This window comes from Lepidochelys olivacea (assembly GCF_965140295.1).
Source record: "Lepidochelys olivacea isolate rLepOli2 genome assembly, chromosome: 9".
Taxonomy (NCBI): domain Eukaryota; kingdom Metazoa; phylum Chordata; order Testudines; family Cheloniidae; genus Lepidochelys; species Lepidochelys olivacea.
The window spans coordinates 28,744,396-29,032,753 of record NC_140419.1 but is presented as its reverse complement, the minus strand read 5'-3'; the positions used below and the strand labels follow the sequence as shown (position 1 = coordinate 29,032,753).

Below are 288,358 nucleotides of genomic sequence, written 5' to 3'. Positions count from 1 at the left end.
TTTGATTGTAATACCTAACCAGTATTTTTCTATTTCAAGCTGAAAAGGATGGCTTCATATTCTAAGAATCAGGTTTATAATACCCAGACTCCCCTACAACCATAGCCATAAATCCATGCGGTGCCGACTCTGACTTTCATCCTTCAGAGGCAGACCAATTGAAATGATGCTGTTTCCTCTATGTGAGTTTTCCAGAAACCATCTTATAATGGAGAATATATTGTTTCTGCTCTACATGGACCTAAAAGATGTTCCTGCACAAGAATTACTGTATATGTACTACAGCAATATCGTATATACTTGTCAAGCTACCGCAGTGTCATTTCTGCCACCATTCTTTAATTAATTGTATATCATGGATTCCTTTGCTGGGCAAGTAAAACAAAAAAGTATTCATGACTCATCAAATACCAAAAATAAATTTTAAAAAATGTTTTTAATCACAAATTTACCTTGACGGTATTCACTAATCCTTGACGAAGCAAAATTTTCTTTGCAAGGAGAGTTGGATGAGAAAGTGTTGTGATTTCTCTTGTAAATAGTACTCAGAGGGGTCTATTTCCCCATTAAATGGATTGATTTCCCCCAACAATGGGTAAGCATGTTTTTCACTTTCCTTCCTATTAAAATGGAGAAACTGGTTTGCTCAGACTTTTCAAATAAACTCACCTCTGGGGAAGAAAATCAGCCCCAAAGCTGAAAGTTTAAAAAAGTTAAAAGCAACAAGACGGGTCCTAGAATGAAAACACCTACCTAATGCAATCATAACTGTTTCTACCACTCCCACTTTAATGCAAAACATCAGGTTTTAGAACACTAATCTTAGAGGTATTAGAACACTAATCTTATGTGAATGCTATTCCTGGCTTTGCAAGTTGATACACAGTGTAACATTCCCTTTAAAAATAAAGAAATCTTGTGAGAAATGTGTTTTATGACCTTTTTTGTGCCTTGGTATCTCATGAAACTTCGTTTTCCAGAATGGTCAGGTTATGTGGTGAGGCAAAGTCCTTTATTTTCATGATGAGTACATGTGTGACAGCTTATTTTTATATATCATTATAGTAGGGAACACTGAGTTCTGCAGAGAGACAGGCAGTTTTGGATGGCCTCTTTCTGTGAAAAAAAGAATAGCATTTCACTGGGAGCTAACCTAATAAGAGAACACGAGTAGAGCACTGCACCTTAAGCATGCTATTATTCAAGTATCCATGCTACAATTCACCGAGGGGAAATTCACACCTGTGCAGAGAGCCAGCACAAGATTGATGCACAGCTTAAATCCCTTGGAAAAGCCAGAGCATTTTGGGCTAGGTTCACAAAAGGGACTTAGCGGTTGCTTAGGGCCCAAATCACAAAGATACTTAGGCAGCTTACTACCAGGCGTTGCCTCCTTCAGTCAGGATTCTGAGCTGTGACTCCTCTGCAGGAGTTAGGTGCCTATGCCAGGTCAGTTCTTTCTCTCAAAAAAAAATAGACACACCCAGGTCTCCCATAAAAGTGAACCCAGGTCTCCCATAAAAGTGCTCTGCTAACCACCAGGTTATTCTGCGGGTTCTCTGTCTCTTAATTCAATACTCATTGAGAAAGAGAGATTGACTGTACATCACAGTGCTTAGGGTACTCCCCTGGTTATAGAGCTGTCAGATTCAAGTCCCCGCTCTAAGAAATAAGTATTTGTGCTTAATGTTATTGATGCTTAATGCACACTAGTTTATATAAATGGTGCAGATAATACATATTATTAATATGATATATATTTATATGCTGGCTAGCATATATTATTCAACAGACTCTCGCTTGTCACCTTGATGATTGTTATGGTCAAAGCCAAATTAACATATGAATTAATGGTGAGGGCCTTTATATGTGATTTACAGTGTTTTAACAAACTGCATAAACAGCAATACATAAATTAACACAGCTAAAACTAATACACGTCATAACACAAGAAAAGCCTTAGATGCAACTTTTACCAAGTGTGGGAAATCAGTATTTTAAGATCCCCACCATGTCATTCAAGGTTTGTTTTGCCTTGTGCATGTCGTTGCTAATCCAAATACTAATAGTATGTGTGTGTTTTCTTTGTTTAGTAATGGTTTTTAAATGTCAAGTGATTAATATGCACGTTAAAACTGGCAAGTAAGTTGCAACTTCATTCTGGTATTAGAGCTCACTTTGGATAATAGATTCATTTTGAAAAACTGGGATAAGCGTTATTATAGTGTGGCCCACAGTGCTTCATACATGAGGAGAAAAACTGAAATTTGGAGTAGTGACATTACAAGTGAGGCCTCCATATATACATTTTTTGTAATTAGTTACTGCATACTGCTGTCCTTTTATATTGTAGGTTACCCTTACTGCTGCTTGTTGCCATTTGGTAAGCTGTACAGGCAGGAGACAGAAGCGACTAGATTCTCTATCTTATTGTTCTGAGCTGAGCCATTGTGACCACACTGGAGTGGCAATGTCAAAAATATCACACCAGCACACATATTGATATCCCTTTATGGAACAACAAGCTGTGTGTCGTTCCCTCCAGTTTGTGTTCCAGTGTGGAACACCAATAGTTGCAGGAGATCCAATTGTTCCTTGTAGATGCAACCTTCCAGATAACCTACTGAACAGACAATAACCAATGTATTAAATATCGCCGTGTCAGAATCCAATATTGGTAGTGATACCATCAAAGAAATGTATATGGAACCAGACACTGAGCTAATTTGTTTTGAATAACATGTGCCTCTCTTAGGATGAGTTGCCACTGGCCCCAAATTAGGACTGGTACAAAAAGGGAATTTGTTTACATGGTTGAATACACTACCAGTTAGCCTTAGTTTTTGTTATACGCTGACGGCAATGAATAAATCTTAAGTTTGCATTATGTTAATGGGAAATACAAAAGCTGATGCAAGACACTGTAACTGATTAAATAATAGTGAAAAGTGTCTGCAAATGAAAGGCAGTGATTATATTGTTTTGCTAATAAGTATCTGGAAAACATTTAAGGAAAGGACTTTTTATGGAGGGTAAATGTATAGAGTTGAGCTTGAGAAGTAGCATGTTTGCCAAAAGGACAACCAAGGATATGTCTGCATTACAGAGATTTAATAATTTTATTAAGATAATGTTGAAATAAGAAACGGTACAGAGTTCAAGCATAAAAGTTTCTGGTTGTCAAAGGATAAGGTACAGATTATCAAGAGGTGTAAAATTCGATTTAAGAGCTGGTGGGGTAAGGATCACATAATAATCTGCAATCTCCCCGACTGGGGGAAAAGTTTAATCGGTCAGAGTACAGACATTGAGATATGGGGTAAGTTATCCACACAACGGCTATATTCAGTATGCAGGGTATAGTGAGTGGATACGATGGTGGGGATGGGTCTACCCTCATTTGGTGGGGTTTAATGTTCAGTGGGTTTACGGTTCCAGTTCATATGGTCCGATGGGGAAGGCCTCTCAGTCTCTTTCCCACAGCGTGTGCACAATGTCGTACCGGCTCATTCCTCTTGGTACTGTCGGTGGCCGGTGATGTGCTCGATGTAGATGTCCCTGGACCATCGGATGGTGTCTGAGACCATGAGGCGCCGAATGAGCCGTGCGTAGCATCTACCGATCCCGCAGGTCCGCAGCACACGCTCGTTGTAGGGGTCCCAAGCGCCCAGGGCTCCGACGATCAGGGCGTCCAGTTGCACCTCGTAGCCCTTCTCTCTCAGGGTGTCGGCCAGAGGGGCGTATTTTTCCAGTTTCCGAGCTCAGGCTTCTCGGAAGGCTGGCGTCCTGTTCTCGAAGGGGACCGTGATGTCGACAAGGATGATCTTTTTCTGGGTTTCGTTGGTGACAACCACGTCGGGTCGCAGTGGGCTGTCGGTACCGGAGATGGCGCAGTTCACGGCGACCTCCCCCAGGCACGGTGAGATGGCTTTCACCAGGCGGTTCTGGATGGCGTTGTGGCGCAGCTGCCAGGCTCGGGGGTGGGGCTTGCAGCTGCACAGGACATGGGGCAGGGTCTCGTTGGAGTAGCCGCACTTCCTGCAACGCTTATCTCGGTTCCCGTGGCGGACGGCTCCGTTGAGCGGGACGCAGTTGAGCCGGAAGCGGTGGATGAACCGCCAGTCGGCGAAGCGGGTGAAGCCGCCCCCGGCGAGGAAGTGGTTGCTGGCGTCCCACTTGCTGGTCAGTTCGAAGGCTTTTCCCTGGTCCAGCTTGCGCTTCAGGGCTTCTATGTACAGCGAGTGGGTGGCTGCCTTCAGGGTCCTCTCCAGTAGGCCCCTGGCGCTCGGGGTGACGATGGTGTTGCCCTCGGACCTGATCTGTGGCACCAGGACACCCAGCTCCTGGTGCTCCTCGCACCACTCCCAGTGGCAGCCGATGCGCTTCCCCAGGCGACGCGTGGCATTGCAGGTGGGGGACCACAGTGAAGCGATGTTGCCCCCATCTCGGCCAAATTCGCCATCCAGGGAGCTGCTCAGGAAGCTGGCGGTGTCTTGGCTGGAGGGGGCTCTACCGATCCGCTTTTGTGTTGCGTCGTGGAGGGCTGTCGCTGCGATGCTCCTTACCGTGGCGTCGGAACACGTCAGCAGGCGGAAGGCGTGGGTGATCACCGCGATGTCACACAGGTCACCCATGCGGGGGACATTGGCACCGCCATGTCGGTGGGTGATATAGACCAGCTCGTTGCTGGCTCTCTGGGGAAGGAATAACCATTCTTCACCAGCTGCCGGATGATCTTGTCTGCCTTGTTGAGTGGTACCTTTGCCATGGCAAATCCCCTCAGGACGAACGAGATGCTGGGGATCAGGAAGGTGTTCAGGGCGTTTATCTTTTGCCACGGTGCTAGCAGTGAGGTGTCGATCTTGGCGGCATCCTGTAGGATCTCTTGGATGGTGTCCTCGGGTGTCTGTCGGACACGGAAACCCGTCAGTGTGCCGAGGTGTCGGTAGGCTTGCCCTTCTGCCAGGGGGATGACGGGCTCGTCCTGGATCTGGAATTCTGTCTCCTGCACGGAGTCCCTTTTGCTGCCATCTATGTGGAGAGATGCGCACTTTTTTGCATTGAAGCGGAGCCCCATCCAATTGGCAACTCGACTGGTGGCATCTAGCATACGCTGGAGGTTCTCTGGGTCATCTGCGGTCAGGACCAGGTTAATACCAGCATAACTAAGCCAGCACAGCACCTTAATGTAGATGCAGCCTACACTGAAGGAAGGAGTTTTCCTGTTGGTGTAGGAACATGAAAATGCTCTAACCACCAAGTTATTCTGGGGGATCTCTGTCTCTTAATTCAATATTCATTGGGCCAGAGAGAAAGAGAGTGAAATTGTGGGCCACAGAATTTCTCTAAGCCACAAATTAAGGATAATCCATCCCAGTGTTATTATATGCCAATGACTTGGTTGTTTTTTTGCCAACTCCCAGAGGCCTCTGAAGGTTATTATCTCATTTTTCCTCTTACTGTAATTCATTTATTTGAACATTACACTTGAAATTTACAATTCTGGTTTTTACGAAGATCAATGAAGTCCTTGCCCTTGACTATGGTGTTTAAATATTTGAAAGATCATCATCCAACTGCAATAGCTCTTAACAACTGAGCATCTTTATTGACTTTTATGACTAAGATCTACACTTTTTAAATTAGCAGAAAAGTGTTAGAAATCACTGATTAACATTGAAGACACACGAAGAACTCTGTCACCCAAAATACGTCTATATTCAAAAAAATATTCTCAATAGGGAATTGTATTATGAGAATCCACAAACCATAGAAAAAAGTAACAAAAGCTCATGAGAGAGTATTGGGTACATACCATCATATTTTCATATAAATGTTGTGACCTACGATGTTGGTTTACAATGTATAGTATATTTATTCATTCATGTGTTAGAAAAGTGAACGGTGATGTGAGAGAAACAAGAGGTACTTGTTTGCAAACAAGTTCATAACTACCTACCAGAATAAATCGACACCAATTCATTTGAGCAGAGTACACTTCAAATTTCTGATATAAGTACATAATATCAGACCTGTGAATCTCCTCTGCCTATAGGGTGTTTGATATTTATACTAAATTTAGTGATCTAACGTAGTTCAAATGACTGAGTAACTATTGTAGTTGAAATTAGAAAATGTTGCTTTTTACATACAGGATAATGAGGAAGGATAATAATTTAGTTAAAGTACATGACTGGAAGTCAGGAGATCTGTATTTTATTTCTAGCTCTGCCACAGACATCCAATGTGATCTTGGGCAATCATTTATCCTGTCGGTCCATCTGTTTTCCCCATCTGTGAAATGGGAACAACACATTGCTATCTCACAGGGGTTTTGTGAGGCTACATTCAATAGTGTGTATAAAAGGTCTTTCAGATTTAACAGGATGATGCCCAATAGGTGTATGGATCATTTGCATCACTCTTACCATTTCAGAGAGGCACAATCAACCCCATTCTCCAGTCATCTGGTATCCTAGCTTGATCCCAGCAAACACATAGTCACTATGAAGCCACTTCACTCCAGTGTCTCCAACTGCCTTGACCATATCAACAATTCTCGTCTTTACCAGCTGCTTTACCATTCTTCATCTTATTCAGTGCTTCTCCTCTACAGAGATTGATACCTTTGAGGTTTCCCTCACAACCCTTCTTTCTATGTTTCAGTTCCTCAACTGTAAAATAGGGATAATACTTCCTTTCTCCTGTTCTGTGTCTGTCTTGTCTATTAAGGTCCAAATCCTGCAATGTGATACACGTGTCTGAGGGTCCCCACTGACTTCACTGGGGTTCTGTATAGCTGCAAGTCCACCCATCAGTATCACATCACAGGATGGAGGCCTCAGACTGGAAACTGTTCAGGACAGGAAGCGTTTCCCACTATGCATTTGTACAGTATATTGCACAAGGAGGCTCCAGTTTTGATCAGTGTCCCTAACCACTACTGTAATATAAATACAGGTACAAGAATATAAATAAGAATAATAAAAAGGAACAACAAGCTGAACAAATGAGAAGGCTCTGTACATTAAAGATCTCTGATCAGAAGTTATTCCCAGAATGCTAGCTATAGATAAGGAAACAATTCAAGAATTAGTCTCCAAAAATAGAAAACTGGGAAATCACTTTCAAATATCCAAGGTCACCCGTCTGGCCAACTAACCAACTAAACACTGATTTTAATCTTAGTCAAACTTAGCTTTAAAAATTAAGTTGATTCCATTATATGGCATCAACCAAACATATGAGACTTAACCATATGGGAAGATGATGAATTTGCGTCATCAGCATGAAAATGACACAAACCCATGCAAATGAATTAGTTCTCCATATAAATAAAAAGAAAATAGCAATGTTCCAAGAACAGAAACTCTAAAAGAATGCTGACTGATAAGATATAGGAATGGGGAAAATGTCCATTAAGATGTGACACAAACTACTGTGACTGAAGGCTTTCTGCAAAGCAGAGGATAGCTGATTAAGAAGAACGTTAGTCAGTTTTATCAAAAACTGGAGTTTATATCAAACAAAATTAAAATCAAAGGTAAGCAGCCAGACAAGTAGTCAAGTAATGGAAAAGACCTTGAGCCATGCAGTTTCCTACAGTGCCTGATATTAATACCACACCGACAAGCACCAACATCATGGTCACAAAAGAAATGTATAACGGGAACACACAGTAGGAACTGCCATATTGAATCAGAGCAGTGGTCCATCTACACCAGTATCCTGTCACCAACTGAGACATCAGATGTTTCACAGATGGGTGCAGGAATCGCCACAATTGGAGAACACCTTCACCATAGAAGAAATTCTTTATAAGCCCCTATCACAGTTAGTTGGCTTATGCCCTGGACAATGAGATTTGCATTTCTCATATTTTTTTATTCTACTTGATGTAACTTTAGATGATTCTCATTATCTACATAAGGGTCTGCCATAGGCTAGCCCTTTGAGAGGAACAGGGCTCAGTCTCACCTGTAACAGACCAGCTACCTCCAACTGACCCTGATCAACTGGGGATCAGGTGGCCCAGTTCAATTATCAGACCTACTGAGTAAAAGTTGGATGACTTCCATGAAGGGCTGGGAGATCTCAGTTGGGGAGGAGAGCTACATGAGGAAGGTGGCAGTTTCTGATGGTAAAGGGCATAAGGATAGGAGGCGATTCCTGTGGCAGCCCTCGGAAAAGACTAACCAGGAGGCAGATCGCCTAGAGACAGATAGAGAATAAGGCATCAGCCTGGCGAGAACCAGGTGGGGTGAAGGACTCGAGAGAAGAAGTCCAGAGAGTCAGGAGCTTGAGGAGGATCCAAGCCTCCAGGGAGAAGGTCCGGAGAGTCAGCAGTCTTTGAGTGAGTGGGGTAGCAAGGTAACTCAGGAGAGGCAGAAAACCTTTGGGTTTTAATGGCTTTTGGACTAGAGAGTGGTACTTGACAGAGCCTCCCTTGAGGAACATAGGCCTGTTACAAGACTTTTTGGGGGACTATTTGGGGGACTAAGAGGGAAAGAGCCATTGCTGCATTGCACCAGTGGGCCACAAGGGGGTGCAGGAAGATATGCTGCCAGTGTCATCTTTTTTAAACTTGCTAAATTCTTGGACTCTGACATCTTTTAGCAGTTAATCAACATGTTAATTATGTGTTGTGTTTAAAATAGATCCCTCTGCACTACTGAGAGGGTAAATAGAAGCACTTACTTTATCTTTCCTATGTCAGTCATTATTTTGCATGGTTTCACCAAAAAAGGTTTTTCCAGCCCCGCTTTCCTGCTGGTAATAGCTCACCTTAAGTGATCACTCTTGTTACAGTGTGTATGGTAACACCCATTGTTTCATGTTTTCTATGTATACACATCTCCCCACTGTATTTTCCACTGAATGCATCCAATGAACTGAGCTGTAGCTCATGAAAGCTTATGCTCAAATAAATTTGTTAGTCTCTAAGGTGCCACAAGTACTCCTATTATTTTGTGTATCTCTTATGTAGCCACTAATTCATCTCTATACTAAACAGTACTAAACTTTTCAATCTAATCATTATTGTCACCCATCTCTAGACCCCCTCTAGTTCTAATATTTGAGATGTGTGGTCAGTGTGGAACACATTATTCCAAGTCGGGGCACATCATGGATTTATATAATTATATTATTTTCAGTTTTGTTTTCTATCCCATTATCTGACAATCACAGCACACTGAGATGCTTTCAACATACACATGACCAGACTAATGATAGAACTGTAAACATGGTTACATGCAGGGCAGACGAGATTGTCGATGAACATTGCTGGCTTTGCGCTGTTCACATTTTTCACATGAGGTGTTAATGTGCTTTGCTTCAAAGTGGTTAATGATGACATGACAAATCTGCTGCCACCTTGCTCTGTCATGGGCTGGGGTCAAACTTGAAAGCACGTCAGGCTGACATCAGTGTCTTTATATCACTGGACTGGCAATAAGAACAGGTACCTTGCTTAGCTAACCATAAAATCTGGCCTTGGGCACTCTTGAGTTAGCCATATGAATAAGATGTCCAGATCAACACAGCTGAGCTTTTATGAGCATGCTTTGAAAGCCAGACATCCAACAGCAATGAAAAACTTTGATACTGGGAATCTTGTCCCACCTTTGACCCCGCAAACAAACTGAAGACAACACATATGGAACTAAACAAGTTTCCTAAGGTGGCAGCATGTTTCCATATCTCAGAGTCACATAGAAGCATTGTAAGTAGGACTTCCTGATAGACATTTAGCGACTGATAAAGAACAAATAAGGAGATATTTGGAACATTTAAATATATGCAAGTCTATTGCTTCCTTTAACTCATTTGGATATATATTACCTGAGTTGCCAAACCAACTCTTTGTTTTAATAAACAAATTTATGAAAATCAGAGAACTGGAAAAGTGCAAGAAAAGAGTGGTAAAACTCTTCAGAAAAAAGCAGCAAACTTGGCAATTGCTGCGTGGTGAGTCTAACTTTGATTCCTAGAAAAAACTAATGTGAACAAGTAGTAAAACAAGTCATTAAAATTAGTTTGCACAGCAATTTTAGAGAGAAGGTAAGTGCTATGTAAATATTAAGTAGAACTGTTACAAATAAAACATCTAGAAGATTACATACCCATGAGCAATGAGCCACATGGATTTATAAAGAACAAATCTGTCAGATAAGCTTGATGACTTTAGTAGAGTTACAAAGTTAGTGGAACAAAGGAAAAACAGTTGATGTAATATATCTGGATTTTATTAAAGCAGTTGATGGTCTCATGATATCTTAGGCCTTAAGTATATTAGGAATATTTTACTAAAAAGTTTCCCACCACTGCTACCACTTCATCTCCATCAGTGGCAGCAATGGAAGGAATGCAGTCGTAGACAAGGTGCCAGCCTTGAAAACAGTGATGTGTAGACAGATCTTTCTGAGCACTAAGTTGCATAGATGCACTCTGTAGTATTAGATTACAGTGTTTCAAAGCCCAATCCCCCACCCCCACCCCCAACTCCTGCCCCAGTGCCCCTAACTTTGCTCCCTCTGTAAAAATGGTGGGGATTTTGGAGCCAAAAACCCTAATACAGACATGCCCCTATTTCTGAAAATTAATTCAGAATGAGATGGTTAAAACAGTCATGTGGATTGAAAAGTGGATGAAAGTCCATAAACAAGGAGTAATGACAAACAGTATTGTATCAGCTTTCAGCGTGCTGCACAAGAATATCCAAGCAATCTTCTCTGAGATCCTTCCTGTCCCATGAGCAAAGGGAGACACATGGCAGAAGATTCTAGAAGTGAATTGTTGGCTAGGTAAGTGGTATAGGGTACAGGGCTTTGGTTTTGTGGAACATTGGTCCACCTTCTGTAGGGAAAGGGGGCTGTATAATTTGGATGCACTTTAGGCGAAGGGAGACCAGTCTCCTTGGTAACAGGCTGGCTAGAATAGTCAGGAGGGTGTTAAACTAATAGCAAAAGGGGAGGGTAAAAAGAAGGAAGATATGAACACTGAGCACAAAAATTGAGGTGTTGAGAACAGAATTATTCAAGGAACCAAAGGACATGAAGACAAGAAATTCTTGAATTGCCTATACACCAATGCTAGGTGCCTGGGTAACAAACAAGAGAAATTGGAATTGCTCATTTACAGGTATACATTCAATCTAGTTGGAATTACTGAAACCTCGTTGGGTGATTCACACCACTGGGTTTTTTGTTTTTTGTTTTTTTAAAAGGCAATGGATATAACCTATTTAGGAAGGATCAAGTGCGCAAAACAAAGCACTCTGTCAAAAACACCATTATCTGTTTCTGAGTCACAGATAACTTAGAAGAAAATTAACTTGAATGCTTATGGATTAGTGTCCTAACAGATAAAGCACAAGATGGCATACTAGATGGTGTCTGCTACAGACCACCATGTCACACTAAGGAACAGGATAACTGCTTTCTTACACACTATTGACAATGTGCGTGGAAAGGGGAACACTTATCATGGGGGACTTCAATTTGAGTAACATATGCTCGAGTTCTCATGTTGCCATTACTAAAACAAACATCCTTGGAATTTCTAAACATTATAGATGACCTTTTCCTAACTCAAAAGTGTTGCAAACAACATGGGGTAGTTCTACATGAGACCTTGTACTAATAGATAACAAGGAACTGATCACAGAATTAAAAATTAATGGTAGCTTAGGTATCATAGAATCATAGAATATCAGAGTTGGAAGGGACCTCAGGAGGTCATCTAGTCCAACCCCCTGCTTAAAGCAGGACCAATCCCCAACCAAATCATCCCAGCCAGGACTTTGTCAAGCCTGACCTTAAAAACTCCTAAGGAAGGAGATTCCACCACCTCCATAGGTAACACATTCCAGTGTTTCACCACCCTCCTAGTGAAAAAGTTTTTCCTAATATCCAACCTAAACCTCCCCCACTGCAACTTGAGACCATTACTCCTTGTTCTGTCACCTGCTACCACTGAGAACAGTCTAGAGCCATCCTCTTTGGAACCCCCTTTCAGGTAGTTGAAAGTAGCTATCAAATCCCCCCTCATTCTTCTCTTCCGCAGACTAAACAATCCCAGTTCCCTCAGCCTCTCCTCATAAGTCATGTGTTCCAGTCCCCTAATTATTTTTGTTGCCCTCCGCTGAATGCTTTCCAATTTTTCCATATGCTTCTTGTAGTGTGGGGCCCAAAACTGGACACAGTACTCCAGATGAGGCCCCACCAATGTCGAATAGAGGGGAACGATCACGTCCCGTGATCTGCTGGCAATGCCCCTACTTATACATCCCAAAATGCCATTGGCCTTCTTGGCAACAAGGACACACTGTTGACTCATATCCAGCATCTTGTCCACTGTAACTCCTAGGTCCTTTTCTGCAGAACTGCTGCCAGGCCATTCGGTCCCTAGTCTGTAGCGGTGCATGGGATTCTTCCGTCCTAAGTGCAGGACTCTGCACTTGTCCTTGTTGAACCTCATCAGATTTCTTTTGGCCCAATCTTCTAATTTGTCTAGGTCCCTCTGTATCCTATCCCTACCCTCCAGCATATCTACCTCTCCTCTCAGTTTAGTGTCATCTGCAAACTTGCTGAGGGTGCAATCCACGCCATCCTCCAGATCATTAATGAAGATATTGAACAAAACTGGCCCCAGGACCGACCCTTGGCGCACTCCACTTGATACCGGCTCCCAACTAGACATGGAGCCACTGATCACAACCCATTGAGCCCCACAATCTAGCCAACTTTCTATCCACTTTATAGTCCATTCATCCAGCCCATACTTCTTTAACTTGCTGGCAAGAATACTGTGGGAGACCGTATCAAAAGCTTTGCTAAAGTCAAGGAATAACACATCCACTGCTTTCCCCTCATCCATAGAGCCAGTTATCTCGTCATAGAAGGCAAATAGATTAGTCAGGCATGACTTGCCCTTGGTGAATCCATGCTGACTGTTCCTGACCACTTTCCTCTCCTCTAAGTGCTTCAGAATTGATTCCTTGAGGACCTTCTCCATGATTTTTCCAGGGACTGAGGAGAGGATGACTGGTCTGTAGTTCCCTGGATCCTCCTTCAGATGTATACATTTACATTTAGCTGTATTAAAACACCTATTGTTTGCATGCACCCAGTTTACCAAGCAATCCAGATTGCTCTGTGTCAGTGACCTGTCCTCTTCATTATTTACCACTCCCCCAACTTTTGTGTCATCTGCAAATGTACAAGTGATCATGACTTTCTCACATTTATAATGTGCAAGTAGAATAAAGTCCAGCCCAGTAATATATACATGGTGCTTTAATAGCATCAATTTCACACAGCTGAAAACAATTATGAACCAAATTAGCTGGGAGGAAGAATTTAATCAGAAAAGTATAATTGATAATTGGGAATCATTTAAGAACATCTTACTACCTGCCCCAAAAGCCACAATCCCACCACTAAGGAAGAAGGCTGTGCTGGTTAAAAAATAAACCTGGTTTAGATATGAAATGATGGCAGCTGTAAAAATAATATATAACAAATGGAAGAAATGGGAAGTTGATAGAAATGAATATAAATCAGAAGTTAGGAATTGTAAAAAATTGATTAGGGAAGCCCAAAGCACACAAGGAAACATTTACAGCCAGCAGAGTTAAAGACAATAAGGACAAAAAGGAAAATGCCTTAAAGTGATAGCATCCAGGTGCTCAATCTATTTAGCTTAACAAACAGAAAATTAAGGAGTGATCTGATTGCAGTTTAAGTACTTACATTGGAACAAATATTTAATAATGGGCTCTTCGATCTAGCAAAGAAAAGCATAACACAATCCAATGGCTAGACAAATTCAGACTGGAAACAAGACATAAGTTTAGATGAGAGTAACTAACCATTAGAACAATTTATAGTTGTGGTGAATTCTCCATCACTGACAATTTTAAAAATCAATAATGGCTATTTTTCTAAACAATATGCTCTAAGTTACTTTGGGGAAGTTCTATGGCTTGTGCTATACAGGAGGTCAGACTAGATGACCACAGTGGTCTCTTCTGGTTTTAGAAACTATGAATCTATCAATCTAATCTGGGGGATGTCTCTTGTTAGTTTTTACAGAGATCAGTATTAGCTTTAATAGTCTTTAGCAGCTTCTTTAGTGGTCTGAAAGAGGCAGCAAACAGAATATGAATGAAATTCACAAATGACAGACTGAGACTGGTTGTATATACCAGTAAGAGGCAAAAATGAATACAAAGTGCAAGCACTTTGCATACCTGGAGAGCTACCCAACTGTCTTCAGGCTCCTGCAAGATATAGGTGAATTGCATGGAGTTCAGAGAGTAGTAACCAGAAAAGTGGGGGAGTGAATAAAAGATGTGATCTACACATAATTCCTCCACCACTTTCAACTCTTTCACAAGTTATTGATCAAGAAACATATTTTGCTTTACCTTTCATGTGTGAAGATGTTTAATCAGTGTTTGATCTAACATGTGCATTTCATCTATGGCCTTTACAACTCACAGCAAATTAGACTCTTGTATACTGGGTGACTGCCAAACAAATGGTCAGATTTCCTGTAGTCACCATGGACACAAAAGTAAAACATCAATACAATCTCAAATGTCTGCTGTACTTAGTTGTAGGTACACTGATGTTGAGTCAATTTTTGATCTTAAACTATAATTTTATACCAATTTTGATAATAAATCTGATCGGCCGCTATCTGGTTCTAGTTTAAATGTCTAATTGGTGCCTGGTATATTATATTACCTGAGTATAATCAGCTGAATGGTGTTCCAGCCAGCCTCAAGAAGCATAACATAAATGAAAAGTGTTAGTTAATCTACCATTAAGAATCTAGCAGCAAAGTGATTTTTGTGGCAGATGAAGAATTTAAATAGGTAACCCTTATGTCCCATCTAAATGGCATTGTTGACAGTATTTCCTATTATACTCTCAGGACCATAGGACAGACACTCTCATTTGCAGGCCCTCGCTTGTGGAATTCACCCCTACTTGTAGTTTGACATGGTCTGCATTTAGGGCTGAAGCCAAAGCATATTGAAGTCAATGGGAGTTGATCCTTGGTGATTGCAACATTTGGCAATAACTGTTTTGTTTATAGTTGCTTTGTTTATATTTCTGCTTGCAATTATAGGACTTCCTTTGCAACTTATGCTATCCAAAATAGATACTGGACCGAACTCAGCCCTGAAGTATGTGTCTGTAATTTATGCTGAAGTCAATAAGAGTTGTGTCTATCATAATTCATACAGCATGAATTTGACCCTCTGTATTTTCAACTTTGTACTGGAGCACTCCCTTATTATGATTAGAAGCACATAAATTAGTTACTAAATAGTTAAATTTTGCTAAGTGTACTACACCTGGAATTTCTTATGTATCATGTGTTGTATAAAGGTACTTGATGAATTTTGTATTTTGAAAACAGATGAATAGATGCTTTCCCCCCTACACAACTACATAACAAATCTGTAACAACTATCTGTAAATCTCTACTCATTCTGCCTGTCTGGACAGGGTTCCCTTGAAATGGTCAACATGTTTTTCAATCAATGCATTTTTTTCAATGTTCCCATGCCAGAGCAACTGCCACAGAGAAAAACAGCAGTGATACTCAGTACAAGAAATTCCATTCATAAAAAAAACTTCGTAAAACAGAGTCAGATTCTGATCTCAGTTGGATTAGTGTAAATCTGAGCTAATCCTTAACATTTCAAGACATTTCCCTGGATTTATACTTGGCAACTGAGAACAGAATTTGGCCTAGTAGGAGAGAGATTGTTTTTCGATTTTATAAACTATGCTTCAGTTACAAAAAGAAGCGCTACTGACTATTATTGCAGATGTGTACAATAGTTCAGCAGGTTATGAGTCAGTCTGGTCTAGTGTACAGTGAATGAGAGAGGGAATTCACATATCCCCAGTGTTCTAATCTTCATTTTGTCCAGATTATCTGTTGCCTTGTGCAAAATGCTTCACTTCTGTTTCTCCGTTTCCCTGTCTGTACAAAGGAGATAATATTGAAGGGGTGTGATGAGGGTTACTTAGTTAAAGTTTATTCAGTATATGACTATGATCACGTTTATAAAATGAACAGGTCACAGAGGAGAGGTGTCCCCACATCACAAATCATAATATTTCAATTAGCAAAGTCAGTGATTAAATGAGGATGGCAGGCCATTTTCTGCTAGTTCAGGAGTTCTCAAACTTCATAGCACCTGACACCCTTCTGACAACAAAAACCCCAGGAGGGAGGACCAAAGTCTAAGCCTGCCTGAGCCCCGCCGCCCCAGGGCTGAAGCTATTGGGCTCAGGCTTCAGACTCAGGCTTTGGCCCCGGGCCCCCAGCAAGTCTAATGCCAGCCCTGGCAACCCCATTGAAACGGGGTCATGACCCACTTTGGGGTCCTGACCCACAGTTTGAGAACTGCTGTGCTAGTGTAATCCAGAGAAGGAAGCACCTGGAATGGAATTCCAATGATGCAAGATACTTGCCACCTCTGCTCCACCAGATGCCCCACAGCTTAACTGCACCACAAAATGGTGGCATTGAATAGGAAGGGGAGGCTGGGGATACACTGATTTAGACTTGTGCAACCTTGATAGTGGGGCTCTGACTTCAGTTGAAAGCTGCTCTCCCTCGGCAGAAGGAAGTGATGAATAAGCAGACTGTCCTCCCCAGGGGAGGAATTGCCAGCGGTAATCACAGTAGTAGGTGCATCGAATACCTCCCTGAGCCAAAAGAGAATAGTCAAGCCTGGGGACTGACGTACCTCCTCTGATCAAGGAATGGTCCTTCAAAAGACAGGGTTTGAACACTGACGTTTCCACTGACATTGTCCATGATGTTCCTGTTGTACAACACTGATGCTGTCAATGTCACACTATTCACAAGCACTAAAGTTCAATTTAAAGACAAGTATATATGAAAGAAAGAAATTCTACATATTGTCTACTGCAGTCTGACAATTAAGTACTGTGATATATCTATAGGAATGTACAAAAGGGAATGAATTATTCAAAACAGTAAATCAAATGAATATGACAAAGCACAGCATTCAGTACACTGCAGCAGACAGTCAAGTATATATATTTTGAGCTACATTGATATTCATCAGGGATGGCAATGCTACAAAGGACATAAAATTAGAAGTAGCCAAAAGTGCTCTATTTAAATACTCCAGCATTTGATATATCCGATGCAAACATGAAACTGTTAATGCAATGTAAAAATTGCACAACTAAAAGTGTCAAGAACTCAAGAAATGGAACAGCTTTTTCAACCTCAACCACAATGCACCTATTAGCTGTCAATAGTGACAGGGCTCTTATCTGTGGGCCAGCATGATCTTAATAGTTAGCACTTACATAGCTCTTCACTTGCAGATTTTCAAAGGGGGTTACAAAAGGAGGGTAAGTACCGTTTTACAGATGTGGAAACGAAGGCACAAAGAGGCAAAGTGACTTGTCAACATTGCAGAGCAAGTCAGTGACAGAGCTGAGGAAGTTTCCACGATATGCATCTGAGGAAGTGAGCTGTAGCTCACGAAAGCTTATGCTCTAATAAATTGGTTAGTCTCTAAGGTGCCACAAGTACTCCTTTTCTTTTTGCGAATACAGACTAACATGGCTGTTACTCTGAGAGCTGAGGATATGGGCTATGTTTCCAGACAGAAATCCCAAAATTAAACATATTCACAAAGTCAGAGCATTACAGCAGTGTAGTCAAAGAAAGGGAGACCTAAGTCTTCTCACTCCACACCCACACCACTATTGTAGTTGGTATCAGTGGAAGTGAGAACAAGAAAGGGCAGAAAGTACTGTCATAGGGAGGAGCTTGGGGGGGAGGGCAAAGATATGGGTGGAAAAGAAGCTAAAAACATGGTAAAACAAGCAAACTCAGGGAAGTATAACTATAAGAAGGAAAAAAGAAAAGGAGTACTTGTGGCACCTTAGAGACTAACCAATTTATTTGAGCATAAGCTTTTGTGAGCTACAGCTCACTTCATTGGATGCATACTGTGGAAACTGCAGAAGACATTATATACACAGAGACCATGAAACAATACCTCCTCCCACCCCACTCTCCTGCTGGTAATAGTTTATCTAAACTGATCACTCTCCTTACAATGTGTATGATAATCAAGTTGGGCCATTTCCAGCACAAATCCAGGTTTTCTCACCCTCCGCCCCCCTCCACACACAAACTCACTCTCCTGCTGGTAATAGCCCATCCAAAGTGACCACTCTCTTTACAATGTGTATGATAATCAAGGTGGGCCATTTCCAGCACAAATCCAGGTTTTCTCACCCCCCCCTTTTTTTTTTCTTTTTTCAAAAACCACACACACAAACTCACTCTCCTGCTGGTAATAGCTTATCCAAAGTGACCACTCTCCTTACAATGTGTATGAAAATCAAGGTGGGCCATTTCCAGCACAAATCCAGGTTTTCTCACCCCCCCCTTTTTTTTTTCTTTTTTCAAAAACCACACACACAAACTCACTCTCCTGCTGGTAATAGCTTATCCAAAGTGACCACTCTCCTTACAATGTGTATGAAAATCAAGGTGGGCCATTTCCAGCACAAATCCAGGTTTTCTCACCCCCCCCCCTTTTTTTTTTCTTTTTTCAAAAACCACACACACAAACTCACTCTCCTGCTGGTAATAGCTTATCCAAAGTGACCACTCTCCTTACAATGTGTATGAAAATCAAGGTGGGCCATTTCCAGCACAAATCCAGGTTTTCTCACCCCCCCCTTTTTTTTTTCTTTTTTCAAAAACCACACACACAAACTCACTCTCCTGCTGGTAATAGCTTATCCAAAGTGACCACTCTCCTTACAATGTGTATGAAAATCAAGGTGGGCCATTTCCAAATGGAGAGTGGTCACTTTGGATAAGCTATTACCAGCAGGAGAGTGAGTTTGTGTGGGGGGGGGGGGAGAGGGTGAGAAAACCTGGATTTGTGCTGGAAATGGCCCAACTTGATTATCATACACATTGTAAGGAGAGTGATCAGTTTAGATAAACTATTACCAGCAGGAGAGTGGGGTGGGAGGAGGTATTGTTTCATGGTCTCTGTGTATATAATGTCTTCTGCAGTTTCCACAGTATGCATCCGATGAAGTGAGCTGTAGCTCACGAAATCTTATGCTCAAATAAATTGGTTAGTCTCTAAGGTGCCACAAGTACTCCTTTTCTTTTTGTGAATACAGACTAACACGGCTGTTACTCTGAAACCTATAAGAAGGAAGTATGTCTTTCAAAGGAAGAGGCAAAATAAAGAGCGGCAGAATGATCACAAGAGGATTGGCTTAAAATGTATTTTTCTATCTGCCAGACAGCACAATTTAAAAAACTACATGCATATTATACAGTAAATTTATACTCCTAAAATAACCAACAAGTCACCAGGATGACCTTACCCTAACCAACTCTGACATGAAAATAACCACATCCTTATTGGGATTTCCTTAAACCTTTTTTCTATTAAGTTCAGCTTTTAAACACTAATGCCTTCTGATTGCACTCATTCTGGACTAGTAAGTGATAAACTCTTTAGCCTGTTCCAGTTCTCAATGTAGCCAATGTAAGTCTTTACACAGAGTTAACAGGAGTTGAACTGGATCCTTAGTGCCGAAGTAGAGTACCAGAATTTTACATCAGCACAATGATACATCTCAGCATGTTTTGCAGAAACCATTGTAAGCTATGCATTATATGAGAAAAGCAGTTTAAAATTTACAGACCATGAGGACACGAGAGTTTCTGAAACTACACTACTCAGTATGCAAAGACGTCATTGACTTTTTACTTACTAACATACAAGGGTCAATGCAAGAGATGGAGAATCTGAATAACTGACTCATGAATAATGTGGCTATCCCAAATTCATGCCAATTGAACTTATAAAACTGTAGCACACCACACCAACATTTAAGTATCTGTCAGTCAATTTCTGGCCCACTTTCTGTGGGAACACAGAATATTTCTCAAGGAAATTTATGATAATATGCCAAGCATTTTCACATGATTCCCAGCAAGTATTTGATACATATTTGTACATCATAAGTACATACCCACCCAGCCACTGCTAAATATTGACAGATTGAAACCACAGTCATGCAACTACAACCCCATGTTGAATGTGTTGCATGTTCCACCTCTGTCATAAATATAAAGGGAAGGGTAAACCCCTTTAAAATCCCTCCTGGCCAGAGAAAAAAATCCTCTCACCTGTAAACGGTTAAGAAGCTAAAGGTAACCTCGCTGGCACCTGACCAAAATGACCAATGAGGAGACCAGATACTTTCAAAAGCTGGGAGGAGGGAGAGAAACAAAAGGTCTGGGTGTCTGTCTATATTCTGTCTTGGCCGGGGATAGACCAGGAATGGAGTCTTAGAACTTTTAGTAAGTAATCTAGCTACGTACGTGTTAGATTATGATTTCTTTAAATGGCTGAGAAAAGAACTGTGCTGACTAGAATAACTATTTCTGTCTGTGTATCTTTTTTGTAACTTAAGGTTTTGCCTAGAGGGGTTCTCTATGTTTTTGAATCTAATTACCCTGTAAGGTATCTACCATCCTGATTTTACAGGGGGGATTTCTTTATTTCTATTTACTTCTATTTTTATTAAAAGTCTTCTTGTAAGAAAACTGAATGCTTTTTCATTGTTCTCAGATCCAAGGGTTTGGGTCTGTGGTCACCTATGCAAATTGGTGAGGCTTTTTATCCAACATTTCCCAGGAAAGGTGGGGGTGCAAGTGTTGGGAGGATTGTTCATTGTTCTTAAGATCCAAGGGTCTGGGTCTGTAGTCACCTAGGCAAACTGGTGAGGCTTTTTACCAAACCTTGTCCAGGAAGTGGGGTGCAAGGTTTTGGGAAGTATTTTGGGGGGAAAGACGTGTCCAAACAGCTCTTCCCTAATAACCAGTATTAGTTTGGTGGTGGTAGCAGCCAATCCAAGGACAAAGGGTGGAATATTTTGTACCTTGGGGAAGTTTTGACCTAAGCTGGTAAAGATAAGCTTAGGAGGTTTTTCATGCAGGTCCCCACATCTGTACCCTAGAGTTCAGACTGGGGGAGGAACCTTGACAACCTCTGAGGCTGATCCAGGGACGGTACCCCTACAGCTGCCAACTACAGGACTTGGGCCCTGATTCATCCCTGTTTACTAAAGCTCTTAGCACACACTGAATTCCTTTAAGGGCTTTGCAGAACAGTGCAGTAGAGGCTCATGATTAAGCTCTGAAGGTCCTGTGTTCACTCTCTGGTGATGGTCAAGACAATGGTCATTACAAAACTATCATATGCCCCCAGTTGTCTGGTAATCCAAAGTGAAATGGCCTCCAGTCAAGCAATAGCTCAGACCAGAAGGGTTGGGTGAGAGAATAATTCTTTTCTTGTCATAGTTAAGGCTCACAAAATTAAATGAATATTTAAAGATACTTCTGCTTATATGATGAAGGGCAAGAAACATATAAAAGAGATACTGCAACATAATGTAATGCTTAGCTGTGGAAAGTAAAGAGTTTGGGCAGGTAAAAAAGCCTTTCTCCCCCTTATATTCATTATATATTACAAAGTTAATAATGAGAAAACTGAAAGGATGAAAACTAGAGAATCAGAAACCAAGTGAAAGAAATTTGTGCCATTATTTAGATTATTACTGGAATGTGTTGTGCGCATCATAAATTGTAATCTCACTTGTAAAGATATCTGTGTCTCCCTGTCTTGTTCAGAGGGTCTGAAGATGACAAGAATGGAAGCAGCAGCATTCTATGCAGGTCAGAATGGTAAAGTACAGAGCCCTCTTGTCCAAAAGGAGGAACAAAATGTTTTCAGGATTATTCACTGCTGCTGAGGATGTTGAGTCTGACTCTGATTCATATTTAACCCTTTAAAAAATGTCATACCAATGGAGGGACTGAACTTTTTACCTGAAAAAATCATATAACAAAAAATCCAATATCAAAATCCTGTTCCTATAACAATCAATATTACATACTTGAATTAAATGTACTATATACATAGTCAAAAACTGGTGATAGAATTAACCTTTTGAAGTTGCATGCGCTGGCTGCCTTTGAAGAGTGATCTTATGGCTAGTGTTTCCAGCATGCCAATTCCCGCAGAGATGAGCATTGGTTCACAGTGACTTGATCAAAGTGACTTTTGGTGATCAGTCCCTGCTAGTGCCCCATGAGTGTGGTCTCAAAGGGCTTGGGTTAGATGTAGATTCGTAGCCATGCTCTACATCCACACTGGCTATACACAACCTCTGAACTTGCACATCCTAGGAGTCTCCAAAAAGAATTCTAGCTGACTCAGCCAGAATCTTTATGGGGGGGCTTCAGGTACACAACAGCCCCTCTGCACACTCCTGCGTGTTTGAAGCATGCAGAGCAGGACTGCACGCACAGTTCGTTCTGCATTTTAGAATGTTTGTAAAGTGCTTTGGGATCTTTCTGAATGGAAGACACTCTATAAAATCATAATTACCTATGTTGAGTAATTTCCTCTGTCAGCTGGTGACCTTTTCTATCCTAAGATTCTCCATGGATACCTCATGGAGTGTTCTTTAGACCGGTGGCTAGGAGCAGAATATCTACCAATACATGCCAAGTGTTTCAAGACAGCAGTACTACAGAACTAGATGTAATAATTACCTAGCTTTTAATCACTGCTGTTGACTTTATGGGTTTTGGAGTTTTATCAACTTTATTTTATTGTACAACAGGCAGCAGGATACAAAACATATTATAGCACAAATCCCTTTGCAGAAGGATGAGCACGTTTCGGTATCATTTCCACTTTGTTTTACATCTAAAAAAGAGATAAAGAGCAGTTCCTGCAATATAGAGACCAATTCTGCAGCCTCTACTCCTGATGAATAATTCCATTGATTCAAGCAATACTCAGTGGGTGAAATTCACCTGTGTGAAAGCCCTCCATACTTCTTAAGCTCTGCATAGAGTCATCATGGAGATTCTGCTGGGTGAGCAGCTGTACTGTGGTGCGTGCATTTCCCCCATCAGACAGAAGAGATCTCCATGCCAGCACAGGTCGGATGGTTACATAACACTAAATGGAGAGAAAGGTGGCCTAGGAAAGGGACTACAAATACACTCTGATGTACTCCACAGAGCAACCCTGCACTCTCTGGCCCTTGAGCATGGATTTCACCTTCACAAATCAACCCCAAACGCCAAACAGAACCCTAATATTGAGGCCTTTTGTCCGGGGGACAGATTTAGCCCAATGTGAGTAAGGGTTGCAAAATCAGGCCCAAGGGAGTCTTACATGGGAAAAACTGTTACTGATTGCATTCCCAGCGAGAGTGGGGACTTTAAATCATTCTCTACACCAGAGTTTAAATCAAGGCATAAAAAAGAAAAAAAAAGACCTAAGATCTATTTTGTAGAGTTCTCAAGATCAGCTTTACAGGACAGGGTCAAAGATCAGAAATCATAAGTGGACTGGGGGGCATTCTTCCTAAAAAATGTTTGTGGCTATTTTTCATGTCAGTTTTTGAAACATGATTCACAATTAATGAGTCTTTTTCTGAAATTAAACACAACTGGAAGGAAGACAGTTCACAAATCTCAAATAATGGAGGCAAAACATGGAAAATCAAAGTTTTAAAGAGAAAGAAAAGTTATAGCACACACATGCATTGTTTGTCATGGGAAATCATGAGAAGAGCCAAAATAAATTTCCTTTCCTCTACAGTAAACATAATTTAACACATTTAATATTTGAACTAATTGCTTAAAACTATACCCAAGACCAAACTCCACTACACTGAATTTATTTGTATAAATTACTTGCGGACTGTTGCGCAGCTGAATAGTCAGAGTGAAAACCATGGTTGAAATTCTGGGTCCAGTGAAATTAATGGCAAAACCCCCCATTGCCTTTAAAGTGCCCTGGATTTCAGCTGGAAGTTTTTATGAAAACTCTCAAAATCCTTTTTTTTTTTTTTGTCGTCACAGAAGTCATGCCCATGATAAATATACAGCTTTAGGGCCTGTCCTGCAAAGACTTACACACTTAAATTTAAGCATGTAAGTGGTCCCATTGGCTTCAGCAAGATTACTCATCAATAAAGATAATGCCCTACATGTTTGCAGGGATTGAGACCTAGTCATAACCAACACCTTGAGCTGCACTCAGATCGAAACAGCAGTAGAGATCTTGGTGCACCATTGTAACAAACTCCTCTAGTGCTTTGGAAATAGTTCTTTGAATATGAACATTGTGCTAAACAGAAAAATAATAGGTTGGACCCCAAAGCATAACGTTGTAACCACTATCCCAAAACAATTTTAGGTTGCCTTTTAAACATTTAATCCAAACGAGTTACCTTTATCACCACAGGAGGGAGAACAAAGTCAAACCAACCATGGATTTACACCACAAACAGTTCAGAAACTGTCTCCAACTGTCAAGATTGAAAGCCAAGTCTCTCCTATATATATATATATATATATATATATATATATTCATTCGCTGGCAGTGATAAAATGGTCTAGGAACTGTGCTAAAGCCATTAATTCATACCTGGCACCCGTCAGATGGTAGCAATTTTCATTTACTGGAAACTTGCATTTAACTTAAAAAAATAACCTAGAGATAAGAAGCCAGGTTACTTATAGAGAAGGCGTTTCAAGACTCAAGTGATTCTACTTTTTCTAGTTGTTTTAAGAGAGGCCCCAATCCTGCATGGTGCCGAGCCCTCATAATCCTTGATTCCATATTACTTACAACAAAAACATTAAAAGAGCATGAAGATTACAAGGTCCCTCACTTAAGTTAGGCATTGTGTTGCCTGTTCCATCTTAGTTCAGACCCCTTGTAGAAACACATTATGATGCAGTCTTTAATTATGTTTCACATGCTATTTTTTCCAAAGTACCCAACCTCACTCAGTTCGCAGCATAGTGCTCAATTAATAAGCAGCTGTTCGATATTTTGCTTTATCTAATGTCTTTATCTTATTTACTGCACACTATTCAAACCTTGCTGTGATAACAGAATTATTAATTTCTTCCTGGGCTTTTCTATGGCCCTCATCAACACAGCATCTGAGTGCTTCACAAACAATTTATCTTTACAACAATCTTGTGACGTGAGGGGTGGTATTATTGCCATTTTACAGATGGGGACTGAGGCACAGAGAGATTAAGGCTAAGAAGCATGCACCAATTTTGGGTGACCAGTTTAAGACACCTAGGATCTAATTTCAGAGTAACTAACATTATATGTTCCCATCACAGCTACCACTGAATTCAGTTGCCAGCACAAGCGCTCAGCACTTCCTCATTTTCTGAGCCTGATTTGGAGAACACACAAGTCTGCCACTCAGTATGATAGGGCCAGAATTTCACCCTGGTGTTTAGCTAAAGGTTGTGTAAGTAAAGTGAATGAGTGTTTCAGAGTTACTATAGCCGTTGATCACAAGGGCATGCTTGACACAGGCTATGTCTACACTGTAGCCGGGATCGATGCTCTGAGATCGATCCAGAGGCAGTCGATTTAGCGAAGACCCGTCAAATCAACAGCAGATTGCTCTCCAGTCGACCCCTGTATTCTACCCCCGACAAGAAGAGTAAGGTAAGTTGACGGGAGAGTTTCTCTCGTCAACCCCCCCGCAGTGTAGACTCCACAGTAACTCGACCTAAAGTACATTGACTCCAGTTACGTTATTCACGTAGCTGGAGTTGCGTAATGTAGGTCGACTTACCGCGGTAGTGTAGACATAGCCACAGTACATTTCCCCTATATAAGGGTTCGCAACTGTAATTCCAAAATTTCAAAAAGGTCAGAAATGTAATGTGTCACCTAGCCAGAAACAGAAAGATTTGTATTAGAAACAGCTACCCTGTTCTTACACAGAGGTGGGCAGAATAACACAATCTTAAAGTGTTAATATTTTTATTGAATTTAGTCGCTTTATAGGAGAGATCTTCTCTCACTTACTGAAAATTAAGTAAATCAATCAGGATTTTTTCCCCCATAGTTAGCTGGGTTTTTTTTATTGTCCCAGAAGGAAAGAACGTGTGACTGTTGAGTCATCCACTTATTGAAATCTTCATTCATCAAACAGTTAAACTCAGGTTTTATAGCAGTTTGGCTCTAACCATGGGGAAATGACTATGCTACCTTGATTGATTTGAGAAAAGAAAAACAGTTATCTAGAGTTTCAGGTTTTTCTAAGAGCTGGGCCTCCTCTACTTAAAGACCTCAGGATCTGTACAGATTCATTTTGAGGATTCATTTAGCACCAGAAAGGGAATTCTGATGAGATATTTTAAACTTGAGATGGTAATTTATTGGCCAATATAAATAGGGCCCCTATCAAGATATCAAATCATTCCTAATAGTTCATAGTGGTACACTATGACATAATTTAATCCTGAATTACATCCTTCCAGCTTTCATGATATGAATTAACATCTCTTTTTAGCTACAGTTTGGAAAAGTTATTAATATTTGAGGACATGAATAGCATTTAAAATAAGAAAGACTGGAGAACAAATTCCTGGGGGTCAAGGATTGTCTTCTTTTATGCTTGTTCAGTACCTAGAAGAATAAGCTTCTAATTCTGACTGGAGCTTCTGAATAACACTGCAGAATAAATAATAGCGCTATAAACCCTCACTCCAGATTTTTGTCAAGATCAACCGTATGCGATGCTGTGTATGCATGTATGACAATAAAATAGCATTTATAAATCAACCATTTCTATATGGGTATCTGTATACCATGTACGTTAAGGAGAATAAAGAAGTAAGACTGGTTTCTTGTGTTAGTCCTGATATCACTTTCCTAGAGCTGGAACATATCAGAACTAAATACATTTTCTTGTACAGGGTTCCCAAAGCTAACCAAGCTTTGTAAAAAACACTCCAAAATATGATTCAGTTTCAAAATTGACTTTGTTATTGAGCTTCTCTTTTCGTCTCATTTTTGTGTCTTACAAAGAGGCTGAGAAGATAGGATTTTAGAAATTTTCATGAAAAGTATGTATATGCTCCATTCAGGTACCCTCCTAGTGGGGGTGTATTCCCTCCTCACTTCACACAAGTAATTTCCACTAGAGCTAATGGGAGTTATACAATTACACTGAATGGAGAATATAATTTTTTAAAGAAAAAAACCTAGAACACTTTAAAGCAATTACATATAAAAATTCAAGTAATTGGCCTTTTGTGTGAATTACCCACAGGGCCTCACCATGCTCCCACTGGCAAAACTCCAATGGGAGAAGGATCAAATCCAAAATAACTTTTAATCAACACTAGTTGCATAGCATACAGTGTGGAATTCATCCAGTAGTTAGCTGGAAATGATTGAAGTTATGGTGGCCTATACTCATTATTTCTGCTTACCGACCAGGCTGTATGATGAGCTATGGTCTGAGCCAAAGCTCCAAAGCTCACTTAAATCAAAAGAAAGATTTGTTTAGCAGCTTTCCCCCACGTGTTAGGTTTCATATGCATCAATTCTCCACCATTCAGCAGGAGAATACTGAAAACTCCCAAAACTGGCTCCTCTGTATTATGCCACTGAATGGAAGTTGCAGTTAGCTTTTAAAGTACTGTAGATACTCTTTACCCAAATTCCATGAGTCTTTTATGTTATCCCTACTATTTACAGTAAATATGCTTTGTACCGCTTTCAAAGACGGATTGCTACTGCATTTGTATTGCAACTGGCCCCAGGGCTCAAGATCTCTATCTGCACCACCACTCTCAACGTATCACTGACCTTTATACGCATGGGAAATGGAAAAGCCATGGCCTTTTACATCAGGAAGTTGTCCATCAACTGTTTGTTATCCAGTTGCTACTTTAATGATGATACCAGAAAGCAGTCAACTATTTTTCATAAATAAAAAAGCATCCCCCGTTATGAATGTTTCCTGACTACTGTGGGAAATATAGTTGTGGGTGAAGGTTTGTTTGCATTTACTCTTATCTTTACATATAGCAAAATGCTTCAAACTTTTCTTACCTGACAGCTTACGGCCTGATCCTGTGCCCACTGAAGACAATGGAAAGACTCCTATTGACTTCAGTTGGTGTTGGATCAGGCCCTTATGTGGCAAGACACATTCTTGCAGCTTCCTAATGACAAGCTGTATTGTGATAATTAGCAAAATATTTTTAAAAACCTTGCCATTATTGCTCTAGCTAGTTACCATACACAGATTCACACAGGAAGCCACCACTGCCTATACAAAAAGTGTTACTGAAAATATTCTGTCCAAACGGTAAATTTAATGCATAGCCAATTAGAGTACATGAGGAGGATGAACTAAATTATGACCTGATAATGGATCCAAAGTGTTTTATAAACTTTGCTGATTGGTAATGAAGTATGAGCATGAAATTGGAGGTTTCAGAGTAGCAGCCGAGAGGGAAGTCAGCTCCCTCTGACTTCAGTTTCTATTGACTTCAGCGAGACTTGCATGTGATCAGACCCACATAGAAAGCACTCATCTTCTAGTGTTGGACTCTGTGGTACATTTATAACACTGTTCTTATGTGCCCACCACTGTAATATATATAAAAAGCAACCAACAGCAAATTTTGTCTGACCTGATTTGGGTCTGCTGGAAGGTTGTGAGGAGGAGACACCCTTCTTCCTTCCCCATCCACCCTACAATGTAATGGTCCCAGATAGGCAACAGTGATCCCTCTGTTGTGGTTCACTAGGCATAAATAGGGCACCAGTAGCATGGACATTAACATTCAACAGCCCAGGAGGTATGTCTGGGTGGAGTCCTGCTGGAAAGAGGTTGCAATACTGCGCTGGGAGGAGTGCATGATCCAACTGTTCTGTATGGATCGAGAGTGCTACTACTGAACATTTCCTGGAGGCATTATGTCTGTTCCTGGCCTCCACAGGCATAATTGCTATACATATTGATTCTTGGGTGGTAGGGGTTTTTCTCCCCATGTCCTGCCATCAATCATAAATTTTCCAATGTTGTGAACATGATATGGCCCAGTCTGTAACCCTGACGACACCTTCCATGTTGCACAGTTCCTCCAGGAGCCAGCAAGCCAACAGATGTTCCATGGTTTGTGTTTCACCACAGACACATGTGTCTAAATCGTTGGAATAACCCCAGTTCCACATATCGATTTTGACCTGCCAACTCTGGTTCAGAGGGGATTTAAACAACACTACACTCTAACAGAACCAAAAAATATGTCTTGGGTGGTTCACCTCCTCCTCACAGTCACTAACATACTTCAAGCTTTTACAGCTATAATTAAGGCCTAGATTAAACAGACTACAATAGACTTATATCAGTGTCTTCAATGCATGACAAAAAACCTCCTCAGTACTAACTGGGAGCAAAAGAACGCATCTCACACTAGCTAAGTACTGTATAGAACTGTAATACTCTTGAGTAGGGAGCAGAGTTAAGTTGAAACAAGCATTTTTGTTCAGTTCAGAGAGTCCCAGTTGTGCTATATTTTGCCTTATGGACAACTTGGGGCCAAGAACTGCTTATGATCTGCACTATTCTTTGACATGTTTTGTTAAAAGACTGCCATTACCTCCAGTATCTAAGGTCTTGAATGGGAGTCTTTTTATTGACTTCAGTGGGGGTTGGATTGGGCCTTACGATAGCTATGCACTACATTCCACTTTGGTATGGCATAAGAAAACAGAAGGAAAATACAGCTGCAAATAATTTGTGTTGTGCTGTCAGTTTAGATGTTCAGACTTAAGCTAATACAGAATTTTTCCACAATATTTTTTTTTCTTAGAAAAAGCAGGGTTGTCCAAAAGGTCTCTCAAGTCCAAAATAGAGGCAGTTAGTAAGACATGAAGAATCATGCCTCCAGTGTATTTTTTAAGCATTTTACAGCTTCCATTGCTACAGTATCTATGTGACTGAAGAGTCATGCTGCCATGCCAGGGACAGAAGAGGTCTCTTGCCTACCAGTCTGTTCAATCTGTGGTTAAGGGGATGAGGCCTCCCACAATCCCTCCCATTTTCAGCATCCAATATAGTGGGCAGGCAATATGCTACTCCCTGCACAATAAAGTGTGAACACCACCAGCCAGGATTGCATGCATGTATGTAACTGGGAGAGCTGAAATGGGCACAACAGGCCAAATTCATAGCTGCTGCAATTCCAAACTTAATCATAGAGGTTTAGGACTGGAAGGGACCTCAACAGGTCATCTAGTCCAGTCCCCTGCACTCAAGGGCAGGACCACGTCACAACTAGAACATTCCAGACAGGTCTTTGTCTAACCTGCGCTTAAAAACCAATGTCCAATGATGGAGATACTGCAGCCTTCCTAAGCAATTTGTTCCAGTGCTTAATTACCCTGACAGGAAATTTTTCCTAATGTCCAACCTAAACTGCCCTTGCTGCAATTTAAGCCCATTGCTTCTTGTCTATTCCCAGAGGTTAAGAACAATTTTTCATCCTCCTTCTTGTAATAACTTCTTATGCAATCACTTCAGTGGAATCACACCAGGCAAGAATTTAGCTCCATACCTTTCAATAGTAGTTGCGTACATCTAGGTAAGGGTCTTCCTGGTTTTTTGTTAATTGTATTTAAGATCTCAATGCTCAGCTAGAGTGGATAAGATTAAGGATATCAACCACAGGGTAGGGCTATTTCATACTAATTTTATAATAGAAGTAAATTGATCAGATTCAGAGATCTCTTGGTCTTCCTTGCAGCACTTCTCTTTAACTATGCGGGCCAAAATGACTTAATGGAAAGTTGCTCATTGACTCAGATTTTGTATTGTAAAAACTGGACTTATTTTCCCTATTGGAAATTAATTCACTTTGATTAGCTTCAAAGATTCTTAGCGTCTACATTTTTTTAGTTCTGTTAAACAAATAAATCAAAACCTGACATGTTAGGGAACTATTCATGCAAGAAGGGCCAGTTAACTGCATGACAAGCTGTACACCTGACAGATGACAGATTAAAAAGTGTTTTTTGCCCTTGGGGCCCAATTTTGCAAGATATTGCTGTTCACCTCTTGAAAGGTAACAAGAGTCTGTAGCTCCCTGTGTAGTCAATGGGATCTGAAAGTGATCAATATGTTGCAAGATGGGCTCTTGGTGCAGAAGTAGGCCAAGTGAGCCTGACACCCAGAAATTCCCCTCTTCTCCATAGTTCAAACTTGTGAACCATTTTAACACCTACATAGATCTGTTATAGTATATTTATTGCCTTTCACTTTCTGGAAATTTACTGACAATTTCTCTGACCCATAGCATCTACTGTACATTTTAGAAGTATTTCAATAACTGAATACTTTAGTAGTGAATTAATATTGTTGCATACATCCTTGTTTGCCTGGGATACAGTCATTTAAGTCTAGTTTAATTCATGGTAGGAGGGGCCCTGGTCATAGGTGTTTATGGAGCTTTACAGATTAAAGCAATTATGTCCTAGCTAGATTACATCCCATGTTTATTTGGGATTATTTACTTACATTGTTTTTTAAAAGATGCGTCATTTGTGTGTTTATATACAAACATACAATAGTATATATTTTAAAATAACACAAGTTTGGCAGCCTCCAGTCTAAACTATAATTGCTTTCATGTGGCAGAAGAATTTTCACACTGGGTTTATCAGGCATAAATCTTCATTTAGGATTTGGCCTATTCCAGAGAAGCCATATGCATTGTGTTAATATAGTATAGACTGAGTTTATCGGTAAATACCTTGACAAATATTTAACACACTGAATTATTTTATACCTAATGCAAGTCATTCACCCTGTCAGGTGCACAGCCTACGTCCTTTCCTTGGAAATGGAAATGTCATTAGACAAAGTCACCACACAGTACCTTGGAGGTGAGAGTAAAAGCATGAAGTGTGAAATAAGTATAGCAGAACCTGGGCTTCACATTCCTAATGGTTGTTGAATGTATGCAACCATAATGACACTGTATTATCCTCAGAGGCAGCAGGAGATTCATATCAGCACAAACACAAAAGATGCATCAAAATGCCCAAAGATGCATCAGGAATTCCCAATACAGAGGCCTTGATTAACAAGATACATTACCCTAGGGTACCAGGGAGTAAGCTTTCCTACAAGCAGTAATGCCCCCCCTAGTCAAGTGTCAGAGTGTGCTGATGTGCTCTGTCACTATTGGTGTGGACCGTAAAGTGAATGAATTGAATCAGTTTTGAGAATATATTCTCTCTCAATATTAAGTATAAAAATGCTAATTTAAGATTTTATGCTGCTCCCAGTGAAGTCAATTGGGCAAATCCACATAACCATTCCCAAAACTCGAATTTGTATCCTCAGACATGGGGACTACCCATGCAAAGGCAGAATATGGTCCATTACCTCTCTCTGGTACTTTAAAATACCATATTTATTGCCAATATATGTCAGCAAGTGGTACAGAGACAATCCTTGTAAAAACTTGCCATTTGTCTTAGTGAACTGTGTATTTGAAGTTTCACCGTCTATTTCCTATTGTAAGCACAGGGAATTACCAGAGACTACTGGAGGTTTAGAGATAAAAATATCCCTTTATCTCAAATATTTTCTGCAGTATTTGAAGGGTTACTCATAATATTGTTCATATTACTGAAAGACAGGAAAATTGACGGTGTAATTAAACATACCACAAACTTCACAGAATAGTATTAGGGAACTTTAGCTTGAGTTAACTGCCCCTTAGCTGGAAGCTGTAGTAGACTGTTATCCTCTCAATGGAAGTGGCAAGAGGGGAAAGTGACCCTTTACTAACATGTTACACACAGAGAGAGCCAAATTATTGCAAGGACTGGATATCGATCTCCACCAGAAAACCCACACACAGAAAAAGGGCAGATGGTTGAAGTTCTCTGTCCCAGTCCTTGCTATCCAAAAACTCATACATAGGTCTATCAAAAGGCCCTCTGGATATTTCCAGGGTGAAGTCAGGAGGTATGCACCACATATTTCTGCATGGAAGCTCTCTGACTGGGCAATCACTACTCCTTCATGTGCATTATTCCTGCTCTGAACACAGATGACCTGTGTGTGATGTTATGAGGAAGCTAGACTGGTGGTGTGATAATCGAGCCTACGAGTTCACCCAGTTGTAAGCTCATCTGTAAAAAGTGAGTGTAAGGTCATAAAATGTCACAATAACCTGTAACAACAAGTGTTGATGGGAAAGGTGCGAAAGACTGAATTAGTCCAAACAAAAAGGCATCCAGATGTGATCAAGGACTATGTTATAGTCATGAACAAGAGAAATGTAGAACCAGAAATCAGTGAGAGCCAAAACTGATATTTTGAAATCTAGGCCTAACTGATGGACAAAATAATGAGAGGATGGGCTATTTTGGTATTAATCACTTACTCTGGGTTAATTAATAAACAAAAGTGATTTTATTAAGTATAAAATGTAGGATTTAAGTGGTTTTAAGTAATAACAGACAGAATAAAGTAAGTTACCAAGCAAAATAAAACAAAGCACACGGGTCTAAGCCTAATACATTAAGAAACTGAATACGACAGGTAAATCTCATCCTCACAGATGTTCCAATAAGCTTCTTTCACAGACTAGACTCCTTCCTAGTCTGGGCCCAATCCTTTCTCCTGGTACAGTTCTTGTTAGTTCCAGCTCAGGTGATAACTAGGGGATTTCTCATGACTGCAGCCCCCTTTGTTTTGTTCCACCCCCTTTTATAGCTTTTATGGCACAAGGCACAATTGTCCTGGTCAATGAGAGACATCAAGATTCTAAACCACCATTAATGGCCCACACTTTGCATAATTACAATAGGACTTCAGAGTAATACTTCATATTTCTAGCTTCAGATACAAGAATGATACATTCATACAAATAGCATTAACACACTCAGTACATTATAAGCTTTGTAATGATACCTTACAAGAGACCTTTTGCATAAAGCATATTCCAGCTACATTATATTCACATTCCAAGCATATTTTTATAAAGCATATGGAGTGCAGCATCACACTATTTTTTTCCTTCTTTTCTATATCTGTAATAAAGAGTTAAAGGTGTGTTTGCCATGGTACTAAGCAGTCTGCAGTCTCTGTATATCAACCCCAAAACCTTGCTCAAAACCATTTAATGTTGGACAGTGATAGAGTAATGTTAATATCTTTAACTCTTTGGGATCATTTATTTCATCTAAATTAACACAACACTGCCATGCCCTCTCTTTAGCCAGAACCAGCCTCCTCAGGTGAAGTACTCTTATTTCTGAAAAGAGTGAATAATCAAGCAGACTCTGTATTAAATTACATACAGACCAGTCCTCTATCTTATTCAGGTATCAGTATTTAATTAAAAACTAATCAAATGCTTAATTTGTGTTAATAAATACAAATAGATCCTTCAAAAAAAATAAATTTCATGACAGCAACTAAATGTCTAACTAGAGGCTGAAAGTAATCCTTGTTTTACCAGCTCCATTTTTCCACCTTCCAAGAATAGTTGATAAGGATCATGCTTTGAATATTAGGGCATCCGATATTTTAGCTGGTAATCCTCTACTTCAGTCTGCATTACTCATTTCTCATGCTGTGAGGGAAGATCTACCATCTGTCATTACAATTCAGGATGACTAAATGGATTCTTAAGGAAGCTGTAGACATTAGCAGTAATAGCACAAATTATTTCCCTCAAATATTCACCCTGGAGGGCTCACATGGATGGAAACGTGGATACAGTGAATGCTCCGGGGCTGATTTGTTTGTTTGGTTTTTGCTTTTTCTATAATGAAAACATAATGCAATAAAGCGATTCTACCCACACCAAAGCCTAAATCATTTAAAAACCAAGTGCCATATTCAAGTTTCAACATCTTATCAGTACTACAATCTAATGTTTACAAACACTCCTTATTACACATGCATTAAGGGTCAGATTCTGAGTGTTTAAAAAATTAAACTTTGGACTCTGTCCTTGTATATCTCCTGCACAGCAAGATGTATGGGAGCTGAACAAAGAACACCCAAGATGCTACTTAACACACAACCTCCGGGTGGGATTTGGCTGGATGTGTATTCGTTATTGCATAAGGGTGTTTCATTTTCACCACACATATCACTTTGTGGCTCTTGGAAAACCATTTCCAAAACAGCTAAGTATGCCTTAACATATAAGATAGTGTTAATAGTTCTATAAAGATGAAATGTCAGTCCAAGGCAATCAGCCCATGCCTACACATGTGAGATGTGACCATATAAATTTTTAACTACACAGATGGAAAAAATTAGGAAGCAAAAATAAAAATAAGTATTACAGTTGGACAGTGCCCCAAGGAGGGGCAATTTAGCTTGGCTGGAGAGTCAAACACTGCATGAGAAAAGATTATGTAAACCTCTCTGGGCCAAGGGTGTGAAGAATAGAAACTCAGGAGAGTACTCTGGGAAGAGCTGAAGGCATTTACCTTGGGCAAGCAGAGGAGGGGACCTGAAGCTGGGAGCTGAGGCCTGCTCCCCTTGCCAGAGCCCAAGAGCAGAGCTTGAAGCAGAGGGCACAAGTGCGACCTTCAGCCTCATCCTAACAAGATGGGACCATGTACAGCATATTTTCATGTTTGACTCCATCCAGCACCATTATCTTTCTCGTTATAGAGACTTGAGACTTCTGGAGTATTTATTCAAAATAATCAAATATTTTGATGATTTTGAAAAATATGTTAGATATTAGGTAATCAATACATTCACCACCTCTCTGTGCAGGAAGATGAACGGCTGCATTCACCCCACATGGCATGCTGTTACTAAAGGCCCATTCCCGCTCCCGCTTAGGACTGTGGGAGTTTTGCCATTGAGTTCAACAAGAGCAGAATTGGGCCCTTTGGCCTATTTTTTACAATATAATAAACATTGGATAGCCAGAATTCAGTTGGCTATATGTCAGAGTGATATCGACATGCACAGAAACCAGTGTAACCCATGCCTGCTCAAGTGTGGTACTCTGTCCCTGCCAGTGATGGCTAGGCCAGGTAGAGACTGATGAGTCTGATACAGCCCTGCCTAAGACACACCTGTCTTTTAGCTCAGGCAGTAGAGTCTCCTGCTTTTAGTTCAAGAAGTCCCAGGTTTGATCCCCAATAACAACGACTGGGGTGGTTGGTGGTACACCCTCCATAAGTGATCATCCAAGGGGCCTGCAAAAAGTCATTTTCTATGCATTTTTCTCCTCTTTCTTTCCTATTTTGCTTATTTTACATGTTTTTTGCTGACTCTTCTCCTCACCCAGCAGCTCTCAACCCCTTCCAATTCCCCTTCTCACCAGAATGCTGCTGGAGTAAAGAAGAGCCAGCATCACACCCAGACGAGAGAAGCTTAGAATAGCAGGCTGCTTCCTGAACCTGCAGCTTTGCACATGTGAGCTTTGTCCACAGCCTGCTACGTTATGGGCCATGACAAGAGCAGGGTGGGACTGTGGGGGGTTCTTAGAGCCACAGAGGACCATTCATGAGGGAGATGGGGTATTGAATCAAGAAGCTTTTATTGACTGCCTGATAATGCCTTTCTATAATGAGCACATTTTCATAGGGAGCTCAGCCTCCACAAGAGGGACCAGATTTTGAAGACCCCATCATGTTGATTGTGGAACTCTTGAAAATCCAGCTCCATGAGCTTGATCCTACCAGCTGTTGAGCATTCTGAACCCCCACTGATTTCATCATCGCTCAGGAGGTGCTCAGAACCTGGGTAGGATCAGGCTAAGCACTTTGGGAGCTCTGGATACAATCCATGCTATGCACAGTCCTTCCTGGAAGTAGTGCAGCTATACCCCATCAGGAGCATACTTATTTTTCAGTCACTGAACTTAAGTATTAGTGTCAAGGTTGAAGAGCACAGCAGAGAAAAATATTCTTGTTTACATATTTCCAACCTTTGCCAAGTTCTAATTTTTCAGTATTGCTCTGTTTAATTTTGCCATTTGTTAGTATCTCCCACCCTGGAACTTGTCCCACTGAATTATTGATTTGTTAGCCTCTCTCACATCTCCTCTGTGGTATACCAGGATCCTCCTGGGCAAATGCAATTTCTGCATTCTGGTTATGATCATTACACTTCTCAAATATATTACTATGTATTTAATATAATGCATCTCCAGCTGCACACCTAGAGAAGCAATTTATGAGTCAGAGGAACCTGGCATTTAGTGGGATACCAGTAAAATTAAAATCTACCTACTTTAATCAGTGAGCTTTGAGAAATATATATTCAGTCAGATGCAATAGTGAATAAAGTCTGAGGAATAGCTCAGTTATCAGTCATTGTTAAGTAAACAGATTTGCACTGGCATGTTTGAGAGTTCTCAAAGAGGACAGATTTATGTTGTAAAGATGGTTCCCATGCTCCAACCTGCTCTCCTTGGGTATAAAGTGCACTTCTTCTAAGCACTTAGAAACAAAGATAATCTGATTTATTAATATTGAAATAGGTTTTGATGTGCCTCACAACTGTAATGTACTGAGACCAACAATTGTTTGCAAGTCATCTTGTAAACAAAACCACAATTTACAGTAATACTGCTTATTCAAACTTCTGTTTCCTATTTCCCACTAGTTATGTTGCGGAGATTACCGTAAATGTATTTCTCGGGAAATCCAAAATATTCATAGAAAATTCTAATGTTTTTGACTTAATTCAAGTATAAGATGATAGAGGAACACTTGGAGGGAGATATAAATCACTTCTGTCAAGTCTCTTCCATCCTTAATTTTTACCTTCCTTTCTAACTCTATTATCCCAAATTCAATTTGAACCTCTATCAGAAAAATCGCAGTCTAATAAGAGCATCTAGAAGTAAATTAATGAGCTGTGTTTTCTTTGTACCATCTGGGATAAAGATAGGAAAATTTACAATGGAATAGATATTTTCCTATAGAATTTCCCTGTATCTCTAAATTTTTCAACTGTAAAAACAAAGCAACTTTTAAGCACAAACACACACACACACACACACACAGTTTTTCCTAGATTTTGTTGTTACTAAAGTGTCCCCACATCAAAATAAGACACGCAGAAACAAAAAGCTCACTCTACTGCACACTTTGAATCAGGGAAATAGCACCATTTTGTACCACTTCCTGCACCTATCTCAATGAATCATTTCTCGAGGCATCTGCTACAATGAATCACAGGAACTATGTAGCTACCAGAAAATTAGGTGCTCCAAAAGATAAATCAGTCAGTCAAGCAATTACTTTGGAGATTTACATCTAAAAAGACATTGGCTTTCCATATACAAACATCACTGGTCAGACCAAAATCTTTAGAAAGGGTTTGCTTCTGGAGATCCTCATTGCATAGGATTTTCATTGAACCTTTCACATATAAGACTTGAAAAGTTTTACTAGCAATCAAGCAAGAAGGACAAAATTCACATGAGTGTTTGTTTTTTGTTATGACCTATGCTGTTGTCACCCTGTTCAATACGAACAGTGGGGAAAATAGGTTTGGTTCTCCTCCTGCCCCACACATTTTATTTTACCCTGATCACTCCACCCCCTGATTCTAAAGAGAGAGCAAAGAGTTATGCAAGACCTTGACAACCCTGATTTTGTATTTTAGTTCTGTACTCATGACCCTTTTGAGAGTCACTTCGGAGATATCCAGAGTTCTGTTTTCTTAAGTCCACAGTGATTAGCAACATGAGGGAGGAAGCTGCGTACCTTGAGGACCATCATGCTCTGGAGTTGGAGATAGAACCTGTTGGGAAAATGTCATTTCTCTAATAGAGAAGTGTTATTAAAATGTCATTGAAAGCTTATTTCCCATTGTTCAGTCTCAAGTCAAGGTCTTTGTCAATGGCTTCAGAGTGAACAACGAAAGCCAGGGTCTTCAGACTGGGAACAATGGGAAATAAGCTTTCAATGACATGTTAATAACACTTCTCTGTTAGAGAAGTGACATTTTCTCAACACTGTCAGGTTCTATCTCCGACTCCACAGCATGATGGTCCTCAAGGTGTGCAGCTTCCTCTCTCTAGTGTGGCTAATTGCTGCAAGCTATTTTTGGACTGAAATTCAGACAGAAGAGCTCAAAATTCAACTCAGAAAAAGACAAGTTCACAATGACAGCATTTTACATCCATTTTGCACAGGTGTAGATAACTACTGAGGGTGAAAAGCAGTGGAGAATAATTTCCACTAACTTTAAGCCAGATGCAGCTACTCTTACTCTCGATAAATAGCAGCTCATTTTGTGAGTTAGTTAAGGGTGACAGAATCTGGTCGTTTCAGCTTAAGAAGCCAACAGCTCAGAAGATATCTAGGGGGACCAACAACACTGACCTGATCCTAGGCCTCACATGGCAATAAATAGTGTTGTTTTTAGAATCCTGCTCTAAGTTTATTTTTGTAGTTTTATCCCAGGGAGACTTTAAATAATACATCTAGATTTTTCTATATCATGTGTTTTACTGTGTTGTGGCTTGAGCAGATCCATTTTAGATGGACACTTGGTTTTCTTACTGATGTCACTGTTCCTCAATGAATGTGTATTTGGTGTCTTATAAAATTTGACTATGGGTATGGTTCATATCTGAAAATCAATAAAAATAAGTTAAGTACAGATGCATTAATGTAACTTCAATACCTTCTCTCCATTTCACTGGGAATTTTATTCCGGATACTGAACGTTCACTCCCAGTTTTATGGTGTATAAAGTATTAGGGCAAGTAAAAAAGCTTGGAAATAAGACTCCATAGGACTGTTTACTACCTTCTCTCTCATGCCATATGCTAGTATAGACCAGCTGATTATCTCTACAAATAAATCAATTAGATGTTTTTATATCTTGATACAGGTTTCCTTATGTGGCGTGGCATACAAATTATGTACTTTTCCCCAGCATACAAATGACAGGGCTAGGACCACTACCCTCTTCTCCTTCAAATCCCTTCTCAAGACCTGCAACCTTGCTTTTCCATTTCATTGCCCTTGTCTTCTCTCTCCGCCCCTTCCAGTGTTCTGCACCCAGCTATCATAACTTACTCCTGTTTACAACTAGCCCTGTCTCAAAGAGCTTACAATCGAGTGGACAGTCTAGCCCATAAACTCTTAGCTCTTTGGAGCCGGGATGATGCCTTTGTAGGTGTTCCTGAAGTGCCCAATGCAATGGAGGCCTCCACCCAGACTGGGATTTCTGGTCAATGTAAATATTGAATATTAATAACCTTCAGTCAGAAGAGATGCAACAAACACAGCACATCAGTTTTAACAAAAATTAGTATGTTCCATTTACATAGGATGAGTAATTTTGCCAACATTTTGTTAATGTAACTCCAGTACATAAAACATTCCTTTCTGGCCCCTTTATTATTTCAGAACAATCTTTCAATCAATCATATGCCATCCCTTTCAACTAGATTTATTGTGAATGTCTTGAAGCCCTTTTCAAACAAAAACACATTTCTAATAATGGCTTAGAGAAATATTTCAGAGCAAATGAACTACATCAGCCAAATGTAACAACTTATCCCTAATGGGAAAAAGGTAGATAATACAAAATATCATACTTCTGCTACGAGGGCAAAATTAGCATCACTCCCATATTTGCTCTAGAATTAGGGAACTCTCCTAAATTTTTTGATGTGATTTGGAAAACATCCACATAAACTTTGACGTATATGGTTTGTCTCAAATCACCTGAGTAGGATCCCTTAGGATATTTAAAGACTGATTAGAAGCCAAGATGAAAATTCATTTAAGCACCAGTTCCCACCCTCGTGGGCTCTACGGTAAGATAATTGACTGGAGCGAGTTACACATCTTGGTCTGGATGCATCAAAATCAATTAGTTCATGGCAGAGCATGTCTGAGAAGGGACTATTGTAATTAGGATAATAAACATTAATGCACATTGTGAATTTTTGGGGACTTTTAAGTTTATAAATCCCTTTTGGACATAAGATTATTGTTTTGATATTTCTACTTTGTTTTTATTTCAATCTTATTAAAATGTCACTATTAAACACTGGTTAAAGTGTATGTAATCTTCCCACAATGTCACACTTAATGGAAAACATCTGTTCTAAATCTTTAAGTATATTAATTGTAATATATTCATAAATATTCATCCTACACTGTTACAGGGCTACTCCAGAGCACTTCTAACATGGATTAGGGGCTTCTGGAAACAAAAGTTAATCAGCAAAATTAAAATATTATGATTTTTCCCTTAACATATACATTACATTACAAAATAAGTGGCAGAATCCCAATCTGTCCAGGTCTACTGAGGAGAGGCACGCAGGGATGGAAGGGTAAGAGGAGGACTCAGGGAACCTAGCAACCAGCATAGCCGCTGGGCAAGATTCCAGCCTAATACTCCTTTTGTTCACTAGCAACCTAATCCAAAACCCACTGAAGTCATCAGGAATCTTTCCACTGACTTCAGTGGGTTGCGATTAGGCCCTAAGTGAGATTGGGGCCCATGTGGCATACAGTTACTACAGCTCCATGAGTGTATGGGCATGGTGAGATACCAACCCCTCCTCCCAGCTCCAATATTGAGGTAGGTAGCCGATGCTGAGGTGGAAGGACAGGGTACATCAAATGCTCTTTTTTGGAGCACATTTCAACCAGGTCCTCATCAATATCCCCTATGCTGCCCCCATAGCAATGCCTCCTGGACACTTTCCTTAGCTGCTGTTCTGCTCTCCCTATGCTCTTGACCAGAATATGACACAGAGATGGAAAAGGAGGATTTTTCCTTACACAGAAATAATACTTACAATAATCTGACTTTGTAATAGGGCAGTTTCATTTTGTCTGTCTTTGAATTTAGTGGCTGTTTCCTTTAGTAAGTGCTCCAAGGCAGCATTAGGTATCTGGCACCAGAGAACCATACTTATAATTACATCTCAGTCAATTTATGAAACAATTTGTTAACATACAAAAAGCAAAAGCACAGGACTGCTTCCCTCCTCTGAGTGCTATCTTCAGGATGACATGTCTATAGATTACAATACAGGGTCACTTCATTTAACAGAGAGAACTGCAATCCACAGTCCAGTTTTGTTTCTGCACTTATTCCCTGACAATCGGTTTGGCGTTTCACCCCAATATCCTTTATCAAATCCAGGCTAATATGCTGCTGCAGCTTTGCCAGTTAAGCCAGATTTCTATTCACCTCAAAAGAGAACACGGCAGCAGTTCTACAGCAGCATCTCACATAGAATCATAGAATGATAGAATATCAGGGTTGGAAGGGACCCCAGAAGGTCATCTAGTCCAACCCCCTGCTCAAAGCAGGACCAATTCCCAGTTAAATCATCCCAGCCAGGGCTTTGTCAAGCCTGACCTTAAAAACCTCTAAGGAAGGAGATTCTACCACCTCCCTAGGTAACGCATTCCAGTGTTTCACCACCCTCTTAGTGAAAAAGTTTTTCCTAATATCCAATTTAAACCTCCCCCACTGCAACTTGAGACCATTACTCCTCGTTCTGTCATCTGCTACCATTGAGAACAGTCTAGAGCCATCCTCTTTGGAACCCCCTTTCAGGTAGTTGAAAGCAGCTATCAAATCCCCCCTCATTCTTCTCTTCTGCAGGCTAAACAATCCCAGCTCCCTCAGCCTCTCCTCATAACTCATGTGTTCCAGTCCCCTAATCATTTTTGTTGCCCTTCGCTGGACTCTCTCCAATTTATCCACATCCTTCTTGAAGTGTGGGGCCCAAAACTGGACACAGTACTCCAGATGAGGCCTCACCAATGTCGAATAGAGGGGAACGATCACGTCCCTCGATCTGCTCGCTATGCCCCTACTTATACATCCCAAAATGCCATTGGCCTTCTTGGCAACAAGGGCACACTGCTGACTCATATCCAGCTTCTCGTCCACTGTCACCCCTAGGTCCTTTTCTGCAGAACTGCTGCCTAGCCATTCGGTCCCTAGTCTGTAGCTGTGCATTGGGTTCTTCCGTCCTAAGTGCAGGACCCTGCACTTATCCTTATTGAACCTCATCAGATTCCTTTTGGCCCAATCTTCCAATTGGTCTAGGTCCTTCTGTATCCTATCCCTCCCCTCCAGCGTATCTACCACTCCTCCCAGTTTAGTATCATCCGCAAATTTGCTGAGAGTGCAATCCACACCATCCTCCAGATCATTTATGAAGATATTGAATAAAACCGGCCCCAGGACCGACCCTTGGGGCACTCCACTTGATACCGGCTGCCAACTAGACATGGAGCCATTGATCACTACCCGTTGAGCCCGACAATTTAGCCAGCTTTCTACCCACCTTATAGTGCATTCATCCAGCCCATACTTCCTTAACTTGCTGACAAGAATACTATGGGAGACCGTGTCAAAAGCTTTGCTAAAGTCAAGAAACAATACATCCACTGCTTTCCCTTCATCCACAGAACCAGTAATCTCATCATAAAAGGCGATTAGATTAGTCAGGCATGACCTTCCCTTGGTGAATCCATGCTGGCTGTTCCTGATCACTTTCCTCTCATGCAAGTGCTTCAGGATTGATTCTTTGAGGACCTGCTCCATGATTTTTCCAGGGACTGAGGTGAGGCTGACTGGCCTGTAGTTCCCAGGATCTTCCTTCTTCCCTTTTTTAAAGATTGGCACTACATTAGCCTTTTTCCAGTCATCCGGGACTTCCCCGGTTCGCCACGAGTTTTCAAAGATAATGGCCAGTGGCTCTGCAATCACAGCCGCCAATTCCTTCAGCACTCTCGGATGCAACTCGTCCGGCCCCATGGACTTGTGCACGTCCAGCTTTTCTAAATAGTCCCTAACCACCTCTATCTCCACAGAGGGCTGGCCATCTCTTCCCCATTTTGTGATGCCCAGCGCAGCAGTCTGGGAGCTGACCTTGTTAGTGAAAACAGAGGCAAAAAAAGCATTGAGTACATTAGCTTTTTCCACATCCTCTGTCACTAGGTTGCCTCCCTCATTCAGTAAGGGGCCCACACATTCCTTGGCTTTCTTCTTGTTGCCAACATACCTGAAGAAACCCTTCTTGTTACTCTTGACATCTCTGGCTAGCTGCAGCTCCAGGTGCGATTTGGCCCTCCTGATAACATTCCTACATGCCCGAGCAATATTTTTATACTCTTCCCTGGTCATATGTCCAACCTTCCACTTCTTGTAAGCTTCTTTTTTATGTTTAAGATCCGCTAGGATTTCACCATTAAGCCAAGTTGGTCGCCTGCCATATTTACTATTCTTTCGACTCATCGGGATGGTTTGTCCCTGTAACCTCAACAGGGATTCCTTGAAATACAGCCAGCTCTCCTGGACTCCTTTCCCCTTCAAGTTAGCCCCCCAGGGGATCCTGGCCATCCGTTCCCTGAGGGAGTCGAAGTCTGCTTTCCTGAAGTCCAGGGTCCGTATCCTGCTGCTTACCTTTGTTCCCTGCGTCAGGATCCTGAACTCAACCAACTCATGGTCACTGCCTCCCAGATTCCCATCCACTTTTGCTTCCCCCACTAATTCTACCCGGTTTGTGAGCAGCAGGTCAAGAAAAGCACCCCCCCTAGTTGGCTCCTCTAGCACTTGCGCCAGGAAATTGTCCCCTACGCTTTCCAAAAACTTCCTGGATTGTCTATGCACCGCTGTATTGCTCTCCCAGCAGATATCAGGAAAATTAAAGTCACCCATGAGAATCAGGGCATGCGATCTAGTAGCTTCCGTGAGCTGCCGGAAGAAAGCCTCATCCACCTCATCCCCCTGGTCCGGTGGTCTATAGCAGACTCCCACCACTACATCACTCTTGTTGCACACACTTCTAAACTTAATCCAGAGACACTCAGGTTTTTCTGCAGTTTCGTACCGGAGCTCTGAGCAGTCATACTGCTCCCTTACATACAGTGCTACTCCCCCACCTTTTCTGCCCTGCCTGTCCTTCCTGAACAGTTTATAACCATCCATGACAGTACTCCAGTCATATGAGTTATCCCACCAAGTCTCTGTTATTCCGATCACGTCATAGTTCCTTGACATCACCAGGACCTCCAGTTCTCCCTGCTTGTTTCCAAGGCTTTGTGCATTTGTATATAAGCACTTGAGATAACCTGTTGATCGCCCCTCATTGCCAGTATGAGGCAGGAGCCCTCCCCTCACAGACATTCCTGCCTGTGCTTCCTCCCGGTATCCCGCTTTCCCACTTACCTCAGGGCTTTGGTCTCCTTCCCCCGGTGAACCTAGTTTAAAGCCCTCCTCACTAGGTTAGCCAGCCTGCTGGCAAAGATGCTCTTCCCTCTCTTCGTAAGATGGAGCCCGTCTCTACCCAGCACTCCTCCTTCATGGAACACCATCCCATGGTCAAAGAAACCAAAGCCTTCTCTCCGACACCATCTGCGTAGCCATTCGTTGACTTCCACGATTCGACGCTCCCTACCTAGGCCTTTTCCTTCCACGGGGAGGATGGACGAGAACACCACTTGCGCCTCCAACTCCTTTATTCTTCTTCCTAGAGCCACATAGTCCGCAGTGATCCGCTCAAGGTCATTCTTGGCAGTATAGGAGGAGCTACTTTTAATTAGAGGTGGGCCTACGCTGTAAAGCAAAAACTTGCAACTCTCAGGCCCGAGCTTCTCCAAAGGTCATTGTATCCAGAGCCAGGGATTTTATTTTGGCCTCATCTTCAGTTTTGCCCTGATACTGGAGTGGTGGATGAGATAAAAATCCATTCACCAGAAGACTGAAAGTGTCCCAAAATAATTAATTCCCACAGGAGCCATCCCATCCCAACTCTGTTCAGAGGTGAAAGGCAAGTTTTCCAATCATAAACTCAACATCACCACCCCAGACAAAAAACAAAAAAAAGTCATCAATTCAGCTGTTCTGTATCCTACTTGTTACATCCCCAATCCACTAAATCTTGAATTGTGCTACTGTTATTCATGTTTTCATAATTACATTTTTCTTTTTTTGAAAGACTAGTAAAGATACATTAGACATTTTGACCTCTATGCAGATCAACAGGGAATGATTTCCCTCTGAGGACTAAAACTTCAGATTTGGGGGGTTTCTAGGGGGTTTCTGCCAAGCCTAGGAATTGTCCTGGGTACTCGCTAAACTACAGAGTGCATCCCTTACTGGACAAACCACCTTGTTTTTTAGGCAGTAAATTCCAAGGGAATAACACTTAGGTTCAAAGTCTATGAATGACTTATATTTAGGCCTATGGCTAGGGTGACCATACATCTATTTTTGGCTGAGACAGTCTCTTTTTTAAGCCCTGTCCTGGCCATCCCAACTTGTTTGGCAAAAGTGGTCATTTGTCCTGTTTGCTCCTGCCGACCTGATCCAGTTGGAAAAGCAAACGGGACAAATGCCCACTTTTGTCAAAAAAGTGGGGTGCAGTGCAAAGCAATGTGCTGGTGGGGGGGGGGGAGCGAGCAGCGATGCCGGCCCCTTGTGTTGGGGGGGAGGCAGGGCTCATACATGGGGGCAGGCAAGGTTCCAGTGACCAGTGACCCCGGCCGCACGTGGGGGCGGGGGGCCGGGTTGAAGGGCTTGGGCAAGCAGCTCATGCCAGCCCTGTGCGGGAGAGGGAGGGAGGGCGGGAGGAGGGCCAGCATCGTGCAGAGGGGGAGGTGGCCTCGGGTAAGCCGTGCACAGTGTCCCATTTTCCCTTTGGGAAATATGGCCACCCTACCTATGGCACAGCTACTTGGACAGAAAGGGGCATTTGTTATGTAGCTTTCTGAGTATTGCAAGACTTTTTGGACAGAGCCTGACTTACTGCAAACTGGTACTCCTTGTTTGCTCTGCTTTCCTCTTGCCATTGTGGCTGATGTACCCTGAATGGAGCAGGAAGCATTCTAGCACCACAATGTCATAGAGGTACAATCACCACACAAGTGGAAGACAGCTCTATAAATAAACTGCCTAGATGTGAGGAAAATTTCCATGGGATCAAAATTAGCTCACATACCAAGGATTGAGAAGTAGCTAGAAAGCTGTAATACACATATTGACAGCTTATACTGTGGCAAAACTTTCCTTACTTGCTGAAAGAGAACCATAACAAAACAATGGGCCCAGTTCTCCTGAGACCTGCAAAGCTTTACTTTCATGGAGTTATTCCTGATATATACCAGAGTAGGGTGACCAGATGTCCCAATTTTATAGGGACAGTCCCGATATTTGGGGCTTTTTCTTATATAGGCTCCTATTACCTCCTACCCTCTATCCCAATTTTTCATACTTGCTATCTGGTCACCCTATATCAGAGTAAGAGAGCAGAATCAGGCCCAATATACTGTGTGTATGGACTTAACTGTATAAAAGTTTGGTTGAACTGATTTTTCTATACACTATTTTTAACTGTAGAGTAATTGCTATTAGTGAAAATGGTCAGAGTCATTCTGGCAAAAATCTGTCCTCACACCCCACCCCACCCCCAGCCTGCACATTATTTTCCTTACTGCCCCCATAAGGTTATTTTATGAAGGCAGAATTTGCCCTCCAAAAAGTTTATTTTCCTCATAGCATACTACAATAACAATCGTAGCCATCAAATGTAGGGAATTTAATGTATTTTAAATATTCTCTACAATAAAGTGCAGTTGCATTTGGAACTAGTGATTTTTTAAAAAACAAGACAAACGGTTGAAGAAAGCACATTTCTGTATCCTCCTGAGAGTTCTCTCAATACTTCAAATAAAAAGTTCATGTAGGGTGGGGATTTTCAAAAGCATTTCAGGGACTTAGGAGCACAAGTCACATTGAAATTTGTTTAGGAGCTTCAGAAAATCCAACTCCCAATCATTATGATTTCCCTGTACCTCCTTACAAGATGAGTTTTCATGTTGGGAACCAGTTTTTCCTCATTGTCATCAGTACATTCTATTTTTATTCACATTTGCATTCAAACTTCCTGTATATAAATGAAAATTGTTGAAATAATCTTGGCCACTTCACTCAGAGGCACACTGGTTTAGATAAAACAAAAAACAAGTTTATTAACTGCAGAAAGATAGATTTTAAGTGACTATAAATGATAGCAAACAGATCAAAGCAGATTACCTAGTAAATAAACAAAACCACAAACTAAGCCTAAAATATGAGAAAGATTGGATATGAATTAGCAACTTCTCACCCTGGCTGATGATAGAAGCAGTCAGCTAGAAATCCTTTTAGCCTTGCATGAGTACTTCCCCCAGTTCAGTCTTTGTTTCTCAGATGTTTCCAGAAGTGGCCTTCTGTGTGAGGAGTGAGGCCACTAGATGATATCACACCCCACCTTATATAGCTTTTACATATGGCAAGAACTCTTTGTTTCAAAAACAGTTCCTAGCCCAGTTTGTGCAAAAATACAGGTACCCAAAATGGGGTTCAGTATCATGTGGTCTGGTCACATGCCCTTGCTGAGTCATAGCAGCCATTACTTACAGGCTGGCCAAAACATTTACAGGAAGACTAAGCTTTTCCACAGCGCATTGTCTTTGTTGATGAGCCATTAGCACTGTCTAGCTTCATCATTGTTGTAACTGAAAGGCTAGCTGTGGGTGTTTTCCAGAGTAAGCACATTTGACATACAAATCCATAGTCAATATTCATAATTTCAGATACAAAAATGATACATGCACACAACTAAGATAATCATATTCAGCAAATCATTACTCTTCCAATGCCACCTTACATGACCCATCTTGTACAAAATCAGCATCATAATTATGCCATAATCATATCATAATAATATAATAACAATATAATAATATCACCATGACAAAGATGGGGTGTAGTGTCACACTCACCACTTGGCACCTCCTTAGAGCCAGCAGTGGTGAAAGGGTTCTACCATCAATCAAATGTTAATCCCACCCATTTACCCCTTAAACCCTGCCCACCTGTCACCGGAAGTTCCGCCCCATGGATCTTTTTACCATAAAGAATTACAAAAAGGAAACTCCGAACGAGACAGGATTTACAGGATGAAAAAGTTCTAGTGGAGAAAGGAAAAGGGAGAAAAAAGCAGCTACTGGTGAAATGGTTGGGGTGGCCCGATAAGTTTAACTGCTGGGTGGAAGCTTTTCAACTCTGTGACATTTAGACACAAACAAAAAAGATTCCTCCTGCAAAGACAGAGAGAGAGAAACAGAGAGAAATGAGCGATGGCGGGTTTTACATTACTTTGCCCAGCACTGCCAGCTCTGCAATTTTTCCCCGGCCTGTTTTACAAAGACCCTGCTGGACAACACGAAGAAACGAAGTTGGATGGAGGGAATTTAGGGTTTGTAGGCATGAAAAGCTGACGGCCCACCGCAGGACAGTAGAGCTGCTGGGTCATCTACACAGCGACCTGTTTTTTCAAGAACAACTTTTGTTGTCTGGTTTATTTTTTGTAATTCTTCACCCCACCCCAACCACTTCAGCAGTAGCTACTTTTTTCTCCCTTTTCCTGCCTCTGCTAGAACTTTTTCAACCCTGTAAATCCTGTCTCGTTTGGGGTTTACTTTTTGTAATTCTTCAGGGTAAAAAGATCCAGTAATTGTCTCACTCTCGTAATCTTTTAATTGCTATACAGGTCTCTGGCGCCTGGTTAAGGCTTCATCCACTATGAATATCTCATCGGTGAACATCTCTTCATAACCTTTTTCAAAAGCTCCTTTGGTTTTAGATAGTCTCACATGGTTGCCTTTTCTAAAAGGGGCAACAATCCGTTTTATTTTAAAACCATCTCCGTAAACCGTTTTCCATACCTTCAGAGAACATGAAGGGTTAACATCAGCGGGTTTGGTACGTATAGTTCTGTGAAAGCTCAGGTTGTACCTCTTTATAAAGCCAGGTAACACGTCGATGTAGCGAAAGGTGTTATGGGCTGTAAAATATCTCCACATCCTTTTTAAAGTTCTGTTAAATCGCTCCACAACCCCTGCTTTGACTTCCTTATTAGTAACAAAATGGTGAACTCATTGCTGCTTTAACAATCTGCTTAAAGGTTTGTTTAAAAATTCTTTCCCCTGATTGGTTTGTAATTTTTGAGGCACACGACCTTTGCTGAAAATGGCTTTAAAGGCCTTGGATACCTCACCACTCGTCTTGTCTTTTAGGCCTAAGGCCCAGGCATATTTGGAAAGAATGTCTATTACTGTTGTGTTTGGAGAACCGGTGCATATCCACCAAATCTGCCTGCCATTGCACATCCACATCTGAAACAATGGTCTTGTTTCTTTTAAAACGTATTTGAGCCGGTTTGTGTAAAGTGTAAGCATTCTGGTCTGAAAGCCAAGCTATTACCTGTCTTCTATTTAAAGTTTTACTATGCTTTTTGGCCACTTGAAAAAGAGGGTTCACCCCGCTGAAGCTCCCAGCTTCCCCGGGGGTGTAATATATTTTCTTTAACAGAGCCATCTGTGTAGACATGACTGTTACTGGTACCATCCTTTACTAACATGAGTATAGAGGGGGATGCATTCATATTGATACATTTAAATAAGTTTTATTAATCGCCTGGTTTAACACGACCTTTTACAGCCGCCTGTAAAAATGGACGCCATGACCCCTACCATAAGGGAGTCTGAGCTGGTTCATTCTTCCATTTTGTCATTTTCCTCTTGAGATCTGTGTCTCAGACATGAGCAAAAACTGCTCATGTACGATATATTTACTCCCACAGGGCTACTGATGTGTAAGTTCTCAAAGACCTCTAGAAAGGCATCGTCGAGCTGTTGAGAGATTTTCAGAAAAGAAACAGTGTAAGCACCCCACTGCTTGTTTTTAGATTTACGCAATCCCAGGTTGGTTCCTAACCCCATTGTACTACATCCTCGACCGTCACTTCTTAATCATTCATTTACCTGAGCGACATCATCTTCATTCACCTTGTCCATCAGAGACTCCCACAAGCCATGATTGCCTTCCAGCCCTAGGGGGGTGTACAATGAGAGGCCATCACACTCATCAGAGTGCCTCACGAGGGTTTGGGTTTGGGGTCGGGTTCTGACGCATCCCTCAACGGTTGAGTCAAAGGGCCCTCGTCAGAACTGTAGCTGATGTAGCGCTTTCTCCACACAAGTCCAAAGGTGCTTGGGGCTAAAACAAAGTCCAAAGTTCTCACAGGGGTGGTGAAGGAATCCATGTTTCCATGATTTCTAAAACACACGTTCTTGGTAAGAGATGACCTCTTGTGCCCGGCGCTGGGATTTATGGGGTGATGGTGCTATGCTCTGATTGTCAGAGGACAGTGGCAGGAGTTCTTAGAGGGGTCACACAGCTCTCTCTCCCCTGGGGTCTGCAGTCACTTTCTGCTCCATCTCTGCAGTGGCCTGCCTGTTCCTGTGACTTGGCACTCTAGCCAGGTCACTTCTAACTCTCTCCCTTTCCAGGGTAGTCCATAAGCAAATATCAAGCTGAATTAAACTTGATATCAAACTGGGTTAGTAGGTGAGAAGGAAATGCCTTCCCCTCAGGAGGTATCAGAATCAGGCCCTCTTTTCCCTCAGGGTGGGACATCCAGGCAGTTGTTATCAGTAAAGATCCTGTCTTTCCTTGAAAGCTGGGGGTTGAAAGTGTGTTCTCTTCCCTGGCCTACCCACAAGTGAGCTATTTCTGCTCCCCCTTTTTAACTCTCCTTCAGTCTGTGGATTGGCTGAGCCCATAGCAGTGCCATAAGCCCTTGTCCAGTGTGGGGTTTGTACACCACAAGAGGGCATAAGGCGGTACTGGGACTTCAGGGAAAGGCAGCAGGTCCAACCCCCTAGCCAATGATGAGTGGCCATTGCAGACTGCAGTTTGCCCCTCAGTAAAGGGACTATATGAGGACTGTCACTGAGACGAGATGGGCTCAGGGGAGTGAGGGGCACCGTGTTCTGGGAGGGATGTGGGGCCTATACGTGGTGGAGGTAAAGGGACTGCAGAGGGGTAGGTAACAGAGGGTGAGACACCACCCCATAGAGGGCGCTCCAAGGCTGAGAGAGCTAATTCCTGGACGACCAGCAGGATGCGCCATGCTGGTGAGTTGGCAGATCTGCTACAGGCGCCCTAAATGAGTTGCCTGATTTCAAGAGTGCTAAGTATAGGCACCCACTTTTAGAAATCTTGGTCTCTGGTAAGTTTTATCTGTTTAAAGGTGGATCCAAATCAAACCCTGGATTCAACACAAAGACACTGAAATAATGGAGTGTTTGAAAGCTGTAATATGATCCAGATTCACAATTTACAGCTTGAGACCAGCTCCGAAAGAAGTCTTAGATACCCACTCAGCATGCTCTGCTATGTTTTTTACCTATTGCTCATAGAGGTGAACATTTAACATATTAGAAGGAGCTGCTCCAAGGAGGATACTTAGTCATTCACACAAGGGAGGGAGGGAGGTGACAGGACTCTTGTAAAGGCACCAAAACGTTAAAGGTCTGCACTACTTAGTTCATACGATGTGCAATGTTCATATTTCCAATTTACAGGACTCACCCCTTAGATTCAAAGATTGCTTTTGAACTGGGCAAAAGATCTTTGAAATAAACTTACATAAATACATGAGCAATGTAAAAGGTTAAGTAACCAAAGAAAAAGTGTACTGTAAATGAATTCATCAGATCCAATGCATCTTAGAATACCAATTTAACATTTGTGTCTGAACTAGCAGATGAGACATTATGCAACATGTTAAAATGAGGATTTTTAGCCCCTGGACTCAAAAAGCCAGTGAGCAGTATAAAGCTAAGGGCAGAATAAGGATGCTTAAGATACACTGGACCTTACTCTTCACTGCCTTGCCTCCTGTATAGTCATATATAGAGATGGAAAAAAACAGTTTTCAGTCAGAAAATGCAATTCCATTAAAATTGAAGTGCTTCATGGTAATGATCGCTTTTAACAGGGACAAAAATGATGGAAAAAGTCCAAATGAATTTTTTTACCTACCAAAATGAGAAATTTCAAATGATTCATATGACTATCATTTCATCTTTTATGTACCAACATGTCATATTATAATATTATAGTGTTTCAACATCATTAAAATAATTTCATGGTTCCAGACAATTTTTCAATGTTCAGTTCATGGGAAATTTCATCTTTTCATTCCAGTTCAAAACAGAGACAATTTCAAAATGCTGGAACTTCCTGCAGAATGAAAACTCTGGTTTCCAACCATTTCTAGTTATTTGGGACTAGGCACAGTGGATATAAAATGCTATTCTGTTCTGGCAGGGTTCCTCAAACACCACTTTAGACAGGGGTAAGTGATTACACAAAGTGTAAGCCAATGGAGAGTCAGGCCTATTGGCTCTGTAGGTGATACACAGCCTTTCAGTAATATACTCAACTGATAACCTTGAGAATCAGAGAAGGAATAGTTTCTGCCATATAACATATTTGGAAACTTAAATCTATCACCTTTGTGATATCTTTAGTAATATCTGGCTAAGCGGTTTGTGCACTTAACTATTTTATCATATTTTTCTTTATATAATAAATTTTGCTTATATTTAAAACAACCTGTTTTGCTTATACTTAAAACAACCATGTTAATCATAGAGGAAGGATGATCTTGTGATAAAGGCACTGGCCTGAGACTAAGGAATTTTGAGTTCAATTTCCTGCTCTGTCACAGACTTCTTGACCTTGGTCACACCACTTATCCCCTCTGTGCCTCAGTTCCCCAACTGTAAAGTGGGGATAACACTCCTTTTCTCCCAACCTTTGTCTTCTCTATTTAGATTGTAAGCTCCTCAGGGAAAGGACTACTTATTGTCATGACAGTGCCTAGCACAATGGGGCCTCAAACTCAGTTGGGACTTCTAGGTATTATTGTGATTAATCATCATCATCACTACCAGGTACTCTCAAGAGAAAAGGGACATTTGACTTTATGGAAGTGAAAGCTGGAGCTTCACTGCCATCCGTTAGAAGGTAGTTTAACTCATTTAACTCTTCTTTTGGTTACACTTCCTCAAGGAGAGAGCAGGCATCCTTGGCATTCATTTAAATACGGTCTGAGGTTTTCTCCAGCCAGTCTCCCCAACAATCAGTCAAGAGCCTCCACCAGCTAATGCCTATACAATATCACAAAGAGGATCCTACAGCCATAATTCTAGCTGAGTTTCGGAGAGGCCCACAGATGGAAATAGGCCTCTGACTCTTCCCCCAACTAAGTTGGAAAGGAGAGTCCCTCTCCTTTCTTTCCCAAGGAAAACCCACAGGTAATTTGCAGTTCAGCAGAAATCCTCCACTAGGAAATAAAGGGCAATACACACTCCAAAACATGTACTACAGCACTGGCCAGCTCTCTCCAGGTTGCATGTAAGCCTGTGTCTGTATTGTCTCAAACAGTTTACTAATTATGGTTAATCTAAAACTCTTGTGACCTGTTAAAGGTCTGGTGGCTAGAATGAAGAGGTGAGCCTTAAGATTCTTGAGCCAGCGAATAAGTATGCTGAAGAACTGCTTTGTAGTTCAGCACAAATAATTGGAGACGACTCCAAGTTTTAGATATTTTAGCATAACTTACCCTTATTCTATGTAGTCACAAAAATATGTCTCAGGGAATCTTATCCATAATACATGGGTCAGCACTGAAATACTGTGCATGATCCAAGTCTGCCAAACTGAGCAAAGACTTTGTGGTGAACTACAAGACTCTTTTACTTGTTACCTAAGAAAAAAATATATATTTTTTGTGCCTTCTCCTGATTGCCACCACATTTGTTGTTACAGTCCAATGGCGTAGACTCCCTGTTTCCACTTTGGGCAACTGGTAGCAAAATATACTGGTGTGGCAGGTGGACATTAATCTGTAAATATAAAGTATAAATATTGGGGAAAAGGAATTATATTGGAAATCTATCCTGTCTTTTTTAAGAGACAAAAGTTGGTTTTAAGGTTAAGTCTTGGAATACAAGGGAAGTGCCAGAAGGTTGGAAGAAAGCTAAAGTTGTTCCAATATTTTAAAAGGATAAATAGGATGACTTTGATAATCACAGACCTGTCAGTCCTGACATTGATCCTGGGCAAAATAATGGAACAACTGATACAGGACTCCATTAATAAAGAATTAAAGGAGGACAATATAATTAAAGCCAATCAACGAGAGTTTATGGAAAACAGATCCTGTCAAACTAACTTGATATTTTTTTCAATAAGAGTACAAGTTTGGTTGATAAAAGGTAATAGTGTTGATGTAATAAACTTAGATTTCTGTAAGGCATTTGACTTTGTACTGCACAACATTTTGATTAAAAAACTAGAATGATAAAATTATCATGGCACAGAATGTGGATAAAAAACTGGTTTAAAAACTGGCTAACTGCTACATTGCAAAATGTAATTGTAAACGGGGAATCATCATCATCAAGGGGATTCATTTCTATTTGGGTCCTACAGGGATAGGTCCTGGGTCTTATGCTATTTAACATTTCTATCAGTGACCTGGAAGAGAATATAAAATCCATTACCCAAAGTTTTCAGCTGACACAGAGATTGGGGAAGTGGTAAATAATGAAGAGGACAGGTCACAGATACAGAGCAATCTGGATCGCTTGATAAACTGGGTGCAAGCAAACAATCTATGTTTTAATATTGCTAAATGTAAACATATGCATCTAGGAACAAAGAATGTAGGACATACAAGATGGGGGACTCTATCTTGGAAAGCAGTGACTGAAGAAGATTTGGGGGTCATGGTGGATATCAACTGAACAGGAGCTCCCAGTGCGATCCTGTAGCCAAAAGGGCTAATATGATCCTTGGAGACATCAACAGGGGAATCTCAAGTAGGAATACAGAGGTTATTTTACCTCTGTATTTGGCATTTGTGTGACTGCTGCTGGAATACTGTGTTCAGTCCTGGTGCCCACAATTCAAGCAGGATGTTGACAAACTGGAGAGGGTTCAGAGAAAAGCCACAAGAAGCTACAAGTTCCCAGTTATAAGGGTCTATCTTCAAAAAAATTGGGAGTGAAAAGGAGCAACAGAAATAGTATTGTTAGGTGGCCCTCATGCATCCCCAGAATCATGGACATTTTGGTACTTCTGAGAATGGCATAGCTCCCCACCCCCGTATCTGCATGACCCCGCCCCACTGGTGTGACCTCACACTGGCTGGGGCAGTGTGGCACGCTCTTCACAATGGAATCCCCTATCCAATACCAAACAAAACCACGTCTGGTTTTGTCTTATACGGAACAGGGAATCAACCTTAGAAAAGCAGGACAGTCTGGCTTAAAACCGACAAATGGCTTGCCAATATATTGTATGCCATTCATACAGAATGGGAATCTTAACTGGATGAGGAGTTATCTCCTAGGAAAACAACCCAGAGCATCTATGTGAATAACTTGGAGAAATGATTGCTATAAAAATGGCCCTGTGACATCAAAGGAACCTAACGATAAGGAGATAGCAAAGATGAGAAAGTCAGGGAGAACAACATCCTGGCAGAGAGCAAGACCAGAAGATGAGTCCTTAAATGTTTCCTGAAAACAGGATGGTCAAACTATCAATCTAACAAAGGGCTGAAAGAGAAGCAGAAAGAGAAGACTGTTTTCTAGAAATAAAGTATTTCCTTTTATCCACTGTCACTGAAATGAAGGTGAGCTTGAGTCCCCAATGGACTACTCACAATGCATAAAGTTAAGTATGCGCAGGACAGAGGCCTAAAATGGTTAAAACATAGCATGTTCCACCTGGAACCATTTCACTACTATCCACTGGGATAAAAAGAAAGATTTCTACATTGCAGGCGACTGGGAAGCCTTAATAGCAGCTGTGTAATCTCAGGAGATTTATGTCCAAGTGAAGAATTCGACTCCTATTTTTCTATTTGCTGTGACATTCTACTGTTTACAAATAGAAGAAAATAAATACCCTTTTTGCTTCTCCTCCCTCTTGATTCAATGGAATATTTTGCTTTTGAAATAAAGGCTTACGCAAGATACATTATTAATTCCAATGCAGTTTGTCTTATTTGATTTGTTTTTCATATGGTTCAGAATTTCTCATTTGATCACAGGCACATTCCAATCATATCTATCTATCTATCTAGGGATTTATAATCATCACTATGAAATCTGAGCATGAACTGATCTCATGGTTCTACTTTATTCCCTTTCATTATGTTCCAAAGTACAAACCAAAGTCTCACAATCCCAGTGTGCACAGTTGCTTACTCCAAACCATGGATTCAGTCCAGACTTGTCAATTTCTCCTCAGTAGTTATGAGACACTGGTGTATAGTTTAGAATATAATAGAGAGTGATCATAAAAAATAAAATAAGGTCAAACACATCATTCTGGGCAGAAGTGTTCTTTAAAAACTCTAAATACTGATGCTTGTATTAGAAGAGTCAGGTCAGGATAAGATGGTTTTCTAGCAACTCACTCCCTGGATTTTGTTTAGTTTTGTCAGTGGCTAATATATTTTAAGAGAGAGAATGACTTGAAAGAGAAGATCTGCAAATAGTAATTTGTCTACAATAAATATTGTATGTGTTTTTAAAATTTCTTTATTATCATCCCTCATTATGAAAAACATCATGATTTGAAATGGTGCATCTAAGCAATGTAAGAGTGATTTATAACCTGAACACTACACTGGACTTACAACTAAAATGATGTTGTTTAGTAATAATGACAATGCCCCTTCTCTGAGTTCATTATTCATCATAAATATGAATTAACATGTTACAATATCATATTTTCATCTGTTACAAGATTAGGAATTGTTCAGCAACACACTCCCCCATACATGTAGAAATGTTGCATTTTATTATAGTATTTCCTTAACATGATATTACCTTTGAATATTGTTTTATAGCATCACTTCAGCATTTCCCCCCCATCCCACTGTTCCCCCCCAAACACACATTCTCTGTATAGCGGTATTAAGTACAACAAACCACTATGTAACTAAATAGTCTACTACAGAGGCCTTAGCTATCACTGTTAACTTCAGGAGCTAATCGTTTAATAATTCTACAGTCAAACCCAGCAAAATATTTTCCATCAGTATGAGCTAGTTAGGAATCTAAATGAGAAACATCCAAGGAATATACAGAAATTAATACACTACCATCCACACTCAGTTAACTAGGACAAACGTGCAAGGAAGTGTCATATACTTCTGGTTCAGTCCATTACAGCTTCTAACTTTTCATAATCAGAATCTAATAATGCTGATTAAAACCTATGATTTTGAAAGGCAGCTCTGAATATTTTTTTTGAAATATCAGCTTTTTTAAAGACCTTCTTGCATTAGATTTTTCATCATGCCCTGTTATTTTGCATGTACTATGCCATGATGATTATAAATGGCATAATTAAAGCACACAAGCTGAGGAAGCCTTTATGTTAAATCATATTGTGTCCTGGAAAGAGATTAACTATTTTAATTATTCAAGGACCTCTTCAGCAAATAAAAACAAATTTCCATGGCTCTGGCCAAGCAGGCTTTGTGGACATCAGCAACTTTGCTACTTGAGAGGCTCATTCTAATTCAAGAACCTAAATTATCTCCTTTACTTGTTTACAAAGTTCACATACATGCATATACCTATGCTATTGGCTATACCTTCTGTACATAACAAAACATGATTGGCACCAGTGGTGAATTACAGCAGTGATATCCATTCCTAAATACAGGCTAGGCTGTCTGCATTGTGGCTACAACTGGTAAGAAAAAGGGGGGGGGGGGATTTGAGGAGGGAGAAAGAAAATCACAACATTTTCTCTCTCGCCTAAACTTTTGTTTTCATTTAAGTTTTCCAGTCACCTTTAATTGTGGTGGACATTTAGGCTTGAAGGGAAACACACATTTGTTGTAAACGGTCAACAGAAATCTACAGACAAATGCCCTAACTGGATCTTCATACTGCAATGATACAACACTGACTCCTTGCCCCACTTCTCAGAACATGTGCACAATTTACGAGCAGGGTTCTAAATGACTAATGTTTACTAGTGTGGAAGAATTCAAAGGATGCTGGAGCCTTATGGAGTTTTCCTCCCCCTGAGCCAGATTTTCAGATAATGTAAATCAGTATAGCTCAAGGATCTGTCCCATTACTCCATACCATGGGTTTTCCTGCAACTGGGGGAGACCTGATTCTGAGTTACTAATCTTGTATTAAAGGGAAAAAAGAATTATTGACAGTACAAGCAATTTTCTGAAATAAGCAACTGTGGAATAAGACATCAGAAATACAACGTAAGAGAATACAGCAGAGTTGAGTTCTTACACATAGTGTTGCCAGTATTTGTGATTTCCTCAGAAGTCTCACCAATATTTGATGTTTCTTAAGCACAGATCTCAAAGTCACATGATTCTGTGACAGGTTTCAGAGTGGTAGCCATGTTAGATTGTATCAGCAAAAACAATGAAAAGTCCTTGTGGCACCTTAAAGACTAAAAAATTTATTAGGGCATAAACTTTCATGGGCTAGAACCCACTTCATCAGATGCATGGAGTGGAAAATACAGGAGCAGGTATAAATACATGAACAGATGAGAGTTGCCTTACCAAGTGTGAGGTCAGCCTAACTAGACAATTCAATTAACAGCAGGATACTAAGGGAGGAAAAATAACTTTTGAAGTGGTCTCATGAAAATCCTAAAAATGTGAAACAAGAGTAACCTAAAGGCTCAGAAACCAGAAGACAAATTAGAACCTACAATCTATTATTTGTTAAAAAATCTGAGATTTTTAAAACAATCTCATGATCATTTGAAGCCAGACTAAAGATTTTTAAATGCTTGGAGTTGGTGATATTGTATATAGTATTGGTGACAGTAAAAATAATGTTAACCGAAAAGTTAATATATATTCATTGTTTTTTTATAAGTTCATCCCACCAGATCATCGTTTCTCAAATAGCTCCCTAGTTAACCTAATTCAAGCAGTGGGACCAATTCTGCTCTCTTATACCACTTGGATACTGTAATTGCATTAACTTTGATGGCAGTGCTCTGGATTTAGAGCAGTTAAAATGAGAGCAGAATTATACCCAGTAAATCTTTCTATTACTCACTGGATATTTTTTTTAATAAACCACGTTTCTATACAGGGTATTGTTTGCACAGCCATAGTATAAAGTTTCTTTGTTTTACTTCAGTCAATGAAGATATTTCCCCAAAGTTACAGGAAGCATCATCGTCTCCCATGTGAATTGCCACCAGAGAGAACTTTTTAGGAAAAGAAATCCCTGAGAGAATTTTCTAACCATGTTCCCACCAATTTCCCATGGCGGATGGAGTTTGCTCATCCCTTTATGCAAAAAACCATCTCCACAAACTGGCAGATCTCCAGAGTGTGTGGGTGGAGGGGGGGCCTGCACCCGTCAGCAGCTCTGGTCTCCAGCAGCAACTCCTTTGCAGCATGGCTCCAATGGTGGTGTACTTTCAGGAACCCTTTATGGCCACAGCTGCCCTCAAAGGGGCAGGAGGGCAGAGCTTAGCTGCTTTCCTCAGGAGGGGGAAAGGGGGTCAATGTACTTCTTGACCCCTAAACTGCCTCTCTTCCTACCCTGCCCTGCCCTGCCTCACTGTCTTAGGATCCAGGGGCAGGGTGGACATTGTTGAGAAGGCACCTGACTGCCCGTTCTGCACAGGGGAGGGGAGAGGACACAATGAAGGGCCCTCTGTGTGCAAATCTAAGGTCGGTCATCATGCATCGTAATAACAGGAATTTGGCCTGAGATAAAGTTTGCATCTAACTCCAATTATTCAGGCACTTTATTTACAGAGGTGCTGAGAACCAAAAACCCTTATGAAAGTCAACAGAAGTTTTAGGTGCTCAGCACCTCTGAAGATTAAAGTGCCTAACTTTAGTAACCCAGGTCCGTTGGCCTTGTATATTGTACATGCCCCTGCAATAACTCTCTAATTTTCTGACATCCAGTCAGAAGCCTTTTAGCTTGTTCAATTCACTACTGGAAGGTGCTTGGATACTATGGTGATGAGCATGTTATAAGAACCCCTGTAAAAAAGAATAGACAAGCAATCCCCAGTTTTTTTCCTAGCTTAATATTCCAATTAAGGGACACCTGTTTAATTCTGCAATATGAGCAAAAAGTAGTTTCAGACGTTACTATTGTCTCTTTGCCAATTTGTGGTTTTACAATCACATTTTTCCTATTTTTTTTAAAAGTCTCTCTTCCTTGTCTCTGTCTGAAACATCCCCTCCCCACCACAAACACACACACACACACACACACACAACATTTACTCATGTGTTTAACTTTACACACATGAGCAATCCCATTGAAGACTACTCATATGTATCAAGTTAACTACCTGTGTGTACATGTGTAAGTGCAGATGAGATCCACACTCCAAAAAACAATTACTACCCAGGGCCAGGAAAAACATGAAATTGACTATATATCAAGTGCTATCGAACACACAAAGCAAATAAATTTGGGGAGGGGGACAGAGCAAATATTTCTCTAGTGTCTATCAGTGATAATCATTTTACTTGTAACAATAATAGGTTAGAAAACTTTGAGGCAGAAGAGTAACTTAAATAGTTAGTATCCCTTTAATTAATTTATAAATATAATTAAAAGAATATTTTTCAAGATAAAAATTATTTGGTTTTTCACCTAACTTTTTAGTTTTCAGTACCAGTGGTCTGTGTTAACGGTGATGGAGAGGACTTTTTAGAATAAAATTATTTAACTGATTTTAGTTATATTTGGAACCGCTATTATGCTCTCCGTTCCATCTCATTTATTTGGCCTCAGTGATGTCATATTTGGAGAAGAAATATTTTAGGCCTCCTACTTGGACACCTTAGAGTTTCCCTCAGTGAAGTGTTAAAAAGTAATTTAGGGCCAAAATCTGTTCTAACACACACAAGTTTAAGGATCTGATCCTGCAATTTCATAGACCGATAAATAACTTTACTCTTGTGAGTAGTTCCACTGATTTCAAATAACTACTTATGTGACTAAAGCTACTTACCTGCAGACATGCTTACAATATCATGCTCTTAATACCCAACATAGGAAAGCATCCCTATCCTGGAAGAGCTCTAAAGTTAAGCACATGCTTAAGTACTTTCCTGAACCAGGGCTTTAATCAGAAGTAACTCCCCTGGAATTAAACAAGTGAAAGTTTGGCATTACTAAGAGGGAAACAAAAAAAAAACAAAACAATAAAACAAGCCCTTCGTTGCTGTTGGTTTTTTGTTTTGTTTTATTTTTTATGATTCCACACACTCACCGCACTGCTCCAGCAGCCCACACAAAGCCTCAGCCCCAGTATAATATTGCACTGATGGTGATGTAATTGTAATACATAAAATATTTTTATAAAGCAATGTATAATAAACGTTAGGCCAAATTCCTCTCAATCACATGTATGCAAATCTGCTTGATTTATTACAGTCCACAGAATTTTGCCCATGTCATTTTAGAAATGATTCAATATTTGAGTCCAGGAAACACAGTTCCTGGAGGAATCCTCTCTTTTAGAGTGACAGAGGATATGCTCATTTCAAAAAGGGGAAACACACAATAGGAAATATTGTACATACCATACACATTTTACTGCACTTCTCTGCACTTAATTATCTTCTCATTAAGACTGAAATCTGGCTCTAGCCAGTGCTGTTGGGGTACAAAAATATTGCCTGGTGCATCCTCTGCCAGAGAGAGCCTGCCAGCAAAGGCGAGGATCCATGGAAAGGGGTAGGGCACTGTGGGGTGCACTTTGCTGTTTCTCTGAGTGATATCCATTTCCACCTTCTGCCAGATAAAGCTTGCTGCTGATGGCAGCACCTGTGCTTCAGGATTTGAGGAGCTGAAAACCCAGCCTAAAGAGCATACCCCCACTTAGGGTTGTGGTGCACAGGCTGGCTTATTAACCTGGCTCACGTCCTGGTACACTGTTCAGTAATGCAGCCAAAGGCGCTGGAACGAGAGGTGCTGCGGGTGCTGCCATACCCCTGGCTTGAAGTGGTTTCCATTATATATAGGGTTTACATTATGGTTAAATGGCTCTCAGCACTCCCATTCTACAAATTGTTCCAGCACCCCTGAATTCAGCCCTGCTGTTTGCCCTGGAAGCAGATGTGACCTACACTCTTTCTTCCCCCACCAACCTGGACAAGCGTAGGGTAGGAATGAAACCTAAATGATCTCACATGCATTTCTTCTTAGAGAGCTAATTTAGAGCTCCGTCCTGCAAGCTGCTGAGCACTATGACCCCAATCCAGCAAAGCACCTTGCAGGGTCCAGCATTTGGCCTCCTGTCATTAGCAGTATATGGCACTCCTTCGTGATGCTCGATTCTGGCTGATGCAACAAAAATGGAAATAAAAGATAATCAAACTATTTTTAAAGGTCACAATAAGGTAAATGCAGTGTAACCTTAAAGTTACACCAAATAATTAGGGTGTTCACTGAAGCAAAAAGTGTGTGTGTGTGTTCATTATACTACCTTCCTGCACAATACATCACTGTTAATTACCAACGGCGATTGCCAGACTACACCTGACACAGAAAAGGTAGTGGAGCTGTGGCTCTTTATACCCTCCCTAGCTCTTCGATGGCGCTCACTCTATTCTTTGCAGTGCCCACCACATTCTACAGATAGATTTTTCCCCCAATTAATATTTATTGATACAAAATAGTTCAAGTTAATACAAATAAACTTTTTTTAAACTGGGGAGAAGTGAAGAGCAACTACCATCTCTAAAACCCCTTTAACCATAACATGTACTGGGGATAATGGAGGCCGGAGAGGAGCCATGAACACGATAGCCAGTCTGGAGGTTAGGCTAGGAGAACTGGGCAAGGCAGTCAGACTGGAGGGTGATGGACAGTAGGGGCCAGGGAATCAGGCAAGAGCACAGCCATGATCCCCTTTATGGTCTGTAGCTCCCCTTCCCTTTCTGCCTCAATTGCTCTGAAACTGCAATTCAGTCAGGCCTGTTCTCTCATCCATGTCACTCCAGAACAACAACGCCATTCCCATGCCTCTAAAATCACGAGCTGCCCCCCACTCAAAAACATCAAGAAAGTGGATTAAAAATGATGAGGGTTTTTTAAGACGGGAGTTCATTTCATCTGCCTTCTGGGGTTCTTGTTTCAAGCTTTTCTTCACAGTCATGAGAGGTAGGTGTTCTTTTAAAATGAAAGCTGAGTTTCTCGCATAATGACATGACTCCGGGAACTGAGGCTTTAAGAACACCACTAAATATGAGGAGGATTACAAGAAAAGCCACAAGAGTTGGTAACGCTGCAAATCCTCCAATGAACCTGCTAACGTTTGACATAGAAATCCTCAGTCTACTGTAGTAGTGATTCTCTGATCAAGGTTCCAGTCCACAGGAAGTTCAGACATAGAAGATGCCTCTTACCTAAGTTACAAGCCCAAATGATCAGGCAAATTTGACTATAGTTTACAAACCTTTCCCTGCCCTGGTTAAGGGAAAAGAGGAGATTTACCACAAGGTTGCCTGAGAAGCATAGCCCTCATATCTTATCAATTTCCTCCTTTGGGAAGAAATATATTCTAATTTTATACAATGCTAGTTTCTAGTTTTATTACAGACTATTTAGGGTCATTTTAAAATAAGTGAAAGGGTGCGATGAGCACTCCGTTTTTATGATTAGCGTCATTTCAACATGCTGCTTGATTGGTAATGACAAACTGGACAAATTCATCCTGGATGTATCTCCATGGACTTCAGTTGAGTTACATCTGAGATTAATTTAGACGACAATGTTTACAAACCATGGAGATCTGATTTAATTCAGAAACAGTACAGGAAAAGCACAGTGAAACGGACTGACTACAGCGAGATACGAAGAAGTAATTATGATAATCATTCTGTTCTTCAAGATGTGCCAAAATAGAGATTGAGGAAATTATCAACAAGTTAGTTTAATATCAATACTGGGAAAATATTCTAACAAATAATAATTGATTTGGATGCACTTAGAAAAGCCTAATGAGTCATAAACACTGTGGCTTCTTTAGCAGAGATCATGCCACACAAACTTAATGCCTTATTTGATAAAAGTACAAGGACTGGTATAAAGCCTGATCTTGGAGTTACATGGGAGTTTTGCCTGAGTAAGGACTGCATGATCAGACCCCTACTACACACACACAATGAACTGACTGCAAGAAGAGTGTTACATCAAATTTGTTCCAAAATTTACATTGTGTAAAAATAAACTTTTACATAACTTAATCCCAGTATCAATAAAAAATGTTTAAGAGTTGTCATGTTATACCAGCAGAAAGCCATCATCATTCCACTAGCCACCGCCCCTCTCCAAATAAATACCTCCTGGCAGTAGGGTAACCGGAAGCAAGGGTGAAAAATCAGGACAGGGGATGAGGGGTATCAGGCACTTATCTAAGACAAAACCCCAAATATTGGGACTGTCCCTATAAAACTGAGACATCTGATCATCCTACAGGGCAGTGTTTGCAATCCAAACATTGCAGCATGGTGCTTGTGCATGAGGACAGAAAACTAAAACTGACTAGAAGCAGAACTAAAGCAGACTAGTCTAGTGTCAATCTTCCAGCTGAGAGCAATAAGGAAACCAACAGCACAAATAGTGACTCTCACATTCAAACTTTAAAATACCAGGTGTTTTGTGCTCCAGAGCCCCTTCATATTCCCTATCCCAATCCATACCTGGTGGAAACTGTCTGCTTATGGACTGCACCTGTCCCTTCCCTTAGGCACATCAGTCTCTTCCACCTCCCTGCCGTGCAAACAGTGGAACTCAGAGTAGAAATAATAGCCCTCTGTGGTGAGGATCTTCCTTAAAGAGGGTTCCCTAGGGCTAGGGCTGGCTGCAGGAGTATCAGCACAGCTCCACTGAAGCCAAGGGAACAATAGGGGACAAATCTCTGCAAGCATAATCTTGCGAAGACTTCCTCCCTTTTAGTCCCATCCTGTGGGTTTTACCATAGGAAAGAATGATCAGAACCATGCTTTTATACTGACAATGTCCATTTTAGTAAAGTTTGATACAGTCAGTTGTACAAAAGATAGAGTGACATTTGAATAGCAATAAATGTGTCCCGTCAGACATTTATAATATTGCTTACATTAAATGTTAGTAGGTGATCCAGATTTCCTTGATTCTTTAGAGGTGAGCCAAAGTCTCACACGGCTTATGTCTATAATTCTTTGTATTTAAACTAGGGCTGTTAAGTGATTAAAAAACTTAATTGCAATTAATCACAATGTTAAATAATAATAGAACACCAAATATTTAAATATTTTGGATGTTTTCTACATTTTCAGATATATTGATTTCAATTGTACAACAGAATACAAAGTGTACAGTGCTCACTTTATATTCATTTTTATTACAAATATTTACACTGTAAAAACAAAAGAAATAGTATTTTTCAATGCACCTAATACAAGTACTGTAGTGCAATCTCTTTATCTTGAAAGTTGAACTTACAAATGTAGAGTTATGTGCAAAAAATAACTGCATTGAAAAACAAAACAATGTAAAATTTTAGATCCTATAAGTCCACTCAGTCCTACTTCTTGTTCAGCCAATCGCTAAGACAAACAAGTTTGTTTACATTTGCAGGAGATAATGCTGCCCATTTCTTGTTTACAATGTCACCTGAAAGCAAGAACAGGCATTCCCATGGCACTATTGTAGCACTATTTATGTGCCAGATGAACTAAAGATTCATATGTCCCTTCATGTTTTAACCACTATTCTAGAGGACATGCGTCCATGCTGATGATGAGTTCTGCTCGATAACACTCCAAAGCAGTGCAGACCAACTGCTTTGGATCATCATCTCAGTCTGATGCCACCAGCAGAAGGTTGATTTTCTTTTTTGGTGGTTTGGGTTCTGTAGTTTCCGCATCGGAGTGCTGCTCTTTTAAAACTTCTGAAAGCATGTTCCACACCTTGTCCCTCTCAGATTTTGGAAGGCACTTCAGATTCTTAAAGCTTGGGTTGAGTGTTGTAGCTATCTTTAGAAATCTTACATTGGTACCTCCTTTGCGTTTTGTCAAATCTGCAGTAAAAGTGTTCTTAAAATAAACGTGTGCTGGGTCATCATCTGAGACTGCTATAACATGAAATATATAGTAGAATGCAGGTAAAACAGAGAAGGAGACATACAATTCTCCCCCGAGGAGTTCATTCACATATTATTGAATGCATTATTTTTTTAATGAGTGTCATCAGCATGAAAGCATGTCCTCTGGAATGGTGGCTGAAGCATGAAAGGGCATACGAAGGTTTAGCGTATCTGGCATGTAAATACCTTGCAATGCTGGCTACAAAAGTGCCATGTGAACGCCTGTTCTCACTTTCAGGTAGCATTGTAAATAAGAAGTGGGCAGCATATCTCCCGTAAATGTAAACAAACTTGTTTTTCTTAGCAATTCTAAGCAACTCTAAACTTCTAAACAAGAAGTAGGACTGAGTGTACTTGTTGGCTCTAAAGGTGAACATAGTTTTGTTTTTTGAGTGCAGTTATGCAACAACAAAAAATCTACATTTGTAATTTGCACTTTCACAATAAAGAGATTGTACTACAGTACTCATATGAGATGAACTGAAAAACTATTTCTTTTATCATTTTTACAGTGCAAATATTTGTAATAAAAATAATAATATAAAGTGAGCACCGTACACTTTGTATTCTGTGTTGTAATTGAAATCAATACATCTGAAAATGTAGAAAGCATCCAAAAATATTTAATAAACTTTAATTGGTATTCTATTGTTTAACAGTGAGATTAAAACTGCAATTAATTGTGTTTAATTTTTTGAGTTAATCGTATGAGTTAACTGCGATTAATTGACAGCCCTAATTTAAACTGAACCTTAGCTGAACCTAGTGTTTTATCAATAAACTGAACCTTGTTATCAGTGATACATTGGATGTCATCTTTCTGATGCTTAAGACGTGTGCCCACATGGTCAGAAAGGGCCTACATGTGACTGAGGAGGGGAAGATGTTTTCTGTGATTGATAAAGACCTATTGGGAGATACTTTGAGCTTAGCAGGAACTTCTTACAGATGTTTTTGTCATAATGACTTTATTACAGGTGTCTTTCAGTTATCATTTAGGTAAACCAGATACCATGAAAAGACCTCCATGGGTCAATGGGTCATTTTCTTTGTTTCTTTTGCTGTAAACATGCATGATATATTGGAGGGAGAGTTCCTGGGTGTTAGTTGGAAATGAATCAAGCTGGAAAGTCACTTCCCCACACTGACTTGATATGCATAACCTTTCTTTCTGTATTGATCTTTGACTAATAATCTCTGACAAGTAAATTCCAATGGAGCCTGATTATTCAACATCTTGTATCATTATTAAATTTCAAATCCGTAACACACGGGACTTAAAGAAAAAAACGCAGGAATTTGCTGCAAGTGCTATAAAAGGCCAGAAAACTGCTAGCCTCCATGTTGGATTGTATTCCCTGTCTTGAAAACTCTGAGCACAACACAGCTTGCTTAGTTACACTGCTAATACAATATAATTTATACCGATAGAATTTCTGTATAGACTAAGCCTGTGACTTTCTCGCCACATGGCAGGGGGCAGCACACTTCAATCCTGAGGTAGCACTGACAGCTTCTGGGAAAGGGATTCCTGCCTGTGTAGTTGAGATTTGGGCAGGCTGTTGGTTTTGGTCATGAGAGAAGAACAAGAGAGGGAAAAGTAAAAAGTAGGAAAGGAAAAGAACAGGGGTGGGATCTGTTATAGGGTGCACTCACCAACAGGGCCCCCTCATGTCAGCACATGGCATTGCATCTTTGCCTCTAGCTCCCCCTTGTGTCCTGGTTCTGAAATGGTCTGTCACTTCCATGGCCTAGCCCTCTGGCCAGATCAGGTCTCAGTCCAGTTTCCTTCCAGGGTTAACTGAAAACAAATGAAATCTTAACTCAAAATAGCCATTGGAGCATTAAAGTCCATAATATAAATGCTAGTCCTTCATAGAGACCCACAGACAATGTTGTCAAGGCTCAGCCCCGACTGGGCCAGGTTACTTGGGTTAGGGCAGGGAGCACCTTCCTTCCCTGTCCCGGCTTCCCCAGAACTGTCCCCAAGTAGAAGCAGCCAGACCTCATCTCTGCTCAGCTCTAATTTGCCTCTAGCCCTTCTAGATGCTGGAGGATCAACTCTCACTGGTTCTGCCAGTCACTGATTGTGGGACGCCTCTCTAGATAACCCCTAGAGGTCTGAATGCACTACTCTTCCCTTCCAGCTGGGCACCTTTTTAAGGTGGGTATACCAAGGCAGTGGGGCTTCTAGCAGGGGGCACTGAATGCCTGATATTACCCCATCACAGGGGGCACTGAATGCAAGATATACCCCATATGTTTAGATCCCCTGGGTAGGTGCATATCTTGTAGTCTAATGTGAGTGATTAGTTAAGAAAAGATTGTATCTTGAAGCCCCAATGATTTTTAAAAGTTTTCCAGGCAGCCTGTGTGGCAGAGGAGGATCTTTTCGATGCTCAGAATATAGGTTTGTTCACTTTTCCATTCTGTGAAGGGGGTTTGAGGTCTTTTGATTGCCTAAGGAATGTTTTTCTATATAGTGACAAGGCTCCTTGCATGAATTTATCTAAAATGCCATGGAAATGGATTTCCCTCATTTGGGCCCACTCAATACAACTTGATCATGAAGGCAATGAGATAATTCAAAGTTGTTTTCATTAGCTTTGTCCAGCGGGGAATATCAGTCAGTCACAGAACACAGGAGGATGAGTGAGATCCCAGAGGACTGGAAGAGGGCTTTCATAGAACCTATATTTAAAAGGGGGAACAAAGAGGACCTGGGGAACTATAGACCAATCAGCCTAACTGTGATAGCTGGAAAGATACTGGAACAAATTATTAAACAATGTATAAACACCTGGAGGATAATAGGATAACAAGCAATAGCCAGCATAGATCTGTCAAGAACTAATCCTGCCAAACCAACCTATTTTCCTTCTTTGACAGGGTTACCGACCTAGTGAATAGGCAGAAGCACTAGTTGTGATATATCTTGATTTTAGTAAGGCTTTTGATACAGTTCCACATGACATTCTCATAAACAAAACTAGGGAAATGTGGTTTAGATGAAATTACTTTTAGGTGTGTGCACAGCTGGTTGAAAGAAAACTCAAAGAGTAGTTATCAATGGTTTACTGTGAAACTGGGAGGGAATATTTAGTCCACTACTATTCAATATTTTCATAAACGGCTCGTTAATGGAGTGGAGAGTATGCTTAGAAAAACTGCAGATGACACCAAGCTGGGAGGGTTGGCAAGCACTTTGGAATATAGGATTAGTATTCAAAATGACCTTGATAAACTGAAGAACTGGACTAATTCCACAAGATGAAATTCAATAACAAGAAGTGCAAAGTAGTTCATTTAGGAAGGAAAACTCAAATTCTACAAAACTACAAAATGGGGAATAACTGGCTAGGTAGTAGTACTGCTGAAAAGGATCTGTAAGTTATGGTGGATCACAGATTGAATATGAGTCAACAGTGTGATGCAAAATAGACTAATATCATTCTAGGGTGTGTTAAAAGGAATGGCTTGCGTAAGACACAGGAGCTAATTGTCACTAGTGAGGCCTCAACTGGAGTACTGTGTCTAGGTGCCAGACATTACGAAAAAATGTGGACAACTGGAGAGAATCCAGAGGAGAGCAACAAAAATTAAAAAGGTTTAGAAAGCCTGACCTCTGAGGAAAGGTTAAAAAAATTGGCATGTTTAGTCTTGAGAAAAGATAGCTAAGGTGGGACCTGACAACAGCCTTCAAATATGTTATGGGCTGTGATAAAGGGGACTATGATCAATTGTTCTCCATGTCCACTGAAGGTAGTACTAGAAATAATGGTCCTAACTTGCTACAAGGGAGATTTAGATTAGATATTAGAAATAACTTTCTATTTTTAAGGATAGTTAAGCTCTGGAACAGGCTTTAAAAGGAGGTTGTGGAATTCCCATCACTGGAGGTTTTTAAGAACAAGTTGGACAAACACCTGTTGGTAACGGTCTAGGTTTACTCGTTCCACCCTCAGTACAGGGGGCTGGACTTGCTGACTTCTTCTGGGCCCTTTCAGCCTTACATTTTTTTGAGGAGAAGGCAATTTCAGCCAGATGTACCCTGTCTGGGACACATGGCTTTTGGACTGTGCAAAGTCACGTGGGCTTGCTACAACACTGTTAGTTTAACACATGGCAAAGTCAAATTGCTCTATCATTGTCAAAAAAGCCCGTGTGACATGCCTCCCATTTTGCTGACATATAACACATTCCACAATTACTGCAACCTCAGAATGCACTTTGGATAAGCACTCTAGTGAGTTACTGAACACATGGGATTTTAAAATAAAGGAAAATTGTGCCTAAATTGCTAATCACAGAACTATGGAGCTTTTAAATGTGGTGTGATATTGTTATACATTAGTCATTTTACTCATGCACAGAGAAGCTTCTCTCCTTTAGAAATTTCACAGTATTATTCTGGTGGAAAGATACTTTTTCTTTACATAACTTGAACAATATTAGGACAACATTGTGTCCACGGATGTATTTGTGTCTCCAGGTATTTCATTCATTGCTAAGTGCAATAAGACACTCCTTAAAAGAATTTAAGTCCATGTCATGCTTCCGAGTTCTATATTTCTCATTTGAATCTCTGATTTAGCTAACAGATGTTTAAAAAGACCTGTAGCCAGACAAATCCCTATCGAATACACATATGCAGATGCTGAAGAACATATGTTATTCCAGCTAATGTCAGCATTAGTATAAAATTGGAATTTTTCCTCATTTGCTTTTTTTTCTTTTGTGGTATGGCATAGTAATGTATTTCCATGGTTCCAACTACTTCTAGACACCATGAAAATACACTAACACTCAGTGAGTTTTACTATCCTGCGTAGCAAGATCATCCTCTTTAGTGGACAATTTACCCTGGACAATAGACATTTAGAATCAGCCTTTTTCGCAGTATAGCATCATACCAGCACCTACCACCCTTCACAGAAGGGTCTATGTATTTAACGATGGACAGGTGGCATTTAAACACATTCCCAGTAGCATATCTAAAAAATTCTGTGCTGATCCAGCAACATCATAAGGGGCTTAGATAGCCTGCTTGTGAACTTTCTCTATTTCAAGCTAACTGAGATCAGATGTAAGATAAATAAAAATTCATTGTCGGGCACTAACCTTCAGTGTGTGCCCATTTAGAGGGCATATTTTCCAACCTGATGTAAAGTGACTGCTTCCCTGTCCCCTTCTTTCACCTTTGTTTGTTTGGGTATTCCACTGCAAGTAGTAAAGTTTGACTGATTTATTGTATATTATTAATTCTCAGATCACTGTTAATGTTTTGCCACATGGCTCTGTTGATGCCTACAAGTGGGCTTTTGAAACTCTATGCAAACTGGAAATGTATAGGCCTCTTCTTGCAGCATGCACCATAGAGAATGAACCAACCCTCCCCCCCCCTCCCCAACACACACACACCATGCATTAGCCCCACACAAACTAGGCTATCCGCATTTATGGTGGAGTTGGCCCTCCCTCTAAAGTAACTTTTTTCCCTCGGGCTGCCGGGCAGCATGTCTATTGGACGCTGTTTTAGGGTGTGAAATATAGGACACTGAGCTCTTCTGTACTAATGGCAGGGAAGCAGGAAACCCGTGTACAAGGTCGCCTTTATTTTATTCAGCGCTCGCCACAACATGTGTGCCTTCCCCTTCCAACGCACGCAAGTGGCCAGCAAACAGCTGAACAACCGAAAGGGGAATATCGGAAACAGAGCAGCCCAGACAATGCAGAGCGAACTTGCAGCTCGTTCAGTCCCCTCGATTCCCCTCCCACTGGGCCAAGTTCTGGAGGAGGAACGAAAAGTTCCCAGCTCCAGGCGTGTAATTAAAAGGTAGAAAGACCAGTCCCGCGCCGTGTGCAGTGGCGGCGGAGCCCAGTGGGAAGAGGCAGACAACGCAGCCTTGCCCGACTCTGGATGCAAACTGCACCCCGGGGGGGGGGGTCAAGCGGCAGCAACCGGAGGAGAGGAAGAGGGCTGATGAATTAGGGGGAGTCTCTCGGCTCCACTCCTGCGTGGGGGGAAGTGGGAGGGGCAGAGGGCACAGGGGGGTCTCCCAGGAGGGAGAGGAACCGGGGGAGTGAGAGACTAGCGGGACCCGGCTGTGCCTCTTGCTATAAATGTTGGGGGTCCGAGCCGCAAAGGGATACCAGCGCGTGACAGCCGCGGCCAATTATCCAGGGGACAGGCGGGCCGGCGGCGGGCTGCTCCGAGCAGAGCGGGGAAGACCCGGAGGAGCCTGGCTCGCCCAGGGCTGAGCGGCTCGCCCGGCTAGATGCTGCACAGCTCCAGACAGCGCGCAGAGAGCCCGGGCGGGACCTCCCGGCTTGGCCATTGCACCGCCCGCTCCCCACGCGGCGTGCGCACCAGCCTGTAAGTTCCTGCTGCCTCGTAAGTGTTTCCAGCCGGGGCTTCATGCACAGCCTGTATTGAGGGCGCCTGGGGTGCGGGTGCTTTAGCAGCACCGAGGAGGGGGCAGTAACTCTAAGCCTGCCAGTAACTGAGGTAGTAACCGCCCTTGTGGTTTTCCTGCCCTCTCCCCACGCCAGGGTCAGGTAAGTTGGCTTTGTGCTCATCTGCCGCTCAAGCACTGCGGGGGTTGCTTTCTAGACAGAAGTGAAAAGTTTTAAGGCTTTTTTGCATTTGCTTTATGAGAGCACTAAAATCTATTCTGCCTTGTGTCTTGGTTCAATTGCTTTTTAAAGTTAATTGATAGGACAGAATTGCAGGACGATACGGGTACAGCATATCTGAGGGAGTTAATACATTTTCCCTTGGAAGGTGTTTTTGTTTCATGTTCATCAGGGGAGTATTAGTTCAGATTATTTTAATTTACTCTTATTTTCACAGAAAAAATGTCCAGTTGCCTAATGAAAAAATGTATCCACGGTTTCTGATCTGTTACATAGTTTTATGATAAATGTATACTTTGTATAAAGTTGGAAGTGGAATCCCTTTTCCCTTGCCAAAATGCAATCATCTCCAAGCAGACCCCAGCATGAAGATAGTACCGTTGCATCAAGGCCAATTTATTGAAACCATGCCACATATTTATCTTTATTTTGCGGCTAGCTAGATAGGGCCAGCTTGCAAACGCGCAGCCATGGCATGCGGATGCTCTCTAATATCTTGTCAACAGTTCCAAGACAGAGTAAAGATGCCACTTACCAAAAGTGATGGAATTTAGAGCAGTGACCCCTCTGACTCAGGAGATTATTCCAGCTATTCATAACGGGCCATAGGGAGTCCTGGTGTAACTCCATTAAAGGCACCAGAGATGCCAATGGTGAAATCTCTTCTATTTGCTTTTATTACAGATCCAGACTGAACATTCGAAATGCAGCTTTTGCTATCTCGTATCAGATATTGGTTTGGTCTAGATTTTGTAAATTTCTACCTGCATAACCAAATTTCATTCAGTTTTTTCTGAATGTGAAAAAAAAATACAACAGGATGTTTCCATATTTTAACATTTAATATTTAAGTGACTGCAGCTGTTAAATGTATGAGGTACAATGCTTGTAAAAATCTATGATATGTTATTTACAGACATGCATCCTGGAATATCTCAAGATTTGAGCAAACCCATTGGTGCCAGCAAAGCAACTGGATAAATCACCAGTTGGTTCCCAGTATTTACAAGTAATCAACTTGCAGAGTCAAATTATGCCCTTTGTTACACCTATGCAACTCTTCTGAAATTAATAGAGAGTCAATTGGAATGAATGGCAGGATTCAGACCACAACAGTTTGCAATTCATTTTGAATTTCCACAGGTATTGGAGTGTAACAATAGTGTATTTTAAAAACCAAGTGCCATAATGTGGGGAAGTTCAGTGAATAAACTCAGTGAACCTGTCACTTGTACTTGCTGGAAGTACTGAATTTGGAGAGGTTTTGTTCTTATATTCTTGATGGGAAATCACCACTCCCTTTAACATAGCTGTATGAACACAACAACGCTACAGTACATTAGAATTAAAGTCAGTAGGATCTGCCTGAATAAGAGGGGCTGAATATGGCCTAAAGCCGGTAATTAATGTGGTGATGTTAAAGTGCTGTGGCAGCAGCGTTTTATGATTAGACAAACCTTTCAATCTCTTGATTAGGGTGATCCTTTTTGTTTTTTTGCCATCATAATCTTTTAAAACACCACAAAATGTCTAAATATTAAGCAACAATTAAACTGAGGGTTGGAAGGGTGGAGCTTAGACTAGTTTTTGCTTTACTGGTATAATTCTCCAGCAGGCACTGAGCATCTGTTGTGTACTTTTCATCTCTACAAACCCTGCACCACATTCTCACAGCAATGTTAAGTCAGGAATACATCCCTTGAGTACTTCCTGATGTATTTGCTAAGAGTATTGCCAAGAGTGGGAAGCTAATCTGCCCCTTTACTGCTTGTTGTAGGGGGAACGATGTTCATCTTGAGATTTGAAAATAGTGGGCACAGTTCTCTTAGTTACACTTGTGCATTTTGTTGACTGAAATTGAGTTAATTCCTGATTTACACCAGAGAAGGGGAAAGGAGAATCAGGCCCATTGTTTTCAGGGGCGTGACATGTCCTATCTTCTAGCCAGGGAACAGCACTTTGCAATTTGCACATGCCATACAACCCATGGTAATGGGAAGCTATCCGTTTCTATGGCAATAATGACAGCCAGAGGTGTTAGTACCACAACATTGCAGAAAGGCAGAGCATGCTGTCTTGTCAGGTTACATCACCACTCTAGAAATTGTTAATTAATCTCCCAGTGTAAGACAAAAAAGAAGTTCAGTTCTACATTTTATCTGCGAACTGATAATAATGTCTGCCTGGTGGCTTCCTTTTTGTCACTATTGTAAGTGTGTAAAAGAAAGAGGCAGAGAGACAGATTGTAGAAATAGAGTCCTATTTACACTTTAATTACACTGTTGAAATATTGGACTGTATTTGCACACATAAAGGTGATTTTTCCCCCCTTGAAGTCTGCAGCATAACTGATACATGAAACTCTTCTTGGGTTAGATAATCTATTCTTTTAAAGTGCTGGTCTACTATGAGAACTGACTGAAATTGTCATCATGGTGTTACATATTTATTGCTTCTCAATAACTTCTGGATAAAATCTGTTCAGTTAAAAGCTAGTTTTGAAGGCTACCAGCCATCCAAACTCAGCCTGGGATCTCAAAATCAAATGGATTTTTTTTCTGGCTCATGGATTAACACCACTAGAGTCTCCATAATCTGAATTTAATTAACAATTCTACTGATAATGCATGAGCCAGAATCGATTCCATTTCAGTCTCCTGGTGCTGTATGGGATCTCCAGAGCTATTATGTGTAAGAGGTAGGAAATATTTATTTTACTCAGTAAATTAAGCAGATATCATGAATATATAAAGGGAGCTGCTCTCTGGAGCAGAAAGTGTTCAGAAAGTGCTAATATTCAGAGTACGATACTTCACATTCTTGACAATTTCATTTCAGATGGTGGGAAAGCACTGCATTTATTTGGGCCCACTGCATACGTTTCTGTACTGTAATCATTTTAAATACCATATGTTGTAAAGGAATAAATATTTAAAAATCCAATCTCTTATTTCAGTATTACCAATCTCTCTGGCAATCCCCTGTGCTTCCATACCATGGTTCACATTAACTACACAATGGGAATGTCATTGTTTCAAAAAAGTTATATAAATTACAAGCTCCAGTCACAAACAGAGTACCAATTAAACAACCCTCACTAGCAAGAAAGGAGAGCCCCACGTATGGATACTAGACCAAACATTCACAGTCATGCATTCAAGTACTAACTAACCTTCCATTTTCTTCAGGATATTTCTGGAACATCTTTTTCACATGTGGAAAAAAACCAGCCAAGATCCTTGCCAGCCCAAAGCTCCTCTATAATGATCAGTATTCTCCTGCAGTGCTCAGACTGCAACCACCTCCCAGTATGGCCCCAACGAGATGCCAAGCAGTAGCAGGAGAATAAGTAACGGCTCTCGACTATAATTCTTCACATTTTCAGCATCTGAGCTGTTATGTAAAACCTACAGTGTTTTCTGAATTTTAGGCACACTGCTATGTGCCTAACAATTCCATCTCCTTTTCTTCCCCAGTGAACTTCACAAAGGATCAATTCCTGTCTGTGGTTTCATATGCAGAACTCCTACTGAACACAACAGGAGCTGCAAGCATATAGCAAAGTTACTAAACGTGGCATAATTTTAATCTCCTGTTCCCACTTAGGACTCTAACATAATTCCACACTCTACAAGGTGTAGAGCAAGGTATCGGATCAGGGCAAGCTTTTGTTAGACACATTTTCTTCCAGTTTAAATGACATCAACAGATTTCTCCCCCAATATCATTTCCATTTACGTGTACCACTTACAGAGCAGGCCCTCTGAAAACACCACTGCCTAAAGGAGCATGAGTGTAAAAGTATGTCACACCATACTTTCTCATCCAATACAGTTGTGCACTCTTCAGTCAAATACTCAGTAGCAAATCAGAGCTTCTGAAGAAAAGTTAAAAGTAGACAGCTACATACAAATGTTCATGCTTCTTTCCCTTCTTTGTAGGTACCTGATCTGAAATATTGATCAACTTTCTCTAACTCAGTGGTTCTCAAACTTTTGTACTGGTGGCCTCTTTCACATAGCAAGCCTCTGAGTGCGACCCCCCTTATAAATTAAAAACACTTTTTAATATATTTAACACCATTATAAATGTTGGGTGCAAAGCAGGGTTTAGAGTGGAGGCTGACAGCTCGCGACCCCCCATGTAATCACCTCACGACCCCCTAAGGGATCCCGACCCCCAGTTTGAGAACCCCTGCTCTAACTAATCCCTATTGTTCTGCTGTTTCTAACTTTTATACTTTGCAAAATATATTTTGGCAAAAAATAGTATTTGGTAAAGGTGTTTAGCCCATGTCTTCGCACTAAGAAGAATCTGCATTATTTTGAACACTTTGGGGAACTCAATGAATAATAAGAATATTTTAGACACCATAAAATATATAGTTCCTGGTACTTTGTTTTGGGTCTTTTTTAGCCAGCAGTCTTGGGAGATTTATAGTAAAAACAATCATAGCAACTGTGATAGCTCGCAACAAAAATGTCCATGAAACTAAATGGTTAGTCTAATCATTTACAGACTTATCTTTTAGATAAATGATGGACCAGGCTAAAATGACTTTGGGCTTTCAACTGAATCATAACTAAAAGTGGAAAACAGGATGATCAGCAAGGTGTGATCTTTCTATTCACTGTTGTGCTACCTCCTCAAACTATTACAGATTTACTCTCCTAATTACCTCTTGCAATCTTCGTTCCATATGATATCTGCGAGATAGCAGAACTATCCAGGCACGACATGCATCAACTGTGTACAAATATTGGCTAGCATGCTTGGTTATCGTTTGTGGTGTTTATCTGGTATCATTATTCAGTAGCACATCTCCTGTAGGGGTAGAAAAGGGGTAAAAACTGAAGGCAACCTCACACTGATAAAACAAGGCATCAGTTAGTGGCATGATGTGGGGGAGAGAAAAATGAAACAGCAGCAGAAGGCAGCACTGGCAGTATCTGAAGAACCGTGCTAAAGTCAAGCACCCTAAGATGTAGGGTGACAAGGCGGCACATGAAGGGAAGATGCTCTCCCTGGTGCCTTTTAGGAAATAGCTGTGTTAGATACAAGACCACAGAAATAATGGATATTACCAAGCGTCTGATGATAGAGTCCCCTGAGGGGAGACTCCCTGATAGAAAAGCAAGAGTGGGTACCTCTACTGCCCCGCTCCTTACTTCTCAGAACATACACATTTCCCGATTGCTGGCTAATGACACCACAGTGCTTAGACACCACTTGATAGGTGCCGTAGAAGACCCCAAATAGAACAGATTTCTCACTCCACTCTAACCTTGCCCAAAACTTACAGGTGTATACTGAATGGAGTATTGTGCCTCAGCATTTCTACCTCAGACAGACTATGTAAAGCTGGAGAAACATTCCTGGAAACTTCTGCACAACAACTTTCCTTTCATCTTGGCAGGCTTGTGCAAGGAAAAGAAACATTTTGTCTGACTTCAATAGAAAATGTTCTTTCTCTTGGCAATATCCTGCGGCTGGCCCTCTTTCTAGTATTGCTCTTTCCTAGCAAGCTTGTCTGCTTGAAGTACCTGGCACAAAAGGTGAGCAATCACCCTGAACATTGTTGCCTAAATAACATATGTACCATGCAATCTACCTTCATAGGGGTAACAAGCTTTTCTCCACACACCGCTGAAGTTCCCCTTTCTCTTTCACTCTGTCCTTGAATTTATCTCCCCACACTTCCACTTCTGTCTCCTCCTTTTCTCCCTATCATTTTTCTCCTGGGAGGCTTCCTTTCCCTCTGCCCCACTATCCCCCCACCTATGCTCCAGGTACCCGAAGGGTTGAGGGTAGGTCAGCTGTCTCTGTTCAATGTTCTCTCTCAATGTTGTTTAATGTAAGCATGAGAGGAGCTGGAAACAGAGAGGCAAGTGCCTCTTTGAGGTCCTGGAATGGAGAGAGAGAGAGAGAAAGAGATACTCTGCTACCCACCTCTCCCTAGCAGCAGCAACCTCCAACAGCCCCTGGTTCCTCTTCCCTACTGAATACACTGCATTTTCTATACCCATGCTCCTGCTCCATTTAGCTGCATGCACTGAGTGGGTATCAACAGGTGTTTTAGAAGTGCTATTCTTGCCCTGCACAGAGGTACACCTCCCCACTATTAACATCTTTCCATGTCATTTACTCCTATTCTTTGCTTTCTTTGTCTTAATCAGTTTTTAACCTATGACAAGTGTGACAGGTTGGACCCCCTTTTCGCGATGCCGCCGGATGTGCTGGGGTCCCACTGAGCCCACCTGTCCTACCAGCCTGCGTTTCCCTTACTCTGTGCTGCTGTGATAGGCTATCAAGTCCCTTTCCAGCACACACACACACAGGGACACACCTAGCTGTAGAATCACACAGAGTCTGAGATTAACTCTATGTGGGAAGACTCAGCTAGGGGAATGCCCCACTCTCCTGTGCACACACCCTCTGGAATGTAAACCCAAAATTATATCATCTTGTGCTGTGTAGAGATCTATATAGCATAAGCGCCTAAAAATCACCCACCCCCTCAAGGTGGAGGGAGATATGCACAGCTCTTTGCCGCCCCCCCCCTCCAGTTATGAATTGCACAAACTGAGTTTCGGTATAAAGTTTATTAATTACAAAAGGTAAATTGTAAGTGATTATAAGGCACAGCAAACAGAACAAAACAGATTACAGAGCAAATAAAACAACACACACAAACAAGCATAATACACTAAAGAAACAGGTTACAAATAGTAATTTCTCACCTTAAATGTTGTTTTAGGCAGGTTGCAGAGTTTCTGCAGCTCAGAGTTCCAGTTATTTCTCTTCACAGGCTAAAGCCCGTCTCAGTCTGGACTCAGCCCTTGCCTTTCCCCAGCTTAGTTCCTTTGTCTTCAGGTGCTTTCAACAGTCTTCCTTCTTGGGTGGGGAGGCAAGGGAGAAGAGCCCTGGTTGACTCACTTCCCAGCCCTTAAATAGGATTTACATAAGGTGGGAATCCTTTGTTTCCTTTGAAAAATACCAGCAGTGTCCAAGGTAGTACTCCGTACCAGGTGACATTATCACATGACCTTGCAGTGTTAAAGCCACCATCAGACAAGGTTTATTTGTAACGTCCACCGGAAGGAACTCCAGGAAGATGAGAGAGCAACATCTTCAAAGACCCCGTGTCTTTCCTAATGGCTCATCCAGACCAACTGCATACTGTCTGGTGGGCGTTTCCCAGGTGTAACCACAGTTGTAATTGTTACATAATCAATATTCCTAACTTCAGATACAGAAGTGATACATGTATACAAATAGGATAATCGTATTCAGTAAAACATAACCTTTCCAATGATACCTTACGACCCATCTTGCATAAAATACATCTTAGTTATGCCATATTCATATCATAACAATATTTCTATGAAGAATATGGGGTGTAGATTCACAACAAGATTAATCTCTAACCCAGGTACCAAATTTTCTTAAAAGCATCTTATAAGGGAACTTTTTTTAAAAAGTCTAACTAAATTACATCTTCCTACTCTCCTTTAACAAAATAGTGGATAATGTTCCTATCATACAGTTAGGCTACCTTCACACAGAAGGTAATTTTATTAGTATCAATTTTCTCTACTATATCCGTGGTACCAAAGTAAAGCTCACTGGAACATAATTGCTGGGATTGCTCTTAGAACTTTCTGGTGGGGACTACCCTGGACCTATGTGAGGGCTGGAGAAATGAGCACAGGACAGGGAGTCAGGAAAGCTTGAATTCTAATCCTGGCTCTGTCACTACTTACTCTCTCTATGATCCAAGGCAAGTTTCTTCAACTTCTGTAAAATGGGAATAACAACACTTATCCACCAGTCTTACAGGAATGTTGTGATGAGTAATTTCATAGAATCATAGAAATGTAGGGCTTGAAGGGACCTTGAGAAGGTTGCAGGACCAAGTCAACCTAGACCATCACCAATAGGTGTTTGTCCAACCTGTTCTTAAAAACCTCCAATGATGCGGATTCCACGACCTCCTTAGAAAGTTTTTCCTAATATCTAATCTAAACCTCCCTTGCTGCAGATTAAGCCCATTGCTTCTTGTGCTACCTTCAATGGAAAGGGAGAACAATTGATCACCATCCTTGTTATAACAGCCCTTAACATCTTTGAAGACTTATGAGGTCCCCCCCATCAGTTGCTTAGCAGGCTTCCTGCTTCTGATCTACTTAAAATGTTTTTGCTATTACTTTTTGAGTCTTTGGCTAGCTGTTCTTCAAATTATTTTTTGGCCTTCCTAATTATATTTTGACACTTCATTTGCCAGAGCTTATGCTCCTTGAGAAAAGACTAAACATGCCCAGTTTTTTTAACCTTCCCTCACAGGCCAGGATTTCTAAACCTTTTCTCATGTTTGTTGCTTTCCTCTGGACTCTCTCCAATATGTTCACATATGTCCTAAAGTATGGCACCCAGAACTGGACAAAATACTCCACCTGAGGCCTCATCAGTGCTGAGTAGAGAAGGACAATTAGCTCCCATGTCTTACATGCACCATTCCTGTTAATACACCCCAGAATGATAAGCAGTGAGAGGCACAAAATAAAAGAAGCAGTGAGAGGCAAAAAGGCACCCTTTAAAAAGTACAAGTTACATTCTAGTGAGGAAAATATAAAGGAGCATAAACTCTGGCAAATGAAGTGTAAAAATATAATTAGGAAGGCCAAAAAAGAATTTGAAGAACAGCTAGCCAAAGACTCAAAAGGTAATAGCAAAAAAACATTTTAAGTAGATCAGAAGCAGAAGCCTGCTAAGTAACCATTGGGGCCACTGGATGATCGAGATGCTAAAGGAGCACTCAAGGATGATAAGGCCATTGTGGAGAAACTAGATGAATTCTTTGCATCGGTCTTCACGGCTGAAGATGTGAGGGAGATTCCCAAACTTGAGCCATTCTTTTCAGGTGACAAATCTGAGGAACTGTCCCAGATTGAGGTGTCATTAGAGGACGTTTTGGAACAAATTGATAAACTAAACAGCAATAAGCCACTACGACCAGATGGTATTCACCCAAGAGTTCTGAAGGACCTCAATTGTGAAATTGAAGAACTACTAACTGTAGTCTATCATTTAAATCTGCTTCTGTACCAAATGACTACAGGATAGCTAATGTGACATCAATTTTTAAAAAGGGCTCCAGAGGTGATCCCAGCAATTACAGGCTGGTAGCCTGACTTCAGTACTCCAGCAAATTGGTCAAAACTATAGTAAAGAACAAAATGTCAGACACATAGATGAACATAATTTGTTGGGGAAGAGTCAACATGGTTTTTGTAAAGGGAAATCATGCCTCACCAATCTACTAGAATTCTTTGAGGGGGGTCAACGAGCATGTGGACAAGGAGGATCCAGTGGATATAGTGTACTTAAGATTTTCAGAAAGCCTTTGACAAGGTCCCTCACCAAAGGCTCTTAAGCAAAGTAAGCTGTCATGGGATAAAAGTGAAGGTCCTCTCATGGATTGGTAATTGGTTAAAAGATAGGAAATAAAGGGTAGGAATAAATGGTCAGTTTTCAGAATGAAGAGAGGTAAATTGAGGTGTCCCCCAGGGATCTGTACTGAGACCAGTCCTATTCAACATATTCATAAATGATCTGGAAAAAGGGGTAAACAGTGAGGTGGCAAAGTTTGCAGATGATACAAAACTACTCAAGATATTTAGACCAAGGCAGACTGCAAAGAGCTACAAAAAGATCTCTCATAATTGGGTGATGGGGCAACAAAATGGCAGATGAAATTTAATGTTGATAAATGCAAAGTGATGCACATTGGAAAACATAATCCCAACTATACATATAAAATGATGGAGTCTAAATTAGCTGTTACCACTCAAGAAAGAGATCTTGGAATCATTGTGGATAGTACTCTGAAAACATTAACTCAATGTGCAATGGCAGTCAAAAAAGCGAACAGAATGTTGTGAATCATTAAGAAAGGAATAGATAATAAGACAGAAAAATCATTTTGCCTCTGTATAAATCAATGATATGCCCACATCTTGAATACTGCGTGCAGATGTGGTCTCCCCATCTCAAAGATCTATCGGAATTGGAAAAGGTTCATAAAAGGGCAACAAAAATTGTTAGGGGCATGGAATGGCTTCTGTAGGAGGAGTGATTAATAAGACTGGGACTTTTCAGCTTGGAAAAGAGATGACTAAGGGGGGATATGATTGAGGTCTAGAAAATCATGACAGGTGTGGAGAAAATAAATAAGGAAGTGTTATTTATCCTTCTCATAACACAAGAACTAGAGGTCACCAAATGAAATTAATAGGCAGGTTTAAAACAAACGAAAGGAAGCATTTTTTTCACACAACATACAATCAGTCTTTGCCAGAGGATGTTGTAAAGCCAAGACAAGAACAGGGTTCAAAAAAGAACTAGATAAGGTCATGAAGGATAGGTCCATCAATGGCTATTAGCCAGGATGAGCAGGGATGGTGTTCCTAGCCTCTGTTTGCCAGAAGTTGGGAATGGGCGACTGGGGATAGATCACTAGATGATTACCTGTTCTGTTCATTCCCTCTGGGGCACCTGGCATTGGCCACAGTCAGAAGACAGGATACTGGACTAGATGGACCTTTGGTCTGACCCAGTATGGCCATTCTTATATTCTTATGTTAGCCTTTTTTGCAATTGCATCACATTACTGCCTCATATTCATTTTGTAATCTACCCAAACCCCTAGATCCTTTTCAGCACTACTACTACTGAGCCAATTATTCCCCATTTTGTAGTTGTGAATTTGAGTTTTCCTTCCTAAATGAACCACTTTGCATTTGTCTTTATTGAATTTCAATTTGTTGAATTAGACCTGTTCTCCAATTTGTTAAGGAAGTTTGAATTCTAATTCTGTCCTTCAAAGTTATTACAAAACCTCCCAGTTGGCCAGTTTGGTGTTATCTGCAATTTTTTATAAGTATACTCTCTGCTCCATTACACAAGTCATTTATGAAAATATTGAAAAGTACTGGACCCAGGACTGACTCTTGTGGGGCCCCACTAAATATGCCCTCCCAGTTTCACAGTGAGCCATTGATAACGACTCTTTGAGTATGGTCTTTCAACCAGATGTGCATGCACCCTTGTTTGCTTATGAGAATGCAATGCACAACTGTATCAAAAGCCTAACTATAATCAAGGCATATCACAACTACTGCTTCCCCCCATCCACTCAGCCAGTAAACCTGTCACAGATGGAAAATAGCATTGATTTCTCAAGAACAAACCATGACAAACCAACCTGACTGTTGTTCATTATCCTCCATGTGCTTACAAATTGATTATTTAATAATTTGTTCTGGTATCTTTCCAGGTATCACTGGTTAGGCTGACTGGTCTATAATTCCCTGGGTCCTCTTTTTTCCCCCTTTTAAAGATAGGTACTATCTTTAAAGGTACTTCTTCCAATGGGACCTTATTTACCAGGTCTCTGAGTTTGTAAAAGTCTGCTTTTTTTGAAATCTGTTGTCCTTAGTCTGCTGCTTTTACTCCTTCCTTTCCTTTAGGATCATGAAATCCATTATTTCATGATCACTTTCACCCAAATTGTCTTCCACCTTCAGATTCCTAATGACATTTGTTAATGTCTGTACTGTGTTTAGAGTCACCCTGGATAGTTCTCTGAAAACATCTGCTCAATGTGCAGCCGCAGTTCAGAGAGTTAACAGAATGTTAGGAACCATTAGAAAGGAGATAGATAAGAAGACAGAAATCGTCATAACGCCACTATCTAAATTCATGGTAAGCCCACACCTTGAATAGTGTGTGCAGTTCTGGTAGCCCCATCTGAAAAAAAGATAGATTAGATTAGAAAAGCTACAGAGAAGGGCAACAAAAATTATTAGGGGTATAGAATGGCTGCCATATGAGGAAAGATTAAAAAGGCTTTGACTGGTCAGCTTAGAAAACAGATGACTGAGGGGTAATATGAGAGAGGTCTACAGATTCTTGAATGGTCTGGTTAAAGTGAAAAAGGAAGGGTTATTTACCCTGTCACATAATAGAAGACCCAGTAATCACCCAATGAAATGAATAGGCAGCAGGTTTAAAACAAATACAAGGAAGTACTTCTTCACACAGTCAACCTGTGGAGCTTGTTGCCAGGGGATGTTGTGAAGGCCAGAAGTATAACTGGGTTCAAAAAAAGAATTAGATGAATTCATGGAGGATAGGTCCATCAGTGGCTATTAGCCATTCCAGGCCAATGTCATTAGGAATCTGAAGGTGGAAGACAATTTGGGTGAAAGTGATCATGACTGCCAGAAGCTTGAACTATCTGACAGAAGATGGATCACTCCATAAATTGCCCTCTTCTGTTCATTCCCTCTGAAGCATCTGGCATCGATCACTGTCAGAAGACAGGATACTGAGCTAGATGGACCACTAGTCTGACTGAGTGTGGCCATTTTTATGTGCTTGGAATACCGTATATAAAGAGCTACCTAAATGCTAAGTATTATTGTCAGCTTCCAACCTTCACTGTAGATGTTTTAATGATCTATTATATGTTAAAGCCAGATTCTGCCTCCCTTATCAGGTGAAGCAGGTTCTGACCCATAAATGTTGAAATGATATAAAATATATTGTATTACAATGGCAGACTACAAGTATTTGTTAGTAGTGCAGCTGCTCCATTCTTCACTACTTTCAGATCTCCTTTGGAGGATACCAGCTGGTCCTGGTGATTCATTACAATTGAAGAATATTTAATTTTTAAAGTAGAAGGTGCTTGAGGCCCCACACAACATAAAGTACAATGGCAATCTATTTAATTTCTCAACTTGTTCCATCATCTCTGTTTTTGGTAACTTTCTCTCTGATTGGGCTTCATCTTTATTACCGGTAACATACATCTTTGAAATACACAGAAATAAGAACTTGATATTTGTAAACCTAATAATAAACTAATTAAATTAATTTCTCACTCAGACTGCTAAAAGTTACATTGTTTCCTTGCAGACAAACACTATTAAACCTGTACTGGGTTGTACAATTCTGGCAGCATAAGTATTTTGCCATCACTCTCCACAATGAAGTCTGCTACAAACAATTTGGGGCCAGATTCTACCACTTTTATTCAGAGGGAGTACTAATTTACTATGTGAATATCCCCATTTATACATGGATAAATGTGGCAGAATTTGGTTCTTCATCTTCTTTGATTGTCCACTTAGCACTGCAGTGGTCTCATTGACTTGCCCAAAATTACCGACGTATTTAAAGACTTATCGTTCGTCTAGATCTGTGGCTATTTGTTCATCAAATGTCCTTCTAGCCTTCTTAGGACCCAACTCTGCATTCAAAATTAGATAGAAGTTTTGTGTAAGTAGGGACTGCAGGATTGGGCCCTCTATATTTTCCGCATCATACTTGCTCATGCTTAAGTTCCTACTAGGCTCACTTGGGCTGGGCTGCATTACCGTGGTGGGGTGGTTTTTTTGTTTGTTTTTGTTTTTTTGTCTGAGTAAATTATTGTACCTTGCCATTTAACCATACTGTTTTACCTTCTCACCTTTGGTTTCCTTCTGAGACTATAATGACTATAGTCTATAGACTATAATGACTATGACTAATGCTAATTCTGTGGCTTTTATTCTTTTAATGTTTTTCCTTCAGGCTGTTTCTAACATCCTCCCTTTCTTTAAAGTCTCCTTTCTTGAAGCATAGTGTCTTAGGATGTTGCCCCTGCTGGGAGGATGTCAAACTTAATTACCCAAGGGTCAGAGTAACCCAGTGGCTCAGTCACACTTGCATCCTGTTACTGAAGACTAAATCAAAACAACACATTGAAAACGTGTATCTCTGAGTTATAAAAGTACAAGTTGTTTTGGTTTTGGGGGGGCATAAACAGCTATTTTTGTGCATCTGAACTCAAACTGTCTTTTTATTTTCAGACTTAATCAGAGGACAAACATTACTTTTTCAGTTTGAAGCCTTAAAACATTTCAGCACAAAGGATTTTTTTCTCCCCAAAACCTTGGATTATAATAGAATTCCTGACAGCTCTTTTACTATAATGTGAAGATCGTGATGCCATAAAATTTGTGTGTTAGTTGGATTTCTAAGCATGCCTGTTATCTGGGGACATAATGCAGGCACACTTGTATGCGTGCGTGTGAGAATAGTGTTAGCATGAGTAAATATTTTTATAAGCTAGTGCTGGCATACATTCTTAAAGTAAAAGCTTCTGTCAGTAACTTTAACCTCATTGGTACCAAATGGGAATATTCTTATGTACTATACCAAATCATAGTCAGTAAATCTTATATTTAGTAGATGGGAGAAACCCTCTCTTCATAAGTATAAAGTGTAATATCAAATACTTTTTACAGCTGATTAATTGGTCATATAGGCTCTTTACATTGGCTAAAGAGTGGGGAGATTTTAATTTTCAGGGGGATGATGCCTGAGTGAAGTATGCCAACATGAAGTTACTTGGTTTCTCTTCCCAGTTTGTGTGTGGAGATGAGTTAGTTTGGTTTTATTTTGGTGAGGTTACTCCTAGTTGCAGATGAAGATGCATGATGTGCTATAATGTGGTTATCTGAAAGGTTTCAGTGGCAAATCTATTATCCTGGAGCCATGAAATTATACTTGTCCGGCAGGTGAATCCTAGTAACACCTTAGTTCCAAGAATAAAAGACTCTCCTTCTCTTCCAGGTTGTTTTTTAAGGCAACAGGGCTCTAACAGTGTATTGTTGAACTACTGCTCATATCTGGTGACTTTGAGAAAGTTACGTGGAAAGGTGGTCTTGCCAAGGACTAACTTGGTGGAAATACCACACCTGAACATCAGGAATGAGCAATAAGGGTAGAATTTAGGGGGAGATTCTCAAAGGCACGTATGTCAGTCAAGCACTGTGTCTTTGAAAATCTCTCCCTAAACCATGGGGCTCTGCACACCAAATATAAGCACTGTTGCTCCTGTTACCTGGAAGGAACTAAAGCCTTCTGTGTAGCCACGATGCTGTCAAATGTTGGTGTGCCAAGGGCACACCATCTAGAGGGGCCAAACAGTTTGCCATTGCAGAAGGGGCTATTTTATTCTATCCAGGTTCTTACACCACCCTCATCACCGGAGTACATAAGCACATTCGAATAGTGCATTAACATCTGTCAGGTATGGTTCATCTCTTTCTCATCCTCTTCCCAGGGGTAAGAGTGTGTGTGCAGTACAGTGCTTGTTATTTAATTATATGTACACTATGTTGTGCGTCTTATATCAGCAAAGTCAAAGTTGCACACCTTGTGCTGTGAATGGAAGGTGGAGAGGATTGAGAGCCTGAGTTCCTGTGGGAGTTTATTCCTGTCTGGGACTAGCCCCCAAGGGCTCTGTCTCCTGCATAGACAAGCTTTACCCTGTCTGTGCATAGCTGCATTGTATTTAAGGGATGAAATTATCAGCCACATTCCTAATCCCAGAGTTTTAATCAAATTTGTAGGTGTTCTGGGCCTAGAGAGTGTCTCAAAGGTAAGGACCAAGACCTTGAACTTGATTTTATATTCCATGGGAAGCCAGCATAAAGAGCAGAGGACCGGTGTAATGTGCTTGTGGTAGCCCCTGTTCCTTACAAGACATATTGTCATATGCAGATGACCTGAGAGCTGGCTGGGAAAAACCACCTTCTGCCTTTGCAGAGGGAGAAAAATGTGCAGCTGTGAGGGAGAAGGCCAATGGCAGTATGGTCCCTGAATAAGCCAAGCTACTAGAGAGGAGAGGGATGGAAAGGCAAAAAGCAAAATTTGACAGCAAGTAGAGGAAGTCCCTGCAGTCTTTGCCCACAGTTTCTTGAGCTCTTCAGGGTTTGCCAGCCACGTCCCATTCTTTCTTCATGCAGAAAAAAGTCTTCCCTATTAAAGCAAGATTGGCACAGAAAATTTGAGGACCTGCTTAGAACATCACTTACACCATTTTCATAAGGGTGTAACTCCATTGATTTCACTGGAGTTACTTTTAATTCATAATGGTATACATGAGATCAGAGTCAGGCCCAAGAGTTTAATGCTTGGAGTTACAACAGGACTCCTCCTCTCCCACAAGTTTTTCTGTGTGAGTGAATGACTTGGCCCAGAAGGTGATTATATCTTCGGTCTCTCTTTTTGTAATGATGTGTTATCTCTGTCCATAGTAATAAGGATGCTAATGATGTTGGTCTCTTGCCTTGTGCATATTACCTCCATATGAAAATGCTTTGGAATATTCTAATCCCCCAATTTAGATTTCCAAAACCCTATTTTTTGGTTAATTGTCAGGCACCCCAAATAAACTACATATGTTCTTGCTTGGAATTACTGTAAATCAAAAATGGGTGCCAAGTGTCGATAGAGATTTACTTACAGGCTTTTCTGCGGCATTCCTCACCATAGTAACTGAGCACTTCAGAGACATTAATGAATTTATCCTTACAACAGCCCTAGGAGGTAGAGAAGTATTATCCCCATTATACAGATGACAAATTGAGGCACAGAGAGATTAAGTGACTTTCCCAAGCCAAGTGTCCTGAATCCTCTCCTATACCTTCCCAGCACAGCATACTCTCCCCCTCTCTGATGTGACAGGCCTTTTTATGGCTTTTGCAAATGCAAGAGAATATGAATGATAAATCTGTTTCATCAGCTTTTCCTTCTCTCTCCAGGCTGAGAAGGAGCATAGGCCCCCATTGAAGTGCATAAAACTTCAATCCAAACTTAATAGCCTTGATACGCTGCATGATTCAGAAACAGCTATCTGATATTTTCCTTAATCATTGACTCATCCATAGCTAACAAATGTTGAGGGTGGTAAACCTCCCCAGTGCAAGGGACAGGAGAGTCAGGAGAAAAGTGAACTTTATTAAGACAATTACAAATCATTTCCCTGCAGACATTCTACTAGAGTAGCACCACTTTTCTGTGGAATAGGAATCTCTTACTCTTATAGGAATGACTCAGGCAGAAAGAGCTGTTAAACGAGATTTAACTTTCTGAATTGAAGTTAATAAAAACAAAATTTTAAAATATTTGCACACTCTGTGAACTGGTAGAAAACCCTTTATGTATATTTGTAGTCTCTTACATTCTGGAGAATCAGAATTATTTATTTCCATGAGCAAAGAAAGCCCAAGAGACTCTAATACCCAGGGGCTCTGTGACGGGTTCCCCCGGGGGTGCCACCTGGAACCCGAGTACCACGGAGCCCTGACCCACCAGCCTGGACTCCCTTTACACTGTACTGATGTGACCAGCCTACACTTTCACCAGCACACATACAGGAAGGGAGACACCCAGCTGCAGTTACATGCAGATGCTGTGATCAGCCCTGCATGGGAAGGCTCCAGCTAGGGAACTTGCCAGCTACTCAGCCACATACCCCCTTCTGGAGTGTAAACCCAAAATTATACCGTCTTGCTCTGCATAGGGAACTATGCAGCGCAAGCTCATGAAATTCGCTCCCTCCTCAATGTGGAGAGGAATACACAATAGCTTTCTGCCCCGAGTTATGACTCCCACACACTGGTTTAGACAAAGTAAAAACAAATGTATTAACTACAAAAGATAGATTTTAAGTGATTATAAGGGATAGCAAACAGATCAAAGCAGATTACCTAGCAAATAAATGAAACAAACTAAGTTTAATATACAACATAGATCCAATACGAATAGCAAATTCTCACCCTAATTGATGATACAATCAGGCTGCAGATTCTTAAGGGGCAAGCTGCACTTGCTTACAGCTTGGAATCAGGTGTTTCATTCACAGGCTAAAAATCCCTTTAGCCTGGGTCCAGCACTTCCCCCAGTTCAGTCTTTGTTCCTCAGGTGTTTCCAGGAGTCTCTTTGGGTCGGGAGTCAGTGAAGAACCAAGATGATGTCACTCCCCTGCCTTATATAGCTTTTGCATATGGCGGGAACCCTTTGTTTCAAAGCTTTGTTCCCACGCCAGCCAGTGGAAAAATACTGATATCCCATGATGGAGTCCAGCACCAGGTGACCTGGTCACATGTCCCTGTAGTGTCACAGCAGCCATGACTTGGAGGCTGTCTGCAACATCCTCAGGAGGGCCCCCAGGTGGGAGATAAGCTTCTTCTAAGGCCTGTTGTTTTCTCTAATCGCCCTTTCCCACACAGCTTTTCAGAATTAAAGCATCTTGTCTAGTGGGCATTCCCCAGATATAAACACATTTGAAATACAGATACATAGTCAATATTCCTAACTTCAGATACAAAAAGTATACATGCATACACATAGTATAATCATGTTCAGTAAATCATAACCTTTTCAATAATATCTCACATGACCTATCTTGCCTATAATACATCATAATTATGCCATAATCATATCATAATTATATCACTATGAAGAATGTGGGGTGCAGTATCACAGGCTCAATTTTGCTATCCCTAATTTATGTGAAGAGTCCTTACTCATGCAAGAAGTCCCTTAAATTTCATTGTGGATAAAGACTAAATATCTGAAAAATTATTTGGTGAATTGAGCCCCATGGGATTCCTTGTGTCACAACTATGATCTTCAATAAATTAAAACCAAAAGTGTATATAGGGAAAAAAATCAAAGGATGAAAGATTTCAAACTCACAAAAGAGAGAGTTAAGGAGTACTTTTGAGATTATTAATCTTGGAACAGTCCTTAGTCCTGTATAAAAATAACTTCCACCAATATCACACAAACTGAATTCTCAACATATGTTTGAAACTTCTACCTGATGTCTTCATCTTTCCACTGTCATCTTTGACAAATAAAAAGGCTGTCACACAAGAGGATTCTCTACACCCAATACAGTTTTTGGGTTCTTGTGCCTCAGACATTTTTCTCCTAGGACACCGTCCTTTTGCCAACCACACTAACTAGGAGTGTGCCTGCTCCCTGCCCTTTGTCCCCTTTGTATACTTAGTATTGCCAGCCACAAGCATTCAAAAGTTATGAGTCAGACTCCAAAAAGTCATCACCAGTTTTCATATTGGAGAGGGGTAAATGGCAGGCTCCCCCAAGGATCTGTACTGGGACTTGTGCTGTTCAACATATTCTTACATGATTTGGAAAAAGCAGTAAAAGTGAGGTGGCCAAGTTTACAGATAATATAAGATTACTAAAATACTTAAGTCCAAAGCTCACTGGGAAGAATTACAAAGGGGTCTCACAAAACTGAGTGACTGGGCAACAAATTTCACAAAACTGAATGACTGGGCAGCAAAAGGGCAAATTAAATTCAGTTGATAATTGCAAAGTAATGCACACTGGAAAACATAATCCCAACCATACATACAAAACGATGGGCTCTAAATTAGCTGTTACCACTCAAGAAAGAGATCTTGTATCTTGATGATACAAGCAGGCTGTAGATTCTTAAGGGGCAAGCTGCACTTGCTAACAGCTTGGAATCACCAGGTGTTCCATTCACAGGCTAAAAATCCCTTTAGCCTGGGTCCAGCACTTCCCCCCAGTTCAGTCTTTGTTCCTCAGGTGTTTCCAGGAGTCTCTTTGGGTCAGAAGTCAGTGAAGAACCAAGATGTCATAATGGACAGTTCTCTGAAAACATCTGCTCCAGGGGCAGCAGCAGTTAAAGCTAACAGACTGTTAGGAAGCATTAGGCTAGGGATAGATAATAAAATAGAAAATGTCATAATGCCAGTATATAAATCCATGGTACTCCCAACCCTTAAATACTGTGTGCGGTTCTGGTTGCCCCATCTCAAAAAAGATGCATTAGAATTGGAAAAGGTACAGAGAGGACAATAAAAATGATGAGGGGTATGGAACAGCTTCCGTATCAGAAGAGATTAAAAAGACTGGGACTGTTCAGTTTAGAAAAGGCACGACTGGGGGCAATAGGACAGAGGTCTATAAAATCACGATTGGTGTGGAGAAAGTGAATAAGGAAGTGTTATTTACCTTTCACATAATGCAAGAACCAAGGGTCACTCAATGAAATTAATAGGCAGCAGGTTTAAAACAAATATATGGAAGTATTTCTTCATATAACACACGATCAAACTGTGGAACTTGTTGCCAGGGGATGTTGTGAAGGCCATAAGTACAACTGGCTTCATAAAATAGTTAGATAAATTCATGGAGGATAGCCATTGAAGAGGACAGTTGAAGCTCATGCGAGTGGGGCTACAGAGGAGAAACTGATGGGGTGTAACCACTGGAAGGAGCGTTAGCCTGACCAAGCTAATCCCCAGAACTGCCAAGAGGCAGTGCCATCCAGCAGTAAGTAGAGCAACCTGTGACAGGAATATTGATCAATTTTCCTTTCTGACCATTTTAAAAATGGCTCCTGGCTTGCTGAGTATTAAACTTGGCATGTAAATTCTATATCCACTTTAATCTACCCTTTCAGCTCTCTCTTTTAGGTACTTATATGGTCCTCTTCACCATAGCATCTGGGTGCCTCCCAAGTATATAAAAATAGAAATAACAATAATAATCTCTCTAGCTCTCCTGCCTGTAGGAGAAATAGCTTGAGTAGTTTTGTGTTTGTGTGTAACTTATTGAAGGAAAGCTAAATCACAGGAATAGGTTATGTATATTGTTCTGAATGTAGTTACTTCCAAGATCATCCTTATTTCTTGCAGAAGTGAATTCCATAGTGTACATTCAGCCCTGTGAACGTTCTGACTTTCACACTCAACATCCTTTCCTCGATGGTCAACACTTTCATTGTTCCAATGGAATGTAGCTGTCACAGCCATGGGGGGAGGAATATCTCTCAGGTAGTGAGGCCCAATCCTGTGGAGGGCTTTGAATATCAGGTCAAAGATTTTCATTTGGACTCTATTGAAGGGACAGCCAATGCAGAGATGCATTCACTGTGACCTGTGTTGACAATGCACTGTTTTTTAGTAGCATCTTCAGCTCTATCAAGGCAGTGGCTTCATTTCTAGACATAGGCACCGCTGTGGGTGCTCCAGCCCTGGAGCACCCATGGAAAAGAATCAGTGGCTGCTTAGCACCCTCTGGCAGCCAGCTCCCCCATATGTCCCCCAGCACCTCCTGTCCACCAGCAGCCCCATTAATCAACTCCTCCCCCTCCCTCCCAGCACTTCCAGCCTGCCATGAACAGCTGTTCTGCAGTGTGTAGGAGACACTGGGAGAAAGGAGGAGGAGCAGGGATGGGGTGCGGGGGGGTGGAACTGGGTGGGAAGAGGCAGGACAGTGGTGGAGCGGGAACAGGAAGAGATGGGGCGGGGTGGGGACTTGGGGGGAAGAGATCGGGTGGGGGCAGGACCTGGGGCAGTGCATGGGGTGAGCACCCCTGGGGCCCAGAGGAAGCCAGCACCTGTGGTTCTAGATACAAGTTATAATAATCAAGCCTGGATGTCACAGACCTTGTTGAGGTTGATGGCTGTGAACTCACCCTTCAATTCGTGTAATGAAGGGTAAGTGAATGACAAGCCCCCCACCTTAAACAAAAGGAGTTTTGGACTGAATGGCTGGAGGTTGCTACAATTTGTGAGTCATGGGTGGCAATTTGGGGGCCATGTAAGTTGTGGGGAGGAGGAGGAACATATGAATGCTTCCCAGGAGAGGTCTCGGGGTGGAGTGAGGGAATAGGGGGGAAAAGGGGCTCGGGGCTGCAGCGAGGGGAAGGAGGTTATAGATAGTGGGATAAATGGGGATAAGTGGTAGGGGAGGGGAGAAAGGGTGGGACAAAGATGAGGGAGGCATGACACTCCCCAGTTCTGCCAGTGCAGCCCAATCCCCCTACATCCTACAACTCTGCCAGTGCCCGCCAACTCGTGCTCAAACTCCTGGCCACATCCACAAATTCACTTAGGTTGTGAGCTCTTTGGTTAGGGACTGTCTCTGTTATTACTGTGGTGCAACAGTTATGGTTGTGTCACAATTTCTGTGTAAAGGTTGACCTTTTTAAGGCTTCTAAAATCAACATGTTTAGTCAGATTCCTTTGAAATTTTGTGTTTGGAGAGTTCAGGTTAGGGTTACTGACCCAAAGTGTGGGAGGGAGGGAGTCATTTGAGATAGGGGTTCCAGAGATATAACCCTGAAAAAAAAATAGCCCATTTTTCAAAAAGTTTCTATGGGCGTAGTTTTGCACAGAGCTACAGCTCAAACTATTGATTTCATGCAGGTCAAACTCACTCTGCTAAGGAAGTGCACAGCCCCCACTAAATCTTTGGGGGACTCAAATTGACTATTGTATTTAAGAACAAGTTCACTTCTTCACTTGTGAAGATGTATAGTCCGGAAGGATTACAATATGCATGCACCAATAAAGAAAAAAACACGCAGGGCGAACTGGGAGTGAATGAGTGTCAATTGTATTGAGCCCCGAACTCAGTAGGCCCCAAAACATCTGTAACATCTGTATAAAGTGAAATGGGAGGGGTTGGGACCCCACTGAATATGATGTACCAGGGCCTCAAATTTCTCTCACTGGGCCTGAAACCATGAGAAGGTTTCTATGCATCCACTTTGTTTTCCTAGGCAGTAGGAAGGAATATGTCAATGCCATTACTCTGATGAACACCTTGACACTGATGTGTCCAGTCCAAATCTTTGTATGCCTGTGCAATAAAGATTTAATAACTCATGTTGCTTGCCACAAGTTGTCTCTGTTATAATAGAATATGTTTTTATTTTATGGGAAGATTTACAGTGAACACAGCAGAATAATCACCACTTGGTCTAATCCAAATGTTTGTTATATCAGTGGGGGAGGAACTAGAGACATAGGGGGATGAGGATGAGGGACAGGAAAAGGGGTTGCAGCTGCAGAGAAGGTGGGCAATGAGGATGGGTAGTAAGTAAACCTTGAAGTGTTTGTTTGATGAAAAAATCTGTATTTTACTAGGCCTGGAGAGAGAGGGAAGGGCAAGTGGCTTCTTCCTGACCTCAGGACAAATTAATGTGGCATTTGCAAAGAGACATAGGGTCAAGGTTTGGAACTAACAATGCAGGTACCTTGACTGCTGAGGGAAAATAAATATGTATACAGCCAGGGTTGCCAACATGTGGATTCTGGGCAATTCCTGTATCATAAGGTTGCAGAAGTCTGTGAGAGAGCAAGGAGTACACCATGACATGGGGATTGCTGATTATAGGCTGTTTTTCAGTGGATAGAAGTGGCCTCTGTTGGCATCATGTTTTGCCCACTCTGCATCACCTACCCAATGGCTTTTGAAGTTGTGATGAACATCCAGTGAATCTGTAATGTTTTGGAATGCAGTGATTCTGCAGCATTTTTGAGTTTAGTCCTAAGTCAGAGAAAGTTTTTCCGTTAACTGCAGTCACAGCAGAGTCAGGCCCTTTATAAGGAAGAAGAGCATATGGAAATCAAAGGTCATCTTTTGAACCAAATCCAACTGATCTGAAAAATGAAACTTACAAAGTGAAGTACTTTGCTAAAACTGTATGGCAAATTGGAAAATAGCACTGTTTCAGCTAAACCTTCCACAAATGTGCTGCAAAGCAGCAAACAGCATACAACAAATTTTGGTATATATAAAGTATTTTAAAACAAAAAGCCAGTTTAGTGTTAATGTCTGAATACCAGTAAAGTTGCACAGTCCTAGGGTAGTGCAATCTATCATGTATGAATAGAAATTGTACATCAAGATATCCCAACTTCTGGCAGCAGAGCACAAATGAGAGATGGGAAATTACAGCTCCTAGGTCTATGTAGAATTAACTATATGCTACTAAATGTAAAGAAATACTTACAATGTCCAGGAACATTATATATATTAGTGCAAACGCAAAATTGTAACCAAAAGTTTCATCATTGTTACAACTAATGTAGTTCCTACATGTGGAATTACCACTCTGTAGGTTACTCGCAACTAGGGCTGTCAATTAATCGCAGTTAACTCACATGATTAAAAAAATTAATCACGATTAATCCCATTGTTAAACAATAGAATACCAACTGAAATTTATTAAATATTTTGGATGTTTTTCTACATTTTCAAATATATTGATTTCAGTTACAACACAGAATACAAAGTGTACAGTGCTCACTTTATATTATTTTATTACAAATATTTGCATTGTAAAAATGATAAACAAAAGAAATAGTATTTTTCAATTCACCTCATACAAGTACTGTAGTACAATCTCTTTATCGTGAAAGTGTAACTTACAAATGTAGATTTTTTTTGTTACATAACTTCACTCAAAAACAAAACAATGTAAAACTTTAGAGCCTACAAGTCCACTCAGTCCTACTTCTTGTTCAGCCAATCACTAAGACAAACAAGTTTGTTTACATTTACAGGAGATAATGCTGACTGCTTCTTATTTACAGAGTCACCTGAAAGTGAGCACAGGCGTTCACATGGCACTTTTGTGGCCACCGATGTAAGGTATTTACATGCCAGATATGCTAAATATTCGCCACCATTCCAGAGGACATGCTTTCATGCTGATGACACTCGTTAAAAAAAAAATGCGTTAATTAAATTTGTGACTGAACTCCTTGAGGGAGAATTGTATGTCTCCTGTTCTTTTTTACCCGCATTCTGCCATATATTTCATGTTATAGCAGTATCGGATGATGACCCAGCACATGTTCATTTTAAGAACACTTTCACAGCAGATTTGACAAAACACAAAGAAGGTACTAATGTGAGATTTCTAAAAATAGCTACAGCACTCGAACCAAGGTTTAAGAATTTGAAGTGCCGTCAAATCTGAGAGGGATGAGGTGTGGAGCATGCTTTCAGAAGTCTTAAAAGAGCAATACTCCGATGCGGAAACTACAGAACCTGAACCACCAAAAAAGAAAATCAACCTTCTGCTGGTGGCATCTGACTCAGATGATGAAAATTAACATGCATCGGTCCTCACTGCTTTGGATCATTATCGTGCAGAACCGGTCATCAGCATGGACACACGACCTCTAGAATGGTGGTTGAAGCATGAAGGGACATATGAATCTTTAGCGCATCTGGCACATAAATATCTTGCAACATCGGCTACAACAGTGCCATACGAATGCCTGTTCTCACTTTCAGGTGACATTGTAAACAAGAAGTGGGCTGCATTATCTCCTGCAAATTGTAACCAAACTTGTTTGTCTGAGCAATTGGCTGAAGTAGGACTGAGTGGACTTGTAGGCTCTAAAGCTTTACATTGTGTTATTTTTGAATGCAGGGTTTTTTTTACATAATTCTACAGTTGTAAGTTCAACTTTCATGATAAAGAGATTGCACTACAGTACTTGTATTAGGTGAACTGAAATATACTATTTCTTTTGTTTTTTACAGTGCAAATATTTGTAATAAAAATAATATAAAGTGAGCACTGTACACTTCGCATTCTGTATTGTAATTGAAATCAATATATTTGAAAATGTAGAAAAAATCCAAAAATATTTAAATAAATGGTATTCTATTATTGTTTAACAGCGTGATTATTTGCGTGATTATTCGCGATTAATTTTTTTAATCGCTCGATTATCCACAATTAATTTTTTTAATCGCTCGATTATCCACAATTAATTTTTTTAATCGCTTGACAGCCCTACTCACAACAAATGTGTAGACAATTTGGCACACTTTTTTATTGATACACTGTAGTATTATTAAACATTATTTCTTCCTTTTAGTAGTAACAAGATGTTTTACTAAAGCAAAAATTTTTCTGAATAAAAGTTGTTGTTAGTACGTGGCTAGTCCTGCCTTAAGGGCCAGATCAAAAGCCCACTGATGTCAACGGGAGTCAGGCCCTATGATTTTGATATGCTGGAGTAGGGGTGGGCAAACTATGGCCCACAGGCCATTTTAAGCCAGTCTGCGAGTTCCCGCTGGGGAGCGGAATCTAGGGCTTGTCCTGCTCCAGCGCTCCAGCCAGGGCTCTGGGTTGGGGGCCCCACCATACAGCTCGGTCCCACTCCGGTGCTCCATCCGGGGACCAGGGTCAGGGGCCGCTCCACGTGGCTCCCAGAAGTCACGGCATGGCCCCGCTCCGGCTTCTACATGCTCCAATGGCCCCCTCCAGCGCTCCAATGGGAGCTGCAGGGGCAGTGCCTGCAGATGGGGCAGCATGCAGAAGCACCTGGCCATGCCTCCATGTAGGAGCTGGAGAAGGGACATGCCACTGCTTCTGGGAGCCGCTTGAGGCAAGCGCTGCTCAGATCCTGCACCACTAGTCTCTCCCCACGCCCCAACCCTCTGCCCCAGCACTGATTCCCCTCCCGCCCTCTGAACCCCTCGGTCCCAACCCAGAGCACCCTCCTACACCCCAAGTTCCTCATCCCCAACCCCACATCCCCAGCCAGAGCCCTCACCCCCGCCCGCACCCAACCCCAATTTTGTGAGCATTCATGGTCCGCCATACAATTTCTATTCCCTGATGTGGCCCTCAGGCCAAAAAGTTTGCCCACCCCTGTACTGGAGGTATGACTTTATCCAAAGATGCCCATGCAGCTCTCTTCTGCCCCATACACGGCAGGTGGGTCACTCATCCTATTCCAATTTCTTGGCTTTCAGAATGGGCAGGTCCATGCAGACAAAGAGCAGTGATGGAGCACACCTAGGGTTCTGTTCAATATCTTCATCAATGATTTAGGTAATGGCACAGAGAATACACATATTACATTTGCAGACAATACCAGGTTCGGAGGGTTGGAGGATAGGATTAAAATTCAAAATGATCTGGACAAACTGGAGACATAGTCTGAAGTAAATAGGATGAAATTCATTACGAACTAATTAAAGGACTCCACTTAGGAAGGAACAATACGCTGCACACACAAAATGGGAAATGACTGCCTAGGAAGGAGTACTGCGGAAAGGGATCTGGGGGTCATAGTGGATCACAAGCTAAATATGAGTCAACAGTGTAACACTGTTGCAAAAATATTGAACAGCAATCAGAGATGCATCAGCAGGAGTGTTGTAAGCAAGACACAAGAAGTAATTTTTCCACTCTACTTCATGCTGATAAAGCCTTAACTGGAGAATTGTGTCCAGTTCTGGGCGCCATATTTCAGGAAAAATGTGGACAAATTGGAGAAAGTCCAGAGAAGAGCAACAAAAATTATTACAGGTCTAAAAAACATGACCTATGAAGGAAGATTGAAAAAATTGGGTTTGTTTAGTCTGGAGAAGAGAAGACTGGGGGACATAACAGTTTTCAAGTACATAAAAGGCTGTTACAAGAAGGAGGGAGAAAAATTGTTCTCCTTAACCTCTGAAGATAGGACAAGAAGCAATAGGCTTAAATTGCAGCGAGGGTAGTTTAGGTTGGTCAATAGGGTGGGGTTAAGCACTGGAATAAATTGCCTAGGGAAGTTGTGGAATCTCCATCATTGGGGATTTTTAAGAGCAGGTTGGACAAACACCTATCAGGGATGGTCTAGAGAATATTTTGTCCTGCCTTGAGTGCAGGGGACTGGACTAGATGACCTCTTGAGGTCCCTTCCAGTCCTGTGATTCTGTGATAAGAGGGTGGGCTGGAAATAAGGCTGTAATTGCTGTATTCTCCTCACCAACCCCATGCAGATTACTAGAAAGAAAGAATGCTGCTTCAGGCTGAACCTTGTGGAACCCCTGTTTGGGTTGGAGTGCCAGGGAAATCCTGGCCAAGAGAGGCCTTGGCAATGTAGTCCTATTGGAGCTGCACAGATAGGACATTGGAGTGAAAAGGGTATTGGAACCTCAAAGCACAGGCCCTCTATGCAGATGCTCCTTGTTTCTTCTGAATCTTGAAGGATCTGCTGGCTTCTGGGGGCAGAAGAACTCATTTTGTGTGTTGGTAGGGGTAAGGGGCAAATCCAGTCCTCCTCCAATGACATTACTTTGGGGGAAATTCCCAAGGAGAGCCTCATGGAGTGTTCCTCTGCAAAAGGGCAGATGTGTCCCCCACCCCAGCATTTATGTGAGGCCTGTTGTTCCTGCTGATATAGTCCACTCTCATGCAAAGTGCTGAATTTGGGTCTGTGCAGGTGAAAGCCTTTTTTTCTTTATTTCTTTAAACCCAGCCTAGAATATTGGTGGCGCTGGTGACATCCATTCACCTTGGGTTTTACAGCCACCACAGATGTCCAACCCTTCTTCCCCCCGTCACCTCTCATTTTCTCAGATCCCTTTGTGTTCTCTCAAAAATATTGCTGTTTTTGCTGGCTCTGAGATGATACAACCTGTCATTCCTTAACTCCATAAGGATTCATCATTGGACAGAACGTAACTACCTTATTTGACACAAACATGAGACATGGTAGTGAAAAATAGAATACACAATTTATTTCTGTTTGTCTGGCATGAAGTAATATAACTCACTTGTGGCTCCCTGTTGTTCCTCTATTGACATGATAGTCTTCCAGTCCTCATATAAATAAATACCACTGTAGCAATCAACTACTACAGAGGTTCACCTCTCCATAGATTTAGAAGTCTCATATGGAGGAGAGTGCTATAATGATGTTTACTTTTATGGGGACTAGAGGACTGCCTAGCTCAACAGATAATTATTTTAGTATAACAATTATATAAACACCATCATGTCTCACAAGGGTCCCAAGGGTTAATGTGAGAGTTAGGTGTGTAAATAGAAGCGGGGGGGAGGGGGGGGCGGGAAAACCAGACAACTACTATTTTAAAACCTGGAACTGATTTTACAGGAAATTAAATATGTCAAGACCTTTACGGCTAAAACTGACGGTTTTGGGCACTAAAAATCAATATAGAATCACATTGCCATGTACTTTTCCAAAATTCCAATTAAAAAAAATGGTGCTCTTTTAATAACAACCAAAGTAGATCTGAAGTGGAATCTTCATACAACTTCAACAACAAAAACACTGCCCACTAAATAGGAAAATGAATGTTTAAGTCAAGTAGACCTAGAATTAGCTAAAATTACTTTCAGTATTATTCTCTGGCTGGTATTTGAAAAAAATGCTGTATAATTAATAACACAGAGCTAAAAATCTTACAGAATAATATTTAGTTGTCAAGTATTTTCATTTAAATTTTATAGGACACTATAATTTTTTCCCAGACAGAAGATACATTTTTTTAAAATTTGCCTCAGGAAATTTAGGGAGATCAAACTCCATGTGTCCTTAGAAAAACAAGTGTCAGGATCTTGCTCCATGATTTACTAGAGCAGGATACTAGGTTAGATGTCAGCAAAACCAGGAATATCCTAGATTAATAGCAATTGGAGAGAGAAAACTATTATGTCTTATAATCCATCCTAAAATTGTTCCTCTGGTATACTCTTTGGTGCTTAAATGCGTTTGTGTCTTTGAAGCAATTCTTCACGTAAAACAACATTCTGGGGTTGACACTGAATGACACTTGAGAATAAAAGAACGGTTTTTGTATTTTTTAAAATAGGAAATACAGACCTCTAGTGGTCAGAATGTCATATATATTGTGAAGTAGATTTTGGAGCAAATTAAACAGCATCATTATGATTATTGCTATTATCTTCTTTCCATTGCTTTTCCATTCCAAAAAACACAGAAACATCCTTCAAAATACATTCCCCATAATTTCAACCTTGGTTACTCCTTCTGAAAGCAGATGATTTCCCACAGAGAATTCACATTAATCTGCACTTTTCCCTTACAGAAACTTGCACTAGTAAAACTGAGCAAAGTTGAAGGAGGTTTGAGAACGAAATGAAAAAATTAATCAAAGTCAGGAAAGCAGATGGGGGTGGGGGAAGAAAGTATGAAAACCAACTGGAAGTAAGGAAGAAAAGCAAGAAAATGAAAATAATTTGATTCTTCTAAGTATTGAAGTATGCAGAAGGAATAAATATAGAGGAGAGTTCTCAGCATCACAGTGCATAAATAGTACCAGTTTACAGGCTAACAATAGCTGGGCCTCTGCTACTCCAGAGCCAATAACATGATATCTAATTTGACAAGGAAAGTCAGTGTTTCGCTCTAATGGAGAAATTCACATCCTCCTAAGATGTCAGGCCTCACCCTTGCAGTTTATTTGCTGACTATGAACTATGCTTTATGATACCATAAAGCAGCCTAGCTTTTACCATGGCAGCTTAAAAACTGTTGTCAAGTATTTGAAAACTCTTGTCACAAACTGAAAATGTTAAGATATTTAAAATTAAAAGTATTTTGTTCTAAAAAAATGATATTTAGATCATCTAACTGTCCAGGGCAAGCAATAACTCAGTCTCTCTACTCATGCATGACTTCAGCTGAAAATATTAACCAGGTACATAGAGTACACAAGTAATTAGCCTAATTGTGTCATTCTGACAAAGCCTAAATAGAAACACAATGAAAGAAAGCAACCAAAATAATTACTGCAAGTTAGGGCCCCAATCCTGCAAACACTTGAACACACAGGAGTAGTCCTGCTGAGCTCACTGGGATTATATACTTGTATAAATGGACTGGAACCTACATGGGAGTAGCACAGGGTCAGCCAAAAGCATATCATTGCAGATATTACATATAGGCATTGTTTTTCAAACAATAGCACTTTTTCACAGTACGTTTTAACAATCAATATAAGGACATACATTCACTAATACTTGTGAAATATAAAACCAAAAAGTAGCTTAATCCAATTCAAAAGATTGTAGCAGAAAGAAAGCACTTAACAAATAATACTGATAGTGAGTTCTCATGTGATTATGGTAACTGATTAGTGAAAGAGTCCACATACATTAGAAATGGACAGGAAGGCATATAGTTCCTGGAATTTCTGGTGGCACATGCTAAACCACTGTTTTATCTAATTATTCCAAAATTTGCCCAAGCAGCAACAAATTCAACAATTATTATTAAAGCTGTTTTTGTAGGTTTCTTTTCTGTATGCTGGTATGATACAAATGAGCATATCTGGAGAAAGGCTTCCAATTCTGAATTGTATTTCTCTAATTCTATTCTTCATGATTACATTTTTAAAAGGTTAAAGTCTTAGCATCATGGAACATGTGGGGAGGTTGTCACGTGAATGTAAAGCCCATGCAAACAGGAAGACTCCAATACTTATAAAATACGTGGTGTAATTTAAAGGCGGGAACACATTTCTTACAGTCTCCTCAGCCTCCATGTGGGCTCCTCAGCAGTAACTCTGGACTGGTTAGAAAGCCCTGACCCAGCAGAAGGGCAGGTTGTGGCTGAACAGCAGGTTGAGCTTGGCAGGTCTGAGGCGTTCGTGTCTTGCCAGACCAGGGCACATGTCATAGCTCCCTAAAAACCTATAAGAAACACCCCGGGGAAAGTCTCCGGCTGTTAGTTCTGATCCAAGCAGCATTCTGATCCCATTTGAAGCCCTGCCACCCTCCATTCCGGTCTCTGCCTCCCTGCCAGCAAGGCCCTGAGGCTGCTGCTGCCTGTTCTCCCACCTGGTTGTTCCATGCCAGCTGGATGCCACTAAGGTGAGCACTGAGAGCAGAGAAGAGCCAGTCTCCCTGCCTTCAGTGGCAGCACCACAGGAGCTCTTGAAGTCCAGGAATTGTAACTGCAGGGAAAACCCTGTGGCTCCGTTCAAGCCCTGCTGGGTGTGTGATAGGTTTTAGCTGGAGCTGGACAGGCACACAGAAAATATGAAAGAAAATCCCCTGCAGCTATTTGCATATTCTTATTTAGGATTGGAACTAAAGTGGGGTCAGGCTGCACAGTTTGGAAAGCCTGGTGTATAGTGCCCATCAGCCTACTATGTATACATTGTAAAAAAAAATGTAAATAAACTTATCTTTAAATCTGAACATGTTTCCATCTGGAACTGCAAGTTACAGCTGTTACATGGAAAGCTGCCCACTAGAGAACAGACTGGAAACAGCAGCTTGTTCTAGACAGGCCACTGAGTAGCCATCGTATTGTAAACACTTATTGTTTCTATTGACTTGTACTGGATTGAACCAGCAACCTAGAGGAAGCAGCCTCTCTGGCAGTGGTCATCAGGGTTCACCATCAAGTCTTCCCACTGTACCATAAGTATGGGCACAGGAGCAATCCGTTGATCACAGGGCTCTTTAGAATTAGGACCACCCTGCATTAACTATCCTATTTAAGCACTTGTATTTTTTCTGCCAAACAAGTATCTTGTCATGTAGAGGCAGAGAGGAATGTCATTAGGTATATCTGCTACCTTATCTTTGGTATCTGTGTTTGTTAAACACAAATTCTACCACCACCTGCTTTTTCTGTGGGTAGGCTTTGGCTCTAGTTGGTGGCAGAGTGTTTACAAGATGCAGTCTGTCTCATTGCCATGAGAAGCGAGGTCCTGGTAGATGAGCAGGAAAGGAGGATGAACTTGTGATCATATGAGGTAGAAGAAATTACAGTCACTTATGGCTGTGGGGATGAACATGTTGTTTATACGGCTGTATAGGAAAAGGACAATGACATAAAAAGCTTGTAAAACCTTAACAGTTTTGCAGCAACCAGTAACAACAGACCTAGAGAAGGAACGAAAGGAAGACTAAATACCCGGGATCGAGTTTTTTTAAAAAAGGAACAATAAGCAAACACTTTTTAGTATAGAACATATTATTCCAAAACATTTTCCAGCCTGTCTCGGGAAGTTTACTCTGAGTTACGTCAGCATTTAAATCCACAGCCGTCTAACATGAAAAGAAGGTTTCATCCTTATAAACACAGAAAAGTCTTATTTCTCATTTATAGGGGGAACAAATAATCCAGCCAGCATCAGGAGAAGAAAAAGGGTGTATTACCTACTGTAATACAGCTAAATGCTTAAGGCTGGGTCTGCCTATATCAGTAGAGTCAGTGCCAAAGCACAAATTTTGAAAGCATTTTTGTTTGTTTGTTTCAAACCTGACTTGTGACATCTGGTTACCCATTTATAGCTAATGAAGTTTTCACAGGAAGCTGGAGTCAGTGGTATCTCATCATATGTTTCAGTTGGCAAAGCACTATTTACCTTGCCTGGGCCCAGCATCCTGCCTTGTTACCACAGGCAGTTTAATTAGGATGCATGCTCATCCAACACAGGAAATGAATAGAGTGGTGAATAATAGCTGGTAGAACAGTCTGAAACCCGGCATTACCAGTGACTTATTATAATCATTGTAATTAAAAAAATAAAAGGTCAAACAGGACAGTAACGTACAACAAGGATTAGCAGCTCCCCAGACACACTGCTTATATCTATCTTCTTACTCTATGTTCCATTCTATGCATCCGATGAAGTGGGCTGTAGCCCACGAAAGCTTATGCTCTAATAAATTTGTTCGTCTCTAAGGTGCCACAAGTACTCCTGTTCTTTTTGCGGATACAGACTAACACGGCTGCTACTCTGAAACCTGTTTACAGATTGACTGTCAAGCAGCCCCCCTCTCCCCACACACACACACCCATTCTCAGTCACTTGAAATCAATCCTTTCAGCAAACGCTACTGCCGTGTCACCCTTAAAGTTCCCAGGCACTGGCTAGAATAAAATCTGTCTGTCTGCAGCCTCTGTCTTTGTCTTTTATGCACCGTTCAGACTATTTTGATGCTTTGGCAGTTATTAATGAAGTAATGATACAGATTGCAGTAGGTGAAGTGTCTCTACACTAAAGTATTCTATTCTGTATAGCTTTAATGTAACTAAACCCTAATGACATCTAGCAAAAAAAGAGCACAGTTCACTGCAAGGAATTAATATCAGCAGTGATGTTCCATCACACCTTACAGAGCTGCCATCTTGAGTAGTTCTTCAGAAGGAATGAGTTTCCATTTCAGGTATGAAGCTTTTTTATTGCTTTAAAGTTTCCAGAGGAATGAGGGGTATGTGCATCTCCTGAGAAGCAAAACCAACTGTGTCTTCTTTTGAAACGTTAAGAGTTCCTTGGACGGTAAAAGTCCCATTTGAGCATTAGCAATGCTTTCCTTACTGGAACTTAAGATGTCAGGCCATTCAGAAATTCAGTCACACAGTGATATAAAGTCATTTGTGCTCTCAAATACATAGAGCACAACATAGATGGTAAGTTTCAGAGTAACAGCCGTGTTAGTCTGTATTCGCATCCGATGAAGTGAGCTGTAGCTCACGAAAGCTCATACTCAAATAAATTGGTTAGTCTCTAAGGTGCCACAAGTACTCCTTTTCTTTTATAGATGGTAAGGTTATACAGCCAGGTGATAAGGTTACAAGTGTGTGTCACTGTTAGTCAATCAAGGGAAATTTACACATCTCCTAGGAAGACATGGTCTACACCCTTTATTTGCACTCAAAGGAAATGTCCTTCCATATTCCTATTGCATCCAAAACTTTACAGAGCTACTCTGTGTTTTTCTAACATTTCAAATATATCCACAAAAACGTTCTTTTCTTTCTGATGCCTCAAAATCTCTTATAAGGAAAATGCAACAAAATTAAGTATCTTACCTTATTCCTTCTTAATAATCACCTCTTTCTCCACTCTCCATTTCCTTAGCTCTGTAGTATTTTTAATTATAATTTTGGTATTTCTCATTTTGTAATTAGAATTAGCATATTTTCTTTTTTTGTACATGTGCATTTGAATAATTAATAAAATATTTGCAATTGCTTGATATACTTTGAAGGAGATAACGTGCCAAATTCATCCCTGGTGTAACTCTACTGAAATCAGTGATGTTACACCAGAAATGAGCTTGGCCTGTTAACTTTGAAATGGCTGTGTTAATTTAGTATTCATGTACAGCATTTCAAAACTCTTTCCTGGCCAACACCCTGATTCTATTTATAAAATGCTGAACTTCCTTATTTCCCCCCTCACTTCAAAGGGAGTTGAGGCCATTCAGTACCTCACAGAAAGTGCTCACAAACTTACAGGGCCAGGCTCAAATTACCAAACTTGATTTTATTGCTGATTGTAATGAATTTTAGAACATATGAGGTAGGTGCTTGTTTACAAACATTTAAAACACAGACAAGAATAGTTAGCATTAATCAAGGTCACCACTGTCACCAGAAACATTAGCTACCATGTGAGCAGGAGGGGGAAGTCAAAACCTAAATACTGATGCATACCCCAAAGCACACTAGACTTTAGCTACATGGTGCATTGCCAAAGGGAATAAATTCTAAAGGTGGGGCCAATCTACTGAGAAAGCCCAGTATTCCTGCTGGTTACTAGAAGTGCTTCAAGATTTGTAGACTTCACAACCATAAAAAGCTGCAGCCTGTTTTGAGAGGAAAATACTTAACCCCTCTGCAGAGGGACATTACCAAATGTTGCATTAGACATGACACTGTTGACTATGAAATCCACAGTTGTATTCAGCACATATCTTATGTCACAATTCCACCAACCTTACACACAGAGTAGGACCTTACTACTTGGAATCAATGGATCTGCTCATGCAGTAAGGTCCTGCTCAGCACAACACTGGTAGAATCAGGTTCTTAGCTAGCATACAGGAGGTAAGACTAGAGGATATAATGATTGATAATTGTTCTTTCCAGCCTTCAAATCTATAATTGTCTTTTGGTAAAAGTGATCCTGGAATGATAGAGTTCATGATTCCAAGGAATGATGGGAGGGACAACAGCAGAATAAAGACAATGGATTTCAAGAAGGTAGACTTTACCAAACTCAGGGAGTAGGTAGATAAGATCCCATGAGAAGCAAGCCGAAGGGGAAAAACAGTTTGAGACAGCTGGCAGTTTTTCAAAGAGATATTATTAAGGGCACAAGATCAAACTATCCCACTGTGTAGGAAAGATAGGAACTATGCCAAGAGATTCCCCTGACTTAACTAGGAGATCTTCAATGATCTGAAATGCAAAAGAGAGTCCTACAAAAAGTAGAAAATAAGTCAAATTACAAAGGATGAATATAAAGCATGTAGGGACAAAATTAGAAAGGCCAAGGCAAAAAATGAGATTAAGTTAGCTAGAGACATCAAGGGGAACAAGAAAACATTTTTCAAATACATTAGAAGCAAGAGAAAGACCAAGGACAGGGCAGGCCAATTACTCAATGATGGGGGAAAGACAATCACAGAAAATCTGGAAATGATAAACGTGTTAAATGTCTTTTTTGTTTCAGTTTTCACCAGAAAGGTTAGTAGCAACTGGACATCTGACATAGTGAATGCCAGTGAAAATAAAGTAGGAAAAGAACAAAGTTAAAAATTGCTTAGACAAGTTAGATGTCTTCAAGTCAGCAGGGCCTGATGAAATACATCCTAGAACTGACAGAGGAGATATCTGAGCCATTAGTGATTATCTTTGAAAACTCATGGAAGACAAGAAAGATTCTAGAGGACTGGAAGAGGGCAAATAAATCCAATCTATAAAGAGGGGAATAAGGACAACCTGGGGAATTAAGCTGACTGGTCTGCAATTTCAGTACCCGGAAAGATAATGGAGCAAATTTTTAAGGAATCAATTTGCAAACACCTAGAAGATAATAAGGTGATAACTAACAGTCACCATGGATTTGTCAAGAACAAATCATGTCAAACCAACCTAATAGCTTTCTTTGACATGCTAACAAGTCTTGTGGATGAGAGGAAGTGGTAGATGTGGTATATCTTGACTTTAGTAAGGCTTTTGATATTGTTCCACATGACCTCCTCATAAACAAACTAGGGAAATATAGCCTAAATGGAGCTACTATAAGATGGGTGCATAACTGGTTGGAAAACCATTCCCATAGAGTAGTTATTAGTAGTCAAGCTGGAAAGACATATAATAGGGGTCCTGCAGAGATCATTCCTGGGTCTGGTTCTGTTCAATATCTTCATAAATGATTTAGACAATGGCACAAGGAGTACATTTGTAAAGTTTGTGGAGAATACCAAACTGGGAGGGGTTGCAAGTTCTTTGGAGGATAGGATTAAAATTCAAAATGATCTGGACAAACTAGAGACATGGTCTGAAGTAAATAGGATGAAATTCATTACGGACAAAGTAAAGGACTCCACTTAGGAAGGATCAATCAGTTGCACACACAAAATGGGAAATGACTGCCTCGGAAGGAGTACTGCGGAAAGGGATCTGGGAGTCATAGTGGATCACAAGCTAAATATGAGTCAACAGTGTAACATTGTTGCAAAAAAAATTGAACAGCAATCTGGGATGTATCAGCAGGAGTGTTGTAAGAAGTAATTCTTCCACTCTTCTTCATGCTGATAAGGCCTTAACTGGAGTATTATGTCCAGTTCAGGAAGGATGTGGAGAAATGGGTCTAGATTGGTCTAGAAAACATGACCTATGAGGGAAGATTGAAAAAATTGGGTTTGTTTAGTCTGGAGAAGAGAAGACTGAGGGAGGACATGATAACAGTTTTCAAGTACATAAAAGGTTGTTACAAGAAGGAGGGAGAAAAATTGTTCTCCTTAACCTCTGAGGACAGGACAAGAAGAAATGGGCTTAAATTGAAGCAAGGGAGGTTTAGGTTGGACATTAGGAAAAACTTCCTGTCAGGGTGATTAAGCACTGGAACAAATCACCTAGGGAGGTTGTGGAACCTCCATCACTAGAGGTTTTTAAGAACAGGTTAGACACACACCTGTCAGGAATGGGCTAGTTATTACTAGGGCAAGTCTACACTACAGTGCTACATCAGCACAGCTGCATCCATGCAGCTGCAGTGCTGCAGCACGTTGGGTGAAGACATGCTATGCTGATGAGAGAGCGCTTTCCCATGGGCATAATTACTCCACCTCGTCAAGAAGCGGAAGTTATGTCAGTGGGAGAGCATCTCTCGCCAACATAGCGTCGATGTGGACAGCATGAAACTTACGTCGCTCAAGGGTGTGAAAAAGTCTCCCCATCCCCAAGCAATGCAAGTTATATCAACTTAGGTTGTAGGGTAAATCTGCCCTTAGTCCTTCCTTGAGTGCAGGGGACTGGATTAGTTGATCTATGGAGGTCCCTTCTGGACAAATACTTCTATGATTCTATATGAATGAAGAAGGGCTATAATGACTAATAGACTGTACAGTCCCAGCCTGGAGCTGAGGCAAGCTATGAAAAGATGGATCATGTTGTTGCAGAGCACAAGTTACAAAAATATGCATTCACACGAGTTCATATCGTGTTGGGTGGCTCCACAACGTGCTTCAGGGGCGTATTAGCTATTTTCCTTATAAGCTCTGGATAGTGTGACTGGCCATAAAGCTAAAACCTGTGACATTCCAGATTTTGTGAGGCAAGGACAGCCATGAATTTGAGCCCTGAGGGGTTAATAAATTAGCATGCCACTGATAATCAGAATATAAGGTATTTGTTGTGCTAGCGGGTTTAGCGTGACTTTTTTACTTGAAAAAAAATGGTAAAAATAACTGAGGGTTGGTTAGGAGGTTTTTAGGTTTGGTTTTGTTTTTTTGAGGCATTTGTAACAAACAAGGTACCTAGATTGTAATTTACAGAAGGAGTTGCTGAGATTGGGAGGAATTAATTGTAGTTCTTGATAAAAGTTTTGTATTTAAAGCTACATTTAATTAGATATTCCAGTCTTCATGTAATTCCTAAGAAGCTTGAAATCTTGAAATTGCCCTTTTAGCTTTTTTTAAATTAATCAGTTTAGTAAATCCAGCATTATTCCTAGAACAAGGAAGTGTATCAGAAGGATAAATGAGGCATTAACAGATCATTACTCATGAAAAAAACATATTTGAGGCTCACTCCATTTTTAGAAAAGAGCAACCTGTTAAAGTAAAAGGATGGTCTGGTGGCTAAGGCACTGGCTTGAGCTTCAGGAGATCTAATTCAATTTCTGACTCTGCCTGATTTCCTGTGTGATCTTGAGCAAGTCACTTAGGCCCAGATTTGTAAAGGTTTTCAGGCATTCCTCAGCTAAATACTGGAAGGCCAAAGTGACTTGGGCACCTAGGCACCTAAGTCCCATTAACTTTCAGTGAGACTTAGGCTATGTTGACACTGCAGTCGGAGGTGTGATGGCAGCTTGTGTATGCTTTACAAGCCTCCCTTGAATCCTGGGTAAGGAGCCACTGTGTCTTCACTGCTGTTTTCAGGCATGCTAGCAAAATTAAAGCTAGCATGGGTATGCCTACCCAAACTGCAATCATACCTTCAACTGCAGTGTAGACATACTCCGAAGCTATTTCTATGTTGTGCTGCAGTGCAGACTACAGGAGTGTGAACTGCAGTGAGCACCAAAGTGTTGTGCTGTAACTCCCCCATGCGGGCACTGCCAGCATGATACATAGTTTGCGTTAACTTAGTCCTCTTCTAACAAGACTACATTGGTACAAACTAGGTACCTTTTAGTTCAGTAGACAAGCCCGTAGACTTCTAAGTCAGGTAGATGTTGCAATACTGAGCAGAACACCTAAATACCTTTAAAAATCTGAGCTTTAATTTCTCTGTGCCTCAGTTTCCCATTTTTTAAAAAAGGGAAAATAATACTCCCATTGTCTGTCTTGTGTATTTAGGTTTTAAGCTGTCTGAGACAGGAGGTGTCTCCCACTGTGTCTATGTAAAACTTTTAGCATGATCTTAATTGGAACCTCTGGTACTACTGCAGTACAAATAATGAGCAACAACAAAGTATCAGTATTAGTCCCTGAAGTTTTCCATTGCCTGTCCTTGCACACCACAGAAGCCCTAGCAAAGCCAAAGGTGCCCCATAAAATAGACTTCACACAATTTGCACATGTTTACGCAGCTTGGACATATTTTTAGTAGATTTATGCCAACATTTTTCACACTTGGGCTCCTAAATTTAGGCACTTAGATCCATATTTAGGTACTAACTGAAGAGGTAACAGGGGCAGTGATTCCTTCCTCTGAAACCTTTCTAAAAGTTTCAGTGTGGAACAAAAACAATCTGGCCCTGGATTTTTACAGATTTGTTTTCCATTGTCAATTAAACATCATATTTTTCAATCTAAATTACTGGGATGTGTAATTTGTAAGTGGTTTATGTGTTTACAGTTCTGGTGAATGCAACAGACCACTAAGTTGTAAGACCCACTCAGTTCTGCCTATGTAACCTCTAAATAGTCCTAAGAAATTAGGCTTAAACTACTATGTCGAAAGAACATTAGAGGACAGATACCATAGAACAAAATAAGTACCAAGCCTGAATTCACAGCTTTAGATAAAATTCTAGCCTTATGGCACATGTATCATATTTACTGTATGAACTGGCAAACATGACATCTAAGTATAGAATCTAAAAGACATCCGAGTAAGTTGGTCCATTTGGCACATCATCTTTATGATTATTGAAAAAGTAGCCTGGATAGACAGAAGATTCTTCTAAAATGTAATTACCTGCGTTTTTTTTTTATTCTCTGCCTATTATCACAGGGAGGCTTTTTTGCATATAGTCATTAGCTATTTCTGCTTTAAGTTGCAGCCTCATTGAAAATTATACTGAATCTGAGTTTTAGCTTGCCTTAAAAAGAAGCTATCAATATTGAGCCAAATTCTAAAGTCCTTACACATGTTCAGTTCAGTTCAGTTGGCAAAGATCTATTGTCCTTCTTAATAGTATTACCTGAGTAAGCACTTCAGAATTTTACATTTACAATTAAAATGTTATGAAAATTATCATTTTAGAATTTGTAAGAACACTTTGTGGGCTGAACCATCAGAAGGTGTAAGCAGGCATAGTTCCATTGAAATCCATGGAGCCATCACAATTTATAGCAGCTGAGGCTCTGGTCTTCTGGGTTTTGTGCATGTTCGGAGAGTTAGAAATGCTGGTAAACCTCTGAAGGCTGCAAAGCAAATCTCTTCAACACAATTCATATAGTTTGCCATGGCTTCCAGAGAGCAGCTAAACATATGTTGGGACAGATACAAAATTCTCACTGTATTTCAGAGTTGTTTATTTAGGTGGTTAAAATTCAATTTTTTCCCCGTGACTGAACTGGAACAGAAAGCAAGGACATTTGGAACCATGGAAATTTACTATCTTTAGTATTTACTGCAGTGACATTAGAAAGATAGTGTCATAGAAATAAAGGAATCATTTATGCTAAATGAAAACTTTCCTTTTTATTTACAGAACCACAGAAAAATGTGAAATGCCGCTACACATCCTCTTTCTTTTCCCCATTTCTTTTGTATGCAATAAGGCAACTTATAAGTAATACTTTTCCATTTGAGTGTTGTCAGTTTCAGCCTGCTGTTCTCCACTAAAGACTGTGGTATATAAACCATACCTGCTGGTTTGCTTAGAGAAGCAGCTGACTTCCAGTTCTGGGGATGGGAAGAAAAAAATTTCCTGTCTCTAATTGGATACAATGGAGTGGAGTGGTTTTTACCTTCCAGAACAGTACTGACATTACCAGCAGGAGAGTGAGTTTGTGGGGGGGGGGGAAGGGGGGTGTGAGAAAAACCTGGATTTGTGCTGGAAATGGCCCAAATTGATTATCATACACATTGTAAGGAGAGTGGTCACTTTAGATAAGCTATTACCAGCAGGAGAGTGGGGTGGGGGGAGGTATTTTTTCATGCTTTGTGTGTGTATATAAAAAGATCTTCTACACTTTCCACAGAATGCATCTGATGAAGTGAGCTGTAGCTCACGAAAGCTTATGCTCAAATAAATTGGTTAGTCTCTAAGGTGCCACAAGTACTCCTTTTCATTTTGGGCATTGTGTTTGTTCCTTGTTTGAGTTTTGCCTCATACTGTTTGTGGGCCAGTATTGAGGATTCCCTTAGCTGGGTTTGTTCTTTTGTTACGGCTTTGGTATTGGGCAGTGCATTGCAGAGGCTCAATCCAGTCCCACTGAAGTCCATGGAAAGATTCCTGTGGATTTCAACGAGAGTTGATCAGGCCCTTAATTCATTACCTGGCTTTAGATCTCATCCCAAATCAGAGAACAGGGCTGGGTGAGATACGTCATTGGCTCAATGAGAGAGCAAACGTGGGCAGGGGATTTAAATATCATACACAACTTGTATCATACTCCATATTTGGTCCTGTGCAGCAACACCTATATTCTACCTGTTCCAGGCATATCATTTCCACCTAGGTCCAATTACATAGAAATTCTCTGTGTGAATTTCCCACTGAAGTCAATAAGAGTTCCAGGCAAGAAACAACTACAGGATTGAGACAGTTAATATCAATGGGAGTTTTGTGCAAAGGCTCTGGGGAAAATAGACCTGTGAGTTTGTACTCCTAGAACAAACCACTGAATGTTTGCCTCCACCTGAAACAAACCAAAGGTCCTATCCCGACATCCATTTGTGCACTGAAATTCTGATTTCATAAAGAATGATGGCAAGATATGGCCAGGGGAGTGTAAAATGAAATAGAATAAATACAATGATAAGAGGTTAAAAAGAATTAAGGATTTTGGTAGTGTTAAATACATAAAATAAGCATGTATAGCCAGGGGTACATTAATACAAAGAGAAGACAGAACACATTGAGAGAAATATAAAGAACTGGAAAATGTTTGCCCATCAGTTTGCAATAGGAATTTTGCTTGAACAAGGGCTCGTTAAGGATTTGGCCTGTAATCCAGACTTCAACTGAATCAAATGAAGATGTTCAGTTAATGAAAAGTAGATTAATTTCTCACATCCTCATTTCCTTAGAAGTGTAGTTAAAATTTCCTTCAGTGAACTGGATTCATCATTGCTACATAAGGTACAATCTTGAAATTTAATTGCAAAAAATCCTCACTCGTGATTTTTTTTTTTCCTCCAGATAAAGTTTATATTGTGCCTGAAACCAACCTGCAGCGGAAAAGATCAAGATGAGCCTTAATTCATCTACCGAAGAGACTGTTAAAAGAATCCATGTTGACTGCCCCGTTTCAGGAAGGCATGGCTATATATACATTATGGTTCCAACTGTTTACAGCATCATCTTTATTGTAGGCATATTTGGGAACAGTTTGGTGGTCATTGTTATTTGCTTCTACATGAAATTAAAGACTGTGGCTAGCATCTTTCTGTTGAATTTAGCCCTGGCTGACTTGTGTTTCCTAATGACTTTGCCACTGTGGGCAGCCTACACAGCCATGGAATACCACTGGCCTTTTGGCAACTGTTTATGTAAAATAGCATCAGCTGTGGTAAGTTTCAACCTGTATGCCAGTGTGTTTCTACTCACATGTCTTAGCATTGACCGTTACCTGGCTATAGTACATCCAATGAAGTCCCGACTTCGGCGCACCATGCTTGTTGCCAAAATAACTTGCATCGGCATCTGGCTGCTAGCAGGACTGGCTAGTTTGCCTGTCTTAATTCACCGTGATGTATTTTTTGTTGAGAATATGAATATGACAATTTGTGCTTTTCGGTACAAGACCCATAATACAACACTGCCTGTTGGGCTAGGTTTATCTAAGAACATGTTGGGTTTTTTAATTCCCTTTTTGATAATTTTAACAAGCTACACCTTAATCTGGAAGACGCTGAAGAAGGCTTACCAAATTCAGAAAAACAAGACCAGAAATGATGAGATTTTTAAGATGATTGTGGCAATAGTACTTTTCTTCTTCTTTTCCTGGATTCCTCATCAAGTGTTTACCTTTCTGGATGTATTAATCCAGCTACGTATCATAACAGATTGCCAAATTGTTGATGTTGTGGATACCGCCATGCCCTTCACCATCTGCATAGCTTACTTCAACAACTGCTTGAATCCCTTTCTTTATGGTTTTTTTGGAAAAAAGTTTAAAAAATATTTCCTGCAGCTACTAAAATACATTCCACCAAATGTCAGAGCACATCCAAGGCTAACAACAAAAATGAGCTCCCTTTCCTATCGACCATCAGAAAACTTAAGTTTATCCATGAAAAAGACTATTGGGTCTTTTGACATTGAGTGATGTCTTTCATGCTATATGCTTTAGAACAACCTTGTATATGAAATAGCAAGAGTGTCAAAGTTCACCCATAGTCCTGACCATCACAGCTTATTGCACATTACTTAAATGATCTACTAGATATCATCTTTGGAAGATTTAGAAGTGGCCTTTTATATTGTCAAGAGGACTGTTTGTTATTTTTATTTGAAGCAACCCAAGAAGATGGCAGTTGGGAGTCTTTTAGCATCCTGCCTCAGAGCTCAGAACTTTGGAAGAAGCGTACATGATGCTCCTGGAAAGATCTCAGAACTTAGGTTAAGGCATGATCATTTGTGAATTATATGAACTCTGCAGAATTTGCTTTCAACATACATAAGCAATTCTAAACTAACCATTTGGAATTGTTATACAAAGTGTTACGAGAGTCAAACAGAATGTTTGTTTTCTTTCACATTATATTTGGTGGGGATGGTGGAGAACAGAGTTACATCTGAAATATGAAAAATATCCATTTTTCCTTGATACAAATATCACGTATCATTACATTTATAATATGGTGAAAATAGATATATGCAGGTCTCATTCCCATCTCAGATTGAGATTTAAGGACTTCAAGACTGTGTTCACATACCTTTTTGCTATTATTCATTTTAAACATGGCAAAAGTTTATATCTGAAATAAAATGCAGTTTTATTTATTAAATATATATATTTTTATAAATCTATGTTTCTATTAGTTATATGTCATACAAGGAAACATTACTTTGTACACACACATTTTTATCAGTATGTTAAATGTAGGGTGGGTATTTTTATGGCCATAGTTTATATATTAACCAGTCTTACTTTCACTTGACCATTAATATCCCCTATTGACTTCAGTGGGATTACTCATGGAATAAAATTTTACTTTATATGAGTAAGAGAATCAGAATCTGCCCCATATTAGCAAAATATGGACATCCTGTGATAGAGATCGTTAGCAAGCTTCAAAGGATCAGCCAAAATTATTTTCATAGAATAATTACAGCACTAAATGAAAAATAAAACACATTAATTCAATCCACTCAGAACTTCCAAACTCCTAAAAATGTTCCATTTTCTTCAGTATTTCTGGACACGCAAAACTCCACAAAGCAAAAATGTAATAATACTTATTGGGTCAAATTCTGCTCTCAATCATAGAAATGAAAATGTAGGACTAAACTTTGCTCTCAACTTCTATATTTAAACCAAAGTAATTATGAGCAGAATTTGATCATGAAGGATATCCTGAAGGATATGGAATTATTCCCCTATTTACACCTGAATAACTGAGAGCAAAATCTGGCCCAATAAAAAAAAATATTTGCAGACAAATTCTTGCCAATAAACCTCTAACTTTTAAAATAATTTTCTCACTATAAAAGATATTTAAGCACTGGAACAGGTTACCTAAAGAGATTACAGAATGCCAGTCACTGAAGATTTTTAAGAACAGGTTAGATAAACAGTTGTCAGGGATAGTCTAGGTATACTTAATCCTGTCTCAGTGAGGGAGATGGATTAAATGTCCTCTGGAGGTCCCTTCCAGCCCTACATTTCTAAGATTCTAGAATTCTAAATGAGAATAGTGACACCTCTTTGAGGAAACCTAAACTAATGATATAATCATATTTTCTTACCTCCTTTTTAATTCACCTAATAACTTTCCAGAAAACTTTGTTCAATTCTAATTCAAAATTGTCTAATGTCTCCAAAAGCAAATCATCCGTTTACAAAATAGTCTGGCAGAGAAAGATAAAAATTTCAGAAAAAGTTCCTGATAATTTCAGATGAATGGTATAAAGAAATACATAACAGTGAGATTATTATCCTAAATGTAGTATTTTCACAAATTAGAGATGACACATTTAACTAGTTTTTGAGTCTGATAGAAGTTAGGGATAATCCTACAACTCACAGAATATAGATAGATATTATACACAGAGAAATATTATTCCAGGATTTATTTTCACTGTGGAAAATGAAAGGCACCATTATCGTTATTTGTAATATTGATTTTAATATTAAAAGTATAGCTCAGAATTAGACAATGAAATATATGTAAATGATAATTACCTAAATAAACTTTCTACTTATGTATTTAATACCTTACATTTAGGCTAAATCTGCTCTCAGATATGTACATGATATTCAGTTAAAACCAAGGCGAGATACGTACCTGAAGGCAAAATTTGGTCCATTATACTTTGAATAGTATCCAAAGTAGTTGCATTGCATTAAATACAAAATAAGTTGAACCAGGAGTATTATATATATATGCATTGATATTTAGGGCCTCATCTACCAGAGAGCATCCATCTTTCCCATTTGCAGGTTGGCTGGCTGTGAATGCTATCTGGTGGACCAGGCCTTTTATGTATGTTGGACACTCATATATCAGCTTAAGATGAGAGAGGATCTCCCTGTCTTCTCATGCATGTGAAAGCCAATTCATCTTCCCATCTGGGGTATGAGTTCCATAGGAGTAACCACCTCACAGGCTGGCGAGTTTTATTTTTTAAATTATCTGGGGGAAAAAACAATTGTCTAACAGCAGAAAATGAACAGGGAGGTGCACTGGTCAGAGGTTTTGATCATTTTGGCCTCAGGGAAGCTTGTGGCTTAGTAACAAGTGCAGGAAAACTACTGCTCGGGGTTCTAAGCCTGTACAAATCCTGGAGGAAATAAGAGAGATGTGTACTTGGTGTGTGACTAGGGGAGAGGTAGAGAAGGGGTGCACGTGGTGTGTTTTTAAAGAACAGCCAACCCCACATTGGTAATTAGAGGGAATGGGGGATTAATCTTTTGCTAAATAATTCTTTAGTCATGGCTTTTATTGGAGGAGAGGAAGAGAATAGGTGCTAAATGTGTGTGGTTCCTAGTCTAGCATTTGCAAAAACAAATTAACAGATGGTGGATAAGAAACCCAAATACTACAGATTAAAATTAAGAAATCTTAAAAAAAAAAGGAAGACCAAGCTTCCAAGTGTGCAGCCTCCAGGGACCCTAAGTGGAGGCAGCACTGCTAACTCTTTTAAAACACAGTCAGAAGAGTGGGAAGGACAATATGTGCAGTTCCCAGGCCCTCCGCAAAGCCACCAAATTGACATTTAAGGGCAGGCTCATCCCTGGTGCTAGTGCTATGGGCCGTTGCAGCAGCACAGAAGTGTTCTTGCTTCTGTGCCTCATACCTCCTAACCTGCCCTGGAATGCTCTCCACCAGCCAAGTCTTGGTCTCTTGCACACAGTCTGCCTGAACCGGCTATGTGTAAGGGGGGGGGAGCCAAGGGGGGGGAAAGAGAGACAGTTCTACTGCCGCAGTTCAGCTCTTTGCCTATGGTCAGAAGGAAGGAGTAAGATTTGGCTCCTTAGACACTTCGGATGACTCCCATTCACTTCAATGGGCCTTTAATCAGGCACATATAATTTGCCCTCAATATAAATACTAGTTATATAGGCCTAAGGAGAACAAACTCCTAAGGGCTTAATAAATACAGGGTTTAATAAATATACTGTACACATTGTCCATATGCGCTGGAAGAAGAACAGGAGACACTAGATGTGGTGTAATTAGGCCACAACTTTATTCTTAAATGTCTGGGAGTACCCAGCAGATAAAAGTGTACAGTGTTGGTAATTCCATAATCATTTCACTATGTACCCAGGGGGCTTCCATCAGCCTATCCCCTTACCCATCCTGGTCCCCAGCCAGCTGACTGCTGGGACCTCACCAAAATGAGGGCTAGGGGGTGGCTATAAAGGAGGAGCCCCAAACACTTCCTGTTTCTGCTCTCTTAAATCCTTTACCAATCCACTTTATCTGATCCCTGTATCCATTCCCTAAGGAGTACTGGCAATGGACATCCGCCCAACCATGTGAGGATGTGTGATATTATAGCCTAACTCCCATTTCATGTTTGCCCCAACTAAGCCCCCTAAAACTCGCTGTGGGGAAGGTGGAAAAACCCCACTTCACCTTGGCCAATCTGGCAGTGAAGGAAAAATTTCTTCCCAGCACCCCAAGAAAGGAGCAAATAACACAATACCCACAGCAAAGCCTGACAAAACCTGGGATTTCACTACTTCCACAAATAGGTGCTGCTCCGTCTGGTTCAGGTAAAAGAGGGCTTTTCCTGCACCAGCATGGACCTTTAGAGTCCCCCCTGTTTTCTGGTAAACCTGGGAGGGATGGATCAACATCCCCATGCTGACCTGGTCATCAGCTGCAGCAAAGTCATTCCCTGGCTTTCTAGCCCTTACAGGGGCACACACCTTTTCCAACAAGCCAGCCAAAGGTGCCCACAGCTTAATGTGTGAGGAGGTCATTATAATGTGCTATTTTAAAATAGATGCATTTATAGATCACCTTTCATCCTGAGACGGGCCAAAGCACTTTACCAACTATGAATCTGTCTCTATACTTTTGTCTGTTAGTATGGGCAACTCCTGCAGATGTTAATGGAGTCTCTAGCTGTGAATCAAGGACAGTGTACAGCCCTAAATACAGGAATTGCTTCACCCACTCCTGTCACTTCACACATATATGCTGTTGCCATGTTTGAATGAATATTTTGTATTTCCTTTCTGCTGGCAGAATCATGTTTAAGCAATGGTATACCCGAGATGTGCATTATATTTATTTCTATTTATTGTGTAATAGTACTTTATACAACTCATGTTTCATACTGAACATCCTCCTAGCTTGTACTTTTTGTTCTGATGCTTCATCATATACATGCGCACTTACTGGGCTAAATTCCCATGAAGACAATAGAGTTATATCAGGGATGAATCTGGCGCATTATCTTAATGATTTCTGTTTTACAGTGTTCATCAAGATACTGCAGAGTGATTATGCCAAAAGGCTTTTCTGATTTTCCAGAATCATCATTTTGTTAAGATTCTCATCATGTACTTGAAATTCTGGCAGCATCAGTGGCTGTGTATGTGATTCCCAGGTTTTTCTCTTTTCCTTGTGTAGCTCCAGTAATGATTTGTCTCTCATCTAATGTGACTTCTGTCGAAAAATACTGTATATTACAATTGTACATGCTGATGTTCCCCAAGATAAGTTTTGCAAAGGAAAGAGGGCCAAATGTCAGAAACACTGAAAAAAAAACCCCTACAAAGTGGGAGGTTTCTTATATTGAAAATTTTCATCATTGGAGTTTGTAGAAAGTTGTTTTTAGTATGTGATGTTATAACACGAAACACAAAATCCGTTCATTGTGTTAATAATAGCTAGAAAAAGTTTTGAAAGGCATATCTTTGAAAACAGCATAACCGGATCCAGCTATACAATATCTATCTATCCTCATCAAGCCATTGTTATCCCACTGCAAGGCCAAGGTCTCCTCAACGCTGTTCCTCTACATCATGCTGAAGGGCTTGGCAAAAACCCCGTGACACCTGAGGGTGCAAGCTGACGAGGCTGTGTTATCAATCATCAAGTCTGTTTCCCCAGCAACCTTGCTACCAACCCTGAACTAGCACATTGCTAATCCCAATGGCAAGAGTTGTCAGGCTCATTGCCATTGACGGACGCCTTAAGTCCAATCCATGTGTATACACTCATTCCGATCGTTTTGGGGGGGATAACATGAATTTAAAGCAGTGTAGCAGTGAGTAATGATAACCGTAGTGGCTAGTATGGTGTCCTATAACTTTAAATATACGTTTAAAAAAACTAAGCAACAAGATTTAAATGTAGAATGTTTTCTGCAATGGTTTTGTGGAGATAATTTGTAAAATGGTGAATGTTAACTGTTTGTTGCTTTTTTAGAAATAATTTTAAATTTCATAAGCCTTCTTGTGTAACTTTATTACTCTTGTATGGGATAAGAGTTGCTTCTGTTGTCTTTATTATGAACATTAATGCCTGGGTCATCATTTAATAGATAATGTTTTTCATAGGTGCAGCTTTCCTGTTATGTTGGCCAGTTGGGATTGACAGTTAAAATGTTTCCATTTTATTACAAATACTCAAGAAGTATTAGAGTTATGATGAAAAACTGAAAACTAGAGAAAGTGGCAAATATAATGGCAGTTTGAATGAAATGTTAGCTCTGGTCCTCAATCACTACCAATCATACCAAAGTTCTCATAATTAATACTATACTGCGTTCATTTGTGCTCCAGGGAGGGTCTGATCCAATTTCCTTTGAAATAAATGCAAAGACTCTGTGTGACTTCATTGTAAATTGGATTAGGCACCAGACTCCATGGAGTGTTTATTTGCAGAAAGAATGCAGGATTGGGCCCAAAGACAGTGCTCAGAACTTCTAGGCTGAAATCAAATGGCACAACTCCCATCCATGTTTTGAACTCTAAAAACCATGCAAATCCTTAGCTGTGCTCACCCTGTAGGCATAGCCTTGTAGAGCTTTCCACGCTGTAGAAAACAGGAGGAGGATTATAGTAGATCTGGGCCTGTACATTTTTATTTAACTTGCTTAGTCTCTATGTACTTTAATGATCCCTATTATTATTTGTATTGTGGTAATGCCCAGAGGCCCGTCAGGATCAGGGCCCATTTTAATAGGAGGCATACAAACACATGAGAAGACACAATCCCTGCCTATAGGAGCTTACAGTCTAACTGGGGGAGAATATTGGCAATAGCTAGAAACCAACTGAATAAAGATTATTTATTTCTGACAAAAGTGCAAAAATTTCAAAATCATTTTCATCCCACAGGTTTTAAAAAAGAGCAATTTTTCCATTTATTCTACATTTTAAATCCAAAAATTGTAACAAAATATTTCAAATTGGTCCTTCTGCCCCTTTTTCTCCCTTTGCCACTAAAAAAGGGGAAAAACAGAATACTGTAAAGGTTTTAATTTGGTGCTTTCTTGGGGTGGGGGGGACAATGTTTCCCATGCACACAAAAAGTTTCCCCAAAATTTTCATAAAAACAGACTTTTTAATATAAAAACTCTCACACAATAAATAAAATAAAAAAATCTTTGGGCCAGAACATTTGGGATGGATCTATTAGTGGCTAGTTGCCACTGCTTGGCAGCTCTTTCATAAAAAGAAGTTGCCTTTTTTCCCTTAAGAACCCAATAGAGAAGTGGTCTTCAACCTGTGATCTGGGGGCCATGAGGGGGTCCCCAGACTACATCTAAGGGTCCATAAAAGGGGGACTATGAAAATAAAAAATTTCAGAGCCCAGGAAAGGCATTCCATTTTTCCAATCAATCAAAAGCATGTGAATATCCCCATCCACAGGTCAAAACCCGGAAGTGTTGTCATTACCATAGGGCACAAACCTGTGGGCTTCTTTCTCATGCTGCATCCAATGCTGTACTGAGCATATGCAACATTCATCGTTTAATTCTGTTCTGTCAGTTTTCAGAAATTGTTCAGGGGTCCACAAATGAAAAAAAAAAAGGTTGAAAACCACTGCAAGAGATCATCTTATAGCCACGAAAAGCTATAATATACTGCAATGTGTATTAGCTATGCGTAAATAACCTGAGATCACATATTCCTTAGTTCATTACCCAAAAGATATACACCTACTATATATAAAATATATACATAGAAAAAAACAAATCAAAGCTGAAGATGAGTCTATATATTTAGTTTTGTAACTTTGAATGTAATTTTTCACTGTGAAAAATAATCAGGTAAGCCAACGATGTTTAAACACACCCCCATCCCCTCACTGTGTACACTGTATGACCACCAAGAAAGAATGTAAATGACCTGCAGTGTACCCTTCAGTGATATGGTATAAACAGATTTTATTATGTGTACATTTTAGACAATAAAATATATTAATTTTGAAACTTTTTAAAGAAGCTGGCTCAGGTGATTACTTTAGTATGAATGTCCAGAACAATACAGAAAAGATAGTGTGTATTTTCCCATATTATACACAGTTCCGTACGATATCACAAAGCATCTCTGTGCTTTCCATATGGAAATGATATATATCTGATATTTATAAATGGAGTCGTTTCATAGAATCATGGAATATCAGGCTTGGAAGGGACCTCAGGAGGTCATCTAGTCCAACCCCCTGTTCAAAGCAGGACCCATCCCCAACTAAATCATCCCAGCCAGGGCTGTGTCAAGCCTGACCTTGGGGTATTTACACTAACTTTGATTATTACCTATTTTATCTATTATCCCTGATGTTTCATTCTTTTAATCTTTACATGAGAGTTGAACAGCGGATGTGTTTATTGCATAATCATTAAATAGGTATTAGATAGTTTGATAGATTTTTTTCAAACTAGTAATACATGACTATCAATATTTTGAGAGGAATCCAGTAGCAATTATACTACTAGTCTCAGAAATAGTAAATGGTTTTTCACAAAAGGTTTTCCCTCAAGTTTAAGCTGTCAGAAACATTAAAACAACCTCAGCCGCACTTAAACTAAGCATTAGTTCAAGTTAATCTTCAGTTCATAACCAGTGGTGGTTTGTTCGAGTTTTGTTTGCCTATGATGTCTAATGCAGGTGTTCAGCTTCAGCAGGATATTTGTGAACCTACTGAGGCTACTATTTGACAGTACAAACTAGGAGACAAGACACTTGGGCTCTGAATGGCTCAGCCGCTGACTCTGGTAGGGCTCACTGCACAGGTAGGCATATCTGAGCTAGCTTTGATTGAGATAACTCACTAAAAATAGCAAGGTAGCCGTGGCAGCATGAACTGCAACTCAGGCTAGCTATTTGAGTACAATCCCACCTGAGATCCTAGGCAAACAAATGGGCAGCTAACATGATGCCACAGCTACACTACACTACTTTTAGCAAGCTAGCTCAGTCAGCCAGCTCTGGTATGCTTAAGCGTGTTGTCCCGACTGTGGGGTAGACATACCTTATGTGACCTTGGGAGAGTCTCTTTACCTCTCTGTGACTTGTTTACCCATCCAAAAAAAAAAAATCATACTGCTTTAAAAATATGAAGCCTCTCAATACCAGTGTGATATCTTTGGTTGAACAGTGCTACAGAGAATCAGTTTAAATAAGTCCCAGTATATGTAACAAAACAAAACAAAAGAATGCTGGGTTACAATTGGAAATGCAAATTGTCTACTCTACAATATATACTCCTAAAGGTTAGGAAACAATAATGTGATTTTTACATTGCCGATGATTTTGGTTTGTAAATTAGTTTACATGATAGACTATAAATGCTTATTAAACTCAGTGAGACTACTCAGGTGCATAAAGTTAAGAATGTGCCTAAGAGTTTGCAGGATCAGGGCCAAAAAGAAACCTTAAAATTCAGGTTTGTGATCAGTACATTACCTTTTGCCTTTATGTGAACCAGGGAACTATGGTATTGTCATAATGTTATAAAAATAATATGGTACATTTAAAAAAATCTTAAGTTGTGTTCTTCAATTTTGACCCATTCTCCAATGGAACGCTGCAAACTTTAAATAAGTTACAGTCAAGGGACACATTTTTCACCCTGCATTTTACTGCTTATCTTGGGGCTGGTTTAGGGTCAAATTCTCTGAAAAATTAACTTAACCATTGACTTAAAGTTACACTATCAAAGAATCTGGCCCATTGTATTTCTGTAAAATAAGTGGTAATGGTAAAGTAGAAGAGCAGCTCTCTTCTGTGTTACCATTTTGTTGATAATGTGTCTGTGCAACAGAGGAGGCTAGCAGTATTTTGTCAAATCTAGGACTCCATAAATTCCAGCTATAGACATGCTGAGTAGTGTTTTGAGGAGTAAGAGCCTACTTAAAGTGAGCAAGGTTGATGAATCTGGCCCAATGAATTGCATAGGCTGTTGGGGGTTTTTTTTGGTTTTTTTTTTTAATTCTACAGTAAATCAGCCATTTCCATGCCTGAATTGTTAATTTTCCTTTATAAATTACTGCATATACCAACTAGCAAACACATGCCCTATTTGTGTTGTAGCCACATTCTCACACACTGCAAATGCTAATGAAGTACAGGTTTGGCTTGTTTTTAGGATCTGGCAGGTGCTAAATTTGATTAACTGTATCAAAGTTTATGCTTAATTCTCGCAATACATGTTCTTTTCTTAACCTTCAGATAATACTTGATCCACAGCTGTTAAAGTGGCTGTAAACTACAGAGGAAAACACATGGGACAATATCAAGGATGCAATCCATAATTTTATCATCTTATGGTTCTAGTTTTTAAATCCAATACACTTCTATAAAACACAAGGAGAAAGGATGAGGCTCTCTTTTATTTGTGGACTTCGTCTATTACCTCAGATTATTTGCAATTACTTTAAAAGGACATCATCAGCTTAGAAAAAGTCAGGTTTCTGTGTGAAAATGTTTATCTGCTCAAATAAATTGGTTAGTCTCTAAGGTGCCACAAGTGCTCCTTTTCTTTTTGCGAATACAGACTAACACGGCTGTTACTCTGAAACCTATCTTTTATTGTAAGTAAAATCTAAGGACTAAAACGAATTTCTCTCTTTCTAAATTTCACTTTGTACAGTTAACACCACTCCCTGTGCAGTAAGATTCACTGTTTCCTTTGCTTAGTCAGTTTCTCCTTCCATTTGTGTGGATCTTTCACAACAGGACAGAAAACTTTTTTTTAAATGGAAAACAAGTAATAAAACCACACAAAATGGGAGGGGACTCATTGGCAGGAGTAGTATCTGAAGGTATTTTTCGCTATATTACTATTAATACTTAGGCAACTTGAAATCTAATCTGTTTCAATGTCCCTTTTCAGCTCTTTATTTAAAAAAAAGGGGGGGGCAACATGGTTTGGGCCAATCAAGGCTGAATCCCTTTTTAATTTGTTTTAAAGATCTACATCTTCACACACTATAGCAATCAAAAATGTAAAAATACATGCAGGTACATGAAGTTTTACACCCAGAACTTAAACTGTTAGAAGATTCTATATTTCACCAATTTATTTCAGCAACATTTTAAGGGCCTGATGCTAAGAGTTTTGCCATTAACTTCAGTGCGGGTATAACCAAGCCTTAAAAGCAATTCTGAAATAAGATGCTCCTGTGAGCAAACATGACCCTTCAATGTGGCTTCTAGCATTCTCTCGTACCATTCTGAGATGGGTCTGCCTTAGTTCTTTCTACCTAAAGAATTACTTTCAGGAACAAACTGTATTTCTAGCCTGTTAAATGAGACTATCTTGAGTACTGTATGTTCAGAAAATAGAACTTCGAATCTCTTGCAATGAACAATATTTAAGAGGTTGCATAGCATGGGTGGGATTAGTCGGAAGCTCTTAGTGTTGATTTAGCTCTGCTCCTATTGATGGTGGTTTTCCTATTGACTTCAATGGAAACTCACCAATACCGAAAATCGAGCAGAATAAAAGTAAAATATCAGATGTATAATCATGTTCTCTCTTCTACTATACATATGAAAGTGACATACAATCACAACGCCAGCACTTGTGTCACAATGGGATGTACACGGTGCAAACCACTGAGCTGCTTAACTAAAAGCAATGCCAGTCAAAGTGATAGAACCTTGGGCAGCGAAGTTTTGGGGCATCTGGTTCGAGAAAGATGGACAGCTATTAAATGTGGAACTGCTACAGTCACTCAAATTAATATTAAATCTTTTATTCCTTTCGACCTTCAACCCAGCTTCCTAGCCTTTTTATCTGCCTTTTCCAGTGCAGCAGCATTTCTTTTTGCCATATATTAATCAGAAAATTAACCCAGTGCTATTGGCACTAGATTCTGCCTCACTGTCTGAGAGTTTGGAATAATTTGCATTAACATGTACAGTGTTGCTTAGACACAAACGGTAGAATAAAGCCATAAATTGGAGAAAAAAATCATAGCAGCATAAAAAATTTATTGGCACTTAAACATATTTTTCCCTGATTGAAGCAGAATTCATGAAACAATTACAACCCCATGACAAAGGCTGGTAATGATTAGCCTTCAAGAACTGCTGTTATTTTCTGACAGTTCAGAAGCTGTTTTTGTTTGTTTCAGGAAAGGAAGCATCAAATCTTTTATGGACAACCCAAAATGAAGAGACAGAATAGTGCCTGTTAATTATCCAGTGTCAGCATTTCACTAAAGCTCCCACCGTAGAACAGAAGACTTATGTAATAATTTAGAATTCTAATTAATTCTTGTCACCCAAGCAGAGTTTTTGAAGTAATAACATGCCCTTTGTACCGAGCACTTCTATGTTTTCCACCTTTGTACAACATAATATAACCCAATTACAGTAAAGGAATTATAAGGGGAACAGCAGTTATGAAACAATTTTATTAAGTACAGCCAAAATGACAGAAAGAGAAATGTTAGAAAGAGAAAAGTCAATGTTGTAACAAGGTCTATTTTACATGAGCTCTTTCAGCTATTTCACTAAAATTTCTACCGCTACCTGAACAAAGATATACAATAATTTTATTTGTAGCTAAGAATTACTTCTACCATCTAGCAGTAACACACGTTACTTTTCTTGTTAACTTACAGTAACATAACAATGATTCCAAAGATCAGGGGATTCTTAATAGTGTTCATAAATGTGGACCACACTTCAGAAAGACCATCACCTATTCAAAACCATGCAACATCCTTTTGGCAACTAAAGCATTTGTTTATATAGAAAAGCAGTATTGGGAAAGACATTGTGTATTTTTATCTGCTTTTAATACAACATGTATTTACTCCTCTTTGAAAAAGGATTGCTCTCACCGTCTCTTCTGCTCTTTGTATCAGCTGCCTCTTCCATTTGTTCCTGCCCATGCTCCTGTACATGCTTCTCTGCCAACAGACCCCCTACGTCACTGAAAGGAACTACTGTACCCATTTCAGAAGTCGGATTTGTTTCACCCAAGTTTTGTGTACCCCCAAGTTTCACCTCACTTAAAAACTACTTGCTAACAAAATCAGACATAAAAATACGAAGTGTCACAGCACATTATTACTGAAAAATTGCTGACTTTCTCATTTTGTCTGTATGATATTTTAGTTTGTACTGACTTCACTAGTGCTTTTTGTGTAGCCTGTTGTAAAACTAGGCAAATATCTAGATGAGTTGATGTACCCCCAGAAGACCTCTGTGTACCCTTGGTTAAGAACCACTGCTGTAGGTCATCTTCTCCTCATTTCACTTGACAGGACCACATTAAGGCCCAGACACTATGACCCAGATCAATAAAGGGATTTACCCTAAATACTTTTGTGGCTCTGGGCCCTTAGGCCCTGCCTCTTTGAAGACATGTGATTATATCAGAATCTCAGCTTTCATTTTTTAAAAAGTAGATGTTTACCCCTTACTGTTAGAAGCTAGGACTGGACCACAGGGGATGGATCGCTCAATAACTGTTCTGTTAATTCCCTTTGAGGTATCTGGCACTGACCACTGTCTGAAGACAAGAAGCTGGGCTAGATGGACTATTGGTCTGACCCAGCGTGGGCATTCTTATGTTCCTCATGGTTGTGAAGGAAAGCTTGAAAACATGAATCACAGTTAACCTATGCAATGATGTTTGCCTGATTCTTCAGACAGCATGAAACAACAGTTCTAAGAAGTGTTCAATTCATCTGAATAGGGTCTTAACTCCAAGCACCAGTGCCCAGGAGGCCCCACCAACACTGCCCAAGCAGAGGTCTGAGTGCAGCTGGCGCAACCCACCCAGACAAGCAGATATATTCTGGCTGTTGGGTAAGTATTGAGGGTCGCCCTGCTTCTCCAGAGGGAAAGGGTGCCCCTGCTCCTCTGCTGATATTGCCTCATGCCACTACTTCTCTGGGTGAGGATGAGCGGGGGGCTGCCCAGCACTGCTCCAAGTGTGGGGGTGGGACCACCGTGCAGACATGGGGCTATTGGGGCAGAGATACAGGGCCTGTCAGGGCCCTGCCCTGGATTTTCTTAAACTCACTCTCCACTTGCCTGGGATTCTCAGGAAGAGCCCGTGTAGCTGAAAACAAGGTCTAGCAGAAACCTAAGTCAGATGACTTAGTCAGATGCCAGCTCTCTATTGAGAACAAGCAAGCAATTCACATGCTACAAGATGAAAACCAACATCACAAATTAAAACATGCAGCCTATTCAAGGACAACTTACTTTGGGTTAACACAACTTGGTGCAAGATGGTATCTCATGCAAGGCAAAAAAATAGCTAGATTTTAATACTGTAATTTGAATTCCATGATGATAGGTTGCGATCCCCGAGCATAAACACACAGCTGCGAATGGATATGCCATTGCTAAGGATCAAATGCCAGAAACCCAAGAGAATGACTTGAATGAAAAGCTCAAAGAAAAACAAATCCATAATTTGCCTTTTTTTCCTCTACCCTGAATGAGAGAGACATATTAACATCTGATACTTTCATATAATTGTAGAAACAACCAAGTAGGAACAGATGTATCCCAGCTGCATAGAAGAGTGAAATATCCTGGATAATAAGGATAAGCATTTCTTGCTGAGGGGTAATTCATTAATGGTATATCCTTAGCTTCCCATTACAAAACATGAAGAGTTTTATTTTTACATCACTTATGCAATACATAACACACACACAGAAAAGTGATGTGTAACATCAACATTCTGTTTAGCTTGACACTTGCATCTTCTGTTATTTTAAATATACACAGAAAGATCATGAACATTCCAAACAGGAGCATGGATCAAGACAAAGAAGGATGAAATAGCCCCAAATAAGCAATTTACACATCATTGCTTCTTGGAGAGAATGAAGGCCAAAAAAAATCCATCACAAGTTACAAGAAACTCTGCACAGCTTTAAATGACATAATACTGACTTTTGCAGGAACAATTAGCTGTTTTTTCATGAACATAAAATAATCCCTATAAACTTGATATAACAGCTATCCTCAAACACCTAGGTATACAGTATAAACAGATTCGGTACACCGATCATAAAACAGTCTGAAAAATATGACTGCATGAAAATAAGAGGAAAAATGGCACCAGCTTGCTAAGACTGACAAAAAATTGGTAGTTAGGCCTGTAAACTGGTGTCAGTCCCACCCTGCTCTTGCCACAATAGGTTATACATACATTGAATATTCTCAAATTTACTCCCTACCTGGGGTTTGGGTTTAACTGGTGACACAAATAACAACAAAACACACACAAATCTTAGCCTAAGCTTCCTAGACAGTTGGCTGTTCCAAGTGTTTTGCCTGCTCAACCTCCTGTCCGAGGCTCTAGTTCATTCTATGTTGAAGAGAAGCTTTTATAGCCTGACTAAAGTTAGTTGAATTCATATAAGAAACTCAGCAGTAATTCCACTGCATTTTCACGAAGGCTTCAAATACCTGACAGGATGCCTAAAACAAAGGAGTTCACCTGCACCATTATGTAGAGCCCTAGTATTCTACACTGTTACAAGGCCTAGTATCATGACCCTGGTGTGATGTCTTGCATTGGCAAAGAAGGTACTGTACACTCAGCCCCTGGCTTTGTCCCATCCATCTTGCAGGGGGAACAGATGCAGTAGACGGGGCAGAAATTTGGGATTGGAGCACAAGATACTCTGCCCTCTCTATTTTTTCCTTTCATATTCACATCATGACACTAAAATATTAACATGAGGTAAATCTACATGGAATGAATTTTATACATATGTATGATTATCTTCAACACTGTAATTATTTTAAAAATCCCCTTCTTTATAGTTAGAGACAATAGATATACAGAATATTTAAAAAAAATCAAGCAGATGTTCCTTATGGATTTTAATCATGTTTCAAAATTATAATATAGATGCATATGAATTATACTATATTCTGTATTGCCATTGCCTCTGCAGTTCCACTTTGTTCAATTCACTAACTCCCCATTGTTAGTAAAGTTTGAGCATGCCACCTGGACATTTTCTCTTCCACACTTTGCTTGCCCTTGCCCTGCCTATCCACTCTCCTGAAACTTCATCCCACTTCTCCTCCCCTCTGTATTTCAACCCTTTCATGTACCCTTCCAACTCTTTTACCAATTGCCACTCCATATCAGCACACATGACAATCAACAACTATATCTTTAAAAAATAAACATTCTTACATATACACATATTTTGGTTCCAAGAAACTCAAGCAACTGCATTATCTTATCTGTGTTTTTGTCCTCCCTTAACCTACCTTCAGACTCCCCTTCCCTCCCCCACTTACTGTTATCGTTCATGTTGTGCTTAAATTTAAGATTGAAAATTCTTGGGGAAGAGATGCTTTTTAATATATTTGTTCTGTAAACTGCTGGGTGCATTTAAGATGCTGGATAAATAATATTATTTCATAATGTTGTTAGTAGGTATTTCTGTTCACGCATATGGTCAAAAAACCCAGGAACCAGTCTGATCATTGAAAATTCTGCCCTGTTTCACCAAAATCCAATGTTTAGGAGACCACTGATCTACAATTTAAAAAGTAAGTGAGAAGTGAGGATTCATTGTTAAAATAGCATTTGAATTTTATAACTAGTGATATAGGTCAATATATTTTGAAATATTTTTGTTGATGTAAACCATGCTATAGTACAATTTAAATACCCTTTCTTATGTTCTATATTCTTTATGTCAATATTACACTGTCTCACCAGATAAAAAAAACACAAGTTAAAATTACTTGTCTAATGAGTACTGTGGTCTAGCATATTAAACATGGGCAAGGTTGTCATGAGAGTAAAATGCTGTAGAAATGCAAAATATTAAGGTCAGTAAGGGATAGGGGCAAAAATAAAACTCACCCCATTTCATAGAATCATAGAATCATAGAATATCAGGGTTGGAAGGGACCCCAGAAGGTCATCTAGTCCAACCCCCTGCTCAAAGCAGGACCAATTCCCAGTTAAATCATCCCAGCCAGGGCTTTGTCAAGCCTGACCTTAAAAACCTCTAAGGAAGGAGATTCTACCACCTCCCTAGGTAACGCATTCCAGTGTTTCACCACCCTCTTAGTGAAAAAGTTTTTCCTAATATCCAATCTAAACCTCCCCCACTGCAACTTGAGACCATTACTCCTCGTTCTGTCATCTGCTACCATTGAGAACAGTCTAGAGCCATCCTCTTTGGAACCCCCTTTCAGGTAGTTGAAAGCAGCTATCAAATCCCCCCTCATTCTTCTCTTCTGCAGGCTAAACAATCCCAGCTCCCTCAGCCTCTCCTCATAACTCATGTGTTCCATTCCCCTAATCATTTTTGTTGCCCTTCGCTGGACTCTCTCCAATTTATCCACATCCTTCTTGAAGTGTGGGGCCCAAAACTGGACACAGTACTCCAGATGAGGCCTCACCAATGTCGAATAGAGGGGAATGATCACGTCCCTCGATCTGCTCGCTATGCCCCTACTTATACATCCCAAAATGCCATTGGCCTTCTTGGCAACAAGGGCACACTGCTGACTCATATCCAGCTTCTCGTCCACTGTCACCCCTAGGTCCTTTTCTGCAGAACTGCTGCCTAGCCATTCGGTCCCTAGTCTGTAGCTGTGCATTGGGTTCTTCCGTCCTAAGTGCAGGACCCTGCACTTATCCTTATTGAACCTCATCAGATTCCTTTTGGCCCAATCTTCCAATTGGTCTAGGTCCTTCTGTATCCTATCCCTCCCCTCCAGCGTATCTACCACTCCTCCCAGTTTAGTATCATCCGCAAATTTGCTGAGAGTGCAATCCACACCATCCTCCAGATCATTTATGAAGATATTGAATAAAACCGGCCCCAGGACCGACCCTTGGGGCACTCCACTTGATACCGGCTGCCAACTAGACATGGAGCCATTGATCACTACCCGTTGAGCCCGACAATTTAGCCAGCTTTCTACCCACCTTATAGTGCATTCATCCAGCCCATACTTCCTTAACTTGCTGACAAGAATACTATGGGAGACCGTGTCAAAAGCTTTGCTAAAGTCAAGAAACAATACATCCACTGCTTTCCCTTCATCCACAGAACCAGTAATCTCATCATAAAAGGCGATTAGATTAGTCAGGCATGACCTTCCCTTGGTGAATCCATGCTGGCTGTTCCTGATCACTTTCCTCTCATGCAAGTGCTTCAGGATTGATTCTTTGAGGACCTGCTCCATGATTTTTCCAGGGACTGAGGTGAGGCTGACTGGCCTGTAGTTCCCAGGATCTTCCTTCTTCCCTTTTTTAAAGATTGGCACTACATTAGCCTTTTTCCAGTCATCCGGGACTTCCCCGGTTCGCCACGAGTTTTCAAAGATAATGGCCAGTGGCTCTGCAATCACAGCCGCCAATTCCTTCAGCACTCTCGGATGCAACTCGTCCGGCCCCATGGACTTGTGCACGTCCAGCTTTTCTAAATAGTCCCTAACCGCCTCTATCTCCACAGAGGGCTGGCCATCTCTTCCCCATTTTGTGATGCCCAGCGCAGCAGTCTGGGAGCTGACCTTGTTAGTGAAAACAGAGGCAAAAAAAGCATTGAGTACATTAGCTTTTTCCACATCCTCTGTCACTAGGTTGCCTCCCTCATTCAGTAAGGGGCCCACACATTCCTTGGCTTTCTTCTTGTTGCCAACATACCTGAAGAAACCCTTCTTGTTACTCTTGACATCTCTGGCTAGCTGCAGCTCCAGGTGCGATTTGGCCCTCCTGATAACATTCCTACATGCCCGAGCAATATTTTTATACTCTTCCCTGGTCATATGTCCAACCTTCCACTTCTTGTAAGCTTCTTTTTTATGTTTAAGATCCGCTAGGATTTCACCATTAAGCCAAGTTGGTCGCCTGCCATATTTACTATTCTTTCGACTCATCGGGATGGTTTGTCCCTGTAACCTCCACAGGGATTCCTTGAAATACAGCCAGCTATCCTGGACTCCTTTCCCCTTCAAGTTAGTCCCCCAGGGGATCCTGGCCATCCGTTCCCTGAGGGAGTCGAAGTCTGCTTTCCTGAAGTCCAGGGTCCGTATCCTGCTGCTTACCTTTGTTCCCTGCGTCAGGATCCTGAACTCAACCAACTCATGGTCACTGCCTCCCAGATTCCCATCCACTTTTGCTTCCCCCACTAATTCTACCCGGTTTGTGAGCAGCAGGTCAAGAAAAGCACCCCCCCTAGTTGGCTCCTCTAGCACTTGCGCCAGGAAATTGTCCCCTACGCTTTCCAAAAACTTCCTGGATTGTCTATGCACCGCTGTATTGCTCTCCCAGCAGATATCAGGAAAATTAAAGTCACCCATGAGAATCAGGGCATGCGATCTAGTAGCTTCCGTGAGCTGCCGGAAGAAAGCCTCATCCACCTCATCCCCCTGGTCCGGTGGTCTATAGCAGACTCCCACCACTACATCACTCTTGTTGCCATTTCTGGTTCCTGTCTGTGCTTTTAGAGCACACTGCCACTTTCTCCTGTTCCTTTGGCAGATGTTTCAAGATTGAAACAAATGTCACTTTTTGAGCAAAAATCGTTATTTTGAAATTTTGCAAACATCAACCTTGATTACTATGTCACTATCACCACCATAGTGGCAAACTATCTGGAGAGCCACAAAAATTTGCAATTTTTTGTAAAATCACTCCTGTTTTCTTGAATTTTCAAAGCACAAATCCCTCAAAAATATTCCTTGAAAGATACTATTAGAGCTGGGTACACTAAGTAACAAAATATGCAAACAAAAACCTCTCCTTCTAAGGTTTTCTGTGCTTTGAACAAAAAAAAATAAAAAAGGAGCCACTCTCCTAAATCCAAAAAAACAAATGCTACACACCAGAGGAACAATTTTGTTTACTATAACTTTTAGAACATATATGTTGTTATTATTAACTCTCTAGCAATTAAATGTTTTTTTGTTTGTTGGATTGTTGGATGGTTGGTTTTAAATGGATGAAGCAAATCAGATGTTGCAATATGCAAGTTTTTAGCGCATAACAAAGACAGGCACAATTGTTCATACAGTCTCCAGTGTAACATCTATGTTATCTGCAATAATGGAAGACCTCATGATTATACTTCCTAGGCCAGGGTGTAGCACTACATCTTTGGGAGTTGCACATGTGCAACTGAGATCAGAATCTGGCCAGATATTTTCTTTCCCAGCCTAACCAGCCAGAATCTTAGCAATAGATCATCCTACAGCTACAAGGCCAAACTCAGCCCAGGTGTAATGACATTTACTATAGCAGAGTTGAAACTTCTTACCCCAGGGCTACAAACACCATGGCAGGACTTTCAGCAGAACTTTTACAGATAAAATAACCTGGAAAGTACCATTCACACTCTTCCGGCATGTCACTTCTCAAAACAAGATAGTCTTAGTTCAGAAGCAAACTTTTGCAACGCCACTGCCCCATTCAAAACACTGCCAGTATGAGTATGTACAGCACTACAGTAGTGTCAGTTTACCTCACCTGGTGTTAGGTAATCTGTGCCTTGGTTTCCCTTGCTCTCAGATAGCTGGGTTCTTCAGTGATTCAGTGGTTTTACTGCTTTGGCCTTCCAGCTAAAGTAAACAAGCCATCCCCTCCCAGAGTAAACAAAGTTCAAAGCACACACAATACAGCTTTGGCCCTCCCCAGGCCACAGACTTCACCCCCCTCAGTGGAGGGCTCACTGGGCTAGACAATTTCTTGGCCACCCCAACCCAAACAGTTCATTCTTGCTTTGCTTCTCAGTGCAGAACACACACAGTTCTTCAGCCCTGGGCTACAGAGCGGTCCATACCATCTCTCTAAGTGAGAACTATGTATTACAGGTTCCAGTCCTGGAACCCTAACCACAAAGGACTGCCTGGCCTTCTCCCAGGCCAGCTTCGTACACTGCCTGGCCTTCTCCCAGGCCAGCTTCGTACACTGCCTATCTTCCTTTAAGGCAGCCCAGGAGTTAGCACCAGAAGACTATTAAGAGCTGAGCAGAGACACATCCTGCTGCTGACAGGGAACCAGCAATAGTTCTAGTAGGCGGAATGCAGCCTATAGGCAGCAGACCACTGTGGAGGGCACAAAGCTTGGTTTATATAGTGCTGCACCCATTTCTCAGAAGGCTTACTTTACAATCTCATGAGCCTCTGCAGATTACAACTCACAGAAGACCTGTCTTCATGCAAACTTGAAGCAGAGACATACAGACCCAGGCCTGTCCTGAAAGGGACATTAATCCTGTGGCAAGCATCTTTCACAATGTGTCCTTAATCTTCTTTGGTACCTCTAGGAGTTGCTATAATACATATAATACTACTAACCATTTTTATCTGTTGCAATGATCTATTCCTCTGGACATTAAATTTTGGGTTAAATTTGGTCTTCTACAGTGTACTGAGTTCTGCAACAGAGATGGGTGCTCTGTTTACCTTGAGCACTTTACCTCCACATGAGTTTCCTTTGCAGATCAAGGGATACTGTGGAAGTGGAATTTTCTGTTGTTTTTTTCATTTCTTTCTCCCCCAGAAACAATTGGAATCTGATATACTTGCAATTAACATCAACCAAGAACAACTCCTCTTAAATCAGAGAGGATCATAAAAATACCATGGGCACCTTGAAGCAGGAATTAGCCTCTAAAGTTTTTGGAAAATGCCTAGCATATAGCAGAAGTCACCATTAATAAGTAACAACAAAACCTATATAAACACACTAGCAGCCAAGATAGTGAAGCAATATGTAGAAATGTAACTTGACGTGAAAAAAAAATCATTACTAGCATAAACCATTGATTGCACTCTCAAAGGACAGGCCCTCATATAAATATATAGTAACACTAGTCAGCTCCTCAGGGCAGAGACTCTGTGTTACATATTTGTACACATCTAGTACAATGGGGCCCTAGGCCTATAGGTGCTACCGTAATATAAAATCCTATTACTGAGCCATGATAGTGGCACCACAGTTGAGGATATGACTATTTCTATCGTAAGCTCATCTTCCACACTCCATTATACATTTACACCTTTCCATCAGAAAGTTATGTGCCTCACCCATCTCTAAACAAAGAATAACGGTGTATTTAGGCTGGGATTTCCACAAGAATTTCAATAGGATTTTGGCACCTAATTCCCTTAAATCCTATTGAAAAGCAGCCTTTTTTATTTAGTGGCAAGTTTGAGTTTAATTGGACAAGGAGCTTTTGAAATAAGGGACAATAAAATAGTCATTTTTCACCTTTTGAAAAGTCTAATGACTTTTGTCCATTCGTAATTTAAAAGCTTGTTCTAAAAACTTCTAATTTCCTTTTATGGCAGTTCTCAATTACAACTAATATGTGGGGCTATTTTTACTGAAGTTAAGTGTAAAATAATGGAATAATTACATTATTAGAGGTCAAATATAGAACTTTCATTATGTGGGGGTTTCACAGGATAGTATAATTTCTATGAAATGTCCTGCAGACATTAGGAGCAACAATAAAGATCTGCAGAGGTTGTAAACTCAATGATACAAAGAGCTATGGCTTGCCAGGGTTACAAAGGAATTTACTTGTGTATCCTATGAGAGAAATATCTATGATCATAACACTTACAGCATAATGCAGCACCCACAAAAGTCAATGGGAGTTTTTCCATTAATACTAATGGGAGCTGGATCAGGCCATTACTTTCCACTTTACATTTCACAGTGCATCTCAAAAGCTGAGAGAGAGAAATATAAATGGCTAAAAGTACTTACAGAGCTGCCATGGTTTGTACGTTCTAGGAGAGAAATAATTACAGTTCATGGAACTTAGAAACTGTGCTGGTTTGCTACTACAGCTGCAATTCATGACACTGATAAGCTCCGTTTGCACAGCTGAGAGAGGTCATAAGTGCCATATGTGAAAGAATTGTGGTTTGCAGCAGTTAGAAGCTTCAGTGGCAGAGCTGCCAGAGCTTGTAACTGCCACAGTATAATTCAGTGCAGTTACTAGACTGCTTGGACCTTGGGATATTATGACTACCCTAATACGTGTAAGCTTGCAAAAATAGTCAAGAGAGAGCGTCTGCGCATAACCTCACTTCATGCAATTTTTAGTCTCCATCAGACATCTTGTGTTGCTGATAAACTCTGAGCCTGCTACATATGCATTGTAATACCCCATGAACCCTTTGTTTAATGGCTTGTAGAGTTTGCAAGCCCCTGCAACCAACACTTTATAGGTCCCGATGGCAGATTTTACAATTTCTGCCAGCCTTGCAAAGAATCCAGTGGAGATTGTAACTCATGCGAGCTCCTATCACCCACTTGTCAGATCTTACATGAGCCATGAATCATGGTGACTTGTATTTATTATGAATCCCTTATATATCAAACACTTGTGAGTTACAAGGTTCATCAGCTTCCGGGTAGGGCTTGTAAAGTCCTGAAAGCATTGAAATAAGAGACTTGCAAAGATTATTAGAGAGACAAGGTGAGTGAGGTAATATCATCTATTGGACCAACTTCTGTTGGTGAGAGAAAAGCTTTTAAGCCACACAGAGCTCTTCTTTAGGTCTGGGAAAGCTACTTCGAGCGTGACAACTAAATGCACGGTTGAACAGATCATTTAGCAGAAATAGTTAGCACATATTCTAAAGCGGGGTTCTCACAACAAATTTTTTGGTGTCCTCAGAGTGCAGCCACCAACTTTTTTCTAAAATAATTAACTTTAGGAAAAACAAATAAATATGCATGTATACGCATCCAGATCATTGTAATTTATTTATGTAGAGGTGGGGGGGGGGTTTGTGGACTCAATAATAAAAATAATGCTGTGGAAGGTGATATTTGTATCTTTGTTAATATCACTTTTCACAGCAAGTCCTGGGAAATTAAGAGTTGGATGGAGGGGTGGGAGATGAGGCAGCGGGAGCCAGGGAGGATAAATGTGGGGCTGGGGAAGGGAGCGGAGAACAGGAGTGATGGATATGCGGGGCCCCGCTGCAGCCGCGTGGTCGGAACTAGGAGTTGACACCTGGGGCTGGAGGTCAGGGCCCTGAGCCAGCATCCACTGGAGCCTGGGGTCGGTGCCCACTGCTGCATGGCCAGGGCTGGGGGATTGGCTCCCAGGGCCAGGGGTCAGTGCCACACAGCCAGAGCCAGGGATTGGAGCCCACCACTGCGCGACCAGGGGTTGGAGCCTGAAGCCCCATGGCTGAAGGCCAGGGCCACATGGCCAGAGCAGGGAGTCAGCACTCAGGGCCAGAGCTGGGTGTTGATGTCCGAAGCCCCGTGGCTGGAGCCTTGGTCCACAGCTAGGCTCCCTGAGTCCCTGATGCCCAACCACCTCAGGGCTGAAGCCCGAGCCCCACTAAGCCTCCCCGAAGAGAACTTACCTTGCTCCTTCAGCATTTTGCCTCACCTGTCTCCAGAGGAAGTGCAGGGTGGCGCATCCAGGTACAACAGGGAAGGAGGGGCAGGACCGATGCTTCCCCTTCCCCCCCATCACTGCCCAGGAGGCTGTCATGGCTGCAGGGAAACTCCCTGGTGGTGGCATTTGAGAAACGTTGTTCTAAAGGGACCGTTCAAAGAAGACTGGCCCATTAACACCTCTGCAGTCATAGGACAAAAAGAGGGGGATAGCTGGTTACAGATTGTTATAATAAGCCACAAATCCAGTGTCTCTATTCAGTCCATGATTTTTAGTGTCTAGCGGAGTTATGGATTTAAGTTCCCAGGCTTGTCTTCTGATGGTGTTGTGCAGGTTTCCTTTGAGGATGAGGACTGTTAGATTAGATATCGAGTGATTGCTTTGTGAAAAGTGTTCACCCACAAGTGATAGGGTGTTTTTGTCTTTTATCATTTTCCTGTGTCAGTTCATTTGAGAGTATAGTGATTGTCTGAGGTAGCTATATGAGGGTTGTCCATTTGTAAATAAATATTTGAGGTAGGCAGCTATGCCGTCATTGTGAGGGATGGTGGTGTATAGGGAAGTGATATCCATGGTGGCAAGGATGGTGTTCTGGGGGGGAGGGGGTTGTCAATGTTGTGGAGTTTGTGGAGGAAGTCAGTTGTGTCCTGGAGTCCTTTATGCGGTCAGTGGTTTGAGGATGTTTCTAGGAGTCCTAATAATCCTTCAGTAAGAGTGCCGTAGCCAGATATGATGGGTCTGCCTGGGTTCTCTTGTCTGTGTACCTTGAGAAGCATGTAGAAGCATAGGTGCTGGACTAAGTTTGGTTCAATGATTCTCAGCACCCCCACTATAAATATTGTTGCAGCACCCCTGTGTACAAGGTCTCAGGGGTGAGTTTCTGGGGCATGAGTTTGTAGAGTTTCTCTTTGAGTTGTTTGGGGAAGGATTTGATGATATCCTTAAGTTCTTGGGTAAATTGTGGTGTGGTGTCTTCTCTGAGTTCTTTATAGTAGGTGGTGTCAGACAATTGTCAGTTGGCCTCATTATCGTACTCATCACAGTTGAGGACTACATTGGTGTCCCCTTTGTCTGCTGATTTGATCACTATCTAGTGGTTAGATTTCAGGGGCTGTATGGTGACTCTTGGTGGTGAAGAGATTATGGTGTATGCATACAACATTTGCAAAGATTATAGACTTCTCAAGTTCTTTGTGTACTTTGTGAACTCCAAAATGAAAGACCTATGGAGATTACAAAACCTGCCTGCTTGCCAATGCTGAATATAAAATGAACCATGAGTCTGAGAAGACTGGCTCCTGAAGGTTCCTAGCATAAGTCAGAGTTTGTAAGCCTGAAGCCCCAAAATTAAAAGCTCATGCAGTTTGCAGATTCCATGAGACGGTCCAAACAGCTTCTAAACTTAGTAAAAATGCAATTATGGAGTCATGAAGATAATAAAGTCTGCCAGATAGTTGAAACAACACTTTAAAAGAAAACAGGTTACATTTGGTTCCCAAAAATGTTAAAACAAGCTAAGAGAGCTAAGACAAACAGGAGAATAGTTAACATGAAATATTTAAAGGACTTTTTTTCTTTTTTTAAAACAAATGTACCCTTGCAGTGATCTCATCCCAAACAGCAATGGGCTAGTTTATAGCTACAAAAATATGAAGTTTGATTAGAAATTTTCTATCCTCTAAACCCAATTATTTTATTATTGTTCAAACTGAGAAAAAACAGAAAACTGAAATAAACAACATAAGTAGTGAAAAGTTTGATTTTAAAATATTCCCTTACTTAATATTCTAAGGCCCCCAGTCTATGATGAGCTATATGCAGGTGAACCTCTGTGGCCACACAGGATTGAGGACTAAGTCAGCAGTTATCAAAATGTGGTCTATGGGGAGTGGCTGGTGGCATGGTGCTGGTTCCTCCTTGTTTCCACATTATTGTAGAGTAAAACAAGCTCAAAAGTACATTAAAGTACATCTTTTTTCATGTAAACCAATTGCTGCAAGGATGTTATGTGATTATGAATGAAAGCAGCTGAGGTCAGCACAGTTTGTGAATGGGAGGGGAGGTGGTACACAAGACAGTCTCTTGCCAACAATGTGGTCCACACTCTGAATAAGAACCTCTGGTGTAGATTTATTTTAAACAGATTTTTTTTAAAAACATGCTTATGTGCTTTCTCAGATTATTTATAGAGACATTTATATAGACTGTTCATGTTCCTCCAATTTATTATCCTATTGCTTGATTATAATTGTTCAAGGCAGATTGAATTATACAAGGTAAATAGTATAAATCAAAAGCCCATGCAGAATTGTACTGCAAAAAAAACCCCAAATCAAGATCTGTAATGATCTTATCTCCTTACACTCAATTACAAAAAAGGTACCTTCAATGGGAAAATCTTACTTTTATGATGGTTCTTCTATTGACCTATTTTTTCTGAAATCCCCTGAAAAGCTATGAGTACTTTTTAAACTTTGAGATAAAAAGAGTGAAGTAGGTCAAAGTACACTTACATCTATTTTTTGTTATTGAGACATGCTGTACTGTAGCAGCCAGCGTCAGCCTGAATTGTATGAGACCTGGAGGATCAGAATGGTAATAAACTTAAAGCAAGCTGTATTCCCTATAGGTTTAAATGCAAAATAAAAATGTAACTTTTTATTGCCAGTTTAAAAAATTGTGCTGTTTTTCTTCCCTTTTAAGGTAAAGTATGAAGTGTTTTGGAAAACAAACAATAAAAAGTATTATTAGAAAGAAGCGAAGATGTTATTTTCTTCAGTCAAAGAATACAGTATCATTCTAGTGTATCTTTAAATTGCAAACAGCAATAGCAGCATGAATGACGCAGTGCTTAAATTGCAAATGCAGTATTTAAGACAAAGCTTGAATTCAAAGAACGATGAGATGAGATAAGAAAGAGTCACATGGGTTATTAAATTATCACTGGAGTCCAGACATTCCACCACAAATCCACATAATATTTTAAATTGCCATACATGGTATCATCTTATACACTAAATATCTACCTTTGCTTTGCAAACAGGGACCGCTAACAGGGAGTTTCAAGAGGGAGTTTGGAAAGGGGGCGAGGTACACTTGCCATTCTTTAAAACCTTTAAACTAAACCATAATCAAAACTTCTTGATTTAAACAAACACCCTATCATTAACCTAGCTAGCTGTAGGAGAGAATGCAGGCAGAAGCCCAGCAGCAGAGTGGGGGCTATCTTGTTTATTGCACTCAGTGTAGCATGTATGATTACCTGCCCTGTGGGTGAGTGGCATATGTGTGCATTCGGTGCAAGGAGCTCCTGGCCCTCAGAGATGGTGTATGGGCTTTAGAGGCCAGGGTGGTGGAACTAGAGGAGCTAAGGGAGGCAGAGAGGTATGTTGATGAGGCTTTCTGGGACACTGTAGATTTGTCCCACCTCCAGTCAGACAGCCCCTGCGCTGTTAAAGAGGATGAAAGGCCCAGAGAAGGAGAGCAGTCAATGGGAACAGAGGGAAACTTTCCCATAGTTGGGACCTTCCTTCCAGATGATGTTGGGGTATCCTCTCGCACTGAGGTTACCTCTCCGGGGGAGGGAACTCCAGTCATTAGGAAAAGCCAGATGTTAGTAATGGGAGATTCGATCATTAGAAACATAGATAGCTGGGTTTGTGATGACTGGGAGAACCATTTGGTGACTTGCCTGCCCGGTGCAAAGGTTGCGGATCTCTTGAGGCATCTAGATAGACTTATGTGTAGTGCTGGGGAGGAGCCGGTGGTCGTGGTACATGTAGGTACCAATGACATAGGGAAGGGTAGGAGGGACGTCCTGGAGGCCAAATCTAGGCTGCTAGGAAAGAGACTGAAATCCAGGACTTCTATGGTGGCATTCTCAGAAATGCTTCCAGTTCCACATGCAGGGCCAGGTAGGCAGGCAGAGCTTCAGAGTTTCAATGCGTGGATGAGACGATGGTGTAGAGAGGAGGGGTTTAGATTTATTAGGAACTGGGGAAACTTTGGAGATAGGGGGAGCCTATACAGGAAGGATGGGCTCCACCTAAACTAAAGTTGATTCAGACTGCTGGCACTTCACATTAAAAAGGTTGCAGAGCAGTTTTTAAGAGATGGGGGGAAGCTGCAGAGGCGCACGTGGATCGGACAGAGACTTCCCTTAGAGGAGAGGCTATTGATAGAGATTCTCTAGGTTTTAGTCAGGAGGAGAGGATGGAACAGGATAAAGTATGGGCCAGATCAGATGAGAAACAGTCACAAGAATCTGACACATCAGAAAAGGGCAGACAAATAAACAATGACAAATTTTTAAAGTGCTTGTACACAAATGCTAGAAGTCTAAATAATAAGATGGGTGAACTAGAGTGCCTCATGTTAAAGGAGGATATTGATATAATAGACATCACAGAAACCTGGTGGAGTGAGGACAATCAATGGGACACAATCATTCCAGGGAACAAAATATGTTGGAAGGACAGAATAGGTTGTGTGGGGGTGGGGGAGTGGCACTATATGTGAAAGAAATTGTAGAATCAAATGAAATAAAAATCTTAAATTAATCCACATGTTCCGTAGAATCTCCATGGATAATAATTCCATGCTCTAATAAGAATATAACAGTAGGGATCTATTATCGACCACCTGACCAGGTCAGTGATAGTGACGATGAAATGCTAAGGGAGATTAGAAAGGCTATCAAAATAAAAAACTCAGTAATAGTGGGGGATTTCAATTATCCCCATATTGACTGGGTACATGTCACCTCAAGACGAAATGCAGAGACAAAAGTTCTCGATACTTTAAACGACTGCTTGTTGGAGCAGCTGGTACAGGAACCCACAAGGGGAGAGGCAGCTCTCGATCTAGTCGTGAGTGAAGCGCAGGATCTGGTCCAAGAGGTAACTATAACAGGACTGCTTGGAAATAGTGACCATAATATAATAACATTTAACATTCCTGTGGTGGAAAGAACACCTCAACAGCCCAACACTATGGCATTTAATGTCAGAAAGGGGAACTATGCAAAAATGAGGAGGTTAGTTAAACAGAAATTAAAAGGTACAGTGACTAGAGTGAAATCCCTGCAAGCTGCATGGACACTTTTCAAAGACACCATAATAGAGGCTCTACTTAACTGTATACCCCAAATTAAAAAAAAACACAGTAAAAGAACTAAAAAAGAGCCACAGTGGCTTAACAACCATATGAAAGAAGCAGTGAGAGATAAAAAGGCATCTTTTAAAAAGTGGAAGTCAATTCATAGTTAGGTAAATAGAAAGGAGCATAAACACTGCCAAATTAAATGTAAAAATATAATAAGAAAAGCCAAAAAGGAGTTGGAAGAACAGCTAGCCAAAAACTCAAAAGGTAATATGTTTAAGTACATCAGGAGCAGGAAGCCTGCTAAACAACCAGTGGGGTAGCTTGGACAATCGAGATACAAAAGGAGCACTTAAAGACGATAAAGTCATCGCAGAGAAACTAAATTAATTCTTTGCGTCAGTCTTCACGGCTGAGGATGTTAGGGAGATTCCCAAACCTGAGCCATCTTTTGTAGGTGACAAATCTGAGGAATTGTCACAGATTGAAATGTCACTAGAGGAGGTTTTGGAATTAATTGAGAAACTTAACAGTAACAAGTCACCGGGACCAGACGGCATTCACCCAAGAGTTCTGAAAGAACTCAAATGTGAAATTGTGGAACTATTAACTATGGTTTGTAACCTGTCCTTTAAATCAGCTACTGTACCCAATGACTGGAAGATAGCTAATGTAACGCCAAAATTTAAGAAGGGCTCTAGAGGTGATCCTGGCAATTACAGACCGGTAAGTCTAACGTCAGTACTGGGCAAATTAGCTGAAACAATAGTAAAAAATAAAATTGTCAGACACATAGAAGAACATAAATTGTTGCGCAAAAGTCAACATGGTTTCTGTAAAGGGAGATCATATCTTACTAATCTATTAGAGCTTTTTGAGGGAGTCAACAAACATGTGGACAAGGGGGACCCAGTGGATATAGTGTACTTAGATTTCCAGAAAGCCTTTGACAAGGTCCCTCACCAAAAGCTCTTACTTAAATTAAGTTGTTGTTGGATAAGAGGGAAGATTCTTTCATGGATTGAGAACTGGTTAAAAGACAGGGAACAAAGGGTAGGAATAAATGGTAAATATTCAGAATGGACAGGGGTAACTAGTGGCGTTCTCCAAGAGTCAATCCTATTCAACTTATTCATAAATGATCTGGAGAAAGGGGTAAACAATGAGGTGGCAAAGTTTGCAGATGATACTAAAGTGCTCAAGATAGTTAAGACCAAAGCAGACTGTGAAGAACTTCAAAAAGATCTCACAAAACTAAGTGATTGGGCAACAAAATGGCAAATGAAATTTAATGTGGATAAGTGTAAAGTAATGCACATTGGGGAAAAAATAACCCCAACTATACATACAATATGATGGGGGCTAATTTAGCTACAACTAATGAGGAGAAAGATCTTGGAGTCATCGTGGATAGTTTTCTGAAGACGTCCACGCAGTGTGCAATGGCAGTCAAAAAAGCAAACGGGATGTTAGGAATCATTAAAAAAGGGATAGAAAATAAGATGGAGAATATCTTATTGCCCTTATATAAATCCATGGTATGCCCCACATCTTGAATACTGCGTACAGATGTGGTCCCCTCATGTCCAGTTTTGGGCCCCACACTACAAGAAGGATGTGGAAAAATTGGAAAACGTCCAGCAGAGGGCAACAAAAATGATTAGGGGACTGGAACACATGACTTATGAGGAGAGGCTGAGGGAACCGGGATTGTTTAGTCTGCGGAAGAGAAAAATGAGGGGGGATTTGATAGCTGCTTTCAACTACCTGAAAGGGGGTTCCAAAGAGGATGGATCTAGACTGTTCTCAGTGGTAGCTGATGACAGAACAAGGAGTAATGGTCTCAAGTTGCAGTGGGGGAGGTTTAGGTTGGAGATTAGGAAAAACTTTTTCACTAGGAGGGTGGTGAAACACTGGAATGCGTTACCTAGGGAGGTGGTGGAATCTCCTTCCTTAGATATTTTTAAGGTCAGGCTTGACAAAGCCCTGGCTGGGATGATTTAGTTGGGGAATGGTCCTGCTTTGAGCAGGGGGTTGATGACCTCCTGAGGTCCCTTCCAACCCTGATATTCTATGATTCTATGATTCTATTCTATGATTCTATGATCTCAAAAAAGATATACTGGCATTGGAAAAGGTTCAGAAAAGGGCAACTAAAATGATTAGGGGTTTGGAACGGGTCCCATATGAGGAGAGATTAAAGAGGCTCAGACTTTTCAGCTTGGAAAAGAGGAGACTAAGGGGGGACATGATAGAGGTATATAAAATCATGAGTGGTGTGGAGAAAGTGAATAAAGGAAAAGTTATTTACTTGTTCCCATAATATAAGAACTAGGGGCTACCAAATGAAATTAATGGATTGCAGGTTTAAAACAAATAAAAGGAAGTTCTTCTTCACTCAGCGCACAGTCAACCTGTGGAACTCCTTGCCTGAGGAGGTTGTGAAGGCTAGGACTATAACAGAGTTTAAAAGAGAACTGGATAAATTCATGGAGGTTAAGTCCATTAATGGCTATTAACCAGGAGGGGTAAGGAATGGTGTCCCTAGCCTCTGTTTGTCAGAGGGTGGAGATGGATGGCAGGAGAGAGATCACTTGATCATTACCTGTTAGGTTCACTCCCTCTGGGGCACCTGGCATTGGCCACTGTCGGTAGACAGGATACTGGGCTGGATGGACAGTTGGTCTGACCCAGTATGGCCATTCTTATGTTCTTACCCTTTACTGTCAGTAATTGATACGAATAAAATAAATCAAGAGGTGTAATTAACATTTGACAATGGCATCATCTTTAACAGTGTAAACATATGCAGAGAACTATATATATAACACTCCTTTCTGTTCAGTTGCTTGAAGAGTGAACAAGGAGTCCACACCTGAATGTGTTTCTTAAAATACATTTACTAGAACTAAACCAAGAAAGGATGTATTCCCTCAGTGTCATCAATCCAGCTTTCATCACAAAAAAACTCAAAAGAAGAGCAAAATTTTCAAGAACAAGTTTGGTTCTATAGGACAAGTTCATTCTTAGAGGCAGCATCCATCTCTTGCTTTGTTAGTTTTCCAGCAATAGCTGCTAGTTATCTGTCATATGAATATGTTCTCAGTATATTGTATTTGAAACAGCTGGATCAACTTGAAACCAACTGGAAAAACATGTTTCGAAAGAAAGGCAAAAGAAATGACCTGTAACATTAGAAACACAATATGTCCTACATGAGGTTCCTACCAATCCGGTTTTTATCAACTCAGTTATTTTTGTTATCATTCAAGGTCTCCAGTTTTTATTGTGCTGCTCTTAGTGGCATTTCAGACGTGTCTGGCTTCCAATCCATCTTCTCAGTCTTTTCTGTGTTTTTTTGGTCTCTAGAGAAGAATTGGGAATAAAATGGCCACAAATATGTAAGGATATGTCTACACTACAAGTGCTACAGTGGCACAGCTGCTGTAGCCCTGTAGTGTAGACCCTTACTGAAGCAATGGAAGGTGGTTTTCCATCACTGAAGAAAGTCAACCCCCCGAGAGGCGGTAGCTAAGTTGACGTAAGTATTCTTCCGTCAACCTAGCTGAGTCTGCTTAGGTCTTCCTAACTATATCCCTTAGAGGTGTGAATATTTCACATCCCTGGGGGGCATACCTAGATTGACCTATGTTTTATGTTTAGACCAGGTGTAATTCAACATCTTCACTTCACATTCCTCTCTGTCTGATGCAGGGCATGCTGAAAAAATTAATTGATTATCTAGTAGGAAAGTGAGAGGGGTAGTCAAGCAGACAGTTCCCCTCCATCAATGGTAGGAAGAGACTAAGTCAAGGCTAGAAAATGTCAGGACTACTGTATGGTTCAAAAGCAAATATTTTTCTCGGGATAACTTTCTGCCAATTCAATCAGAATTCAGTGAAACATTGCAGTAGGAAACATCGTTGTTTTAATACCTCTGCATAGAGTGGTGGCATTTTATAATAATCCTATGGAGAAGTGGGTGGAGATGTTTTCCTCTCCCAGCTGTCATTCTAATAAAAAAAATGTTCTATCAACTTGAGCCATACCTACCTCTGCTAATGAATGAAAAGAGCATGTTGTTACTGCTTGTAGTAGAGTGGTTTGTTCAGTCAACGGGCCTAGTGGTCCAGGCCTCCGAGTCAACTCTTTCTATCAGTTTTTTGCAGGACGGTTTGGTCGGCCAGCAGGCCTATTGGTCTGGGCCTCCAATTCCAGTCTTTCTGTTAGTTCAAGGTGTCCCTGCCCCCTCGATGAGGTCTTAGCTGAACTGGCCTCTTCGATGATAACCTCTAGCCCTGCCTTCCTTGGTGCCAGGGACATAGCTCCAGAGTAATTAGGGGGACCTCTCCACAAGGTTCTGGTCCAGGACCCTGAAAGTGGATCAGCATGCACTGCCCTAAGTTCAGCCAACCCACTTGCTCACCTTCCCCTACACTGCTTCCTACCACCATTGCATTTTAGTTTAGGGCAAGGTCACAGTGGACTTATTTCAGAGTAACAGCCGTGTTAGTCTGTATTCGCAAAAAGAAAAGAAGTACTTGTGGCACCTTAGAGACTAACCAATTTATTTGAGCATGAGCTTTCGTGAGCTACAGCTCACTTCATCAGATGCATGCCGTGGAAACTGCAGCAGACTTTATATATACACAGAGAATATGAAAAAATACCTCCTCCCACCCCATTGTCCAGCTGGTAATAGCTTATCTAATGTGATCATCAGGTGGGCCATTTCCAGCACAAATCCAGGTTTTCTCACCCTCCACCCCCCCACACAAATTCACTCTCCTGCTGGTGATAGCCCATCCAAAGTGACAACTCTTTACACAATGTGCATGATAATAAAGTTGGGCCATTTCCTGCACAAATCCAGGTTCTCTCACCCCCTCACCCCCTTCCCAAAAACCACACACACAAACTCACTCTCCTGCTGGTAATAGCTCATCCAAAGTGACCATTCTCCCTACAATGTGCATAATTAAGGTGGGCCATTTCCAGCACAAATCCAGGTTTTCTCACATCCCCCCCACACCCATACACACACAAACTCACTCTCCTGCTAGTAATAGCTCATCCAAACTGACCACTCTCCAAGTTTAAATCCAAGTTAAACCAGAACATCTGGGGGGGGCGGTAGGAAAAAACAAGAGGAAATAGGCTACCTTGCATAATGACTTAGCCACTCCCAGTCTCTACTTAAGCCTAAATTAATAGTATCCAATTTGCAAATGAATTCCAATTCAGCAGTTTCTCGCTGGAGTCTGGATTTGAAGTTTTTTTGTTTTAAGATAGCGACCTTCATGTCTGTGATTGCGTGACCAGAGAGATTGAAGTGTTCTCCGACTGGTTTATGAATGTTATAATTCTTGACATCTGATTTGTGTCCATTTATTCTTTTACGTAGAGACTGTCCAGTTTGACCAATGTACATGGCAGAGGGGCATTGCTGGCACATGATGGCATATATCACATTGGTGGATGTGCAGGTATACGAGCCTCTGATAGTGTGGCTGATGTTATTAGGCCCTGTGATGGTGTCCCCTGAATAGATATGTGGGCACAATTGGCAACGGGCTTTGTTGCAAGGATAAGTTCCTGGGTTAGTGGTTCTGTTGTGTGGTATGTGGTTGTTGGTGAGTATTTGCTTCAGGTTGCGGGGCTGTCTGTAGGCAAGGACTGGCCTGTCTCCCAAGATTTGTGAGAGTGTTGGGTCATCCTTTAGGATAGGTTGTAGATCCTTAATAATGCGTTGGAGGGGTTTTAGTTGGGGGCTGAAGGTGACGGCTAATGGTGTTACTTTACTTTCTTGTCTTTACTTACTTTACTTACTTGTCTTTACTTTCAAACCGACACAGTCTAGGGCCAATGCATGCAGCCTTCTCGAGCCCTTCCCAACAGTTCTCCCTTCCTCTTGGGAAGTGTCTAGGATGGCAGAAGAGTCTCACCGCTGTAACCCTTGCATGAACAAGGAGAGAAAACAGAAGTAAGGAAACAGAGGTTAACAATGGACAAAGCATGAATTCACGAGTGGCCTCGTAAATAACAGCTAGTCAACAGATAAGGAAATAGTAAGAAGAGTAATGTGTGATAAGCTTGTAGCTGCAGTTTTGCTTACTAGCATATTTTACAGCTTGTGGACAGTTGAAGATTTGTACAGGGGATGGTTACAAAAATTAGTATGGAAATTATGAAGTGGCGTACAATGTAAAATGTAATGTGCATGCATTAGTCTGTTTTAGAATATGTATATAATCTGATTTATTATTAGGTGCTTCAAGTGATAGGTCCCTGTACTCACCCCATTACACTAGAGCTGGATCACCTCAACACAGTGTTCTTGTACGACAATTTAAAAAACAACAACCTGTGATGAGCCCAGATTCAAGCTAATTTCCTGGGAACTGGGTGGAAAGGTCTCGGAGAAAAATCCCAACAACAGCCAGATGGGCTCGGTAGAAGTTTCCTCTCCTATTGCTGAGGCAATCCCTGAGGAGTGGGGCCTTTCTGGCCCACTGCTCTACCCATTCCCCTGTCTCTGCCTTAGTGTGGCGTTTATAAACCCCGTCACACTGCTGTTACGGTATTGCTAGGATAACCTGCTGGCCTTTGTGGACACTGATTTCCCAACCCAGCAGTTTTCCAAACAGCAAACTACATAAAACATTCACTACAAACAAACCGAGTCACCCAACTGTGTTTCATGCAACTTCTAAGTTGAGAATTTGAGTGCAAAAGGGAAAACAATTCAAAGTCATTTTCTCTGCAAGTCCTGTATCTTGATGCCTTTGCACAAAAGGAATATGTTTTTATTATTGTATATGCCATTAAGGAGGCATGGGATAGAAAAGTCCTGTGGCTCAGTTTCTGTTGCTTGGAAACCATAATTTTGAATGCCCTGGCTTTTCTGCATTTAAATTCTCAAGCATTAACATAGTATTTGCACTGAACTTTATTTGTTTGGGTTATTTTAAAATGAAAAGAAAAAAAAATAAGTGATTGCACATTGAAATAAACATGCATGCAACGTGAGATTCAACTGGTTAAGAAAAAAAGACTAAAATACAAGACTGATCACAAACTGAAATAATCACATGCTTCTGCAGGGCTATAATAATGCATAATAATATAATAATAATCAGAGGCATCATCAACCCTGCTATTATTTCAGTTTCCCTGGTTTGGATGCATACCTTGGCCCAGAAAATCCACATAAAATAGATACAGGGCCAGATACACTAATGCTGCTTTACAGTTCTCTGTAAGTTATGTTCTCTGTAAGTTATGTTTTCCTCTGCCAGAGCAGAGTAAAAGGGCCTTAGTTTAAATGACAATCAAGCCCACAGTGAATAGATGTGTACAGTCACATCCTTGCAGGGCATCCCAGGATACAGGGTTCAAAAAAGCATTGGATAAGTACACCATTGATCTGATCCAGTATGACTATTCTTATATACAATATACAATGTTCTTATATACAATAAGGAAAACTTCAGTATCGCCATTTACAAATGTTTAGCCAGAACTGTCACCACTATGAAGTGGAAAAACATGTTGTTACTCCTATAGTACAGCTGGGCTGGGCTGATTCTCCCATCCAAAGTCTTTCTAAACAGCAAATTACAAAACTATTCAATACAAATAAAAAATCACAACCCCCACAAAGCCTTGCATTCCATTTTCAATTGATAATTTCAATTTTAAAGAAGAAACTCAAACTTATGGTTCCCACAGCTACCATATCATGTTTAGCACAGGGATGAGCCTTGTGGGGAAAAAATAGTATGTGCTCATGTAAATTAAAAATGTATCATAATGCACATGTGAAGGAGGTAGGATGAAAGTTACATGGACAAGCATAACACTGACATTTCCTAGCTTCTGAGTGCTTCATTTGCTATGGTTTTTAATGGAATACAATACTTGATTTGCTATGGTTTTTAATGGAATACAATACTTTTTTGGACATTTTCTCCACAATTGAAAATAAAATAAGAACACATGGAAATAGAACAATCTGCGATTGTCATGGATGAAAGTCTGACACTTAGGTTACGTATTCTAGATTTCATGCTGTTTCCTTTGAGGGTCATCTCCAGAAAGGAGTACAATGTTGATCAGTCTGCACAGCACTGGAACTTAAACTCTAGACTTTTTCACATCTTACTCCTCCAAGGATACCACCCACTTCTTCTCCCCCACCCCCTCCAGACCAGGACAGAGCTTCTAGTTTTTACTCCCCCATCCTTGAGATTAGGCACTATTACAACTCTTCCTCCAAAGACCTTTGGAGACCAGAAAGACCTTTGCTTCCTCCTACTAGGAGGTGAGCTCACTCACCGCTTGGGACTAAAGAACAGAGCTGGAGTCTCCCATGCAAGGCAGGCATTACATTCCCCAGGAACGGCTGTGCCCATGGGTCAATTCCGTCCGGCCTCAAACACACACAGAGGATGCCATTCTGTAGAACAAAACAGTGTTTTCCACACAGCATGACCTCACACACATGGTAAGAGCAAAGCCATGCCACATGAAGGATGCCATTTTGCATGCAACTGTAGATTTGCATACCTGACTAATAATGTCATGGCACGCCACTGCTCTGATGAATCCCCTGCATGTTAAGTTTTTTAATTAAATGTATCCTTCCTTCCCTAATCTTCCTTTTGCCACTGTTCATTTTCCTATAGTATTCCAAAGTCACTCCTATTACCTTCAGGATGTTTATTTAGCATTAGTTCCGTAGAGTAATGCTCATCCACTGTATCAAATACATTTTCCTCTAGCAATAATGAGAGCGGTGGGAAAGGATTGGCATGATACTGCTTTTTTAATCAGAAAATTAAAATTATATCCTTATTATTAGTTTCACATTGAGGTTTTAAAATTTTTAAGGAGTCTCAGAATTCTTAGTGTTCTTCTGTACAGCACTATGGCCTTCTGTGTCTGCTGCAAATCAAAATGCCCTTTTCAGTGTTGCTTCCCAAATATGTGCAAAATAATTCTACAAAAGTACAATTAATCATCACATTCTGGCCAGTCTGGGAATGCTCACACAGCTACACACACATTTCACTCATGCCAGGATGTGCAAGGCTGCATGGACAGATCAAGGAGAGTGTGTAAAACACAAGAACCGTGCTCCTTGGCTCCTAAACTCAGCCCAACCCTTTAAAACCCTCTCTTATGGATTCAGTTGGAGGAGTTACACAATATCATCTGAGTGGGTTAAATTCTGCAGTCAGCTATACCCATATGGGGTTGAGGGAGCCAGGATAGGGGTATGAAAATTAATAACATACAAGGCAAATTGAACCTTGGCATATGGGGGCACCACTCCCTGGACTTCAGTGGAGTTCCAGCTGCTTTTACCAGGGCTGGATTTCGTCCTTTTTCTTGAAAGTTCTTTAGAAACATTAAGAATAAATCCTCAGAGCACTCCTTTCAGCTAGATTATCCCCATTTTTAGTGATGGGAAACTTTAACACAGAGTGGTTAACCAACTTCTCCAAAGCCACACAGTGGGGGCCTTTTGATTCCTTATGCATGTGTTATTTTTTTAAGTGCCTGCTGTACTTTTTTTGACAAATCAAACTGCACCTCCAAGCATAAATCAAACTCTTACATGCCACATTTAACATGATTTTAAAGCCTTATTCTGGAATTTTATAAGCCCCTTGAGGCTGATTTTCATGTCTGTTATACACAAAAATTGCAGTGCACTTTTCTTACATAATTTACACCAAATCACTTCAGCGCATCATGACTCACTCACAAGTGTAGAACCGGTGTTGACTCACGGACCCATGGGGAGAAGGCCATTGAAGAATTCCAGCTGGATTTCAACAATTTCCACCTCACCATCAACCTCAGCCTGTCCACACAAGAGAGCCATTTCCTGGACACTACAGTGCAAATAAGTGATGGTCACATAGACACCACCCTATACTAGAAAACCTACTGATCGCTACACTTACCTGCATGCCTCCAGCTTCCATCCAGGACACATCACATGATCCATTGTCTACAGCCAAGCCCTAAGATACAACTGAATTTGCTCCAGTCCCTCACACAGAGATAAACACCTACAAGATCTTTATCAAGCATTCTTAAAACTACAATACCCACCTGGGGAAGTGAGGAAACACATTGACAGAGCGAGACGGGTACCCAGAAATCACCTACTACAGGACAGGCCCAACAAGGAAAATAACAGAACACCACTGGCCATCACATACAGCCCCCAGTTAAAACCTCTCCAGCACATTATCAACGATCTACAACCTATCCTGGAAAACGATCCCTCACTCTCCCAGACCTTGGGAGGCAGGCCAGTCCTTGCTTACAGACAGCTCCCCAACCTGAAGCAAAACCTGTGGCAACTACACACCACACCACAGAAACACTAACCCAGGAACCAATCGCTGTAGCAAACCTCATTGCCTACTCTGTCCCCATATCTACTCTAGCGACACCATCAGAGGACCCAACCACATCAGCCACACCGTCAGAGGCTCATTCACCTGCACATCTACTAATGTTATATATGCCATCATGTGCCAGCCATGCCACTCTGCCATGTACATTGGCCAAACCGGACAGTCCCTACGTAAAAGAATAAATGGACACAAATCGGACATCAGGAATGGTAACATACAAAAGCCAGTAGGAGAACACTTCAATCTTCCTGGACATTCTATAACAGATTTAAAAGTAGCTATACTTGAACAAAAAAACTTCAGAAACAGACTTCAAAGAGAAACAGCAGAACTAAAATTCATTTGCAAATTTAACACCATTAATGGGGGCTTGAATAGGCACTGGGAGTGGCTGGCTCATTACAAAAGCAACTTTGCCTCTCCTGGAAGTGTCAACTCCTCATCTATTATTGGGAGTGGACTACATCCACCCTGATTGAATTAGCCCTGTCAACACTGGTTCTCCACTTGTGAGGTAACTCCCTTCCCTTCATGTGTCATTATATAATGCCTCCATCTGTAATTTTCACTCCATGCATCTGAAGAAGTTGTGTTTTACCCACAAAAGCTTATGCCCAAATAAATCTGTTAGTCTTTAAGGTGCCACCAGACTCCTTGTTGTTTTTATTCGTGTAAGTGGGTTCAGAATCAGAACCCATGACTCTATCTTTTTCATTTAAGCACAGAATAATTTTTTCTATGGTTTCCCTGTGTACCCTGGTAACGTACAACATTCTACTGCCTACTGAAGAATCATAATGAATTATCCTTTGGCTGAGAAATCTGCTGTTACCCTTATTTACTGATTTGTTTTGGTGAATAAAGGGAGTTTTAATGAGCAAGTTACTTGGGCCAGATTTAGTCCCATTCACTTCAATAAACTGAATTTGGTCTTTGGCATCGTAGCCCTTTATCACAAATGGCTACTATGATTGTTTAAAGGGGTTCCCTTGTATATTTTAGCACTGTTTACTTGTAAATGTATAGAGGAACAAGAAGTGCCCAGTTCATTTCTTTCTGACTAATCTGCTCTTCTTCCTTACTCTGATAACAAGCAAACTGCAGCTATGAACTTTTAACAAATGCATAGCTGTTCAATAACTGCGTTGCTTGGGGTGTTCATATATTATTTTATTAGACTAATGAATTACTATGGGAAGTGTTTTATGAATACGTTTGCTTAATGAAGGGGACTGTTTGAAACAGAACATGTTGTGGTTAGATTAATAAATTTATGTCTGGAATACCTGATTTATCAAAATTTATCAGTTTTGGATTGTTTGGGGATTTCTCACATTTTGTTTATTGATTTTCACAATTTACAATGTGATATATCAAACTACAGACCCATAACTTCTGCATTACAAAGAAAGGGCGGAAAGTAATACTAGTGTGCCTCAAATAATTTCTATCTTTTATTAGTAGACAGGAAAAGCATTGACCCAAATTCATCCGCGGCTGGAATTTCAGACCTTAATTAATTATTTTATTAATTATTTTATTGTTATTTTTATTATTATTTATTTATTTATTTGCATTACTGTAGTGTCCAGGAGCCTATTTCAATGGAGTTGTTCCTCCTTATGCCAGTGGTAAATTTGGCTTATTTCCTTCAATAAATACAATTGAGAAAGTTCTCTTAGCTCTAAAATGTGTTGGGTTTTAGTAAATGGGAACTCCCTAACCTTCATCCCTTCACACCAGCCTAACAGTAGTTCACCCAGCCTGCTTCTCATCTAAGCAAAGGCCACCAGATTTCAAAATCATTCAGAGTTGAAGGTAACCGTCCAAACACTGAGCTTTAAACTTTATCACGTCTAGGGATCACAAACACCAGATGCAGAAGAAAAGAACTTTCATGATTTACATCATCCATGAAGGCCAATACACACCAAAAGCAAAACAGAACACTAAATTACCCAGCAATCCTAAAAAATTTCCACTACAGTCCACATTAGAATCAAAGCAGCAATTCTCTGTCTACTCTGTTCCTGACCTTACACAACACACTTTTGTGATGTTTTACAATGCATACTGAACTCTCAGCTTATGTACAGTTTGTCTTTTCTACCATTCACAGTGATCCAGGCATATGCTAGGCTGGCTCCAGGACAGTGTTGCTGAGCTCACTTAACTGGGCAAGATGGAGTTTCAACAGTCTGCCCAAATCCTTATGCTAAGGAGGCAGATGGATGATTGTACCACTAGTGCCTGATTCATCCCTCAGTCCATGCAGAGCCCAGGACAGGGACTAAGAGAGTGTTGAGAGATGCAGTGTGCTTTAGTGCTTAAACTAGTCTCTAATGATCAGAAATCAGGATGAGACCTATGTGGGGGGAGGGGTGGGAGAGCGCAGAGTATCCCCTACTTAATGCAGAGGTCTATGCCTTCGACTGAAGCCTCTGGTTCTGGCCACTGTTGAAGACAGGATGCTGGACTAGATGGACTGTTGGTCTGAATCGATATGACAGTTCCTATGTCCAGAGATAGGATAATGAATTGAAAGTCAGGAGACTTGGGGTCTATTCCTGGTTCTGACACTCACCTACTGAGTAATACTGTGGCAAGTTACTTCCCCTCTCTATGCCCTAGTCTCTGGGGTGGTAGGACCCTTCATTGCTAGTACATTGATTTGCTTTTTTCTGTCTAATCTTGTCAAGAATGAACATGTCAGTCTTCAGACATGAATCATCTTCCACCCAAAGAGGGCTACAGTCAGATTGCAGCACTTGAGAACAACTTTTCAGAAGGATGTGACTGCAATGCATTCGTGAATTAGACAGGCTGGAAGTGACAAATGCAAGACTTTGGGTAGTATTAGCAGAGTTGTAAATATAATTTGAATGTCATTTTTATTCCAGACAGGAACACTTGAGGTAGTTACTTGGAGTGGCAGTAAATTGTGCCAGATGCTAAGTGCATTTTAACAGCGTTTTAGCTGCATTTCTCATACTCACAAAGGGGCTTCCATTTTAATTTTCAGGTAACTCCAGATTTTCTGCAGAGTACCTGGGAAGATAGAAATTGAAATTGTTTTGTATTGAAGCTTAGTGCATCAGTTGTTTGAGTTTTCTTAACATATGCTTAAAAAGAAAAGGAGTACTTGTGGCACCTTAGAGACTAACCAATTTATTAGAGCATAAGCTTTTGTGAGCTACAGCTCACTTCATCAGATGCATATCGTTGAAACTGCAGCAGACTTTATATATACACAGAGAATATGAAACAATACCTCCTCCCACCCCACTGTCCTGCTAGTAATAGCTTATAAAGCACAAACTAAACTTTCCTAGGACCTCTAGGAAGAACAAACCACTGAGAAGCCAGTTTCTTGTTTAGCAGCTCTGTTATTGCTCCGCAGCTGCATCCACACAATTCAATTTTGCAGGTTCAGAGTACAATATTTTGATCTTTGACTATTCCCAGGCTCTTTTATCCAACAGGAACACAGACGACATACAGACACCAGTCTAGACCATCTACACATTTTATAATTAACAAATCCCTTTTGTTGCTAGATTAGATTATTGCACAAACATATCTAACAGCCTCTTTTGTAAGTGAGTGATAAAAGTGGAATGATAACATTTTGAATTTATACAGTGCTTTCCAGCTGATGATCTCAAAATGCTTTCCAAATGTTAAATACTCCATATAAAAGCTAGATATTATTCTACCCATTTATCAACTTGGTGATGTAATGAAGATGAAATACATAGGAATGCAGGTAGGCAATCTTATTCCCTCCTGACCTTGCTCACTGTTATCCATTTTCACTTGAGACAGATCAGTAAATATCCACTGATACTAGTGATTACTGGTGCAGATAACCTGGCATAGAGACTTTTCACCTAACAAATCAATAGTGAAAGTGGGAACAGACCCCAGATTCCTGACACCTACTCTTTTGCTCTAATTCCTAGACACACTCCCTACTGTAGAACATAGTGCTTCTGTTGTACAGTTGAATCAGAAAATCTGATGTCATACTGGATGACAGGAGACAGAGAGCCTGTTTATTTTACCATTAATTGTATGAATTACCAGTTGAAGCAGCAACTCTTTCAGGCCATTGTAATAAATCAATGTGCTGGAAACAACAGACAACTGGTTACAAATCACACACGCAGGGAATTTGGGACTAGAACCCAGCTTCTGTAGCCAGAGTTCTCTACCACTTGAGCTAAAGGCCAGCTTCTGTAACTGTTTGTACTAGTAGATCCTTTATGCTTTCTGTCGTTCAGCCACTAGTGGGCAACACTGACACACTTAGTGATACCCATTATATCTCACAGGAGGCAAGTAAGGAGAAGAAAAGTCCATGAGGATGTATGATGTACAGTATGTTCCTCCACTGCTGTGGTTTTCCTACATCCCAGATTCTTCATAAAACAGCTTTCATCTGATAGAGCCAGGGAAACCTAAGACCCAATATGTCACAGGAAGCTGCGGCATCAGCCATATCTTTTTGAGCAAGCATCTCAAAAGGCTGAGGTTCTTTGTTTGAAGAGAGCTTTCAGTGGGTACCGGGCCAGCAGTATATGCAGTTTGATATCTTCCCAGTCAGGAAGGGAATGAGATGTCTCTCCCTATAACAACAAGCTCCTTCTGCCTTGTTGCCTCTCTATAGCTGCTCACTAATGACTGGGCCCAGCTGCTCCTGCTTCCTGTCCTACACCTTGAGAAATATTCTTCTGGGTCCCTAGTCACATCCACCCCCACTCCTGTAGGCATAGCCTGTTTTATAAGGAAACTGGAGCATAGGGGAAAACTTGGGGTCTTCTTCCTATACCCCATTAGAGATGGCCTATCAGGCATTGCCACTAGCTAACCTTTTCTATCAGTTCCAAATATATATGGCAATGGTTTACTCATCCATGTCCAGCTGATGTGCTATGGTCTTGTAGTCATAAAATGAAGGGAGCAGCTGGTCTATCCAAATTTAATTTGCTATTTGATTTCTCCCTGAGCTGCCACTTTATCATACCGATATTGAACATTTATCTAATACAGTTAGAAAAACAAGACCATGTTTAGAGCTAGCTTATGAGATAATTTGACACATAATCATCAATCCTGGGATGCAAAATGAACTACTTCAATAAGATTCCATGTCACTAGTTTTCTCTGACCTAATCTGTAATGGACACAGCAAAGACTGTCATCAGAAATTATAATATTCTACATAGCTTGGCAGCTCAGTAGTACTAGCAGTAAAGCTGGGTTAGGGATTGTGTTGGAAACTGCATGAAAAGGCACAAAGAATTTCTTAAAAGTGAATTCAAACGCTGCAATCTGACAGTCTTCTATTTCTGAGATGCTTCCTAGAGCTCAACAGGGAATGATGACATCTGCGATTTGTTTGATTACTTCTTGTGATCATTTATTCATTGCAAGTTCTGGGCTTGATCATTCTGCTTTATTGTCTTAGCAATGTTCGTGAGACCATACCATTTTATCAAATATGGTAGATCTCATCTTAAAATTAAAACTTTTGAAGTCCTTGCATTATTGTTTTGGCAGTCTGTCAGAATAACTCCTGCTGTCATCCTGCTTAGCGGACTTGACTCTGAGTAAGATTATTGTTTGTGGCAATGTGCAGTGTCACAAAATTAGGTCATTAGTTGTAAATTAAATTCAATCCTTATATTTTGGCAAATATAATTCTCAGGTTATTCTCAGGTTATTAAGATACGTGCAATTTGGGAATCTTGTTTAAACAACAAATTCATCAGGGATCAGACTGTTAGGTGCAAATGGCTGCATATGTTGGATGTTCCAGTCTTAACGTATTTTCAGGCTGTTCAGTGTAGTTTTGCAAAATTGCCTCCCAAAAGTATAATAGGATATTCACGTGTGGAATCATGTTCATTCTTAAAAGAGGTATCAACAATTTGGGCCAAATTCAAACAGCCATCTCTGGATCAAAGAGCCTAAATTATATCATGTGCAACCACAATAGCATTGGGAGTGGAACAGACTAAATGGAACTTATATATTGCATAAATAAAGTCCATCATAAAACTTGTGGCAGCAATATTTCTATAAAGGAGAAAGTTTTGTCTGATTAGTGCACTGAACTAGTGCTTCGTCATTATACATAAAAGGATTTATACAAAAAAGGATATATTATATAATGTAGGGTCAAAATCTGTGGTCCTTATTTGAGCAAAAGGCTCACTGTATTGATTACATTTGAATTCAGTATTCATTTTGATTGTATATGGGCCTCCAAATTTGACTGACAATGTTCATCCTCATACTCAACACACAACCCTAAATATTTGCTCACCTCTGTTGAAAGCCTCATGGAGCTATTTCTAAGTAGAATTCTGCTGTGCTGAGGAATATCTAAGAAACATACTAGTTATTTCAATCTCCTGCATTTCCAAATTGACTCTATAGTTTCTAAACTGGGAATATAAATATGTTGATCCATTAGTTAAAATCAAAATACAAAACTGCAGCCATAAAGTCCAGTTCTGCCCTTAGTAAAATGTATGGCTGAAGCCTTAGAATCTATAGGACCACTCAGACATAACTGAGGACAGAATTTAGCCCTTACACTCCATTTTTTGTACATTTGGGGATAGCCCATCAAAAGCACTTGAAAGACTAAAATACAAAGTTGAAGTTAGTACCAGTGAACACAATGAAAATGAATCTATTGCTTGGTGAATTGAGTAGTATGACATCTAACTATCTGAGTTACATGTTTTGTTATGAGCAAAATAGAGGCAAGTACTATTTTTCCTTTGCAACCACCTGTGTGCATTTTTGCAGGTGTGAAATGGAGGGAACAGCTGAAAAAATGGCCCTTTATTTATATGACTACATTTCATTTGATTTTCTTTGTCCATATGTGGTACCTCAAGTAGAGTATTATGTGAGCATTCAGAATATACGAAGGGTTAGGGGCAAATTCCTCCTAGACATTTAGATTAAAGATGCAATGAATCATCACCTAGACAATCACAAGCAATGATCCCCACCTCGCTGAATGATGTACAGGACATGTACAGTGCCCCTGTGGACTACAGAGGACTGTAGGCCCAGTTAGCATACAGCTTGTGCACCCAATTTGTTTTCAAGTACATTAATTGAATTACTTTGAATAAAAATTCATGAAAATTGTTCGCCAGTAATTCACAAGTGAAAAAAAAGAGCAAGATTCATCATATAAATTCTCCGCTATGAATAGGTCATCCAGTTTTAGTGGTGGGCACCCTGAGCCAGCTGTGAGACTCTCAGCTCTGTTTCCACAGGTGTGCGACAAAATACACAGTTTATAAACAATGGACAGATAAAACAAGGACAGGAGAATAATCAATCAGCTAATGTAAGGCTACTTTGCTGAGTGATTAGTAAAGAGCAGGGTAAACTGGATTATAAAAGCAGCCGAGAATAATCACATGCCCTTCTAAAAAGATGTGGGCTGTATTGGTTCTTGTAGGTGCCGCAGCTGCTTCAGCTCCACTTCACAGTCACCACTTTGATGGGTAAGAATTCAAATTAAGGTTAAACCAGCACTTTTTTGCTAAACAGAACTCTCTTAGCTGACCTGCCTGTTTTAATCATACCTTTTTCTCCCGCCTCCTCCACCACCAAGAGAGAAGGTGTTTCGTGTAACACCACACAATGAAGAGCAGGTAGAATTCCTCAACACCTTGGCCAGCAATGTGCAGGTAATTAAGATGGAGTTGGGTGGGGGAATAGATTGTAACTTAAAGCTATTTTGTTTTACCAATATTGATCTAAGAAATACTGCATGTCATACTGCTGAATTAGAGGCCTGATCCTGAGTCCATTCAAGTCAATGTGAATTTTCCTGTTGAGGGAGCCGGACTAAGTTATAAGGCAGGAGCTAAATAAACACATTTCTAGAAAATCTAGCTGAATAATCCAAGCTGCATGTTAAAAACAAGAGAAAAATGTATGGTACGATACTTTTGAATACATGTTATGCTAAACACCACATGAAAATTCCAGTTTCCAGTGGTTTTTACCTTAATAATTACAACAGAATTTGTTCACTTAGAATTAACCTAAAAAACTAGGCTCACATCCAACTTCAACTTTCCTTTAGCCTCTCATGCGATATATTTTCTTCCTTGGATTTTCTTTAAAGCTTCCTACCCTGCCCAATCAAGCTGCCAGTTTTTTTACTGACCTTGATGTAGGTATATGATGACATGATGATGACGTAAAAATAATAAGGACAGCAACTGTGTTTTCAATACTTCCTTTCAGCTTTGATGTTGTAAAATAGCTGTGGAAAGAAAAACCACCATCATCAGTGAGATGAAAACATGACATTTTTAATGATGTGCAGAAGTGGAGGCGCTCTCACCAGCGATAAGGTGATATCATCTGAGAAGGCCAGGCTATTGGTGTGCCACTGCCTTCTCACCCTCATTATATAAATTAACATGTCACACTTTCTTTCAAGTGTGCCTTATAAAGGAATTAAATTAGAGGGCTGGTTTTTCTTTTTCCTAAAAAATGAAAATCAAAAATCTATGCAAAATTATGGCCAAAATAGTTGACAATCAGGACTAGTAACCAGTTTTGGGATAACAGCTAGCTCACACACAAATACAGCATTCATGGATGGACACACCAGCCACAACCTCCTTTATACTTTGGGAGGTGATGGCCAGAGAGGGGGCATAGCCAGGAGAGATGGTGAATTGGCTCCTTGCACAGCACCCTCTACTAATAGGACTTTAATGAAGCCACTAGTGAGCCTGAAAGCTGACTAAACCCAAAGGAAGTCTGTGGCAGTACCACCACCAGTCCTCTCTGGGATGAACTCCCCCATCTAGGGAAAGGGAACAGTTACAATTTGTACCTTGTACCAGATTTAGTGAATCAGGCCCCAAATTATTTATACACACAGTGATCTCCATCTCATAGATTTATGTACAGTGCGTGTACAGTGCTACTGTGGACTAGAGATACTCTGTGGGCCCAATTCTGCAGATACTTTGAAACCAGCATTCTCATTGATCTGAATAGGTGTGTAAGGAATGCAGAAGCTGGTCTTATCTGTTGTAAAAGGTAGTTATAATTCATGCACATAATTAATAAATTTAATATTTATGCTGTATACAGTAATAATGGGGAAAACATGCTGGTGCCCATATAACAGCAGACTTGATCATCAGGAGTGACAATATAGACTACAAAAGGACCAAGAAAACTATAATCATCTTTGAATCAAAAATTACTATTCCAAGTGAAATATACTTGAAAATATTTGTTGTTATTGGAATCAGAGTTGCCTGTACTTTAAAACATTTATGCTTGCCAAAACTTCCCCCCTGACATCCTTTAAAAAAAGAAAAAAAACTTTGAACTATGCTTGAAATTACAGACTGTGAGGAAATTGCATAGTAAGGAATATTCACATAAGGAATGGTATGACAAAAGTGCAAGTAAGATAAAAATAAAGAAATAAATAATAAATAGAGCAACAACAGAAACAACAAAAGATGTGATTTTTTTTATTATTGTTAGGAAGAGAAAGTTATAAATCTTAAATAGTGAACACACATTTATCATTGTATATTAAGATGACAGCACTCCCTGCTTACATTATTGTAATCCCCAAGGTAATAATATTTTGTTCATTGCTTAGATTCCAAGAAAAAAGATGTCTTTACTCACATCAGTAGCCTTTACTCATGCAAGTATGCTTATTTAGTCCCAGGCAAAATGTATACACCTGAAGGTATAAATACAAATATAGCCCCGATTGCTCAAACTTTTCAGTCCCCCCCCCCCCCCGTAGCGAAATCAGTCCATGCCCCCCCTACATTTCTGCACAGGCAAGGCTTCCTCGGCAGAGGAACTTGGGCTAAAGGCAGAGCTGGGGATGGGGGAGGCGCTGGGGCTAGGGACAGACAGATCTGGCCTGGGGGTGGAGAGAGAATGAGGGCAAAGCCAGGCTGGGGGTGCAACAGGGGCGGAGTGGAGCTGTAGCTGGGGGCAGAGAGGGAATGAGAGCAGAGGCCACTTGGGAGTGCAGCAGGGGCAGAGCGGAGCTGCAGCTAGGGGGTGGAGCTCGTCTGGGGGCAGAGAAGGAGTGAGATCAGAGCTGGGCCGGGAGGCGGAGCAGAACTGGGGGCTGAACAGAGTTTGGGGAGGAGTGAGGCTGGTGGCAGAGCTGGGCTGGGGGCGGAGTGGGGCTGGAAACATGGCGCTCCCGCCCTGCCCCCTGTGGGGACTGGCTCCAGCCCCACTACATGCCCCCCAAATGTTCCTCCATGGCCCCCTAGGGGGGCACACCACACAGTTTGGGGACCACTGTCCTACGGACCTACGCCTGCAAGCAGATATCCAAAGTCAGACCACTGAGCCCATGCAGATCCCCACTGACGTTAATAGGGTTCTACCCACGAGTTTATTGCAGGATCAGGGTCTAAGTGCCCAATCCTACAGTCCTCATATAGACAAAATTCTCACTGAAATCAAGACTTTTGGCTGCAAGGGGATCATAGTTGGCATTAGTGAGACCATTACTGTAATACTGTGGACAGTTCCAGTGTTCACTCTTCAAAAAGAATGATGAAAAATTGTAAAGGGGTTGGAAAAGACCTAAAAGAATGATCCAAGGTCTAGAAAACTTGCCTTTATAGTGAGAGACATAAACCCCAATATATTTAGTTTATCTAAGATAAGGTTAAGGGGCAACGATCACAGGAAAGAGATTTCAGTTAGTAGACTGCTCTTTAAACTTGTAGAGGAAGGCTTAATAAGCTATAATGCTCAGAAGCTGAAAATAGATATAGTCAACTATTAAAAAGGCAGAAAGTTTTAACAGTTAAGACAGAATCATAGAATTTTAGGACTGGAAGGGACCTTGGGACATCTTCTAGTCCAGTCCTCTGTACTCAAGGCAGGACTAAGTATTATCTAGACCATCCCTGACAGGTGTTTGTCTAACCTGCTCTTAAAAATCTCCAATGACGGAGATTCCTCAACCTCCCTAGGTAATTTATTCCAGTGCTTAACTACCCTGACAGTAAGTTTTTCCTAATGTCCAATCTAAACCATCCTTGCTGCAATTTAAGCCCATTGCTTCTTATCCTAGCCTCAGAGGTTAAGGGGAACAATTTTTCTCCCTCCTCCTCCTTGTAACAACCTTTTATGTACTTGAAAGCTCCCTGCTCAGTCTTCTCTTTGCCAGACTAAACAAACACAATTTTTTCTATCTTCCCTCATAGGTCATGTTTTCTAGACCTTTAATCATTTTTGTTGCTCTTCTCTGGACTTTCTCCAATTTGTCCACATCTTTCCTGAAATGTGGCACCCAGAACTGGACACAGTAATCCAGTTGAGGCCTAATCAGCGCAGGGTAGAGTGGAAGAATTACTTCTTGTGTCTTGCTTACAACACTTCTGCTAATACATCCCAGAATGAAGTTTGCTTTTCTTGCAATAGTGTTACACTGTTGGAGGGGTGAAAGTAACTGAGGCCACTTACTGGTACGGGGCGGGGTGGCTCTGGTCCCCGGAAGGGGCAGGGCCTTGGGTGGAAGGGGCAGGGTTGCGGGGGTCAGCATCCCCCAGCCAGCCCTTCCAGTCCAGCTGGCCCGCGCTGCCCAGGGCTCCCGTATTGATTTAAAGGGCCCGGGGCTCCGGACGCTGCTGCTGCCATAGCGGCAGCAGCGTCCGGAGCTCTGGGCCCTTTTAAATCGCCGGCCCCAGGGCAGCTGCTCCCTTTGCCCCCCCTCCCTGCCCGTCGGCGGCCGGGGGGGCCAAAAAGGGCAGTAACATTAAAGCGCTGCAGGGTCCTTTGCCGTGTCCCCACTCATGCTGGAAACAGCAACATTAAAGCGCCGCGGTGGCAAAGGACCCTCCTTAAAGCACTGCTGTGGCAGCGCTTTAATGTCCCTGCCCCTTTTGCCTCCCCTGTGGGTGGCCCTGCTGGTAGGGTCCGTACCGGCAGGGCCGCCGACAGGGGGAAGGGGCAGTGAAATCAAAGCACTGCTGCGGCAGCGCTTTAAGGACGGTCCTTTGCCGCGTCAGCGCTTTAACGTTGCTGCCCCTTGCCCCTCCTCCGTCGGCGGCCCTGCCGGTACGGACCCTACCAGCAAGGCCCCCGACAGAGGAGGCAAAAGGGGCAGGGACAGTAAAGCGCTGCCGTGGCAACGCCTTAATGTGGGCTGGGTATGGGCCGGTGCGGGTTCTTACCGGTACGCAGTACCGGCCCCTACCAGCTCCCTTTTACCCCTGCACTGTTGACACATATTTAGCTTGTGATCCACTATGACCATCAGGTCCCTTTCCACAGTACTCCTTCCTAGGCAGTCATTTTCCATTTTAATAATTATTAATTAATTATTGGAACAACTTACTTAGAGACATGGGGGATTTTCTATACTTGACATCTTGAAATCAAGACTGGATATCTTTCTAAGGCCACGTCTACACTACCCACCAGATTGGCGGGTAGTGATTGATCTATCAGGGATCGATTTATTGTGTCTAGTGTAGACGTGATAAATCAATCCCCGATCGCTCTGCTGTTGACTCTGGAACTCCACCAGGGTGAGAGGCGGAAGCGGAGTCGATGGGGGAGCGGTGGCCGTCGATCCCGTACCGCGAGGGCGCAAAGTAAGTGATTCTAAGTCGATCTAAGATACGTCAACTTCAGCTACGCTATTCTTGTAGCTGAAGTTGCGTATCTTAGACCAAACCCCCCCGCCCCCCATAGTGTAGACCAGGCCTAAAAGATGCGCTATAACTCAAACAGGACTTATGGTCTTGCTGGAGAACTTACTGGAAAAGAGTCCATGGCCTGCGTTATGCAGGAGGTCTCACTTGATGATCATAATGGTCTCTTTTGTTCCTAAAAATATATGAAAGATTATATTTCTAATTTACTCACTCCTCAGACGGACATACACTTTTGTCCAGAAGTTGTCTTTGAACCTGAATGCTCATCTCCTGCCTTAGGCCCCAGTCCATTAAAAGCTCTTAAACATATGCTTAAGTACTTTGCTGAATTGAAATCTTGGAAAGCGGTCACTGCCATCTGAGCAAATCTACATCTCAGAATGTGTGAACTACATGTCCTAATACAATCATTGTAGTTAATTTTCCATGTGATTTTATGTTTAATTTTAGAAAACTTAGGTAGATTAATGGAATATAGCCCTGGTGCTGTCTTGAGTTAATGGAATTTGCCTTATTATCATATCAAGCCACATCTATGTTACCACAACATAGATACCAACTTAACAATCGCAATTTCATCTGTTCCACTTTTCAGATTGATTTCTGGAATCCAGAGACCATCACACAAGTAAAACCAGAAATGAGAGTTGACTTCCGGGTTGAAGCGGACAAGTGCTTTGATGTTCAGAGTCTCCTGGAGCAGAGTGGAGTGGAATATGAGTATGTTTTTTTTCTTATTTAGTATTTTGAATATAAGAAGGGTAAATACTGAGAAAATTTACCCAGCCAACCCTCCCATAACAGAAGGGCCTTCCCATAACAAACCTCTAACAACAGAAAGGCCATAATTGTTAGTCAAGATATTTATTAATTAATTACTAATTATTATTATTGTAGCCCCTAGAGACTGCAATTAGGTTTAGGGTCATGGGCAGTGGGTATCAAAGGCTGGGGGAGGCTGAGCCTCCCCAAACACAGCCCTGCATAGCCCCACTCACTTTCTGCCACCAGACCTCCTCCTGCTTCCCAGCACTCTGCTATGGGCGGCTCTTCCCCTGTGGCCGGGTCTCTGGGCTGGGACTTATGGGGGCTGGCCTACAGCCAGAAATTCTACCTGGCACTCCGGGGCTGGAGGCCATGCCGCCCGCCTGCCTGGCACTCTGGGGCTGGGGATGCCAGGGGCTTTGATGCCCACCCACCTGGCACTCTGGGAATGGGGGGCAAGCTGCCCACCTGGCACTTTGGGGCTGAGGGGTCTTGCACCCCCCGCCCTCCCAGTGCTCTGCAGCTGGAGGCGCTCGGGTGGCCGCAGCACAGGGGAAGGGGCTCTGGGTTCCGGCGGCAGTGGCAGGGCCTCGGGCAGAAGGGGCAGTTCGGCCTCCCCGAGCCGGGGCTCACCTGCTGCCCATGATAGATAGACACTGTAAAAACATATAGTAAGAGATTTGAAGAATTTACAGTATAAAAAGTCAAAATAGACAAAAGGCAAGAAAAGACAGAAGCCCAGCAAATTGAAGTGAATTGCCAAAGGCCAAACAGCAGTTCAGTGAGACTGGAAGAGGTTTCCTCATGCAAACAATGTTTTCATTCATTTTTAAGTATCATCATAAAACTAGTATCCAGGAGTTAGAAACCTAGATTTCACAGATGCATCTGTTTACAAAATAATCCCATAGTGCTTTCTGAAACTATCTGTCCAATACAACACCTTGAGCAACATGATTTAGTTACAACAAAGAATATTGAATCAACTCATCTATTTATTACTGAATGGCTACTGAGCTTTGTGTGGCTTAAAAGCTTGTCTCTTTCACCAAAAGAACAGGTGTCAGAGTAACAGCCATGTTAGTCTGTATTCGCAAAAAGAAAAGGAGTACTTGTGGCACCTTAGAGACTAACCAATTTATTTGAGCATGAGCTTTCGTGAGCTACAGCTCACTTCATCGGATGCATACCGTGGAAACTGCAGCAGACTTTATATACACACAGAGAATATGAAACAATACCTCCTCCCACCCCACTGTCCTGCTGGTAATAGCTTATCTAAAGTGATCATCAGGTTGGGCCATTTCCAGCACAAATCCAGGTTTTCTCACCCTCCACCGCCCCACACAAATTCACTCTCCTGCTGGTGATAGCCCATCCAAAGTGACAACTCTTTACTCTGTGTGTATATAAAGTCTGCTGCAGTATGCATCCGATGAAGTGAGCTGTAGCTCACGAAAGCTCATGCTCAAATAAATTGGTTAGTCTCTAAGGTGCCACAAGTACTCCTTTTCTTTTCACCAAAAGAAGTTGTCCAATAAAAGATATTATCTCATCCACCTTGTCTCTGCATTAAACAGTGTCTTTGATGGTTAGAAATTCAGCAAATTAGTCATCTTATTCTTATTTAATCCAGGAAAAGATCTCTTGGGTTATCAGTGCCTTCTGTTAATGCTTCCTCCTCCTGTAGTAACTGCGAGTCTTTCCACTGACTTGAATACAAGTCAGATCAGGCCTTAGGTGGAACAGTTGCAGTATTATATACATTTTCAAGTCCCCTATTGATCTCAAGGAAATCCCACACTTAAACAATGCTCTAAGGAGAAGAGTATATAATCAATCCCTCCAAATAGGTCCTGGATCCAGTTATCATCATGAAGTTGTAAGGGGACCACATATATAACTTCTTACAAAGTCGTCCAATATATCTGGTGCAGTACTATTCAGTCCCAGAAGCTCCTAGGAGTTATCACTCCTAGCAGCACTCGAGCAGTATGGACGAATTCTGATAGTCCTCATGCCCACACAGTGAAGGACTTGTGCTGCTAAATCACTTTGGCGCCTTTGAAAATCCCACCTCTAATTTATATTTTCAAATCACTATGCAAACACTGAGCCAGGATCAGCAATATGTTCTGGCTCCTTTGTGCCACTCTAGACAGCTACCAATAAGATTTATGGAGTGTAGTTTTAGCCATGTTGGTGCCAGTATATGAGAGACCCAAGGTGGTGAGGTAATATCTTTTATTGGTCCAACTTCTGTTGGTGAGAGACACAAGTTTTCTGAAGAAGAGCTCTGTGTAAGCTCAAAAGCTTGTTTCCCTTACCAACAAAAGTTGGTCCAATAAAATATATTACCTCAACCACCTTTTCTCTCTAATAAGGTTTATGGCTGACTTGTGCCACCATAGTAGTACAAAACAGCTGGAGCATATGGATATATGTGGACCATTAATTGTATAGTGGGTAAGTGAGTATTATTATCTCATTTTACCAATATACAGAAACAAACACCAAGTCAAGTGGCAGAGCTGGATTAGGGTAGACGAGCTTTTGGCTCACAACCCCATGCTCAGTTCAATAGATCAAACTCCTTCCTACTAGATCATGCAGCTCTCATTAAATTAGTCCGTTTAATCTACTAAATCTCTGTTTTCAATCTGTTAAGAATCCATCCCTGGAGACATTTGCTGGAGCCCCTTAACATATCATAGGACAAATGTATGCAAAATAACTAATGCAAATGGGACATTTACAAAAAAATTACCACTAATATGAAAGCAGAGAACTCAATAGTTATCTGTGGTAGTAACATTATTTCATTAAAAGACATTAAAAGACCAAACAGTTTCTTTTTCAAGTCTTAAGAAAACCACAGCAGTGTTATTAATGCTGCACTTGCCGCGATAATTGTATTTCTGACATATTCAGAGTAGCCCTATGAAGGAAAGACCCATATATTTTGGCAATAAACATATAATTATAGTTCTTAAGAAGATTATTTTCAGTGCTCTTACTGCTCCCTTATAGCATAAGAATCCATTGAAAGTAGGATTTTCTGTTTGGCAAGGGAGTTACACTGGTATGTGCTAGAATTTCCTACATGAATTTGCACAAGTTCATGCACCTGTCTTCTGACTGCGAGGCCATGAGGGTGGCAGGATGTCCCTGACAAACTTCAACAGAATGTCCTTGTGACAGCCAAAGTAAATACAATTCTTTGATCTGCAGCTGCAGTGCCCTGAAATTATGTCAATGCAACCAGTTCAAGTGTTTCTTATGAAGGCTGGTGTTGCACAGCAAATTGACCTCTCACTCTTCTATCCAGATCACTTTGATCAAGAACATATTGTTTTTGCAATCTTTGACCCTCTAGCCATTCAGGGTAAGACAAGCACTGGAAAAACAAAAGTTAGAGTATCTGGAATAAAAGCAAACTTTCCAAGGTACTGCCTGATGATAAGCCTTATCCATTAGTCTCAGTCCATGGGAAAGGTGAGTGGCAGAGATCCAGCCAGAGGCAGACAGGACTTCAGTGCCTGTGTGATGTTTGTTTGTTGGATGACTGCATTCACCTTGCTGCAGCTGGCATACAACAAATACAGTAGAGCTGGGAACACTGTTCAGTCCATTGGCACTATGAGGCTGCCATACCACAGCTGAATACTGGGAGTTTGGTTTGACAGAGAGGGGGTTACCATTTAACAGATGTTTGCTTGGTGGTGCTTTTTCAATGCATTGGCATGTTACATCATCACCTTGTGACATTATGGGGTAAATGTCATTCTGTGCTATCAACTCAACAAAGGCCCTGTTCCCTAGAAGCTCATGTCCACAGGCAAGAAAATGATGGCTGCATAAGCTCACACTGAGGTGAAGGGGAGTGGGCTGCTCACTGAGGAAGAGCACTTGCTCCATGAGCTTATCCTTAGAGCATGGGGAAAAGAAGGTTGTTAACTTCCCTGCAGCTGACCCAAAAGAGCTTGCATTGTAGGGGGTTGGGAGCAAAGAGCTGGCCTGGTGGACAGCCGCTGGCCAAGAAGAGCCCATCCTTGGAGCAGAACATAAGGCAAAAATAGGTTAGCTGTGAATTCACCGTACTGGAATATAGTCCAACCCAAACACTTCATTTCAGAATCACTGTAGTTCCAAATGGTAGATCAATGACATCTGTCCAATGCTTTCTCCAGCAGGGAAAGTCAAATTTGCTGGACAATTTCACCCCACTGACAAGTCTTCTTTCTAGAGTTGATATCACTGTGGGTTTATTGCAGAATTCTGATCGACAACCTGCAGACGGTACTTGATGCTCAGTTTGACAGCAATGTTCGTGCTACTGGACACAATTATGAAAAATACAACAACTGGGAAAAGGTAGTCGATAAATATGCTACACTCTTCATTCATTAATTGCTTTTGAACTGGGGTTAGAGATGCCATTTAACGTAATGGTTGTATTAAACAGATAGCTGCTTGGACCGCTGACATTGCTGCTCAGAACGCAAACCTTGTCTCTCGCACTCAGATCGGGACTACATTTCAGGGACGGCCCCTATACCTCCTCAAGGTGATTGTTTTTAGTTTCTTTTTACCAGTATGGTCTGTTCTCGTAACTTGAATAAAATTACAATATTTATTAAGGCCTCACTAACTCTAACACGTATTATAAATTCTCTAGGAAATCAAAACAGATTTTGAGAGCTACTTTTATTGTGAATTTTTATCCTTTTGATTTAAGGTAAAGGGTTTATAGAGTGAAACCCATAATAAATATTTTGGAAGTTCAGACCTATAAATTTAACCAAATTCCTGTGAGCAATGTAAATGATAATCTACCTTTATGTAAGTGTTCACACCATCTGTTGTTTGTAAACACACTTACCATAAAAGGATCTATAAATGTCAGTCTAGCTGGCAACAGGAAACAAACAAATTTCTCTATCTTCTTCAGATGTCATTTTCTGTCACGTAACTCTTATGAATAAATAAGATACCAAGAAATAAACGGGGGAGTGGGGGGGAGGGGAGAGAGCGGAGGGGAGTGAGAAACAGACAAAATCACTTACCCAAAACAGCACCAGCATTCACTAGAATGTATATAACCAACTTGGTCTTTTCAACTAATAATACTATCATATGAAATCTACCAACACTGTGTAGTAATGAAATATTCTGCGAAAATATGAGCTTGTCTGCATTAATAAAAAAACAAAGCAAATAAGATTGTACTATTTTAACTTAAACAACTTGATTGTCCAGAGGGGCAAGAATATATTCTGATAGTATTAGGTTTCCAATTTAATCAAGGAATATAGCTCATACTGCTGTCAAGTTTCACCTTTAGAGTCACCAGTCTGGAAACAGAATATTAATAATGTGTACACCAAATAGGTTGTTTTTTCATGACATTTTATTTACTATAGGTGGGGAAAAGTGGTTCAAACAAAAAGGCCATCTTTATGGATTGTGGTTTCCATGCAAGAGAGTGGATCTCCCCTGCATTCTGCCAGTGGTTTGTGAAAGAGGTTGGTAAACTCAGTAACAAAAAAGAGTTTTCACAAAATAAATCAACTTTAGAGGAACCTGACACAGACTATAAAAAACGTGAAACAAATACAATAATATGATATCCTGCAGTTCAGTCCTTGGCAGTTTCTAATCCAGTGCTTTCTAATTTTATTCTCTGATTTTGGATTTGGGTTGGAATAATACAATTTGGGCTCCAATCTCCCCTTGATATGAAGTATATACACACTGTCGGCCGGATCCTCAGGACTGGCCATTCGACACCTGAGCAGCTTGTGGAAACAAAGAGCATCAGGACGCCACAGGGATGTGATGACCCCCAAGGGGGCCCTTCCAACATCCAGGGATTGCTGCAATCTGGGCTGCCTCTTGTCACTGGCCACATCCACTACACGAAGGACAAAGCTGGGAGGCAGAGGCATAGTGCAGACTATTCTGCCTGTCTGCCCAGGGAATCCCAAGGCAACCACTCAAGTTTGCTTTGAGGTTTTAAGTATTGCCCTTTAATTTCCATTAAAATTATTTAAAAGAAATGAGCTACCCATTCTCACTGTGGTAGGTATGAATAGAATCCCCTGTGCATTGTGACTGGGCAAGGCCAGATGGCTATGGAAAAGTAGTGGGAGATAGATATATTAGCTCCAGGCTAAACAAATCCCTAGGACCAGGATAAGTGAAATGGCAGCTGCTCCAGGTCAATTAAGACACCTGGGGCCAATTAAGAACTTTCCAGAAGGCAGGGAGAGGGCTAGGTTGACTGGGACACCTGAAGCCAGTCAGGGGCTGGCTGAAACTAGTTAAAAGCCTCCCAGTTAGTAAGGTGGGTGGGCATGTCAGGAGCTGTGGGAGGAAGTTGTGCTGGTGGAGAGACTGAGTAGTACACACCATATCAGGCACAAGGCAGGAGGCCCTGAGGTAAGGGTGAAGTGGAGCTTGAGGAAGTGAGGGCTGCTGTGGGGGAAGTAGCCCAGGGAATTGTACATGTCATGTTTCTACAAGGTCAGCTACCATAGCTGATACTATTAGGGTCCCTGGGCTGGAGCTCAGAGTAGAGGGTGGGCCTGGGCTCCCCCCTGCCCCCACCTTTGCCCCCTGATTAATCACTGAGACTGGGAGACAACAGAGACTGTGCAAGGAAGGATAACTTCTCCTCACCTCCCTCGCTGGCTTATGATGAACATGGCTCAGTAGACTGACCGTTGTCCCTAGAGAGAGAAGGGTTACATAGAGGGTCTCAGTGAGCCTCTGAGGCTAGTGAAATCAGCCAGGAAACACGGGACCCACAGAGGCAAGGACAGAGCTTTGTCACAGCATATATGTATAGAAAGAGAGGTGATAGACGGACAAACCAATGAATCTGCTTCATGTCTGTATTATTATAACACTATAGTAACACTACGAATCCAGTCATGCGCTTGGCTCAATTTGTGATGTAGAAGTTTTGACATTGAATTCAATGGTTCAGAATTAAGCCCTTTGTGTGATTTTAAAGAATGGAGAAGTCAAGGTAAATTGAAGGAGGCATCTGAGTGTGTATTATAGAAGTAGGATGGACACCTGTCTTCCTAATGCTTCATATTCCCAGGTTTCTTAGAATCATTCTTTTCCTCCAAGAAAAGAAAGAGAAAGGGTAGAAGCTTTTCTTCACCTAAACAGAACAAGAAGATTATGGAAATGTAATCAAAGGCTGGGAAGACAGCTCCCTACATGTTGTATTCAGGGGGAGGAAAATAATAATGTTGGTATTATTTGCCTCAGAGTTACCACTTCTTACTGTTAAAATGTAATTTGTTACATATAATAACAAATAACATTTTTCTGTAACTAGAAAGCATCACCTTCTATTACATGAGACTCACACGTGAAGTGAGGTTCACTCCATGCTGGCTTTATGAATTCCTAAAAGAAATATAAGTTTCTACTCACTCTCTCTCTCTCATATCTCCTAACACTGCATAGGTAGGGAGTGCTGGTGAACATTGTACACACAGCCTCCTCTAAAGGGAAAAAGATACACTCCTCTTCCACAGAATAATCTTTAAAAAACAACTCCGTGCTGCTTAATTCTCAAATTTTATAAAAATTCCTACATTTAAAGGTTTTAAAACAGAAGCAGCAGAAGGCAGTTCAGGGGTGGCCAACCTGAGCCTGAGAAGGAGCCAGAATTTACCAATGTACACTGCCAAAGAGCCACAGTAATACGTCAGCAGCCCCCCGTCAGCTCCCCACCCCTGCTCACAGCACCTCCCAGCCACCAGCAGCTGCACCGATCAGCACCTCCCCCTCCCTCCCTGCACCTCCTGATCAGCTGTTTTGTGGAGTGCAGGAGGCTCTGGGGGATGGGGGGAGGAACGAGTGCATGGCAGGCTCAGGGGAGGGGGCGGGAAGGGGTGGAGTGGGGGCAGGGCCTGTGGCAGATCCAGGGGTTGAGCAGTGAGCAGCCCCCGGCACATTGGAAAGTTGGCGCCTGTAGCTCCAGCCCGGGAGTCGGTGCCTCGACAAGGAGCCGCATGTTAACTTCTGAAGAGCCGCAGGTTGGCCACCCCTGAGGTAGTTAAAATCCAAATAAAGGAAAACCAAAGCATTTGATTGGCTCATGCTAGCATAGACACAGTGGTGATATGGCTAATCTTCCTGTCCTCTGAGAGACATCCATGTAGCTTTGCATATGGAACAACGGAAATTGAAAGTGACAAGTAGATGGGAAAATGATCTCTTTATCTCCCACTAAAACTGAAAATAGTACCTGGTACCATTTTTCTTTTAGCAATTATTTTTTCTACAATCATTGGGTTTTTTGTAGCTGAAACAGTCAATATATGAATGTACTTGACTGAAGGTGACTTTCTTTAGTGGTTTTGGGGAAGGAGGAAGTACTTTAACATTAAGATCCTCCGTTGTTTATTTAAAAGTGCTACTGGACACAAATGTCCAAAGACAAAAAGGAAAGGCATGAGCTGAGTTAGAGAATATGCAAAAGGCAGGAAGAAGCACCAGTTCTCCCAATAACCATAATCTGCTTTTGAACACTGTTAATCAGTCAACAAACTACAGGCCTGATTCTCAGCTGCTTTGCACCCTGTGTAGTCATTCACACATGTGCAAAGTGAGGGAAACATGAGTGCAATACACTACCCGGTCAGAATGGCAGCTTTTCTATGCCCCATTTACACTCACTTTATATAGGTGTAAGTCTGTAATGATCACACAAAGCACAAGACAGTGGAGAATCGGGCCCTATAGCTTTAGTGCAGGAGTTTTGATGATGCCTCTGTATGCTAAGGGAAGGAGTGGGGAAGAGCATGTAATGTTCCATTATCTATGCTTTTGAGACTGTTTGTGATGAGAGCTTGCCAAAGTCAGAAGTGTATCTATTGTACTGAATGTCTCAGGAGGATCCTCTCTGGGATTGACAAATATTTTCTTGCATACAAATAAGACGATGGACTACAGGGACACAAGAGCCCTTACAGCATATGTGGCCAGGAGCACTGAATCCCTCTAAATAGGAAGTTATTCTGTGGAGAGTGCTGAGTCTGCCCACTGGCATGCTGATTTAGTGCATTGCTCATGATCAGTGCTTGTTCATCTATGCAATGTTAAGTTAGATGAATAATGCTGCTTTAAAACAGTAGTGTGGTTCCAACTGATATAACCTGGGATTTATTCCTTGTTCTTTCCAGTACTTAAAAATATCTCAAAGCTTTAGCCAGTCGCACATGTCAGGATATGGAATGTATGGAATCACTTTGCAGTGCTAAACTATTATCATTAATTCTAGGATGCTTGGGCCAGAGCCAAAGCCCACGGAAGTCAGTGGAAAGACTCCCATTGACTTCAGTGTCTTTTGGATCAGGCCCTTAATGAAGCAGGCTACCTCAGAAGAATGTACTTGTACTTTTGGATTTACATTGGTGGACTGGTTTGCGGAAAGAGTCTTTTAAAAAAATTCCCATATTAAACATATCCGGTAAAAAGATTATGCATCAATTGCAAAAGATAACGCACCCTTGTGTTTTTAAAAATACATTTCAAAACCACCAGCAATTCCTGATTCCATGAAAACAACAGCTTTCTCTTTGATCTATATCTAGGCTGTTAGTACCTATGGAAGTGATACCCTTATGACACGACTTCTCAACAACTTGGATTTCTACGTCCTGCCTGTCCTTAATATTGACGGCTATGTCTACACCTGGACCAATGTATGTACACTCTTCTTTCTGAACAAGAATCTCACTGAATGGGTCAAATACCTTTAGTTAACTATCCTTTAGTATTTACATGCACTTTCCATTTCAGTATCGCATGTGGAGGAAGACACGTTCCACAAACTCTGGCAGCAGTTGCATTGGTACTGACCCCAACAGGAATTTTAATGCTGTGTGGTGCAGTAAGTATTTTCTAATATTTGGTTAAAGTTAACATTGAAAGGTGCAGCATGTAACACATCAAAAGGGTGCTTCCACAAAGATGCTTCCTTCATTCCTAAAGTTGGTCCTTCCAGGCCTGGAGCAAGGATCATCATCAATGTACTTTGGGGAGGCTTACGCTGTTGTTGTGCATGCTACACCTGTTCCTTAGGATGAACAGAAGACGTCTGTCACCAGGGCTGTCAGTCTGGAAATTTCTGTTGGGCACTGAACTCCTACTGGGGGGAAGCATCGTACAAGAAAAGTGACAGTCACTAGACTTCCACTCTAATTCCTGGGAGTGCCCTGTGTTATGCAGCAGACATTCCAGTAAAGGTCCCTAATAAAGCACTGCAGGTCAACAGAACTGTTCACTTCTCATACATTAATTCACTTACATAATATGATGACTGACTTCAGTGATGTATGAAATGGTTTTATTCCTCCAAATATAGTAGCTGTGAAAAAAAAAATATTTGCAGAATGCTACACCACATTGCCTAGAAGTGTGTGAGCACATAATAAATATTCTGTCTCCATGTATAGTATATGTTCCAGGGGACTAACTTAAGGTTGCCTAAAGAGTCTTAACTATAACTTTGGTGACAGTAAATCCCCATCTTTATGGTTCATTAACATAATTCTGTTTCATTAAATACAAGCATTCGCCCTTCCCTGCAGGTATTGGTGCTTCAAAAAAACCATGCGATGAGACTTATTGTGGCAGCGCCCCTGAGTCTGAAAAGGAGACCAAGGCTCTGGCTGACTTTATTCGTAAAAATCTCTCCACTATAAAGGCATACTTGACTATTCACTCCTATTCCCAGATGTTGCTGTTTCCTTATGCTTATACTTACTCCCTTCCAGAGAACTATGCAGAGCTGGTAAGTAGAACACAAATATTGTATCTCTTTGTAATTTTGGTGTACTGGGGAGAATATGCAAATTTCATCATTTGATATTTAGATCAGGTTAATTTCAAACGTTTTCTTATACATCTGGAGAAAATCTGGACAATAAGCTTTTGAAAGTACATTAGTCTTTTATAGCAAGAGACCTTGAAGAGGGTTTAGGCATGAGATAAACTCAAGGATCCCTGATTCATCTCCATCATACAAAGGTTGGATTTGTCTGCAAGGCTGTGTTTGTCTGCAAATAATGTCATATTGAGAGATGTAAATTATACAGCACTGCTTCCACTTTATTCAGTGGGTTACAGTGTATCCGACTGCAATACATTACATACAAAAATCATGCTCTGTTGGCCAGATCCACAGCTTGTGTAAGTTGGCGTAGCTCCATAGCTTCAATAGAGTTAGAGTGATTTAAACCAGCTGGAGATTGGCCCTGAAACATCATTATTTAATGAAGTTTAGGGCCACACCCAAGCCCTGCAGCTTTTTAAGTCTGATAAAGGCAATTTAGTATGTGAATTATTTATCCTTTAAAAAAAGATTAAAATAATTATAAATAATAAAATGACTTCAATTCTCTGGAATATTAGCAATTAAAAGTTGTTGGCATGAAAAGCAACACAGCAAACAAAACAAAAAAAAAAACCCATCTTGATCCTCTCTCTTCTCTTTAAGCTGCCAGAAGTCTAAGGCAATAGCATTAAGTTGGCTTTACTGCTGCAGAACTATGACAGATTTACGAGAGCTCCCACATGGATCTATCATAATTCTGAAGCAGAAAGGAAGAGTATGGCCAACTTAATAGTTTTGCCTTGGACTTCTGGCAGCTTAAATGGAAAGGAGAGCATTAAGATGTGGAGGTTTGTTTTGTTTGTTATATTACTTTACATGCTGGAGAGTTTTAACTGTGAATATTCCAGTCATTTCTTACATCTTTTTTGCTTGTCTTTGATTTTTACTAAATATTTCAAATTTCACCCATTAGAGCTCAGTCTAAATAAATAATATAAACTCCTGAACTGCTTCTTTGTCAAGCTCACAATTTTTCCCATATGCTAGAAGTTTGCATGGTCTTCTGCCCAGCTTGCTGAGTCAAGATCAAGTGTGATGAAACATATTGCTCCAAGTACAGCATGTTTCTAACACCATTACATTCAGATGGGGAAAGGTTTTATTGACACTCAAGACACAAAAAATACAGTAAAACCTAACTTTAAAAAAAACAGACAAAATATTAACACTAAGACAGGGTCAATAAGTCTTTCTAGTTTTCCTTTAAAAAAAAAATCCTGGATGAACAATTTTCATATTAACTTGCCTGTTCTACAGCATTCTAGACTAGAAGAATATATAAAATCTTGACGATTGGCGACAGTCATCCATGCCAAGGGTTTGCAATTTTATGAATAATAAAAAGCCTGATCTTTTTTTTTTGTTTGATTTAGAGATTGAGTCTTCCATTCTTCAATATAAAAAAAGGTAATTCAGGAGTGCAAGATATATATGTCAACAGCCATCCATCTGATCTCACTTAATATGAGTTAGTCTTTCCATGGTAATTTTATCCTATATTTTAAATCAGCCACAATGATCCCAGGGGGAGTTCTATTATTTTCCGCTACAAAGGAGCCATCCTGTCACTACTAAAAGGCGATAATCTGATCAACTGTCCTCATGTCCTAATTAAGGAATATATTTCCTCAATTGGAGCTCCCAACAAAAAAACAGCAGGGTCCCAGAGACGCTCAACTTATACTAATATTTGATTTTACAAAAGGAGGATACTTTTAGCCAAAAATCTTGGCTTTTGAGAATGAGATCATAGTATCAACCAATCAGCACTGTCTGTAGCTGGGATAGCTAAATATAAAGGGCCTGATCCAAAGCCCATTAAGATCAATGGAAAGACTCCCACTGACTTCAATGGGCTTTGGGTCAGGTCCTAATGGTGTAGCTTTCTGGATTACTTCAAACAACTAAACATGTTCACATGAACTGTCACAAAGAAATTAGGTTTTCTCTTAGCAATTCCTCCTTGGTTAAAAAATGAGACAGGAAAAAAAGGAGGAAAAAATAAAAGGGCATTATACTATATACCATTTAATGTGTGTGTTATATCAGCAAAGTTCTGCCTAGATACAGACTTCAGAGAAAGGCTGAAGAACTGGCATCTAAAGCTTTATATAAATTGTTCTGGCAAATAAAGGGACCATAAATCATGCTCTAAATGAAGTAAAATTTAGAACTATTATCTTATCTTAGATGTTTATTTTTACGCTGACAGATCTAATAAATTAAAGGAAGTAGAGTTGCTATTTCTTATCTTTTTCAGTGTGGGATGAGATATGTAGTTAAACAACAAAACTTCACATGCCTGCTTATCATTAACATATTGCTCCACACTGTTTAATTCAGAAGTTAGTTTAATACTGTGGGGTAATGCTCCATTCCAAAGTGAGGCTTGAAGGAAGGGAGCAAAATCAAGTAAAATTAGATTGAAATCACCCTAAGCCTGCAGATGAGGAGAATAGAGGCGTCAACATAGCTTTCTTCCAAGCCCACTGAACCTTCCTTTGGACACAGTCTGCAGTGGGACTCTGCAGGTATTCAGGAGGCACATCAGGGTAGGTGGGTGATGCTGGAAAGCAGCCACTCGACACAGCCTTCTTCTCTTAGAACCAGATATATAGAAAATATTCACAAGGATGTTAATTAGCATTAATGCCACTACACACCTTCACTGCCTCTGTAAGAGGAGTGTAGAGAACAGGCCTATGGAAATTAGCAACTGACACAGCACTCTTCATTGAGTTGTGCTTCCAGATGGGATTGGGGCTACAGGGAGCAGAAGCCAAGGTCAACAGTGGTGGAGATGATTGCCCCCATGTCTTCTGGATGGTTTCCAGGCCACGCCCCCTGCCACTTCCATAAAGCCTTGAAAGGAGAATGTACCTGTAACTCCAAGGGCCAGATCCTTGGCCCTATTTTGTTCCCTTTGCACTGTCCTGGCAGCACAAGGAGAACAAACAGCTAACTTAAAGAGCAAGATGGAACCTTCTCTTGTGTAAGGCAATCCCTAAGTGTGTAAAATAGTGCCACAGTTCTTGGTTTCCAAGGCATGACAGGGCATCTAGAGACATTCTGGGAATTCCAGTGATCTCAGGCCTAGAGGGCCATTACAAGTTACAGCAGCCTTGATGCTACTCTAATTTAAATTGGGGACGAAAGTAGCCCTTCACTGCTTCCAGTATCAGGGTGGAGGAAAGTGGTTGAAGCCATGTACGTTCTCCCTGGAGCACAAGGTACGCACATAGGATTTTCCCATTCATGGGGTTTTTTCCCCATGGGAAGGGAAACAGCCCTGTATTAGACACAAGTCAGTTCTAGGGTCAGCATTTTCAAGCAATGCTTGAACAACAGTGAAAATGCTGACCCTAGAACTGACTTGAGCCTAGTGCTTGAACAACCAAGATAATGCCACCCAAGATAGGAAAAACTGGGTCAGCTCAGGAATTTCACACAAGTAACAATATTCCTATGATGTTTTCTTGGGGGAAAAAATATAACTGTCCTCCAAAAAGAATACATTCTGTGTATTGCACAACTCCCCTCAACTCACTCTCTACCATATCCCCAGATGTTGCGCAGCACAAAAAGAATATGTGCTTGGATCAACCAGAAAAAATTGTATCTTCCATTTAAAGAACAAAAGCTTCCCCCAGCCTTCCATAACTGAAAAAAAAAAAACGGTTGGATACAGACCAATTGTCCATCCACTCTACAGCCAAGCTTCCCTTCAGCATTCTTTCAATATTTACACTTAGCTGCTCTCTCAGTAAAACTCTGTGTATATTTAATCACTTTTTTCAGAAACATTTTAGGCTGTAAATTGAATTTTCTCACATTTTGGCCAGTGTTGGAGGGGGTTACCATACTTTTTGAATTTGTACCTACATAAGGAGCAAATATTTAATAATAGGCTCTTCAGTCTAGTAGAGAATGTATAACAGGATCCAATGGCTGGAAGTTGAAGCTAGACAAATCCAGACGTGTACAAGCAACAGAAATCCTATATCAACAGAGATCAGGCTTTGGTGATATGTGTAGCAGGAGGCAGGTTACCTGAACATATATTGGCTACCTTGCTATTCATATATTGGTTACTGTTTGTATAAGGGGAAATTAACCCTTCTGCACAAGCTTATGGACCACTTAAGCCCTACTTGAGCCCTTAAAATGTGCAAAGGTGTGAATTTCTGCTATACTGCATTAGATGATGAATATTTATGTGATGACTATTCACCTCTTGGCTGAAAACCAGGTCCAGTAAACTAGTTCTGGATTTTACTAGTGCTCGCTTTGAAGTTATTTGTAAACAAAGTCATCTTAAGGAACTCTTAAGGAGCCAGGACCCAAGATTAGAATATAGAATAGAATATCAGGGTTGGAAGGGACCTCAGGAGGTCATCTAGTCCAACTCCCTGCTTAAAGCAGGACCAATCACCAACTAAATCATCCCAGACAGGGCTTTGTCAAGCCTGACCTTAAAAACCTCTAAGGAAGGAGATTCCACCACCTCCCTAGGTAACCCATTCCAGTGTTTCACCACCCTCCTAGTGAAAAAGTTTTTCCTAATATCCAACCTAAACCTCCCCCACTGCAACTTGAGACCATTACTCCTTGTTCTGTCATCTGCTACCACTGAGAACAGTCTAGATCCATCCTCTTTGGAACCCCCTTTCAGGTAGTTGAAAGCAGCTATCAAATCCTCCCTCATTCTTCTCTTCTGCAGATAAATAATCCCAGTCCCCTCAGCCTCTCCTCATAAATCATGTGCTCCAGCCCCCTAATCAATTTGGTTGCCCTCTGCTGGACTCTTTCCAATTTTTCCATATTCTTCTTTTGGTGTGGGCCACAAAACTGGACACAGTACTCCAGATGAGGCCCCACCAACACCGAATAGAGGGGAATTATCACATCCCTCAGTCTGCTGGCAGTGCTCCTACTTACACAGCCCAAAATGCTGTTAGCCTTCTTGGCAACAAAGGCACACTGTTGACTCAGATCCAACTTCTCGTCCACTGTAACCCCTAGGTCCTTTTCTGCAGAACTACTGCCTAGCCACTCGGTCCCTAGTCTGTAGCAGTGCATGGGATTCTTCTGTCCTATGGAAGATGGACAGGTGTAAATTATTTTTAGAAGTGGCTACTGGAGTAAAGAAGAGGAAAGTGGGTTTATATATTCCTGCCTCTCACATTACCTCATACAATGGTGTGTTCTGTTATCAAATTGAGCTATCTTCAGTAACCACTTCTTCATCTTGGCTCATGTAGCAATCTCAAATAGCCTCAGGGCAGATTTGCCTCAGCTTGATGCTACTGGATAAAAACACTAGCAACATGCACATATTTCTTGGAATGTCCATGTGGTAGTCACAAAGATGGGTATAAGAAGGGCAGTGTTATATACTGTGATATTAAAGTTCTTGCATTGGATGAACTCACTTTTAGTGCTACCATTTCAAAGGGAAATCAAGGGATCCTGGACAATGTGTGAGAGCATTACAATGAGGAGAGTGCAGTTTAGAGCTCTTTGCAGAAAGCTGACTTGAGAAGGGCAGAGCTTAGAGGCAATAAAGAAGACAATAGAGGTAGAATGACAAGCAGATCCATAGAGCCCAATTTTACAGCAAGCATTGCTATCCATCACAGATTTTTCAAGATCCTAGACTCCTATTATGTCAATAATCCCATCAAATATCCCACTGATGTCAATGGGAGTTGCCTGTGTGCAGCAACTGTGTAATCAAGGCCCCTGGAGTGTTTTTAACCAGCAGCAATTTGCAGAGACAAATCTGAGTTGAGAATATGAGAGCAAGAATGGGGAAGCTGCTCCCAAAAGATAATCTATTAACAGATAAAGGTGATTAGTCAGCCATATTATCCTGGTAGTCTACACTGGCAAGGCTAAAGCGCTGCCGCAGCCGTGCTTTAACGTGCCTTGTGTGGTCAAAGCGCAGCGCTGGGAGAGAGGTCTCCAAGCGCTCTAAAAAACCCACCTCAACAAGGGGCGTAGCTCCCAGTGCTGGGAGAGTGCTCCCAGCACTGGGGCACTGTTTACGCTAGCGCTTTACAGGGCTGCAACTTGCTGCACGCAGGGGGGTGTTTTTTCACACCCCCGAGCGAGAAAGTTGCAGTGCTGTTAATTGCCAGTGTAGACAAGCAGTTAGGAGGGAGCCAGCATCACATGCCTCTCTTTAAAAGCTAGTAACTGAACTGATAGTAACTGAACTTCAGTTAAATGAGATCAGGGAACACGATCCTTTTGTTACACCGACTAGCTGACATGCTGCACAAGATTAAGCAAAACATCAAATCACTAGGAACTGCAATGGAAACAAAGCTGAGAGATCAGAACAGAGAATGTTAGATTCTCCTGGAACAGGCAGTTTCTGGAAGTTCAGCAACAAGACAGAGAATGGAAGATCATTTCTGCACCCAGTTACACAGTATAAATCTGGAGTAAGTCCTTTCACTTCAGTGACACTACTTGGTTTTCACTAGCATAACTAGCACCAGAATTTGCCCCTATGAGTGAGGGTTTCTTGACAGTGCAGGAGCCAGTGATGGGTCTTACAAACCCCACACTGGAGAGCAAGGGGTTCAGCCCTGCCCAGCTGTACCTGCAAAGCCTGCACGAGCTGCAAGCAGAGCCGCTCAGATGGGGGGAGGGGGCGGGAACTACTGCCCAGGAGTTCTTGTTGCCTGAAAACTGACCTAATAAAACCTACAGAGGAGAGAGACAGGTGACTGACTGTGAAGGTCAGAGACTTTGTTTGTGGTTCTGTAATTTACTCTGAGCGGAAAAGGGAGACTTGGATAGGAAGTGATCCATGGGGCAATTGCGTGGCACTGCAAGAGGTAGAACATACCTGCCCATCATCAGGCCGTGGATTGGCGCCTGTGGGCCCAGGCTCCCCTTCCGACTTCCGAAAGATGGCACAAGAAGAAAGCCTTTACCTTGGTGGAGAGACCCGCTGGGGAAGACCTTGGCCCCAAAATCCCCATACTAACATAAAAACCCTGAAGCCCTAGGGGGAGCTGAAGGCCAGGACTATAACTGAAAAGGGGTGACAACCTGCTGCACCCCTGCCTGACCACTAGGCAGCACTGGTTGTGAGTGTTCCCCTTTTACAGAGCCCAAACCAAGAAGGCAGAAAGAGAATCCTGTAACAAACCAGATGTTCAAATGAATCTTGAGAACCTGTAGAGTCTGTAGAGAGCTAAGAGTTTTTCAAAGTTAAGGGGGGGAAAGCCACAGCACTGCATCCTCTTTTATCAGCAACACAAAGAACATAAAGACTCTAGGCCTGGGTCTCATCTCACAAAAGTGAGATACTGTTTCCCCTTTTGAAAGTAATAGACAAGATGAGGCACAGAGTGAAACCTCATCCAGTTTCCCTGTTGTTTTAAGAAGGATAATTGTTTGCCACCACTATTCCTTTTTCCTTTCCTGTCCTTTTCTTTTTTTTACTTAAATGTTCTTGCTTTGGTTGCTATAAAATGGCACTTTCATTTTGGTGCTGATGTTTTGTTTTTTCCGCCCTTTTCATACATTAACCGAGCAATTGGGAAAGAGTGTTGCCTGATGATTACAAGAAGAGATCAGATATCAGGACTCCTCGGTTCTGTTCCTAGCTCTGCTACTGACTCATTTTGTGGTGAAATCACACAGGCACACTCAATTTACCGAATTATAAAATAGGCCATTTATTTCCATCACCATGCTCCAACCTGGAAAACCTGAGGATGTCTTTCAACAGCTGAGAATTTCAATCCTTCCTCTACAACAGTGGTCGGCAACCTGCCACACGTGGCCCATCAAGGTAATCTGCTGGCAGGCCGCCAGACCGTTTGTTTACATTTGCACAGCCGCCCGCAGCTCCCAGTGGCCACAGTTCACTGTTCCCAGCCAATGGGAGCTGCGGGAAGCAGCAGCCAGCCCCACACCACTGGAAGCTGTGGATGGCTGCAAAAATGTAAACAAATGGTCTGGCGGCCACCAGCGGATTACCCTGATGGGCTGTGTGTGGCCCGAGGGCTGCAGGTTGCCCACCACTGATCTACAAGCACCTTTCTTTACAGCTGCCTGATCATTATGGTAATTCTGATCCACAGTAGGGTCATCCTTTTCATAGGAACCTTTCCCAGCATATTTTTCTGATAGCTAGTCTCCTAAATTTGGCAGATACAAGTATCTGATGTTTTAAATTTGCCATTTGGCAGCTGGCTGATACTTAATGCCTCTCCTCCCTATAGGAAATATTCCTATTTTATTTTCCTCAGTTTCTTGCCACTGAGGAAATGACACACTCCCACAGACACTATATTAGCACCAGGTCCCATCCACAGTACAAGACATCGCCATGTTGTATGTTTTCTCTCTATGTTCATTATAAAAGGAGGCAAATTGTAAGTTTGCAACAGAACTCTCTTTTGTGAGGTGAACAAGAAATCCTTTATCTGCAGATCTCAGCGCATGCACACTGATTTGAAGCCAATATAAACAAAAGGTGCCCGAACAAAATTTGATACATCACTAATAGCAGATACTCGTGTCCAAACACTACAGGTTCCATGGACATACATAGCAAAATTGCCATGGATTTTAATAGGAGAAGCATCATCTCATTAAGGCAATTTTCAGAAGTGGAAGATTTAACTACTCTGATTATTATTAGAATTCCAAGATTGTTTCTTTGTATGTCACAACAGCACTCTTCTTCAGCACATGTATAGAGAAGAAAGAGGCCAGAACAAAAACCCTGCCTTTAAATCCCACCCAGTCTTTGGGGAGTGTTTGAAACCTGCTCTCAGATCTAAATCTGGCTTTTGTAAAAGGCCTCCATGAAATGCAACAAACCAAAGCCCTACATACAAACTCCCAGAATTCTTGGGTGTACAAAACCCAGTTCTCAATGTGAATTTTGCACCTTGAACCTGTTTTATCCCACTGAGAGCAGTTACAATCCCATGATATAAAAAACTGCCATTTTAACCATTAATATGGCTTGTTGCTACTTTCACAGAAACAAATAGTCACTTTATCTATCTATTTTTCGAAACATTTTCAAATGCAGCTTTTAGAAAATTCTTAAAAATATGAAAGTACTAAATGGAAGTCAAGATGTTTTAAAATATCTCTCCTCCTTGGGAAAAATAATTTATTGCGTAATGTAGAGTGAAACAAGAGAGTTGAAGAAATTGTTAGGAATACCACACTGTTCAACTCTGAACTACAGAGGGAGATATGGTAATCCATTGTTTGTCTGCGTGCTGAACATCTGTTCTCAACTAACGATATACAAACAAATATTTACCATCCCTTAGGAATACTTTCCATAGTTTTATTGTCAACATGCCATATTATGAAGAAATGGGAAAGCCACACATTCCAAAGGAAAGTCTGTAACTTTCATAATGCAAACATTCAGAGCTGCATTTTAGTGTTGACAGACTTTATGCAACCCGCACTGAAGTCAGGGGGACTTGGATGGATCCCAATCTGCACAGGAAATGCAAACTGAAATCACAGAAGTGCTGTATATGACTCCAGGGTAATTCATGCACCTCCTGCTATAGTACTGTTGACATTTGCAATCTGCATTTTACAGGATCTAATTCTGATTTCACTTATACCACTTTTACTGTGTTGCTCTGGATTTACACTTGTGTAAGTGGGAAGAAAATGCTGTCTTCATAATTTCCATATATACATCCCCTGTTGCCTAAACCTCACCATCGTTTTATTTCATAATTCTAGTTTATTCTCACAGATTCAAGTACACATTTCTGTTAAATACAGTAATCCCTGGATCCTGTTGTGCCCTTAGTTTCCAGACTCCAGATACATTTCATAATTAGAGCTCTGAGTACAGACTACTTATTGATATGCTACATGAACAAAGTGTAGACATTTGCAGATCGTTAGACGATGACAGCATAAACTCTGTTACTGATTCTAAAAGAGGAACAACAGTTACAAATAATTTAAAACTTCTAAAATGAGGCCCTCATGAGTTAACTCAAATTTCTAAGGAAAGCTTTAAATGTCTGGAATAACTTATTATTCCGCAATTGTCCTTCCTTATAGAATACCATTTCTAAAGCTGCAGTTAAAGAGCTGACTTCATTGTATGGCACAAAATATACCTTTGGTGCATCTGCTTCAACAATCTGTAAGTATTAACCTAAATATCATAAGTAACTGTAGTAAGAATTATTTATCTAGACAGTGGGAGGAAATTATGTATTATGACCCAAAAAAACCCCATAAGATGAGCCCTGCCCATACACACCCTACTTACTTCCCTCCTAATGGGTGTAGACTGTGATATCTTTACTCTTGTTGCGTGGTACTTTTCTTCGCAAGTAGTCCCATTAACCTCACTGTCCTGAAGGTGTGGATGCAACACATCTGGTTCTGCAAACGTGCAAACATGCACCTGGGGGTACGAATGAGATTCACACAATAACTATGTAGCGCCCAAATACTACGGTGATGAGCATACTAGGAGTTCCTAAAACAAACAGCTAAAATTAGATTAAAACATGAGACAACTGGGCTCGTTCAGCCTGTGAGTTTCTTGATGTCCAGGGCCTACAAGGGGCGACAATAGTATGTGAAACCTTTTTGACCAGAATTTGCCTTCATGGCTCTAGCCAGCAGACTGTTACTTTCTGTTACTGTATGGTGATTTTAAAAATATATAAATTCCAGCCTCACTCTAACACTCTCCTGAAACCCAGCTGTTGTGTTATGTCCTTTGCGACATTATAAAGCTGACCTCGTGTCTCCAAACCCAGTTTTCCAGAGTTTTATAGCTCAGCTGTTTTGGCTCCTAATTCCTCAGGCTATCGCCTGCTTGAAATTCAGCATTGTAGGACTGAACAATCTGGAAGCCAATTTTTTTTTTTGTCTTAAATATAATGGCTGCAATTGTTTGTCAATGTTTAAAAGAACTATTGAGAAAAATGCTTTTGGGGATTCCTAGCAATTTTGAGGACCACCTATAGGATAAAAAATATTAGTACCCCATTCTCTCCTTACAAGGAACAACCCAGAGAGTATGCTCAGAATTCTCTCGTTGAGAGGGAAAGGAGCAAAGCTTATTTCAACAACAAAAAAGCAGAGTTCATATCCCCAGCTTTGTGGATCTCCAAAGATCTGTGTAGATCTCAGGGAGATACTCCAGAGACAGGAGATTCAATGTGATAGATCCTTGCTCCTGCAGATACCATGCTTCCAGTCCTCTCCTCAGGCAAAAGATACCCCTCCCACCCCTTCTCAGGAGGGATCTCTACAGTGAGCGGGGAGCAGCACTGCAAAATAACTCAGAGTCTGTATTCTGATCAGGATTGTTTCTTCTATATTTTTAGAAGGGGGACATGGTTATATTCTTCTTTTTACAGCTACAGGTTTCCATTTTCAAGGCTATTAAAGTGCTGGGCAAGCTCTATTCCATATTCTGGATGCAAACAAATGGTTCATTGACTCTCACTGCTTTTTCCTCTGCCCTTCCTATATTTTTAGCTAAGTAGTATGGTAGTTATAGTTATAATAAATCCCACTGATTACCAGTGACTTGTCCCTTTCTAGTAAAGTTTTCTTCTCTCCCAATGCAGATCCTGCTGCTGGTGGCTCTGATGACTGGGCTTATAATGAGGGTATCAAGTACTCCTTCACCTTTGAGCTCCGTGATAAGGGTAGATATGGATTTGCACTCCCTGAATCTCAGATAAAGCCAACCTGTGAAGAGACTCTAAAAGCTGTTAAATATATTGCCAATTACGTCCTTGACCATTTATATTAGAATGGTACTGCAAAATTATTCAAGAAAGCTTGTTTCAAATATACTATCCCCTTTGTTCTCTTTCCCTGATGGCTGATGATTTCTGCTTTACAGAATGCTGTTAGTTCTCCTTTACACTTGAGCTCTAGAGCCAATGAAAATATCTCGGGATTTTTCTATTAATCACAAATAAAAATGACAATGACTCACCTACTGTTTGAATATTGATAGAACATCTGTTACTCCAGTGACTGGACTGAATGGATGAAGAAGCCACCAGTGTCTATTTTGACTGTTCAGCCAGTTAACACGTTTTTTAAAGGCCCTTTAATGATCACTAAACCAAATTCAATCATGGGGCATTGACTTCAGTGGAGCTGCATGATAGATCTAGGGGCAGAAGCTGGACCTCTCTTACTAGGCTAATATTAATCAGAAGCTTTAATAGCAGCTAGCTCCTAGGTGAAACAAGAGTGAGGGCAAATGGGAGCCCAACAATAATGGAGTTGGGGGAAAACCTAATAATGACTATATCTAATCCATCCCTATATCAGAGGCAGACAGAGATCAAAAATCAGACAATGAGGATGGAGGTAGGGGTCCTGTCCTGAAAACTAAATTTAACAGGTTAGCATTTGAACTGAAAATTAAATAAAGTAAAGAAAATATGAAAAATAATAACATAGGAATGAACTGATAAACTTCACCGGTCATTACAAATTCTACACACACTTATATAGAAAATGGCTACATTGATTACTCAGGCTTTGTTCCAACAGTTTTAAATTAGTTAAAGCAATATGGGCAGTAGTTAAGAAGTCAGTCTGATAAGTAACTGATTTCATATGTTGTATATGATCCATCAGGTATGCTCATGAGGTATGCTCATGTCTTTATATTTCTACATGTATAGAATGTAATCCTTGAATCAAATAATCAAAACCACAAACATAAATCCTGAGCTGCTAGCTTCATTTTGTGACTGAGAACCAAATGCACAGACATGCAGGAACACCTGCGCTCCCAGCAAAACTTTAATAGCTAAACAACAGAAATGAACAAAACCAAACAAAATGCCACGGGAGCAAATTCTGTATGGATTCTCTCTGCATGCAAGACAGATGTCTGGTGGAACTTGAGGAACTACTTAACTACGACGTATGGATTGGTATACTGAAAAAGGCAATTAAGCCCTCTTTCTGAGCCATGACCTTTAAGTCCCAGAAGCTTTCCATCTGAATAGATGTGCTGTTTTCCCAACTAGTATAGGCTAGAGTCATTAGTGTTATTAGCATCTCAGTTATTTGAAGAGTAGGAAGGTTCAAATAATAATAAAACCATCTCCAATGAAGCTCTAAGAGAAAGTCAGTTGCTTGCTGAGCAATAAGAAGGGGGAATATAAAATGTGACAGACAGTATTTGCTATGCAGAGAACAAGCAGAAACATGAAGTTTATGTTGCTTTTAGCCTTGATTGCAGCAACTCATGTTGTTCCTCACATTCATCGCTTTGACAGGTAGAAAGCTCTCTGAGGATCATTGGCAGAAATTGTATCAATGATCACATTAGTTTGATATTATGTACACATTGTAGCACAGAAGAGCTGTACCAGACAAATTAGAGGACCCCTACTTCAAAGGGACTAATAGGCAAAGAAAGGGGCTGGAACCGAACAGGACTGTACAATGTAAAGTTATGATTGTGACTGGTTACTGATGTCTTTTGAAGTGAGAAAATGTTTCATGGGAATCCTCAGAATGACAAACAAGTGAACTTCATGAAGGCCTTGGCCAGCATCATACAGCTGAGACATTTTTACACAGAGTGCCATATATTTAACTCTTCACTTTAATTTTTTTTAGCTTCTTGCAATGGTCTCAAATCTCAGATATGCAGGTGTAACTCACCATATACTGTACATACATCATTATAATATGGGGCCAAATTCAGAAGTGGTACCTAAAGTAGTATTGCTAGATTCTCTCTTACACCTACACTGAAGTACAAAGGATTATAAGCAGCAGGTGGAAGAAGTATAAGAAAGTGTGTGTTAAAGAATCCTCATCCACACCTTAATATACACCTTCTCCCAGCTCCTGGGCATTTAAGTTATGTTAATTTAGACTCCTTTATGCATTGGTAGAGCAGATGTAAGTAGTCTAAGGGAATCTATGGGTTATGCTACATTAGACATCATCTAACAGTTTTGCCCACAAAATCTGCTAATGCTCACGTATACATCCAGTAGCTGATTATTTTTATAAAATATAGAGTAACACACACCTGTTATCTTGGGATTACAATGGAGCCTTGTGTACCATGGTGCAGTCTCTGTATAACAAAGGGTTTACAACAACCCCTAACAATAAAGGATATCACTGGCAGAGCAAGTATAGGATACGTTGGAAATGAAGGGATTGATCTGCTGTAATTTTTAGTATGGTTGAATATGTGGTCTATTTTTTCTGGTTTCCTGAGCTGACAAGCTACATTTAGTATCTATGTATCATAAACGTTTCGTTTTTATTACTATTTGGTGGTGTCAATATTATTTTGAGCCATTGTCATATCTGACATCTTACTGGTGTTGTAAGATGAACACAAACATTTTCCTGCTCATTCTCCGGATTAGCAATATATGCGGAAAAGCCTGAAAAAGGCATATTAAGTTTTAGCACTGTAAAATCTATGTTCAGCATCTCATAAATAATTTGTACTAATTTCCATAATACTGCACTATAGTGAAAGGAGCTTCTCAGCAGTACATTGGACATTCTCCAGAATAGATTATTTCATGACTTCCCCAAAATGTAATAATCCTTGGCTCATGTTCTGATCCATCTAGATATTGAATGGAATGAGAGCCACAAACCATCTTCCTGAGAAAGATTTAACACACCCTTAACTCAAGAGAAGCATTTCAAACAATGTATTAATAAAGGAATTGAATTCTATATAGCTATAAACACAATTTATGATAGCTTTGTGGTGAGAGAAACTAAGAGAGGAAGGATAGTTCAGTGATTAGGGCATTAGCTAGAGACTTGGGAGACCCAAGTTCAATTCTGTGCTCTACTTTCCTGTGTCACCTTTGGAAAGTCACCCAGAGTCTTAGTTTGCCTCAGTTTCCATTGGTAAAATTGAGATAATAGTTACTCCATACCCCACAGTGGTGTTCTGAGGATAAATACATTAAAGATTGTCAGGTATTCCAGTAACTGGGGTGATATAGATATGTAACCCCAGTTTAGAGACAGAAAAAAGTATGTTTGTCACTGAAAAAAAAGAAAATCAAGACAATTTTGTTGAATTATCAGAGAAGCTGATAAAGATTGTATCAGCCTAGGGTAATGTGAAAAGTACCACAGTACAAATCAGGGGAAGTCCAAGACTTCTAAACTAATGACGGCACGTCTTTAAAACTAAAAAATAATTATGAGCACATTTAGTGTTTGTGGAAGTGGCCAGATCAACAGCCCTAGAGACAAGAGTCCTGTTTTTATCCCTACAACAGGTACAGCAGTGACAATGCCTTGCCAATGTGCCTCTGTCCAGTTCTAGAAAAGCCTCATCAAAAGGTACTGAGAAGGTATTTTCAATCCTCTCTCTCTCTCTTCTGAGGCTGCCAACAAGGGGGCCAATTAATGCCTGATTTCTGTGATGTGGGTACTTGTCCACCAGAAATTGAACTGAAGTGATTAAATTTATTTCCCACAAGCAAGCAGAACAACCAGATATAACAATTTTGGTCACTACTCACATGGACTTAACTTGAAAGACCAGATATGCCAAATTCACCCACAATCTACATGTGAAAGACTCTACGAGCCAAATTCACCCATGGTATAAGTGGGCAGAACTCCATTAACATCAAGGGAATTGCATCCACTCACATCAGAGATGAATTTGTCCCCATGAGCCAAATATAGACCCTAAAGGATACACAGCATTTGCCGATCTGAGTGTACTAACAATATTGTATTTAAATAAATGCTTTCCTAAGGCTTCTGAAGAATGAGAAAATAAATGAGGTTTTCTGAAAGTAGGATTGTAAATACCTTTATAAATGTGTGTTCACAATTCAAAAAATAAAATCAGGCATTGTCTAGAGTTGTGGCAACACTGTCCCAACAGTTTTCCATTACAACTGTACATACTCACCCGGCCAATTGCACTATGTAAGCACTAAAATGAGATACTCCTCATTTCTGTGTGCAGCTCGATTTCCATCATCTGGATTCAGTTTATGATGAAGTTGCTAATGTGGAAGTGGATTTCCGGCTCAATCCAGATATGTCCAGACTCTCCTGGAGCAGAATGAAATACCAGTAGTTCATGTGTATTGAAGAGTAAGGGGAGACCATGTGCTTTGTGGTCTCTTCCAACAGAAATCTCTTAGCTAGTAATCAATTAGGTTAGTGTGTTGGTAACTGTCTACAGATTTTTAGTTGAGCAGTTTCTAATACTGAGACCAGAAAATAGACAGTATGACAGTAGGAGGATGGACCACTTGGATGAGATATTACAATACTATCAGGAGGCACCCTGTGGTGCTTGCACGATGTAGGTGGTCAGGTGTGGCTCCGTCACTAGAAGGAGTAAATAACAAAGCTCTGAGGAAAAGGGAGCTTCATTTTGCAAGGGTCTGTGTGAATAGTCGCTTAGGTTTTGCTCTAAGTGATCACTGAGTTCCAGGCTGGAACAAAACCCAAATCTTCAAACAAAACTTAGTAGAAACCATCAAATTTCACCTAGTTTTGTGTTGAAACTAGGATGACATTATTCAAAGTGTTCCAGTAGGTGGATGAAAAGGGATGGTAGAGACCAGCAGGGGGTTTGGGAGGAGGGGAGGCAGGGATGCATAAAAATGTCTAAACTTCAAATTGGCCATCACTTCCTCCTCCCTGCCCATCTCCTGTTATCTGCTTCCTCTTATTTGCAGCTTCAAATCATTTCAGCCTTTTAACTGTCTATTTTTCTCCTTTTAGCCTCTCAACTTATCTCATCCCCCTACCTCTTTCCCTCCCCTTCCTCTAAATATCTCTATTTCCGTCACTCTTCCCCCTGGTTCCCTTAATTCTCCTTTCACATATCTCTCTTCTCAGAATTCTCAAAATCCCCAACTTCCCAATTTTCTTTCCTTTATTCTGTTCCCCCTTGTCTCTTTTCCATTCTTATTTTTCTCTTCCCACCCCTTCTCCTTTCCCTTTATCCTTTTGATATCTGCTCTCCCACCAATATACACCTGCCCATACTCCTCACATAATAAATTATTCCAACATAGAGATTTCAAATTAAAAATGCTCTCACAGTATAAGGAAATATATAAGGTGTTTCTGATGTGCCAAAGGACAGAAAGACATAGGCTTTTTAGAGGTATATGCACAGTATCAATGAGGCACAGATAAGTTGTATTTTAAATCTCAGAATTTAAAAGAAATGAGGGGGGGGGGAATGACCATTCTGCATAGCAGGTGCAAGTTTTGCTACCTTGTCTTCCAAGAGCATGGTTCATGTCACTCTTCTCTCTTAATCTTTCCTTACTTCCCACTCATCTCTCTCTCTCTCACTAGAGCTTGTCAGAAAATGATGGGGGACTTCCATGAACAATTTCAATTTTGTTAAAACAAAAAGTCAAATTTTTCCATGGAAAGCAGATGATTTTTGTGAAAAACCATATCATTGAAAACCAAATTTTCCATTGAAAAACAATTTCAATAGAAATTTTTTGAGCAGCCCTACCTCTTATCAAAACTTCTCCATGATCTTTATAAAAATTTGACATGCACCTGCAACTGACTTGGGTTTAAAGCCCCCATCACCTAACCAAATGTATAAACATTCCTATTCCCAATTACATCAGATGCTCAATTTGCTCCTCTGATCTGTGCACATTCCATTACGGTTCACTGTTCACTTTGAATGCATTCTTGAAAAATTAGGCCTCTGTGACTGATAATGTGTGGTGCCTCTCTGCCTAGCTGGATTCTGCTCACTAAGGGCCATATTAGGTTAGTGTACCCAAAGTACCCCATTGATATCAATGGGAATCCTGCAAAACAGACAAGTCATTTGCTATAGAGGATAATTAGGTAAAATTACATCTGGGCAGTGTATCACAGAAACACTAATTTCTCCATCTTCTCCAGCCTTACATGAATTCCTGTAGCATGTATCCTGGTCATGCTAGTACTGTTCTACAGCATGGTTTTAGTATTCATCATGCCTTAGTTATACAAAATTAATAAAACTGAGTGCCAGAATGTACATAATGCCTATAAAGCTACTCACCTACTTGGGGGATGAATGGAGACATGCACGTGCTCTCTGACTTTCTTCTCTGGCACAATATCCCTCTGTTGACATGTTTCTGTAAACAAGCGGTAGATATGACAGTTTCCTTTAACCAACAAATATATTTTTTCTGTCAAAACAAATTCTGTTCCCTAATCTCCAAGAGTTACACTGATATTCCTTCAGAGTGCTACCCTGGACTGAGCAGGGATCCTCCCTTTTAAGGACTCACCCATCTCCAGGCTTGACAGGTCTCATGGGTGCAGTGGGCTGGGGCTGATTATGCCAGAGAAGCACTGCAACACCTTAACGGGGGTGGGGATTTGCCTCACCGCGCAGGGATAATATTCAAACTTATCTCTGCTCTTTACCCTTATTTAAATACATTTCAGGGTCTGATAATTTCTGCACAGACTGCTAATATGGCTAAGCATCATCCTAAACTGGCCTCTCGCATCCATGTTGGAACAGCTTTTGAACAGCGCCCTATGTACCTTCTCAGGGTATAGAGGCTTTGTCTGATTTAAAACACTTTTATAATAGCTTTTGTGTTGAGACACATGTCACTAACTGAATGAAAAGGTAAATAAAAGCCAATTTTTTTCAATCAACCAACCATTAAATGATGCCATGCTACTCCAAAGTATTTCTGAGCTGGAGGAATGATAGCTTGGACATATGACAGTGAAGGAGTGAAAATTGAGAGAAAATGGCGGGGACAGGAACATGAAGCATTTCCCTCTTTCCCCCTTTCAAAGTTAATGGACAAATCTTACCAGGTCCTGGAACCCAAAACCTCCTTTAAAGTATTTTACAGCCATACCTAGAATTGAGTGGTTATAGCCTTTTCATGGAGCTGAATTTGCATGTTGGACCAAAAAATACTTTACTGTAAGTTCTAACATTACTATCTATAGGAGGCTTCTTAGAAAAATTAACATGTTTCAAATGAATTAATTGGAGTGTTTTTGTACAGTCTGTAAACATAAAAGAGCACAGAGTGCATGGAATTACTTTACTACTCATAAAGAGTATTGTGTGTTAGCAGGGCTAGTGTCACGAGAACAGGAAGATGGGCCACAGTGCAGGTTTTTATTGTGGGCCCCTCTCTCAAATTTTAATGAGTGTAACATTTACTTATACACATCAAACACACCATGCAGGGAGGGCTTGGAGCTAAAAGTCCAGACTCTCTGGACAGATGTGAACAACTGGAGAAACCCCCCACCTCCAACTGGCAACTGAGGGAGAGGGGCAGTGAGCTGAGACACAACCCAGAAAACACTTAGCCCCCCACACAGGCCCATGGGGGTCAGAGGATAAAGCAGTGGTGGAGATGGAGTTTGGGGGCAGAAGCGGATGGAGGCCAGGGTGGGGGGTATGAGAGGATATGGATACCAGAATGTCACCCAGCTGTGGGATGGGAGGTATATTGGGCTGCCAGTTGATACTTACCCAAGAACATGACACCAACTGTTACCTCCTGGCTCCTGTCCCACGGGATTAGCTGGGCTCTACCCATTTGAGGTGTTGCGGCTTTAGGGAGGGCCAACTAGGCCAAATTTGAGAGAGTGGCACTAAGACCCATGAGTACAGCTATGTTGATGTCACAGAATCCCTGACTTCCAGAGACCTGCCTGACATTCTCTGCTTCAGCCCCAGGGGCTACTGGAGCTGACAGCCAGCGGGGGGCCCTGGCAGGGGTCCAGCAACAGGCCACAGCAGCAATAGGTGACAGGGGGCCCCCTGCAAGGTTCCAGTGACAGATGACAAACTCCGGAGGGGGCCCTCCTCAGGGTTCCAGCGATGGGCGACCAAAGTGGCGCTGTGAGGAATGGAGAGGAGCCTAAAGGCAATACAGAGACTGGGCTGGCTAGCCTGCAATTCCTGGGGGTGCTCAAGTGAGACTTCCTCCACCCAATGTCCTGACAATCCATGTTACAAGGGGTGTTTCCCATGGATCACCAGCCAATGCAATAAAAGACAGGCCATGATCCCTTCCTGCATCACATTTCTGTCAGCAGCATTCAGGGGAGATCTAGCTCTCCAAACTTTGCAGAGGTTTTGAAGTAAATGTTCCTCTCTTTTGCCTTTGCCCCAGGGAGGGAAACATAGGGGCCATATGTGTAAAGTCAATACCTCAACATTAATTTTTCTTTAACCTGAAACCACATTTTGTGCATTACAGTATCTCGTATATTGTGAAGTACAGAGATGGAAATAATGAAGGACCCAAAGGAGCAAGGCTCCAGCCATCTATTTGTGTCCCTGTAATCAACTTCAAAATGAAATCTAATCTTCTCTGTCTGAAGAAAGACTCCTAAGACATTTGTTCAGCTTCCCAGCTGAGAACACACCGATGTTCTGAAGTACCTTGTACATCACACCCAGCTCCCACTCAGTGTAAAACAGAATGATACTTCTTTCTTTAAAAAAAATCAAACCTCTTATGGTTTTATTTCTCACACAAACCAATACCAAACTACAGCATTTTCCAATAATTCTTTGGAGAGAAAACTGAACAGTAAAAGTGCATGGAGTCTTGAGTATAAAACTACTTTCTTATGTGGCCTTATGCTCTCAGATACAACAATGATGAGCAAAACGCAACAATTAAACATACTGTATACCTCTGGTTTAAGACACAAGGATGAAATTGGCCACATAATTCATGTTTAAAAGAGATGAACAGGTGCAATTCAAAACCCCACTATAATTTGTATATAAAAAAGAAAAAGAAAGCCATTGGCCAACTTCCATTAGCCCAGTGGCAGTCAAATTAGGCTAGACCTGAAACACATGATTAATCCATTTGTTCTTTGTCATAGGGGTGAAACAGAGCCTGCAAATGACGGATCTTCTCTGAGGCATTTACCACTGCTCTCCCCTTTTCAACTAAACTAGGGCTTACATGATTAATGAGATCAAGAAAACAAGAAGTTGTTCCAAAAGTTATGGAGGCACATTTTGCTGGCTTAATAAAGCTCAGATCTTTTCAGTGACTCAAAGTGAAAGCATTTAATTTTTCTAAAATGAATCTTTCCCTCTCTCTCTTTCTAAACTCAGAATGAAGTTGCAAAGGAAGCAGCGGATGCTTTATCAAGTCTCTATGGCACAAAATATAAATATGGACAAATAGCCCAGATAATCTGTATGTTGTTTTCTATTTTTCTTTAGTTGTACAGTACTAAATTGAGATTTTACGTAGAATAACAAACTTACACCCTAAATATCTACTTACAGTATAAATTTATCCATCAGCAAATCTCACAATATAGTGAGATGAATCTTTACTGTATGTTATTGTCATTCATTTGTATTAAGGCAACATCCTGAGGTCCCCCTCAAGCTAGTAAATGACAGTCCCTAGCCTGAGAGCTTCCAAACCAATGCCCTAATTCTGCTAACACTTGAAGAACTCTGTGCATGTGAACAATCCCACTAAAATCAATGGAATAACTTATATGTATAAAGTTAACTGTGTCCACTAAGTGTTTGCTGGATCAGGGTCACCCTTATTCTAGTTGAATAGTGCCTTCTTCCACAAGCAGTCCCATTGAAATCAGTGTGAAATATGCTACTCATGGAATAAAGTATTAGAGGCCCCAAATAAAGGCAAGGTGAAGGGCTAAATCCTGTATCCCTGACATGGCACTTACTCATGCAAAGCTGAAGATATTGGGAATTTTGCCTGAGTATTTACTTCTTGACATCATGTAGCTAGAATTTTATTCCCCAATAAATATATGTCCATATCTCCTGATCCGTACTAATGAAGAGTTAGATGCACATCTCAACTTTTTATACTTGAATTTCACTTTTTTTTAAATAAAAGTAATGACCAAGGAGCATTTCATACCTGTAACTGAAAAGTTCGTGAAAAATATGTTACCTTTAAAACAGTAAGCTATTGTGTAGCTAGAAGTGGTCAAATACTGAAATGTTATTCATTTCAAATCTCCAAAACCCAGTGTGGATTAAGAGCTGACATGTTTTTTAAGACAATTTACCCTATACATGCCAGATTTCATAGTCCATGTGATGTCAGAGTGTTTATAATAGAAATGCCAGATACAGTTTTCAGAGGCCTGAACAATGGGTGTGCTGCACAAATTCTAAGTTATTGTACACACAAACCAGGTAGTTGTACATGCAGCCCCAGTAGCATGTACCCATTTATACAGGTGTTTGAAGGTTTGTTCAACAGAGTTTAAAACTGTCAATGTCACTAATGAGCTTCAAGAGCATTCTGAATGTTGCAAAGTCAAGCACTCAGAAAATAGGAATTGTCTGTGCAACCTAATTCTGCATCTCCTAAATTCTGAATGCTTGACTTTGAAACCTCATTAATATTTTTAATATAGTTCATATGTTATTTCCTAGGTTTTTAAAAAAGCAAACGAACAGATATTCAATCATGTGCCATCATATGGAAACCACGAGGTCCTCAGTCGGGTTGAAATCTTTAGATCCATAGCACATATCTCTGCCTCTTGAGCTAATAGAGTAACTGATAGCAGTTGTAGGTTGTCTTCTTTTATGTGAACTAATCACTAGAAGCGAATGAGACTCAGTGAGTTTCACAGATATTTGCTAACAGCAGAGCAAAGGTGAGACTCAGGAATCTTGAGGTCCATTCCAGTCTCTGGAAGGCAGTGTGTTCTAGTGGGCATGAACCTTTCTGCCCATTACTCTAACGTTTGACCCCCATCTGCCTCATCTCCTCCAACTTGTCTTGGTCATAGACTTGTCTTTTCCCCACCCCTGTATCCCCATCCCATTCTCCTCACCTAACCAGTCCGAATCACCACACCTTAGGCTTCCCAGCCCAGTCCTACTCTCAGCTCTCTAGGAACCTTGACTCAGTCATAGAATCATAGAATTTGAGAGTTGGAAGGGACCTCCGGAGATCATCTTGTCCAACTCCCTGCTCAAAGCAGGACCAATCCTCAATTTTTGCCCCAGATCCCTACATGTCCCCCTCAAGGACTGAACTCAAAACCCTGGGTTTAGCAGGCCAATGCTCAAACCACTGAGCTATCCCTCCCTGCAGGTAGTCCCAGTCTACCCTCCCAATTTGCAGTAAAAGTATCGCTGCACCAACTCCCAGCCTCCTTGCCCAGACATTCATCCTCTAATTCGTGGCTCTACCCACAAAGTCCCTTGTAAATTATTATAGTTTCATTTTCTGTCAAAAGTTTTTTCCCCAGTATGTACACAAGACACCTATTACACCTGCACTTCTGATGATCTCAGACTTTACAAACATTAATGAAATAATCCTCTGAAAACCACTGTGAAGTAGGTGAATGTTATTACCCCCATTTTAAAATGGTGGAAATGAAACACAAAAAGATTAAGTGGCTTCCCCAAGGTCACACAATGAATTTGTGGAACAGATGGAAAGAGAACCCAGATTTCCTGACTCCTAGTCCTGGGCTTAACCATCAGAACTTCCTCTCTAATCATTTGCTTTGTGATATTTCTCTTTCACATAATCTTTGCTATCTCTATTTTACGGACCCTGCTGCTGGTTCATCTGTAGACTAGTCTTATGATCAGAGCATTAAGTATGCCTATGCCTTTGAGTTCCATGGCAAGGGGAAATATGGAAATATGGGGAAATATGGAATCTCAGATAAAGTCAACCTGTAAAGAAACTATGCAGGCAGACAAGTATATTGCCAATTACCTCCTTAGCTATGTTTTATGAAAGCTTTCTATTATTATGAATTAATGAAATATACTAAAGATATTTGCTTTTCTTGCCATTAAAATTTTCTTTCTTTCTGAAACTACTGTATCTCAAATACAATAGCAAGTTAAAAAACAGTATCCTGTACTTGATTTTTATGGCTTCTTTTATATTTTATACCAGCAGAAAGAGATAACTAGAGAGTACATATCAAGTGCTGAAAGTTTAGTGCTTCATATATTCCAGTTCCAGTACATCTCAAATCAGAAATCTGAGGCATTTATGCTATCATTTTTTCTTTTAAAATATTCATGTACATAACACTCGACACTAGCTTTTCTATACGTTCTGGGTCTGCTTCTTTTCTCTGATCAGTTTTATGACAGCTTAATACCATTGTAAAGTTACTCTTGATTTGTCCTAGTGTACTGAGGTGGGAGGCAGACCCCACTCCAAAACCAAACTAGAAACAGAGGAAATTAAAAATAGTAATAAGTTATAACATTTAATTGTATTTTCTTTTCCCTTTTTGTTTTCATGCTGCTTCTGCCAATTCTTCAGTATTTTTTAAAATGTGACCATTAAATGATTACGTAAATTGTCTGAATAGTAACCGTGCTATTTTATACCGATTTCAAACAGATATTCTTATGTTTACTCCCTAAAAATGGAAATACTGTTCATGGAGCTGAAAGTTGCTTTTAAAAATCCTAAACAGAACATTTCCAGTTCTAACAGAGCTAGACTTTCTAATGACAAAGATGTTTTACACTTTGCTCTGCTTCTTTGAATGTGCTTCTCTGAATCATGTTTGAAGAATTACAATATAATCCTTATAAATGAAATGTAGCTTTATGTAGTTTAAAAGGAAGACTGGATAGAAAAATGTTTTATGTTTAGCTTTGGTCACCATTATTCCTTTCGCACTTTCCAGTTGTAAGTTGTGCTGTCATAGACAATCGTGGTGGTGACAATATACTCTGCAATAAAAAACTTCTTTTAAAATAATCAGCATGTTCAATTTTTCTTACCAATTTTTTGTAAGTCCACACAAAATGAACTTACATCACATTTCTTTCAAATAAGTCAAACATTAAAGAAAATTCACACTGAGACAGTTAAATAGTTAAAGAGCTAGATTCTGACCTCCCTCGCACTGACGTTAGTCTAGAGTAAATCAGTGGAGCTCTATCTATATACCTGTGCAACATCAAATTCTTTGGGTCAGATACTTTCTTAACAGTTTTCCAGTCATTTGTACTAAACAGACTCAAAGTACTAATCAAAGCCTTTTTAAAAATTATTATGGGCCAAGTGACAGCTGACTCAGTATGGGTGTGCAGTGAGCAAAGCACTCAGGAGCCTGTCCTTCTCCTAGCACTTGTACACAGGAGTCAGCCACAACAGAACTACCTGCATTCTCTGAATGGAAGTATGAGGCCTCTGCTATCGCTAGCACTGATGAGTGCCCTAGAGGATGCAACACAGGTGACTGTTGTCCCCTCCCGCCGCAGAAGGGGATGACTAGTGGCTGGAAATGCACCAGCAACACTTTTTGTAAAAATATAGCAAAGTCCACTAGTTATACGTGACAGGTTTCAGAGTAGCAGCCGTGTTAGTCTGTATTCGCAAAAAGAAAAGGAAAGGAGTACTTGTGGCACCTTAGAGACTAACCAAAGGTGCCACAAATACTCCTTTTCTTTTTGCGAATACAGACTAACACGGCTGTTACTCTGAAACCTGTCAAAAAGAAAAGGAGTACTTGAGGCGCCTTAGAGACTAACAAATAAATTGGTTAGTCTCTAAGGTGCCACAAGTACTCCTTTTCTTTTTAGTTATACGTGGTTAATTACTATGATATCTGATGCCCTGATATGCTCCTGGCATCCCCATGCATAAAGCCTCCAGCTATCACCACTCATGTGGGGCACCTTCACTCCCTTCCGAGTGGCTCTGGGTACTGGAAATGATTTATTTACTTTTAAATCCTGGAGCCCTGGCAGACTTTCTTCTAAAAAACAAAGATTAAAACTAACAGTCAAGTTATTTGTATCCATTGCCATGTCTCTAACACCAGATACCAGTCAATCTCAGTGTGTTTTAGTGTCAAATGTGTACTTCTCACACAGAACGCTCCAAAGTGTAAGTCGCTTCAAGTGCAGCTGGAAAAAGGATATGTCGCTATTCACACAGATGATGAAAAACAGAATGACTAATTCATACATATCCACGTTCATAAGGAAGAAACACGTCGCTGATTCTGATCTCACACCAATTTTATATCTTTTGTTTCAGTGGAGATGTGAGAGCAGATTCAGACCCACTATTACCAGGAATTGTTAAGACCCTTCCAGTAATGTTCTGTGAAAGTCCTCATTGATGACCATTTTCATCCAGAGTCTGGATTAGCAGTGGGCAAGCAGATTCCTTCATTCTGCCTGCCCTCTCCTAAGGTAAAACCTCACTGAGCAACATTCAGCCCTAGTGACCTTTTGTTGTGACTTATACTGTTCCTAATAGCTTATTTTTGACATTTCCCCCCAGAGGGATATTGATTCCCTCCCAATAAAAAACCCCAATTATTTTTTCCTAAATTTATTTTGCTCAGCCTCCCTGCCTCACCTCTATGAGACACAATTCAGGAGCCAGGGATCTATGTCACACGCGCCAAAGAATTTCCCCAATGTGTTAGCTGCAGCCAAATCCTCAGAATACTGTCAGAGCCTGGATTAATTATTACAAGGACTGGTTCACTTTCTCATCTCCAACATCCCTAAGAAATCTTGGAGTCTTGAAGATTTATTTCCAGAACTGCTGCTAAACACTAGCAAATCTTGTGTAATTCACAGTAGGTCTTCTCCTGGTTATGTCAGGTGAGAGAAATCCTCAGGCAGTTGAATGTAAGGAATGTAAAAGTGTGCATCATATGCATGGAATGCTACTGCATGATGCTCATTGGAAATATTCTTTGGTTGCTATGGAGCCTCCATCTGTTTATAAATGTAAAGAAAAATGGGGATTCAGTATTCCTTTATATGAGAAAGACTTAAAAGAGCTTAACAAGTTTTTTTGGTGGGGGGAGATAAGAGAGAACATAGCATAAGGTTTCTCTACAGTCCGTGCTGTACCTCTCATGCTGTTCTTTCTTCCTGAGAGAGAAGAGAGACTGTTTCATCTACAGTTCATGTGAGGAACTGCTAGGTAGAAATAGGTCAGAGTAGATAAACTCAGCAGCTGTTTATACCCATAAATGACAAAATATTACCCATTTTCATAGGCTGTATAACTACATTTGAATGACTAGGACTTGGAACTTAACTCTAATGCCCGAAAAACACTAACAGAAGCTGAGAACTAAAAAGAGACTGATATACTGAAAGCAAGGCAATTAACACAGTTCCCAATTTATTTATGCACCTCCTAGAATGTCCACAGTTTCTACATTTGGAGGATGATAATCCGAGCAATAGTAAGAGCTAATGGCATTATCAGACATAGCTATAACTACATTGTATTTGTGGCCAAAGGCTCAATGTTGCTCTGAACTTAATTCTTTCAGCCATCAGCAGAGAGAATTATGTACACAATAATGCAAAACCCAGGATTCTTTTGAATTGAAAAGCAACATTTTATCAGAGAAATGGACTTCATCCTTACCAAAACAAGTCTGACTACTAGTGTGGAAAGTAATCTGGCTAGCATTTTAGATCAATGAAAGAGAGACAGGAAGAAGAATTTAAAGGGAAGTTCATGGATCCCTAATTAAGACCCCAAACACTTACACATGTGCTTAAATTTACTATCATGATTCACTGCACTGAAGTGAGTGGGACTGTTCACAGTTAAGCACAATAAGTATTTGTAGGCTCAGGGCCCAAGGATAGAGAAAGGGTGAATAAAGGGGAGGTAAGAAGGGAAAGTGCTACAGAAATGTTAATTCTTTTAAACCGAATCTAGAAATACTGTATGCATATGACTGCTGAATACTTTTTACTTCGTAAACATTAAAATAGCAGAGATATGGTTGAACAAGGAAAAATGGAATTTACATGGTATAAAACTTTTGAATAGATAAGTAAATACTTTTAAATAACAAATCTAGTAGAGAGGAAGATTCTGAAACCTATAAAAATAAGTATTAAAATAGATCATTAAAACAACATCAAACTGGAAAGAATATTCAAACAATACATTTAGCAAACATATCTGTAGTACATGAAAGTAAAAATGAGAAAGTGGGTCAAATTCAGCCCTGGTGTAAACAGGCAAAACTCCATTGAAATCCATTAAGCACTACCTGCTTATATAAGCGCTGAATTTGAAAAAATGGGGAAAAGATTTCTCTCAACTATACCTGTGTAAATGTGAGGTATTGATTTTATTATTTGTGCAGCAGTAGCTCCTGGAGTCCCCAGCAAGAGACAGGGACTCATTATGCTAGACACTGCACACATATAATAATGAAAAGACAATCCCTGCTCCAAAGACTTTACAATCTTTCTCTAAAGTTACAGGGGTGTAACCGAGAGCAGAATTTAGCTCGCAGTTGATAGCAGAGAATGTGAGGAAGTCAATGCATTGGTAAGCACTTTTGCAGAAGAGTTAGATAGTACACATGTAACAAAGGAAATGGATATGAAAGACTACTATTGACAAAAAGTACTAGATCCAGATAAGACACAGTATGTGTATATGTGATAAAGGACATGGGGATAAAAATCAAGCAGGTCTTAACCATCATTTTTGACATTTTCTGATGGCAGTTTAGATTTCTGAGGAGTGGCTGACACATACATAACACTTGTCTGAAGAAAATGTGTCAGCCATCTAAAGACGTAGTGCCAAATCCTGTTCCCATTGAAATCAATGGCAAAACTCCCATTGACTTCAATTAGCCAGAATTTGACTCAAGTCTAGAAAAGGCCACAAGCAGAAATAAATGAGTTATTTAAATGAGCAAGTTAATCTAGACACAAGCTGGGATAACTCTGTGACTCCACTCCCATATGCATCTGCACAGTAAAAAAGGAGGGGAAACCACAGACATCCCCTGAAAAAAAATCTAAATAAGTGTGTCTTATTTAACTTGCCCATTTCCCACAGTCCTTTTAAAAATAAGCTCCCATTGACTTCAATGGGAGATTTGTAGGTGAAAGGGCATGGGTAGCCTGTTGCTGGCTGGGTTCTAATTTATACAAATCACATCTTCATTCAAGTAACTGTTTCTTATTGTACCTTTTAGCCAGACTGACCTTACTCACAATGAAGAGTACCTTGCTTACACAACTAACTGAAACAAATGAGACTTCCTGTGGAGTACGTTACTAATCACTGAGACTTTTATTCACAAGCCAACCTCCAGTTGTGGGGTTGGTTTTTTTCAGATGTTAAATGTAGATGATCACACAAAGTAGGCATAGTGTTCTTCTCCCATCTAGCCTGGAATAATTAATATGAATCTTAATTACATTAAATATGCATGTAGGTTAAGTCACAAAACCTCACAAAACCACCTCATGCTGTCCAATAAAACCCCAAGAGGAAGTCAGTTGCTCACAGAGCAATAAGAAGACGAGTAGAACTGAGCTGACAGACAGTATTTGCTCTAGAGAAACAAGAAACATGAAGTCTATGGTGCCTTTAGGCTTGATTGTAGCTACTTTTGCTCTTACTTCTTCTTGCTGTTTTGACAGGTAGAGCTTTCTCACTTTAACTGAACCTGGATAGAAACATTTTTGATGCTCAGATCTGTTACTCACTTCTTTCCTTTATGTTTTGAAGTGCAAAGGTATACCGTGTGAAGCCTCAGAATGAAAAACAAGTGAACTTCTTGAAGTACCTGGCCAACATTAAACAGGTGAGAAATTTTATGGGGGATTTGGGTTCTGGTTATTCAATACCTGGTACGTTGTGGTGTGGAAATTTTTAAATAACACTATATTACAACTGCAAAGAGTCCTGTGGCACCCTATAGACTTACAGACGTATTGAGCATAAGCCGTTAGTCTGTTAGCCTATAAGGTGCCACAGGACTCTTTGCCACTTTTAAAGATCCAGACTAACACGGCTACCCCTCTGATACTTGACTATATTACAAGACAATGTCATATTTTTATTGAGTTCTGACAACGTGCTTGGGACTGTACAGACATTAAACAAGACACAGCCCTTATCCTCAGGGGCTTCCAATCTAGCTTAGAGACAGATAAAGCAGTTAAGACATCACAAATTCTGTATTAACATATATATGCACAGCTGCCATTGAACTCAATGGAGGTTGCTCTGTGCTACACAGGGTAAAATAATGCACCCCAAAAATCCCCTACTCCCAAAGAGGTGGTCAGAGCTGCAGCTCTGCTGAATTCTTCCCCATAGTCCTAGACTATTCAAAAGCTCTTTCTCTTTGCAAACTAGACAGATTTCCAAATGGAAGTTTCTGCTGATTGGACAAAGATGCAGAGATCTTGAGGGATCTATGGATTTAATGGGAAAAATTCCCATGCCAATTCTGAGGAAAACCCATTTCTCTTCCCAGATGGAATGAACCAGAGGAAAATATTTTCTAGCTGCTATGTGGCCTTTATGTTAACATAAGGGTTTTCTACATACAGAGCCTTTTAGAAAGTACTGTACCTAGCATTTTAATATTACAGCAACTCCAGGGCTATTTTACTTAGGAGTCTATCAGAAGTTTATAAATCAGTCACAAAATGTTGCTCTCATGTGAACCTTATCATAAAAAGATTTCTGTTCAGAAAAGAGGGCACTAAAATAGATATATGGCAAATTCAGCTGCTTTCAGCACACTTACCTTTCCATATCAACCTTTGGGTTTATGTATGTTCAAGATGTTTATAAAGCAAAACTGTAAAATAGTTTTTGAAAACCATGCAGGGGTTCCACGACATTTTAATGGAACTGTTATGACTTCAGTGGCAGCATGACAAGCTGACTTTTCCACACTGTAGCCTAAGGACTTTTCAAAAACTATGTTACTATAATTAATCCAAATAAATAAAAGCAAAAAGAAGCACTAGTTTATAATCCAAATAACATTGAAGGGCTACAAAAATTTTTCAAATTAAACATATTTTTCCTCCCCCATCAAGAAAACATCTAAAGTCACTTAAAAATACTGAACAAAACTGGACCATATTTTAGGAGAATAAAAAAACATATTGTTTGAAAGTTTCCATAATTTTCAGCATGATGCAATGTAAATTGTATGCAGTCTACATCTCCAAAAAGAAGTGTTGATCTTGGAATGCCTAACACATTATTAACTATACTGATGAAAATGAAATGCTGTGCATTTACATAATATCCTCTTGAGAGCCTGGTCTTTCTCCCATTGAAGTCAATGTCAACATTCTCTTTTTGTAATGGGAATTTTGCCATTGGCTACAATAACAGAAGCATTGTGATTTCTACTATAATATGAAAAGAAGTTCTGCTAACATCTAAACAGCAGCAGAACTGGAGCATCACCTTTTCATAAAAGCATGGGATGAATTTTAGATTCATGCTTACATGTTTTAAATGAAGGACCCTCCTGATCGAGCTCCAATTGAAATCAATGGGAGTTTGAGCAGACATGTAATACCTTTTCATTGGGGCCCCAGTTTCAGTTTCTTCGAGTTTGTTGATACGCTAAAACATGTTTTGTGCGACTGGAGCAATGATTGCAGTTCTTTTCTCCTGTTTGCATTCAAGGGAGTATTTTAGGAAAAAATATTTTTTTAAATCATAATCTAAAATGACACCAGTTATGATTTAGCAGTTATTGTTGAATGATCAATCCCAGAGCAGTTGAAAAACAGTCCTTCATAGCAGACTCGAACTTCTGAGATGGTTCCATTCTCAGAAATATATAGAAATAGGGCTTTATTTCAAAGAGAAAACAAAACACTGACCGACAATGGTTCTCCTGAGCATTAAACTACTCACCATTCACAAGTGCATGCTTGACTTGACTACATACTAAAATGAGACAATTTGAATTTCTCCCTGTGCAGCTTGACTTCTGGCACCCAGATTCAGCCCCTCATATAGTCACTCAGATGCAGGTGGATTTCCATGTCAGTACACATCAGTCTAGATCTGTCCAGACCCTCATGGAACAGAATGAAATACAATATGAGTAAGTTTTACTTAATTATTCTAGCCCAATGCAGAATAAAAGGAAGTTGTCTGGAGACCAGTGAGGGGGTTTTCAGAAACACCTAAGTGTCTAAGGAGCTCACATTCCTCTGACTTTCAATTAATCCCATATCTGTTGCACTCCACTCAAACAAGAAAATCTTTACACAGGAATACCATTGTTTAGGGTTGTGAAATGTCCAAGGATTTAGATTTTACTTTGGTTCCGAGTGCTAAGATTTTTGCATTTTTCCTAAACCACTTCTCTGATTTGTTTTAGTGCTACAGAATCCCAACAACACAACCAAGGTCCCTAGTATTGTAAAGGATGCATGGGGCCAACCCTTACATATACATGGAGTCCCACTGACTTTGATGAGCATTGTGGATGTGCAGTACTGCTGAAAATCAAGCCCAATGTGTCCTCAGATGGATACCCCCAAAAAAAGGGAAATCTGGGTGTTAACCTGCTTGTCACCATCTGTAAAATGAGGATAATAATTACATCACAGCGAGACTTAATTCATAAGTGTCTGCAAGTGCTTTGACATCCTCAGATAAAAGACCCTAGAGAAATAGCACACGCTATTAATATAGTGGGCTCAGCAGAGAGAGAATGATTGAGTACCTAGAGACCTAAAACTTTCGTCACCGCTTTTAAGCCATCGTCTGAAGTAAACTCAACTATACTAAAAATAATGTCCTGGAAGTTTATTATCTTTCTGAACCAAGTACAAGGACTTTACTACAGTTAGTCTGTACAGCGTTTTTCTTTGGCTTGATAATACTATGTTCTTAAATATACCTGATCAGAGAGGAAGGATGGTCCAGTAGTTAGAGTGCTAGCCTCAGAATCAGGAAACCCACAAGCTCAATTCCTTGCTCTGACACATAATTTGTGTGTGACCTTGGGCAAGTCTCTTAGGGCTTGTCTACACTTAAAACTCTACAGTATGCTTAGTGCCCTTAGATCTAGTATGGGTGCTCCACTGTAGGTGCATCTGTGCCTCTAATCGGAGAATTTTGGTAGCAGAGTCCATCTGGCCCACACATACGCCCTCCCTCCCTCATGCTCTGCCATAAGGCTATCTAGCGCTGCACAGGCCAACTGCCCTTTGTTCCTTCTCAGCCGCCCTTGCCCTGAGACGGAACGAGTAGCAGTCCAGTTTACTTACTTACGTTATATTTAATAGTGTTAGTTTATAGTTCTTCTTAGAGTTTCCATTCTTTTTAGTAGTACTTTAAAATTTCCGTTCTTCAATTCAAAAAAAAAATCCTGCAGAAGTGCACCTTCTGCCAACAGTTGAAAGCTAGGTCCCGAAAGAACTGGGAGCTAAAGCTGAAATTCCTCCTCATGGAGGGCACTCTTAAACCAGCATCTGACCCAGTCCTAAGTCCTCTCCAGGACGCAGATCATCCCCAGAGCTATGTGGCACTCTATTGGCAATATATGTAAAACATGCATTCTATATTGTTTGTCATAACTTTTGTGTATCTCTGATGAGAAGGAGAAAGTGTGTGCAGGCATTTATGACAACTCTTAGTTCCAAAAGGTTGTTATGGAGAAACAATTCCATGAGAGACCACTTGCCCTGGATTTTGCGGTCATTTAGGTGGGCTTCCCAGCCTATTAGAGAGGCATCTGTTGTTAGAATCAGTGTTGGTGGGGGTTGCATGAAAGGAATGACTGCACGGACGTTGTATGGTTCTTGGATGTTGTTTGGTACAGAGGTGGTAGCTAGGTCGACAGAAGAATTCTTCTAATGCTATCTACACAGGAACTTAGGTTGGATTAGCATCACTGCATGGGGGCGTGGATTTTTCATACCCCTCATCAGTGTAGTTAAACTAACCTAATTTTCTAGTATAGAGTAGGCAAAAGTATTTCTGTGCCTTAGATCCTCATCTATAAAATAGGGATAGTTCTTCTCTATCTTACAGAGGTGTTGTAAGAATAAACTCATTGAAGTCTGTGAGGTGCTCACAGACTATGCCAATGGGCCCTATAATTACCTTAGATCAGTGGTTTTCAACCTGTGGTCTGCAGTCCCCTGGGGGCCCACAGACTATGTCTAAGATTTCCAAAGGGGTCTGCTCCTTCACTTGAAATTTTTAGGGGTCCACAAATGAAAAAAGTTTGAAAACCGCTGTCTTAGACGGACTTATTGAATGTGATTAATATTTTCTTTACCAGCCAGCATATATATTATTTTGTATTGTAGAATTTTATTGCATAACCTGCAAGAAAAGATTGAAAAACAGTTTGATGGCAAAAGGAATTTTACTAGCAGACACAGTTACACGAAGTACAATGACTGGTACAAGGTACGGTACAAAGCTTATGGATTTACGGGCAAATCCTGGTCTCCCCTTCACAGCTGCAGAGGTCTCTTTGGCAGGATTTGTAGAGGCCTCTCCAGCAGAATTTGAAAAGGCCACAGAGAAAGTGTACACCTTTTGTACAGCATGGGGCCCCATCCCTGTGGGTTAGTCATGTGCAATGGGGTTTGGGAACGGGACATTGTGGGGGAGAAATGGAATCAGATAATCTGCCACCATACAAATCTTCTAGTCCTGCTCTCTGCACAAAGGGAGTGGGAGGAGGGGGAGAAATTACTGAGAGGCCATTCCAGCTTCCAAGTAGCCACCAAGGAGCATCTCTGCAGTTCCCCTGAAGCCTGGAAGAGGGAAGGGGGAAATGAGATTGCTCCAATTTTCCCCTGTATATAACCTAAGCAGCCAATCAAATTACTCAGGTTGGGGAAAGGATATTTAACCCTTTGAGGCAAATGGAGCCCTGAATCAAGAAAACAAGAAAGCATGTGCTTACGTCCTACTGGCTTAAATTTAAGCATGTGATTACATGCTACCCTGAATGAGGATGCTTTCCTGAATCAGTACTGTAATCAGAGACAGCCTCCCTTTGATTCTGAATCATATTTAATCCAAAACTTGTTCCGTAACTGCACATGATTTGTTAATCTAGATTGCTGCCTGGACTGCTAGAATTACTAAAATTTATCCAAAACTGGTCTCCCGCATCCAGATTGGAAGTACTTTTGAAAAGCGACCTATGTACCTCCTTAAGGTATGCATTTCTTTCCGGTGAGATTACGCACATGAAGAGTGGTTCAGATATTCAAATATATTACAAATTAATTAAGTAGAGGTGAAAACAGCATCATACATAAATAATACTGCTCTAGTCTATTACATTTCCAACGCTAATATGAAGAAACACATTTAGATGACATATTGCCTGAGAAAGTGACCAGATTTAACACTGACACTGCAGTTGGGAAATAGCAATGGAGATACAGGGTTTGCAGAGACAGATAGGATACTGCAGTGATGTATGTGGTAAAAGGACCCAGACAGACAGATATAAGCCAATACTGAGTACATTAGCTATGGTCCCTTAAATATGGTCTAGATGCTGAATACCTAACAAAAGATCTATGAAAATACACAGATCAGCGGGTCTTCATTTAGAGCCAAATCCCGTAAGCCTTACTTAGGCAAGACTTCTGTGAGAAGGACTCAAATCTCATGGATCGCACCCACGGGGTGAGGATGGAGTGCTGCTCTCATAGCATTTCCCTCCTCTTTTGGGACCATGGAGAAACTCCTCTCGTGCACAGGGACTCTGTGGCTGACAGAAAGAGAGGTGGAAGAGAGGCCCAGCCACTTTCTGTGACACTGTCTCATACTGAGGCCATGGATATCCAATAAGGAATTAATCCTGCTTGAAATAACATTTCCCATCAAGACTTTTCAATTCGGTGTCAGAGGATAAAGGCATTAAAAAATGCTGCAGCCAGTATAAAAGTGAACTGGGTTCTAGCTGTACACAAAATACCTACGGTTTAAAAGCCCAGTATTCTTGACTCTCAGTTACCCCATTCAGACTAGGGGCAAAATAAATGAGTTTGATGACTGCATTTTTAACACTTGATAAGTTTTCTGCACACAAAAACTATATACTTTCAGCGTGAATGACTTTCTGTAGGTTAAGAGAAAACAATCAGAACAAAAAATAGTAAAGTCTTCATGAGACAGCAGCGTGTTTCATGTCTCACGAAATGGCAGTTGCTTCTTCAGACAATAGTCTATGTGATATTTAAAGCAACCATAAAAGAAAACAAAATCATAGTAGTTATATAGCTGCAAGCACCATAGGTAACTACACCGACATTTTCCTTCTACCATACAGAAGAGAGGGGCAGGTTTCATGACATCACTATTCATATCAGATCTGAATGTTCTACATATAAAGTGTAGCATTCACTACTTTGGATACTTTTTTTTTCCTGTAAAGTTCTCTCAAAGGGCCACAGGCTAAAAGGGCCATGTTTTTTCTTGTAGAAGTGTCAGTGTGGGCTCTACAGGGCCCAGTTAATAGAGGAACAGCTCCACAACGAAGAAGAGTAACATCTTTGTTTTTGAGCAGGTTGGGAAGGAGAACGGCAGGAAGAAGGCCATTTTCATGGACTGTGGGATCCATGCACGAGAATGGATCTCACCTGCATTCTGCCAGTGGTTTGTGAAGCAGGTGAGCAAACATGATCTCATTCAGATACTCCACATCCAGAATTTTGCTAGGGGTTACATCCTGGCCTACTTCCTTTGCTGTATGGAGCTATGTAGGCCTAGCCATGCTCAGTTACCACAGAGTACTACTCGTATCCTATAGTGGGCGCTCCACCAAGAGTAGCCAAATATCCTTTCCCCAGCAATTAAACGGAATGTGAAAGATACCTCATAGACTGTAATAACTGTTCTGTAGGAGAGGGGAAGAAAGCCAAATTGGAGATTTGCCCCTTTTCTCCAATGTGGCTGTTGTGGGGGTGGAGTAAGGGAAGCAGGATCTGAAAAAGACCCCTCTGGGTGGGGTTTTGGTCAAAATTAAAAGGCAAATTTATAATGAAAAAGATCTTTTTGATCTCTTGGCATATTCTGTGTTAAAGTACTTGTTTGCTGAAACTCATCTGTATTTGTGAAATCATTTTTTTATTACATAATTGGAGTCTTCAACAATGTAATGCTGGGACAGAGCTGCACTAAACCAGTGGTTCTAAAACTTCTTTTCTGGCGACCCAGGTGAAGAAAATTGGTGATGCCCACAATGCAACGGAACTGGGGATGAGGGGTTTGGAGTGTGGGAGGGCGCTCTGGGCTAGGACAGGGGGTTGGGGTGCAGGAGGGGGTCAGGACTTTGGGCTGGGGGTGCTGGCTCAGGGTGGGGTCAGGGTTGAAGGGGTTGGGGGTGCAGGAAGGGGCTCCTGGTTTGGGGGGCTCACCTCGGGCAGCTCCCAGTCAGAGATGCAGCGGGGATGCTAAGGCAGGCTTCCTGCCTATCTGGGCACCGCAGACTGTGCTGCACCCCAGAAGCGGCCAGCAGCAGGTCTGGCTCCTAGGTGAAAGCGCACAAGCAGCTCCATGCGGCTCTTGCCTGCAGGCATCGCCCCCTCCCCCAGTTCCCATTGGATGGTTCCAGGCCAATGGGAGTCCGGAGCTAAGGCAGGGGCAGTATGCAGAGTCCCGTGGCTCCCCAACCTAGGAGCCGGACCTGTTGCTGGCCGCTTCTGGGGCACAGCGTGGTGTCCGAACAGGTAGGAACTAGCCTGCCTTAGCCTAGCACCACCGACAGGACTTTTAACGGCCCGGTCAGCATTGCTGACCAGAACCACCACAACCCAGTGCTTTACATTCCACGACCTAGTACTGGGTCGTGACCGTCAGTTTGAAAACCACTGAACTAAACCATACTTCTGTGTACATGTCTCTCTCTTACAGGCAGCCAGCACCTATAAGAAGGACAAGATCATGACACATCTATTGGACAGTCTGAACTTCTATGTTCTCCCGGTGTTCAACATTGATGGCTATATCTGGAGCTGGACTCAAGTACTATCCACATTTAGTTATTTTCTATCACTCACCTATTTTAGTGTCTGAGAGTCATTAAGATTTTACATCCCCACTTAAAATAAAAACATCTCTCTATGACCTTGAAGTTATTATTCCTGAGAGTACAACTTAGAACAATACTGTAACCAATTATTTAATAGACCAAGGATTCCCTTAGATTGCCAATACTTCCCTCTAGTGCAAAGTAATGTACATTGGAAAAAATTATCACAACTATACATACAAAATGATGGGGTCTAAGTTAACTGTTACCACCCAAGAAAGATCTAGTTGTTATTAGGATATTAGAAACCATTAGCAAAGGGATAGATAATAAGACTGAAAATTATAAATCCATGGTACACACACACCTTAAATACTGTGTGCAGTTCTGGTCAACCCATCTCAAAAAAGATATATTAAAATTGGAAAAAGTACACAGAAGGGCAACAAAAATGAGTAGGGGAATGGAACAGCTTCCATATGGGGAGCAATTAAAAAAACTGGGGCTGTTCAGCTTAGAAAGGAGACCAACTAAGGGGGGATATAATAGACGTCTATAAAATTATGAATGCTGTGGAGAAATTAAATAAGGAAGTGTTATTTACCCCTTCACATAACACAGGAACTAGGAGTCACCTGATGAAATTAATAGGCAGCAGCTTTAAAAACAAACAAAAGGAAGTACTTCTACACAATGCACAGTCAATCTGTGGAACTAACTGCCAGGGGATATTGTGAAGGCCAAAAGTATAACTGGGTTAAAAAAAGGAATTAGGTAAGTTCATGGTGGATAGGTCCATCAATGGCTATTAGCCAAAATGGTCAGGGATGCAACCCCATGCTCTGGAGGTCCCTAAACCTCCAACTGCCAGAAACTTGGCCTGGATGACAGGAACTGAATCATTCAAAATAGTCCTGTTCCGTTCATTCCCTTTGAAGCATCTGGCACTGGCCACTGTCAGAAGACAGGCTACAGGGCTACACGGATCATTGCTGTGAGCCAATTTGGCTTTTCTAAGTTCTTGTTCAAGACTGAGAATCACATCATTTTCCATGTAGAGGATCATAGGTTTTTTATTTTTAGTTCATGTCACTATCAAAATCTTAGGATAAAATTAACCCAGGTAAAGTAGGAGTGCTTGATCAAAGTCCTTGATACCGTACAAGTCCCTCATTGACCTTTTGTGGAGATGGGGAAATGGATGAAGAGGTTACACAGCCAGTCTTTTGCATCTTCTGCTAACCATAGTGGGGCTCTACACTGGCCCTAAACAGGCTGGTGCAGAGAAGACTATTTAAGTTGGAATGGGATGACGATACGTGGATCCACACTTACACCAATCCAATTGCCCCAACCCCATGCATAGGGGACACCAAAAGCTGTGCTCCTTATTCAGACAACATTGGTGGAGGGGCTGTGTTGCAGTCCATGGACTGGATGTGAGGGGTAGATTCTATCCCCTGCCCCTGTACAAAGCTTGATTACATGGGTTATATGGATCAGGGGGTATATATGAATTTCAGCCATTAATAATTACTCCATTGCTTCTCAAATATGATAGATTGTTCTAAGGATCAGAACAGGACGCTTTCTCTTTGTATTCTCTGCAGTTCTCAGTACTTTATCTGCAGTCACATCAGGTCCTGTGTTTATAGTTACTTGAAAGCATCATATATAGCCAGCTGGGAACCGAAATCCAAGCAAATGGGAAGAAAAATGCCTGTTCTAATTGTTCAGTTCTTTGCTAACACATTGTAGACTTGAGGTACAGTTCATGCTTTGGAGACTCAGACTGACACAGGAAAAATTCATTAGATGTGCATTCCCTGTGGACTGCTTTTCCTTTGACTGGTATTGTCTTTTATTTTAAAGATGAAAGTCCTCCTGTTAACCATGTGGATTTTAGACAAGTTCTGAATCAATTTTTACCTTCCACACTGTGCCCAATCTGAGAAAATAAGGAAGATGAGGTTTAAATACTTCAATCATTTTGTCTTGCAGGATCGTATGTGGAGAAAAAACCGTTCCAAAAACTCCAGCACCAAATGCATTGGCACTGACCTGAACAGGAATTTCGCTGCTGCGTGGGGCAGTAAGTAATTTAACTAAAATAAAGAAGATATTAAAACTAATCAGCAGGAGTTGGTTGATGATGTGGGTAAATTGGTCAGTCAATGAAAATGAAGAAGTTTAATATTCCAATTAACACTTAACTGAATTTAGGCTGCAATTCAAATAATGATAAACTGTGAATACGAATCTTATTTGCAGCTACTGGTTTCATCTCAGATGACCCATGCAATGAAACCTACTATGGATCTGCACCAGAGTCGGAGGATGAGACTAAAGCTGTTGCCACCTTCATTCGTAACCACCTCTCTTCCATCAAGGCTTACCTGACCATCCATGCTTATTCTCAGATGTTGATGTTCCCTTATGGCTATACTTTCCATAAAGCACCTAATCACGATGAACTGGTATGTAGAGAAAAATAGACCCATGATGAGTTTGTAAGGGCTGAATTTGATCTCATACATCACTGACTTCAGCAGAGCTATTCATGCTTTACACCAGGAAAAATGAAATCAGAATCAGCTTGGGTAGCGTACTCATGTAAACTTTTGGAAACTATGTACTCTGAGATACTGAGACCTTCACATGGGTTCTTGTGTGCCTTCAATTCCCATTTAGAGCTGGTGAAAATTTTTCAACTGAAACTTTTTAAAAAATCAAAAAATGTTTTTTTTAAAATGTGAAATTTTCACAACTTTGTGTTGCTTATATTTTTTATGGAACTGGAAAATGAAACATTTAGTCAGATTTTCTTTCTCATTTTCTTTTCAATTTAGTATTTTTTCTTTTTTAGAGGCAAAATAGTAGAAGGAAATGAAGGTGGAAAGAGGAAAGAGGGAGAAATGGGGAAAATAAGATAACTTAGTTTTTTTTCATATTCTGTTTTCAACAAATATTGTGAAATATTTCAAATAATCAGAAACATTTCTTTTCAAAACACATGGAATAAACATGACTTCAAGTTATTTGTGATTTTCCCCCTCCCCATTATCAATCCATCTCTGCTCCCATTATCTACACAAAAATCCATTAGCACCTCAGAGGAGGAGATCATACCCCTCTCTACATTTTCAGCCAAACTCAACCTTTTCTTACCGGATCACTGTCAAATTTAACAAGCTCCAAACTGCACCCTCTCTAAATGTCCACCCAATAAAGAAAAAATATATATATACTGTGACAGGGTCAGGCCAGATGGCTACAGGAGAGTGATCCTATTGAGATCCGGGAAGTGGTCGGGCAAAGCCTGCTCACTGCTAAAGGATCCCCCCCCACCAGCCTAAGAGGGGGATCCACAGGACCTGGCACCAAATAAATACGGGGGACAACTAATGAAATAACAGGGACAGGAGAGTGGTCAAAGGGTCAAACAAAGGGAACCGGACGGGGACACCGAGCAGAGAACCCCGGACAGCGCCCACTGCTTCTCAAAGGCATCAAGAGAGTCAGTGGACGCCGCCCAGAGGAACTCTGCCTGGATACGTGAACGGACCAAGGATTGGAAATAGGCCCCACACTCACAGGAGACTCCATCGGCCAACCTCCTCACTCTGGTTTTATAGATGGCCATTTTAGCTAGGGCCAGGAGGAGGTTGACCAGGAGATCCCATGACTTTGTGGGACTGTGGATAGGGAGTGTATAAATAAGAAGGTGAGGGGAAAACTGCAACCAAAAGCATACTAAAATATTCATGAGGAGCCGGAATAGGGGCTGCAGCCTGGCACACTCCAAATATATGTGTGCCAGGGTTTCCCTCACACCACAAAAGGGGGCTACAGGAGTGTGATAGAAGGCAGATATATTAGCCCCAGGTTAAGTAGGTCCCTTTTCCCTGGGTAAGGTAACAAGGAAGGTTCCAGAACAATCAGGAACTTTCTGGAAACAATTAAGGCAGATGGGCTGATTAGAACACCTGCAGCCAATCAAGAAGCTGCTAGAATTAATTAAGACAGGCAGGCTAATCAGGGCACCTGGGTTTTAAAAAGGAGCTCACTTCAGTTTGTGGTGTGCGTGTGAGGAGCTGGGAGCAAGAGGCGCAAGAAGCTAGAGTGAGAAGGCATACTACTGGAAGACTGAGAAGTACAAGCATTATCAGACATCAGGAGGAAGGTCCTGTGGTGAGAATAAAGAAGGTGTTGGGAGGAGGCCATGGGGAAGTGGCCCAGGGAGTTGTAGCTGTCACATATCCGTTACAGGAGCCACTGTAGACAGCTGCAATCTACAGGGCCCTGGGCTGGAACCCTGGAACCCTCCATTCCTCCAACTCCCTACTTGATACCGGAGGAGTTGAACTGGACTGTGGGTTCCACCAGAGGGGAAGGTCTCTGGCCTGTTCCCCGATCCACTAGGTGGATCAGCAGAGACTGTGAGGAATTGTTCTTCTTCCTTTGTTCTTCTTCCTTTTCCCCATGCTGGCCAGTGATGAGGTTAACTGAGTGAACGGCAGATTTGAGCCACGAAAGTGGCCAAACTGTGGGCTAGTGTGAATCTCTGAGGCGAGCAAATCCGCCAATAAGCACAGAACCCACCAAGACAGAGGAGGAACTTTGACACAATACCAAACCCTCCAATATAAGTGTCTCCTCCAGCTGCTTGCTTAGCTAGGCAATCCAACAACAAAGCCAGGGTTATTAGATTGGCTGGACCTTTTTATTAGCTGCTTGTTGCCCCATTTCTCTGTTTGCCAGCTGCAGGTGATCAACTCCTGTTAAATATCAGATTTTATCGTAATTGTTCCGTGAGTGAATTTAGAAAGGTGACTGGCTGATCTAGAGCAAGCCCATCTGTAGGGATAGAGGTCTGCTTGCTGAGTCCTTACCCACTCAAGTAAGACTGCCACAATGGCATTTGTGGTTTGGACACAATAGGAAATATCCTAAATCCACCAAATGAAAAATAAAACTGGCCACTAAACAACAACAAATGTCTAATCATTCACTACCCTACCAATTTGTGCCACATTCAGACCAGTGATTTAGGTCTGGGGCAGTACTGCAGTTTTATTCCAAGTTAACTCCAAAGGAGTAACACCAATGCAGAACTGGAGTAATACAATGGTGAACTGGTTCAAAAGGATCCCCATCCAATTACCAAGCCCCTCAATCTTTGTAATCCTTCTTCCAAAAGCTACTGAATGAGGCCACAGAATAAGTGATTCCTTGATGACCATTTCCTTGGCCACTTTTGCTCTGAACTTAATTTGTAATTTAAGAATAATGTAATCTATCCCCTTTCTTACAGTATCACCTGCCAGATGCCATGTGTGGAGACGAGACTCAATCCCGCTCTGCTGAAATCAATAGCAAAACTCTTGTTGATTTCACTAGGTGCAGGACTGAGCCCCTAGTTACCAATAACAACTTTTACACATAAGAGTCAATGTATCTTTCCATAGTTATGATGTAATGTTCTCCGAGAGTACAGGCAGAAAGAGGCAGGCACGTTCTAATTGTTAAGAAGACAGACTTTGTTCAACAAACAAATATGCTTTCATGGCATTTGCTCAAAGTATTTAAATCTCCAAACAACTAGCTCTCCTTTTCACTCTCTCTCATTCTTCCTGTTGAAAACCAGACCGAAGTTGCAAAGGCAGCCGTGGAAGCTTTATCCAGCCTGTATGGTACAACATACGAATATGGTGCATCGGCCACTCTAATCTGTAGGTGTCTGAATCCATTTTCTTTTAAACACAAACCACTCATACCACAGTTATTTAGTAATACAGGGACTTGCTGCCCCTTCCACCTCCAAGAGAGAAGGACTGAAACCTGGGCAGGCCCCCAGCTGGGTGCTGGCAAGGACAGGGCAGTGAGGAGTGTTGCCTCTCGTACCATTCCTAACTCCCTTCCCTGACCCCATGGGAGATACTAAATCTGTAGCTGGGGAGGGGATGGTCAGGAAGTGTGGGGTGGCTACTCTCTGTCCAATCAAACCTGTAGGACATTAGTATTAACCCCATCAGCTTTAACTTTAATTAAATGAACTTTCCTGCTTTCATAGTAATCCCTCCAGAGGAATATTTTCTGGAGCAAGGTAAACTCTCTGGTAGCCAAGGAGGCAGAAGGGATCAAAAGGAGCCAATGCACACGCACACACACACACACTCACACACTTAATGTGCCTTACCCTGCTGCCCCACCCACTGGAAGATAAAGATTTTCTTCTCTCCTACATGGGAGAGACCCATGTGAAGGACAGTATGTTCCTCTGGTACAGCTCTCTCATACACAATTGCGCACAGTGTTTGTGAGATCTATAATTGGGTCTGATGGAAGAAATACAGCATGAAGCCCAGGTTTTGCCATGTTTGTCTCTACCAGAGAAGAAGAGTAGAAAATTACATCAAAAATTATAATAAAGAATGCAAACTCATCAATATTTTGATCACCCAAAAAGGAGCAGCTTTAGTGCACAATTGTCATGCAAAGATGTGAGATAGCCATATATAATTTTACAGTAAGATTCAGGATCCAAAATGTATTTGGTCCAGGAAAGACATTTCACTATATGCTGCTAGCATTTAAGTTTGCAAATTAAAGCATAGTAAATAAGAGAACCCAAACACCCTTGGCAAATAAATTCACTGAGCAAAAGCTTTTTTTAAAAAAAAAAAAAATTAAAAAAACTTCTAGGCTATAACAGCAGAGACCAACAGTTCATGTGGACTGTTTACTTGTTTTATTGTTTACATTTACTATGTAATGATTGGAATTAAAATGTCCATTTTGCAAGCCCAGATACCATGAGGAACATGGATCATATTAGAGAGACACTGTCAAGTATCCAAACAGGTTTTCTTTTTTATGTAACTTTCCACTGTTTGTACAAAAGTTTGGAAGCTTGAAATCAACATTAGTTTTATCCTTTTTATTTGGCAAATACTGATTTTGTTTTCTTACAGCATGTAAACCAACCTACCATAGTTTGCTAAGTGTTTATTCTTGTCATCAGCATTAGCAAACTTGTTATGAAGAGTGTCATCATGGTTTTGGGAATAGGGCTCATTATTAATAGGCTTCTCATTCTGACTGGTGAATCAAAATATTACATGGTCTTGCATGAAAACAAAAAGGGTGGTACATTGAACTATGTGACTTATAATTTTGCTCTAGAGATTATATCTTTCAAACAGAAAGCTTGTTTTGATACATGATGCTTTTTAAGCATCTATCTGTTAAGTCCTTGTACTTCTTCTTGCCCAGTTCCAGTAGAAAACAACACAGTAAACACGGCAACTGTCACTCATTCCACCAGTGTTAGAAAAATAGGACCTTTTCCTGCCACTATCTTCAATAGTATTTCCATAAAAATTGTGACACGAATTCTTCCTCTTGTCATTATTAGAAGAGTAGCCTCCTGCTTTCCCATAAGTAGCCACTATACCTTTTCATTTTTGTTTTAAATTCTTTTTAGCCAGAAGGACTTCTTCACTATCGCCGAATGAATTTGTCTTTGTTTAGATATCATCATATTGTTACACTTCCCATATTCAATGAATGGCCATATGCTTTTGATCAAAAGTACCTTTATTTTAGATTAAAAGAACAACACAGGAAATGAAGTAAAATCTCTGAGCCAGATCCTCCCCTAGTATAGTTCAGTCCTTTTACATACTAGTCTAATACATACTCCTGCAAGCTCTTCTGGGCAGGGACCTTGTCCTCATGCTTGACTACTAAGCGCCTAGCACATTATTGGTGCTATATACACAATAATAATAATCTCAATGACCTCCCCATCCCTCTGACAAACAGACCCTCCTATTTAAAAGGGTTTCTTGCCCCTTTTCTCCTGTCACTATGTTTCTGTAGTACCAACTAATTATGCTAATATTGTATGTTTTACAGACCCTACTTCTGGTAGCTCTGTGGACTGGGCTTATGATCAGGGCATCAAATACTCCTTCGTCTTTGAGCTCCGTGACAAGGGCAATTATGGTTTTCTCCTCCCTGAATCTAAGATAACGTCTACTTGTAAGGAGACTATGCTGGCAGTCAAGTCTATTGCCAATTATATCCTCAGCTATGCTTCATGACTCTTGCCATATGTACAAAGTATATTTTGTTTTCAAATAGTTAGAAATTGATTCCCTTCAGAGCCACTTTCAACCGATAGAAGAAAAAACAGTACCTATTAGTAGCATTTGTTGACATATCGCTGATATTTACAAACCAATAAACAAGTTTTTAAAATAAGCCAACAGAAATTGAGTTCAAGAAAACACTAATATTGAGCATAAGAGCACTTCTCATTCTTAAGCCCAGATTCAATAAGGTTCTTAAGCATATGCCTAAATTTAAGCACATGAATAGTCCCATTAATTAGTAGAACTGGTTGAAAAAACAAAACATTTTTAAAAAGACATTTTCTCTTATTTTTTCTGGAAATGTTAAAATTTCCAACTCCCCTTTATAGATGAGGAAATTGGGATACAGAGCATTTGGGGCACCAAATTTTTTACATTATTTTACAAAAAAGAGCAACTAATCTTTCACTTCCAATTCCAGATTTCCTGTATATCATTTTGCGCCTTGGGCTACAGGAAACCACCCCTCATGGATTAGATTTTTAGTCCACTATGAACATAAAACAGTTAGATTAATGGGCCCAGCTTATTTCCTCCATTTAGGTGAATGGCAAAAATCCAGTGTGGGTGGAGTAGAATCCCCTCACTTTTGGAGTGGAGGGAGAATCATGGGACACAGTGGAAACTGTTACACTGGTCTACCGGGAGTACTGAGCTCCTTGGGTTTTGAGAGAGAACAGCTGGGATAAAGATGCTTTCACCAACACCATCGCCTGTTGGCCCTGTGAATAACCACATGAATATCCCAATGAGAGTTAATGCTGCCTCAGGCAATGTAAGCTTCCGGGGCTATTTTGGTTTGCATTTGGTTGGTCGATGGAAGGGGAGCACTTCAAAAACGAGTAAACTGTATCAGCTTTGAGACACTCCCCCGCCTCCCTGCAGGTGTCCACCCAGCATGGTGCCTGTGCTGGGGAGACATAACAGTCATCCACACACAGGAAGCCAACACAAACACAAGAGTAAATATAGAAGAAATCAGACCAAACGAGTACTGAGCGTACAGCTCACTGCAGTGCTCTATACCCTGGCACCACAGGATCTCAACTAGTGGAGCAGGACATGTGGTGTGCTAGGAATAGATCGCTGAGCACATGCAGCCAAGTGCAGTAACAGCAGGGGGAGTTTCTCCCTCAGTACGTCCATGTTTTCAGTCGCTTTGTTACTGAAGTATGAGCTATAAGAGAGAGACAAGGTGGGTGAGGTGATATCTTTTCTTGGACCAACTTCTGTTGATGAGAGAGACAAGCTTTTGAGCTTCCACAGAGCTCTTCTTCAGGTCTGGGAAACTAACTCAAGTGAGGGAGGGCAGGCAGCTGCAGCCCCCCGGGAAGGTGGGCAGCACACGGCCCCAGTCTCCCCAGCCCCAGCCAGAGCACTGGGGACTGGAGGACTAGAGCCAAAGCCTGCAGACATATCTCCACTGTTCAAAGATCAACACACATACACCCCCAACACACCTTTCAAGATCTGTGGCTCCTACTCACACCTATAACAACATGTGGGGCACCTCATCCAGTGCACTAAATGCCCCAATAGCAACTAAGTGGGTGAAACCAGACAATCACTACGCTCTTGTCCACCTTGTCTCTCTAATATCCTGGGACCAACAAAGGTACAACACCACTCCATTTTAGCTATAATGGCAGAATAGTCACAAGTGTATGATGGACAAGTTTATTTGCATGTGTCATACAAGCACTTCATGGGCCTTATTCTGCAGCCGCTGACCTCAGTGGGAGTTGTGCTGTCAAGTGCACGTACAGCATCAAGCTTAATGAAACCTGGCAAACCTGTTACACAGCTATACACACCATTTTCATTAGAACACCATTCTGGGAAGCCATAGGCTTTGAACGAGAAAAAGAATTCTAAGGTGCTTACAATGGGGGAACAGCACATTTGGGAACCAACGTTCAACAGCCATTTATCACGCAGAGACCAAGAGGTCTTGAGAGTTCAGGTGACGACTGACACAAGAAACATTTCATAATTTTGCTTCTCTTTATATATCTTCCGCTGCCAGAGAACATTCTAAATTGGATCAACAGTGACACTCTGTGGGCAGGTTTTGCCACAACAGCTTAAGTTGTTCAGAATGGTGCTCTCTCAGATGCTTTCAGACATGTATACTGAAGACCAGTTACTATAATTCCAAGGCTAACAAAGGCCAATTTCCTCTCTTTTCATGCTCAGATACCATGACAACCCACTGTGCCATAAATACATAGACAGAGATAGAAAATAAACAGGTAAATTATTCATGGGGCTGCAGTTGCATAGCTATGAGGGTACAAGCTCAGTGATTTGTGCAGTCAGGAGTCAATCATCCAAATCCTTCTTGTGTTTTATTACATTTTAATGGATTTAAGTTTTAGATTTACACCCAGCATAGACTTCTGCCCTTCCTCTTTTCTCTTTAGCACCGTTTTCATCTCTCCCTCTGCTATGACCCTTACCCTTACCTGCCCCAGATGTTACAGTTTAGATTTTTCCAAAGCCCCAAAATTTTCTTGATTGCTGCTCCCTCTTGGGGTGGTGGCTGCCACTTCAGAATACCTCTCAGCCCCTCTTCTCAGATCTTTTATGGGCTGGCATGAAAACGCAGCAAAGGAGATGGTGAGGAAGCCATTGGGTGGTGAGACAACTCTACGGCTGGCTGACTTGAGTCCTAGTCTCTTGTGGGCTGTAATATTTTGGTCTAATTTCAGTAGTTGAATTTATTGTGCAGGAGTTGGGTGGTGTTGGCGTTCTGTGATATATAGGAGGTCGGGCTAGATGATCTGGTAGTTCCTCCTGGCCTTAAAGTCCTTGACTCTATGTGCAGAAGTGGAGCAGACAACTTCTCCCCTATTCTTGAGTTACAGGAAATAGTGGTTGCCCATTATATTAAAGTAAGGGAGACAGCAGTATTCCCTTCGCAACCAGGGATGGCCTACCCTGGCTGGACACCACTGAAATAGTTGGTTTGAAATTACTTCAGTTGGCAGGAAGCAGCAAAGCTGCAGTGGGGAGAAACTGTGGGGTCTAGAAGTAGAAAGGACAAAATAGTCTTCTTTCCTGCCCTGACTATTCTCATGGACTAGAAAATGGTTGGAGAGAGAAGCAGACCAGGGGAAAAAGGGAACATACAGCTCAACCAGGCCAGCTGAGTCCAGGAAGTCTAGGCAAGAGAAGAGTTAGCAAGTGACAACTATTTGTATTCTGGCTTATCAAAAAGAAGGGGCCAAGACAGACCTGGTATAGAAATTTAGCTAATAAACAATGGGCACAAATGGGCTGACATAGATCAGATGGCTGGCCTCAGGAGAAGGGGCCCTCTGAATACAGACAACGAGAAGCACACAGCTCACAGCCAGGCCTAAACTTGACTTCCAAAAGAAGTTCCAGACAATAGGTCTAACTGCCAATGGAATCTAGAGCAGTGCAGACAAACCAGATAGAACAGAATCTTAGATACAGCAACCAATTTACCTTAGACCAGAATCAGCTGCAAAAACCTAGCAAGTTTCTGCTCCAGAATTCATCAAAAACCCTAAAGGGTAGATGTACCAGTACTAGGGACTGCAACTGGAAAAGCAGTTTGGACTGTGTTTGTGATATGAGTTGGGGTCCTTGCTTGTTAGATAAGAATCTAAAGACAGTTGTGTTCATCCTGTTCTATTATGACAGCGCCCCCTCTGTATGTGTGTCTGACATGAACTTCCCTCAAGGGTATGTTACATATGCAATCAGATGGGTGTCAGTAAACTCCACAATGGTCATTACTGCATAGAGCTAGTCAAAAAAGAAAAGGGAAGAGATTTGCAAGAAAAATAAAATAAGAGTTTTAACATTCAAAATGTCAAAATCTGAAAAAATTTGACCAGCACCATAGTTGGTTAAAAATGAAGGGAGAAATTTTTCCTTTTTTATTTTTCTCTTCAAAATTTCAACATTTTGAAGTTCTGAAATTTTGACTCTCTCTCTTACCTGATAATCCCTCATCGTTATACGTGTCATCTCCTCATTGTTCACAAGATACCTCACAGAAGAGTATGACCACATCCCTTGGGTTTTAAGAGACTGTCTCTTCCAAAGGGAGAGAAGGGACCCAAGTAGGTTACATAGAATACAGAAACATTTCTCACTCCTTAAGTTTGGTGAGTGGGGGACAGCCAAAGATGCCTTCTCCAGGGGAACCCCCATCATAGAGTCAAGTCTATGATGTGCTCTCAAGTTTTAATTGAATATATTTAAAAGTCAGACTCTTAGTGAGTTAAGTGCCTTCAGGACATCATACAAACCAGCAGTCTCAACTCATGATAAGACAATAGAAGCCACCAGCATTAGCATGGTTAAATGACAAACAGTCATATGAAGGTTTGGGAGTTATAAATTAGGTTATTGCAGCAGGTGCTGAAAGCAAAGCAAATCTTAAGTTCCTGGTTTGGCTGGAAGATTTGAGAATAAACTCTGGCTCTTGGCTTTAGGGCTCAGCAAACAGAGACCTCTTCATGTTAGTAGAGACGTTCTGCATCTCATCAGAAGCAGCGCAACCCCACCAGGGACTTCTCTATTGCTAACAATTTGATATGGAAGGCACTCAGATACTACAGTGATTGATGGGCAGTAGCATAAAACCCTAAAATAATCATCACTGCTTTTATACCTGATTCTTAATAGCTCCCATTTAAGTATGCTCTTTCCGGGGCTGGCAACTCAAGGAGATTCTTCAGGATGGGGCAAATTTTCTTGCTATCTCCAGAGACAAATTTTATCCCCAGCCTTGCTCTGCTGGTATGGAGTACATACACTGCATCACAGCAGACTTCCCTACGCTGCCCTGCCTCTACCCTGATCCAGGGCTCGTCTACCACACAAACACTCATGGCAAACTGGGGTGTAAATCTCCAGCACTCTAAGTGTCCATGCAGACCCTGCTGCCAGTCATTAAAAGTTCCTTAGTGTGCTTAGATCTACCCTGCTTTGAAATGACGGGGCCAAATTAAAGCATAGTAGGAAACTTTCAGTGCGTGGCAGCAGAGTCCACATGGACACTTGGCGCACAGCAGGTTACTGCAGGGTAGATTTAAACCCCAGCTTACTGCAAACTATTTGTGCAGACAAGCCTCCAGAGGAACCAGCTCATGGACTGAGAAGATAGGTTGGGCATTATTGACCTTTCAGTCCTGGGTTAAATCTTCCTGCAAGTGGTTAGTAATAGTGTTTTGAAACTGTTATCTAGGAGTTAGACAGAGATCCCCCAGCTCTGTTTGCACAGCCAGGAGATAGGAAAGATTTTGCCTGTTTTGTTGGTAACAATTATTTCAGCTTTATCTTAATAAATCAGCTTTGTGCACCACTTTCTACCATGATGTCAGCACAGCTCTGAGTAAAGTGCTTAGCTGCTGCTGCACAGCCAGAAAGGGAGCAAAAAAACATTATCAAATAGCAAAATTACTGGACTGTTTCCTCTTATTTCTCCACAGTGGGGTGCTGGTTTAAATATATATATATGCTTAAATTAGAGGGCTCTTCCCATTCAATTAGTAATGAGATTGTAGGTCAGATCTGGAGCAAAATCAACACAGTATCACATAAAAGAAGCAGGTTGCTTGCCTGGACAATTTTTGGAAAAGCGAGACAGCATATGTATGAAATGAAGCAGCAGAGCACACTCTTACTTCAGACTGACCTCATCTCAACTTTTAGTCCCTGATCTTCCATGAAATCACCACAGATTCCTTCCTAGATGGCTCACGGCTATTTCAGCCACACTGTGTGGGAAGCGGGGAGTGACTTAGAGAAAAAGAATTAGAGCAATGGCCATATTAAGAGAATAGAAGGGCCTGTGCTTACAGTCACAGGCAGCTTTTGAGACTAAAAACACAGAACCAGGGGTGGAAGGCTCCTTAATTTGTGGGAATAGCATTGAATTTAATCCCAAGCCGAGGGGTCTGCTCTTGTTTCAGTGCACCATTTGGTGCTTTGCTACCTATGTCTAGCCTAAAGCACAACTAGCAGAGGTAAGGTCAGGGCACTCTATGCGAACCGACCTCCTTCTGACCCCTAAGGGGCAAGATGCTTTATCTTCACTCCCTCACCTGCTTAGGGAGTTGAGGATGGTAAATAGAAGAGTGGAGATAAGGCAGAGGAGAGTGTGAGGGGAGTTATGGGAAGGACTTTGAGTAGAATAACCTCTGGGGGCTGGGGGAGGGTAAGTAAAAGACACTACGTTGTGCAGTGTGTACCAAGTGGGATTTGATGGTACTTCTAAAGGGCTTACAGCATCATTCTCAGTAGAGACTTTAAAATCATAGATTAGCCAAACTCAGGAAGGCTGATCAAAGCTGTTATCACCATTTCTGAAAGTGTCGCCTCCTTAGTCCTGCATTCCATACAGTCTTCCATTAATTATGTAATAATCAAAATATGGTGCACTCCTGTTCCTCAGGATTGGTCACTACAATGCTGGCTATTGGTGAAATTCCTGTAGGGGCCTTGATAAGAGCCAGGGAGTCTCTATTTGGCCCATCTCAACTCAAAGGACCAAATGATCCCACCACTGTGTGCGCCATGCCACTCAGCAGCATTACTGAACACGGAAGCAACACACTGACACAGAGCCTCAGGTCTGTTCAGGAAGCACAATGCAGCTGGAAAGCTAGATAGCTGTATATCCAAGGGCTCCCATAGTTTAAGTGGAACCCCAGTGTGGCATAGATTCTTTAGGATGGCACAGTGCCTGCCCCCAGCATAGGGGATATTTGTCAGGAGAAAGGGATGTGCATCCCTATGCCCCAGCAATTCCTTGCTGCTGAAATAGACACATTTGGCCATGGTGTAATTTAGAGCAGGACTGAGGTTGGATTGATCCCTGGCTGGCCCCAGAAGTGGGGAAGCATAAAGTGGCATACAGCCATATCTATATCTCCCCACACTCCTTGTTAACTAAAGTCAGTGCAGCTTGGATGCAGCCCACGATAAGGCCAAAGTACTATGCTGAGGCGGCTCTCCATCAAAATTGTAGGTGGGTCACTCTGGTTCTCCTTAGCCCCTTAGCATCTGCTCTGGCTGGTGGGCTGTTCTCTGAATTATGGATACTCTTCCTGAGTTTCTGCTGTTGCTTTTAAAGATTCATAGATTCCAAGGCCAGAAGGGACCACTGTGATCATCTAGTCCAGGGGTAGGCAACCTATGGCACACGTGCCAAAGGCGGCACACAAGCTGATTTTCAGTGGTACTCACACTGCCCGGGTCCTGGCCACCGGTCCAGGGGGCTCTGCATTTTAATTTAATTTTAAATGAAGCTTCTTAAACATTTTAAAAACCTTATTTACTTTACATACAACAATAGTTTTGTTATATGTTATAGACTTATAGAAAGAGACCTTCTAAAAACATTACAGTGTATTACTGGCACGCGAAATCTTAAATTAGAGTGAATAAATGAAGACTCAGCACACCACTTCTGAAAGGTTGCCGATCCCTGATCTAGTCTGATTTGCTGCATAACAGGCCATAGAACTTCCCCAAAATAATTCCTAGAAAAATATCCAATCTCGATTTAAAAATTGTCAGTGATGGAGACTCCACCATGACCTTTGGTAAATTGTTACAGTATTTACTCTCACCATTCAAAATGTACATCTTATTTCCAGTCTGAATTTGTCTAGTTTGAGCTTCCAGCCATTGGATTGTGTTATACCTTTCGCTGCGAGATTGAAGAACCCATTATTAAATATTTGTTCCCTATATAGGTACTTATAGATTGAATCATGTCACCCTTCAACCTTCTCTTTAAGCTAAATAAATTGAGCTAACTAGATTGAGTATCACTATAACGCATGTTTTCTAATCCTTTTAGAATTCTTGTGGCTCTTCTCTGAACCTTCTACAAAATATCAGCATCCTTCTTGAATTGCAGGCACCAGAACTGGACACAGTATTCCAGCTGTGGTCACACCAGTGCCAAATAAGAGAGGAAAAATAACCTCTCTCCTCCTATTCGAGATTCCCCCATTTATCCCAGGTTCACAATAGCTCTTTTGGTCACAGCATAACGTTGGGAGCTCATGTTCAGCTGATTATTCACTACAACGCCCAAGTCTTTTTCAGAGTCACTGCTTCCTAGAATAGAGTCCCCCATCCTGCAAGTATGGGCTGCAGTCTTTTTTCCCCATATGTATATGTGACACAGCATGCCATGTTCTTCATAGGGATGATAATATGATATGATTATGGCACAATTTTGATGCATTTTATGCAAGATGGGTCGTGTGAGATGTCATTGGAAAAGTTATGATTTGCTGAATATGATTATCCTATTTATGTGTACATATTATTTTTGTATCTGAAGTTATGAATATTGACTATGTAACTGTATTTCAAATGTAGTTACACCTGGATAACGCCCACTAGACAAAATGCTTTCAGTCTAGATAGCTGATTAGGAAGGACCTATTCAGGGCAATGAGCCATTAGGGAAAACAATACGCCTTAAGAGAAGCTTATCTCCCACCTGGTGAGTCTTCCTGAGAATGCTTCAGACAGCCTGTGAGTGATGGCTGCTATGACTGTACAAGGACATGTGACCAGGCCACATGATGCTGGACTCCATCTTGGGATGTCAGTATTTTTCCACAATCTGGTCTGGGAACCAAGCTTTGGAACAAAGAGTTCCCGCCATATGCAAAAGCTATATAAGGCAGGGAGTGACATCATCTGTGCTTCTTCACTCCCCATACTAGAAGACTCCTGGAAACACCTGAGGAACAAAGACTGAACTCGGGGAATTGCTGGACCCAGGCTAACGGGATTTCTAGCCTGTGTATCAAACACCAGGAGATTCCAAGCTGTAAAGCAAATGAAGCTTGCCCCTTAAGAATCTGCAGCCTGTTGTACCATCAGTTAGGTGAAAATCTGCTATTCATATCCAATCTATTGAGTACATTAAGCTTAGTTTGTGTTTTTGTTTATTTGCTAGGTAATCTGCTTTGATCTGTTTACTATCACTTATTATCACTTAAAATCTATCTTTTGTGGTTAATAAACTTGTTTTTGTTTTAATCTATACCAGTGAGCTTTGACTGGAGTGCTTGGGGGAAATCTCTGCTAGGTTACCACAAGTATGCATTGTCCTCTTCACACTGAGGGAGAGGAGGACCGGGTATTAAACCCATATACTGTCCAGATTTGACCAGGATAGGACAGTACAGCTCTGGGATCCTAGCCTGGGAAGCTGGTGGTTAGAGAGCCTGCATCTAACTGCAGCTGGGTGTGTCCCTACCTGTGTGAATGCTAGTGAAAATGCAGACTGGAGGGCTTTGCAGCTTGTCACAGCAGTACAGAGTGAGAGGGAGCCCAGGCTGGTGGGTCAGGGGGCTGAGTGGTACCCAAGTTCCAGGTGACACCCCAGGGGGAACCAGTCACAGTGTACATTTAGCCATATTAAAACACATTATTTGCTTGCACCTAGTTTATCAAGTGATCCAGATCACTCTGAATCCATGGCCTGTCCCCTACATTATCTATCACTCCCCCATTTTTTGTGTGATCTGCAAACTTTATCAATGATAATTTTATGTTTTTTCTAGATCATTGATAAAAATATTAAATAGCATAGGACAATGAACTAATCTGTTCTGGAAGCACACCCATTCAATGACAATTCCCTGTTTACAAGTCCATTTTAAGACCTATCAGTTAGCCAGTTTTAAATCCACGTAATGTCTTCCATGTTAATTTTATATTGTTGTAGTTTTTTTTTTAAATCAAAATGTCATGCAGTAGCAGTTAAACGCCTTAGAGAAGTCTAGGTAGATTACATCAGCACTATCACTTTTCACAACCAAGCTTGTAATCTCATCAAAACAAGATAGCAATTTAGTTTTACATTACCCCCCTTTAATTCTTTATTAATCAAGTCCTGTATTAACTGCTCCATTATCTTGCCCAGGATCGAAGTCAGGCTGACAGGCCTATAAATAACCCAGGTGATTCAGTTTACCATTTTTAAAATTGGAACAACATTATCTTTCTTCCAGTCTTTTGGAATTTCTCCAGTGCTCCAAGGTTTATTGAAAACCAACATTAATGGTCCAGCAAGCTCCTCAGCCAGCTCTTCTAAAACTCTTGGATGTAAGTTATCTAGACCTCCTGATTTTAAAATGTCTAACATTAGTAGTGCTGTTTAACATCCCCCAGAGACACTAGTGGAATGAAAAGAGTGTTAGCAACAGCAGCTGTATCTTCCGTAGCTCCCTGCTGGAGTGTGTGCTACACAGTCCGTGGCACTGCATTGCAGCTGTCCCCAAATGGACACTTCTACATGCTACATGGCTAAATAGCTGTAAATGATATATCGACTTGGGGAGTTAAAATAAAAGTAAAGTAAATGTTTCACTTAGTGGGAAAAGGCCCCAGGTGTCCCAAGGGCAGAACTGCCACTGGTTCCAGCAATGAGCTTAGAAATAATTATTTTACAAAAATTGGAACATCAAGATCAGAGAGACCATTGAAAAGAGAGGCTGATGCTGTAAGATACTTTTCACATGGCAAACGACCAAAGTGGTAATGATTGTGTATATCACAGTATACAGCGCCAGCCATATATATATATATATATAAAGGAAGTGTGAGAATTGCCTGGGGAAACTAATTCCTTTATTCCCCCGCACTGTACCCCCCATCATTCCTCCTAGGCCCCCAAAGCTCAAACAAAAATTGCTTTATAGCTGCTTAGGGGGTACCAGTGTCAAGGGCTGGCATGACCCTAGGACTGGCTCTGCTGCAAAGCACTGTAGAGTTAAGCTGTCCATTTTGAGATTTAAACAAATAGGACTTGGTCCAAACTATACTGAGATTGTTCTGTTCTCAAATAAGCAATGGCGGTGTGCCAGTTCCCATCATCAGGTGCAAGTCAAGGATACCCTTTGTCATCTCTGCTTTATGTTCTGTCTCCAAGATGTCTGAATTACGCTCCCCTGGGTTACGTGCCTGTAGTTTTCCAATCAATAACAGGCAATTCAGTTTCTAAAAGAACAAAATAACTTTGTAGCGCACTATTATAAACTTTTAGCAAATCTGGTAGGAGGATCAGCACAGTTACTTTCCCTGATTAGTAATTTACTGAGTGCCAATACTGTGCATGGTGCTGTACAGGACATGGTCCCTGCCCTAAGAAATTTACATTCTAAAATTACACAGAAAATACAGTTTAGATACAGTGCATCAGACTTGCCAGGAGATGCTGCAGTCCCAAAGAAGTGCAGATTTTTTTAATGTTCGTCTGGCTTTGGTAGATTAACGAGGGTAGGCTTTGAAAACAAATGTGTTAAGGAACAACTGGAATAAAAACAAGGTGGTCATTTGACCAATGAAAGGCAGTGAGTTCGAAGAGTAATGTGTGACATGGGAGAAGGCACCACTACGAGAGTGGCAGAAGGAAGCAAACAGAAAGTTAAGGAAGGAGGCATGGGTGAAACTGTGGCAGTAGGTGGGAAGAAGGAAGATATGAGAGCTACAAACTCCCCACCAGACTGCCTTTCCAAAGCAATTTCAATGAAAGCAGGAAAGGCTTTCATAGGACTCATCAAGCTTGAAGGGGTTGACTGTTGCAGCAAAATACTACCCTGAGTTGGGGTGATGCAGACTCACACCACCTCCGTAGAAGCTACAGAAGGGATTGAGGAGCCTCAGGAAGGTACAATCCTGCCCAAAACACTCAGGTGCCCAGGGTAGTGTGCTTATTGCATCATCCCTTAGTGCAGAATAATCCCATCTCCACAGCCAGATAATGCTGCTGATCTGGTGGTGGGAGGGGGGCTCCCCTGCCCGTTTTGGGATAACATATTTCTAGAAGTGCTAGGACACACGGGGAGTGCAATTGTGCTAGGACACTGCACAAGGAGAACAGTGTGGGGAAAGCTTCTTCCATCTTCCCTCTTGCGCAGCTGGTAAGCAGCAAGCCACTTGACCCGAAAAATTTACACATGCCTTCTGGAGGGCTTCCACTGGAATAACAGCATACAAAATACACTAGTACTAGACTAGAGTACGAGCTGCAGAGCAGTGTTAGAAAATGTTATCCATGGGTGTGATGTCTCAATAAAAGGAGCTTTCAGGTTCTCAAGCTAATTTAACAAGAACAATCTCTGGATACCAATAGGGAAAGGACACATTACCTGCCATACACACTCTTTAAAAGAGAAAATTAGAACATTAAATACTTGTGAGTGAATATATCTAAATCTCGTAATGAACTTTAGTCCCTTCATTATTAACCTCCCATAGCCCAAACTAAAGCCAATTTGTCAACAGGATTTATCCTTGCCCTGTCTGCAGTTGGCAGGCTTAGTATGATAAAAATGAATGTGCTGGCAATGTTTCTCCCTCTCTCTCACTTGCCACTGATCTGTACAGACAATTTCTAAAACAAATGTTGGTCAGTTTTATTTGGAATAATTGCGCTCCTGTTCCAGACAGACAAGAAGCAAGTCTCACATTTTTGAGCAGGGTCTCTGTTCATAGCTGGCTGTAGGAGTTGAAATCTAACTAGTGTTTATGGAGCTTTACTCTGGGGGAGGATACAAGTCTTCTGCAGTTAATAAAACCAAGAGTTTGTAAAACTGAATCCTGAGGAAAAGAATGTTGTCACTATTGAGGATCTGACTCTGGCCTATAAAGGGGCCCACTCTACACCTACTTTATACCCATCTACTTTACATCTCCTTTCCACTGCCAGTGCGGTATACAGTAGCTAGGATTGCCATCTGGTTCTTTTTTGTACTGCTTTGCCAGTTAAAACATTTAATGTGCCTTTCTCTCCCCAACCCCACTTGGAACATGTTACAATTCGCTACAGTTCACACCCCTGTAGACCAAACTGTGGTGCCGTGTTAGGATAAGGTCAGAAAAATGATAAAATAACAAAAATCCACATATTGTGGGTTTTTTGGTGTAAAATGGTTCTCTAAAACATTTTTGTAATAATTAGCAATAGTCAGCACTAGGGCACTTTGTGTTGGCAGTGGGTTGCCAGAGGTGGTTTTTTCTGTCTCTCAAAGGTGGCAAGCCAAACAGCAACCTTAGTACAAATGAGAATCAGGACCTAGGTCTGCTGAAAAAAGTGTAGAGAAAGGGGAAGAAATACAGTTTTATCAACTGAGATTTATAGCAGGACCCTTAGCCCAGTTAACTAGTTTCTAGGATTTCACAAATGTGACTTCATTTATCTTTGGCCAGAGGTTTATATATTCAAAATGTGTCTTAAAATTATTCAGCAAGTCACTGACTTCACTTCAGTGGAGTTACATCAGGGATGAATTTAGCCCACTGGGCTTAACCATTTTTTACACAGTAAACCACAAGGGCATATAAATACCTCTCTTCAAATAAAAAAAAAATAAAAAATTGGCAACGCATTCTGTTGCAACCCAAGAGTCATTTTCTGTAAACCACACTAGTATTCATAGTGACCAGTGCATCAATGGCGCCCTTGATCCTTCCAAGCAAAACATTCTTAAAAGTAAAAATATCAATTTATTTTTATGTTTTCTGAATGTCGATTATGGACAGAAAGGGCCTGTATTAATTTCTTAGAAAGTATGGACTTCACCACTCCACCCCTCAGCTAACAGTGGGTGCATTTTACTTTATCCTGTTTGATGATTTCCTAAGTATTTACATGTTATCACCAATAACCCATATGTATGACCTGGGGATTTCTTTTACACACAGTGCCCAATGTTTAAATCTAAAATCCTATAAAAAGATAGATTTAAAAAAATCCGAGCTGAATCCTCTTTTTGCATCACCCGTACAAGACTCTTCCAATGATGAAGGCTCTCGGCGTATACATTTTCTAGTTTTCAACATGAACATTGCTCAAACAGTTATAAATAATGTTATCATCCATGAAAAGGAGGCAGGACTATGGAACAGCAAGAGAGAACACTCTGAAGAATAAAATCACTTTTATAGTATAAGATTTTCATTCTTTCAAATCTTCATACTAATCCAGGGGGGGAGGCAGAAATCCAACAAGACGTGCATTTTGAATGACTCTACTTTTGTGCACAACTTTGCAAATCTGACCCATCCTTAAGGTTCTCCTGGATATTCAAAACCAAGTCCCAGTCACTGAACAATTTACATTATTCATTATTTCAAAGGAAAACAAAGGACAAAGAACACTAGTAGCAGATATGTCTCAAACGCTGAGGCAATGGTTCTGTTAAGGAAAGATGGTTTCACCAAAGTTGGAATGAACAAACCCATACCCATGAAGCGCCATAAGACACACAAAACCCCACTGAGATTGCCAACACAAGTTACTTCCTTCTCTCTTGCTCTCCACAAATTCTCTGGGCTCACTTTGGCCTCTGCAGCTTCTTCTCCTAAAGAAGAGTCTTTGGCTGACTGCCATCCTTCCTTCACAGGGCTTTCCTGGCAGCAGTTTTTGGAAGCCACTACAAGTTTTCACCCACTGGAAAAGCACTTCTGGCCTCCTCTTCTTCCCCTCTAGACTTCTCTATTTAAAATCCCTCAGCCACCTCTATCTCATTCATCTCATTCCCCCAAACTTCTCTCTCTGCTCTCAGCACCCATCTCTTTTCTGAAATTCACCTAATTCCCTCCCTTACCCCAAACACCTAGTTCTCTCCTCCCTAGCTCTCTAAATAAGTCTCTCCTTCCCCAACTGCCCTTTCCCAGTTCTCACCTTCCCCAGCCCCAACCTCTCCCCACCTTCTCTTTTCTATTTCTGCATATTCCCCCGGCCTAAAATTTCCCGAGTTTCTCCTTCCACACCTTTATAATCTCACTTATTCTCTTCTCACAATTGCTAGTGCCTGTGCCCTCTCCCAAAAATCCAGTCTCCTGCCTTTCACTAAATTTCCCCATCCCCTTCCTTTCCCAAACTCACCTCATTTTCTCTCACCCCAAATCACTTCAGAACTTGTGTTTTCCTTCCTGTATGCATTCTCCCTTCCCCTAAGGCTCTTCCTGCAATCCCAGCTCACTGCTTGGTTGCAGAAAAGTGGGTTGCAGACATGGCAGCTGAATACATCTCCTCTCACTTCAGCTCCCTTACTGCATGCCCTAGCTGCTCTCTCTGCTCTACCCTGTAATAAAGCAGAATGCTGCAGTGTGGCCCAGAGAGGTTGCTGTCTGATGACAGACCTAGCTGTCTCTCTTTGCCCAGCCAGCAGGGGATCGGATAGGACTATAATGGCTTGAGGGAGGTCACTCAGAAACCTAAAAAACAGTCAGGGTCAGCTGAGACTGGAAAAATGGGAGCTATGAGGTAACAATTAGAGTTGGGCAAATAAGGGATATTTCAGTTTGCTGGCAATTCCAGAAAAAAAACTAAAAAACATTTTGTTTTAGATTGAACTGAAAACATTTTTTTTTTTTTTAATTCTGGTAACTAAAGGTCAGGAAAAAAAATCAAGTGAGGTTGAACAAAATGTTTTGTTTGACCCAACTCAAAATTTTTCATTTTGATTTTGCGTATTTTAACAAAAACAAACAAGGCCTAGATTCACAAAACAGCTGGAGGAGGAGTACCCAGTTTCTCTGTAACTTTTAGCCCAGTGGTTAGAGTACTCACCTGGGAGGCAGAAGACCAAGGTTTAGTTCTCCCTTTGCCTGATATGGAGAATGGAGATGAACTTAAGTCTCCTACATGGCAAAAGGGCATGTTAGTCACAGAGCTATCGAATATTTTGAGGTGTGCTTTTTCTCTCAAGCTCCCCTGCTGAAGATGTTCCACCTTGTATAAATAATAAACTAATCATTTGAACTTGGGTCTCCAATTTACTGGGTAGGTGCCTGAACCACCAGGTTACAGCATCAGTCCTAGTACTGCTCCCTGGCACAATGACTAATCATTGTCACTATGAATTACTATGATTTGTAATGATGAATGACTATGAAGTACCACTATGAAAGACAATGAATAGTCATTGGGCGAGAGAGAAAGAGTAACAATTCTGTTATAATTCAATGGTGTTACGATGCTCACCTAGAATGTAGGGTACCTACCCAAGGTTATAGGTTGTGAGAATGAATGTTTGTGAAATGCTCAGATACTACAGTGATGACCACCACAGAGAGGCCTGAAAATATGGGTCAAATTCTATTATCCTTAATTAAGAAAACCTCGCATTGACTTCAATTTCCAAGTTGGTAGTTTTGTTCAATGAAGGACTATGAAATTTGACCCTAAATATATACTGCAAATACAGATGAGGGCATGACACTCCTCTTACAAATACAGTACAATGGTATAGGTATTTTTAATTAATATCAGAACATAACAATGGTGGGTTGGGTTTTTTCCCCCCAAATCTTAACCAATTGACTAAATGGGGTCCAAACTCAATTTTCCAAAATATTGAAAATAAAATATTCTCACTCAACCCAGTGAAAGGACTGCTCTGAATCTCAGGACATTAAGAAACTTCTCAATGTCACTTACCAGCTTTGCTAGAGAATACTCAGAACTCACTAGAACTTATAGGGAAGTGATCCTCCCTATGAACTCAGTATGATCTCTGTCAATTCAAATGTTCCCAGTGTTTCCCAATCTCTAAGAATTAAAAATACCATTTTGAAATCATCAATAAGTATAGAAGGAAAAGTCTTTCATAAATTTACCTTTTTCAGAGGTCGACTGTAATATATCATTCGTAGTCTGAGGAAAAACTACGTTTAGCTAAACTAAAGATGGGTCTGACTCTGACCCACAAAGTTTGTTTACCTTTGGATTTTGGTTTAGGCAATTTTAGAAATGAAGTGAATTTCAAATCCATATATAAACTTCTCCAAACTTCAGGGATATCAGATTTGGTACTTCGGTTGGGCTCAATTCTAATCTAACAGATTCTGAAAACATAACCATCTAAGCATGACATTTTCTTTCATAAATTGTCACTTTAATTTCCTTTGAAGACATATAGCTTTTTAAATGTGGGGTTAAATTCTTTGTCAAGAATGAGAAGCTGTAAGCCTGCCAAACAAAAGAATGTTGGTCTGAGCAGTAACAAGCATAAGTGTTTCCAATATTTTTTTCTAAAGCTATACAGTAACTCCTCACTTCAAGTCATCCTGGTTAACCTTGTTTAATTATTACATTGCTGATCTATTAGGGAACATGTTGTTTAAAGTTGCGCAATGCTCTCTTATAAGGTTGTTTGGCAGCTGCCGGCTTTGACCACTCCTTGCAGGATTCCCTGGAAGAGCAGCCCCTCCTCATGGAGATTGGGGGGGGGCAACAGTCCCCTCCCCCCCCCCCCATCAGCTCCCCTACATTCCCTGTAAAGTATGTGGCTCGGCAGCTGCCCAGCAGCAATTCAGCTGTCCCTCCCCCCACTGCCATGCTGCTCCTGCCCTGCCCTCTGCCTTGGAGCTGCTCCCGGGAGCTTCCTGCTTGCTGGGGGAGGCGGGGAGAGGGGTGCTGATGTCAGGATGTCCCCTTGTTCCTGTCCCCTCTCCCCCTTGCTCCATACCCCTTCTCCACAAAGTGGAGGAAGGGACAGGGCTGGGGACAGAAGAGGGTGGGGAAGCTTGCAGGAAGCTCTTGCTTCCCGTCTGAACTGACTGATCTGCTTAAAAGGGCAACATACTTGAAGTAGCGTCAGCACACTTAAAGGGGCAATACACGTCTCTCTCTCTCTCTCTCTCACTCACGCATGCACCCCCCAGCACTTTGGAAAGTCAACACCTGTGCAGCCGTACATGTGCTATCAAGAGGAGGGAGTGGTGTGCTCCAGCTGGATAGCATGGGCTCATCATCATGTTCAGATTTTGCAGGGAAGTGTTTGCAGTTTCTGCCCTGCATCTGTTGTGTTTCCTCCCTCCTGCCTCAGTCCATGCTGCCATGTAGAGTGTCAGGCTACATTAACAACAGCGTATTAACCCTTGAGGGCTCAGCCGAGTGCTAGTTCATCATTTAGCAGCAAGGCATTCCCTGGGAAATATTCCACCCTCTTACTCCACCACCTCAACCAAGCTTTACAATCATTCATTGCTGTGTACAATATTAAACTGTTTGTTTAAAATCATTTAAAACTTATACTGTATATGTATAGAATGTCTTTTGTCTAGCGAAAAAAATTTCCCTGGAACTACCCGCCTCCCCCCCACACATTTACATTAATTCTTATGGGGAAATTGGATTCGCTTAAAGTCGTATTTTTCAGTAACATAACTACAACGTGAAGTGAGGAGTTACTGTATTAATAATTTTCATTAGAGATTTCTTAAACCAGTGATCAGCCAAGACTCCATTTCCTTTGGGAATGAAACTGGATACCAGAGGGCCATGATTTTTTTTTTAAATCTTCTTTTCTCCGCAGCTGTACGTCAAATGCTGCTTACTACGCAGCTTTGTACTAAGGTATGGAAACTGAATATACTTGCACTCTGTAAATGTTGGCCATGTATAAACTTGGTTTTCTGTTTCTCTGTCTTGTTATTCCCTCAAAAGTAATTTAAAAATTGTATTTTAATTACTTTTAGATGTACATAAATACAGTTTCCTTCCCACACATGTGACAATGTGGCACAATTAAAGCCTTTCCACGCGTGACTCAAATATTAGCTGTGGCCCTCAAATAAACCTAAAATATCTATAATGGGGTGGGGGAGGGAAGAGCAGTAATTTTAATGAAGATACTGATATTAAAGGTAATTCCAGAACTAAAATATATCTATCATCTTTCTTCAGAACTGTAGTTTTCTGGACCAACTGAAGTCAACTCTCTGTTTCTTTTTACTGACAGAACAAAACATTTCCCCAATCCATGTTCACGTAAGTGATGCTCAACTCTATCTATCCAAATGGTCTTCCTGAACATAAGCCATATCAACATTAAGTGCCTAATACAATACAGGCTAAAATCTATGCTCTCTCAGCTGGACAACTATATCCATTAACATTTAATGAAACAACTTTAACTTTATCTATAAATGTATTCCATCTTATTTTTCTAGCAACATTCTTAACACAAATCAGCCAGTATTAGAAGCAATAAAACAAAATTTAGATTTAAAATAATGGCTGTGAAACTCCCTAGCTATAAATTATTTTTATAAAGATGTTCAGTAAAGTAGGCATGCTCTCAGTGGAAGATGGGATTATTTTAAAGGCACATTTTGATCTAAACTATGCTGCGTACCTTGAAAAACAGGACTGTTTCAAGGTTATAGAGCACCCCCTCCAAATATCAAAACAGGGGCCTCTGAACCATTTAGAAGACATTGAAAACTATTCCCACTTTAACCAGTGCTTCTGTTTAGAGATACTGGAGAATTCTGAAGTGGGAGGGTATCTACAATCTATAGTTACTATTTTACACAATGTAAAATTAACCTGTGGGAACTCACTATTACAAGACAATACTGCATCCAAGACTTTGGCAGGATTCCAAAATGGTTTATTTAAATAATAAAAACACTCACAGTTACATCAGACAAGATTCAAAAATTATGGAAGACCAAAAATTACTCAAAGCCACATGCCTCAGAGAATAAGCACTGACTACTGCGGTTATGTAGAAACTTCCGCAAAAAACATGCTCTCTGAAACCTGTACATTACAGGATTTCTTGCATCTTCTTCTGAATCACCTGGAACTGGTCAGATACAGGGTACTGGACTTGGTGGACCACTAGTTTGATTTGGCACCAGATCCAAACTTCCACGGGGTTTGGATTCAGGTTTTGGTTCATTCCATTATAGAGCTATGGGCCAGCCACCTAGGGTTAACCAAACCTTCATGCAAGATTCAGTGTTGTTCAGATCTGAGGGTTTGCTTTAGGCCCATCTAGAATTTTGACATTGTTCAAAGCAGGAAACAAAACATGTCATGAAAGACATTGTCTTGAACTTTAAAAAACAATTAATAAATTTCAGTAAATATATATGCATCGAACGACATGTGGTACTACCACTCAGCAACATGTATGTTACCACTGATCCTCTCACACCTACACTATTCCCAAGAGAACTGTTTCTCCCTATAAAGAAAGGCTCTGTGAAAAACTGCACAAACCCAGTTTCTTGAAACAGGTTACAATTGTGAAGTTTATTTATCAAAATTCAATGGAGTCAAAAAAGACTAAAAATGGGGAAAATATGCAGGGAGTAAGATTAGAACCACGGGGCCAACAGTAGTCAACATAAATAACATCTTGGAAAAGAAAAAAGTGAAGGAGGGTTTGTTTTTTTAAAGTGGGGTGATATGAACTAAGACAACAGAGCAGTGAGTTAAGTACATTATGGGCCTGCCACCTTATGCGGGGCAAAGACAGGTCACATATGAGTACAAATAGCCATCAAGCCAAGTCATGAAAGAGACTGCAAATGTAGGCTAGGTCTACACCATTAAGGGATTAAAAATCAACAGCAACCACTTAAATTCAGTCTGCCACTTTATAAACAGGAAACAGGGCAGGTGTAAGATGACTGCAATTGCTCAACCCAGTGAGAAAACATGCTGCTCCATTCTGAACAATCTGCGAGCAACAGAGATGCTGAAAACCTCACAAGAAGGAACTAAGTCGTGCAGTGAAAAGGACATGAGTTGCTGTTGTGTAGTCTGTGCAAACCATGTGGAAAAACACCTTCATACTATCTCTGACACATGGGGGCTAATTTCTGGAAAAGGCATAGTCAAAAATGATACCAAGTTTCTTAACTTGAATCACTATTTTAAAGAGATAAGGTGGGTGAGCTAATATCTTTTATTGGCCCAACCTCCATTGGTGAAAGAGACAAACTATGGAGCTACACAGAACTCTGAAGAAGAAGAGCTCTACATAGCTCAAAATCTTGTCTCTTTCACCAAAAGAAATTGGTCCAACAAAAGATCTTCTCTCACCCACTTTGTTGCTCTAATATCCTGGGACCAACACCACTACAACTCTGCTATTTTGAAAGCATTTTTAAAATTGCATTGGATGTATGCAAGACTCTTAGCTACAGCTAACAGATGTGAGGACTGTGACACAGGGAGTAAATTCAGATATTGAACAGTTAATGTAGGGGGAGTTATTTGGAGTGATACAGCTGAGATGGCAAAGATACTTGGTACAGCTGTTATGGAAGCTGTAACTGTGACACAGTAGGAAGTTGCTTTCTATATTTTGAAGCAAAAAGAACAATTATTTATCTTATAAGAGCTATACTATTAATCCTTGGGGTCTGGTTTAGTTAACATTTACTTCTGACCCATGTAGTCATTACTGTGGCAGGACATCTTCCCTTCAGTGTATATATGCTGCTTACATGATAGGCTTTAAATTCCATCAGTGCAGCCTGTTTGCACGGCTATACAGATGATAAAAGGGACCTCTCTCCAATCATCACTCTAGTTTAAGCCTTGACTGATGAATGGCCGCTTTTATATGCAGACCTGCCAGTCCTAGAGATTTCAACTTTATGAAACTGAACTCCTATAAAAAGGAAGCCTTATTAATCTGCCCCCATGCACTGACACACCTAGGTCAAGAACCCAGGAGTATCTACCTGCAGGCTCACACTAAGTCTACTGTGTAATATGATGAGTAAAGGCTTGATGACTGAGAACAGATCTAGGAGTGGGTTCTTCTGAATTCTGATCCTAGCTGTGCCACTGATTTGCTGCATAGTCTTGGGCAAATCACTTAGGGCCAATGCTCTAATTTACACCAGTATAAGACTGAAGTAACTCTCTTGAAGTCAATTAAGATAAACTCCAGATTAACTCCACTGTATTTTTACACTAGCATAAATGAGTAAAAATTATGCTCTTTAATCTCTATGAGCCTCATTTTCTTCCTCTACAAAATGGGGGTGATAATACCTGTGTCATAGCTGTGAGGATTAATTGATTAATGTTTACAGAGCCATTTGAAGAAGGTAACTGCTAAGGCCTATTCTTACTGTACTCCCTACCTTGCAACACTGAAGCTGTTTGCACTTTTGGGGCATGAAATGAGTGGACGTGTCTCAACTTGACTACAGCAAATGAGTTTTCCCAGAGGGGTGTAACTGACAGAGTCAAATAAATACAGTCAGAAACAAAACTGATCAAATCTACATTGGGTCAGTCATTTCCAGCATGTAATCCCTTTTCTCAATCACTGCACCAGCCCTTAGTAAAATCCAAGAATCGCCAAACAGGGTGGGTGGAAAAACAAGGAAGTCTCAGCACAAATATTAAATCAAAGCCTTTTCTTAGGTTTGATAACTATGAGTAAGTATCACCCCTGCTTCTTCCCAACCTCTAGAAAGATGCCTACACTTCCTGATCTTGAGATTTCAGAGAATCGCACCATTTTCTGTGCTGTCTGCTGTCAATTTCAGGGCTTCCTGGCAGGAGGGATGCAATAAATTCTGAAATGCAAGATGCCTTACAGTTCATTCAATGTTAAGATAACAGCACAACAATGCTCACCAGAGAGAGTACAAGACTTTAATATTATTATTCATAGCACCTAGAGACCACAACTAAGGAGAGGATAAACTAAAGCTTGCTGAGTAGTCTGGGGCAAGGTTGGTTCAGATGATAAATGGTGGTTAAAATAAAGTATAAATAGTACAACTAAACCATACAATATGCCTCTTTAACAATCACAGATCATTGTGGACAGAATAGCTCATACTCCCTTCAGAATCAGAAAGTAAAATACTAAAGAGAAAATATTTGCATTTTAAATACTAAGAACTACATTATGGTAGCCCCCAAGCAGGGACAGTGCAAGGTTCAGCAACTGTGGAACATAGTTACTAAAGATTTGAAATCAGAAAATTTTTGTTGAACATTGTGGGCACTCTGTATCAAGGACAGATTGTTATAGCAGTCGCACTGTTGTAAAATCTGGAGAATCAGCAGTGAGGTCAGTGGAGTTACTCCAGATTACACTTGTGTAAACTCTAGCAAAATCAAGGGAGTTACTCTAGATCTAGATTTATATCAGTGTAAAACTCCAGTGATATCACTGGAACGACTACACATTTTACATGGGTGTGAATAAGAATCTTGCCCATAGAAAATAAGCTGTGGTAGACTGAAGTGAATAGTTGTGAACATAGAAAGACCAAATAAATAGTTTGAACATTTATTACTTAAAAGCTTAGTGTGTACAGAAAACTTAAATCAATGCACTATTTTAACTCTGATAGGGTTTCAAGTTTGGAGGAGTCCAAGGGAGATCTGAAAAAGGTTAAAAATTTCTGTTTAGACAGTCAAACAGTTTAGACGCTTATTCTCCCTTATACAAACATTTTTAAGGTTCCCTTCTTCTACCAATGCTCCTTCTTCCTCCCTGTTTCAAAGTCAGCTATATTCTCCTCATTCCCTTCAAAAGCCCCATGCTTCCCCAGAACTCTATCTCCTTCCCAACAGCCGCAGTTCCCTCTCCAAGGCCTTGTTTTCACTAGAAAAACAGGTGGGGTTTTTTACCATATGTTAGCTAACAAACATGGTAGAAGACTAGTGTGGACAAGGCAGGTACAGTTCTAACATAGGTTAGCACATTGAGGTAAACATTAGGCTATCCCCTAATGTGGTTTAAAAAAAAAAAAATCACCTTTTTTCCTAGTATGGATCTACCCCAACTCTGCCAAGCCCCTCTCTATAATCCCTACCTTTGGGGATGCTCCAAATGGGTGATAGTACAATCCAGTTCAGAGGTGGCCAAACCATGGCTCACGAGCCGCATGCAGCTCTTTTACAGTTAAAGAACGGCTCACGGAGCACCCCCACCCCATTCTCCACCTTCCAGACTGGGGTGGGGGGAGCTTAGGGCTTCTGCTCTGTGGGGAGGGAGGGTCTTGGGCCTTCAGCCCTGCGGGAGGCACCTGATACTCCAAGCCCCAGCTGACACGCCTCACAGGGTTCAAGCCAGGAGCCCCGACTGCCACACCCAGCTCTCAAAACTTCTGAAGATCATCATACACAGCTCAGAGAGTCAGTAAATTTGGCCACTCCTGATCTAGTGGCTAGGTCACTTTCAGAAGGATCCAGAAGACCTAAATTCTAATCCCAGCTATGCCACTGATTTGCTGTGTGGCCATGGGCAAGTTGCTTCACTTTTCTCTGTCTTTGTTTCCTCCCATCTTATATATTTAAACTATAAATGTTTTGGGGCAGGAACTGTCTCTCACTACGTGTTTGAACATCACCTAGCAATGAATCAGTGCTCATCCCTAGCCTAAAAAAATAATCTAAAGTAACTCCTCGCTTAACATTGTAGTTATGTTCCTGAAAAATGCTACTTTAAGCAAAATTATGTTAAGCGAATCCAGTTTCCCCATAAGGATTAATGTAAATAGAGGGGTTAGGTTCCAGTGAAATTTTTTTCACCAGACAAAAGACATATATACACACACAGTATACGTTTTAAATAATTTTAAACAAACTATTTAATACTGTACTCACCAATGATGATTGTGAAGCTTGGCTGAGGCAGGGCGTAGTGGGGTCAGGGCAGGGGCTTGCCCCATTCTGCCTGTCCAACGCTCCTGCTGGGGAGTAGGGTCAGGGGCTTGCCCGCTCCCCAGCTGGAATGCTTGGTGGGCAGAGTGGGATAAGCCCCTGCACCCCAACCCCGCTCCCTGGCAGGAGCACCAGGCAGGCAGGAGGAGCAGGGTGAGTCAAACAACCTTATAATGCAGGGGTGGGCGAAATTGTATGGCGGGCAGGGTAGGGAAGGCTGTGCCCCCCAAACAGCCTGGTCCCCACCCCCTATCCGCCCCCTCCCACTTTCCACCCCCTGACTGCCCCCCTCAGAACTCCCAACCCATCCAACCCCGCCCTGCTCCTTGTCCCCTGACCGCCCCCTCCCAGGACCCCCCACCCCCTATCCAACCCCCCTGCTCCCTGTGCCCAGACTGCCCCATCCCCTATCCACACCCCCTCCCCCGACAGGCCTCCCCTGGGATTCCCACACCCTATCCAACCCCCCTGTTCCCTGACTACCCCTCCCCAGAACCTCCACCCCATCCAACCGCTTCCTGTCCCCGACTGCCCTCCGGGACCCCCGCCCCTAACCACCACCGCGCGCACCGCCACCACCCCCTTACCATGCCGCTCAGAGAAACAGGAGCTCACAGCCCCACTGCCTGCGCTGCAAGCTAAGACTGTGGGGGAGAGGGGATAGCAGGGGAGGGGCCAGGGACTAGCCTCCCCGGCCAGGAGCTCAAGGGCCTGGCAGGACCGTCCTGCAGGCCAGATGTGACCCCCGGGCCGTAGTTTGCTCACCTCTATTATAATGGAACATTGCACAACTTTAAACGCATATGTTCTCTAATAGATCAGCAACCTAATAACGAAACAATGTTAAAGGGGACAACTTTAAGTGAAGAGTTACTGTATCACCCTCAATACAGTGGCTGTGGGTTAGCCGGTTTGAGCACTTTCATTTGGCTCCTGAGGAAATGTATTTACTTCTAGTCACAAAAATGACTATGTAAAAATGTTAAGCAAATTTACTTCCTGTAGCTACTCACCTTACTGAATCAAATAAGATTTTATTTGTGTTATCCCTGCAGAGCCAACACAGCTTTGGAACAGGCAGCTGGATTCTCTCTCTCTCATATGCATCATCAACAGAATCCTTTAGGGTGGAGTTGTGATTGCCCAATATTTATTAGCAGCAGTGATGCAGGCAACAGGCAAAATCCAGCCTGACTCTCAGATCCTAGGTGGAGATTGCAGCACTAGGAGGTAGAAAACATATTTTTATTTGTAAGGTGAACAAATTGGACCTGGAAGTTGTTGAGAAAGAACAATACAAAAAACTCACTTCACGGGGTCACTTATCAGAACATAACCTGTGGCTGGCCAAAAGCACAAGCAAAGAATAGGAGTACTCGTGGGACCTTAGAGACTAACACGTTTATTTGTTAATCTTTAAAGTACTACAAGTACTCCTTTTCTTTTTGCGAATACAGACTAACACGGCTGTTACTCTGAAACCAAGCAAAGAATAGAAGCTGTTTGGGGTCACATTCTTGGTGGGAGTCTTGCACCCCACACAAACCCTGCAACGCATAGGAAGGCTACAAAACTCTTCCTAGCAGTGGGAAAGGAAGAGGAGGCAATGCCACCCCCCTTCAGCAAAGCAGGCGGGAACCCTTTCAGATACCCCAGCAATGAACGTGGCGGAACCATCTTCATGTCGGAGAATTCCCTAGCACCAGGTGAATCCCCAGCGAGGCAGCCAGGGCAGCTTTCCGGCTGCACAAAGCACCTGGGAACGGAAGGGAGGAACTGGCCTCTTAGCACACAGTACCTAGACCAGGGCGGTGGGTGCGTGCAAAGCAGATACAGGGACTGGAAGGAAGGCATTAGCCCGAGGAAAGGCTGTTCTCAGGCAGGCCTGACACGGGGGATAATCCAGCTGGCGCCGTGTCCGGGGGCTACCCCGGGCGGCTCCTCGCCCCGTGCTGGGAGCCCCACGACCGGCGAGACTGCCAGCGCCAGCGAAAGGCTGCCTAGCTGCGGGCAGCGTACGTGCCCCACGTGGCTCCGCCCGCCCAGATATAAAGGGCGGCTCCGGTCGCGGCTCGCGAGTAGCCGGCTGCCGCAGCATCTGTCCCGGGCGGAGGGGCCAGCAGCACCGGCACCATGGCTGGTAAGTGCGCCCTGCCCGAGCCGGCTCGGCCCGGCCCGGCCTTGCCAGGCCTGGCCGCCCGGCCGCGGGGGCTGATCGGCGCTGACGGAGCTGCGGGAGGGCTCCCGGGGGCGTCTCCCGCGGCCGGGGCTGCGCTGAGACCCCTGCCCGCACGGCCCCGGGCTGGCGCGACCCCTGGCTCGGGCCAGGTAGCGGGAGAGCGGCCCCTCCCCCAGAGCGGGAGCTGCCGCCGGAGGCTCGCGGAGCAGGAAGGAAGCGGAGCTCGGCCTAGCCCGGTCCCCGCTGCGGGGACCCAGCGCGCGCTCGCTCATGGCGGCCCCTGTTTTTAGGCTGGCTGTGCTGCCCGCCTGCCCCAGGGCTCCCCCCGGCCAGCGGGCGCCTCTCCCCCGCTGGGCAAGCCGGGCGCCCCGCGCGGAATGCCCCCTCCCCGCCACGCCCGGCTGCTGCGGGGGAGGACCCCGAAGCGACCCTGCAGCGCTACTGGCCCCGTCACACAGGGCCACCCCCGGGTGGAGGTCTAGGAGCCCGTGTGCGCCCAGCTCGGTTCAGCTTCCTGGGAGCGTAATTTACAGAACCGATGGGCCTGGCCCCAGATGTCCCCTGAACTTTGGGGGAAGGTCGGGGTGTGGACTTGACGCCTATGCCTTGAAGTGGAATCCAGGGGGTGTATCTCCAGGAAGTCAAAGTCCTGTTCAGCTTCTTGATCGGGGCTTGTCAAACAGCTCAAGCTTAAATTAGAAAGAGAGACAAGTCGAAATCTAGTTGCCCTAAAACGACTTAAAACTACCTTCTGGTGCTATGCTTGTTCCTGGGGTCCTTAGCAAAGTTCTCCGTGTTGTGCTCTTAGAGACAGCTGCCCCCCAGCTGTAACACCCCTGTGCATGGTGGAAACTGACAAGACCACGTCCTCCCGATTGCATGAAGTTTAACAGCTCTGATCCTTCAGCTAGAATACTAGCTCTTGTAATAGCAAATATCTCTCAGAAAAGTGTGGCTAACAAAAAATGGAGATACTTTTAAATGGGTCTGAAGATGTTCGTTTGATTCTGCTTTGCAAATGCTAAAGGGATGCTGTCCACTCAAAACCTTTATTAATCTTTCCTAATAACACTTAATCACAAGAATTTCTTATCTGTCATTACTAGTGGCCCAGGCCAAGAGAAGTGGAATGAGGAAGTCAGTTTTGCTTTCAGATTATTAGTACTGCTTGTCTGGGTTTAACACACTTCATGGTAATTATTATTATTTAAACAACTTTCCTTGCAGCAGCTCATACAGATGCCCCTATTGATCTGACATAGATTTTTCTAATTAAACTTGTATTTGCAGAATTTAAACTTATTACCGTCCAAAACTCTGAAAGGCTGAGTCTGAATACACACTCTCTCTCTCTCAAAAAGAAACTACCTAGAATGGAAACAAAGAGCACATATAGACTTGTAAATATAATGACCTCAGGCATATGTGAAGGAGGGCTGCTCCAGGGAAGGTGTTCGGCCAGTCACAATTGCTTAGCAACAGGTCAGTCCTATATAGCTCTACACTGGCTAAGACAGCCTTTTGAAGGGAACCAAAAGCTTTATGTTCAGGCAAGTAAAGCAGGTGCCCCTAGGCTATAGATCTGCACATGTGTCCACAGTACCTCTCTGACACACTACTATGCAGGGTACTCCCCTGTTCAGCTGCTGTAGCCTATAAATAGAACAAAGTGGGGAGGGGGGGAAGAAATGATAGCTAGGGGACTGAGTTGATGGAAAGACGTTACCAAAAAGTCAATTGACAACATAGCCGGTTGATAGCACAGTTTGGAGCAACTTCATTATTTCTGACAACTGTTGTTTGTTCAAATTTAAAAGTGGCCTGGATCTCCACACAAATACAAAACATTAATAACCAGCCTAGAGAGGGTAGATTCCATGTTAATACTAACATGTCCTGTTTCAGACTGCATAGACTTGAGCTATGTCAAATGACCCTCCTCTGAAGGGGTTGCCAGCACCCCACTTCGGTTAAGCAAAAGTAAATAAAGCCTTGCTGTCCCAAGGGAGAAAAACTAGCGAGTAACTCAGTAGTTGGGATTTGCCTTATTTCTAGCTTTCCCCATACTTCCTCTGTTCATCCTCAAACTTAATTTAATGTTTGTCTGACCATAAACCCTTATACATCTTATGTTGGCTACTCTAAGAATTTTCTGTATTGCTCAGTTGTCCTGTTGGGTTAGTAAATCCAGCAGTGTGGGACTTGAATATGCAGTTTCAAAAAGGCAGGCAGACACCCTCCCTTTCCCTCCCCCCCCCCCCAAGGCCATACAAAGATCTTAACAAGTAAACAAAAGGGTGTTAGATCACTGGAAGAGCCATGTTGCCTAGAAAACATCTGGACAACGATTTTTAGTTTGAATGATGGCACAAGCGATGCAGTCACTTGTTTGCAGACTATTATTGTCTGTACAATCCCTGTTTTTAAGTGTAATACGCTGGTGGCTCAGGCCTAGTGAATTCTTAGCTTTTCAAGGCAAAACTTTTCATTTATTGGGAATGTGAGAAGAGTAATTTGCAAATCCAGGGACAAGAACACAAGTGTTTGCTACTAGAGGAATGTTTACACTGCTTAAGACACTAACAACTTGCTTGTCTGATACAGTTCATGCAAGCAGTTTATATAACTTCTGCATTCAGACTGGCTCCTTGGGGGCAGAATGGAAAAATAGTTCTTCAGAATTTTACCAGATAACTACACCTACAGTATGCATGACTTCTAGAGCTGTAGTTTACCATTAGTGCTACTAATTTCTGAAGTTAACAGACTGGGAATTGTTCTGTCTATACAGGCCCTAGGTACACCAAGCAATATGGACTACTACAAATCACTACTCAGTGAATTTAAGTAGGAAACCTATCCCCTTCCATTCATGACTCTGTAGAAACTCTTCTGAAGTCTAAAACTTGGTTAGGTTGAAAACATTTATAAATAGCTTGAGAAGCACTGATCTAGATTACGCTATCTGATGTGGGGGACTGGCAATTTTTTCCCCCCCAATATGCACGCAGACTGGCAGCCGATGGCTCGCGGACCGGCACCAGTCCATGGACCACCACTTTGAGTAGCACTGATCTAGATGACCCAAGATTAAATTAATTTTGTTGCTATTCTAACCAAAGGTTCTCAGATTGATTTAAAGAACTTGTTGACCACAAGGGTACTGGCTATGTAGGTTCCAGGTACTAAACTGCCCTAAAGTACATCAGACTCTTACAATTGCTTACAATTTGCCATATAGGCAACTTCTGCTGTAGTTGGAAAAAATTAACATGTATGCCTTAAAGAGGACCCCTTAACTTCTCACTTCTAATATCAAAGATGTGTCCCACCCTATGAGATTGAGAACACCACTTTCTTCATCTACAGCAGCTTGTTACACTAGTCAAGATTGACTCCACACAAAATTTTAATGCAAAAATATAAAGTTGCAATGTTAGATAGAAATTAAATGTGAACTTTAATATCTCATTTCAAATGCAAGGACTGGATTTTATTGTAATAAGAATCTTAATTTGATTCCTAACTAATGTGGCCAATTTACTATAATTTTCCACTAAAATTTTAGGGAGTGGTGGTGGCAGCAAAGAAGTGTGGCGGGGGGGAGAATCTCCAGTTGCCATTTTGAGGCTAAGACAGGGGTCTCAAACCCACGGGCCGCATACGGCCCACAGAGTTATTTCCTGCAGCTGCCAAGTTCCCTTCCCTTGCTCCCTCCCTCGTGTGCCGTGTCCCTGCTCCTCTGCCTACCTTCAGGTGCTTCCTGCTGCCAAACAGCTGTCTATCAGCACTTAGCGCTTTCCAGGAGGGAGGGAGGGAGGGAGGACCAGGGAGCTATGGGCTCAGGGGAGGAAGCAGAGAAGAGGTGGGGCAGGGATTTGGGGAAGGGGTTGGAATAGGGGCAGGAGTCTTTGGAGAAGGGGCAGATTTGTATCTTTATATGAAAAGGTGTCAGTGATGTAGCCCTCAGGCCAATGTACTAGTCCTCACAGAATATCAGGGTTGGAAGGGACATCAGGAGGTCATCTAGTCCGACCCCCTGCTCAAAGCAGGGCCAATCCCCAATTTTTGCCCCAGGTCCCTAAATGGCCCCCTCAAGGATTGAACTCTCAACCCTGGGTTTAGCAGGCCAATGCTCAAACCACTGAGCTATCTCTCCCCTCATGGTGATTTGAATTTGAGATCCCTGGGCCAAGACATAGCTGCAGACCTCAAATTCTAATCAAACCATTCTTACACAAGAACTGTCACAGCAATATGCGCTGCACACTCAGGCAACTCTCTGAACAGCTCCCTAAATCTGCAGTTTGCATTGTGGACTGCAGTAAGTGAATGATACCTGCCACTGAGTTGCTCTTCTGTGCAGAACAACTCCTGCAAGAGTGTAGCCCTTTGACAGTGCTAGTCTACCTCAGCTTGTCACACCTTCAAGGTTTGTGTCAAAGCTGTTAAACTGGCAAACTTTTTAAGTGGTCACTATTTCTTTTATTCTACATTCAAGTAAAACGTGCAATCACCTGAGGTGCTCAGAAGTCTCTGGTTACTAAAAAGACGCAAAGAACAGCTCTGTGTAAGTTTGAAAGCTTGTCTCACCAACATAAGTGGGTCCAATAAAAGATATTACCTCACCCATCTTGTTGCCCGAAGAATACCTGCAGTCACATTTCTGTATCTTTCAAAATATGAACTAAATTAATGTAATCTAGCTAAATCTCCTAAAGCAAAATAAAAATTCTGAAACTTGTTTCAGTAAACACAATTCTCAACACAGCTATCCATCTTCCTTGGCAGCAACCCAGGTGGACTTTAAATTGGTGGTTGAAACTGCTTTGATTTAAATCAGCAAACAGAAAATCTTGATTTAAATCACTTATTTAAATCACATTTTGCATATATATATATATTTTTAGTAAAATAAAAATTGATTCTTACTAGTTAGTTGCAAACAAACATTTTAATGGCTACCAAATAGAGCCTTTACACCAGGGATCGGCAGCCTTTGGCACGCGGCCCGTCAGGGAAATCCACTGGCCAGGCAGGACGGTTTGTTTACCTGCAGCGTCCTCAGGTTCGGCCGATCACAGTTCCCACTGGCCGCGGTTCGCCGTTCCAGGCCAATGGGGACTGCGGAAAGCGGCGTGGGCCGAGGGATGTGCTGGTTTGAGCATTAGCCTGCTAAATCCAGGGTTATGAGTTCAATCCTTGAGGGGGCCATTTAGGGATCTGGGGCAAAAATTGGGGATTGATTCTGCTTAGAGCAGGGGGTTGGACTAGATGACCTCTTGAGGTCCCTTCCAACCCTGATATACTATGAACTTCTACAAGCTTAACTGTTGCCACAATTTAAGTTGCAATTCACTCCTTTTCATATTACTAGATAGGAGCTAACAAGACACTTCCCATTAAAAGCTTGTATTCTCATTGTAGTTTTGCAACAGTCTTGCTAAACACATCTGCAAGGTCTGATCAAATTTCAGAATACGGTTACTCCATATGTAGATCTCAAATGTACTAACACAACTCCCTGAATATTCAGATTTAAACGCCTCTCTGAGGGACTGATGCTAGAACTAAAGTAGTACTATCTGGCAGACAGATACTCACTGCAGGCTGGCCAGAACAAAAACACCTTACATTTGCAACTGATGTCTACATCCCAGCTAGCAGTCCATGGTGTGGATTTTGAGTTCCTTCTGGATGAGGAATTTGCATCCAGGTCCTAGTTGAGTTGTATCCACAGTGTATATTAGAATGAAGTTTCTATTTGGTAAACTAGAGGGTTGGATAATTTCTCTCCACACAATATGGAATGTGCTTCCTTCTACATTTAGGACCATGTCTGTCAATGCACTGGCTGATCTAATCAAGACATGTTGCTGTAGCATACCTCAACTGTGCCAACCTCTTCCATAAATGTTGTGCATGCCTACTAATGTACAAGGGATCTTAAACACAGTGAGTGGTTTATTTACTCTTCTGAGGCTCCTCAACATAACTCTCTACCTAGCACCTTCTGGCGTGAAATACAATGGTGGAGCTGAATAATTTTAGCAAGCATACTTTGATTTAAAACTAAATGTGTATACTAACAGAACTTCTCTTCCTTTTCAAGATCAGTCTTTTGTGACTCTAGCTACAAATGACTCTTATGTTAAAGGAGCACTGGTCTTGGGTTCATCTCTGCAACACCATAGAACGATAAAGAAACTAACCGTGCTCATAACGCCTCACGTCTCTGCTCCCATGCGGTATGTCACTTCATGAGTATTTTCACCTAGTTGTTCATTCAGTGCTCTTGTTACAATAATTTTTAACCCCCAAATGAAAGCTCTCTGTAGTGACTTTCTAAAGCTGGTCAGAATATTACAAAACGCTAAGGGCAGTAGATGCCAATTAGTATTCCATGAGCTTCTATACACTTGCTGCTTCCAGCAGTAAACTATCCAACCAGAGCATACTGGTTGACAAGTAGTACACTGAAGAGACTGACAAATAGCTAAACGTAAGCCACTAACCAATGAGAGGAAGGATGGTCTTGTAGTTAAGGCAGTGGTCTGGGACTCAGATCAAAGTTCAATATCTGGATCTACCACAGACTTGCTGGGCAAGTCATATAATCTTTCTCCGCCTCCCTTAATCCAGTAAAATAGAGATAATGCTTCCTCTCCTACCCTTGTTTGTGTTGTATTTTAAGGCTATATCTATGCTACCACTTATGTCGATAAAACTTACATTGCTCAAGGGTGTGAATAAACTACCCTGAGTGACATGAGATACACCAACAAACGCTGGTGTGAACAGCACTATGTCCGCAGGAGAGTTTCTCCCACCAACACTTAAATGTATACCCCAAATTAAAAAACCCAGTAAAAACTAAAAAAGATGTGGACAAGGGGGATCCAGTGGACATAGTGTACTTAGATTTCCAGAAAGCCTTTGACAAGGTCCCTCACCAAAGGCTCTTACTTAAATTAAGTTGTCATGGGATAAGAGGGAAGATCCTTTCATGGATTGAGTACTGGTTAAAAGACAGGGAACAAAAGGTAGGAATAAATGGTAAATAGTGGCATTCCCCAAGGGTCAGTCCTATTCAACTTATTCATAAATGATCTGGCGAAAGGGGTAAACAGTGAGGTGGCAAAGTTCGCAGATGATACTAAAGTGCTCAAGATAGTTAAGACCAAAGCAGACTGTGAAGAACTTCAAAAGGATCTCACAAAACTAAGTGATCGGGCAACAAAATGGCAAATGAAATTTAATGTGGATAAGTGTAAAGTAACGCACATTGGGGGGAAAAAATAACCCCAACTATACATACAATATGATGGGGGCTAATTTAGCTACAACTAATGAGGAGAAATCATCGTGGATAGTTCTCTGAAGACGTCCACGCAGTGTGCAGTGGCAGTCAAAAAAAGCAAACGGGATGTTAGGAATCATTAAAAAAGGGATAGAGAATAAGACTGAGATTATCTTATTGCCCTTATATAAATCCATGGTACACCCACATCTTGAATACTGCATACAGATGTGGTCCCCTCATATCAGACAAGATATACTGGCATTAGAAAAGGTTCAGAAAAGGGCAACTAAAATGATTAGGGGTTTGGAACAGGTCCCATATGAGGAGAGATTAGAGGCTAGGACTTTTCAGCTTGGAAAAGAGGAGACTAAGGGGGGGATATGATAGAGATATATACAATCATGAGTGGTGTGGAGAAAGTGAATAAGGAAAAGTTATTTACTTGTTCCCATAATATAAGAACTAGGGGCCACCAAATGAAATTAATGGGTAGCAGGTTTAAAACAAATAAAAGAAAGTTCTTCAGTCAGTGCACAGTCAACCTGTGGAACCCCTTGCCTGAGGAGGTTGTGAAGGCTAGGACTATAACAGGGTTTAAAAGAGAACTGGATAAATTCATGGAGGTTACGTCCATTAATGGCTATTAGCCAGGATGGGTAAGGAATGGTGTTCCTAGCCTCTGTTTGTCAGAGGGTGGAGATGGATGGTAGGAGAGAGATCACTAGATCATTACCTATTAAGTTCACTCCCTCTGGGGCAGCTGGCATTGGCCACCATCGGCAGACAGGATACTGGGCTGGTTGGACCTTTGGCAATACTGGGTCAGACCATTCTTATGTTCTTAACACAGCTAACGCCACTCATTGGGGGTGGATTAATTATGTTGATGGGAGAGCTCTCTCCCCATTGGCATAGAGCAGCTACATTAGAGAGCTTACAACAGCGCAGCTGCGCTGCTGTAAGATCTCTAGTATAGACATTGCCTTAGACTACAAGCTCTTCAAGGAAGGTTCTGTTTTGCTGCCTAGCACAACTTACATTAAAAAGGGGGGGAAACGGCCCATTAGTTTAGGGCACTAGCTTGAGACTCCGATCAAGGCTGAGTACCCTGCTCTTCTACAAAGCTTCCTGTGTGACCTTGTTCAAGTCTTAATCTCTCTGCCTTTGTTCCCATCTGTAAAACGGGGGAGACTTGTCCTTCTCTAACTCATAGGTGTTTTGAGGATAAATGCATCAAAAGCCGAGGCACCTGGATAATGGAGGCCATATAAGTAAATTAGATAGAGTTTCAAATTTGAAACAACTCATGCCCCCTGCAAACTTTAATACTTACAAAAAGAAAAGGAGTACTTGTGGCACCTTAGAGACTAACCAATTTATTTGAGCATAAGCTTTCGTGAGCTACAGCTCACTTCATCAGATGCATACTGTGGAAAATACAGAAGATGTTTTTATACACACCGACCATGAAAAAATGAGTGTTTATCACTACAAAAGGTTTCCCCCCCCCCCCCCCCGCTGGTAATAGCTTATCTAAAGTGATCACTCTCCTTACAATGTGTATGATAATCAAGGTGGGCCTTTTCCAGCACAAATCCAGGGTTTAACAAGAATGTCTGAGGAACAGTGGGGGGCGGGGAAGGAATAAACAAGGGGAAATAGGTTACTTTTTATAATGAATCAACCATTCCCAGTCTCTATTCAAGCCTAAGTTAATTGTATCCAATTTGCAAATTAATTCCAATTCAGCAGTCTCTCGTTGGAGTCTGTTTTCGAAGTTTTTTTGTTGAAGGATAGTCACTTTGAGATCGGAAATCGAGTGACCAGAGAGATTGAAGTGTTCTCCAACTGGTTTATGAATGTTATAATTCTTGACATCTGATTTGTGTCCATTTATTCTTTTACGTAGAGACTGTCCAGTTTGCCCAATGTACATGGCAGAGGGCCATTGCTGGCACATGATGGCATATATCCCCTTGGTAGATGTGTAGGTGAACGAGCCTCTGATAGTGTGGCTGATGTTATTCGGCCCTGTGATGGTGTCCCCTGAATAGATATGTGGACACAGTTGGCAACGGGCTTTGTTGCAAGGCTAGGTTCCTGGGTTAGTGGTTCTGTTGTGTGGTATGTGGTTGCTGGTGAGTATTCGCTTCATGTTGGGGGTCTGTCTGTAGGCAAGGACTGGCCTGTCTCCCAAGATTTGTGAGAGTGTTGGGTCGTCCTTCAGGATAGGTTGTAGATCCTTGATAATGCGTTGGAGGGGTTTCAGTTGGGGGCTGAAGGTGACGGCTAGTGGTGTTCTGTTATTTTCTTTGTTAGGCCTGTCCTGTAGTAGGTAACTTCTGGGAACTCTTCTGGCTCTATCAATCTGTTTCTTCACTTCTGCAGGTGGGTATTGTAGTTGTAAGAATGCTTGATAGAGATCTTGTAGGTGTTCGTCCCTGTCTGAGGGGTACTAGGTAGTTACAGTGCTAATAAACAATAGTCACATAAACACCACCCTATACCGGAAACCTACTGACCGCTATTCCTACCTACATGCCTCCAGCTTTCACCCTGACCACACCACACGATCCATTGTCTACAGCCAAGCTCTGCGATACAACCGCATTTGCTCCAAACCCTCAGACAGAGACAAACATCTACAAGATCTCTATCAAGCATTCTTACAACTACAGTACCCACCTGCGGAAGTGAAGAAGCAGACTGATAGAGCCAGAAGAGTTCCCAGAAGTCACCTATTACAGGACAGGCCTAACAAAAAAAATAACAGAAAGCCACTAGCCGTCACCTTCAGCCCCCAACTAAAACCCCTCCAACGCATTATCAAGGATCTACAACCTATCCTGAAGGACGACCCAACACGAAAGACTGTTGAATTGGAATTAATTTGCAAATTGGAAACAATTAACTTAGGCTTGAATAGAGACTGGGAATGGTTGATTCATTATAAAAAGTTGACAATCTGGAGGGTAAAGTTGTAGTTCAAGACCATTCAGCTTGTACACATATACAGTTTACTCCCTGATAGCAGCTCAAAATACTCAGGACATTTATGGGTTGGCTAGCCCAACTTGACTACCGGCATTAAACGTAAAATGTCAAGAAATCTGAAGCCATAAGCATTAGTCCCTCAAAGTAGTCTGTAGAAATCAAGATCTCTCTATGGATACTGATTAATTTTAGTAGGTTGACTAAATGATGATATAAATTGGACTTGCATAACTGCCAGGAGCTTTAAGAACTCATAGTGTATCTTATTTCAGTTTAGCTCTTCAGCGTTAATATGATGCTTTTAACTCACAGTGGACACAACATTGTTCCAAGAAACCATTTCCAAGTAAAAAGAAGTAAACTAAACTACCTAGATGTCTACTGCACTCACTGCCACCTGAAGAGCCATGGCTAAGTAAACACTCTCTTGATGAGCCAGATAAACTAGCAGCAGTTGGGTCTGGTCCTTGTGGCTTTAAAGAGCAACAAGTACTGTTCAGGATTCAGCTGCTGTCCAGAGTCCTGCACAGACCAGTCTAATAGCTTCCTGTTTCTTTGCAATAAGCTTAAAATAGTCTGTCACCTCACCAAGAGGCAGTGTTCTCAGGTCTGGCTGAAAAACTGGGTGGGGGGCTCAAACTACAAGACATGATCTGCCTGACTTGTGTATATACACAGCGCTTCAGTTCTCATTGCTACTGCTCCAGCACCAGTCAGCAGTACTAACTGGTAACTAAGGTATTTCTATGCTAGAAACTTGACAAGACTGTAGCGCACCTGTTTAAATAAAAGTAGACTAAATACAAGACAGTCAACTCCTTATTGTGCACTAAGAGTCTAGGCAATACAAAGCTGCCTTGGGGTTGGGGATATTGGAAAGACTAACTCCAAAAATAAATCAATGATTCCTACTTTCCACAGGAAAGTGCTAGAAAAAGTCTTCGATGAAGTCTTATTGGTAGATGTCTTGGACAGTGGAGATTCAGCCCATCTAGCACTAATGAAAAGACCTGAGCTGGGTGTCACTCTAACAAAACTCCACTGCTGGGAACTGACTCAGTTTTCAAAATGTGTGTTCATGGATGCGGACACAATGGTAAGTTATATATTTGCTGTTCAGAATACAGTTCCGTCTAGTGGCTTGCAATAGGAACCTCTTCTTATTGGGGACCTGTAATTTGGTATGCAGGGAAGTGCTCTTAAGCCTACAAAACAACTTTGTAATTGGCAGTAATAAGGGAATATCTCTGTCAAAGCTGTCCTCCATAAAAATGAGACCTTTGATATGAATGCTTACCTTCATATCTTGGGGTGGATGGCAAAATCAACAAAACATAATGCTATGAAGCGTCTAGCCTAGAAAACAGAAAGCAATTTTTTCCCCCCCACAACTAGGTTTTAACAAATATTGATGAGCTTTTTGAGAAAGAAGAGCTATCTGCAGCACCAGATCCAGGCTGGCCTGACTGTTTTAATTCTGGAGTTTTTGTTTATCGACCTTCCATTGAAACATACAATCAGCTGTTACAACTTGCCACAGAGAAAGGCAGCTTTGATGGTATGTATTGACTCCAACTCCAATTTTCAAGTTTAGATTGTTTAAAATGATGGGGGCAGCGGGGGAATGTCTCAGATGGGCATGCCTTAGAGGACACCACTTACATTAGAATTCCAGCACCTCATTGGAAAGAGTACTCATGTTTACAGGAAACTCATATGCATGGACTCTTATAGATAGATTTTCTGACTATAGTGAAGTCAGACTCAAACATCAAACATTAATAAGTTTATCTTGTATTAAAGGCCTAGATGGACTTCAGAGGCACCTTAATGAGTCTTAAGTGGCAAAGGTAGGCCAAATTAAACAGCCATTTCTAAAACTTTCTGTAGCTCTCAACTAGAAGAATGAACATTCTTTGGATTATAAACCAGTATAGTATCCTACATTTTAGATAAAAACTAGTCACTAATGGATTTGATTGTGTTGGCATCTTAAACATTAAATCAGTGAAAATAAGCTTCCATTAACTCAACTTTTCACAAAAATCATTTGTGGATATCCTTAGAGATAAGGTGAACATGATGTTGCCAAAGTTGGATTGCTCTACGTGGCTTTTTGAAATGATTTGTTCTGAAACGTTCTTCTACTCTCAGTAGCTAGTCAAATAGCTTTGAGTAAAATTAGGTGTTTTTATCAATCAGTAGCAGCATTTCCTCAAAAAAAAGGGGGGGGGATTTGTCTCTTTGGAGACAACAGTGGTGTTACTCAGAGGCAATGTGTGTGGGGGAAGCATGTAGGGTCCTGTGCTTCCCTTCTCCTGCACCCATTTGCGGCTTGGCTTGTACTGAGCATGCTCAGTAACAACTGCTGAAGTCAGCTGCCCTCATTCTGCTATCCTCCTCCTCCCCCCGAACACACACTGTTGGCAAGCCCAGGTCGTCTCTGGTGTTACTAACTAGTTTTAACAACCTTGTTCATGCTGTTTTGAGTAGCAAACTGTCTTGCATGCTTCTTACCTCCAAAGAGTTCGGATCTAATAGTCCCAAGAGTAAATGTCCTATCCCATTCAGTTGTTTGCTTTTTTGTATTCATTCTGGCAGGTATTGCTAATGGGCCCCTGAATCTAGAATGGTGGCCAAATGAGATTCTACAGGTGGCCTACTGACTGTAGGTGACCTGTGTTTAACTTCCTTTGGAGCACCATTTTCAAGTAAGTTGGTAGTACAGTTGAATTTGCTGCCTCACTAAATAACTGGACATGCCAAAAAAGGGATTCTGGTTCAGTCCAGAAATCCCATACAGTTGCTACATTGTGGACCAGCAAACTAAACAGGACTATCACTTTGAGGGATATGAGAAGACTTGCCATAGGTAGTACTTAATGGTAAAGAAACTCTGCCCTTACTCAGGTTTTAGCCCTCAACTGCAATAAAAAGCAGGGATTTAGCCTTTGAATTAGTCAGTGTTAATCCCTATTAGAATTCTAGTAATGAGAAAGTTTACAGACTGAAGATGAATTAATCACAGCCAGTGCTAACAAGTATAGAACTTAGTTGCAAGCTATGTAAGTACAAAATTACTTGATGTATCAGCCATACAAGAATACACTGAAGTTAGACTAATCAGCTTCTGGAAACTGCTTTTAGTATTTCTGTAGTACTGAAGCTTTGACTCATATGTGGCTGCATTAAGTTCAACTTCATGAAGAAAACCGCGCATCAAAAAGGGTAACTTCAACGCCGTGGGTTGAGTAACCCCATGTCACCTGGCTCTACTCTAGGTCCTGCTGCACTTCATGTTTTTACATATGCCACAAGCATTTTGCTTGATATCGTTATAAAATGTCAGTCAAGCAATATGCCTGTGGCATACGTAAAAGCGTGAGTAAACAGGCTTTTGATCTAATTTAGTATCAAGAAATACCTCTCCAATCTACTTGGGACAAATTCCTGACAACTGGTCTCCCACTAACTCTGTAGTACCTTTTAAACCTTAGAGGAGCTGTGGTTCACTTGAAGCTTACGGTTCTTCCTGAGAATAGAATAGCTTCCTAATCTATAGCTATCCTAAAATACTATTTCAAATTAGGTTAGCTTGACAAACTTGTGTTTGAGACAGGAAGTTTATAACTTTAATCTCTATCATGCAAAATCCCCAGTGTAGCCATAAAGAGCTTGATAAAGCAACTAGTGTAGCACACAGCAAACTTAACAGAATAAATCATGCTTGTGCTTCTTTGGGGTCAGACAATAACCTCATCATTGACAATGGTACAATGGCGAATGATCTAAAAGTGCAGCGAACCAGCATGCCTGTCTCAAATTATTTCAGTGAGTGCTAAACTTGGGCATTCTTCAAACTTTCAGCTAGTCCCATGTTTATAAAGCAGTGGTTCTCAATCCGTGGCCTATGGGTCACTTGCTGCTCAATCAGTACACAGCTGTAGCCCATGGACATCCTCAGGGCCCTACAGGTAGTATATATGTTGTGTGGATGCGGCCCACGTAACACAGACTAGAGAACTGCATATGAGGCCCACAATGGTAAATAAGTTGAGAACCACTGTTTATAAAGCAAAAGTTACATTACTGCTATGATAGGGACTCTAACATGGTAGTCAAAAATCTCACTTCTAAACATGGGAGATGAATTGTCAGTATGTCACCATCTTAAAAACTTTGTGCATAAGCATTATTAGATCAATAGGTTTTAATGTAACAGCTGTTTTTTTTATAGACCTGGTTATATGTATTGAATCTAGCAACAAAAAAGAAGCAAGCCTAAGGCTGACCTATAAGGGTAGTGGAGGAGCACTGTTAAAGTTTTTTAACTCTATTCATACCGTTTCCACCACTGGGTCTGTTATACTCCTACACCAGTCACTGACTAAAACAGGAGCACTTTATTAAATTTCTGCCGTACTCCAAAAAAAAAAGCTCGCACATGTCACTGCTGAAGTCTTCCAGTAGCATGCCATTCTGTTGTGAACATATCTGTTCACCAGAGCTATCTTCATCAGAGCACCAATCCTTAAGGGATCAGGTACAAGAAAATATATAGCTCAGGTATTACACCCTGGTAAACAAGATTCACACTAAAATACTCATTTTAACTCAGTGCCACTTTCTGCCAGCAGATCGAGGGACGTGATCGTTCCCCTCTATTCGACAGTGGTGAGGCCTCATCTAGAGTACTGTGTCCAGTTTTGAGCCCCACACTACAAGAAGGAAGTGGAAAAATTGGAAAGAGTCCAGCAGAAAGTAACAAAAATGATTAGGGGACTGGAACACATGACTTATGAGGAGGGGCTGAGGGAACTGGGATTGTTTAGTCTGCGGAAGAGAAGAATGAAGGGGGATTTGATAGCAGCTTTCAACTACCTGAAAGGGGGTTCCAAAGAGGATGGATTTAGACTGTTCTCAGTGGAAGCAGATGACAGAACAAGGAGTAATGGTCTCAAGTTGCAGTGGGGGAGGTTTTAGGTTGGATATTAGGAAAAACGTTTTCACGAGGAGAGTGGTGAAGCACTGGAATGGGTTACCTAGGGAGGTGGTGGAATCTCCTTCCTTAGAGGTTTTTAAGGTCAGGCTTGACAAAGTCCTGGCTGGGATGATTTAGTTGGGGACTGGTCCTGCTGTGAGCAGGGGGTTGGACTAGATGACCTCCTGAGGTCCCTTACTACCCTGATATTCTTTGATTCTACAGAAAGAAAGCAATTATCAGTGGCCATAAGACTTGCTGAATATTTTAATACAGCACACAGTGGTTACAACTGTTGGATACTAATTCTTTATGTTCACAAATTTCTTGGGGACCTATCTTCCAGTATGATACTGCTTGCCTCAAATGTTGGTAATACATGACTACAAAGTAGTCAAAATGTCTATTTCGTAAGACAGACTAAAAATATCCACTAGTTTTCCATTTCTGGGACATGACAAATTGATCTTATCTGTGAACTCAGCTATCCTAAAGGTTTAGGATAACATGATGCAATAATCTTGGTCCACACTACTGTACCTAATGGGGAGGGAGAAGGGAAACTGAACTTCATAACGGGAATGGCCAATGCTTACCTTCAGTGTTTCTAGCAAACTTCTAAAAACCTGGGGCTTTATGAATTTAAAAGCAAGACTAGCTAAAATAAAAAGTCTGCTTATCTTATAGTTTAGAGCAGTGCAAGGGAAACTTTCCATAGGTTATGTAATTTACTAGACTTCCTTCTAGCCTGGGATCCAAGCTGGTATTTGAGCAGTTAATAGTTTCAGATCTAAAACAACATATAGATGTAAGATACTAAAGTACTGATTATACCTGCAACTATAATAGCATATGGCACAATTATTATACAGTGCTAAGTTGAACTGGCATTCCCTTTGGTGGGATTGGAGGGGCTCTTGGTTTTCAGTAAGACTAGGACACTGAAACTGTCCATAACATAAGGAGCGAAGAATATGCAGTGGAGAGGAAGTATTGGATGATGGTGTTTGGGAGGAATTTAGTAACCTGTACTATGCAGGACGACTAGTGCTATGATGCAAAACATACAGCTGTTCTTTAGGTCTACACACATCTGTTCCAAACAATCACTCAGGATAGTAGAATCACTTAGTCTAAACTTACAGACAAACATAAAACATGGGAGGTCATGCAAAGATGCTTTCTAATATGGTAGGAGTCTTACAAAAGAAAGGCATGCAAGTTCCCAACATATAGTAATAGTTGCATATCTCTTGACTTAGAAGCGCTTTCCTAATAATATCTGAGGACAAACTCCCTTAGCTTCTGTGCTCTCTCATATTTATCCCACATGGCTAGGGTCCTACCAAATTCATGGCCATGAAAAATGCATCATGGACCATGAAATCTGGTCTCCCCTTGTGAAATCTGTATATTATAGGGTAAAGCACACAAAAGGCCAGATTTCACAGAGGAGATCAGTGTTTCTCAAATTGGGGGTCCTGAGTCTGACCCAAAAGAGTTGGGGGGGGAGGGGGAAGAGGAAGGTTGCAAGGTTATTTTGGGGGGAGCTGCAGTATTGGCACCCTTACTTCTGCGCCGCCTTCAGAGCTGGGCGGCCGGAGAGGGGTGGCTGTTGGCCAGGCGCTCAGTTCTGAAGGCAGCGCCTCACCTGCAACAGCGCAGAAGGGTGGCAATACCATACCAGGCCACCCTTTAATTCTGCACTGCTGCCTTCAGAGCTGGGCAGCCAGAGAGGGGCAGCTACTGACAGAGGGCCCAGCTCTGCAGGCAGCTGCGCAGAAGCACGGGTGGCAATACCATATCATGCCATTCTTGCTTCTGCTACTGGCACGGCTCTGCCCTCAGAGCTGGGCTTCCGGCCAGCAGCCGCCGCTCTCCAGCTGCCCAGCTCTGAAGGCAGCGCCGCCGTCAGCAGCAGCACAGAAGTAAGGGTAGCAGTACCACAGTACAGCCCTACAATAACCTTGGGATCTCCCCGCAACGCCTTTTTGGGTCAGGACCCTACAGTTACAACACAGATTTCAGATTTCAATCGCTGAACTCATGACATTTACTATCTTTAAAATCCTATGACCGTGAAATTGACCAAAATGGACCGTAATTTGGTAGGGCCTTACACATGTCACTTCTAACTTACTGCTGTATCAATTGGCTGCTTTGGCGAAAAGCTAACAGTAGATCACTGCCATGATTTCTTCAGAATTGTTATAGCTCACCTTTTGGCTCCGCTAGTGGTGATTTCATTCTGACAAGTGATCGTCTGGTGTCTCATGCACTTTTTTGCCCAAACTGGCTGGCTGGAGTAAATATAGTGGAGTTGTAAGTCAGACTAACAATGCGGGGAGAGTAGTAATACAATCATTTTAATGCTACCTTAATCCAGAAGCATACATCAGGAATCTCACTTGTGTGTCAAAGCTGTCTTCTCTTTACCAACATAAGATCAAATTCAAAATAGCACTATCATGTCCTAAAACAGAAATGGCCCAGTTAAGGGGCTGAGAGAGGGACTAGCATAGTTCTTCGTCTGGAAAAGTGCTGACACTATTTCTGTAAGTAAAGAACAAATGTCAAGGTGAACACCACAAACGAAATCCATTTCTCTGACTAATCCACTTTCTCGTCAAATTCCTGCATTCTGTTCAGCATTCCAAGTCTCTTAGGAAAACACATAATTGCTCTGCATCCAGGCAGTCATTTACTGTCTTCTGCTGTTGTAAACTAGCCTACATTCAAAATGGGGGTCTGAACACTTCGTGCATGCATCAACTGAAACATAAAACTTCTAGTTTCACATAAGCTTATGAAGCTAACTAGGAGCTTTAATATAGTTAACTTCTAGTATGACATCTCTCAGAAAATGTAATGAAGGCCTAGATTTGCTTTTAGCAAACCAATCAGTCCTTGATCCAAAAAAGCATTTTCATTATGTACAGGACCGCTGAGCCACATGTGGGCCTCTAATAATCAACCGTGGGTCAGAGTTATCTTGGTTACATGTGTAAATCTGGAGTGACAGATCATAATCTGGCCTACTGTATTTGCCTCACTGCAACTGAAATAACAAATCTGACACTTCCAATGTTTACTACTCCAATTTAACTCCACTTCAAGTTGTGAATGGAAACTGAGTTGCATCATGCAAGACCAAATGCATGTTCACATGTAAATTATATCACTAGGGATTCTAAGCTTTTGGCTGTCTTCTGGGAGGTAAAATAGCCTAAAGTATGAGTTAAGTTTACAAATCTGTAGCTGCCTCTGGCAAGAGGAAGAGGGCTAATGTGCCCTCCCAAGGGTGAAAATGTTATAGTTTAAGAAAACTAACTTCTGTAAATAGAATACTACTTTATTGCCACTAATTCCTACTGGGTATGCTAGCTCACGTGACTAAACTGAGTCTTGAATCAGTGATTTAGTGAAGAAATTTAAAACAGGAATACTGATAACTCTCCATCTTTCCCTTTCAGGTGGGGACCAGGGGTTATTAAACACCTTCTTCAACAGCTGGGCAACAACAGATATCAACAAACACCTGCCATTTATTTATAACTTAAGCAGCATTTCTCTATACTCCTACCTTCCAGCATTTAAAGCGTAAGTTCAGCATTCTTTCTTGTAGAAAAATGATTCGTAATCTAGTGTAGCCATTATATGGGCCAGATTTAAAAGAGCTCTTGTGAAGCTGACCTATCTCTTACTAGATGATGAAAAGGCTGTATAAAATCAGTTCTTTGACTCGATTTCAGTTCGGAGATTCAAGGTTAGGCCAAATGAAGGGTATGTGATAGCTAGTGCAATCTCTTAATTTCGCTTTGAACCATGTAATGGTTTAATTTAGATAAACTAATCAATGGAAGTATTGATTATGGAAGTATTCTTTACATGGCTGTGGCCTAAACTACCTCTGTCAGTGGCAGCAGCTCATTCTTTGAATTAATTTACCTAGCACAGGTGCATTTGACAAGGACCTGTTCTATTGCAAGAGTATAACTCAACACTCTTTTAATCACAGGTATACTACTGTGACCAAAGAGGCATTATCTGCACAGCAGTTGTCCTTGTTAAAGAGTTTAGTTGAGTGAGGTTTAGCCCAAACCAGTGTGGGCTGGGTATGGTGACAACTTTTATATAGATCAGGGGTGGGCAACCTATGGCACGCGTGCCAAAGGCGGCACGCAAGCTGATTTTCAGTGGCACTCACGCTGCCCGGGTCCTGGCCACTGGTCCGGGGGGCTCTGCATTTTAATTTAATTGAAGCTTAGCATTTTAAAAACCTTATTTACTTTACATACAACAATAGTTTAGTTATATATTATAGACCTAGAAAGAGACCTTCTAAAAACATTAAAATGTATTACTGGCATGCGACGTTTTCCCCATGTAATGGTATTTTGCATTGTTACTGGCCTAATTCTGATCTAAACTCTAGGATTGTTACAGCATAAAGTGTGAAAAACTATTCAAACATGGGTGCAATTTACGATCTTTTTATTACAACTGGACCATGTTAACTGCTAGCTTCAAAAGCGAATGAGGAGCAATTGCATGAAAAGGCCAACTGATCTTTAGATGACATCAAGTTGCTAGAGATTAATGCAACAGCTAACATAAGCAGTATTGTTGCTGGCTCAAGTTCAAACCATGTCTTGTGATCTGAACGTCTGAAATATTGTCAAGTTAAAATTAGAACGCTTATTTTAAGAAGAAATACATGCAAGCCACAGTGAATACTCACTACTGAGTAGTCAAAATAAACAGCATTCAGTAAGCTAAAAGCTATTGTGACGTACACCGTACTCTCCTCAGCTACTCCCTTGCTGAGATTAGTCATGCCACAAAAAAAAACTTACAATTGACCTTGTTGCCATGAAAGGTCAGCTGAATCTGCCTGACCCAGGCAAAAACTTCCTTCAAACTGAACGGAGTTAGATGCACATAATGAGCTGTTTAAAGATAGTGGTTTCTGGATTTTGAAAGTAACACATGGGCTGTCAGAATAGGCATTCTAGATTAACTTATTTTTGATGCAGATGCCCACATCCACTAGACACAGTTCAATAGCTGTAATGAACCAAACTTGAACCCTACTCTGACATCATTATCTAATCCTTCAGAGCCTCTGTACCATGAGGCTAAGATTCACACCTGCATAGAAAGTCATACATGCTGTCCAGCTTCAAAGCACTGGGTGGAGGTACCCCTGGTTTGGGGGATGAGGGGGGAATCCATTTGAACATACTTAACAGTTTTCTATAGAAAATAAAGGCATTTTCATCCTGACTGACTCTAAAATGAGCAGCAGCAGAGATCAATCCAGGAATGCATGGAATGTTCTAGTGTAACTATTGTAGAAGACCACTTTCCTTTACAAGTCTAATCTTATTCACACAACAGGAAGGATCAGCCTAAACCAGCACTTCTCAAATGTGGCGACCAATGCGGCCACTATAGCTACATGGAGCCACTAGGGGCTTTTTGTGCAGCCACAGCCTACTGGGCAGTGATTGAGGGGGAAAGCAGTGTTCACATACAAATATCACTTTTCACAGAAACAGACTTACTTGCTAGCAAAACACACACACACACACACACACACACAGCAAAAGAAACAACAACAACAAAAGACAAGAATGTGCAAAGCACATTTGTTTCTATTCTCTTTAGGACCGATGTAGTGCTGTAGCGTAGAGTTTCCCTGGAACAGATCCAATTGAGGGAAGGCTGGCCCTCTAGAGGACAAAATGGAATTGTCTTAATTCCATTAAAGTGGTCCTGACTAGCTTAAAAACTAAACTTGGCCATCTATTCTGATCCATTAGCCTCTCAGGCCCTGCACTTAAAGCCTGAAAACAAAGTTCTTCAAAGCAATCTCTTCTATGTTGCTTGTATTTAACAGCGTTTGACCTAAACTCTGGCAGTAAGATTCCTTCCGCTGTATAAAATCAGACCGCCTCAGATCACTTTCAAACATTTATACTGACACATGAAAACATACAATTTAATAAAATTTAGTTTAACTACCACAAAACACTAAATTTTTAACATGCTGTAGATCTTATCAATGGAGCTATGTTTACCCCAAGATCTGAGGAAACGGGAAGTATTTCCCAGCTGCCGATGAGAGAGCCAGGGCATCTGGCACCTGGGAACGTAACCTGGGCTTGTTGAATAATCTGATTTCTGCTGAAATGATCAGCAGTGAAATGGGGAATATGGAGATCAAAAACACTGATTGTTTTTGGGGGGTTGGACTAGATGACCTTCTGGGGTCCCTTCCAACCCTGATATTCTATGATTTAAAGTTTTCACTAAAATGAAAATGAGGCAGTTCACTGTTTGGAAGGTTTCTGCCTGCAGACTTGAGAAGACAGCATACTGCTTGACTAGATTCCTGATAGAAAGCTTCCTCTGCAACCGGAAGGGCTAGAAACTCCATAGCGATGTAACACCAAGAGCCCACTGGAGTGGGCTCTCTACCTTGCTAGTAGTAATCTAGTAGGACCGAAGAGACTTCAAAAATACACCCACTATAGCTGCATGATTTATGTAGCCCTTCCATAAAAAAATAAGAGTAATTAGACACTCTTGATCTACCTAGACAGCTGAGATTTTAAGGGTTCTGAACAGCCATGTATTTGAAGAAAGAAATTTGTCGAGGCAGGAGTGGGGTGGAGGGAGAATCATTAAAACACCTCCGTGCAGTCTCTCCATGGCAGGTGAGACAGACTGCATCCTTCTAGGATGTCTGAACTACCCTCTGCAGAGCTGCAGTGGCGGAAGCTTTCTGAAGCTGGATATTCTGACCAATTCCAACCTCCCCTTCTGTAGGGCTGAAGACTTAAAAAACAGTGATCTTATCACTGATGGCTGATTAGGCTAAGTGTATGGTGTCTAGCTATTTGGATCACTGAATCTGTAGTGGAAACTCTCACTCTTAAAACTTGTTCTGATTGCAACTGCTGCTTGAGACTGTTCCATCCTGAGTTCTCATGGACACCAAACTACCAAGAGACTGGCTGCTGTAAGTACTGAAATGGCCCAAACCACTAGGTTTTGGCTGTTTTCAATCTGAATAAGCTATTTGAGGTAGAATTCTATCTGCATTCTCTTGTTGCATAGTGATGCTTTCAGTGCCAGTAGGCAGTTGCAATTTCTTAGCTTTTTCTTTAGGAGATGGAATGCTATCTTGTATGTACTTTTCCTGGACATCTAATGTCTAATTCAAATTCCTTTGTTTGGCAGGTTTGGCACAAATGCTAAAGTGGTGCATTTCCTAGGAAGAATGAAACCATGGAATTACACATATGACTCCAAAACAAAAAGCATAAAAGGTGACACAAGTGATCCCACAGTGGTTCACCCAGAATTCCTCAACATGTGGTGGCATACCTTCATCACCAACATCTTACCACTACTCGAACAACATGGAATTGTTAAAGATGCCACTACAGGTGTAAAGGCGGTATGTCGTCATCTTCTATCTTAGATACCTGCATTGAAACAGTCTAAATGCGGATGTTCTGTACTTCCCCCATCCCAGACTTCAAATTACTGAAGGCTTCAGGGAGAATCCACTGACTTGAAGCATAGCTTTCTTCAACTCCTTGTTTAAGGTTTGAAATAAAATAGAACAGAGGAAATAACTGGGTTAGTCTGGTCGCTGGTGTAACTGTTTTTACTCACCTCCCTTTCTAAATAACTACTGTGAACTCTAAAGAATTACTGAAGAAGTGGCTACTAACAATTGTGTAGAAACCAAATTGGGGTAAATCCCCCACCACCACCACCCCCCAAACTACATACAGAGGCCTGTCTCTTACTGACTTCAAGCAAACAGACTTGGTCTTCTAGCTCAAGCAGTAAAGGCTAATTGTTTTGGGGGGTCAGTTCCCACAGGTGATACCCAAACAAGAAGGTTGTATGACAAAACAAGGAGTCAGGATCCTGAAGTCCTTAAGTAATTTGTAGCAATTTAACATTTGTACTCACTAATAGGAATTACCTGGCTGTTAACCGTTTTAAAGCTCACCAGATTAAATTTGAATAGTTCTACAACAGGTGTTCCTAAATATGCTGAACTAAATATTCTCTCTAATTTTCTAAAGTCCGCACATCCCAAGTTGGAAAGTGCTTGAACATGTGAGACTAAACTTTGTCTCAGTTTACTTCTAGTATTGAAGTTCTGCTAATACTGCAGAAATATTAACCCAGTTATCTTTTTTTTTTTTTTAAAGATTTTTGTCTTGTAACAAAATACTGAATTTTTACTGAATATCAAGACTTACTCTGGATATTCTGGAAATGATTCCATTCAGTGGAAAAGACCATACAGAACTATCTTGTAACCCACCCTTTGCTGGCCAGAGCAAACACTCATCTTATGCTCCCTAAATACTGATGAAGAGCAAAATGTTGATGCTGAATGGCCTAAAATTAAAACTAGGATTGAGGAGGGCCCTCCTATGTTAGAGGTTTCCCCTTATCACAAAACTGAATTCTGAGTATTAGATGAGAACAAGCAATCTCATACAGTGGTTAAGATCTCTCCCTGGATGAGTGTGCGCACAATGATGGCCACCACCGCAATGATATTATATATGGTTGTGATCAGCCTTGCAGTTCAGAAGCTACTCTGTAAAAGTAAACTAACTGCACTAATATTCATGCATCTCAGACTGAGGCTGCAGATAGTTATAAGCATGTTTAAAAGAACTTGGCATGCCATGAGTGCTCCTGCGACACTCCACAAGCTGGTGTTGACCATCCCTCCATGGGAGGGAGGGGAGAAAAAGTGAATCCTACATCGCTAGGGATTCAGTCAGACTAATCTAAAAGAAGCCAGAAAAGCTAGTTTAGGAAGATTGCATCTGTAGAGTAAGTGGAAAGTATAGGTTACAGCAACTTTCTATTTTTATTTTACTTTTCACACATGGAGTTTAATAGCATGTATGGAATGCAGCTTTGCAGTAACTTTATACTAAATTTAGTATAACAGAAAAAGTAGCTTTTAAGTTCTCAACCTTTCTAAGCCCAAAGTTACTGATCTATTTTAGAGCTATGCTTTCTCTTGTCCATCTTACACCTTTCTAATGAACTATTTGCAGCTGTCGGGCTTGGTCTATTCTCTGGCTTTCTCTTGTGGCTTCTGTAGAGAGGTATGAAGAACTTAAACCAATATTGACCAGTACTTTCCTGTGCGCTCTCCATTGACTTCTCAATTTGTTCATTTTTATTTTTTGGCTAGGAAAGTTGTATAACCCTTGCATTTTCCCCCCCCAAACAGTGCTTGCTGCTTTGCATGAGAACATCTCATTGGTTCTCCCACCTTCAGCCCTCTATTGCTTGGTTAGAAATAGGCCCTATAACTCTTATACTGTCTACTTACTATGCTCTCCTTCCAGGACGAGGTTACAGAGGCAGTGTCCCACATATCACTTTCAGCAGCAGCACCAACTTCACCACCATCTCCTCCACCAGCTGAATCTTCAGAAGAACGGAAGGAGAAGTGGGAACAAGGCCAGGCTGACTATATGGGAGCAGACTCCTTTGACAATATCAAGAAAAAACTTGACACCTACCTCCAATAGAAGCACTTCTATTGCCGATGTTCACAGAGATGCAAGAACTTGTTCCAGAGCTATAGCAGCTAGGAAAGTGTTGAATATGGTCAGTTAAGCTTGCTAGTAGCTTGATAATACTCATCAGGCTGAAGATCTTTGCAGTACTACAGGTGAGAACTGAGCAAAAGCTATAGAGTAGAAATCCTTGTGCCGGCTGTACCTGCACAATCCTGAAGCCTTCCCTTCTAAGTAAGACTGCTGGATATGCCTATTTTAAAAACAAACAAACCCACCCCTTGGGAACAGGGCACTAAACTGGCTTGACACTTATTCCTTTAAACATGTAGGGCTGTGCTTTACCTCTTAAAAGATGAATGGCGTTACTACTTTTTCTTGCTATCTTATACAGGCGACCCTATATTTTTGGGATTGTTTAGAAGTTGAAGTGGTTGCAACACTGCCTTACTCCAAATGTTTAGTACTAAACTGTTAGCATACATGCAAACTTAATACAACTTCTAACAGCAAAGGCACTGCTTTGTGGTATTAGTCTCACACTGAAGATCTTGACCAGGTTTTAAGTACAGTACATACAGCATGGTAGAATGTTTTTGTTTAGTTCTATATACTATGGGACTAGTAAAACTGAATTTTACCTGTAATATTGCACTCATTGCAAAATAAAAACTCATGATGCATTTCTGGCTTCCCTAACTCATAATCTTGAGCCATTCCAAGTAAAATATTGGAGAAATCTGCAGAGGTCTCAGACTCCTGACTGTTTTTGAGATGGGAGACCACTGCAGTAATTAAAAAAACTGTAAGGTTAGTGGTATTCCTAGTCCAAACCTTAAATTCACAAACTCTTCTATGAATCTACAACTTAATGAACATCTTTATTTTGGTGACATTGTAAGAGTGTTCTAAAAAAGGGACTCAAATAGCCAGCTGACTGGGGCAAGCTCCCTAGTTTCCAGGTAGCACATAACTATCTGGTGTAGCTGCCACTGGATGGATAAATAGTGATGAGTAGCAGTATAAAACACTCACGTTTCTGCTGGTCCGACTCGGAGCAGAGGAGTCCTGTAGGGACCTCTTGAAACAAACTAGTCAGCTAAGCAGACCTGAGATCCAGAGGATCTCATTCCTCAAAGGTCAACCAAAACTGCTGCAGGGTGATCAAGTATACAGGATGTCTGCTTGCTGGAGGGGGCAGATCAGCAATCTAGCATACAACACCTGGGAGAGACTAGCCATGTAAGTAGGCTTACTCCCCAGCCTTAAAAAAAAAAAAAAAAACTTCTAACCCTACAGATACCGTAAAGTGTGCTTTAAGGAACACTGTCAGTAGAAGCTGTCATCACTGCCTTGAGTAAACCTGTGGCTTAAAAGTCCACTACACCAGGTTCCAGCATAGCACCCTTGTACATAAATGTACCCCTGATGGAAGAAGGGCTACATAAGAATCATGCACAGAGTAAGACAAAACTCGCAAGGTACTGTGGCTTGCCTCCTCACCATTGTTAGTTGCTGGCCTGAATGGCAAGGCCACAAGAGGTGAGGCAGTATGTGACAGGAGCACAGGCACTCCACTGAAGCCTAGTATAGCTCCAAGCACATGCCCGCTTCATGAAGTGTGTAGCAGGGGTAGTGTGGGGAGAAGAGAAGCTACAGCTCTGTGATAAAAGAACCACTCATGCTGAAGTTTCAAGGGTTTGACCATCACTCCCACAACTAGTCCATATCGGCCTGTGTCTTTGGATGCAGCCAATGGCATTAGCTTGCAGTCACCAATTCTTCTTACTGTGTGAGTGCCTGATCACTGCTCTAATAGGGCCTGTGCACATGTTTAAAGGTGCATGTTGTCTTACTCAAGATGTAGTGGAGAGTCTAGGCTCATAACTGTATTGACAGGGTTCCAGCTGATAGTTCTGAGTTTAGCATCCTACTTAGCAGGACTAGCCTCATTACCCCAATCCCCTACTACCAGGAAACAGTCCTCCAGAGGCTCTTCCATGGAGGCACACAAACAGTAGTATTGCGACAGCATCCATCTCTGCACACTAATTTATTTACTGCCTGAATACCACAATACTAGCATACTGGGCCTGTGCATACAGCTTGTGGTAGCATGTTTCTCAATGTACTGTTGACCAACTATGGGTGCATAGTAGCTACAGCAATTGTTCTGCTTTTAAATAGAACACTCTCGACCAAGACTGTTTACATCACTTTCATTAAGTGAATCTGAAATGACTTAAAACTCAGCGAGTGCTTTATGACCTAGTACTGTGCTCTCTTTTTAATGGGAGTCTGGTGTGGGCCCTAAGTGGTATATGAAGGTCTGTACAAAAGCATCTAGGTGTTCAGTTAGGAAGGAAAAATTTCCCATGTCCTCTGAAATGGAAGGGGCAAGTATCTGAGCAGACTGCATGCATTTGAATTTTTTTTTTCCTTCAGTGTAAGGAAACAGCCAGTTAAAATGAACTTGATATAAATGAATCTCAGAATTCCTTGGCCATCCAACTCACTAAGGGCAAGGTCTTTCCTTCCCAAGGAGTTTAACAAAGGGCTGCACTTTCACTTAAAGCATAGGAGCTCTTCTATAGCTCTCAATACCACATTCACTAAGAAAGCTGAGGCTTCACCAGTTTGCCACAGAAAAGACAGTAGCCACCTTCTGTTAAGTGTTTCCATTGTTTGAAAAAAAAAAAAAAAAAAAACCCTAACCCTGTTAGGTGGAGGATACACAAATCAGAATTAAGATTGTACATGGAACCATACTACTGTTTAAACTCATTAAAAGATGAGGTCCTTAAAGTGTGTTATTTCCAACTTGGCAACTAATGAAGTTTTTGGCCTAAAAGCTAACATGGGAGTTCTAATTTTAGGAGAGATTCTTCCCTGAAAAATATTTAGTGGCTACAAATATTCTAAGTAAATGTTTTATTAAGCAGAAAGACTATACATCACTGCTCCAGAGAGCTGGGGAGCAGAAGCAGTCTTTTAATTGCCTCCATTTATGCCTGCTGAAAGATGCAGTCAGTTCACTAGAGTAGTCTGAAAATTTCTTAAGTATGAGCTAGTTTGATCTCAGAACTTACAAGCATCTGCTACCATTGTTGAAGACTGCAACTTCTTCAATCCATAGTTAGCATAGTTCAGTAAAACTTAAAAGGCCTATTGGCCCAGCCTTGGAAGAAAGCCATAGCTATTTAGCATGTAGAGCTTAAATTCTATACAACATGCTTTTCAATTTTTTAAAAGTAGAGAAAGGTCATTTAAAATTGACACTTACTACAAACTTTTATCTCAAGTAGGCGGAGACTACCATGGCTTTAGTTTTACCAACCACACCATGTGAGCAGACAGCTACATGCCCAGCCTCTGCTGGTTCATTAAATATTATTTCCAAGCTGCAGAAAGATAAAGAAATACCCATTCCCACTACTCTGATCTTTTAGGTGTTACCAAAGTAACACCCTTCCTATCTCTACTTCAAATACTGCAGTGAGATAGGGCCTCAAAATGCAAGTCCCCAATTTTAACAACTCCTAAGTAAAGGTGTAAGGTATAGATGCCTTAATTCTGTTCTCAACACATGGCAAGAAACAGTGTAAAAGCTTAACAAAAAGTTTAACTGCAGTAGTATTTACATTGAGCGGCATGTGCAGTGATCATTCCTACAGCATTTTCCAAGGTTTAATATTGCATGGTCAAATGCATTCTTCCTGTCATATTCTAATGCTGAAGTCAGATGTTCACCATAGCGACAGAAAAAAGGATAAAACACACCTCTGTTCTCTCTCTCACATATTTTCATGCGACTGTATGTTCTCTGCTCTGAGATTTTTGACATATGCACACCTCCTTCCCAAATGATGTAGGTAGCTTGTGTCTTTGCAGAAAATATATCACTTTTGCTAATAAACCTTATTGATCCATGCTATAGGTTAGTACCAGCTTCTGCATTATAAACATGTACCAGTTTAGTGTGTTTTCATATGCCTTACATAAAAGTGCAATCAAAGATGAAAAGATCACTAGTGCGTGACATTAATGCCCCAAGAATCTCAGCCTGCCTTGGATATGGTCAGTGATTCAAGCAATAAGGCTCCAGCTCCTAGAGTGACTACTTTTATAAAGCACAATATTTGAACTGTTCATGCTAACAACACCTGTAACATGGTGGAGAGAGGACTAACACACTCGTGGGGAAATTCTGCACCACTATGCATGCGCAGAATTTATGTCCCCTTCAGATTTCTTCACTTCCCTGCAGAAAAATGACTTTCTGACAGGGGAAGCAAAGGGAAGCCACAAGCACAGTCATGCAACTCTCCTTAGCAGTATTTTTTCAGTAGCCAGGGCAGCTGGCAGAGAGGTAAATCACTGAGGGGCAGGGACTGGACTGGGGAAGACCCGGTTGGTGGCTCCTACCCAGCGCCAGGCTCAGCTGCTAGTCCCAGCTGGGCTGGGGACAGGACTTCCTCTTCCCCTGCACGGCGTCCATGCTGTGTCAGTCCCACCCAAAGATTTCTCCCATGGCTGGAGGAAGCTCTTCAAACTCCTTTCCCCACCCCCACACACTTCCTGCACCCATCACTCCCCAGCTGCAGGGGGAGGGATCACTGTGCAGGTAGCTGTTTGTTCATCTGCCCAACCCCATGCATCCAGACCCTCCCGCTGAGCCTCACCCCTGCCCGCACCCAGAACCCTCCTGATGAACCTCACTCCCCCTACACCTGGACCACTCCAATGAGCCACCCTCACCTGGATCCCCACCACACTGAGCCCCATATCCCCAGCATCTGGACACCCCCCATCTGAGCTCCCCACACCCAGAACCCCCCACCAAGCTCTATCCCCCCACATCCACCCCACCCCACACTGAGCCCCAACTACCTTCACCTGGACCACCCTGCTGAGTCCCATTACCACTGCACCCAGAACCCCCCAACAAGCCCAACAGTGATCCCCCACTGAGCCACCCACACCCAGGTTACCCCACACAGAACCCCCTCAACCCACACCTGGCTTCCCCAATACTAAGCGCCTCTACACTTGGATCCTACTTTGCTGAGCCTGCCTGCCCACACATGGTTCACCTGGCATAGAGGGGCAGGCCTGGTCCTTGCGCTGTGTCAGGGTTGGGTGCAGCCTCACCGCTGCGTCCATGTCCCGGGAGGGAGCTGCACAGTGATCTCCCATCTCTGTGCAACCAGTGGCCTGTGCTCCCCAAAGCCATGCTGGAGCCACCACATTTATTTGACAAATAAAATTTGCAGAATTTTAAAATATTGTGTGCAAAATTTTTAAGTTTTTGGCACAGAATGCCCTCAGGAGTAACTAACAAAAGGAGAAGCCCCTGGCAAGGGGCATTTTAAATTGGTATTTAATGTTGCCCAAATTTGCACTCCAGGTTCTTCCCCTATGAATTACTGATACGCTTTCTTCCAGAATCAGACAAAAGCCCCATTACCCATTCCTTGGCAGCCAGGGGCACTTCAAATGGAACAGTCAGTAGTCCCAAAACTCATTTTAAGAGCAAAGACTGAAGCATATTGTTACATTTCACCCCAAAGGGGTAAATAACCACTTAGAACCCATTCCCCCCCCCCCAATCAATCCCCTAGAGTCTTTCATTGCTCAGCCCCCTTTAACAGCAATAAGTGGAAAGCCACTCAATACAGCCGACCACAATTAAGACAAGTACCTATCTTATCTAGACATACTGCAGGAAATACAGGCCCAGAAAAGAAAGCTCTCATCCTGAGCTTTAACTACTCTCTTCTCCCAAACAATATACTAGTATGTAGGTGAGATCTCCCACTGGCTGTTTATAAAGTTGCCCAGCACCATTGTACCTGAACATTCAATAGAGTGGGGAAGTAAATTCATGCTCACATACAGGAACTGCTGCAACATGGAGGGTGTCTACTGGGAGGCAGAACTGGATCAGGACTAGGGTGGAGCAAGTCTCACCATAGTTTACCCTCCCATGGCACTTTGCTCAAAACAGGCAGCATGACTGATTAAAGTTAATATTAGGTGGCCATATTCAAATTGAACTGGTGGTACTATGAAGAAGACATGCTCAACGGGAGTAGAAGTATCAGACGAAATTTAATATCCACCTATAGTATAATGGTCAGGTAGATTACAGGCAAATTATTTAAAGTAGCCTTTTTGAAGCCATCTGTATCCCTAAAGTATTTCTACTGAAAGCTGCCTTCATTGTGCAGCATGTGGTAAAGCACAATCAGTTCAGAATCAAATGCTTTTTTGGGTTCCAGAGAAATGCCATGCTGCATTACACTAAAAGGATGAGTGGGCCTAGCATCTCATCTTCAGCAGTGAGCAATAGGGTAGTGGATTTTTAAGAGGAAGGTGCAAAATTCCCCATCATGTATCTAACCCTGCATTGGGTTATCACAAAGAGACTTGAATGTCAGTTTGTGAGCAGCTTTTGTTACAAAGTCTGAGGATTAAGCTTCATTGTAGTTGTACCTAATATAACAGCAGATGTTTTTATTTACCTAAATATCTAGTCCTTTTAGATGTATTAAACTATTGGTCTTGACTTTTAGGTAAGGGGGCAAATCAGTGACTTGGACATTTGCTCCAGCATGACACCCCATTCGTATCTCTGGGACATGCTATTTCCCAGCTCAGTTTAGGCAATACTGATATAGTCAATGTATGCTTCCTGGGGCTAGACCTGTGGTTTCTGTCCTTCAGCATCAGAGCAGCACGCAATGATGAATTAGCAGGTTCAGAAGGAAGGCAGAGGCCTACGGCTAAACTGCAGTTTCTAATCACTACAAAACATATACAGCCCCCTTGAACTGCAGCAATAAAGGGCAAAATCACTCACCACCCTGCCAGCCACAATTAATTTTATTCTGCTTCACTCCAGTAAGGAGGAACTCAGCTGCAAACAATAGGTATGTCTACACAGCAAAGAAAAACCTATGACTAGCCCATGCCAGCTGACTTGGGCTCACAGGGCTGTTTCATTGCTGTGTAGACATCAGGGGACAGGGAATGGGGGGGGGGATGGGGCAGGAGTCCCAGGGGGGCCATCAGGGGACAGGGAAACGAGGGGGGATGGAGCAGGAGTCCCGGGGGAGCCATCAGGGGGCAAGAAGCGGGGGAGAAGGGGTTGTCAGATAGGAGTCAGGGGCCGGGCCACCCCTGGCCCACCATACAATTTTGGAAACCCGATGTGGCCCTTAGGCCAAAAGGTCTGCCCACCCCTCGGACAAATTAAACATTAAAAGGCTGATCAGGAAGAGCATACAATAGCACCAGTTCATGTGTAACCTGATAAGATTTTTCTTGGGAGGGGGAGGAGGAAAGTTAGGCAAGGAAGATTCAATGCTAAACCCACCTCTAATCCATAAGCAAAAACATTTCCCACTTCTAACCACAGTAATTGGATCCACACAGATATCAAGGAAAACAACTTGCCAAGGGGCATAACTGCATAAGAGTGACCTGTTCATATACACCTGCTCTACATTTGTTCCAGCATGAGGTTTAATGCACTGAATTTATACAGTGGGCATATGGGATACCTGCTTGTGGCTGAGTGGGATCATACAAGCTATTTGAATGGCAAATACTAAGTCACACACTAAGAGTCATCACTCCTGAAACTATTTTCTTAGGCTTTGTTACTGGCAGCGGTGGCTTCTATGGCTGCTGACTTCTATGACTTCTCCCTCTGTCTTGCCCCACACATCAAGGCAGCATCCAAATCTTGTCACTTCTTCCTCTATAACATCTCTAAAATCTGACCTTTTCTTTCTCACCACACAGCTTAAAACTCTCACCCAGGCCATCATCTCCTCAACCACCTCCCTAACAACCTGTATTAAGCCACACAAGTCAATTGAAAACAAAGCTGTTAGAGATCATGCTTTTTTTGCCTGCCTTCACCGTATCACTCCTCTGAGTCCCTCAACTGGCTCCCCATTTTACAGAATTCACCCAGGCCCTTCCAACTTATTTGCACATGTATCTTATGTCATGCCTTCATATAGTTCTTCCCCTCCATCCTTTGTGCATAAAATGTCCACCCCACCCTAGTTTATGAAGGTCCTATCCTCTTCTCCCCAAGACACATTTGTACTGTAAGACCTGCATCAAGTCATCAACTGATAATAGCTAGGCAGAAGGTAAATTCATGCAAATAACTAGGTAAATGTGAATTACCAGTTAGCTTCATCCTCCCTCCCCATTCCATACTACTGTTTCTTACACACACTTGTTGCATCTTGTTTTAAATTATATTTGTAACCTGCTGGGGCAGGAATCATGTTTTCCTACCTATTTATGCAGCACCTAGCACAACGGGCCCCTGATTTTGATTGAGTGCCTTTGGGCACTATGGTAAGAGACTAAATAAATATTGCCACCATCATAGAATTATCCAGTCATGGAATTAGCCCTTCCTGTTCGGACCATTAAATCAGAAGGAAAAATATAAATATAATGGATTTGGATCTGTTATTTTATATCTGAACAGAATAGGGACTTTTACCTTTTATATTTAATTTTAAGAATTTAAACTATTACACACAACTAATATCACTGGATGTGCAGTTGCTGGTCAGTTACAATTTTGCACTAAGACCTAGAATATTGACCAGCTGATGGTACATGGAAAGAGGAACATGTCAAAAGCAAATTTTGACCCACTTCCCTGTTACTAGAAACCCTTCTTGAATTTCCCCAGACACAATTCCCTGCTTCTGATTCTGAGCCCACGCTAGATGAGCCAGGTGTCAGTTATCACACTGGAGGGCAGCATGGAGGAGTAAGGAAGCACATATCTGGGGATAGAGGCAACTGGGAGGAGGTAGTTGGGGAGGTGATAGCACTGAAGAGCTGAAGTTGGGTATTTACTAAGTTTGAAAGAACAGAACTATAGATTCTCAACTAACATTTGAGTTTTTTTATCAAATTGCTCCTTCCCCTGTAAATCAAGTTCTAGACAGATCAGTGTTCCATGGCATCTGCCAACTTTTTTTTTTATATATATATATATATATATATATATATATATATAAATAAAATGATGGGGGGAAAATTATAACACTTCTAACCACTTAAAAAAGGAAATTAGTTATTTTCCAATGTCCAAGTGGGGTTACAAAAAAACATACTTGTATATTGCATACAGCGAAACTATATATAGTGACATGTTCCAAAATCCAAACACATAGATTGGTTACATGTAATAGTACTAATGCTAAAACCAGAATTTACGTGTTCTTTCCCACATATCAAAAAAAATTCATATAGAATTACAATTTTTATACACTTAAATGGAATTGTTTAACAGAAGGAAAACATTAAATGTAAGTATTTTACAATTGCAGTTAAAATA

General features: G+C 41.2%; 3 protein-coding genes and 3 long non-coding RNA genes across 10 annotated transcripts; 3 read left to right on the top strand and 3 right to left on the bottom strand.

The window, feature by feature from the left end:
• Window positions 1-49,490: 49,490 nt before the first annotated feature.
• On the bottom strand, window positions 49,491-73,473 carry LOC311526663. The gene is made up of 3 exons (XR_014713083.1): window positions 73,393-73,473; window positions 68,679-68,823; window positions 49,491-50,668 (listed from the first exon to the last, which is right to left on the bottom strand). It is a non-coding gene; the product is annotated as an uncharacterized lncRNA (long non-coding RNA).
• On the top strand, window positions 73,100-117,979 carry AGTR1 (angiotensin II receptor type 1). 3 transcript variants are annotated; one of them, XM_084639901.1, is made up of 2 exons: window positions 73,100-73,416; window positions 116,208-117,979. In XM_084639901.1, exon 2 carries the CDS (start codon window positions 116,257-116,259, stop codon window positions 117,334-117,336), a length of 1,080 nt encoding a protein of 359 aa, XP_084496027.1. In that variant the 5' UTR covers window positions 73,100-73,416; window positions 116,208-116,256; the 3' UTR covers window positions 117,337-117,979. The 3 variants fall into 3 exon arrangements, with proteins under 3 accessions (XP_084496027.1, XP_084496028.1, XP_084496029.1); XM_084639902.1 differs by having other exon boundaries at window positions 73,309-73,398; XM_084639903.1 differs by lacking the exon at window positions 73,100-73,416 and adding an exon at window positions 73,491-73,580 and having other exon boundaries at window positions 116,208-117,953.
• Window positions 92,300-141,656, bottom strand: LOC311526666. The gene is made up of 3 exons (XR_014713087.1): window positions 141,534-141,656; window positions 96,810-96,947; window positions 92,300-93,269 (listed from the first exon to the last, which is right to left on the bottom strand). It is a non-coding gene; the product is annotated as an uncharacterized lncRNA (long non-coding RNA).
• A 22,889-nt stretch (window positions 141,657-164,545) lies between these two features.
• CPB1 (carboxypeptidase B1) lies at window positions 164,546-227,495 on the top strand (the record flags this gene model as incomplete). The annotated part of the gene is made up of 22 exons (XM_084638120.1): window positions 164,546-164,616; window positions 164,727-164,802; window positions 170,396-170,520; window positions 174,840-174,939; window positions 175,031-175,132; window positions 175,989-176,090; window positions 180,186-180,296; window positions 180,394-180,484; window positions 181,185-181,387; window positions 191,570-191,654; window positions 193,102-193,278; window positions 210,797-210,950; window positions 211,039-211,114; window positions 213,273-213,397; window positions 215,619-215,721; window positions 216,383-216,484; window positions 217,847-217,948; window positions 219,193-219,303; window positions 221,312-221,402; window positions 221,582-221,787; window positions 224,958-225,042; window positions 227,231-227,495. The coding sequence occupies 22 exons, from the start codon at window positions 164,546-164,548 to the stop codon at window positions 227,416-227,418; spliced, it is 2,586 nt and encodes an 861-aa protein (XP_084494246.1). The 3' UTR covers window positions 227,419-227,495.
• A 23,066-nt stretch (window positions 227,496-250,561) lies between these two features.
• LOC311526664 lies at window positions 250,562-253,867 on the bottom strand. The gene is made up of 3 exons (XR_014713084.1): window positions 253,737-253,867; window positions 252,952-253,161; window positions 250,562-250,654 (listed from the first exon to the last, which is right to left on the bottom strand). It is a non-coding gene; the product is annotated as an uncharacterized lncRNA (long non-coding RNA).
• On the top strand, window positions 253,529-279,675 carry GYG1 (glycogenin 1). 3 transcript variants are annotated; one of them, XM_084639900.1, is made up of 8 exons: window positions 254,001-254,078; window positions 259,949-260,072; window positions 260,230-260,365; window positions 265,336-265,510; window positions 265,810-265,972; window positions 272,869-272,995; window positions 276,644-276,863; window positions 278,803-279,673. In XM_084639900.1, exons 3-8 carry the CDS (start codon window positions 260,361-260,363, stop codon window positions 278,986-278,988), a joined length of 876 nt encoding a protein of 291 aa, XP_084496026.1. In that variant the 5' UTR covers window positions 254,001-254,078; window positions 259,949-260,072; window positions 260,230-260,360; the 3' UTR covers window positions 278,989-279,673. The 3 variants fall into 3 exon arrangements, with proteins under 3 accessions (XP_084496024.1, XP_084496025.1, XP_084496026.1); XM_084639898.1 differs by lacking the exons at window positions 254,001-254,078; window positions 259,949-260,072 and adding an exon at window positions 253,529-253,644 and having other exon boundaries at window positions 278,803-279,675; XM_084639899.1 differs by lacking the exon at window positions 259,949-260,072 and having other exon boundaries at window positions 253,934-254,078.
• The last annotated feature ends 8,683 nt before the right edge of the window (window positions 279,676-288,358 follow it).

Excerpts from the sequence above, each read along its gene's own strand:
- AGTR1 (XM_084639901.1), top strand. The coding sequence starts at position 116,257 with ATGAGCCTTAATTCATCTACCGAAGAGACTGTTAAAAGAATCCATGTT.
- GYG1 (XM_084639898.1), top strand. The coding sequence starts at position 253,545 with ATGCCACCCCCCTTCAGCAAAGCAGGCGGGAACCCTTTCAGATACCCC. Across the intron at positions 253,645-260,229 it reads GGAGAATTCCCTAGCACCAG|ATCAGTCTTTTGTGACTCTA; the intron begins GTGAATCCCCAG and ends TTCCTTTTCAAG. Across the intron at positions 260,366-265,335 it reads CACGTCTCTGCTCCCATGCG|GAAAGTGCTAGAAAAAGTCT; the intron begins GTATGTCACTTC and ends TACTTTCCACAG.